Source organism: Ammospiza nelsoni, chromosome 1 (assembly GCF_027579445.1).
Source record: "Ammospiza nelsoni isolate bAmmNel1 chromosome 1, bAmmNel1.pri, whole genome shotgun sequence".
Lineage (NCBI taxonomy): Eukaryota > Metazoa > Chordata > Aves > Passeriformes > Passerellidae > Ammospiza > Ammospiza nelsoni.
In genome coordinates, this window is record NC_080633.1 from 108,926,833 (window position 1) to 109,215,190 (window position 288,358).

The 288,358-nt window shown below is 39.8% G+C and overlaps 1 protein-coding gene and 1 long non-coding RNA gene across 2 annotated transcripts; one reads left to right on the plus strand and one right to left on the minus strand.

Moving 5' to 3' along the window:
* Positions 1-36,313: 36,313 nt before the first annotated feature.
* CDH2 (cadherin 2) lies at positions 36,314-152,290 on the minus strand. Its single transcript, XM_059478353.1, has 16 exons — positions 151,824-152,290; positions 139,818-139,929; positions 74,143-74,369; positions 72,169-72,315; positions 70,929-71,084; positions 69,411-69,555; positions 68,183-68,355; positions 63,185-63,322; positions 62,638-62,823; positions 60,477-60,733; positions 58,986-59,128; positions 57,598-57,831; positions 57,045-57,278; positions 55,679-55,818; positions 44,667-44,831; positions 36,314-37,590 (listed from the first exon to the last, which is right to left on the minus strand). The coding sequence occupies exons 1-16, from the start codon at positions 151,896-151,898 to the stop codon at positions 37,384-37,386; spliced, it is 2,739 nt and encodes a 912-aa protein (XP_059334336.1). The 5' UTR covers positions 151,899-152,290; the 3' UTR covers positions 36,314-37,383.
* LOC132077527 (uncharacterized) lies at positions 83,849-87,216 on the plus strand. The gene is made up of 3 exons (XR_009419075.1): positions 83,849-83,924; positions 84,531-84,724; positions 85,253-87,216. It is a non-coding gene; the product is annotated as an uncharacterized LOC132077527 (long non-coding RNA).
* Positions 152,291-288,358: the final 136,068 nt, after the last annotated feature.

Here is a 288,358-nt window from a genome sequence, read left to right on the forward strand (position 1 = left end):
GAACTTCAAACCTTCTAAGCTATTACTATGTTTGATTCATGTTTTTGACTCTTTAAATAATCTAGGTATAGGGGTATATTTTTTAAAAAAATATTCTCTCTCGTTTTTTCACTAAGGCATACTGACAAGAGACTGTTCATTTCTTCCAAAATAGAGTATCAGACAGTGAAAGGAAGCTTTAAGTTAAGGAATTTTTTTCTTTTATGTAACATCTTTCTTGCCAGTGAAATAAACAACCAGCATGTATTTCCAGTTGGTGTTCAATTCTTCCTCATATTTCAGTCAGCTCTTGTACATTATTATATGAGTTCTGTTGTTACAGTTAAATGTATACAGATCACTGGGTGTTTGTTCCTCAATGAAGCAATTTTTTCCCCTAGGATAAATAATTGTGGGCATTTTATTTATGAAAAGCTCTCTACTCAACATGCTCATGCAGGTCCAGCAAATAATATAAGTGTGTGCTTAACCTCAGGGGTATAATTTCTGCTGCGCTCATCAGGGACAATATTTACCTGCTGAGAGCAAAGCTTGGGTCTCACTGGAGTACAGCCAGCATGCTCAGAACTTCCCAATACTGAGCTCATAGCTAATTGAAGTCACTACATTTGTTTCAGTAGGAGTTAGTCCCTGAATACCATTGGAGATCTGGTCTTAAGGGCTCTTTGGAATCCTACTGATCTCTTTTTCTCAGTTGTGTTTTACTGCAGTGTATACACATCTGCATGCTGTTCATGCTTCCAGAACTATTCTTTTAAAAGTTTTAAATTGGTTTTCTTATCATTTATGATGTCTCTGTAATTTTTTTTTCTCAAGTTTGAAAGCAAACAGGTGCCTCTGTCTAACCTTCTTTGTTCTAGTCAGTACTGGATATATTTATGCTATGTCATAAGTTATTTGCTCCTTTCTAAAGCATTCACCTTTATAATCACCATGCACACAGGAGACATCTTGCTATTCCTCTGATACTTTTTTCTTGTCCTTCTCTGGATCCATTTGCTTTGCCCTTTTTGAAGTGCTGTGCCCAGAATTGTAAGCAGTATTCAAGGTGAATGTACACTCTCAGTTTACATTATGAGACATTCTTAGTGGCATTCCTTTACTTTCCTAAGATAGACTTGGTTATTTTATTTGAATCTTGGCTTCCATCAACAGGTGGTTTTCATCAGAGAGACTATGATGAAAGCTTCTTTATATTTTTTCTGCCACGTGGAGCTCATAAGTCATCATGTAGTTCAGTATTTTGCTGTCAATTTGCTTCCATTCAAATTCCTTGACTACTAACATTTTATCTTTCTCAAGCCCTTCTCAATCCAAAGGTTCAAACATGGAGAAACACTGGCACTCATCCACACATCAGATCATGGCTGGATTCCCATTTAGTTTATCCTTCCTTCCACTGTTCCCCAGTACAGTTTAGGGCATCCTCCACATGGCCATCCAGCTAAGGTGACAGTCCCATTGAATGTATAGGTAGGAAATATCTGTTCTGTTTGCATGCTACAAATGCCTATAAATAAGCAAGAAAACAAGCAGAAGTCCTACACACAGAGATCTCCACACTCCCAGGATGCAACTTCTTATTTCAGCAGCAAGTTCCTCTACCCAGGAGTGAGGGGCTCCATTGTCCAGAGATTGGCACAGTCTGTGCTCCTAAGACAGGTCATTATTTTTTTTCCTGCAACTATGCTATTTAGCATTGTTCACAAGCTTTGCTTTGTCCTCCTTTGCTTCTTTACACAAACATTGATGAATTTGCTGCACTCTTCCAGTCAAAGGGATGGGGTTTTTTAATTTATTTTGCAGGCCAGCCCCTCCCTGGACTGAAAACAAACTGCTTACTACAGCTTATGCTTTTGACAACTTCACAATTTCTAATTAATTGTATAACCCTTCTTTCTTATCCCACAACTGCATATCTCCCTTTATGATCTCCCAAGGGAAATGGTGAGGAAATCTACAGCAGGTGGGAGAGCTCATGTGTCATCCCCTACAAATGGAGGCTGAGAGACTACTTACCCAAGCTCAGATAAGTACCCTAAAATTAGCTGGGCATTTGGTGGCAGCAGCTGTATTTTGCAATGCACTGCAAGATGCAGAAACAGATGGCATTGCAGAAAACACGGATGTTGTGTTTATTGTTGTGTTATGGGAGGCCTCTCTGCCTCCTTCCTCTAACATCTTCACAGAGCATTTGAAGGATAAAATGGGATTCCCTTCCTGCTTCCCTTTCTACTGCTTCTGTAGTCAGCTTGCCTGGAACTTCCCTCCATTCAGAGTTGGTAGTTGGTCATTCTTCCTGCTTCCCTTCTGCTTTTGACATTTTTATATTAGAGTCATCTTCTTTTGTGTCTTTTGCATGACTTTTACTTCACGTGGCAGCAATAAACATAAAAATATGATTCCTAGAGCATGTTGACATTCATCATTCATGAGGGGGGCAAGTATACATGTTAGCATTTTCTTCAAAGCCGTCAAAGGATAAATTTTAAATATTTATACCAAAGGAAGTGCATGGATGTATATTCTGCAAAAAAAAAAAAAAAAAAAAAAAAAAAAAAAAAGCAGCCAGAATACATAGAAAAAAGCTTTTTCTTTTCCTTTCTTTTTTTTTTTTTTTCCCCAGAAAAGAACCAGAAATGGGAGACCAGTATAATTTTCACAAAGTTTCCAATTACTTCTTGAAAGAATTAAAGAAATTTTTGCAGTTTAGTTGAATTTTGGGAACATTAAGTTCAAAGAGATTTCCTCAGCATGAGTTCCCTGAGCTCTGTCATGTACAGATGGCTCCAGACCTGGGATACCCACTGATTTTCTTACTGAAGCAGTAATATTACACTGCACTTCTTGGGGAACAGGAGGAAATTTTAAAAAATTGAAAAGTTGACTAATACAACTAGAAATTTCCGAGGAGGTTAAGTGAGAGTATCAGTGCGTCTCAAGGTGTAAGAGGGTCTAGTATCCACTGAGGTAAGTGTTCCATGGCCTTCAGAACAGGTTGTAACAGATTGCTGTTTCAAACACCCCAGATTAGCTGATCCATCCCTACAGGACAAGGTGGCACAACCTGCAGTGTGACCAGTGGTGTGTGGGTATTTACACCTACAACCTAACACAAACACACAATACCAGAGCTAAACCTATCACTTCCAAACAGCTGGTGGTCTTCCCTCAGCAGCACTGGGGCCATCCCTCTCCTCAAGAAGCACATCAATCCCTAAATCTTCTTCTCATGGGCCCTCTGCACCTCCACTCTGCTGCTCTGTACCTTCCCCTTCTCAGTTCTTTCACACCAGTCCTCTCCTCACCCTCCCTAAGTGTCCCTCCATGGCATAGTTTTATGAAGTCACTCTGACTTTTGATTTTGCTTTGTTGGTGCTGATACAGCTCTCACAGTCTAGAAAACATATTCTCCTTCCAAAAGAGCTTCTTCACAGCTTCTTTATTTACCCTCTTCCCTTTGAAGTCCTCCTCTCTGTGAGGGGCAGAAGTTAATTAGGTCTACCCATGAGGGACCCACCCTGGAACAGGGACACTCAGAAGACACCTGGCAGGAAAATGAGTGGTTGACAAAGGGCAGCAGAAGAGCATTACTCTTTGCTTCTCCATCTCCAGAGCTGCCCATTGCCTCACAAGGCCAGCAGAGGCTGTAAACTGATGATTTACCTATGTGTTTGTAAGGCCTCAAATTCTTTCTACTTTCAACTGTAATTTTTTAGTTTTTTCAATAAATGAAATAAAGTTTTCTCACCTGAGTCTACTGTGTCCAGATGCCCTCTAAATATATTCCTGCCCAGGGGATCTTTAGTCTACAAATGCAACTATATTTGGACAAAGAGAGGGGGTGCACTCTTATGCTCCATGACACAGCTTTCCCTAACTACTTTTACCCTATAATAGCTGCAGCTGTAAGCCCTGAGCACTTGCAGACTAGATGACAAACTTGTGTTCACATACTCCTGACAAACACAAGCCACAAAATCTGCAGGCATTCACCAGCCTGCTGAACATTGTTGTGACCTTCACTCTGACATGGGATAGAGTGGCTGGGGGCAGAAAGGAGTTGCTGATCTGTGATTGCTTTTGAGGCAGTGAATCATGGTCATGTTATCCCAGAACAACAGGATTGCCTATCTTCCAAATCACTGAAAATTTCAATTTCAGCCCATCAGTGACATTGTACGACCTGTTCTGATAAGAGCTTCTACCTATCTTCCATCAACTGAAAACAACTGAACTGCAATTTGCAGTCATCTTTACCATTTCTACAATCTTTATTTGTTAATTAAAATCTGAAAATGAGATTTACATTACATTGCAGGATCTTCAGCCTACAAGTATTGTCATGTGTGACAATGTTTGTAAACCAGTATGGCCATTAGGAACCACAGTGGTGAGACACTGGTGCCTTGTGGAAAGAAATTCTATCAGAATTTGGGGTACCAATTTATAAGTGTTTTATTTTTGTTTAATTTTGAAGAATAATCAAGGACTGTTGCTTCACAGGAGGTGTTAGGGGTGATGCTGTTTGCTTGTGTTTCAGCAGCTATAAAGTAAAAATTTACATAGTTCCCAGCTTCTGCCAGAGTACACAATGAATGGAGAAGAAATAGACTAAAATTTACAAGTATAGGCGTACCTTAAGGAATTGGATATCAAGGTATAAATGCTTTCTGTTCCTTAGGAAAAAATATTGTTGCAATCACAGGCTGCAGGAACTCACAGTTCTTCTGAAACTTAAAAGAAATCCACTTTTTGGCTATAAAATATATATTATTCATTTTGCCCAGGTTAACTTTATTTTTCTTTTAAAGGAGCCTTGACACTTTAAACTGGCATTTGTGAATGTAGTGTAAATCTTTGCAATATAACCAGGTGACAAGTTGGCTGCAGAAAATGAGAAATATGACCTGTGGAATAGCCCATTTAAACAGAAGCATGAGTTAGGATTCAGTCTATTTACAAGCACTAAATAAGTTGCTCAGGCATTTTTGCACTGCACTTCATCCCAGTGCCACAGTAGTTCTTGAGTTATATATAAATTACTTTTTTCCCCATCTCTTTCCTAATAAATTAATTTTAAAATTAGTAGTACTAAGTAAAAATTTCCCGAGGACAATCACTTAAATACAAAATTGAATTAGGTCTGGCCATGTTCTAACCCACTTTGCCTTTGCCTTTCACTTGCCTCGAAGCAAGCAAATTTTGCTAACATAAGTGCTGAATAAAAGTTTTTGAATTCACAGTGGAGACAGCGTATTTTAGGACATTCAGTGTTGTTTACACAGAAAGTGTCTGACCTTCCAAAATCCTTTCACACATCCTTAGCGCAGAGACCCGGCGATGATTCAGGAAATGTTTTGGCCACACCTTCTGATAATTGGGAGTGCAGATGCAGCCATATTACCAGAGTGGTAAATGTTCATTGCAAAGTTAATTTGGGGAATTAGCATTGGGAAAGATGAGCAGAAAAAGCAGTCAGGTTGAAAAGCCAGAGCATGTCACTGTCTCTACTGGTGATGCACTTGTGTTATTGCTTCTGTATCTCATATTACTGTTAATTAAGGCTGCAGAAAGTTGGGCTGCTCCATCACAGTGAAATACTGGAGAATCTGTCTGCCTTTTCGAACAAACTGTGGAATATAGTCAACAATTTAGTGTTTTAGAATGGGCACTGTAGATGTTTCCCAAAAGGGGCACTCTTGGTGCACCAAGAGTATAGCTAAAGGGTAGGAAAATATCATGGACTGCGATGAATTCAGTTGCAGCTCTTCCTTTGTGGTAAAAAAGCCGTATCTTTCTCACATAAAAAAAAACCACCTTTCTTTCCAACCATTATATAGATCTCTGCTACCCTGCAGAAACACCACGATGAAGTCACTAGGACATTTTTCATCGTTGGGTATGACTGGTTTTGAGTGGGGGCAACTGTGAAACAATACAAGGAAAAACCCACATTCCTTTCTTTATTTCCTAGAAACACTGACCTGAAAAAAAAATCAAGAGCTTGAAGCTAAATATTGACTGAAACTTTTTTTGAACTGTGAGCAAATGCCTTGCCTCCCAGTGTTTAATTCTTTCAACATTAAGGGCCATAGGAGTAGAAAGGTATTACCTAAGAGATACCCAGCTCTCTCATCCACTTTTATTCCTAACACAGAGCTCTGAGGCTCATGAACTTTGGCAAACATGAGAAGTCAAAAGGGTCTCTTCCTATACCAGCTGCAAAGAGGACGTAAATGAGGATGGGCAAAGGATGTCAGATATCAAATGGTAAGTGAGAGCAGTAACAGTGGGTGGGTGAAATTATCCACCCAAGCGGCTAAGACTAGAGGGATTCCCAGGGAAATACTGAACAAGCCAGGCAGAATATTTCGGTGCATATCAGCACAAGAGAAAAATGGTCTCCAGTGGAGAAAAATTGAAAATCTCAACTCACACTGTGAAGGAGAATAGGATTAACAAAATTCATTCACCTTTGAACTTACAGAGTGAATAAAATGAATGTTCCAATCAAAACATTAGAAGATTGTTGCACCCAGATGAAAACTCTGCACTTGGTCATCATGTGTTCCCAACAGCTGGCAAAAGAAGGCAAGGTATCTGATTACTTTGCAACAGCCTTTCAAATATCTTTCATACTGATGTTGGAACATCCTGCAGAAAGAATAATTTATAATGGATTTACAAATTATTTGAAAAATGGCCAGTAAGGCAGTGAGTAAGGCAGTGATAGCACAAACTAGAGCAGCTATAATCTCCATAAAGTGTGTGCAGTCACACAAGGCAAAGACAAATCTGTTCATGGCACAAGAACAAATGGAAAGGCTGACATAAGATTGCACAGTAAGCTCTGTTTAAAAGGAAATTGTGTGATAGCAGATCAAGGAAACAAATGCACACTTGTATTCAAGAAAGAGAATGAGCTTAGGCAAAAGTCCCCAACAAATCTCAGAGCTGTGAGCAGCTAACAAAATCCTCCTAGATGGCAGCTTTGAAGAAAAATAGTTTTACAGGAAAGGTACTGGGCTGAGCCTCAGGAGGTTGGTGTCCCCATTGCTATGCTGCTGCACACGTTCTCTGGGACTCTGGAGGAGAAAAAAGATTCAGCAAAGCTTTCCTTTATAGAATGGAGAGAATATTTCCCTTCCCTGACATCCTTTGCCTTATGTATTTATGAGGTATGAACATCTTTGCATTCTCTCTCAGCAAAATCTGCCAGGATTTACTGTGGAAAACAGCATTCAAGGGACCCCTTATAGAAGAAAGTGTGTACCAAGAGAACCCTTCAGAAAACCTGCAGATTCAGAAGGAGAATATGAGGCCATGAATACCACTTACATAGTGGATGTCTTTCATGAAATTGCAGGGAGGCTGAACCCACTCACTTCCTTTCATGTCAGTCTAGGTACTTTTATGCTCTACAGACTGTCAGCAGGCAAATATTGCAACCAAAATGGGGTTTCTTGAAGTCCATTGGCACACATTTAACCAAAGAGACCTTTAATGGTCGCTTTCACCTTGCTGAGAGCAGACTGAAAGACATCCCAAGGTCCATTCCGGCCCAACTAATTCAGTGACTATTGTACTATGAAATGTTCAAATTAATGACAAGATTTCTGGCATGGCACACTTAGAGTCTGATCTTATGATATGATCTGAGACAATAGTGTACCACTGTGTAAGTAGCAGGTTTAGCTTCATTCCTGAATATCTCCATCCTTCCTGCTCCTAGCCATGCTCTCCTACTGCTCACTTTGAGATGACTTTCATACTCATGTAAGTCACACAGCAAGACACAGCAGCCCAATCAGATGGCAAAAAAGGACGAGACAAAGCAGTTTCATTTGAGATTAGATGAGCCATTGTAATGATCAGGAGGGAAAGTTGATTGCTGTGGTGAGAGATGGGGAAGGGAAAAGGGGAGGGCAGAGAAAAGAGGAGTCAGAAGAAAAGTTACCACAGTTTCTCCCTTTAGTCGCTGGTGAGCTTGTGCATCAGCTTGGCCATATTGTAAAAATGTATCCTAAAAGACATAGTTAATTTAGATCTACAATTCATCTCAAAATTATCCCACTCTACCCATATCCTATCAAGATGTTGTTTTCAGTGAGTAGGGGCTTTGGAACCTCAGCAGGACTCCAGACTCAGGAATTAAGTAGTGATGACAATGACACAGGACAGAAAAAGCTGTTGCTCTTGTGTGCTGTATGATGGTACTGCAACACGGTCAAAGTAAAGTTGGGAAAATGAGAATGGTAGAAAACACCCGGTCTGGAGGACTTGATCCTTAACAACACAGACATAGTGTTATGAAGCAGGATGGAGGAGAACCACAGCTTTCCATAAAAGCAAGGACTCCACTGTGCCTCCAAGACAGAGTTGGCTCACAGTTTATCAGCAGCAGAGGCAAACTGAAATATTGGAGGAGTGCAGAACAGACAGTGAGGCTGTGTGGAACAGGCAGGTGCTGGCACAGGGAAGCGAAGGCAGTTACCTCTGCCACCTCTCCTCTGCTGCCTTCTTTCCTGCCAGGCCCAACTAGCAAAGTCAGTTTTCTTTTCATTGCCTATTCCTTCTCACCAGAGGCAGATTTATTTCCACACCCCTAGCTCAGCCAATGATCCTGCTCTCACACAACAGGACAATGATCAGCCTTTTCTGAGGGACTTGCTTTGCTGCCCATTACAGTTGTCAGCTTGATTCTTCCCCAAAGCCAGCCCTGCTACCAAATCTATTCCTAGGAAGAAGTGTAAATCTGAAAAGGAGAGTACACACCTACTCACACTACAAATTATGCTAGGTTTTCCATCATCAATGTCCTTGCCGATGATGTCGTCATTCCCCAAATATACACAGTGCTCCTAATTATACACTTTCCTCTAAGAATTATTATGAGTGGAGCAACATGATGACTTTAGTGCAGTGCTCTGTAACCTCATATTAGGATATGTCTTTCTTCACATATTTTTCTTCATATGTTTTTCTGTAAGCTGCCTGTTACAGAAAAACAACGTTGTGTGTGTATGTGTCTGATTCACAAGGCTATGCAGCAAAAAAAGCCAAACTCAAAATGCACTACAAGGGCCATAAATGGAAAACAACAAGTCTTTGATGCAGGAAAATGTATGCATTGAGGCAAAATCTCAGGATAATCTACAACTGCTCAGGTCATGATGAGTGGTACAAAAATATCAGTGATAATGGACACACAGCTTGCTAGACAGAAGAACACATGCTATGTGGCAGTGGCTTTGTGAGTAAATACCATTTAGGGACAGTCAAACTAGAGATAGAAAATACTGTAAAAAGTGACTGCACAGGAAGCAAGAAAGCATCTTTCCAGACAGAATAATTCCAGAGCTGAAAGCATGCACTTTGTATTATTAAAGAAAATTTAATCCCAAAGACTGAAAATTACTCACTCCCCAGTAATAGGGATGGATTTAGATCACCATGCTTTTTTTCTAAATTTTACTTCCCTCGCACCTTACAAGCATTTAAGGCCAGGCCTTCAAAGCAAATCTCTTCTAAAGGGTTGCTGTTACCACTATGCTAAAGTGGCAGCAGTGGCTGGCTCCTCTGTGCTCTTGAATGGAAAGAGACCTGAGTCTCCAAGAGCTGCCTAGAAATGGAGAGGACTTTCCATTCCCATCATCTGAAGGAGGCTGCATGGCTTAGGAATCTAAAGAGTAAATAATTTTTGAGGATACCTCCTGCTTATATCTGGTCACTGTGGAGTCAGTAGAGCTTAGTACCAGAAAGGACCACCTTTTAGGGCAAGGAGGGGTAGCTGACTAGGGAAAAGTGAATTCAAAACAGCCTGATTCACATTAGGAACACAGCTTGTGTGCACTGCTGACTCTGACCATGTCTGAAAATAAAATTGTCTCCATTCTGGTCGCTTTAATGTGTTGTCTACTGCCATAGTCCATTTCCATTGTTTACTGACTGTACTCAAGTTCTTCCTCTCCCTCATCTGAATATGTGGGATAACGCCTGGTAGGAGCACAAATCTTTCTTTGGTTTAGCAGAATGTATTGGTTTCTCAGCTACCACTGGCTACTTGCTTTATTTTCTCCACTGTTTTCAAATGGCACCAGTTAGTGCTAACACAGAAGAACAGCCCTGTGGAGTTAGCCCTTGCTAAGCTCCAGCAGATGAGCTGGCACCACTTTTGGCACGGGATGGCAAACTGGTGCCTTCACCTGCCTGCTCTGCCCTCCTGTTGTCCCCCCCAAAGCCTCAGAGAACATTCCTGTCCCTCAGTGGTACCCACTTCTCAGTCCCACACGTTCATCTGAACCACCAGAAAGGGAAGTTTGGAAAGATTGCTGAAGAGAACTGGCATGGCAACACATGGCCCTTTCTATTTTGGGGTGAAAGCTTCTGGTGGATGGGAGACAATAGCTGAGGCAGAAATGCCTTCTGTGGCCAAAAGGGTTTTCACACTGAATGAGTGAGCTAGACCTGTTTGAGATACAGGGACAGGGTTGCAGTTTGAGCAAGTCATTCCCTCAGAAGAGATATGCAGTTCGTTCTTGCCAAGAAAAAATACAAATGTGACTTTTCAAAGTTTTCCCCCTCCTATAAGGTCAACTCTTCTCCAAGTTCATCAAGCCCACTGCTGAATTTCTTTTCTCTGGATGAATGCCTACCCTAAATTGTTAGTGAGGTGCAATTTAAGAGGGTTGGTAATAGATTTGCCAAAGTCTTCTCTGTAGAATCGATATTAGCCTGTACTCATAATAGCATTTCAAACCATCGTGTACTGAAGCCCTGACCATATGGGCCAGGAAATGGAGATGTGATTAGCATTTCTCCTCTGTTGGCCCCCAGTATGCTACCCTGTGGCTATTACAGCCATCTATTTTGCATTTTGGCTCCCCTGTGATATCAACAATAAACAGTAAACAGTGCACTTGGTAATAACTTCTCCAAAGGAAAAAGAAAACAAAAACAAAAACAAAAAACAACTCTCAGCAAAAAAGCATAAAGTAGACACACTCTGTAGGAGTTTCCAAGATGGTTTGCAGCAGCTACCCAGGCATCAATGCCAAACAAAATTATCTGAGTGGTAGAAATAGGTCCCCAAACAGCTGCCACCGGCTGTAGCAGGCCAAGATAGAAATAATGAAAAGAAGATTTTCTTTTCCCTGAGCATTACAAGAAATGGAAGCAGAAATACATGAAGTATCTGCACCTCCTCTAAAGACTCTTTTGTTACACATAATCTTTATAGAAATTTACATATGTCACCATCTGCTGGCACCCTCCATTACTGCATCTCAATATTATGCTACTTTCCAAGAAGATGATTCATAAAATTCCAATGACTGTGTTTAGGAAAGAGTGGATTGAAGATGTCAGTGTAATGAAAATGGCCAAACTGGGGTGAAACCACCAGAGCCTGAGATTAGTTTGCAGAAGTTCAGCACTTATTTTTTCCAGAAGAACAAGAGGCTTTATAAAGCCATGCTTGAGCGTGGGAAAAGGGATTGCCATGCAGTGTAACTTGCTGCAGACTGATAGAGGGATTTGTTTGATTGCTTGTTATGGATGAGAGAAAGGAGAAGGTCTACAGGCAGCCAGGGATGAAGAAACCCTTTAATCAGTTTTCTGTCCAGTCGCTAGGACCCTTTGCCTTTCTATCCTTTCTTTTGCCTTTCCATCCTTTTTGCTTACATCTGCCTGAGTTCTCATCCAAACTCCAATCCTGCAGTCACTAATTTCAATTTTTTTTTCAACAATCATCTTTGGCTTCTTTTGAAGACTGGCTGGAATCAGCACCTTCTAACTCTTTTGGTAAATCTGCCTAGTAATGCTTTGTTTGTCCAGAGACAAAATTCTTCAAATGGATCAGTGTAATGCTTACAGGCTAACATTGTGTAATGGTGAATCCAGAGAGCTCTACAGGTTTAAGATAAAATAATCTTCCATAAATTAATCTCTGAGTGACAATATCATGTAAAAAAAGTATTAAACCTGCCACTTGGCAGATTTGTTCTCCTGCATACATGGGTTTGATATGTCCATCTATCTCAGGGCTTCTTTTCTAACAACAACAAAAAAAAGTTGTACTTTGAACTGCAGGGAAGTTCATTGCAGGGCACACAATGAGGATCAGTTGGGTAGCATTTCCTGCCAGGTAAATTTACTGAAGTCTTAACTTCATGGGGGAAATAGTGTTGGTCAAGGTGAATTTAACTTGGAGAGAAACTGGAGTATGCTTTTTTGGGGGGATAGAAAACACTTCTCAGAACAAGAGTAAAAAAAACTGTTTTTTTAACAATGAAGACCAGATACCAGAGAAGCATGGAAAAAAAAGTGAACAGAAGAATGGAAATCTCAGAGGACAAAATGTCAAAAATACACCACAATGAATGCCTGGTTTTATCATCTTTCTTATTACTCCTGAAGTTAACAATAACGTGTCTCTCAGCAATAAAAAAAAAAAAAAAAAAAAGGAGTTTGGGGATTATTTTTTGGAGAGAGTGGCTTTGATGAAATTTCCATCCTTACACTCCAGGTTTGATCTCAATTGCTAAAAACTGAAACTTCAAACCATCACTTTACTCTAATCATCCATTTAGACATTAGCCTATTAGTCTTTATCCAGGTTTCATTGTATATATTTTACATGATTTGTGTTACTTCACTTTTTTTGGTGGTTTTTTTAAATTCAGGGGACACGCTTTAAGCTTCAGATAAGATTTGAAGATAAGAGTTAAATTCTGTACCTTATTTTAAGGAACAAGTCACGTTTCAGAAACAGCTTTATCTAGAAAAGAATTTGAATTTTTTCATAGCTTATCATGTTTCTGTTTTAGTCAGGCAAAATGTCACACATTGGCATCTATAGGGGAGCTATTGTCAGTGACCTTTACACCACCTTGGAAAAGCAGTAGAAAGGGCTTTTTTTTCCCATTTGCTCAAGCAAAGAATAAAGGAAACAACTCCAAACTCTTTCATTAGCAGCTGAATCTTCACTTCTTAACAACAGTCCTTGCCCGGACTAGGTAACAAGCATTCCAGTCAAGGAAAAGAACCTAAATAAAAGAAAAAAAAATAAGAGCTGAGAAAACTCTATAGTAAAGCTGCATTGTTTGTGGTATTAAAAGATACAGGGTTTTGGAAGCTCAAATATTTTGCTTTTTCTTCATGAGTCCCTCCACACAGGGCAACATAACCGTGAGTGCTCCACTGTTCAAAATTAGGACCAGTTTGCACAGTGCTGTAGATTAAACAAGAGAAAATGTTAGGCAATTAAATGCTAATGATTCAAGCTGAGTGCTTATGTTTTGTATTACTAGCCTAATAATGTTAGCATTTAAATGGTCAGCTTTGAAGTTAACAAACAGCCCATTAAGTTGCAACCAGGGAGTTGTGGGCTCTTTGGGTGCTATTGTTTCAGTCTGGCTAGCTGCAGACTCAACAAAACAGCAGCGATGGGATTTACTTAGTGAAGACTATTTTTGCAATTGGAAGGGCTAGAAGTTGGTTTCTTTTTTTTTCTTTTAGTGAAAGCTTGTATTATTGAGAACACAGCATGTGGGAAAAGCCTAAATATACTAATTTTCTTCTGAGTGCTGGGATTTCTATTGTCCCTGCAGACCACTTAAATACAAATCAGTTGGTTCCCAAGCTCTGTGCAGTGATCATCCTGCTGCAGCCATCAAATTTCTACCAGATTGCTGACTCCAAGCTGGTGTTTCTGGATACTTGCAGGGGTTAATATAAAAATGTACTCTTGGCAGTAAAAGTTAAAGGAAGTTCAGTGATGAAAATTGCATCACATAATGAGAGATCCTCAAAGCAGCAGCTACTTAAAGGACAGAAATAAGATATAATTGTCAATGGAACAGAATATTATCCAGGATAATGGGCTCCTGCAGATGCAAGAACAGCAAGGCAAAGCCAAAGCATTTATGGAAAATAAATGGCATGGTGCAGCTCAGGTTTGTTCTTCTTCAAAGTGCACAACATTGATCCTGTGGCAATGGTCTCTTATTCCAAATCATTGATGTAGACTTAATTATTTTATGTAATAGAGGTTGATGTGGGAGTTACTTACTGTGCCTCTGTAGACCTATTGCATTAGGAGTGCCTCTGAAGAGAAAAGCACTGTGGATTTCAGTGCCTGGATTTCATCAAGTGTTTTGTTATCCCTACTGTGACTGCTATTCCCAGCACTTTCCATGTGGTGTTAACCAAGGAGAGCTAGTTTGCTGCTGTCAAAAGGAAAGTGCTGTGACAGTTTGATGTTTCCTGGTGGCAACTGTAAATATTGACATTTTAGTCAGCAACATTTGATGCAACACATTAAACGTAATGGGGCTTTTTCACTGAATTTAAAGTGAATAATTTCAGGCCCTGCTTGGTGCATTAGGAGGAACAGAACTGTTCTTAAACTGGTTTTGTTTTCTGATGTACTCAACATGATGTATAAATGCCAGAACAACCTCCTAGTAAAACTATATTACTTTTTGGTTTTTGATCTTTTGTGGCCTGCTAAAGGGCTTATTTAAAATGCTGCAAAATATGTACTGCTAGCTCTCACATCTTAATTGAAGAAATAGGTGGTCTGGATGTTTAACAGAGACTTCTGTGTGTCAGAAATATGAAATAGGGAACTAGTTCTTAGTTAGAAACATAAACCAGGTACACTTAAACAATGCATTTCAGTTATTCACTTACTATCTCCATGGTCATGATGTAATCTCTGTAATTTATCATAGGGTTTTTTTCTGAGAAATGTTAAATAGAACATAGCTATTTATTTTGGTCTACTGTTCCTTCCTGGGTTAACTGAGGGAGACTAGCCTTTAAAGGATAATTCTACATATTGCCACCCACACAGGACATGACTAGCAAAATGATGGTCATTTTAATGCTGTGTGGGCTGTGTGTAGCTGTACAAAAGATCACAGATTTGGTCCTCTGTGTTTTACGCAGAAACTGAATGCAAAATCTTAGCAAGTTGTGTAAAAAAGAAAAAAAACCACACAGACCAAAAAAAAAATCCAGAATACCATAATGATGTAGGTAAAGGGAGATCAATAGCATGATTAAAGCACTAGGATCCCACTGGGTTTTTTCCAAGCATCTACAGCTGGGATAGTGAATGCCTGATGATTTTTCAACTAGCACAATTTTTATTGGGTAGGTGATTGGGAGAGTCATGTAAAGCCTGCCTTTCCTTCTGATGTCTTTTTTTTTTTCTTTTCCTTTTCACAATGACGATAACAGCATACGGTCAGCTCTGTGACCTTGTGCAAGAACAGTCAACAAGGCACCCACCTCTGTCAAATCTTTCCAGAAGATCATAGTGGAGATTATGCCATCTGCATCTTGAATTTAAATTGCTCCTAGAGAGGCTGATGACCACTTTTTAGTGCAATCTATTTGTTTTTTGACACATATAATGTTTTTGTCTGTTTCTAACACTTGAGAATATGTGTGCATTCATTCTGAACAACTTGGCAAGCTTCTTATATTTACTTTAATTTCTCTGGCTCTGTAAATGGCCACTGTATGGAGGTCACCAGTAATGTAGATTGCTGTAGTTTTCCCATACTCTTTTTATTATGCATTGCAGTGTTGTCATTACAGCACAAGAACTCTATTGCCATTACATTGCAAAGGTTCCATATCACTAGAGCTTTATACCTCCTTGATATTTCTTGTAGGCAACTCCTCTAGGCATTAATTCTTCCTTGTCCTCACAGCAGCCAACTGACTCCAGCTCCCACCAATCCACTCTTTTATAACACTCTTCTTATTGGCTACAGGTGTAGCCTGTTAACCTCAGGCCTGCTCCTAATCTTTTGTAATTGTTCAGATGCAACTCTTTAGGGGGTAAGATTACATTCTTTACCACCTTCATTTACCCATACTGTATCCCCCTACATTGCAGCATTTTTGAATGGCAGTCTGGGGCCTGCCTCTGAGGTCCAAGGAAGGCCAATTATAAACTAGCTGTGTCTGTCTGCCTGCTAAAACCATGTGGAAGCTGGGAATTACTGCACTGGCTTCTGTAACACCTTCTCATGACCACACCATACTCTCAGGTTCTCTGTCCCAAAGATGCAAATTCTTTGTTTTGCAGCTTGATCAGGGGACTGAAAAAGCTTCTTGAGAAGCTACAGACCACCAGAGTATATCTATTTTTCTTAGCACTCTTCCCAGAGACATCATTTTCAATGCACTTCACTGCTGACACATTTATCCACTGAATGACTAGTGTAGTCTACACCTCCTCTTCTTCAAGTCCTTTCTCCCATGCCAGAATATCAGACTGTAGGATTTACACAGCTGCCAGGAGGAAGTGATAAAACAACATTCCAAAGAGCAGCTTTCAGGTGGGAAGGTATAAGCAGCCTGTGAGAGTGTGGCTGCATGGCATGCACAAGTTTCTCTTGCTAAATTTGCTGTTGAACACACTACCTACTTAATGATGATGTCATACTGTAGAGCATTTGCAATGCTTTCCAGAAAAGAGGCCTTATTTTCCTTCCTATGTCTGAAAGTCCTGCCTTGTGCAAGTCCAAGGCTTTCTCCAAGGTTAATCCTTGATTTCTGCCTTTGTGTGGTTAGGGGCTAGTTTGCTTACAATATCTGCAGGTGTTTCAGATCTCCCTATCAGCTGAAAGACTCTCTGTGCCATTATTTCTGTAGACTGCTCTTACGTGGCCACCGAGTTTGCCACTCTCCATCACAGGGGACAGAGGTCCTGATTCCTTTCTCATGGAGTTTCAGCAGTACTCATGAGAGGGTGGATCCTGCATTGCAAGGCTGAAGCCTACTGTCTTCAGGCCAAGAAAGTCAGTCCAGGATAGAGTGGTTCTGCACCAGTCCCTGCACTGTCCTCTTCAATATTCAGATCTTGAAGAATGACCAGCACTGCTTATGGTGGATACAGACACATTGCTTCCAGAACAGTTAACATTTGACACATAAATACAGCCAAACCATTCTCTATGACAACTACTGACTGTCCACTCTCAACAGCTATAGATAAAAACTATATATAGCCATCTCTTAATTTGTCTTATGCTATGGAAGGAGATACAAGACAATTCAGAACTTGCCAAAAATGTTGCCACCAAACCTCCACTAGTCACAAATTTAAAATAAAAAGGCAGCTATGAAAAGATTAATTTCTATATTTTCTGTATTACTCAAGGCAGAAAAATGATTCTAAAATTCTTTAATTCTCTAATTTAAAAATGTTTTAGAATTTAACTAATCTTAACAGAAAATTAGATGTTCTTCAGTTTTAGCTGAAACCCAAAGAGATGTCAACAAAATCCACTCATCCACAAAACAAACTTTTAAAAATTAAATTAAGTGCTTCAAATGTTGTTTTCTAGGGTAAAGTTATTTAATATCAGCCTAGCTGTATTCTCATGGAAGCAATGGAATGGTTGGCATTGCTGTCAGTGGAAATGGCTTAGTGGGTCTAACAGTTGCAGCACTGTGTATAACAGGTTAAAATGAGCTCAGAAAGCAGAAAATTGGAATTTTACATGCCACTCTCCCCCTCTGCTTCTTCAGATGACTAGCTCTGCATCACTTTCTACCTGGATGTCATTCAGTGCTTTCACTTTTTTGTCCAGGTCTCTCCTGGTTCCACCACCTTTCTTTGCTTACCTCTGCCATTAATAGAGTTGCAATATCTCCATCCTGGCTCCCAAGATGTCGTTCATTTGGAATCACCCATATTGAGTATTTAAGTTTTTAAAAAAGAAACCTCATGAACAGTTTATTTATCAGCTTAGTGAGATGGAGGTGAAATGGGAGAGGCAAGGGGCCCACGGAAAACCCAGGGCCTTTGGAATACCTGTGGTACAGATGTTAGAGGCAGCTGCAGTGGAGGAGAGCCCCCCACTGTTAAGTGTGATAGCAGAGTGGGAAACCAGCTGTGCCTGTGACATTAGAGCCCCTCTACAACTGAACAAACATATCAAAGGGCTGCATCAGATTGTGAAAAGCAGAACTACTTGAAGCAATCCACTCGGCTGCTGCCACTCTGCTTCAATTGATATGAACAAGTCTTATCTTCAAAAATATATACAGCTAAAGTGAGTATTTCTAGAATCACTTCAGATTGCATCTTGGAAAGGAAGAAAATTTTGCCTCCTCCCTGCCCCTCCTCCTCCTCTTAGGCTTCCTCCACTCTGGAAAAGTCTTATGCATGGCTAAGACATATGCTAAATGTGGGAGGAAAAAAAGGCATCTTCCAAATCTTCATGTCTTTGACAGCAAAGCAGCTGTATATATATCTCTGTTCTTTAGAAGTATGAATTAAGGCTGACGAACTACTACTCCAAAATCTCTTTCCTTTTGACAGATCATTTTTGTTTGTGGTGGCTGTGGTTGTCAGCTGCAGTTTGTCAAGCTTGGAACAGTATTTGGTATTGGAGGAAAGAACCACCTTTTTTCTTTTAAAGAGAAAATCCAGGAGGAGGATGACTGTCCATGCACAGCTGTGCATGCATTTTCAGTTTGGTTCAACTACTCTTGCAACAACTGTATTTGTTCAAGGATGGAACCCCATCTCCATCAGTCTTAACATGGAGACTCAATTGATCCAGATATAGCAGCAGTGCAAGGGGACAACACTTGCAGTATCAAAAAATTTCCTCCCACAAGGTACATTGAAAGTGATTGTACCTATACAGGGAGTGAATTCAATCGTCTATTTTCTTAATATTAAATGAATTTCTAAGAGTGCTAAAAAATATTTTGGTTTTACAAGCTGATTCTAACAAAGGAAAAAAATTCTAAATATCGGGAGCTGATTACAAAAGCTTTAGGGAGAATAAAACAAGGGACCAATAGCCACAGGAAGACAGAAAAATGCAGCAGATTTTGATAAAGAAAAAAAATGTTCCCTGAAAAGACAGCTGTATTTGAAAGTAAAGATGAAAGAAACAAGAAACAAGAAACAAAATAAAGAGAACTGACTCTAGGTTGAAGACAATTCACACATGTTGGCCAATCATATTTAATTGCTGTGTTGGTGGTCTTTATTTAAGGGTCAGACAAAATTGTACCAAAATCCTCAGGAGGATTATTAAAATGCTTATTTAAGACAGTGGGTTGCCTGTGGGAGACAGTGCTAGTTTTATTATATTTCTAACAGCGTTTAATTAGTTTATTATTGCATTTGGAATTACTTTCTTAGAGAATTTTGTCTTTTTGTACTGTTCAATACTCTCTTCCATCCATATTTTCTGCCAGACCTGCAAATTCTTGAGTTTAATATCTTAATCTTTGCATCTTATCAAAGCTCTCAGGCCTCACCAGTAAGTTCCTATGCAAACAATCAATCAAAATATTACCCTCTGCCCCATTTGTCAATGCTCATCTTCTGCCCCTGATATTGCAGCAACATGTCATGCACTCCATGCACTTCAGAACCTTGCCATTCCAAGATTGATGATGAAATCATGGCTGTTTACCTTTTGGAAAGCTTAGTTATCAAGTGCAAGGTGACAAAAATATTTATCTAAAATGGTCTTCTGACCTTCTGTTCTCACAGAAGTTGGATAACTGGAAAACTGCAGTAATACAGACAGTAGGGCTGCACAAGCAACCAAAGTCTGTGCAGCTTCTGAATGCAACCAACACAGAATGCAAAGCCCTTTTGGAGCAGAACAGCATTGTTGGATATTCTCCTTTTTCCTGTAACACACGACAATGCTTTAAGTCAGGGACACAAACTTGTGAACAGTTTCCCAGTGGCTGAGAATGCTCAGTATCTCTTTGCTAAAATACTTCATTTTCTTAATCCAGCGAAGGGAGGAGCTGAAACTTTCCAAAAGACAGTTCTGTATGTGACTGCACTGCATCCAAAAAACTTTTTTCCCTCAATCTTGCAGCTCACACATGTCCAAGACCTTTCAGCTGGACCATTTAAAGCCTCCAGATACAATTTTTAGCCTTCCAGTACCTAGAGGGGCTACAGGAGAGTTAGAGAAGGACTTCTTACATGGGCAGATAGTTGTAGGGCAAAGGATTTAAATTGAAAGAGAGTAGGTTTAGATTGCACATTTGGAAGAAATTATTTACTATGAGGTTGGTGCGACACTGGTGCAGGTTGCCCAGAGAAGTTGTAGATGCCCCATCCCTGGAACTGTTCAAAGCCAGGTTGGATGGGAGTCTGAGCAACTTGGTCTTAATGGGAAGTGTCTCTGCTAATGCAGAGAGATTAAAAACAAATGATCCTTAAGGTCCCTTCCAACTCCAGCCATTCTATGATTTTATGATTTCATGATTCCACGATTCCATGACCCTATGAATATGTCAGCATACTGGCCTGTGGAAGGCTTAGGTTGGAAACGTTGCTCTCGTTAGACTAAGCAGCTTAAAACACATTTTTGAGACTTGCGGCGAGGCGTATGAGGCCAAAGTGCGGCTAGCTGATGGGCAAAGGCCGACGCCTCAGCTGCATAGAATGGCAGCCCCCCTTGGCGTCTTGGCCTCGGGCTGGGCTGGATCGCGGACTGGACTCGCAACGCTGACGGGATGAGAGGAAGGAGTCGGACACTTGCTGGGAGTGAAGGTCGGTTTATTGATGTCCTGGGAGCACCAACCAAGGGAAGGCACCAACCAGCAAAATGCTCCCGAGGGGGCGGGAGAAGCACGGTTTTAAATATAGGGGGGTGGATAAGGGAGGGATCCATAGCAAACCAATAGCGAAGGGTACAGGGAGGAACTTAACCTAAATGACATACAGAGGAACCCAATAAATACAAAGTAAAGGAGGGGCCCCAGGACCACAGCCAACCACAACCCCCAGAGAGAGGAAGGTTCTCGAAAACTAGGAGGAGTGGGGGGTGATTGACTGGGCCCAGGGAGGAGAAAAGGTTTACTTATAAGGAGGAATGAGGGAGGAGAAATTACATAACTTAGTTGACTGACAAACCCAGGGGCAGGGGTAACCATAGCAACAAAACTGTCAGGAGGGCTATGGCGGGAAAACTGGGGAGGACAGAACCATTTTACATTGGAAAGGGGGGAACAATACATAAAATGAGGGAGCAATATAAAAAACTTAAGAACACACTACAACAAGACTAAAAAGGGATTGGCCACACAGGTCTCCTTCAGAAACTTATTTTTCTCATGTTTTGGGCAGCCTTCAGCTGTCAGCCAGCACTTGGCCCCTTCAGCCAGCTCAGTGCTGCAAGCACCAAGGGCTGGAGGACAACTACTGAGCAGCTGTCACCACTGCCCATCTGACATGATAAATACCAGAGGGAAAGAGCACTCCATGAGAAACATGAAGTTTAGTTGATGCTTTGCTAAAAATCACCCTCCTATCCCATTATGGTGTCCAATACCAGAGTATGTGCAGGATTTGAACTTGTGGGATGTAGCTTGTTGTTTCAGACAGCTCATCCTTTTCTCTTGGCAGTAAAGTTGTTGCCCTCTACAAGAAAAAGGCAGAACTATTCCTAAAAGTTGCAAAGCTAAGCTTGCCTTGAGGAAAGTCTCTGCTACCAAGGAGAAGACGACATTTTTTAGGAGTACTGGCGTGGAAAGTGAACCTTGGTTTGTGGAGAAGAAATCAGATTGAACAACAATTTATAATGGAACTACAAAGACCAAGCACCTTGATGTCCTGGAAGACTTAGATGTTTAGTTCAGGCTAGTGCATGTATTGTAAGATCTAACTGGAACTTTCAAGACAAAAATTCTCAGGATCTGAACAATCCAGTCTCCATTTTCATTACTGTGAGTTTAAGCTGAATTTTACACATGGCCTGAAATGGGAGCACAGTTGGGTCCTTGTACTGCTCACTATGATATTAATATATAAGGAGCCCAGCAACATACAAACCTACTTTAGGATTGAAATTACACTTAAAATTGTCCTTTAGGGCAAAATTGATTTTGTAATATGTGAGTTCTGTAGGGAACATTTTCCACTTTTTTTCTTTTTTACATAGAGTGTGCAAGTTGGTCTCTATCTTTCACAAAATGGTATTTGATATGAACTATTATTAGCTGAAAAAGATAATCTGTTCAGTGAAACATGCTCATTTTCTGGTCCTAAACTGTCTCTGCTCCCTAGAAGCAACAATGCCACAGTAATTGAGAACACAGGCTCTGCTAATGCTATGCTTCATGTACATATTTATCAATCTGATAATTATGCTTAAAATAAGGCAGGGAAATAAAAAAGGCTGACTGAGATAGAATTCTGATCAAATGCTAGAGGCAGACACAGTCCAGGTCTGCTAGCACAGAGTTTTACAAGAAAGCAGAAAGATAGAATGCAATTTTACATTTTATTCAGTGCTGTTTATTCAGCTCTTTTTCCCTAAGAATCATTATCAATATGAAGTTATTTATGCTTCCATTTCTGATGGAACTTGGGCTTGGTCAGCAAATCTTTTCCAGAATATAGTATTCTTTCTTTTTTTTTATTTGCTCACAGATGTTTTAGGATAAGATATTGATTATCCTGCAAATGGACAAGCAGTTTCTTTTGAACCAAAGGGTTGTTTTCCTCATTACAGTTCTAAACTACTTGCTGGTTTTTTTAACCTATTCAATCTCCTGGTTATGTTTCATCAGCTTCCCTTCAGGGTTGTTTTTTCTTGGCCTCTCCTCTCTCAAATCCTTAAAGCTGCAAAATTCCTGGGATATTTCACTATTCTATTAATGCTGCAGAGCTGAGAGAACTAAGGGATGTGTGTTTGTGTGTTTCTATCTATGTTTGAAAAAGTTAATGATGCTGTGATACTGCCACTCAGATATTATTGGTGGTATGTTTTTGTGGTGGGCTGACCTTGGCTGGCCACCAGGTGCCTACCCAGCTGCACTTTTGCTATCCCTCCTCTACACATGGGTGAGAAAATAAGACAAGTTCACGATACAGACAGGGAGATCACTCACCAGTTACAGTCAGGGGCAAAACAGATTCATCCTGGGGAAAATGAATTTAATTTATTGCCAATTAGAGTAGGATAGTGAGAAAAACAGACAAAACTAAAACACTTTCCCCCATCGCTCCTTCTTGCTAGGTTCAATTTCACTCCCTCACTCCTGACTCTTTTATTGGAGGAAGCAGGGAGGGAGGAATGGGGGATGGGGCTTGTGGTAAGTCCATAACATTTCATCTCTGCTGCTCCTTCCTCTGCTCCCTTCCCTTGCTCCATCATGGAGTCTCTCCTAGGATGTACAGATCTTCAAGAGCAGCTCCAGCCTGGGTGCTCCTTCCAGACAACATGCTCCTGGCAAGGGCTCTTTCCATTGACTGCAGATTCCTTCAAGGCATGTTCACCTGCTCCACCGTGGTCCTCCATGGGCTCCAGGAGGACAACCTGCTCCATTACATCCTTCTCCAGAGGCTGTAGGAGAACCTCTGCTCCAGCATCTGGAGCACCTCTTCCCTCTTTTTCCTCCCTCACACTGGTGTCTGCAGGGCTGGTTTTGCAAATGTTTTGCACTCTCCTTTCTCACGCAGCTGCTGCACCGTGTTTTATCACTCTCCATAAATATGTTATCACAGAGATGCCACCAGGGCTGCTGAGGGGCTCAGGTTTGAGCAGCAGCAGATCCTTTTTGGAGCCAGCTGGAAATGTCTCTGGGGAGACACACATGGGGACAACTCCTGGTTTCTTCTCAGAGAGATCACTCCTGTTACCCTCTCTGCTACCAAACTCATGCAGCATAGACCAAATGTTTTTTTATTAAGACTGCAAAAGAGTATTTGGCTTGGAATGTAGTGGTCATCAAGGACACTTTTGAAAATCTTGGAAATCTGATTTTTTTGCCACTGATATCAAAATACTGTGAGCCGAATCTTAAGAGAAAAATAGAAGGTTAAGAACAAAAGCTACTAGAAGTGGCTTGTTTCTTGTTGAACCAAGAAGGATTGTCTTGAATAGGTGATTCACAGCCCTACCAGTTTCCTAAAGATCTGTTTGTACTAGATACAGATAAATCTGGAAGTTCATGAGTTTGAAAAGCAAAGGAAACACAGGGGACAGGGATGTGAGGGCTGAAATTTCAGAAGAACCTTATATATAAAAGTAAATAGAGGCATTTTGTACATTTTTGACCTCACATGATCTGTGTGATCACAGAGTAAATCTGAGCCAGCAGTAGTTTTCTGAAGTTTCTGAGCTAGAAAATTCATTGCAAGCATTCCTTTATTTGAATTTTACAGCCAAACTTTTTTCTTTCCTAACTGCTGCAAACTTTTGTAATAGGCACCCTTATTTTTAAGTGAAAATGTGTGAATGAAAAAGAATCTTAGCACCTTCTGGCTTTGAGTGGTGAGGCAAAAATTGCTTTTGGCAGAAAAAAAAGTTTGAACTAGGGAAAGATTTAACATCCAGAGGCTGCTGTTATAATAACCCACAAGTGTTGTAACACAATATCACACACAATCTAATGCCATCATCATTCTCCTACATGGATGGTTGTGGGTGCAACATTTGCCTTGTGGTGATAAACATGAATGTCAAGGTCTGTGAAGTTACATTTGTGTAAAAACTGTGTCGTTGGAGGTTGTAATTTAGAAAAAAATATGAATGGAATTGCAATATTCTTTAAAAGTGTGTTTGAAGGAGGCTTGAGGCATAGCATCTGCTATAATCAGTGCTTCCTGAAATGACCGACTTAATGAATGAGTGACAAAAGCACACGAAAGAAAAAGCATTTTGCATCTTCTTACCTGTTCTGTAATCTAGACTAACAGTTTTCTATTGCAGTACCCTACCCCGTGCTTCTGGTCAGCGGGAATGAAGCACATCCCAACTCCCACATGGGGATAAAGCAGCTGAGCAGGGTGCAGCACGGAGGGCTGCCTCTTCTCCTGGCCAGGGCTATCTAAGGGGCAGCACCCTGCCTTGCTGTACGCCCGTCACTGTGTGCCCGGCAGCTTTACACCCCTTCCCTTCCCTTTCCTTTTCTCTGTTTACGGTGGGGCTGTAAGTGATCCCGACTATTTCACACCTCCTTTCCTTTCCTGAGGAGTGGCTGAACAGCTTCCAGGCTCTGGTGGGACCCTGTCTCCCCCTCAAGCTGACACTCATACATCAAATCCTTTGGCAGGCCACTTCACAAATACAAATGTTGGAAGAATTTGGAGAATTTGATAAGCAACAAATGTTTGGCTTGGTTAAATTTTTAAGCTAACCAAACCAAGCTGAAAGCATTCACATCTGTTTTCCTCTTGCTGTCTGAGGTACGTCCCAGGCTAAGCTGTCAGTGTAAGACAAAGACCAACCAGTGAACATAACATAGAGAGCAGTACAAATTGTTTTGATCTTTCAAGGAAGGATCTCAGATAAAGAAGAAGACAAAGCAGGTGAAAATTCTGCTTTGCCTGAGGAGTTTTGAACGTCTGGAAAACACTTTGTGTATTGGACAGCCCATGAGAGTCTGGAGGGAAAGTCAGCTAGGAAGTGGTGACTCCAAGGGTACACATCATTTTAGGGCTAGACGAGGTTACCATGTTGCTCCTTCTACATCCTGCATCACTAAAACCCCACAGTGAGAGACACCAATTGAATGATACAGATATCTGATTTCTGTAAACACAAAGCAAGTGAAATAAATAAAATTCTTAGCTAGTGTAAATAAGCTTAGCCTGAATGGCTTTAGCAGTTTTGCAAAACTGAAGCAGGAGACCGGAGAATCTTTCCCAATATACAAAATATTAAATGGCACTAATTTATTAAAATAAATTATTAAATATTAAATACATGTCAGGGTATGTGTATTATAAGACCATAATACAATAGCAGCATTCTGTTTTTTTATTTTTTTAATTCAACCTCAAAATTGATAAAGTTGATATTTTGAGGATACCAGGTTTTATTTGGTGAAAAAAAAAAAAAAACAAAAATGAGCAATTCTTGCAGTGTATGAAGCTCTATCTCAGTAATACTCCTTCCTATTTATGGCAAGTAGTCTATGTGGCAGCTCCTCAGAGCAGAACTGGAGCAGGTCTCAGGTTGGGTGACACTGACATCCTTCTCTGACAAGATGAGCCACGCAAAAGTAGTGTCATTAAAAAGAATACAGGACTTTGCCTTCCAAAAACCAGAAAAAAAAGTGCTCTACCTGGAACTTTTCTCATTTCTCTCAGAACGCCAATAAAAGCCCCCATGATTCCTCCCTGCTACCAAATTATTTTTGGCTTTTAAAACCTTACTTTTCCCTTTAGCTTCTGATGATTAACTCTCCCTGTAAACTGCTTTGTAATACTCTGCATGGAAGGCAGTATATAAAAATAAATGGCATTGAGTTTGATCCAAACCTCATTTGACTCAAAATTACGCTGAGGTTTTGGGCTGCCCTTTTTTCTACCTCCACATTTCTAAGTCTGGCTGGCAAGCCAAATTATTTCTATTTGCTATCATAAAGGCTAAATAAAAGGGCAAACAACTCAATGCTTTTTCAATAAAATTCATGTTGTTATTTCAAAATGTAGTTCTCCTTTGTCAGTCCCCACCCCCATGTACTCATTCATACACAAGGCCACTTGGGTTGCTCATGTCTTTTCATATTACAGTCTGCAGAAATAATGGAAAAAGGTTCTACCTCTTTTGGTACACCTGATTGCTGAAGAAAGAGCGAGTCTGTTGGAAAATTAGCCTTTATTTACAACACTGGCAGCAGTGAAAAGATGCAGCTTCGTGTTATTGTGCTGAGGTTATTACCTTCCTAGTAGCAAATCTCAGGACACCCAATTAAAGTTTAACTTGCAGTTTGCAACAAGCAGCCTGTAAAGTTTGCTGGAAAGGAGCTGCCATATTGTCATTCAAAGTACTTGATATTAAACAGCACAAGACAGTGACAAAACATCTAATTATCTGATTACACTGCAAGAATAGTTTCTTGCATGCACTGAATTTTGCATACCATCAACGAACACAGACTGTGTGCGTCAGTGACTCACATAAACACAACAACAAAAAAAAAAGAAAATAAGATAGGACAATGTGTCTCTGCTACTATTGTTCCTAAACTGCGAGACAGTTTTGCTAGTACATCAAATTAACAGTGGGGATTCTGGGGAAATCCAGCTCAGGAATAGAAGTTTCTTCTGTTCTGGTTTTGGCCCTGTACAAGGTGCACAGACACCAGAGACTGGACAGTCTGAGTGGCCACCAAGGTGAGAGCTGTGCACCAGCTCTTTGGCAAAGGAGGTGCTCCATGGAGTCAAGATTTTTCTAAGAGACAATGAAGTAAAAAAAATGCAGCCTTAGTCTTATTATTTCACATCTGCCTGCCCCTGCCACTGTACAGGGAGCCCTTTTGAGAATGGTTGGGGCTAATAATAATGTGGTGTGAAGGAGGGTGGGGATTAGCAGCACTTCATGAAGAAGTTCTTGAGCACTTGCTCTTACCCTGGAAAGATCTCAGAAAGAACATCCAGGATCCCTGGTGGAAACTCAGACACAGACAGTTAGAGAAAATGAATAAATTTCATTTTTATGCCTAGGTTTACCCCACAGCTGCTCATTTTTCTGAGCAATTCAACAGGTGACAAAGGAAAAGAGCATCAGCAAGGATGCTGCACTGTTTCTCATGGCCTGGTTAGTCTCACCATGGCTGGGTCACCAGCTGATTGCACAGATAACACATCTGGTACTGCATGTGCAAAGCTAAACATGGGTAATGCACTCACTTCTTTTGCTACAGTTTGGGGCAAGACAGAGGGGAGAAAAGGGTTTCTTTTTATATCTTACAAGACTAAGAAATTCAGTGGAGGCAGTTTTTTACCGTGCCACTGCTTTACTGTGAGAATCTTAACATCAGCCGTAACACAGTCCAACTTCTTCACAGTTCCAACTCTTTACACCATTAAACAGAAATCATGGCCTCTAGAGATCCCCTTTTACAGAGTGGAGAAGCAATTTAGCCTCCACAACATATCAGTCTCCTGCTTGTCCTGAAAAGGCTGTCAATTGTGCTGAATTATGTATAAAATCAATGCGAGGTGCTGTCTGCCAAAGATGGGTTGACATTAGCAATTTTAGTTTCACTGAGGGGGGTCACAAGACCCAAATCTTCAAGATCACAGAATAAGTGCTCATTCTCTCTCTACTTCTCTGGTTCTAAAATTATACCCATTTTGACTCTTTTTAGAATTAAAATAAAAGTCACAATAAGAGGCTGCTACTATGAAAAACCTCCTCAGCTGTCTGCAATGGGCAAATTTATATAGTGTTGTTGATGGGGTGCTATGGTAATCTGTGCTTTTTACCTACTTTCATTATAATCTCTGTTAAGTGCACATTCACAAACATTTTCTTTTTGTCAGAGATCCCACATTATTCAGTAAACAAGATGAATATTGTTATATTCAATTAACAAAAATTTACACTTAAGACTCACTAAGGATTTTCAAGGAGTGGAGAAAATCTCCCCTGCAATAAGAGGCATAAATATGCAGAAACAAAACATGTTCATGTGAATTGAAAGGACAATTAGCCTTGTGATGATCTTCAGAGAAGCATGGTATTTTATTTGAGACTTAATATGAATCCTATCCTTGCAAAATCACCATCACTGTGCAGGTGGCCCACAGACCTACAATAAATACATCTAGCTCATGACCCAGCATTTTACTTTATGTTTTTTCCTATTGTACTTATGAGTGGAGAAGTGTTAAAATCTAATTTCACAGCATCATCTTCTCCCTCTCCTCTAGAATGACAGCTGATCTGATATTCCTGTGGCATCTACTAAAAGTCTGAGTGCCTAGTGGTCTTTGAGATCATCAGCCAACAAAATTGCCATCAAAATTCTCTTCCAAATACTCAGATCTGAAATAGATTTCTGTAAAAGCTCATTTCAACAGGGTCACCTGTCATCACAACACAGTCCAGAGTTCAGCAAACACAGCACCTTAGTGAATACAGTGAGTTATTGCGGCGAGGGTGTATCTGGCCTGGGATGGTCAGTGTCCGGCTAGCAGTGGGCAGGCCGACACCCTGCTGCAATCCAGTGCGAGCACCCCTTGGCGTCTGAGGGCCTCGGGCTGTGCTCGCCTACGGACCGGTCTCACCGCCTAGGCAACTGTGAAAGGAGGAGCTGGACTCTCGGTGGGGTTAAATCCGGTTTAATGAAGAAGCCAAGATGACATCCAAGGAGTAACCACAGCTAAGGATCCGAAGGAAGAACCCCAGGGAGAGACCAAGAAATGGGAATGACACGAGGTTATAAAGGGGGTGGGTATGCAAAGGAGGGATTTACATTAAACCAATCATGAAGGCTGGAGGGATGAACTTAACATAATTGACATAAAGGGGAAACCAATAAATACAAAGTAAAGGAGGGGCCCCGGGACCACAGCCAACCACAACCCCCAGAGAGGAGAAGATTCTGGAAAGTCGGGAGGAGTGGGGGGTGATTGACTGGGCCCAGGGAGGAGAGAAAGTTTACAAATAAGGGAATAAAAGGGAGGAGGAATTATATAACTTAGGTGACTGACGCTAACTAAGGGCAGGGGTAACCATGGTAACATAACTGTCAGTGGGGCTATGGCGGGAAAACTGGGGAGGGCAGAACCATTTACAGGGAACAGGGGGAAACAATACATAAAATGGGGGAGTAATACAAAAAACTTAACAACACACCACAACAAGTTATTACAAAATATGAAGTCATTAAATGACATTTTTCAAAAGGAAGTCAACCGATAATTGATAACAACTTGGAATTGTTATGTCAGTCTCTATTTTCTGGAAGAAATGTATTCATGCATACATTCCTGGTGATTCAAGGTTGTTTATCTTCAAATGCTATTAAATATGGCTGCAGGAATAATACAGATGGTAAACATTTTCCTGAGCTGAATGCTTGGGGGGCATCCCCAGTGGGAGCATCTGGGTTGACTCAGGAGCTTTGGGTCTGAACCCATTTTGGGAGGGCTGTGTTCTGCCACTCTCACTTACCCTCTGTAACACACTGCTCCACAATATATGTTGACACTACTCAATTTCAAAGGAAAAACATTTTTCATGAGAACTTGACCTGATGGACTGCTATTCAGCAAAAAGGATTGCTTTCCAGCCTCTGAAGGTCAAGCCTGAAGGCTAGGGCTCAAAAGGTTTCCTTGTGGTCATCCACCCATATTAAAATCTTATTGCCATTTAAGTCTTGCCTTCAAATAGCTGAAGGGTGAGTGGGAATGACCAGAAAACAATTCATTTTGTGAATAAATGCGGAGGATTTATGAACTGTTTCCTTCACAATAAAATCTAGAGATTTCCACAAGACGTTAATGGAAAAACTCATTAGTTTCAAATTAATGGCATTCAGTCAGCATATAAAACACCAAGGCATAGCTCCTGAGCATGGGCTGGGGCTTTTTTACGTCCCAAACAGTGGTTCAGGTGTTACAGTATTTTCTTAGGTATTTAATTAGTCATACCAAGAAGGAACAATGGGAAATACCAAAGTAACTAACACTAAGTTAGAGTTTGGATTTAGACATTCTGCAGTCAGATAATTTGGTCTCTAGTCAGTATGAACTTTTGCCACGCAAAAAATGGGAAGATCAAAAAACTTGGCAATAGCCTGGAATTCTTTGTTATGAAACATGACAGCAGAGCAGGTCTTTGAAGTTGCCTCTCCCATTCCATGAAGAGTTTTTAAGGGTTGGGTTGACTATTTTTGGCCTTTTTTCTTGTTTAGTTTCATTTTGCCCAAATGAGGAGAAATCAGTTATCAAAAAGATAGGGCTCTGAATACTGCTTCCTGACTAGGTCAGGCTAAAAGACAAATTTTTGTTTATTTCTCAGTTTATCTTGAAATACCCTTACTGAGCAAACTGCTCTTTGTTAACTTCAAGTCAAAACACACCAGCAATGATTCTACATTTTAGTGTAATTCCCTCTAATCATCCTAGCACACTGCTTGTTTTTATAACTGCTTCACACAATGCCACCAGTAATGAATGTTCTAGAATCGGAACATAATTTTGATTATCTGGCCATTACTTTGGATTTATGGCGCACAGAGACAGCTGGGTTTTTATAAGCTCACTCTGCAGTACTGCAGATAACAAATGTAATGCAATAATCAAACTTCCGTAATTTGGAACCCAGAACGGGTGGGCCCATGGATCTCTCAGTCTGTATACACCCATACCATATTGTTGGGTTTTCTGGCTGTTGCTGTTTAGGTGGCCTGGAAAGGCCCAGGGATGGCCTTGGAGAGCCGACGCTTCAAAGAACGAGGAGAGACTTCTGATCTTGTCTCGGTCTCGGTGTTTATTAATTGTTTATCTAAAAGATTTTCTTTCAGCCCGACAGAGGTCTGCACAGCAAGTCAGCCATGAGCACACTGCGAGCCCCCGGGGCGGTCACTTATCTTTATACTCGAAGTTACGTATACAATATTTACTATTTCTCCCCAATACCTTCTACCCTTATTAACCGGTGCACTTTTAGTAATGACCAATCCCAAAGTGCCACCACCACCACAGAAGATGGAGGCCAAGAAGAAGAAGAAGAAGGACAGGACACGCCCCAATTCCTCCATCTTACTTCTTTAGACCCCCCTGTACCAAAATCCTAAACCCTGTGTTTTACACTTTAACTAACTTATCCCTTCACCATTCACCCAGTGGAATCCTCCCAGTCCTCATACAGGTCTCATCTCCTGTGTAGGATCAAAATCCTGCCACCAGACACTTCTGGCAACATTCCAGGATTCCCGAGCCCCCCAAGGGTGGTCTCGGCCTCTCTGCACCTCCATCCTGAGGTGCTGAGATCCCACACCATATCAACACATTTTGTCTTCAGAAGCAGGAATTAAAAATAATTTGCACAGTGCTACTATTCCTTATTCATACCCAGAGCAAAATATGTTTCTTTCAGAATCAGTATTTAGGCTCTTTGGGAGGGAGTGAACCACCTGAAGGTGATTTCATGAAATTGGATAAATGTGCACCACTATGATGTTTAAAAATGCACTAGTGCTTGGAAAAAAAGCCTCTCAAAACGAATATATTTTAAGAAATAGTAATAAATAAAATCCATTTTGAACAATGAAAAATCTAACTTTTTTCCTGGGTGCAACACAGGAAAATAGGAACTCTACAAGCATGTTCTCTATTAGGAGGGGAAAATAGCCAATTTAAAGAAGAAGAGGTTGGTCATTGTTTCTTCACAGAATATTGATTTAAGGTCTGAAAACAAGAGCAAAAGAGATTCTTACTAAAAGTGAAAGTGGGTAAGTATAAACGGAAACAAAAGTGGAAGCATTTTCTCAGCCTTGCCAAGAGAACTAAGAAAGTAGAATTTGTGCATGGAAGGCAAAAGGGTTTAAAAACTACGTATTAGATGGGAAATGCCACAAGCAACAAGAATAATAAACCATAGGTCATTGCCTTTGTTAATAAAAGACAAATGCTCTTAGGTATTTTCTGAAACATAGCTGGGGGAGAAGAATAAAGATGGAAGCAAATAGAAAATAATGACCATCTTGTTGAGGCAGTAAATGATTGTAGAGGTGGCAAGGCATGCAGGAGATGAGATGTGTGGGTGCATTCCAGGCGTCCTACATGGGCAGCTTTTTTGTGCTCAGAGAAGAGTGGCAAGAGACCGGCATAAATCTTCTGAGAGGCAAGAGTTACACACACAGGAATGCATTCTCTGCAGCCAGAGCAACAGGAGAGCAGCTCAGGGAGCACATGTCCACCACCTCACCCCGACTGATCTTTCCAAAAAGCTCTCTGGATGGGGTTGCAGGGTCATGTTGTCACCACAGGATATGTCTGTCTGCGGCAGAAATGTCAAGAGAGCACATAAATGTGAAATCTGATTATAAGTGCCTACTGTATCACTGGCAATTGCTGCATTTTCAGATGTCCTAGAAGCCCACAGAGGTTACAGGGGTAAAATACTGATCAGGACACTGAACTTTGAAAAAGAAGACAAAGCCTTCCCAGCTATTGCTGTGTGGAGAACGCACGCTCCAGCCTGCAGCAAAACAAGCAAACCAAAACAAGACTTAAGACCTTGATTCTTTGTGGCTTGTAAACTCAAGGTTACATAAAACCTGTCGTGAGTTTTGGCACTGTTCAACTACCTGGGTAAACTGAGGAGGAAAACTGGGAAAGCACAGTGCTGGAATGTAACCCAGCAGGACAGGGAGCAGCACTGACACTGAGAATTCCAGAGAAGGGACATCTCCAAGTCTCTGTTACACCCAAAAAGATGTCTGGCCAGCACAGAGGGACAGGTGGGCTGAAGTGTGTCTTGCACTGATTCATCAAAGGGTCCCTAACAAATGGGATGCTCTTTCCCTATCTGTGTGATGGAAAGCACCTTGGGTCCCTGTGGGGAACACTTGGCCTTTTTATTTTGGCCTTTCTTCCTCACTTCTATTTCCCAGCTGGGCTTTGTTGTTAAAGGGAAATATTTTCGTTATTCCTGTGACATATATTAAGTAAAGAGAAATTATCCTATGCTTTAAAGAAATTCCTAGGAAAGATCCTTGTCTAGAGAGAGACTAAACATTAAAGTTTATTTAAGCAAATGCAAAACAAATAAAAAATAAGGACACCATACAAATGTGGATCATCCCTGGCTGAAATTTGTGTATAAAATATACCACTGTGGATTAGGTATTTAAGCATTCGTCTGACTTTTCTGATTTTTATTTGACTAATAAATATTGACTAAGGTAAAAGCTGGAACTTTGTTTTTACACTCCTGAACCAGAAAGGTAAATCTGTCAAAATTATGCAACCTAGCAGAAAGGTTCCCTAGGAAGGTAGGAGTAGTTGTGTAAAGGAAGAATTGGCAGTGGCTTACATGAGACATCTCTAGTAACTACAGAAAGGTTTTAGAGACCCTTTTGGGGATTGTGTGTCCCATCAGCTGTCAGAAGATATTTCCCCTCAGGTGTTAAGGTGAATGGGACCATGGCAAAGTAGATGTTAATGTTCTGGGTAACGTTAGTCTAGTCCAAAAAAGTACTGCATACCAAGAAAGAAAATTCCCAAGGAGCAGCCTTCATGTGGCTTTTAGTCACTTTGTTACTTTAGTACCAAAGTAACCACTTCAGAGTTCAACTACCTGGAGGGAGCATGGTGAGTACATTTTAGACTGTTACGGGATGAGTATTAGCCTATCGATATTTGGCAATCCCAGAGAAAATGCAGTAGAGCAGACCCATCTGCCATAAGGCCATCGGTATCCATTTCCAGTGTTTATTTCCTGAAACCACTCTTCCCCCCCTTTATTAGCCCTGAAGCCGAGAAGGATATAGGCTATGAAAGACTATGATTGAAAGAAAATAATAAATTGCAGAAAGGCTGAAAGGTCAAACTTGCTCAAGCCTCATTTCTTGCCAGTAACTTCCCTTGGATACAGTGTCTCTAAAGCAGAGGTTATATATGCTGCTACCAAATGCTATTTACAAATTAGGCTGCCAAAATTTCCATTTTTCAAAAATATTGTAGGGCCCAACCAATGTTCAGCCACCTTCCCCTCAGTGCAGCCCTCTGATGGGCATTGAAGCAGGTATCACAGGTACAAAACCTGGCTGCACATTGCTAGAATAAAGATGAATCTGAAACTCAATGAAAGATGATCAGTTCAAACATCTTTTTTCTTCTATAAGCAGTCAAGATGCATAAAATCTCTTTGTTCTGTTCAGCAGACCTAATGCTGAACTGTCACTAGGTCTGAGAACTGTTGCTACAATTTCAAAGGAGCTGTAGAGCTGGCTGTCTGTCTGATCAAGATAAAGCTCCAAGTGCTGTGCAGAACAGCCAAGTGCTTATAAAAGATGACCTCTGTCCACTTTTAACAAAAAATTGTGCTATAGCCCAAACTGGAAATCTTTCACAGATCTCTCTCCCAGTGTGTCTTTTAACATTCAATGTCAATGAATAAAGTTCATTTAGCATTTTCAGTTTGTTGGTTCAAAGTAACAGTAATAGATTATACGCTTGAAATACATTTTTGCATAATTTTGTGTGCTAAAAGCTGTCCTCTGCTTATTTAACATGCATTGACAGTTTAAAATCTGCCCTTTATGAAAGTTGTCCTTACTTAACTATGCATGGTCAGACTTTATTTCCATGTCCTGATCTACATCCTTTGTTCTGTATATTACAAATTGAATTTGGAAATAGCTTAACAGTGCTTGTTGGTAACTTTGACACATTACTCAAAAATCAAGGCTATATTACAGCATGAAGTTATAGTTGCAAAGGCATGATATAAATAATAGCCAGGTGTGCAAAAGTTGAAATAGTATATCCCAGCCTGAGAGGATTGCTACCTTTCATCAGGAGCAAAAAAAGGAGACATTCCCCATGCAGTGTTAACGCTCCCCAAATCGGTTTTGGGATTTACATCCCAAAGTCAAATTATGTAAATTATGGTGTGTGTGCTGAGGAAGCACTGAAGTGGCACCAGTGACGAGCTTTCCTCCCAGATCAACTTGCTGCCAGAGCCTGGTTCCCCTCGCTGCCCACTGAGAGCATTTCATTTTGTTGAGGCTCACACCATTTACAACTGGGTCCTTAATGTCTGTAAATATAGGCATTAAACCTGAGCAGATTGCTCCAAGAGAACCAAGACAGAACTGTACCTACTATGCTTGCTTTGTTTGCAAGTAAATCATGGTAACAGGTCAGAAACATATTTACTAATGACAAATCTCCTCATGGGGCTTTTTGATAGACCTCCATGAATGTAAGCACCTTCATGAAGGACGTGATTTGATGTGCACTCAGGTTACCAGGGGCTTGTCTTCACTTCAGCACAAGAAAGTCCAGGAAGCAGAGGACTGCGACCATCTGCAACTTATTTATGCAACCTGCAGCACAATCACACATCCATTAAACTGTCAGTCTAGAAATGAGCCAAAAATTATGCAAGTTCTTATTTAGATAATGCACATTAAACCAAAGAGCTAGCCATCACCGGGGAACCGAAAATTGTGAATTCCCAGAAATCCCAGCATACATCACTTTGCTTTTACCTGGGAACTTAACTTCCAAATTTGTGCTGGGCTTTCTTCTACATGCAGCTTGTTTTCAGTCTGGCAGTAGGAAACGCCAAAGCAGCACACACAACTTCTCACAGAATTCAAACACATTTTGGGTACTTTTTATTTACTGCAGTCAGGGCTGCTCAGGTGGAAGAAAAAATGCCAAACCAAGCACCAGATCCAAAATTAGCATTTTATTCAGAACGTTGGGGTCAGAGGTGTATCATTCATATTCTGGTACACAATACAGAGGCAAAGCTGTTCTCAGAAGTCTCTCCAGTTTGAAAGCTCCTTCCCCCCCTCCCACCCCGAAAACATACTGTATATTTTCTCGTGCCACCAGTATCAGGCCAACTCCCCTCCCCCCCTTTTTTTGGTACAAATTATGTAAAACTTTTTTGTGCTAAGAACTTTTCTCCCTCCCCAAACCAAAAAAAAAATAATAAAAATAAAAATAAAAAAAATATTGAGTACTCTAACTACAGTTCAACAATTGAATCAATGTCACTTGTTTGCAACCTGTTTTGTAAATACTTTATCCATAAATGAAAGATATAAACATGCAAAAACCTGAATCCATAGTCCAAATAATACATACACGTGTTCTGAAGTTTCTGCACTTCTCCACAGACTATGCCAATAAAACATTATGTACACATACCATTTTTTACAGTGAAGTGGGAAAAAATACTAGAAATTAAAAAAAAACCAACAAAAACCAAAATGTGTACATGGATTAAGACCAAAATGTGTCTAACATTCTAGCATAAGAAAAAAAAATCAATTCTGCTACAAACTGGTGATATGAAAACTCCCTTTATTTGCAACCAGCTGCATAATTTTTAGAATTTTAGTGAAAAAAGTCCCCTAACATCTAAAACTAGAAGTAATGTACATTGTTCCACCTCATGGTCCTCTCTCCCAGATAATAAAATTGTTCCATGAGGATTTTTTTGTTTATTTTTAATCTCCTTATTTTAATAAAAGCAATGCGATGTAACAAAAGCATTGTGAAGTATATTGTGTTTCACCTTACTCCTCCCCACCCCAACATATTTTGTCTCTTTAATGCATCATTTCACAAATCAGTACCATTAAAGCCTTAAACATAAAACTAATTCCGATCTGAAAAAGGTACAAAAAGGCACATAAAATCCCAGTGCTTCTGTACTGTAAAATTCAAGTGTAACTGAGCTCAATATTTTTTTTCCAAACAGCATTGGATCACTGATATTCCACGGAGCCCAAATTGGTTTGCAGCCTAAGCCAAAGCCTTCAGCAAGCACTTGTGCTAGTAGACTACAAAGTTAAAGCCTAGCTTCTGTATGCTTTTGGGGAATATCAGTTGAAATGTTTGTACTTGTCCAAAACCAAAGTTCACTTTGAAGTTCAGTCATCACCTCCACCGTACATGTCAGCAAGTTTCTTGAAACGTGGGCCCCAGTCATTTAGGTAGTCATAGTCTTGCTCACCACCACTACTTGAGGAGTTAAGAGAGCTCAAGGATCCAGCAGTGGAGCCGCTTCCCTCGTAGTCAAAGACTAAGAGGGAGTCATACGGTGGGGCTGTAGGGTCATTGTCAGCTGCTTTAAGTCCCTGCAAGAAGGAGAGGGGAAAAAAAAAGATAAAGTTCTGTATCTGAGAGCGAGACAAAAGCACATCTGGTATATTTGCAGCGCAGTTATCCACAAGCACCACTTGAGAAAACAAAGTTCTTCCTCTCCTGCCATTCAGTGCAAAACAGGATTTACGTTTTTGTAACTCCTTTTAGAATGACCAGGTTTCCAGCATTGTAGCACTGGACATTTTGAATGTAGCTGCAATCACACCCCTAACAAAACCTTAAGAGAAATCATGGCACTGGGACTGAAGCTAGTAAATAAACAGTTTCAGAGATATACAGCCCACAACCTGTTCCATGGGCAATGTGTCAATGGTTAGACAGATGAGGAAGGAGAAATAAGCATGTTTGCAGAGATTCACTTCAACAGCCATCTCACATGGTCAACAGCATATCCACTGACTTTTCTGGCCCGCAGTCCATCTGCATCTGCCAAAATCCATATTTAGTTAGTCCTGTAAACTCATGTACCTTTGTAGGCTGCTGTGAGAAAAATATATGGTACGTTGTCTTAAGCCTTTTATGTTTTGCCACATCCACCCATGAAATCCACCTGCTCTCCAGAAAATACAGTGACATCAAAGCTGAATACAAGATGATGACTGTTTTTGTTTCCTCATTTCAAAGTACTGAAGTTACGAACAGTGGGCCATCAGCATTTTTACATTTTCAGTTTATGGAGCTGAATAGACAAAATTAAAAGCAGCACAAAATGAATTGGAGGAAATGCTGAGGAATTGAAGAGGAAAAGCCAGGAAAGAACCACACTTCTTCCAGAGAAAAGCCTCTACATTCTCTGTTTTGTTACATAAGTCCAAACTAAGCGCTTGTATGAGTAACTAACTTTAGAATAGGAGACAATTTCTCTGTGCTTATCTGGGGAAGATTTACAAGCTGAATATAAAAGCCTGAAGCCAAAAAGTTCTCTTATGATTTGTATTTTTTTAACCTCATAGTTTCTTCCATGGGATTAACAACACTTTTTTTCAAGATCTTCCATTTTGAATAGGATCTACTCTGGCAGCCACTGACAGGGGATAATGTATCTTCCAGAATTCCGTAAGGCTGTGCTAGGATTTTAAATTGCTCACTATTAATTTTTACCAGTGATATTTGTGCTGGTTTTACTTTTAATTTTTAATGTTTATTTATTTAAAGAATGGCATTATTATACTCATACTTATTTGAAGGAATGAGTAAGCTTCCTTCAAATTATCTAATATATTCTGGTTTTAGAAAAGTACATTTCACTCTCAAATTGTGTTCTGTCCAAATATGACAAAATGGAACCAGAAGCTGATTTTTCTTCTACAAATATGTATTATGGAATACATACATATTAAACCCATTAATTAAAGCATTTGGCATTGAAAAGGTAGAAGTGAATCCTGGCTCTTTATTACCTATTTAAATAATTCAGAATTGTGCAAAATGGACCTAAAATAATTTCAAAATCAGTGGTGGAAAAGACCAGCATATTTATCAACCCAATGACCTCCAATCAAGAACAAATTTTGGCCTTGAAATGATCATGTCACGTGGTACAACAACATCAAACAGGTTATTAATAGCCTGCATTTAAAGTGCAATTTTGAATTATGAGATAAGAATAATTGGTGATGCTTGTTATCTCTCTCTGGCATTTTCAAACCTGATGGCCATAATAAGCAAAAATGATGTGTGATTTTGAAAAGGCAACAGCAAGTGTTGGAAGACATCCCTTATCCAGCTTCCAAGGGGGAAGTTCTAAGGCTTTCTCTTATTTTCTGCAGCTGAAGCACAAAGACAACTTTACTTCTTAGGCAGTAACTGGCCTCATGGTATTCAGATCTTTCCTTAACCCTGCTTGGGGTGCCAGACACCCACGTGTTTGGAACGCAGGTGACAGGGAAGGAGAATAAATGCCAGCTGAGGGTAAGGAGTGCTGAGGTACGAATGCCAGCTATCCATGTGTGAAAGTCATTTAGAAAGTTGGTTTGGAGACAAAATGTTATTTCCCTGCAGTTCTGCCTACTAATAGGCAGCCAACCATGGGATACCAATTTATTTTAAAAAATCAGCGAACAAAACATTTTCCTACAGCACTGCAAAAATTCTGATACCTATCAGTCATCCATGACAAGGCAGAAGGCAGCCTCTTTCCATCTGTTTTTCCAAAGGGGAAGTTGTAATTTTTTTTTTCAATTTGCTGCTGCTATCATGATAGCATTTCAGAAAAGGAAACTGGTTTTGAGTTACTGACTTACAAGATAGGATCTCACTAACAAATTCACTTTCTCAAAGGTTGTGCTGGCAGTGTAATCCATTTCATTCAGAGAACGTAGCTACGGGTCATGTTTTGGAAGTATTGATTCAACTGCACAGCACAAGTTACACTGACATTTTCACCTATCTCCTGGTTTACAGCATAATGACTGAACTTAGTGTCTAACTCTTCAAATGACAAGATTTCTGCTATATTTGTGTCACAAGTTACATACTAAAATGAGAGAGAAGTACTACAATGTTTTCTCTTTCCCTCTGCTGAGCTGATTCTTTGAGCATAGCCAGTGTAATGCTGCTCTTTGCTGTTGGGTTCTACAGCATGCCAAACAGCCCTGGCAGTGCCATCAGCTTGGAAGCTCCCTTTGGTTTCAGCACTGCCACCTTTTTTCTTTTATTATGCTGTCCCTCTCAGTGGGTAGAGGTGGTATGGATACACAGCCTGCTGCATCTGCACAACCAAAAAGATGACAAATGGCAGCCAAGAGTGGCTACTACTGATTTTGTTGCCAAGGCCTTCATTGTCAGTCACTTCTGAAAAGAGGTATCAGTTTTTACCAGATCTGTTCAAGAGCCTCAGAGCAACAGAGCTGTTATAGTTACTTGGTTTACAGTTTCCTGATCTGAAAATGCAAAGTTTTCATTAGAGTGAAAAGCTCATTCAACAACAGAATTTCTGGGGCACCTGGAATCCTCAGGAGCAAGGGGAACCTGCTGGGACAGTGAATTGTCACATTTCTTTACGTGTGCCACGCCACCACTGCACAACAAGCAGTCACAGCAGAGCCACAGCAACAGAGAGGCCAGCTTGAGACCTTGGGCAGGCTCACTTATTTCCTTTTCCTCTTTTATATACATAGTAGAGCTTTCACTAGGGAGGTGATAAGGGACAGAACTGGAGAAATTACAGTGCCTTGGCTGAGGAACAACAGTAAACGTGCCTTAATGCAGGCAGGCATTCTCCATTTCACTCAAGTTAAAGGAAAGCAACCCTCTCAAATCTTGAACTAACACGGGACATTACAAAATCTAATGCTTCTATTTTCTTAATCCTACTACCTAATCAGATTCAGCAGGCTTTTGATGAGAAGGAAAGGAAGAACAGAGATCTTCAGGGAAATACAAAAAACAAATTGGTTTATATCTGGAACCATCGAGGGAGTCCATTTTGCATGGAGGTGCACTGTATCAATAACCATTTACTAAGAATGAATTGAGGGTCCTCCATGTCTCCATGGGCTGAGACCTTTAGTTTGCAATTTAAATTTAGTTTACCTCAGGCAATGCCCTCTATTGATTATAAATATATTCTTAGCCACAAATTCTCCACCACAATATAACTTTCTTGAGATTTCTAGGGACAATATAGGTGGGTCTTGAAAACAGGATTAACAAAACTACTTCAAACAGGTCTAATTTATACTGTCCTGCGAATCTTGACTATTCTAAGTGTTAATTATGCTCCACACTCTGCAGGTTAGGCTTTGAAAGGCTCAAAATGGAAAACAAAGTCTACAGAGGATTCTTAATAACACATGACTTATTTCACTGACTTGTTTGTACACTGGACTGGAAGAAAAGGAGGTTTTTCCCTTCCCCTCTTAAATTACAGATTCATCTATCCATTGAAACAGACAAAACAAGAAAGTCCCTGAGGTCATTTAGCTTATGCCTGCAAAACCTATTTTGACTATCAGACACCTCTGGAACCTTCCTGTTTTAAACAGTTCATAGCTTTGTACGTGTTATCTCAACTTTGTGTTATAAAAATGCATGACTTTTTAGTGTAATTCTAACTTGTTTTTCAACTGAGAAGTCACCAGAACACTACAAAATACTCTTACTTATGTATGTCTCATTGAGTTAAGTAGGTTTAATACCAGGAATGACAGGCAGAAAATAATATACCAGAAGAAACAGAGTACTGCTAAAAGGGAAAAAACCTAAATGACCCACTAGATTTTTTTTTTTGCTTTTTGTTTCTATGACTCTGTAAGGAAAATAAGAAGAAAACTCCCATGGCTTGCTTGGAAATGGGAGCTAAACCCTCCAGTATATGAAATCAATTTTTTGTCAACAGCTAAAGTAATTCAGAAGCTAATCTGAACAGTGTGTCTGAGGTGCTGGTGAGCATTCAACAGACTAAATTAATTTCCACATGTGGACCGGCATCCCAAAAGCCCATACTGACCCACATCTCCTAGAAGAGGGTCAAGTCCTCCAAAATATTGGACTGATCTCCGAAAGTGTTGCATCTTTTCAAGCCAAGGGCCTAATGCAGACTTTGCTACTGAAGGGCTGACAGTTCAAAAGCAGCCTCTCCCTGCTCAGCCAGGGACTGGGCTAGTTTGGTGGGTGGTTTGGGTTAGAGATGCCCAAGGGAAGAATTACGTCTAATAATATTGAAGTTGGATGCAGAGAGATATGAACTTTGCTCTTTCTTATCTTGCTATGTTGTTTCCACAGCTCAGCTTATCTTCTGTAAGAACTGCCTTAAGAAATGTCTGGTACAGGCTTTACTCAAGATATTTTTTCAATTTACCTCAAGTAAAACTGAGAGAAACTTACCAAGTTTCTTGAGTTTAATCATACCAGGACTGCAGGTGCAATTTTCTGGAGAGCCTGAAAACCTGTGCAGCCTGAAAATTTATACTCTAGACACTGATAATTTTGAAATTTAACTGTAACAATCTCCATAGGAATACTCCTATGAAAGACAGACCCATTTTCTCCCACATCCAGCAGACAATTTAGAATCACATCTGTCATGGGAAATTTTTTACAGAAAACACCAATTAAGCTGACACTATTTTAGAGAAATAAAATGCCTATTCTGCTCAGTCTTCTGGGAAAACAGAGCATAGACAATCTTTGGGTGGCTACTGTCTGCTAGAGAGAGGGTTAGATGGAATGCCCCACAGTAAAACAATTTCTGTAAAATCCTCAGGAAAAAAAACCCTTATGAAGAAGACAAGCTAAATATATAATCCTTAAAACACAGAAACTACCTCACACAGTTCCTTTCAATCAGAGCATATAATTAATTCTGAGCTAACTTGCAGACAAGAAAATTGCAGTGTTTTCTTTAACTTCATATATATTTGCACATATTTTCTTAATAAATTACATTATTTCACTGTGTATGAATAGCTGGGAGAAGCTTTCTTTTTTGGTGGATGGCAAGGGGAAGCATAAAGGGAGATACTGATATAGTACAGTAGACAGCAGGAAGAAAATGACTCCATGCTTGTCTGTAGTGCATATAAACGTATGGGGTTAAATCAAGACAGCACGTACTGTTTCTTCTGCCCCATGTGTACACACTGATGCTATCATCTTCAAGACTGATAACCTACTGAAAAATAATATTGCAAGAACAGCTTGTTAAGTCATTAAAAAGTCTTAGGAGGCTGGACAAACTCTGGCCCTGTTCTGGCCCTCCAGCAGAATCAGACCCATTCCCTGCCTCTGCTCCATAACAGAGCCTCCTGGCTGCTTTGAGAACAACAAAAAACAGGGCTCTTCACTACTGCCTGCCAGGTGGGCACTGTCTGGCCACAGCTGCGTGAGAACAGGATGAGAATTCTGATTGTTTGGAAGCACAAGAAGTTCTTGTTTGTACACTGCCTTGGCCAACAATGCGGGTCTTTTATTGTCTCGTGTCTCCACTATTTTCCAGAAGCCAATTATAACTGCAATATTTAGAAGTGTAAGGCAAGCAAAAACCAGAATCTCTTAAAATAAAATGTCTTACAAGAATATTTGTACATTTCCTGCTAGTCAACTCCCCTCTAAGTTTTTTGACAATTGTATCACCGTATACCTTAAAAGGGGCAAATTCAATTTTCTGCAGCTTTCTAACACAAAAGACTTTAGTATATTAGCATGACTTTTCTTCAAGGCAAACAAGAATAAATGCATTTGCAGAAACTGTTCTGCAATACTCTGCAATATGTGTCCAGCTCCAGCTGACAAGGAAGATATGAGAAATAATTAACTACTACAATTCAGTATAGAATAAAGTAAAAACAGAAATAAATCCTGGGTTAGCTTTTTTTTTCCCTATAACCAGAAAACACAAGAAACACATTCTATCATAAGTACCACAACACCAATGATTTAAGGCTGACGAGTGATAGAAATAATGAGGATAATTTCTTTCAGAGCTATCAGTACTCTGGTATAGTCTGAATCTCAATTACATTTATTAGATTGAAGAATCAAAGATAATGCAAAATCTTTGAAAGCTCTATGACAAGACAAGTATTAAATGCACTTACATAACATTTAATTTAGCTGCCCTGCTCACTAATCGTATTTGACGGAATTCTTTTGGTCTTATTGAAGGTACTGAATTTCCACTATTATCTGCATTCAAAGGGTAATGTATGAGGAGAATGAAAATGAACTTCTTCCATTATTAAATTACTGTGAATTAATAAATGAGTTTAGGCTACATACAATTTTGTTATTCTGTTTATTACTTGCAACCCATTGCATAATCCTGCTTGGAGATATTGTGGTTGCTGCTGATAACATACTATGAATGTAATTAATACAGATGCACAGAAGTTAATTGATATATCTTCCTTTTCTGTTTGAATGAGTTAATTAAATTTGTCTGTACTTTAGAAGACTGTATTTACTTCTGTCTAGTGAGACAATTTTAATTGTCTAAGGAAGTTTTAAAAAGTTATGTTCTAACATAACAGCTACTCATGCAGAATAGAATAAACAAAATATAAAAGCTTATCAGATCGTAGGAGGAAACCTTTCTTCGCTTCTTTACCTCATTAATGAAGTCCCCAATGTCCCCAGGATGAGGAGCAGCTGATCTGACTGGATACTGAGGTTCTGCATGGATTGGCCTTTCATCAAGACGTCTGATTCCAACAGGTTTGATGGCATCTGGTTCCAGAGTGTCAGGCTGCTGGAGCTGGCTCAAGTCATAATCCTGCAAAATATGAAACAGACACAGTACGTTAGCAGAATTTCAAACAATATCTGTCAAGGGGAAACATGAGAAGGGAAAAAAAGGAAAATGCAAAGTATCATTTCACCAGAAGTCCTGTTTTCAGGATTGTAATGCTTACTGAGGATAAGTCAATAACACTGCTATTTGCATACCAACAGGATGTTATTTGATTTATACTCCCTGAATCTCCTGGTTTGATTCTATTCCATCAGATTTGTAGAGCTTCTCATAAGTTTTCCCTTGAGAAGCAGGGATTTGAGTAGTACTATTAAGGGACTAAACACTTTAGCTAGTAATGATGATTTACAGCACAGAGCAAAGATGCCAAATCCAACTCTTATTTTTCTAAGAAAATAAATGCCATACATTCTGAGAAAAAAGCAAGCACAGTGTTCTGCAGTATTTTCTAATACCTTCAAAGAATGAATTTAAGACTCCTTGCTGATTTTATGTGGCTTCCATAATATGAAAGCCAAAGGGTGAAAAATGTCATAAGAAGTACAAAGCTCCTCAGATTTGGCCTTAATTCTAAGCACTTTCTAGAGATTACTCATGAATCTGTTCATTAAGTACTTGATGCTGCAGTTTCAAACTCTGGCAGACTGATGAAGTTAGCACAGCAGTATGAATTCCAATAAGCAGTATGTATGTATGTGAAAAATTTAATTAGATCAATGTTTATGCATTCAACATAGATATTCCTGAATTCTCTCTGCACAGTGAGATGCATTTCATCATTATCATTCTCCTCACTGTTGCCATGTCTAGAAGAAAAGTCATGTTCTCTGATGCCTTCACACAGGGCATTGGTGAGAATGCACAACAAAGAACTGGACTTCAAGGCTTAAACGAAAGCCATTCAAGAACAACCAGCAGATGGGGGCTCATGCCAACTCTGCTGTATGCCAGATACCCTGCCCCACAAATAATCCAAGCAGTTATGAACATCCTAAATAGGCTACTCTACCCATCAAAAATATCAATTTTTGAACAGTGCTGTTCTGGGAAGAATCTTATTTATAATCTCAACTTGCTGGAAGTTGTCTGCTCAGACGATTTTTCATTAGATCCGTACTGGCTCCTAAGGGAAGGAGTGCAAGCTTTTACTGCTGCTGTTATCTCACAGGATGTAGATCCTTTCTGAGACTGTGACCTCCTGTGACCCAAACCCAGACTTTTCAACAGGAGAAGAATTCTTTTTGACAGCAGTGATGGTAGTTTTTGGGGAAAACTGCAACTGATTATCAAATCCACTACACCTTCTGATTTGTTACTTGGGTTCTCAGATGACTGCACACAAATATATAGTCAAAAAAGGTGGAACAGCTCCACTGAGATCTGAGAATGCAGTTTCATATGCTTTAATTAGATTACAAGTTCCTTGGGGCAGAGCTTTAACTCCTACCCTTCGGTACTTCATGTACCAAACGGAATAATAAGTGATCTCCAAGAAGCAGTATGAATCAGAGAAAAGTAAACAGAACTTTTTATCCTTTCCCTTTTTATTACGTAAAATAAATCAAAATAGTTTAGAGACATGCTATCAGAAAATCCTATCAAACAGAGAAGAATGTACTTTTTAGAATTTATAAATATGTAACACAAGTGCTTTTCATACCCACCCAAAAGATAAAGGTGAGAAACATCAACAGGGAGAAATGAAAAATATATCTATTTTTTTTTTAATCTAAGCATTTCATTGTGGAGGAATTCAAACTGGTATGGTTAAATAACAATGTATTAAAACCAGAAGAGCATCTCTATTCATTTCAACTCTATAATTTTTTTCCTCACCCACACACATTTGTATACAATTCTTTTACTGGTTAGTGCTAATACAGAAATATAAATCAAGCTTGTCAGTCTATTATGTCCACATCTAAGGCATCCTTTTGTATGTATTTAGTAGTTTGAGACACATGCAGACTCTAATAGCTAGAAAGTCAGCAAAGATAGCCATCTGTGAGGTAGCAGCAGTGCAGAACGTGTCCTTATGTGGAATCCCACTTTGGTTTTCTTTTCTAGGGTAATTTACGACACTGTCATTTAGCCTTCTATCAGAGAAAATTTATCTTGCAGGTCTAATAGTGTCTGGATGTGAAAAGAAGATCCACTGCATATACTACCTTGGACTCTCAAACTCTCCTATCATTAAAACCAGTACTAGCTGCACACCAGTGGGGAATGGCCAGCCCATCCACCACCTCCCCAAACCCACTGAGTGCCAGGCACCACACAACCACCCCAGCTGCTTCAACATTCTGTCTAAAGTAACTCTACTCAATTATTGCAACATAAAAGATGAAAAAATGCTTTAAAATGCCAGGTCATAAGCTGTTTAGAGGTGCTGAGGTCCCATCTCTTCACTCAGTGCTGCTTTCACAGACAGGAAAGCTTTTCACACACTACCTAAAGCTCCTGAATGGACTTAAAGGTTAGCCTCAAACAGAGTTTGTTAAGATAGTTAACTGCAGAAGTGACGGCTAAATGGAAAACTGGCACATCAAAGAGAGAACAAAACATGGTGGGATAGGCTGGGACAGACAGCTTTGATCAGTATTCTGGGTCATCATTTTAACTCTTAATTTCAGGACCACAATTCTACAGTGATTTGGTTTTGCTCTAGTCTTTTCCCATACAACCTATTTATAGTTAAAATCTGCTTATGGATTATTGGCAGTTCATTGGGGAAAAAGTCTTGGCCCTCCATTGGAAATGTACTTCAGTGAAAGTTGTGAGTATCTAATTCATATGGCTGCCGATTTTTGTCAGAGTATTTATTTAGTTAGGGCTGTTTAGCCCTAACTCCAGCAATTCTAGAAAAAAATCCCTTCCTTCAGTTTGGATTTGAGTAGACTCAAACAGATGTTTCATTCAAGTTTTCCCCTTGTCAAACTTCTGGGCAAACTTAAATTTGTTGATGAAAGAGAGAATCTACTTCGTTTTTCTCAATTGTAATACTGCTAACATATGTAAGTTTGCTCCCATTTTGCATCTAGAAAAACTCAGGCCTTTGGAAACCAGAACTAGTCTGATAGTCCAAATCTACAGTCAACAGGGAAACAGAAACCTCACATTCTACAACAGGGATGTAAGTGAAGCAAGCTGAATGATTTTTTGTTTTTCTGCTTGTTTATGAAGGGATCTGTTATCACTGGAGAAACTTTGGTTGCCTTTTGAATAACTGGTGGTTAAAGAGATGACAACTTTAAAGTGCTAGAAGGACATTTTATCAGAAGTTGCATCTTGTGAAATCAATCCATCTCACTGCCCACCTCTCCCCCCAAACCCCATTAACCCTCCCTCCCCTCCAAATTGATTGCAATATTGAAATTATTAGCTCTTCACTTAGTTCTAACAAGCTTTAAGAAAAGACTTCAACCATTACTATTTCAAACCTTATATTCCTGAAACATGCAATCCCAGTGAAAAATGCTAAATGTCAAAATCAGGTAACCAAGCCCTATGAATTACCAGAAATGTATGCAGAAGGCTCTAAAACCCCTCAAAGCACTTCTTTAAGAACATCCACACAGTATGCCAAAGCACAGTTCAAGTACCTCCACTTGAACAGAAGAAACATCCAGAACAGAAGAAAAGGCCATTTTACATTCCCCAGTAACCACTGAAAGAACAGGATAATGCAGCCTTCAAAAATCTCCTCCTTAAAAAACTTCCTCTTGGGCAAGGCAGCTATTCACTGAAAAGCACCTGAGTAATAATCACTCATAGAGCAGTGACTGGTTACAGCAGGAGATGTTTTAAACATCTTTTATTTTTGTCATCCTCACTAGTTGTTCTAAATTAGAAGATTTACTTAAGTTCTTGGAAAAAACCCTAATAAAGTAAAAAATGTTTACAGTAACTGGTAACTGCCTTGTATGAATGTATCCTGGAATGTTATGATGCAGAACTGCAAACAACAGAACGAAACGACAATGAACTAAAACTATAAAATGCTATGCAGAGACAGGACGGACTTTTTTTGAGAAAGGAACACGCAGAAAATATTTTAATACATTACATCTGAATTGAGCTTTCCACTACCACAGCCTAGTGCCTGGAATGTGACTGACATTCATTAATGATTTATGACTCTGGCTTCTCTGCTGTCTCGGAGCTCTTGGTTTATTTCCTGGCTGGTCATGAGACTGTGTGTGATACACTTGTAGGGGTGACTTGGGTTTTCACCTTCTGCAGAAGGAAAGCTTTGCCTAGCCACCAACACAGGACTGGACACATGAATAATGTAATAAAACCACTATACCTGTTTCTCATTTTCAAGGGATAAACCATTTGCAAGGAAATATGGAAGTTCAGCTCTATCCCCATACAAGAAATAATCAACTTAACTGCCAAAGATCACTTTGACTTAATTTGATGGTAAGACCTGTAAGTGTCTTTCACTGAACACAATCAGCTGCAGTGGTTTAGGTGCATATAAAGCAAGAGTAGCAGAAATTTGAATTTTACCTGCCCCTTTTAGAGGATGGAGCATTAGTATAAACCCAGGTTTTTTATTTTCTGAAGAGAACAGAAGTAATAATGACTCTGAAGTACCTATGGATAAAACCTGTGTTCTGCTTTGCCTTTCTGTCCCAAAGGCAATTACTGTCTACTCCAACAGAAAAAATGAGATGGGGAAGTAAGGAAAGAAATATTTTACTCCTGCATGTTCCCACTGAAAAAAAATGAGGAAAAAAAAATGAAAACCAATCCTGCTATATATTCTACCCCCAAACCCAGCAAACATCATCCTAAAAGGCTATCAGAAATTTTCACATAAAATATTACTTGAGTTCTGCAAAATACTACAACCTCCCCTAAATCTTACATTTCCTGAAACTATGAGACTTCAAAAAAAGCAAAGATAGAGAACTGACTAGATGTAGGCTGCAGGTGGGAGGATAGTTAAAATGCCTACACCAACAGTTGCTCTTTGTCACTTGCTTTTAGATTACTTTCTGCCATACTGCTTTTCCCATTTGTTTTTATTATAGATGCATCTGGAGTACTACAAGTTAATAATTTTTAAGATAACAAAGAAGCTAGCTTATCTTTTTCATAATGAGAAAGGTGAAAGTGAAGCTCCAGCTGCAGATACAATGCAGTAACGGGCAGAGTTTCTAGATATGATAAAATAAAACAAAACAATTTTGTAATGGAATTATGAAAATACTACTTTTCACATCACGAGATAAAGATTCACCAAGGAATGACAGTAATTCCTCCACAGGAGCACTGTATGAGTCACTTATTCAAAAAAGTGAAGCTAATGTCTTAGTAAGCCAACACAATCCCTGAAATAACTACCTTTTAATTATAGTATTGTATATTCATTGGGAATATGATAGCAACCTTTATTTCATTCATTATGTTTGAAATTTCAGAACATAAAACATGTTCCATTCTTAATGCAATGCAAAATGAAGGTTAAAAACTGAGAGTAAATTATCTCATTAACACTCAGGGTGGTGAAAAAGAAAATCTAATCACATGGATATATAAAGTTCATGGAGTAGGTATGGACCATTATCATGTTTACAAAGTAAAAAGACCCAGCACAGAAAACTAATGTTATCTCAAAATGCGGGCATACAGAAAGTTATGACAATATGAAAAGGAACCCCAAAACCCAGACACAAAAATTCAGAAGGACTACCTAATTTTGCTTTTATCTATGACCCATAAATGCTGGGACACAGCTACCCTTTTATAAAAGAGCAATTTCTGTTCACAATCTAGATCCTGCACACATACAATAAACCATTCATCTTTTATTTTTAATGCGATTAACAGCGTTAAATGCTACGATTTTCTCTATGTAAATATGTAAAAAATATGACAAAAAGCAAGCTATTGATTAAGGTAAAAAAAAAACTGATGTAGGAAGGACAATGAAGACTCCTCAGCAGTAAACGACTTAGAATAATAGTAAAATCACTGCATTGAAATTCTAGTGCTGAAAAGATCTGAGGGCTAGATTATCCTACATGTTCAAAACAGCTCATCTGCAATACTTTAAAAGCATACCACCCACTTGCTCAGACAACTTGCTTCAGCAGGACTACCTGCATGAGCAAGTATTGCTAAAATTCAGAAAACATTATAGAAATCAACTCAAAGGAGAGAATCATCTTGTGCAATGAGACATATTACAATAGCAATTAGATAAAAAAAGAAGTATCACAGTTATCAGGCTAACATATGCTGCACACATCCCAGTCAAGCACCCACCACCTTGATGTAAGTCACACAAATGGCCCGAGATATGTGACAAAAATGAGTTAGTGTTGGTTATGGGTTGTGATGTGCTGTGTGTGCAAACTGCACTGCAGACACATGCTAAGTGCTCCAAAACTCAGTCAGCAGCAGGTTTGGGTTCTCTGGAACTGAGACTGGTGTTACAAGTTCAGAGCACATTATATCAGGAAAGAATATTCACCATTTGCACCTCACACCTCCCCATTTGCTGAACAACTACAAGTTACGGATCATGAGGTTCATTAATAGTCAAGAGAGGCACTCACTCCAGTTTCCTAATTTGAACTTTCTGTTTCAGAATGTAAAAAACTATACTGTCCCCCACCCGCAGGAGTTTAAGATTCAGATATAATTTTAGGAAAAACAAAACAAAATACCAGGGTTTAACAAACAAAACAAAACAACACCAAAACAAACCAACACCAAAAAAACACCCCAACCCCAACACTTTTCCCCTTCCCAAACCAGTCACATTGACTTCTGCAGAATGATGCTGACCCAAACCCTCTCATGGCCCGTCTCCTCTAAGTCAGGTAGCTCAACTGTTGAAAGTAGAAAATAGTAAACAGAATCCTAATAGGAATCCAAAGCTTTCTATCTGGAATAATTCTGCTTTTTCTAATTCCTCCCTTATCCCCAAATTCTGCTGGTACATTCATTGTTCAGAAAACCCAGACAGTTGCTGCCTGGAACAACAGGAGTGCTGTAAACATTTTGGAGCCTGCTTTTCAGCCTGTTTTTTCTAGGTGAAAAAAGTCCAAAACATTTCCAGTGTTGACAATGGTCTTTGGAGGCGAGCAGGCTGACTTCAGTTATGACCCACAGATCAAAAGCTTTTTTGGCTTACAGAATTAATAGCATTTTTCTCAGCTGCTGTGGAGATCACACAACCCTGTGTACATCATGCCAGGGTAGAAGACAACTATGAATCATTCAAGATCCTCAATTTTCTTGACAAGCATTCAGTCTGTCAGACAGAACAAAGCAGGCCAAGATGGCCTCAGATGGGATTAACAGAAGACCTTCACGAAGGACTAAACTGCTCTTTTATTACAGATTTCACTTCATAATTCCTTGGAATTGCTGGCACAGGAGGAAAAAAAAAACCAAACACACCAACAAAATAGAAGAGGAATTCCAACTTGTTTCTGGCAGTTGCTGTGACTCAGAGGAATTTGCTGGAATTTGAACTCATCTAATTTCTTACAGGAGACATCACTCTGATAGAATGTACAGAGAGTTTGAAAGGAACCTGCTGAACATCTTTTAGGATTTTCTGGGTCTGACATGACAGCTAAGAACCCCAACTTGCATAGTTTCAATACAAATAAATTAAACCTCTCAAATAAATAAGTATTTTAAGATAAAAAACCTCCAAAATTTAATTTGTTTCAGGATACAGAGAGACCTAAGTTCTATCACTTACCTTCAAGCCCTAACAGTCTCATCTTCAAATAACCTAAACATCTGGGAAATATCAGGCCACACGGGGTAAATATTCAAGCTGTCCTTCTAGAGAAGCATGTGATTTTAAAAAGTAATTTGCTGGCTATCAGTAAAAGTAACTTTACCTTTTATGAAAATGTCTGAAGCTTTTAAAATACTGTTTTCACTGAGATGCACACGAGGCTTTAAAATTCCCTTTTATTTCACCACATGAGATGCACCCTGGGCAGGATGGCTCTGTGTTTGAGTCACCTTGTTTACTGCCTTCTACTGAAGCTGCTTGTTTAATCAGTCCTCAGGATTTTAGGTATGGTGCACCATAAAAAAAAGTTAATATTGATGCAGAGCATTTTCCTGTAATTTGCTGATGACTTATGGATCCAAGATTGACACAAAGCAATTTTTCTTGATTTTAATAGAATGGTGGCAGTTTTACCCTGTGAGGCCTCATTCTGAAAATACATTTTTGATGTTAGTCCCATACTTTTTCAGAACACTCACTTTGAAACTTTAATACTTTCATTAACATTGACAAAAACACAAAGATCTTTCTAGCCAGTATCTTTTGCCCACAGTGCTACACGCAGCTTTGCTTATGCAGTATTTTGCTAAGCCATGGTTTGCAAAAATGATATTACTGCTTGCAGAGAACTTGCACTCGAAAAGCTCTGCATTCTAAGTTCTGAAATCTCACATAAATGTGTGCAAAACCAAATAAACCCCAATGAAGTATCATTCTCCCTCTTTCCTCTGGGCACAGAAGATGGAGGGGGCCAGGAGGGAAACAAGAAGAAACAAATCTAAGAATTATTACCATCTAGTCAAGCACAGGAAGAATTTAGATTTTAAAAAATGTCTGACCAAAATAAAGTAAAATAATCTCCCTGAAAAGCAAGACAGAATATATTTACATCATCCATTGTAGACAAGAAAAAAAGATGAGAAGCTTGTGCTCTCTCTTCATCCATTCTGCATAGGAACAACTTCCTAGCTTTGAAGCTATGGGAGAACCTACCCCCACTTTGCCACCAGTGGTATAAAACTGGCTACACTAGAAATGTCACAAAAGCTTGTTACACTTTGTACAAGCTGTTCTTTTCTGGACATGTATTCTACATCTGGAATGTAAAAGTGTGTTTTAGACCCCCAGAGACTGGCCTATTGTCAATGGATCAAAAAGGGGACCTGCGTACCTGAACAAAGTGGCTGCAGTGAAGATAACTAAGTGGCAGTAGTGGCTTTAAAATTCATATTTAGAAAGTAAGAAGGGGGTTTGTGACTAAAAATCATTCAATCTTTTGTAAAGCCCTTAAAATTCTCTATGTTTAGATGCTTTCTATGTCCACTGTGAGAGGAAATGGTCCTAATTTCACATTCCTTACTGTCTTCCTGCCAGTGCACCCGCTGGCAGCTCTCCTTTCTCTGCGCGCAGCACGCTCATTCGCTGCGATTACGGGCGCTTTACATCGCGCCAATCTCCGCGGCACTCACGGGATGTCTCACTCCCCCTGCCACACCACCCTGCCTGCACCTCTCACAAAGACAGCACTGCCAGCTGGAGAGGAGCACAGCACAACAAGGGCAGAGGAGAGACTTCGGAACCATTCCTGTTTTGCTCTCATTGTACACCGCTACTGTGGTTCATGTTTCTGATCTGCAGCACAATCCCACCCAAAGCTACCCTACCATCACCTATGGCTTCCCAATGCACCATACTCAGTGAACATAACTCACTTCTGTCCGGAGGGTTGTGTGGACAGTAATTAAAAATCAAAGATCCATGACAATTGCTGAACAGATCCCCCAGAGAATTCGGGATGATGGAGCTGGGAATATGTGAACTGAAAAATTACTTCTCACAGGACTGAGTTTTCCTAATTTTCTTTTAAGACTGCAACTTTTCTCTACAACAACAGATGCATGAACAGGATGCAGTTCTTGTACTGAAACTATGTACAAATATCTGGAATACATGCATAGACTCAAAGACTGTTTTCACTTTATTTAACATAAGCATTTTTCCAAAACTGCATAAACTGAAGTTTCCTTTGAAAGCTGCCTAAGAAGAACATTATGCAGAAAAGCCAGGAAGTAGGAACAGTACTTGGGGAAATGCAGGAAGCATGGAAATTACTAAGGGGAACACAAATTTCAGATAAACAAACAAATGAGCAGAAGGAAACTATAGAAGTCTGTACCAGTGAAGGGAGACACTTTTCAGATAACTCAAGTGCCAGATGACTGAGACTGGGGATGTGTGGAAGAATTGCACTTAATTTTTCAAGGCTTTTAACTGGAAAATTTCTTAGACTCTATTATATGCACTGTTCTCTTTGTAATTACTACACTCACTTCTACCATTGATAATGTGCATAAATCTGCTGTTTGTCATGTTCATAACACACTTAATAAACGTCCTCTAAAGGAAGGAAATCACACTGCTTCTAAATCCACTAACTTGGAGAGAGAGGGGGGAAAAAGACACTATTCTTAGCATATACACATCACTCCTAGCCCTCTGACATATCAGCAGTGGTTCAACCAGAGGTGACATGAGAGTAAATGCACATGGCACCTGCCTGGGAAAGCATTTGAATAAACACAGATGTGCCCTGACAGCTACTTGAAACTTAAATGCTTTCCAAGCCTGAAATCCCAGTGGTGGCAAATCTGTCAATAGCCAACATTACTATTTATCTAGAAAGGCATTCACCCACCACCAAGAAAGGGTTGTATTTGGTTTAGATGATATTAGGCACCCTGCACTCGTGTTGCTGTACAAGTTCCCAGACAGGGAGCGAGGAAAGTTTACAGACAGCAATGACAGTAAATGTTAACTTTCATTTAAATATAACAGCCTTAGCTGGAATCTGGTCAGAATGCTTTTACTGCAAGAGGACAAGATACTGCTTTTACATCTTATCCTAATGGCAAGCAATTGGTATATCTGTAATGGCAAAAAAAAGAGAAAAAGATAAAGCAATGTTTTATTTAAAGTTATTGCCTTCAGTACTTAATGTAAAAATTAGCTACCTACTAGAGTGTTTCAATGTAAACAAAACAAAGTGCAGAGAGAAGTGTAAATCTACACATAAAACCCATTAACCTTTCCTCACCTGATCTTCTTCTCCACCCCCTTCTTCATCGTATTTCAGAATGTTGTCCCTCACATCATCTTCAGGATCAATCAAGAGCTGCTTTGCCTGACGCTCTTTATCACGGCGTTTCATCCATACCACAAACATTAAAACTAAAACTGTAATGCAAAAATGGAAGAGATAAAACCACACCTTAGTTCTGAACTACAGCCATAAAAACTGTAGGAATTTAATGTGAAGATTTAAAAGAAGAAAACAAAAAAAGCAATGAAGTTGGATTTGACTGTTCTGGAGGTTTTTAAAATTAATAATTTGACAGAAGGCAGCTTAAGTAAGAGATGATTCAACTCAGACCACCATAGACAATTTGGTTTAGAAATCAATCAATCAATCACATATTCAAAGTTGTAAGGAACAAATCCATTCCACATCTGCAAAATAAACTTCCCATGAAAAGAATTAAGAAAGACTGTGCTTCATAAACCACTATATTCAGAAAGAAATCTTTCCTTCAATAAGGCTCTGTTAGTTTCATACCTAGCATTTTAAAAATTTATTCTATCAAGAAAGTAAATGCATTGCATGCTTGTGTAGAATCATGTGCTTATCCAGGCTCTTTTTTTTTTAATTACTCCTTTCCATAATTTTCTATGTTCTAGATGGGTGCATAGTGTACTATGACCAGGCTAATCTCTCCCTTGTGTTCCACCACAATAGGCAATCAGTTAACTATAATGTATAGGAGAGCTAGCTAATCTAATTATCTAATTTGCTACACTGGACAGATACTCATGATTTTTAGTCACTTCCCTTACTCACACAAAATAAAATACTAGTACAGCTTTATGCAGTATTTAAACATACACATCATTGCAACACCTGCCTTTCTCGTCAGGCCTTACACAAAGGGCTCTGATGCATTATTTTCCAACAGCAATTCCTACTTGCATTAATCTGAAGCACAGCAGTAGTAACATCAGAGCACTCCTTAAAAGCATTTTTACCTGCTATGGGTGGCACCAAATTGCAGAGTACTGGCAGCACAAGACAGATTAGAAGCCTGGGGACTAATCACATCTTCAACCTGGCCACTCAGTGATGTAACACCACAAGTGTCCATGAGTATCAATGGAAAATCTCTTTCACAAACCCAATGCAGGACTCTGAATGCCAAACAGGTGCTAGCTGTACTCTGTCCAACTCTAAATCCTGTACCATCAGGAAGTTTTCATACTTGTCCAAAACACTGAAACATGCAGAAACAATTCCTGGATCTGAGCCTTTAATAACTCCCCTTTGTCAAGGTACCTGATACTCAAATAAGTAATATTGTACTTGCAAAACAAGAATAAAGGAGTTAAAATTAAGAGAGCTATCTACTCACTGAGCAAGATGATGATACAAAGCAGAATTGCAATGATGGCACCAGTGCCCAGCCCTGCACCAACAATCCGGTCAACATCTGTGCAGTCTCCATTTAAGTCACACTGGCAAACCTTCACCTTCAGCAAGGAAGTGCTGGATGCGTGTGGATTTCCAGAATCTGTAATTACTATGGGCACGTCGTAGATGCCGGCCTCCAGGAACCGGATTCTTAAGGAGAGCTGGGCGTGATCGCCTGTGTGTGAAAATAAGGCGCTGGTTAAAAAGTAATATATTGCTCACATGGGATTAAAATAGCACTGGCAAAAATAGCTCATGTTTCAGCTCGGGGTTAACTTCTTGCTCAAACTGCTATGTGATACTCAGGGTAACAGACTTCCTGACTGCTGTGACCATCTTTTCTTTCTTAAAATTTCTTTTCCTCTGGAGAAGTTACACTAAGGTGATTTCTTGTTCATATCAACCAAACTCATGTACGTTGTGAAATAATACCACAGAGAAGGTATTTGCAGAAGTTTCTTTAAAACTATGAAGATTTCCATAATGTTAATTACCACTAATTCGAACAATGGTCCAATTCCTCTTAATACTAGCAGGTGTGTCAGGCAGCTCAAAGGCAAACGGGCCCGCATTTGGATCTATGTCAGGGTCTACAGCAGTGATGTTAATAGCATTAGGCTGCAGTGTTTCACAAGTTGTGGCTTCTTTTGGATGCACTTGCGGGGCATTATCATTGATGTCCAGCAGGTATATCTGAAGTGTGCCAGTTCCACTCATTGGGGGTATTCCTAAAAGAAAACAAAATAGCATTAAGCCTGTTTCCAGTTGTAAAGCTATTTAAACGAAGCTGTAGCAACACACTTACATGTTTACCTCAGTTTTAGGATTCTTTTACAAAACCAATTAAACACTGTCACTGGCCCTGGTAACACAATAATTCTTATGTAGTCTGCAGTCAGAAAAATGGCCCTACTCAGAAAAATTCAGCAAATAACTGCAGATCCATAGATCATGGACTCACCCACTTCACTGACCAGACAGACAGTAAATCTCCAGAGATGGTCCACATCAAAGGCTTCAAAGAAGGTGAAAAATTGGGATGGTTTGTCCTCTGGAAAAATTATTTCCTAACTTTGAAGGCTTAAGATCACTCTTTACCATAACTGTGCTATTTAAATTCTTTCTAATACTGAGTTTCATCATGCTATTTCTGGACATTCCTGCCATCCATATCGAATGTGTGATCATTTGGCACTAATTTTTTCAATACAACTAGCAATGGTTCTCATTCCACCTCCCATAATCTTCCAGTTCCATTTATGCCTTTTCTCCACAACAGAGCCGAAGTACAGAAACAGCTGATATAGCTTCCAGTTCAGAAATTTTTACCACGTCTATTTTCCAAGGCAAATAGCCCCAGTGTTTCAGTTTTCCCTTATAATGTGAGAATGTCCCTAACTGTGCCTGTCCATCTTTCTGCTATCAGCTATGAACAGTACAGCCCTCCAGCTGAAATCAAAGGACTCATTTCTGAGCAGTGTTAATTGTCATTAACAAACTGACAACAAAAAGATACTTTTCCCTCTGCACTGCTGCAGCCTGAATGTGGGAAAATACAAAGCCCCTCCAATGACACATTACCCCCCATAAAGCCCACTCATGCTGTGCATTCACTCAACCTACCACACTCCCATGCAGGGCTTTTTCAATTTGCTGTCAACTCAACTAATGTAACCAAGACAGTGTTTCTCTATAAACTCAGAGAATTATTCTTCAGCCATTTCCCAAGTAGCTGGGAAATTATACATGGTCTGATAGTAATACAGATTTCCAACGGGATGTATTCTAAGCATATCCTGTTTTCTGCCCCAGTAAAACTGAATGCCATTCAATCACAAAGATGAAAAGCTTTTTGAAAAAAATGCACAATATTGATACATACCATTATCAGAAGCAAGAAATGTTGCATTATACATATTGTTTTGCACATATATTGACTCTCTGTCCAAAACAGCTGTAGTAGTTATTTGTCCATTAACAGGGTCAATTTTCAGCCAGTTTGCAGGATCTGAAAGTTTTGAGTACCTGTGTATTTAATCATAAGTTATGTTATTTATCTACCAACATAAATGCTAGCAACAAAGACAGTATTAGTACTTTAATTTGTATTCTGAACATATTTTTGGACTTTAAAGATAGTATTTTATTTGCCATAATAAATTTCCATTTATCAAGCCCTGTCAGTAAATTTCTTGGAAATATATATTAAAACCAGTCCTGCATTTCGATACTTCAAGTGCCTGGCCCTGTAAACTATCATGTAACTGGAGGAAATCATATAATTACCATAAACTATATAACATTAATACTCAGACTCAATTAAAATACTCAGTCAGGATCCTACTTGGTTTTTCTACACCTACAGAGCTATTCATACTAATTTTCATATTGTCAGAGTGCTTGAGAACAGGAGAGAAGTAAAAATGGATAGTGTTAGTTGCACTAACTCATATTGTTCTAGCACTTCAGTATTACTTCATTTTCAGAGGCCCTGGTTTTACTGCATGTTTTTCATCTTAATTTGAAAGAGAAGTGTCTTTCAAAACCATTCTTCTATCTGATAAATCTTGTCTTTGACATTAATCAGGTGCAAGCTCTCTTAATGTTGAAGTCCTCATACTGTCATTTCTATGATGGTTATGTCCAGAAATGAGCAAAGTGTTACAAACAGCTAACCAAAAATCAAGAGAACATAAAATTGCAATCATCTTGATTTTGGAAGGAAAGATAGAACATAAGTTCTGGAGTTTCTTCTACATGAGCTAAAAAAAAAAAAAAAAAAGCTGGAACAGGTGAGTCCTGACCCATGGGGAGTCACAGCTTTAGCTTTGCAAATAACGCCCATTTCTTACACGAGGTACGCTCGTGTAGAAAAGTTTTAGGCATAAGAAAAATTATGATCAAATAATGATCATAGCTGTCCGTACAAGAATTCACAGACAGACCACACCACCACTTTGCATTACTGTAGAAAAAATGAAAAGAAAACCCTTCAGATTTTATCCACAATCCGATTTCGTTGCCATGTGAAAATTACTGGTGAATTTTAATTGCAAATGATTTTAATTCACAGAAGCATGTGCCTGCCCTGACTGAATTTGCTGGGATAGAACATATACTTTACCACAGATGCATAACTGCTTTCTATCTTGATGGCATGGGACTTAGGATGAGGAAATGACCCAGTTTACACACCTGGTCAGTTCACCTTCTCTACAGCCAAAACTCCCTTTGGAGAGAGGGATTTTTGAGCACAAAACTCACACAACATGTTGGGTAGCTGTGTGCTAGAGTACATTCAGTCATTTCACAAGTCACCTCTTTGCTCCCCACCCATTCCATACCACAGACATTGCAAAGTGCTTATAGAGACCTTAGGGAGGTTTGCTGCATGTAACGATCCGGGTCCTGAGCAGTAAAAGTTGTCAACATGCTCCCAGCCATCAGCCCTTCTTCCTGACGCACGAGCTTGGGGTTTGGAACAAAATATGGGGGCTCATTCACATCAATGACTGTAATGGACACGGTTGCTGTTGACTGAGGAGGATGCTGAATCCCCTTAGCCAAAGGCACTTGATTTTCCGCAGCTACGGTAAGTACAAACATCCTGTTGGTCTCGAAGTCAATAGGCTGGGAAGAGCAAAGAGCAGGAAGTGTTAATGTTCGCTCACAGTAGCAATGGACACACAGTAACATTTTAAATTTCAAGCACATTTTTGAAGATTACTTGTACTTTTCTGAAAAATGAGCACAGAGTCTGAAGAGAGCACAATACCATCACCTCAACACAAGCCGATGCGCTGGGGGTTTTGCTTAGCAGCATGTGGCGGTTTCAGTTCTGCACACAGCAGCAGCAGTTTTGAAGTCAGAAGAGCTAGAAACCTTTAGAAATCATTCTGGGATTTAACCTACTCTGGTACTGCCATTAGAGACAAATGAGGAAATGAGTAGTTTAATCACAAAATGATGAAGAAACTCCCAGCTTTGTGCCAGGCACTCACATGTGCCTCCTGATGATCTCTCCTGGGGACAGAAAGCTGCCTCTTTCTGTTAGAAGGAAGGATGGAAGTTTCCTTCAAACATGCTCATGACTATAGCTATTCCCATAGATCAGAGATTCTCATGTCCTCAACATCCCACTAGAAAGACTCTTGGTAATCCCAGTCAGCCTGGTTTCTGATATACCTACAGCTTCCATCTTCCCAGTAAAGATAACCTTCCGTTTGGAGAGTTCCTCACTGAGCCAGAATTCCAACTTAAGAAGAAGTAACAACAGTGTGAATCTAGAGTTCCTCTGTCATGCTGCACAGGGTTGAAGCATTCCTGGAGACAGGATTTCCCTTTGTACTATGCACTGTACTACTCACACAGATCCCAGATTGGAAGAAAACCCTGTACCTTACTGGGGCAGCTGGCATGTGACAGTATGAAGTAAGTGACAAGAGACAATCTAATCTTCATTACAGGTTGACAGATCAACTCATTGCACTGCCAATAAAAACTGTAGGCAGGTTTCCAACTCTTCCCCTGTCTGGGCACTTAAAGGAGTGCTAAAAAGCACAGACACTCACATAATTCTTCCTGGAAGACTGCAATGCAACAATTGGTACCTCTGGGGAAGAGCAGTTATAAACCAGAGACAGTTCTTAAAAAAAACCCACTGTGAATTACTATTAATGCTGCATGTATGTTGTATCTTTTTGTCACCTAAATACTGGGAGGATTAAAATCAAACAAAATGAAATTAAATAAAATGAAACAAAATGAAATCAAACAAAACAGAACAAAAAAAAAGAAAAGGAAAAGTGAATTTTTTAATTTCCAAATGGGATTACTGGCATTGCACATTTGACTTTGAAACGGATCAGCCAAAACCAGAGCAGGCCAACTCAGAGATGAGACATTTATCAGTGGGTCATGAGGAAAGGTGGCTACTGCCTGGCAGGTTTAATTATAGAATCACATTGTTATTATCACTTGAAATAAGTCATCCCTCAACACAGAGCTGTGTTGGCTAGAGAATGAAGACAGACAGGTTATTCCATAAAAGGTATTTAAATGAGGTTTTAAAAATAGCCAGTCTTTAAATGTCTCTTGTAGAAGTACCCTCCCACCTATTATTCTTTCCTCTCTGATTGTGCTTTGACTACCTGTATCTCTTCCTTAATGGAAGATCTTGACATAAAATGTGCAGACGACACGCATGACTACTAATTGAGGAGGTAGGAAGTTGTTTAGACTCGCAAAAAATACTAAGCAGACACTTTTCCACAGAGTAATTTCTAACTTTTAGCAAATAAAGATTCAAGATTTGCAATTTCTAATAACCTGGGCAGATTTTTAAAACTGAGCAGGCGGAATACTATTGATAGCATAAGCAAGGTAACATTCGAAGAGACAGACTTGATTCCAAAAGGTGAGCATCCATTTTATTCCAGATTCATGCTGGCCTCAGGAATTCACATTTCCCCCCATTTTGGTTCTCCCACCTCCTCCATCTCTGCTGAAGTCTCTGAAAGGCGGGCAGGCCTTACCTTTACGACAGTGACCAGCCCGTCGTTGCTGTTGGGGTCGGTGAGGATGGTGAAGCGGCCGGTGGGGTCCCCCCCGGTCATGCGGTACATGGCGTTCCAGGCCGGCGTGTGCGGCTGGTCCTTATCTGTCACCGTCAGGTTCGCCACGATCACATCCACCCTGTTCTCCGGCACCTCCCCGTAGAACTGCAGAAACCATGGAAACACTCCACCTCAGCTGGGGGAGCACGCATGGGCCACACCAGGCTGAACACTCATCAAAGCGGGGCAGCCCACCTCTCCTCACTGGAGCTCTGATAATTTATCTAATGAAGTTTACCTGAGGCCACCCAGAGAACCAATGGCTTGATTCCCTTGTCAGCTTTTGCCTTTTGGTCAAAAGCAGAACACAGCATGTAAGGGATATATATTCTGCACATATTTTGATTCTGCCTGCCAGTATGGTATTTAATAAGTAATAAATATTTACTGTCTGTGAATATAATGAGAGAAACAGAGAAGGGTTATAAATATGCACATCCTTCAGTAACTCCTATCCTGTACTTACAGTCATGGCAGTGAACTCTGGAGGATTGTCATTGACATCTGTCACAGCGATGACAGCAGTTGCTGTGTTTGAAAGACCATATGTTGGGTTTCCTTCCATGTCCGTAGCTTGAATTATTAATGTATATTGTTGTACTTTCTAAAACACAAAATGACAACATAAGTTTTAGACAAAACTAACATTACCATAGGACAGCAGGTGTTCCCAAAAATTGCACTCTGCTAAGCAACGGAGGCTATCACACTGTTTATTCTAGTTAGCATCACCCAAAATGACAGGAGCAAGCAAAGTTTGTGCCACAGGGATACAGCAGCAGGTTGCTTATATTGAACTACTGCTTGAAAGACCATCAAGGTTAGGACAGGCTGACTGCTTCCTACTCTAATAAATCAAACCACTTTAGACAGTTAATGCATGATCACAGGTTTAATAATGCTTTTCAAACGGCGCAAAGAGAGCCAGAGTGCATTTTATACTAAAACAGGGAAAGTCCTCAAAAGCATTTGAGAGCACTGAGCCAAGGTAGGTTTGTCGGCCAAACGGCCACAAGTGCCAAGGTTTTGTTTCAGCCAAGCCTGAGTATAAAAGTGCTGCGGCAACTTCTTGTGATCTCTATGGAAACCAAAGATGTCGAGGCCAACAGAGACGAGTAAGGGCACTGGAGAAAGGGGGAGGGAAGCACCAAACGGGCTATTTCCATAAATGTTGAACACCCTGGCTGAGTATGGCAGCCATGGGCCCCTCTCCCCCCACTGCTGCTAACGGCCCTCGAGCTGGGCACTCGCTCCCCCCTCACAGCTGGACTGGGGCCAGCAGGGTCCCTAAGCACCCAAAATGCCTGGTGGAGACCTGACCTCAGCTTGGTGAGCTGCTTAAAACAACTTAGACAAGGTTCTATTAAAAAAAAAAAAAATCATAAAGATGTTTTCTGTATAAAGTTGCTGAAAAGTTTATTAGCTTATTTTAACTCATTGCTTTCAAATATTGCGCATGCTCTTTCATTCTTCCAGCTCATCGTCCTTCCTTGCAGAGAAGTGTTACCATCCAGTTCTTCCCAAAAGAAAGGACACAAACACAAGGAGCTGCTATTACTTTGAAACAGCACTTTCACAAACGGTTTACTACCACTTTTGGCAAAATAAAAATAATTCAAAAAGAGCTTATTTTTATGGTTTTTTTCCACTTGGTACACTATTTTCTTCCACTGTCTAAAGAGTGGGGTATATGACAGATTACTTCTCATGGAAACAATTTATAGAATCATGAAACATGCTGAGTTGGAACGGACCCATCATGATCAGAGAGTGTAACTCCTGACTCTGAGCAGGACACCCCTAGAATCACACCATTTACAAACAGGAATTACAGGTATTGATACAACAAAAAAGAAAGGATAATTCCATGGGTAGTATTTAGCTTTCTTTCAAACTTTGGCCAGACAGTAAGACAGACATGAGAGGTTTAACGGTTTGCACATTTCCAAGCAGCAACAATGAGTCATGGAATAGAAAGTTTTAAAAATAAGCTCTATGGATCTTTATCTCCCACTGAAGATAACGGTTTATGCTCATGCCTTCTTTCACACAGAAACCCTTACAAGACACCCCAAATGTGAATTGCTACATATGCATCCCACAATTCCTTAAAAAAGCAAGACTAGTTAGTATTAAGTCTACAGAAGTGCAGGATACAGGTTTAATAATGCATAAATATAGATACATAGATGTATAGGAATTCTGACTTGGAAAATATACTTGCAAACTGACCTTCAATAGGCCTTAAACATCTTAAAGATTTCCTTCATGACACCAATAAGAGTAGCAGTCATGAGGGAATCAAAGAAATGTTTTTACCACTTTCATCCAAGAAAAAATCATACTTTACTTACTGTGAAGCAATAAAATCTAAAGCAGTATTGAAGCAAATCTCACTGCCATATGATTCTATGTTATTGAAACAGCAGGTGCTTCTGATTCATCTGGGTCTTAATACATTGATCCCAAGAAGCAAATTTCATTAAGGAAAACTCCATTATTATTACACAGAGACTCAGCTTCCTTACAGTAGTCTTACTTAATTCCAACAGAACCAGCGCACTAAAAACTTCCCCAGAAAGTGCCCCAAAAGACAGCAGATCAGTGTTTTTGTTTGGTTCTTTGTTTTTTTCCCCCTCTTCCCAGCACTCACATAAAGCAGATCAACTGCTGAGAGTGAAATTTCAGAAATCAACAAGCACACAACTTTGCAGGCATGGGGAAACTGGGGGAGGTGGTCTCTTTTTACTGTGGCTTGAGAAGCAGCCAGGAATGAGCCGTGGAGCATGTGTCAGCAGCCTGCACAGAGACTTAGCAGCAACACATCTAAAAGCAAACTGGCAGCTCCAAGAAAGAACGCAGACCTCATCAGTTCACATCTTTCCACTTCAACACAGGCCAAATAAAAGAGCACTTCACTGAATTAACCTCACGTGAGGCAGGAATGTCAGTGTGTAAATTTAAGTACCCTGCCTGCCTTCTTCAGCACCTCCAGCAGCAAGGCAGATGTTTTACTGCTGAAGTGAATTCCACAGCAATAATGGAAGAAATAACAGCAGCTGGATCTCATGAAACAGCATCTTTTGAGATAACAAATGAAAGATTTCTTCTGCCTTAAGCTGAGTTTCCTTACCTAAGCAAATCTCCTCCTGTGCATGTTAGCACAGATAATGCATTGTGCATGTTAATCTAAAATACCAGCAGATGAGGAATGCTATCAGAGGAACCACTTTTTTTTTTTTATGCCTACAACACTTATGCCCCCATAAAAAAAGTGTCATATTATTTAAGAATTTAAAATTCTGCCTAGCATTTTATGATTTTAATTAGAGCTTTATCAGGTGAGACAAGACTTATAGAAAAGAGTGGAAAGGCAGAAGTGGGCAGACCAGCTGGGGTACATGGACAACAAGGCACTCCCCAGCTCACTGTCAGAAGACAATTCAACTTTGGCTCTCTAGACTCCCAGTCATTTTAATTTAATTGACTTCCACAAAATGACTCAGGAAATGGAGGAAGCAAAGCTTGGGAAGGAAACCATTTTATTTCATATTAGTCTAATTTAACATTTGAATGATTTAATGTTAATCATTAATATCCAACATGTTCAAGAAATGTTTATATATACCCATCTGGGTGTCAGCAGAGTGATCCATCAGGAAAACTGATGGTGAATGACAAGGCTTTTCCAACTGTTAATGTGAGGGTCTAAGCTCCACAGGCAGCTGGTTTCTTCCGAGTTAAATCCCTCCAGTATAGCTAGTCACCAAGTGATAAAACCTCAAGAATTATCGCTATGTCCTTCTGAAAGTTCATCTGTCAAAGATGACCAGGGGATTTTAAAAACAAGGGCAAAGCTGCCCATCATTCTTTTAATTTAATAGGGCAATACTGTAAAGTTCAGGGTTTTCCTTTGCTCAAATCCCTTCCCTCCAAACCAACTTAAATAGAATGAATGTTAATAAAACCTCAAAAATTAATTGCAATATCTAACAGTCTGTTTAGCTTTTCAAATCTTCTGATTGCCCCTTTCAAACTGAAATGCATTAGAATATTAATAGCAAACACAGAACTTTAGAAAGCATTTTTATTCTCCATTTTAAATAACTACAAACAAGCAGCTAAAAGATGAACAGCAAACCCAGTACTTCAGATTTAATGAGCTAAAATGAGGTTAGTAATACAGAAGTTGAAACAAGATGTATTCAAAAGAGGTTTGTTAGGATTTTATATCTTGTTTATAAAATAATGCTTATCTCTTGTGAAGTTTTCAAGTGGTTTAAAAGCACAGTTAGTGTGACAGATTTGGACTTGGGAGGGAAATATTTTTATTCCCAACCTCACAGATGGGTGAATCAGAGCAGAGGATCTGGCACGCTCCTTCTCCAGTGGTGGGCACAGTGAAGAACTGTCTAGACAGGATGCACCTTGCTCAGCACGTAGCAGTGAATTACTGACAGATTATTTCTTTTTGCTATTATTATTATTGCACTGCTCTGCCTTAGTGTGTATCTGTTAGATGTATCTGTTTCTTAAGAGCTAACAGGCTTATCGGATAAGAGCCTTTCCATGACCCCAGAGAGCCAGGAGTAACTACATGTATGGAACAAAGAGGTCCAATTTTCATCCCTAACATAATTTTCTCTCCTCTGAGCTTTTGTACTCTGAGACTAGGAAAATAGCTGGTGTCAACAGGGTGAAAGGGAGTAAGTTAAGACAGAGGAGGGGGAGAAATGTATCACAGCATCATGAAATTGTATGGACTAGAAGAGACCTTAAAGATCATATAGTTGCAGACACCCAGCCCTGGGTAGGGACACCTCCAACTATGCCAGGTTGCTCAGAATGCCATCCAACCTGGCCTTGAACACTTCCAGAAATGGGGAATACACAACTTCTCTGGGCAACTTGTGCCTTCATCTTACCACCCTCACAGTAAAGAATTTCTTCCTTTTATCTGACCTAAATGCACCTGCTTTCAGTTTATAGTCACCTCCCCTCGTCCTATCTCTATATGCCCTTATTAAAAACCCCTCTCCAGGCTCTCCCCTAGGCCCCATTTGGGTTCTGGAAGGCAGCAATAAGGTCTCCCCAGAGCCTTCTATTCTCCAGGCTAAACAGCCCCAGCTCTCTCAGCCTATCTTCATAGAAGAGGTGCTCCAACCTCACATCCCTCCTCTGGACTTGCTCCAGGCAGGTTCACTTATTTCCTGTGCTGAGAACCCCAGATCTGGATGCAGCACTCCAGGGGGGGTCTCGGAGGAGCAGAACAGAGGAGGAGATTATTTCCCTTGACCTGCTGGCCATGCTGCTTCTGCTGCAGCCCTGGATATGACAGCCTGCAGGTGCGCACTGTCAGCTGACGTCCAGCTCCTCACTCACCCTCTCATCCACCCACCACCCTGAGCCATAATCTTTACAATATTAAGTTCAACCCAGCCCACAGGATTAAGACCTGCCTTACCTCTCTGTCAAGCCCAGCTGCAACAGTGATAATGTCACCAGTTTCGTTGTTGATTGTAAACATGTTTGGAGAGGGGCTGCTCGGGGCCTGGGACAAGATTCTGTATCTCAGCATCCCGTTCTGGGCGTTGGGATCATCAGCATCGATGGCAGTAACAGTCATCACGTAGGTCCCTAGCAGCAGGACAAATAATTGATGTTATGTAAACAGTTTACACTCAGATTATACAAGATCACTTTACAAGCAGTGGTCAAAGCACATATTTCTTTTGGTAAAATCTGCACATTCTTTCTTTACTTAAAACAAACTGGCTACAATCAAGACTCACCAACAGAGTAATTAAAATACATAAGAGGAGATAAAAATACTCTATGTTTATAAAAGACTAGATTTGCTTATAACTGAAGAAGCTACATAAACAATGAAACTCTACAGTTCTGCCACAAATAACATTTCTGTAACAAAAGAACATTTCATGTTTAGATACTTATGTTATTAATTGGGCCAAAGGAAATATACTTATTGTTCAGAATTGGTGAACATACTGATAGTGACGGAAAATCAATATAAATAATACTCTTTCAAAAGTCTTTGAGATAGATCTCAAATGCCAAGTAAACACTGCAAAGTTAGGAAACACATTTCTGGTGCTAACCTTTCATTTTGCACTTCTGACAAATTAAGGAAGTGGTTTCAGCCATAGTGCAAACTTTAGTCTGAGCTGATTAGAATTTTAATGAGATCTGAACAACACTTAGGTTTTCTCAAGAATTCAAATGACACTGATTTCAAATCCCAGTGTTTGCAAAGCCTCTGGGAATCAGAACTAGAACTGTATCTAGTGACATTCCAGAAGTCTCTTATACCCTGACCTGTCAACTAAATGAACATCAATGTCCATCATAAAAATAAATGTAAGAACTGTGATGTTATAATTAGGATTTTGAAAACCATAAACCAGAAGTCATATACTTAAAGCCTCCCCTGATTTTAGTTCATGCACATAGCAATTTTGCCTTTTGGAAATGAATCCCAGCATGCTAAAAAGTGCTTTAAAAATAGGGTGAAATAAGAAAACAGAGGATCTGAGATTTTGCTCAGCACACTAAAGACACCTTTCAAAGTATTACAAGGTCTGAAGGCACTCCCTTCATCACACCTTCAAAATGACACTGTAAACATGATACTTCAAAATAATACCTCTGCCTCCCAAAAGCCCAGATCTTACCTGGCTTTGATCCTTCAGGGACTGTCCCATTCCAAACCTGGTGTAAGAATTCAGGTCTATTGTCATTCATGTCAATGACATTAATAACAATGTCAATAGGATTTTCCACCTGGTTTCCATTTACATCCACTGCATGTGCTCTCAGCTGCAAAAGTCATTAAAAGTATTAGAATTTTCACAACATACAAGTGCAAATAGATATAATAATAGTGACAGGAAATTTCAGGCCAGACATTTTTAGCTCAGTGTATTTTCTTATCTGCCACTGCTCCCTCATATCGACCTTTTAAATTTCCAAGCTGCTAACGGAACTGATGTTCAGACTTCCAAACTGTTCTAAGTTGCAGACTTCCTTCTTTGATTTGATGAAAATTATTTTAGATCATGTAATTTTGATCACTACTAGTGCCTACTGTCATATAGAATTCTGGTTTTAATAATGGCTATTAGAAAACATTCCCTAAAAAGGTGGAGATTTAAATGTAAATCTGTGTATTTAGACCAGAGCATGGCCATTGCTAGGGAAAGGAGCAACTTCCTCCTATAGCAGTCCTGCTGATGCCCATCATGTATATACACACACACACACATGTATCTTATGGCTACAAAGCTACTAGAAAGCAGCAAGATGGCATTATTAACTCACCACTCTGGTAATGACTCATATAAATGTAAATTCCTAAGTCAGTAAATCCTGAATTGCCAATGTCAAATTCTCAGTTAAAATCTTATGGATGCTAGAGCTGTTGTATGAGAGCCTTTCACCCACACCTCCCCCCCCAGATGCTTCCTGCTGTGTCCTCTGTTTGGGAGCAGCACTCAAAGATCTCCCCAGAACACAAGGTAAGGAGTGTTTTAATCCAGAACATGCTGGAAAACTCTCTCCAGGAGCTGGGTGATTTCAGCATGGTTTCCCAAAAGCACAGGAAACTTTAGGTCACAGCCTGCTCTCCCCGTCTTCCTTGCAACTTTCCTTTTCCACTGGTACTGGAATCTGTGGTCTACTTTTTCAATTTCTTTAGAGCAAAGAATATCATTTTTATAAGCTGACAGGCCTAATTTACAATTCTATTAAAATGCTTAGATTTGGCCCTAAAATAAAAATTGGTATGTTATTCTTCCCATCCATTTCTCAAATCACAGCTGCTGCTGCAATTCTAATAGCAGTCACATCCTAATTTAAGTTGCTGAATTAAAAATAAACTTCTGGAAAGTATACAATTCAGTGGAGACTGTGATCAATGGCCTGTACTTGAAATATAAGCCACAGTACCCATATTTCCATATTTTAAAATTACTTTACCTAAATACATTTAATCACTGTTTATGTATGTTAATGTATTTAAGCTGCTTAAATATAGTAAGAGTTAGCCTTATTAAGTACAATAAATACAAATCTGCTACAAACTCCTCAAATCATATCTCATACAAAACTAAATGCTGGCTGCTCAAGTCATGTTTGAAGCAGATGTTCATCTTCAATTTGATAATCTGATTTGTGGTAAATTAAACTCTTACATGAAAAGAAGCAATCTGCTCCCGGTCTAAAGGCTTTGTGACAGACAGCTGTCCTGAGATGGGGTTGATGATGAAGATGCCTGTGGGAGGCTGGTCAGCTCCTGGGCCAGTCACGCTGTACCGCAGAGAAAGGCTTTTATCACGATCAGACCTGATCTGTGTGTCAAAAAAAGATAACGTTTACATTAGCTACAAACAAGCGCAGGATGGGACTGCTGCTGAGACAGGCAGCAGCTCTATTTATCTTCTCCTTGCTCCTTAAGATGTACTTGCAAAAATAATTATTCTGGAAATGGTACAGAGTTGGTGTAAAGTCTGAAGTTCTTAACAGCACTCTTCGTTAAAAAGAGGTCAAAGGATATTCAGAAATGTAAAATTATCCCTGTTTATCCCTCAAAATAAAAATTATTTGTGTTAAACAAAAACAAGCAAATACTTTAAGCAGAATTGTTTAGACCTTAGAGAAAACATTTAGTATCATAAAATTACACGTGAAATTCAAAGCCTGGTTTGTGTTTTCCCTTTTCTCCTACACCTTGTCAGCTCAAAGCTACAGGCTCTCTTCCATGACAAACCAGCTCTTTAGAAACTTGCCGTTTTTGCTTAAACATCGAACTTGTTTCATATTCCAAGGAAACAACTGAAGGGCAGTGCATCTTTGAGGAGCAGCTGAATCACCAGCGCACACATAAGACAGAACAGAGTGAAGCTGTGTCCTATCAACTTGGGCTAATGTTCTGCCAAGTTCCAACAAGTTGATCATGACCAGCCAGTACCGTGGTTGGAAGCCAGCCCAGAGGAGGCTGGCTCCTGCAGTGGCTCCTTGCAGTGGCCACTTCTGGGCAGCAGAATCCTGTGGAAGAGCTGCTGTCCTCATCCCATCAGATACAATATCCTTTGGTCTCCCGGTGCACTCTGCTTCCTGCTCACTCCCACACCATTTCCCAGGCAGAGAACTGCAGTGCAGGAGACTGGAAGACTCCTGAGATACCAGCAGAGATGCCCCTTAACACACTTACCACCCAAAACAAGGTCATCTTCCACCAGTAGAGATGCACAGGAACAAGTTAAACCCCAGGAAATTAGACGCATCCCAGCATGCAATGCACAGGCAGCAACAAGAAACCAACCCAAAAGACTCTGATAAATGTCTGGATGATGAACAAGACATCATTTACACAAAATCTCTTCAAGAGCTCTCTGAGGGACACTGAAACCACACTTCTATTAACTTCCTTACCCTAACTAATTCCTGAGGAAAAGGTCCTTTGGAATTTTCTGGTAGGTTGATTGGAGGAATAACCCAGTCTCTCTTCTGCCTCTTCAGAGGGCTGCTGTGCTTGTATTGTTGCCATGGAAATATGATTTCTTCAATTTTCCTTTGGTCCTTTCCCAGGTACAAGATAAAATTAAGCACATGTTAGAAGGAGAATTACTAGCAGACATTATATAGTAACTCAGGTACAATTACATAATTGACTGAAAGACTGTCCTTTCTCTGTGTTCATCAACCTGTTTTATTTGCATTCACAATGCAGTTTGAAAATAACCAATATCATTTACAATTTCACTGCCAAGCTTTAAGAACCCCTTTTCCCCCCTTATTTAACTAGGAAGAGAAAGGGAATTATAAACCATTTATAACATGGCACTACTGTGTAAACTATCTGGCACTTTCTGAGAAGTAGTTAATATTTTGCAGAATTTAATAGTATGCCTTTATGTATTTCTCATTAGCTAGAGCTTCAGTTCAGGTAATGTGCTACTGTACTCTAAATTTAGATCTGGGTGTGCTATAATGCAATTTGAGTTCCAAGAGAAGTTTAATACGTACTGGTAAGGAATGTCTCAAATATTTATGACCCTATTAAATCCCATAGAATTAATGCTGTAATTATTTTAAACCTATGTCAGCCATGATGGATGCAGTAGATGACCCACTTTACACACTGGGCATTAATCTCTGCTGGGTGTCAACATTCCCTTCCTATTCCCTTCTACATCTGCAGTCATTTCATCCTTTGGATGACAGCACACACAGCTAGCTTGCTTAAGGTTGGGAACAGGGTGACAAAAACATCTTCCAAATCTTTTAAAAGAATAACTTCATTTTAATCTAGGCAACTACATTGCAGAGTATGAACAGACACCAAATGAAGGCCAGATTCTACTCCTCTACATTCTGTTGATGGTAAGTACACTGGAATAGTGTGTGTGGAATAAACAGGGCATGCACTGGCACATCTAAGCATCTGCTCTTTTACTATGCTTCCACGAACAAAATGACAGTATTTCCATTGTTAAAATCATGCCTTAGCAAATTTAACACAATCACCAAGCAAGTAAACAAATGAGGATTACACAGCAGTGGTCTCCAGTGTGTTCTCAGGAAAAATGTATTGCATAACCACATTACCTACTTTTAACATGATGCTTAAATCTTAATTGTGTACCTATTATAGGTACGTTAATCTATGAATAAATTTTGTTCTTTATCTGTAAACTAACACTTCTCCTTCACTAAGGAGAAGGCAAGAAACAGCAGGCAACAGATAATATGACAGAAAAAGGTAAACAACCTAATATGCTTTTCTAAAGTAAATACATTGTTAATTGCACATTGCTAGGTCTGATTTTTGTTACAGTACTTGGTTTATCCTATGGCAGCTTCCAGCAGAGGGAGACTATCTTCCTTACCAAGGAGTGCTGGAATCATGAATAATTTACAGTCTCCAATTTGATTATGACGGGACAAGACAAAGCCAATATTCCCTGCCAGAAGTGCTTTCCTACTTACTGCTGTAAATCTACAGTTCCCATCTAATAAATGTGACTGATGCATTCTATCACAGATTTGTTTATTTTGTGGTTATATTTAACTGCTTGAATAAATACTATAATACTTTCAAGCAATTTAAAATAAAGAAATGGCTGTGTGAGACTTAAATTCAGGTATAAATCTCAAGCTATACAAATAAAAAGCTCAAACACAAAGAACCCTATATAGTTAAATAGGCATGCCTTTTCATGCCTTAGCAAAACTACAGAATAAAAGATGATCGAAGTTCCTTCTAAAGCTCCAGCTTTGCATGCACTAGGTGTCCATTAATAAGCTGGTTCATGGAGAGGTGCATGATGGGCAAATTTAAACCCCTATTTTGATGCCTCTTTGTGGAGATACATTTATAGAGGCTGCATTGAGCTCTTGTTTTACCTTTTCTGAAGCCCCTGTGGAGGCTGGTTCAGGGGTTAGCTTCACCCTCATTTGCCATTCTTGCTGGGTTTCCTTGTCTTGAGCGGACACGACAAACTCCGTGGGCACGGCTGAAAGCTGAAAGCTTCGCTCTGCATACACCACACCATCCTCACCTACTCTGAAATCTTCTGGCTCACTGCTACCAAAGTGTATTTTTTTGTTTCCATCACAGGTTCGAAACCTCACTGTAAAACAGACATAAAATGGCAAACAAAACAAAATTGAAAAAGTGGCCCACTTGAATTTACTGTGACATCAATGCACTAAGAACAAACTCAAAAGCAGAAATACTTGTTACTGCTATTATCACATGCAGTTACAAGGTAGAACTTGTACTTTACCAGTCAGTCCATAACAATAATATTCTTCTGTGGACTGCTAGGCTGAGATTTTAACCTCAGACAGGAACAGCCTCCTGCCTACAAATTTACCCCACCACCAGCAAGAAAACCAGTTCGTCCCATGTCCTATGGTACACTTCAGTTGGTTGCTTGTTGGGTTTGCATCTCAAGCTTCCCGAAGATCCAGTCAAGCTGGTTCATTAAAAACACTCAAAAATTTTTGTTACACTGCAACCATAACTGCAAACACAACTGTGTTTGCAGCACACTCTCTCTGCCAATGGGGGTAAGGCAGAAACCCTGAAATATGTTAAAAATATTAAATTATGTGCCCATATCAGCCTGTGATTCAGCTGTGCCATCTCAGGAAGATTTCTTATGAGCTCTGGGACTGAGTTTCCTTGTCCCTCATTGACAATATGGAGGAGTCAGTAAATGCCCCACAGAGAAAACCTAAGTTAACGACCTTGAGTTTTTCTTTTGGTTTGGGGTTTTGTGTTTGCTTGTTTGGGGTTTTGGGTTGTTTTTGGTTTTTTTTAAAGCTATGTTCTGTACCACACATGTCCCTTTATCTTCTCAGGGATTACCTATTCTTGTTTAATTCCCCCCTCCCTCCTTCCTTTTGTTGTGTCTGAAAGACACACACTGGAAGAAGAAGTCAGTAAAACCAAATGTAGAGATAATGATGTGGTGTCCACAAAACAGAACTGGTATCAAGTTACTGCTTTCTCTACCCAATTCTTTTCACCATCAGTTATCTTCTGGGTTACTGCAAATAATAGTAAGTAAAAAAATGAAAGTGTGCTTTTATAACCAATGATCACTCTTTAATGTTTCCAAAGCATTATGAAATATTTTGATTGCATGGGCAATAGAAGTGCAAAATACCATTATGAAGGTTGTGCTGAAATCCACATAGTGAAGATGAAGATGAAATGAGGCTTTATGCCTCATTTCAGTTATTGCACTTTTTATATTGAGCTAAACCATGCAAAAACTATTTAGTTTCAAAACCTAAAGGTCCCTCTCAAGAAAAATCACTACAAAATGTCATGCATCATGTGCTTTCTTCTGTAATGCACTGTTTTCAGGAAGGTACTAAGAAGAATCATACTTTTTTGTATTCAAACTTCAAGGACCAGGCTGATGTTCAGATGACAGACTAAATTTCTTTCCTTATTGCACCCTTCCAGTTATCCAGAATCCCCCATTTGCCCTCTCCTGACAGAAGAGAGTCCATTTAGAGTATTTTTAAAGAGTCCAAAAGAGTCCATCAGATAAAAAAGGAGACAAAGCACAGCACTACTCTAAATAAATGATGCAGCATCAACCTTCTTAACTGTAATCTTGCTGAACTGAGCAGGGATACTGCTCTTTCCAGAGAGATCCATGAGTTTGAAGGTCCTTTCGTGTGAAAAGACAGCCTCCCCTTGGGGAGAAGAGCATGCCATGTCCCCAAAGCACTGATTCTGAAAGAACAAATCTCCCTGGGTAAAAGGCTGAAGCCTCACCAGCAGGGTTGCTCCTGTGATCCTCCTTGGAGAGGTTGCCTCTGGTCTTCCTCATAAGCCAAGAGAGTGGTTTTCTAAAACTCTAGTAAATACTCAGCCTCTAGTGTAAGCTTTCATATATTTAAGAATTCCTATGGATCCTCAAGTCCATCTTACCTGCTTTATCAGGTACAATGACTTCCTTCCCTATAATCTACAGGCTACAGATCTGCAGAATTTGGAGATGTCAGATCCTCTGTTTTGCAGGTAACATGGGAGGAGAACACTGGCAGGACAAATTTCCAGTTCCCAGATGTTAACCATCCCATTGACCCCCTGCTTTTTCTAACATGGGCCTTGCAGCTTGAGTCAGCTCACTGCAACACGAGGTTGAAATGCTGCAGCCAAATGAGAACATGCATGACTCTAAGCCAAGAATATAAAGCTAATACTTAAAGCAACTACTCCAGTATGTAGAAATTATCACAGTCCTAATTCTGTAATTCTTGCCCAGCACACAAATAAAAAGATGTCCAAGAACAGTTTACTCCAAAGTCACTACATTTAACAATAAAAGAATTTAATGCCTAATTAATGGACTATTAAACAGTGCTATTTGTACTTGGTTACAGAGGCACACACAACTCAGACCCCAAGCATGGAGGAAGCTGGGCATCCTTAAAGTGCCACCACTGTTCCCAAACAAACCTCTCAGAAACAGTTCACATAAGTAAAAAAAAAAAACCAAACAAAAAAAACACCAGCCAGCAATATAACCCATAGCTCTGTGCCTCTGCTAACCTCTCATCTCATCTCAGCTACAACTGCTCTCAAAATCTGCTTTTCAAAAACGTGTCTTGACCAAAAGGACAAACAGTTCTAGAGCCAGCTCTATCTCTGGTTCTTCTCAGACTTACTTCTGAGAAGTACAAGAGTGGGAAAGAGAATGAAGATTAATCTAAACTTTGATCATTACTGTTTCTCAAAAAGGTGAGAGCTAAAATGAATATTAAAGCTAAAATGAGTATTTGTCATTATGGTCTGAAAGACCAAGATATCACACCAATATTTTATAAAAATATTTCCTAACTATTGCACAGTAACAGAATATATTCTTATTTTCGATATTCAAATTCGTAAAGAAGAAGATTTCTTTTCCCCCATCTCCTTACATACAGACTCCAGCAGCACAAAAATAAAACAAAAAAACCACCCTGCTAGCCACTTCATTGATATTCTTCCCCCAGGCAACTGTATTATGAAATTCAATGAAAATCCCTTCCTCTGACAGTATCCTGGTAAAAACATATAAAATTGTCAATGTGAGAATTATTCTCCCTTTGCAAGGAGCACACATTAACGAATTATAGTCAAGTATAACCATCTATAATTAAATTCCCTTGACAGAGTACAGGTTGTGCAGTAGCTACTCTCCCCCCAAACACATGGCTATCAGTCTTGTAAATTCGATTTAGATCACTTTGCTTCATTTTTCAGTGTTCAACTAGTATGAACAAAGAGTGATTTCTGACAGTAGGTTTTCAGGCAAAGACTTTTTTTTTTTTTTGCAAAAATGCTACAGGAAATATTTTTTTTGTTTTACTGTGAATAATGACTGCTTATGCAACCATGTTCTTTTCTAAAAACCACAGGAAAGGGAGGCATACTTTCCACAAGTCACTTTATGTTGACAGAACAATCACAGATTTTTTTTTTTCCACTTAAAAAAAAGATTAACTAGATATAATCTGCAGAATCTTAGTTACCTAATATGCAATAGGAAGAGTAATCAAGTATCTGATTTTACTGCTTTTTCATAACACTCTGCATAAATGATCAGATAAGAGTAACATAATCTGTAAAAATAACTCATGGATTTTTGAGATCCTGTGCATCTTCTGAAAGTATTTGCTTTTTAGAAGTATATTATTTGAAAGCCCTGGGAAGTATTCAATCAAACTCAAAGATAACTGTTTCAATTTTAGAGAACACTTTTGGTCATATAAAAGCAGCAATATGCAACATGGGAGTAAATGCACTCAGTTCTCAGGCTCAAAATAGGATTTTGCACAAGGGTTTATAAATGTAGGGTCTTTAAACAGAAGAAAAATTGTATTCAGTATTAGCTTATCACTATTATTAAATATTATACCCCAAGACAAAAGACCATTAATTTCCTAATTTGAGTCTTTTCTTGTCTTAAAAACAAGCCAAGCATATTCTATTAAGTAAAGAATAGAAGAGGACCTCAGAGACTACAACATTGTACAATGAAATTCTACAGCTCCATGATATTAAAGGAAGCTTTCAGTTTAACACTCTTGCATGGAAGTACTTACAACATGTGCATACAGGTGTAGTGTACAAAACGTTAAGAAGTAGACATGCATATTCATTGAAAGTGCACTAGAGATCCCCACCACTCCTGCTCAGGTCTAATGAGATGAATGGTTCATAGTATCTATAAAATACAGCTGCTCATGTTGGTTTACACTCTTTGCCAATGTGCTTCTGCTCTTTTTGTCCTAGGAAAATAATATCAGAATTACTTGATCCAAACAAGGGCTGAGCAAAAAAATTGCTGTTCATAATATTCACTGTAAAATATTTCATGAACATATATATTCATGTGCAACATAGAATATTAATACAGAATTTTCATTACTCGTTTTGATCATGAGACTGAGTTTGCCATCTGGATTTTCTGCACTTAGAAAATAATTCAATTCACATCCAGATAACATCCACATGCATACAAGCACATTAGTGTGTTTCCTTCTGTAAATTTGTTGGAATGCTACTCCTCTTGAATGCTCTTCTCAATGCCTAAGCAGCAACCTCAAGGCAAAGGCTCACTTAGCAGACCTCATGGAAAATTGCAACAAATGCCAAGTGCTAACAACACGTACTTCAGCAATACAGTTAAGACTGTGCATCATAAAACAGAAAACCTATAGCTATTTAATCCACTTGGGATCGTTTTTGCAACAGACAAACAGAATAAGAAAGTATCTTAGGTACAACTACCTACTAGATACCACTTTTACCTTTGACAGATGGAGAAACTATCTGGAAACATTCTGCTTGAACTGTCTAGCCATCTGCATATTTAATATCTGAACACTCTCCAAGAACACTCTGTATTAAACAAGTCTTTACTTCTCAGAGAGAGAAGCAAGAGGAAACTACAAGAGAAACCCCATATAATGCCCCCCCCAACTTTATAAATTAGTAATTTATTCATACTGGTTACTTCTGTATCTGTAAGATGATCTGTTAGTCCTACTGGCACAGTGCACATGCTCATATTTCAGTTCATGGCTTGTTGGAGTGGCATGTGTAATGCCCATGAGACATCCTTTACTATAATTATAGATGACCTTCAAAAGAACTGGGTTTTTGACATCCTGGCAAACTGTTATAATCACAAAGAACTAAAATGCATTTTAACTTGCCTTTTCCATTACCACCCTTAAATTCAGTCTGATTTTAGAACTTCCTGAAACCATCTTGAAATCTTATTAAACATTATTTAATATCTGATTTTCTGATAGATGGGTTGTCTACATCAGCCAGAAAAATGTTGTTTGCATCTGCAAACTGAGAGTATTAGCTACGGAAATTACTGAGTCAAAATAAATACGAAATATAATCAGGTTATTTCAGGCAATGGCATTTCCCTACCTGTATTGTAATTCCATTTGTCATTATATTCTTTAGAGATATTTCCATACACCAGCATTGTTTCTGAATTTCTTCTAGTCTTTTTTCCTAATCCCTTTTTCTTCTCTGCTTTTACATTTATGACCTGCAGATTATTCCATACTCCAGACCATCCAACAATCTCAAAGCACTACTCATTTTGAGCCTTGCTGGACTAACCAAGCTGTGACACTTGAAAAGAAAGCTGGCTGTCAAAAGACAGCTACTTACCAAAGCCTGCTAATTCAATAATTGCTTTTGAAGACCCGTGCCTTGCGCTGAGCCCTGTGTTCTGCCACCCCAGCCCACTTGGAGTAGAGGGCTGCTTCAGCAGGTCATGCAAGCCCAACTGGAGTTTTGCCACTTACTGAGGGCCAAATACAGCCCATTTGCTTCTAAATCCTATTTACACTTGTCTTCAACATCTCTACAGTCTGGTTCCATAGGCAAGTCTGGTTATGAGGCTCTCAAGCAGTGAACAAGTGTCAAATCAGGTGGTTTCAACTGAGGTGAAACTGAGGATGTATTCAAGCTATTTACCAACCTTAGTTGTTTCATGATCTGACTAATAGCAGCTCAACTTCCCACTTTTCCATGCTGAACTGTTTGCTAATTGTCTATTCAGTTAGGAAAACAATAATTAAAATGAAAGGTGATCTGCAGAATTAGGTTTAATTCATACTGTACACTTTTTTCATTAATTGAAAGCAGTTTGAGTGATCTGCAGCAGGCATTAGGTAAAACCTAGTACTGATATATGACTTTACTCTGGGGAAACAGGATGTTAAGTAGTCTACTGTTCAAAAACCCTAATTTTTTATAAAAGTTGTATGTTATGCTGGTAAAAGTAATTTGTACTGGTTACCCCAACTATGACTCAGTGCAATTCTCCCTCCTGCCCCAGTCCTGAGACTGCTAGTTCTGAATAGATAAATAAATATGTATGTTTCCTAAAATAACATAGCAATCTGGCAGTCTACATGACAGAAGAACACCGGACATGAATCTCCCTCTCCCTATTTCTGCAACATATTCTTTTTCATTCCTATTTGTACAATTACTGTGAAAGTTTTTCTTTAAAAGTATTTTGTTGCAAGGTACAACTGGGAAATACTAAAGCTCCTTCCTACATTCATGAAGCCTTATGAACCTTAATGCCTCCTTATGAGCCCTAATAATTCAAACATTAAGGTCTATTTTCAAACTATTTTCTTTCACAGGTAGCTATCACCAGACTGCCTAATTCTTGCATTCACAGGGAAAGACTCACACAGTTCTTTAATAAAATGCCATCGAGTTTCCAGTTCCCATAATCCTCTTTGTTTACAGAACAAAGTCGTAACAGGCATGCCAGAATGAAAATGGGGATAATGTTCTTTCTATTCGATAGAAATCCTCTGCAGCTTTTCAGTACAGGAATACCCGCCATCAGCAAAACACAGGACTGGTATCTCAAACAGAGTCCAAATTATATCTGATTCACTGACCCTTTTCAGTCTTTGCCTCTACCACTCACTGGCACAAAGATCTGTGCTTTTCACATCCCTTTTGTCTTTATTTTAGAAAAAGTAAAATGTAGAAAAAGAGAATAATCATCTTCAAGAAGGAAAGTACTTGTATTTCGACAACTGCTTTTGTTTTAAAACACAAAAAGGTTTCTTTCCATTTTCTTCCACTCTGTATTAAGGCAGTTTCACTATAGATGAGCCTATAGGCCCCTGCAGAGTTCTGCACCAGCTTTTTTCTAAATGATGCTAGCTGAAAGAAAACTCAGTAATAAATGTCATTTCTGTACTCTGGAGTATGCAATGCACCTTTAATACTTTCCCAGGCATACCATTCTACACAGTAATAAAAAGAAGGATTAAACACTAATCTCTTATACCCATAATGCATCAACTGACTACACCTGCTAAAATCCAATTTGGTAATTAAAAAATGTATCTACTGAACAGTCAAACCAGGAGACTAAAGGGAAAGTACTGTCTCTGCAGATAGCTAGCAGAAAATGGTTTCAAAATTGAGGCACTTAACACAAACCTATTTTTACCTCTATTCGTTTTTATGTGACCTTAAGCAGCGTAAGAAACAAATACCTACAATTACAGTGCAGCAATTAAAGGGCAGTTTGTGTGTTACAGTAATGACTTAAATATCTAGTAAAAAACTGGATAAGCTGCTTTTCCTTTTATTCTATCTTTAGAAAATGCCAAAAAAGTTAGCTCTTTTTTTCCCCTTTTCTCTCACTAGCAATAAGGAAAGTGAGAACAGAGAATAGATGCTTTTATATGTTCTCTATGCTAACTGTTCTTGGCCTGAAGTCCTTTTAGGCTTCAGGTTTCAGGCTTTTTTTTCCTAGCTCTCCTCTCTTTCTTCTTTATTGTTCCTTCTCCCTGCCTTTCCAGGTGTTCTGTTTTCTAGTTTAAAGAACCTTACTTTATTCCCTGATGCTCCCATTTTTCCTGACCCCTCTTTCACCTGTGCTCCTGACAGAGGTGCTGAGGCATCAGAGCGTTGCTAATTTCAGGCTGCAGCTCAGGCTTGGAGCACACCTAGGCAGAAAGATCATGGGAGGCTGTCTTTACAAAAATAAACAAATTAACTAACAAACTAAATATCCAGGCACCCACAGTTTCTGTAAAAAGCCAGAACTTGCTGAAATTTCAAATGAGTGCATACTTACAAATAAGCTGATGATCTATTTTATAAATTAAATCAGTCAGCAGCTTTAAACAGTGGCTTAAGCCCCCACACTAAAAGGGGTTTAGGAACAACAACAGAACATAGGAGTGAAGCATATATCACTTTTAGGCAATGTGTCACTTCTTACCATGAAAATACAACAAAATAAAGTTAGGGATTTTTCTCATTAAATTACAGGACTGCTCAGGCAGAAGTCAGTGTTGTACTTGAATTGCACTGCATCAAACAAAAATTCCCAGCACTGACAAAATGGCAGCACTCCTCTCAACAATCCATTAAAAAAACCAAGTCTTGAAGCAGATGTGGGAACGCTTAACATTTTGTATTCTGCTGCATACCCCAGGATACCACCTGTTTCTAGAGATCACATTTGGCAGTCCCTCCCATGTGGCTATGGATGCTTCAAGGGGAAAGGGGACAACCCTCCCTAAACCCTCCTTTCAGCTTCACAAACCAGCACACATTTGAATGCAATGACCCTCCACAAACTCCAATACAGATTTTCCTCTGCTTCCTTCCTTCCTCTGTCTGGTCTGCCCAACACTGGTGGCTTTTGTCACTCTCCCACATGTCACTCTTCTGGACATACTATGGTCTAATTTTCCAAAGCTGCAATTATTCTTTATGGCTTTAAAAGGTCCTTAGTCATACTGTAGTTACTGTGACAGCTCTGTGCACTGCTTCTCTGCTAAAAGATGAGCTGTTATCCTCTGGGGGGAACCTGGAGAACCTTCCAGCCAATGGACATGGACACAGCTGTAGCAGCATCCCCACAGCAAAGAGCTTGTCTGCATTTTGCTGTGCATGCCTGATCTCAAAGCAGAACCCCCCTGTTACGCAGGGATGCTCATTTCCTTAGCAAATGGATAATGGTGAAAAAATACCCTGCTTGAACACTGTGCTTTTGTATTAAACAAGGGGAAGAAACCTGCCAGTTGCCAAAGGGGGTGGAAGAGACAGCAGACACAGCCCAGCAGTATTTACACTGATGTGGTTAGATAGCAATAAAAACCATAAATCCCACGGATTATAGTATCACTGGATCATGTCCAGTAGGCCTCAGGCAGAAAACTAGTTGGCTTAATAGTATCTAGTCAGACCTTTTCATCATTATTATTCTTAAACAGAGATATCTGACCTTAAAATTCAGAAAAAGTTTTTGGTGACTGGTGCAGGCTAGTACAGAGTATTTCCCAGCCAGGCCACAGTAGTGATGCCCATAACAAAGCAGAGGACTCAAAAAGTTGCATGTCCAGCTGTGGAGGGATAGAATGTAAGAAAATAAAGATAGTGCAGAAGGTAATCTCACACCTGAGGAGTTGCAGCTGTACTAATCACCAAAGATTAGGCTGCCCTTAACAGGCTGCAGCTGTGTCCAATAAGGATGAGTGCTATAAAAGAGTGGGTTAGCTGAGTGAGGAGAGAGTTTTGGCCTTTTTTTTGGCTGTGCTGTGAAGAAGGAGTCAGTGCTGTGATGAGCTGGCTATGAGAAATCACCAAGAAGGTATGGAACTTTTGCAATAAGATGTCAGCATCTATCATATTATGAGGGAGTACCTGTGGGTGAAAGTAACCCCTAAATGGATATTCACTCCCTCTGTGTGCTGCTTTCAACATTTAAAATAGCTAAGGTGATATGCTAATTAACTGATTACCATTAAAGAGGGGGAAATATCAAGGGAACTATCAAGAAGATGCCTGATTTCACATATTTTAAGATTATTATTTAGGTTGTTCACAGATCTTGTTATAGCATCTCTCTGAATATGCCTCACATTCCCCCTCAATCCAATATATCTGTGCAGATGCCTTAAAAATAAATGAAGAATCACTAGTATTAGAATTAGATTCAATTAGAAATAGGAAATTACTTGACACTGCTGACTATGGAAGCTCACTTAGAACACTGCAACATCATAGGGAAATCTTAATGTTGTCATCAGCCCACAAAAGGGAGCAAAGAGTAATTAGTACATATATTATGTATTTTTTCCTCAAGAGCTAAAATAAGTCCAATAAGCAGAAAAAAAATCCAGTGCTGGAATACTTTCTAGTGACTGGCACTTGGTGAATGTTCTCAAACAATTATTAATTATTTTTATCTTCTCAGTTGACTAAACCATATTCTGAATGAGGTGAAAAGCACCCATCCTTGCAAAGTCACCAACTATCAAGAGCACCAAAGGAAAAACAAAAGAGGAGGAGAAACTTTGACTTTTTCTGTCTATGCTGCAGAGTGAAGACCTCAGACTTCAGTCTTTTTAAATTATTTTTTTATTTCATGTAAGGCCCACCTGACTGTAGGTAAGTTAGACAAACACTGGCTGCAAGCAGAAGTAGCACTGTTGCTTCATGTTTGACTGCACCATACAATGCAAACTCATTAGAATGACCAACATGAGGTTACTTGTGTATGTGTGACACAGTGTAAGTCAAAATTTATGTGATGCTACTTTCCTTCAAGATCTTTTACTGTTTTTTTAATATCTTGTCTAGGCATTACAAAATTACAAGGCTCAGATAATCCCCTCAAATTCAGACTGATAGTAATAGAATTGACAGAAATAAAAGAGGTGTTACACCAGGAAAAAAAAAATTAAAAAAACCATTTTCTTAGCAAAATGCAGACAAGCATAACAACAGCACAACATGGTACCAGGATTAATATAGGAAGGGCAAAAAGAAAATAAATCCTTGGATACAATTTGCAGGCAAATGAGAGAAATATAGACAGACTTCATTCAAGAGGGAACTTTCAGTACTGCAAAATTAAACATACTTCAGGATTCTATGCCAAAGCAATGCTGTGCAAATTTATGCAATTTATTCCAGGTGGAAAGAAAAGAGACAGACCTGGCTGAACAGACTCTTGTTTTACAATCATGATTCAGTCTAGTCACAGAAGAACAGAGAAGAAAAAGAACGGATCTTCTGATATATTTGAAGACACTCTTCCTATGATAAATGCAGGTTTTTCTTTTTTTTGTGTGTGTCTAGACTTTCCTGTGGGCCTTGTGAGCACAAAACACAAGACACTTGACATTCAAATTGTGTTAGATTGGAATAATGCCTGAAAATAGCAGGGGCTTGACTGATTGAACTAGAACTGAAAATTCTACTTTTAGCAAAGCCTAAGGATGAGAGCAGGGTATTACCTTTCTGAACCCCTTTGCTGGATTGAACAGTTACATGAGCTTTGAGACCAAAGATTACAGTTATAAATATCTCAATGAAAACCCCACATGTGATAATGGCTCCTAGAGGGAATCATTAGGATTCATTTCTGGATGTGGCAATTAACCTATTACTGTCTGAGTCAAGACTATTTTGCTGAGAAGCACTGAGCAGTTGCACTCTATGCAGTCTTAATTTTTCATTTACTAGTCACAACATTCTAAGTTTCTTAGCAAAGATTACACAGCAACATCCTCTAAATGCCCAGACTGCATCCCAAGTGTCTGGGGATTATTTCTACAGCAACTGGTATAACAGGACTGCTCCCTGTCTGGGAGTCCTGGGTACAAAGTGAAAATTGGATAATTTCTAACATTTACGTGAATCAAACATAATACAAATACCTGAACAATGCCAACACTCAGCAACTTGCAGACTCAATCCATCACAAAAATAGAACTAAATCTTCCTTTAGAAACCCAACTACTGTGTTATTCCAATAGAAGGCACTTCTTGCTTTGCTTACCAGAATACTAAATATTCATTTCCAAAAGGAATCTGAATGGAAAAGTCCCATTGTAATAAACATTTTAACATTTCAATGGCTATTTCAACTGCCATCTGTATTCTTCTCAATTTTCCTCAAATGTTTGAATTCCTCAAAAAGACACCTGTGGCATTCACTCACGAGAACAAGCATCTCTTTTCACTTCCTCTTCCCAAAAAACAATGCCAGTTTGCAAAGGGAATAAAGAAAGCCATGCTATGCTTGCTGTATACTTCAGAAAATACTATCCAGTGTGTTCTACAGTAATGACTGCTGATCCAGAGATATTTCTCCTTAGGATAAGCATTACTGTGAACATCTTGTGCAAAAATCACCGAAATGCTGTGCTTTGATGGCTAATATAAGCAGATTCATGATCTACCTGAAAGACTGTTAAAGTTACGGCAAAATTCTTTCCTTTCTTGGTGCATGAGGCACAGTTCCTCTCTAATACTGTACTCCAGATGTGTCTTTGTGGGCATGTGAATATGCTTTTGGTCCATAAACGCAATAGTGTTACCAACAGGGAGAACACAAAGTCATTCAGTGGAACAGCATACTGAGTTTCTGTTGAAACAAAACTGCAGAGCATGAAATAGCAACCTGTCATCAGATGTTGGGAGTCTGAAGTTCGTGAGCGGCAGATAAAAAACTGTTCTCTCCTCTCACCTCTGTCAGAGGGAACTGACAGTCATCTGCATGCAGGTGTGGCCAGTCTGCATCCATAGGCAAGGACTGGAGCCTCTGCAGCAATATTTAGGATCTATTTCACTAAGATCTGGGGCTGTGCTGTAGAAAGTTAAAAAAAAAAAGCAAAAAACCCCCACGAAAACAAAAACCCACCCTGAAAACCACAAACTAATCCATCACAAAAAGCTACAAAACAAACCATCCCCTTGCACATGCACACCTTGAAAATAACAAAAAATAGCCCCCAAAGCTAAATGCATTCTATTAATTTCAAGTAATTTTAGTCCAGGTATTCTGCGCTACTTTGTACTCTCTATTAAAAGGCGCACATTGTGACTGGAACATAGATCCATGTTCACATCACCCTAGCCCATTTTATCGTAAAGGTGAGGAATTCAGTTACCCTCAGGAGGAGGCTCCCAAGGAACACATCCTGAGAGCCTGCAAACACAGGCTCAGTAGTTGTCCAAAAGGCACTATCCAGAACACGTGGAACCACATTTTCAGCTTTGTCTGGACAGGCTGCTCACAGTCTTTGCACTGAAGACCTTCCTGCCTGGAGAAGTGGAGAGATTCTACATGGCTGGTGCAACACTCTGATGAGGTAATCAGACAGGTTAGCAAGCAATACAATCAATTTGATCTGCCCATCTCAGCTGAGCACTCGGAGTCCAGAACAACTCTTATTAAGTTAGGCAATGCCCGCAGTAAATGAGTGATGTGCTATTTTGATTTGCCTCTCAGGGCTCAAGATCATGGTATCTAAAGCTCACCTTCCCATGAGAAATGGATTTCTGCAAACTAAAAACAGCCTCTCCCACAGCAGGAGGAAGCAGCAAGTGAAACGGAACAGATCTGACCTTACAATAAACATCTGAGCTACATTTTAAAATACTGGCACTGAAATGTTATTACTTTGCTTTGATATGCTGCCAAGGAAAGCAAAGAGCCACTGAAAATTGAACTTCATTTTGAGGTCCAGTCCATTTTTCAATAATCCTTGTGGTACTGTGTACATAACTTAATGATGTTACAAAAAGCAACATACTATGATGTCATAAAATAATAACATTCATGTGAAGTTCTTAACAGATTCATGCTTAGTAGTGTCATAAATCAAAAAAAAATATCAAGGAACATACACATGATGCCAAAAATGAAATACATACGGTACCCTGGGTATGGAGAAAGGAATTTGGGGAAAATTAATCAGATTTTTGGCTCATAAGCACACAACATGGCTGCTGTTCCTTATTAGAAGTTAAAAATTTATAAAGTTCACTACAGTGTGGATTTTTTGTTTTATAAATGCAGAGATGTCATTTTTAATGTACATCTGTTGGCATTTTGTACATTATAGTCATAACTTACAGATTTTCAAAACAAATGGTATAACCAATCTACATGGTTTTACCTTAACTCTTTTATTGCTGGATGTCTCCAATATACAATTCAAATTTTTCTTTGAGGACCAAGGTAACAGAACCTGAGATGTGAAATTTTAGTCATTGAGCTATGATTTATCTCCGCTACTCTCAACAAGCATCCATGACAAAAATCAGTAATTGCATTCAGTTCTGTCTTCAAATCACATTCAACTGACTCATGTCTCTCTACGCTACACAACTCTGGTTTTATAGTAGTGTACCTCCAGATCCAGTAGATTTCTGCACTTTTACCAAGTATTGCAATGTCAACTTGTTTTGGCATTAATTGATATCCTTAATACAGCTTGACTCCACCATTCTTTTCTCAGCCTACCTTCTTACACACAACACAACCCAATTCTCTGCCTTCACATTTTTCAGCTACATGTCTTTGAGAGGTATTTGCCATAAACTGTGTCCATGTTTTTCAGGGCAGTACTATTGCCATGTAGGTGCTTGTTCTATCATTCTCCCAAATGGGGAAGATGGAAAGAGAACAGGAAAAATCTCTGAAGGTAGAAGACCCAATGGTCTTCCCAAAACCTTGATGCACGGTGGCAGAGCCAAGACAAACAGCAATGTCTTAAAAACATCTTCCTCACCTGAGTATTTTAGGGGACAACAACATTGGACACCACTTCTTTCCACTATTCGATCAAATGCATTCTCCCCATCAAAGCTAGAAATGCTGTTATCTAATGATGGATGAAAAGCAAACACAATTCATGCTGTGTTTACAAAAAAAATCAGAAACTATTCTTAAATTAATTCTAAAAAGCAGGCAAGATATAAATTCAGAAACCTTCCACAAAGGAATCAGAAATCACCACCAAAGTCTGTGAAGAAAAATTTGAAAGTTGTACTGAATAATTAAGAAATGCATGAGGGAACACAGCATTACTCTCAAAATACTGTCCTGAAAATCTGTCACCACTTTAACTATGTAATGAAATCTTGGTTGTTTTATTTAGAAAAAAATAAATTAATATGATCTGTGTCAATGTTTCCTCTCTTGTCAAAGAGAACAATTTTTCTTTGTAGTCTCATCAGGTCAAAAGCACAGGTGAGCTTTTGATTTTCATTTATCTGAAGGAAAAACTACATGTTTAAGATCAAAAAAGAGATCTAATTTCTTTAGATAAAAATGGACAGGGTGCATCTTTTCCTAAGAATGTCTTCTCAGTCATGTAGCACATTTTATTTTTGAAATATTTGCTAATATTTGATACTTTTCTTCACTGTGGTCATCAGCTGCAGAAGGCTGAGATTTGAGAGTTCTCTTATTAAAGTAAAAAAAGATGGCATTGTCCTTTCCTTTTTTCATCTGAGTTTGAAAAACATTTAGAAGGCCTGGTCACGAAACATATATATAACTTTGAATTACGGAACTGGCTCATCAGAACTAAACACAATTTTGATACTGCATAATGCTGTATTTTTAATTATCACTGTTTCCCAAAATTAAATTTACCAAGGTTTTAAAAGGTGCATTTAGGTTTCCTGATATAGTACTTTAATACATTTACTGGACCACATCTGCATTTCTCATGTGCTCATAAACATCATGCACATATAGTAATGGTATATAGTAAAGGACTATTTCCTTTTCTTACAATATGTAATACATTAAAATAAAAAACACCCAAACTTTTTAAGGGCTTCAAATGCAGCTACTATAAAACATGATCTAAGGTAAATAAAACCATCCAGTAAAGGAGGCAGGGAATGAGCTTATCCCTGCCCCTGTGAATGCTGCTTTGCTGGGTAACCCCAAGGAACATCACTCCCTGGCCAACAGGAGGAGTTTCCCTGCAGATGGAGGTGGAGGTAAGAGGTGAGGAGGATCCACCGCTTCTGGTGCCACATCTGAGCTGGGCTGTTTCACACGGAAAGCACCACCTGAGCCTATACACAAGCAGTTTCTGCTCCTCCTGCAATTGACAGAAACCTCTGTCTTCCCATTTAGAGAAGGCATCTCAGCCTCTGCTCGGATGAGGAATTTATGCTGTGACCCACAAACATGGAGCTCAGGAATGTGATGCCACACGCCACCCAAATGCTGTAGCCCTGAGTTCCGCAGTGACGCTGCTGCAGGCACAGCTGTGCCACGCAGGCGGGACAAGGGGTCACGCAGGGCACCAAAATATTACGGCCAGCAAATTGTTTAGTGACTACTCTGTTTGCTGTGCAAGTGGCTTTTGACTAGGAGGGGTGGCAATTCTTCCAGCTTGCCTTGGGCAGTGAAAGCTACAAAAATGTTTGCACTTGATGGGTGTCCAGGGAAATCGGCAGTCTTAGGTCTGTTTCTTTATCAAGTCCACCAAATTCTATGCTACGTGTGGCACTTTTTTTTTTTTCTCTCTTTCCTCCCTCCCCAATTATTCCACATAACACTTCTAGCAAGAGTGCTAAGCAAGCCAGTTCAAAAGCAAACAGAAAGCAGGCAAACAAATTCCTCCAAAACCACTTAGCAAGCTGTTTTTGCAAAGGTTTACAAATGGAGCAAGAATCTGCCTTTGCCTTCACAGCAAACCACAATGCCACAGAGATTCCTCACGAGAAAAATCTCTCTCAGGCTAAAGATTTTCATGGCAAGTTTAAGGAAGCAATATATGGCTGAAAAATAGTTTTACTTACAGCAAGGCAGAAGTTAAATGACAGTGCCCACTACAGGCATTACTGATGATAAAAATAGAAGCATGATCTGTGAAGTTTATTTGTGGGCCATTGTGTGGCTTATGCTGTACCATTAGTACATGTAAAATAAGAGATTATAACACAGCTGGTGACAACAGGGAATAATTTCATACTAACCTGAAATAATCAGTTATCTTCCCCCCCAAACTTTATCTAGGAAAAGGTGCATTTTTTTGTCAAAACTGAAGTCAATTGTAAATTATTACATTCATAGAAGGTGGTGACTTCAGCTAATACCGATCCATCCAGAGAAACAATCCACCTTTCAAATGAAAACATTAAACATGAAACACTAAAATGATCAAAAATTTAACAGATTATGAACTGCAATTATTAAATGCAACTTAGAACAGTAACTCAGAGGAAAGTGAGTTGATTTACAGATTATTTTGATAGCACAGTAGATTAAAACTAATTATAGTTTCAAGTTCTTCATTATTACATAACTCAATGCCCACCCACATCAGTCAATTTACTGAAAACATTAAACATGCATGAAACAAATTATTTATGGTGCAACTGAAGAACTAAAGGATGGCAGCCACATTATTACTGAACGTCAATTCAGTAAATTCAAGCAAGAACTGAAAAGCCTGAACCAACTAGCCAAAGCCTGTTAATCTAGTAAAACCAATCATACCAACCTTAAGTTCCTGCAAGTTTTTATAAAATTTAAGTCTCCACAAAAATATTTTAAAAGTCACATGTCCTCCCACCCTCTCCAATTTTTAAGTATTATTTACTCTACTGCTTAGTTAGAACTCTTAACGGTGTCTACTGGAAATGTAATTTCATGCTGTTTTGAAAAAAACCTCCAAAAACAAGAAAAACCCCCACACAAACCAAAACAACAACAACAAAAAAACCACCTTAAAGGCTGAAAGCGTTAAGCAATCTTGGTATTATTTATTCTTGCTTTGAATGAGGCAAGAAAGGAAAAATTGAACACACTGCTACAGAAAAATGCATGAATCTTCACTTGCGATTTCATATGAAAGTTGAACAAAAAATCTTCCTGAACATGCATTTCAAATTGATAATAAATAAATAAAATCTCAACAACCAAAGGCCAGCTTTTCCAGAGTAGTCACTGTACTTGCAAAGTGCTAAAGGGAAACAAGTAGATCCTAGAAAACTCTCTGTACCACACTGGTATTGATTTGGCGGCATTTGGTCTGCAGGAGAACTGCAAGACAACATCCTAGAGAAATGAAAAGTAGCTCCAAAACATTTTCTGATGTCTGGAATTTTACCGCCCAATGGAGGATTTGCTCCTGTGGCTTTTCCTAAAATTTCTGATGACTAACAGAAAAAGGGGAGGAGGAGGTTGTGTGTGCGTGGGAATCAAGGTTGCCAAGCATGAAGAGCATGCCAGTCCCCTCCTCCTTTATACCATTTCCTCTCGTCTCTCAATCTGACTGCTCTGCTGAGACCTGGCAAAAAACCCCAGGGAAATGTTTCTCCACACAGTGCTGAGGGGGACACATGACTGGTCTCACCAACTGCATGCAGGCAAGGGAGAATGCTTCTGCCAAGTTAGACACGGCCCTGGTCACAGGCACCACAGCTTGCTCTCATTCATTCTATCGCAGACTATACCTCCACCAATGCTGTCTTATTCACACAGTCCTTTCTTACTGTCTACAGGCAAGTCTTTGGTTATCCTTTTCAAGTACACCAATACAGTGCTTGCAGAAATCAATTTTATCTCTAAGATACTGGATTCAGACATACGAATAAATAATAGCCTGCAACAAACACTATTAAAGATGATGCATCCATTTAAAGATTTCCCAGTATATATACATGCTATCTATCTAGATTTTTATCTCCATATTTTTGCAATACATTATCTATATATTTTTTACAGTACATTGAGGCTGCCAAGAAAACAGAATTGCCACTACTCAGGCTGGAATTTGCTACCAGAGAATTTTATTTCTTTTTCTTTTGTCTAAGCATGTGGGTCTCAGACATTCCGGAAAGTGACAGCAGCAGTTGGTTGCTCTAAGAGTTAAGCATATGGTTAACCATGCTAACTACTTTGACAAAGCCCATGGCAGGGAAGGGGAGGTGTTCTTGACTGTGGCAGCTGTAAACCACAAATAATTGCATTATCTTTAACTACACTTCAGCTGGAAGAAACATGCCTTGGATTCTGCTTCTCCTAGACAACTGTAAGGAAACTGAACAATGGTAATTCCCAAAGCCCCTGACCTCATGGAACCGTGTTCCATTAACCAGTTTTCACTAAGCAAGTGGCAGAGAAGTACATTACACAGAAAGGGACACAGAGGCCACAGATCTGGGGCAGCTGAACACTGGGAAAGGATTGTGATGATGTTGCTCAGAGGACACATACCATGAGCAAGCACTCACCTCCTCCCCACAAGTGTGCGGGTTTGCAAATCTGCAAACTGACAAGACAACTAGACAGAAATCAGAAAACCAGGTATTTTGACTCTCTCAACTTAAATTTGAAACCAGTAATCATTCAAGGAGGCGGCACACATGGGCAACAAAAGAGCCGGCAGAACGCAAGACTCAGTACATCTCTATTCAGTGGCAGGAAGGCATCTATTATCAGATGCAGAATGGACCCGAAATGCAAAGAAAGCCAGCATTGTTGCATGCCTTACTGGGAACATCCTAGCTGCTCCTTACAACTATTCAAAGAAATATGAGCTGGGACAACCCCAAAACAGAATCTTTAAAATCAGTATCTGATAAACCAGAGCTTAATTCTAAAACCGAAACCAAAGCAAGCACATAAAGTAACTTAGGCACTACCCAGAAAACCCATGGATAAAAACTGGCTAGAGGTTGGTCCTCACAGCCGATCTCAGCAAGCTCGCTATAGAGCAGCAGTGAAAGATGCAGTCAGCCTTTTAGACATGGTTGTCTTGGAGACACCAGAACACACTGTATTGATGACAAAGGAAACAAAAAGCTGGATGCACTTTCTAAGGCTTTTAGTCTGCTCTCTTTCATGTGGAGTTTACAGAGGAGGGCCTCCCTGGGATGGGTATGCGGGGAATGCTGGCAGCAGGACCAGCTTATTGAGGTCGAAATCTGCACTTGCTTAGGAGTTTTCATGCAGCCTCAGAGTACCCTTTATCCCAGGAAACAGGAGCCTTCCACATGGAAACTCTAGCAAATGAGACTCACATTTGCTCACTTTGAAGGTTTAGCCCTGCACAAGCATCAAATCCTTCCACCTAAGGGTCTTCAAGAGAACTAAAGCAAGCAGTCTCTCCTGGCTTGTGCAAGGGCCCTGGAGCTGCTCTGGGGGCTCTCTCCAATTATTTAAGTGCTCTTCTGCTAGGCTCCTTCCAAACTTTGAAGCAGAAATCCAGCAAAGTACCTTGAGGTAACTAGGAGAGAAATGGCTAGTGACATTTAGGCTGTAACTGTGAAAACTCCAAGTCCTATCTCAGTGTAACTGAGGTAAGCATGGGAAAGAATTTTGACAGAAGTTTATTGTTTTAAAGAGACCATGAGCAGTGAATGCTTCTTATTCCAATTACCGAGTACATCTTGTAAGGCTGAAATGCAACTCCCATACTAGACTGTCAGATTCTAGCTTTTTAAGAAGATAGCACTTGGTCAGTGTATTGCACTGTAGTATGTACAGTGAATTCTGTTCATCATGTACAAGAATCTTCTTAATTTGTAATACTTTTCACTAATAATGCAATTTAGACTACATCAGAGGATGCCATGACAATAATAGTAAATACTAGCTTTAGGTAGAGAGCCACATGCATCTATCAAGCCTTGAATTAAGCTCTGTATCACTGAGGTCTAGCTGGACAGTGTGACTATTTAGCTGATAGTGCAATATTTGCTGCAAGGGGTCTGCCTCCCTCTCTCCACATCGTACCCTCCTGCAGGACAAGGATGATACCGACTTCTTACCTGCAGATAGAGTGCAGGGGCTGTAACTGTTTCTCCCAAGAAGAGATGGAAGGTCTCACCCTGCCACAGGCCACCTGCTTGCATGAAAGTTTATAAATTTCCTGATTTCATAGCCTGCTGAGTTTTATATGCCCACTTTCAAATTCTGTGAGTACACTGAAAATTGTGCATGATATATCAACATTTCGTTCTGACAGCAGGATGGGTGAAGCAGGAAAAAATTGGTAGTTTTCCACATCATAACCTCCTCTTCTTTCATGTTGCTCCTCTCTATTGTCTGCATGGAGGATTGAAGAGGAGGGAAGCAGTGAGGCTACCCAGATAGGTGATAACTCTTTGTCTTTCCAGTCTCTTCAGAAGAGCTATAAAATAGATAGGAAATAGGCACCTGACAAAGGAATATTGACATAATCAGCACCACCACCATCTTAGAGGTTCTCTCAATGTCTTTATGTAAAACTGTGTATCTGTAGTAGATAATTGCTACCCTCTCATATGTCTGACTGACAATAGCAGAAAACCTAGGTCAAATGATGCAAAAGACACTCAATCTGATGGGAGCAATTGCTGCTGGTGTATTTCCACATCAGAGGTGCCTACAAAATGAAGTAGTGCTAAAACAACCAACTCCGTTAATTCTGGCTCATTTGTTTTGTCACTAAATGCAAAACAGTGCATTGAATTAACTGAACTGCTGACAGCAGCTGTGGTTTTTTGGGACCACTGAAAATAAAACAATTTAAAAATACCACAATATGGATTTTTAAATCTCATTTCAGGCATTACATAGCTAGGGCATATCCAGACCAGGACAAACATCAAGACAAAACACCTCTCATCTGGAGAGCCTATTCCTTGGTGCAGCTACTTCATGTACCTGAAGCATCTGTGACAGTACAATTCAGTATGATTTGTGAGGGAAAATTAATTTTACTGAGTTAGTAAAATTAAAACCCTTCCTGCCACAGAGTGGTCCTCCAAAATGATACAGATGAATTTTGCACTTATGGAATCATGACTTCTGTGAAGTTTATAGGAACTAAAAAGTCAAGCTGTACTATCATCATCAGATGTTGATGCCAACAATAAAGACTAGGCTAAAAAAACACCAACCATGTGATTTTGATGATGATAAGCAAAGGAGAACACAATACACAACATCCCTTCTCCATCTACTTCTATTTTTAAAATAAGTGAAATACTGCATGAGATTAATGAACAACCATATCCATTTTGCGACGTCACACTAGAGACACATTTTAACAGGCAGGAAAAACAACCAGAAGATGAACAAAGAAGGCATTGGTGTATGCTTTTGCACCAAAATCACTTTTCAGGTTGCATGCCTATCTGCAGCCTACCTCATTCTGTATGCTGCCTGGCACTGGGGCACAAGATGTTTTTACATGATGAATCCATGGGCATTTAGTAAAACAGTTAGGCAATGACCACAATATATGTTTGTGGTAAGGAAATTTCTAGCTAGAAGAACCTTTTCCCTAGATCCTAGTCAAAAACCTCAAAACCACAAAAAAAAAATCTCCTCTTGACTCCCAGACCAAAAAAGAAATCAAAAATTACAAGTTCTAATTCTACTTTTCAGGCAAACTGTAATTAAGATCTACCATATTTATTTACAGGCAAGTGAAATTGAATAGATAATATGCTTTTACTGATAGCTGAATTGTACCACTGTGGACATGCCATACTGGATGTTTATTAAAATTATTTCACCATAACAAATCTGGGAAACAGTAAATTAGAGGTTTGTTCTTCAAAGCACATTTTTTCTGCCCCAGCTCAAAATCACTGCAGTTCAGTTTACTAGGACTTTTTTAAGGGCAGGGCTTTATGAAGTTTATCTAAAAAGACCACTGAATTTCAGAGTTATCACTGACCTGCCTATTATGTCCTGACACAACAAAACCAAAAAGCAACAAGAAGGAACACAGCTGTAAAAACCAGAACCTAGAATATTTTCTTCCTTTTTTCTGTCATAAAAGACTGTGAAACTCTGTGAACCTATTCACATTTGGACAATAAATCTCTGTATGTTTTCTGTATTTGCAATAATCAGCCAATAGATCAAGTTTTCACAAGATCAATGACCACAATAAATACTTGCAAACTAACATACTGAAACTTTTATTACTAAATAGAACAGGTTTTCTAATTTTTTCGCAGCAGAAGCTACTTTCTTCTATTACTCTGTTTTATGAGAATTCTGTTCTTTATTTAGACTCGAGCACTAAAGGCTGCATGGTTTATGGATACAATTATAACCACAAGTCTGTTTCCAATTTTCTAAAGCCAAACCTTCATTGTAACAGATAAAGTCAGAATTACAGGAACAAAGCATGATCACGGAAGAATGACATTTGTAACGTAAACACACAAAATATTATACTACACAATCAAAAAACATATTTTGCAGCCTTAGCTAATACAAAACACCATGAGGTCAGCTGTAGGACTTGCCTGACTGGAAAAAAAAGCCTGAATCACTAAAATAATTTGTATTATTACAAATACTCATATGCTTTGAACTGGACATATGTATAAATCCTTGTGGAGATGCAGTCCTGGACAGTCCATATACACATCTCAGTGTATTTTCACAGCAGCTGAAAAACTGAGGTTTTACACTCCTGCTGCTAACACCACTTTCATAGCTCTAGCTGGTATTTACATCCATGCTATTCTTATGGTGGAGACTGGCAGGATAAAAAATTTGGTAGGAGACACTTAAGAAGGTATCTATGACTGATTGTTTTATTTAGTCATCTGCTTTCAAAGGAGCAAAAATCAATTCAAACCCATCAGAGCAGGCTCTTAATACTATACTTGAACATTACTTCCTCTAGCTCATTTTCCCCTTACTTTTTAAAATCTGTGCATTATATCCCTTCCCTCTTTTCTTCAGCTAAATCCCTTCTTTATTGTGCAGATGCAGAAAGAAATGCAAAACAAGCCTGTATTCCTGCTGTGGGATTGTGTCACCAAAGCAGAGAGAAGTTCACTAGAATTACATACTGCCAGCTCTCTTCTACTCCCACTGATACTCACAGATGTCTTACTGTACAGAAAGCAACAGAGGGGCAAAGCTCCAGCATACAGCAAATATGTATGGGGGGAGAAAAACAAAATGGGAATCCTGGTGTATAATAAATATTAGGGACGCTGACTGTGTGCGTAACAGATTGCTAAGCAGAAGCAACAGGAATTCCAGTTCTATAATCAACAGTCTTCCAATTTGATTCCAAATTATAGGTGTGTATAACTCATGAAATTGGGGGTAAATCACTGCTTAAACTCAGTGATGTCAAATAAACTATACATTAACAATTAAATGTTTCTCCCTCCTGCTAAATGCAACATTCATAACACAAAGTCTGAAAAGTTCCTTTTTCAGGTGAAACCGCAACTAAATACACTTCACAGGAGAGATTTAGTTGCCTGTGAAGTTATTCAAGGACTCAGAACCACTTCAGTTCTCATAGGAAAACCATTCAAGTTTCTGATGGCTGGGAATTATTTCAACATCCAGGACTTCAAAATATATAGGTTATTGCTACACTTATTCAAAAGTGGTCACATTCCAGCCTCTGAAATTCTTAGACAGAGAGTCAAAATCAGCTAATAACACTGCATTAACAACTTTGATTTTTCAAAGACTGTATCTGTAATTGGTATTACAAGTTCAATTTCCATTTTGAGAACAGAAAAATAAGAGACAGAGAATTGACACTTTCTGTATTAACGTGCTGCATTACAAATGTTTTCTTTGGATTTTATCCAAAGACAAGGACTACATACACAAGAGAACCTCACATATATTGTAAAAGGACCATCAGCTAGTGTATTTTCGGAATTTCAGCTTACCCTTAACAAGATTGATTATTGTTAGGGGATACAGAAATATGCAGAATGTATTCAGAATGTAAACTAGCAGGTTTTCCTGTATCATAGGACATTTGTGTTGTTTATACATACACGGATGCCCTACACACACATACTATTAAATATATATGGATTCATAACAATGCCTTAGGACAATGAGTGCTATTTATCTGTGCCCTAAGCTAACTGTGAATTTAAGTCCTTGACATGGGGATGCTGCTGATGTGGTATTCATATAATGATTTGTCTTCAGGGGATCCTCAGAAGCAGACTTCCAGAAATTATCTGGCATGTTTTTACCCCATTTTCTACTCAATTTATCAAATAAATGTAAACATTTTAAAGAGAAGAACAACTAGCTGAAGATAGTGGAATTCCTTGCAACCAACTGTAGCAAATTCAAATGTGTCTCAAAATCTGGACACTTTCTGTACTCAACTGAAAGACAAATTGCTCTGCTAAAGGGTTAAGACAAACTGGGAAACCTGCCATCTAAAAATAACTCCCTCTTCACTGGAGCAGCCAGAGCCCAGACAACACAGACTAGAGGATTAACAATGAATGATAAGTTTTAGATGAAGAAGTATCTTTCATTTGGCCAACTCATGTCGTTTTTAAAAAGGACACAAGACTTGTGGCAGACAAAGCCTTTTTTGTTTTAAAATCTTTCCAATGTTATTCTCAGCTGGGCAAGTATTCTTATTTTGGAGCCAAAGAAAGGTGCACATACAAAGTCAAAAGATTTGCCCTGGGCTACGTGCAAACCACCAGCAAACAAAGATCAAATATCAAGTGGTTCTAGATGTACATTTGGAGTGGGCTCCTTTCCCAGCTTACATCACCTTCTCCTGATACTTCTGGAGACCTGGCACTGAACAAAGAGAGACTTGTGAAAATGCCTTAAATGATTTTTTTGCAGGGTATATTCAAATGATAAAAGTATTTCGGCGTCATCTACCCAGCAAACATACTCACTGCTGATGATAATGGTATCAGTTGAAGACACAAGAAAACTCCATACCTCACCAATACTGTCTATTTTTTAAAAATGTCTAATCCACCTATACAAGTATTTCCACAAAGTCAAAGAATAGCCAGCCATCTACAAAGAGGAAGAATGCTTGTTTTGGTTGCACTTGCGGTTGTTTGGGGTGTTTTTGATAAAAATTTAATATGCTATACTGAAACAGATTGTTCTAAATAAGATTAACTGGACTAAAACAAGGGCCTGTTTTTAGGCAGTGTTTCTGAAAAGGAGAGAGAGAGTGTCAGAACATATCAGAAGTGGTTTATAAATAAATATATCCAGAGGGAAAAATTACTGAAATATTTGTTTACAGTTCTGAGGCTGAGACTGCCTACAGGTAAATAGTCTAGATGAGAATTAGCATCTGAGGGTGACCAGTCTTTCAAAAGTCTCTGATCTGATATAATCCTTTCACTGAGCTATAGATAGATATTTTTGTACTTGCCCCGTGGGGACTCAGACACCAGACCTGACCTCGAATGGATACCAGCTGGCCTGGCAAAGGCTCTACCCTGGGTCTGGAACAGCCCTGATGACACAGCCAGGGTGGGTCACAATTAGCACGGCCACTTGACGAGGAGCAATCAATGCCTTCTCTAGTTTGCGTTGCAGTTGGCAGGCACAAACAAGAAGCTTCCCATAAATTGTTCAGCAGCGCCTAACAGAGCAGGAAGAATCCAGAGTGAAGCTTTAATAGGCCATTGAAGAAAACTGTGATGAGCCAAGTATGAAACAGCAATAGAAATAACAGGAGAAGACTGAAAAACAAGGGTGCAAGACCTAATATGAAAAGATGTGCCAGATGGAAGCAGACAGGAACTAACACTGGAAAGAAGAGATTACAATGCAATTCTTAGAATAATGAATCAGATAAAAAATGTAAGCTTCCTCTTGTCATTAGCCTGTGATGCATTTAGTTTCACTGCATACACAGGGATGCTGCTTTGCTATTTGACTGTGCTCCCTGTCTGGCTCTCAGCAGCTGTCAGCAAACTGTGCCACCAGCTCCTGCTGCTGTCCCAAGAAATCACCCAACAAACCCACACCCAAATTTGAAGATGCTCAAATAGACACAGACTGATGATTACTTTACCTTCTCCTCTGCTTCCCACAACTTGTGGAAGATACACCTTTCAAATACAAGTCTGAAATTTAAGGACTGGACATTGTGTCACTAAGCACTGCACACAACTCCCCAAGGAGCACTGGCTGCACTTCATGGAGGCTCTGCTTCTCTCTTGGTACAACCTCACAGTGCTGCAGTGGCAGGGAAGCTATTAAGACTAAAGCACAGTGAACAAACATCAGTTAGAAGATGGTGGGAAGTTTCTAATTCGTATGTTTACAGAAAAAAAGGGACTTGTGATTACAAAAGGAAGTCAATAGGGAAGAGATGCCAATAAGGCTGGTTGGATTTTTTTTTTCCCCACTGAAAACACACAGTTTCTCTTAAAATGTCCAAGTGGCCAAAAAAAATTCTGTGAATTTAAGCAACTGTAACAAGGCACTCCCCAATCAGGACCCATCCAGGTTTAAAATCAAAGAATTATTTAGTTTAGAACAGACCTTTAGGATCGTTGAGTTCAACCATTAACATGACACTGTCAAATGCACCACTAAACCATGTCCCTAGGTGCCACATCTACATGTCTTTTAAACACCTCCAGGGATGGTGACTCAACCACTACCCTGGGCAGCCTGTTCCAATGCTTGACAACAATTTCAGCAAAGAATCTTTTTTTAAAATCCAATCAAAACCTCCTCTGGCACCACTTGAGGCCAAAAAGTACCAGCTGCTCAGTACCAGCTAACAAAAATACATGATCTTGCACTCCAAGTCTTATAAAAGCTAGACTTAAACAAAGACATTGCTTTCTTGAGAGAATGAGGATTTATTCTCTTTAAAAATTTCTGAGATTTGAGGTAAGGTAAGCACACAGACCTAAGGGAGCAAAATTATCTGGAAGCTGAGCCCTTCAGAGAAGCTGGTGGAAGAAATCACACACACTCTAGAATAATATCTAACTGCAGAAGATCTATTGCTTGGAAGGTGGTCCATCCAAACATGTATGAGAGAAGTGTCCCTGCTATTTGTGCTTTGAGAATAGGAAAAAAGTCTTTAACATACAAGATTTCTTTATAAAGTTCATTTATTCTAAGAATGTTTTTAATTATTTGATTCAACCTCTTCGGAAGTCATTATTTTACTTACTAACAGGAAGGAGAAAAACAGGACACAGGAATACCAGGCTGGCAGAGAGAAATCTCATAACTACAGCTTTAACTAAGCTTATGCAAGACTTCAACTAAGTTTATGTATTTCACTGTATTAAAATCAGATGATGCAGAAGGTAGGACATGAAGGACATATAGGTTGTTCCAGCAAAACTACTAGTCCTCTGCTAGAGAATTTGGTTCTCTAATTATTTATATAGTTTATAAGAGTTGATTTATTAAGCATTTCACTAAATGGTCTGCATGGTAAACTGACTGAGCAGAAAGAATCAGCACGGAATTCTATCCTGCCTCATACACGAATCACATCAAAAACATCTATAAGGCTATTTTCAGCTGGCAGTATTGCAGTGAGAAAAATAAAGTGGTTCTTATCTGTAGACAGCATTCTTACAATCTGAATACATGACACATTTAACACTGGTCATGCAAAAATTGTCTAAAATAAATACCCTCTGTTCCTTCTGCATTCTGAAATGACCTTCAGTGGTAACAGCTATGCCCTTCCAGCTGCATGGGTGAACATAGTATCTTCCGTCCTGTCACTAACAGATTGTCACTCTGACAATGATTTACAGTGACCACAGTTAATGAGTAAGATTGCATAGTGAAGAACACAATGTTTCTCCCTATCAACTTGCTGAAGTAACTGAAAAGGCTAAAATGGGATTTACAAGCCAAACAGTTTTAGATAAGAACAAAACAATTCACTTTGTTCAAAGAAAACACTTTGTTTGCTTTTCTAGGACACCTCACAAGTTTAGGTTTTAGAAGTCTACAACAGCATAGCTGTAAGAGTCACTCTGAGCACTCACAGAAGCAAATACGCCTGCAGATAAGTATGGGCCTGAGGATCACACTGGCCTCTGGAACATTAATGTTTGCGAAACTGTTTGTCTTTTTTAGCTTGTTACTTCAAAAGTAGTTCAATGGTTAGAAAATGAGTACCAATTAAAAACAAACTCAAAAAGAATTACAGGGAATGGAGTGGGTCATAGTTTTTCTTTACCAACAGCCTTTACAGAAATGCAACATTTGTGTTTCCTGCATTTCAAACTGTGATATTCCAACTTGTAAACTCTTCCAATGTATTCTTTAATACACTAGGTGTCAGTTGCCCAAACTGATAAACTCTATACTATTTTCTATCCCAGAAAGGCCTGAAATTACATTTTGTTATCTACATACAAATCCATCTGAGTCGTCCTCCTGCCTGCCCCTTGCTCCTTGCTGTGTTGGCTTCTGACTGGTGCTCAGCAACCTGCTGTTTTTAGCCTTTATTAATACTTCAATGGCTTTCTGAGGAACAAAGAAAGCCTAATCATCAGGCGGCAAGACCACAAATCCCAGCTTCTCTACACATAACCAGCCTAGTTACTTACCAGCATTATTATCACAAGAACAGGAAACTGTTCTTAGAGAAACAGCGTAAAAGTTACAGGCAGATTTACTGCTCAGCTCTAAAAGGTATTCATGGAACAGTTGGACAGATAACAATGCAGGAACAAAAAATTATTCACTGTGTTAATCTTACAGCGGTGAGCCTGCCCTGTCATTAAGTCCCTACAGCTAACTTTTCCTCATTAGCTACTAACATTGAAAGAGAAATGAAATTATGCTTAAGTACTTCTATTTCTATCAGTCTGTCAAAAAGTCGGCTACTCTATTGTGGATGTTATGTTAATATGTTACTTCTGAATTTAACTCTAGAGAGGGGAACAAAACTACAACTACTGTTGAGTCAGATGCTTTTTTAATGCGACCACTGGACAAAATCATAGTGAAGAGGAAAGAATGTGGCTATCTATTGCTATCTACTATAAGGGTGGACAATAAACATTTCCATGTTAACACTATGGAAAACAATCCTTTCATCTCTGAATTTGAATCAACCAACTGCAAAATATTTTTTAGAAATCCCTTTTAATGGAATAAAGCATCTTTTAAGTAATACATTTTTCAAATGGTTCATTTTGCAAGCAATGGAATAAAACTCACCAGATCTAATTTAATAATTATTAGCTTCAAAACAAATTATTACCTCTTCTTGAACAGAGACACATGTAAATTCATTTATCTCCTTAATGCTTCTACAATTCTGCTTCAAACACAAAATTTCCGGGACAGGGTACGCTAGACAATATGTAATAGGCATTATATTTTTAGCCTGTCCATGATAAAGAGATGATAAATACTATGAGAAGTCCATGGCTATGCCCAGGACCATGAGAAGTCAGGGAATACTTTGGATGTCCCTTTGAACTTTTAAGAATTAAAGGCTAATCGCCTTTTTAAAACGGAGATTGCTTAAAGCTTTCCACAGAAGATAAAACCTTTACTAGATGAACTACATCTGTTCATCTCATCATTCAGAGTCAGCCACACCAGTCATCCTGGAATGAAACACAACAAATCTGGGAGGAGGCTAAAAAGTGATTATTCTGACTTCAGTCCTTGCACACACTGGTCAGCGTGAGCCCCTGAGCTCAATGGGAGCCTGTGCCCAACCACCCTTTCCCAGCCCAAGCCCCCATCTAATTGCAATTTCTGCATCCTCTGGTCCTGCAGAACTCCCCCTTACCTTCCCTTGTGTTAAGGCACTGAAGACAGTAATTTACGTCTAATTAACGGAACTGAGTCATAACGAGCTTCTTTTACGAGACTTGAATGTTAAATGTCCGAAATAACCAATGAAACCCTGCTTTTAGTCCCGCTCTGTGCGTTAAGTTCCTGCAGCACAAAGCTGTTATTCACGCCTTGCTTTGCATACAGTCGGAGGGTCGGGGGTTATTCACACTGACAAATTCTTAAGATGGCACACACAGAGCCACCAGCTTCAATATTTCAGCTATGCAGCCATGCTGAAACAGGCTTATCCTTAGGGACCCGCTGATTTTCCCCTCCAGCTTTGGGAGGGTATCCTTTTCTCCCTGACTGAATCTGACAGCGCCCTTTAGGAGGGATCAATTTCCACGCCACAGGGACAAAAGGCAGTGTGAAAGTCGGAAGGCAGGTGCACAAAGAGCTGCACATCTGCCCAAAGAACAGCATGATAAAGCAGTTCTGCTGCTCATCCAAGATGAACCACCAAGATGTCATGAGGTAAACCAAGGCTATCAAAGAAACCAACTATGTAGGAACAAAAGCATGCACGATAACATAAGAAAAGAAACTGAGCTGCTCACTCCATGAAAGCAGCAACTGCTGCCGATCCAGTGAATTGAACCATAATAACACAAAACCCCAAAATGTATAAAGATACCAACATTTCAAAAAGACAAGGCAACCATCAGGCAAGTTCTTCTATCATATTTTCACCATCATGTTTTACAAGTTATATAGACAGTGATGACCACGCACAGAGTATGCAAATACTGATTTGTTACTACAGCTGAAAGACAAGGAAACAACCTAGGAAGGACCAGGTAGATCAACAACCTACAGTCTTACACAACTTTGTTCCTTCAAGTCCATATGAGATACCATAACTTTGGAAGTGTGGTCAAATGGACGCTTCCACTTGCACATCCACTCAATTACAAACGGATCCTTGAAAGAAATTGTCTCTATTCTACTTCATAGTCTTGGGCCTTCCTGCTTAGTTTTACAGAAAATTACAAATACAGACTGTTTTGTGGGCTACTAGGTACAATAAAGATTGAGAATTATCTCTGTATTAAAGCAAGTCTATATGCTTGTTGTAACATGAGATTTAAAATCTCTTTTTTCCAGACTAACTTTAGGTAAGAATCTTTAATGTTCAGCTACTATACCTGATGTCAAGTGATACATAAATATTTTAAATTTACCTACACATTTTTATCTGTAGTTCACCTAAAGTGTGAAGTAGTGAAAACAAAATCTTAGACTAAAGTTACTAATATTGAAATCCAGTTTGTACGAAAACTTTCACAGATTAACTTTTGTGTCAGTATTGTCACCTTACCCAGCAACTTACATTTCCATATATACTGGTGCCACTAACTTCAAACTCAGCCTTTCTAAAAATGTCACGAACAACAGCTTAAACTGGCATGGCATTTAGTTTTCAGCTGTTCTGACTTACCTCCCCAGTCCTTCTACATCACTCTTTTTGCACAAACTTGTGCTAGTAAGACAAAATCCCAAGCTCATAGTCTTTATACTATAAAATTAATGCAATTATGATTTACTGCATAAACTTTTAGGGTTTTTTGGTTTTAAAAGATTAAATATATTAAGCAAAACCTACACAGGTCTTTTCTTCTCATGTCAGTCAAAATAACTGAGGTACATTAAGTTAATAATCTAGTTACTTGGTAAAAATATTTAATTTGCTTAAGAGAAAGAAAAGGTGATTATTTTCCAATTGGATAAAAGCACCATTTGTTAAAACTGAACATTAAGAGCACTTTTAATTTTACAGCCATGTGAAATGAAAAAACAACGTACGTTTAAAGAATCATACTTGTCAAACATTCATTTTGTTAATATTCTATTCTATTCTTCCATGTTAATGGCTTACTAAATGTACTTTTCAAAGAAATTTAACATATATAGAAAACGATTTAAGCATATCCCAGTATATTAAAACTAATCTTCATTGAATAAATACTGGTAATGAGCTAAGTTAGTAAGTACAATTGCATTCAGAAGCAATACAAGTTTCCAATCAATTAAAGATATGATTAATCAAACATGAGTATGTTAGTAAAACTACTGCAGTCTCTTTAACTACCAAAAGCAAGAGATGAAGTTTTCCTTTTCCCCACACTATTTTTCTTTATACATAAATATAGAAAAAAAGACAACATATCAAGAAACACCTATCATTAGTTTGTCAAGGATCCCATTCCTCTTTTCTCAATCATTCCAGTTCTGCTCCTTTCAAACTGAGTCAAATGGATTTGCAAAGGTTGATTATCATCAACCTTTATCATTTGCATGTAAAATGCATTTTTACTGGAAAAGTACACAGGGCAGATAAAAAGACAAGGGGGAGGGAAACTGCTAACAAAAACATACACCAAACATGAAATATTGTTTCCAGAATTGCTCTCCCCCAATATGAGCACACAGTTATAGTCCAGAAATGGAAATTTGCTGATGAGACCACTCTGCTTGCTAACAGCACAATGTTCAGGCTAAAGTGTACCATGTTTTCTCAGAAATTCCCAGTGCACTGTTGTCCGGAAGAGATATTTTTGAAATAGTATACACAGTATTTCTACAAAAAAGCACAGTGGAAGGTGCATGACAGATTGCATGATTCTATACCTGAAATAAAAAATAAGTTTGACCAACAAAGCTACACATAATTTACTACTTCAATATTTGCAAAGAACTTTAGTAATTACAAATTTAACATTTATTTCATCCACATTATTTTCTGCTCTATAATTCAATGTTTTTTATGCATTATTCATATAAGTAAACTGAATTATGAAGAAAACCCTGACAGACTGACAGCATGTCAATGGATGGCATTACTGTGCTAAACTCAGATTGTTTCAATGCCTGCTGTACTAGACCAGTGAGAATCTTACCTTTCCTTCACTATGAGAACTGAATATAAAAGCCTGCATACTCATGTAGCTAAAAGTTTAACTGTGTATAAGAAGAATCTACTCCTAAAATTTAAGAGTGGCGATGAATAAAATTTTAATGGTAGACAAACATGCCACACAGGATTCATTTCTGCAATTTAAATCTCAAGTCTCTTCATTTATGTAGCAATGTAGTCTACTATTTAACTTTGCAGAGCTTGCAAATCTGTGGAAAATTTTATTTTGAAACAGGGATAAAGATGGATAGAACACTGTTAAAAAAAATGTGTGTTTTGTTGTGTTTACAGATGTCTTCAAATGGGCAGCCCTTCTGCTGGCTCTTCCAAACACCAAGTTCTTAATTCTCAGTTACTGGTTCCACCTTGTTAGAAACTCTATTCTTACCTCAAATATAAAAACCCTTTTGTTCCTATACTTAGCAAATGACCAATAGGAACAATAACAGCAACAAAAACTCAGGCTGGAGAGAACTAGTTTTAGGCCTCATGTCTACAAAAGGGTCTTTTCAATTGCTCAGTCAGATTCCTTTCTTTTGCATTTGCGCCCCAATGCAGCTGCACCAAAGCCAAACTCACAAAATAATGGATGCAGCATTTTACAGCAGAGCAAAATGTGTGCTACCACAGCATTACATGAGGACAGGAGTTTCAATTTAAAATCAGTGTTGTTTTCCACATCCTTAAGTCACTGCTTTATAAGGCTTCTCTTTAGGAAACAAAATGAATTACAAATAGATCAAATTAAGTGTTTTACAAAGGCATCAGTGGGGCCATTTTGCCTTTTTTTTTTTTTTTTTTTTTTTTGGTGGTATTAGTTTATCTTTACATAATATGGTTTCATCAGAAAATGTGAAAATGCTCTGAAGATCAAAACTGTGGCCAATGCATTTTTCCATGTCTGAGAAAAGGGAAAGATGTATTTTTCCTGTAAAGAGCAAGAGGTGTCATGCAGGTATTTACAGTCATACTAAGTAAAGAGCCAAGATTCAACAGCTGGATACCAGATCCATCTTTTAAACATTACCTCTCCTTTCAATCATAGTTGAATTGTAATAAATTTTTTGCAAAGAAGTTTACCATCATGATAATATTAAAAGAAGAATTAAATAAATACGAACATTTTTGCCAGTATCAAACCCAAATATTGCTTTTAGGGTGCTCATCCAGGCTTTTATTAGGGAGATATTGTTGACCACTGAAACATCCCATCCTCTCTGCTTTCTAAGAGATCCCAACTTAAAATTGGAAAAAATCTGAAATGTAACACTAAGCACATTTAAAAATACATTTTTTTAACATTTTGGGACATGCTGAAACACAGGCTTTTTTGTTCCTTTGTGAGATTTCTGGATAATTATACTAACAGAGACATGCAAAACCTCTTTTCAGAAAGGGAGTGTGTTGTTGCCTCCAGAGCAGAATTCACATCACAGTACACATTTGATGAGTATAGGACTCAACTGAGTAATGTTTCCACACTACTGCAGAGCACAGTATAAATCCTGGGTCACAATTAAAGTGTCCCATAGCTCCAAAACCAGCTAAAATTCCTCATGTGACCAAGCACAGCGCCGGTATGTCCTGAAGAGACTGTGAGGGCAAGAAACATTGTGTTTATGACTGAGGCAGAGAAATATACTGCATAATACATGGCTCTCTCTGGTGCTCATTTCAGAAGCAAAAACATGCAGACAAATAAAGGCAGTATTTCATTTTGGCCAAAATTAAGCATGACTTCCACCAGCATGGGAACAAGAACAGAACACAATAAACTAAAATTAATTCTAAAAGTGCACTGCTGTTTTATAGGAAAAAAAAAAAAAGGTAGTATCCCAGGATGGTTCTTCTCTAGCTTAAGTATTATTTGATTAGGTTTTTTTTAAAGCATAACAGAGTCTTTATTACATTAGGTAAGTGACTGTCTCACTAAAAGGTGGGCCAGTTGTGTTTAATGGAATTCAGTCTTTGTAACACAGAAACTACTCCAAACTTCTGCTGAAGGTTTTTATTTTTGTAGTTCCTCAGTTCTCTCCCCTCTGTGCAGAGCTAGTGGGAAGTGCCCATGGTTTTTAAAAAATAATAAAGAAAAACTCTTGTCTTGGAAATATTGAACTTAAACTTCCAGAGAAACTATTCTCATTCACATGGTCCATACTTACCAGGGTTTCTTTTTTGCCTCATATAATATACATTACTTCTCTAAGCATTGATTCTTCCAGGTATGAAAAATTATAAAGATGCCAAGATTTATAGATGAAATAATTTTAAATCTAACCAGCTATCATTTTACTATAAGGGACTGTTCTATTCTCCAGGTGATAGTAGATACAATACGATATTAATGACTTAAAAGAGGAAATAATCATGCTGTAGAAAGCCAGAACATGGCAAATAAACTGCGCATAAAAAATTATTTCCCATGTAAAGAAAATGGGTATGCTTGCAAAAAAACCTTTGCTATTCTGAATACACTTTGTTAAACAGCATTTTTTCAGTAATAAGTAAATATCCAGCATCTAACATCCTATCAAGATGGGATGTTTCAAGCGTAGGGAAAAATGTTTTGGATAAACTGTGGTATCTGGTGATTTACATTAAAAAACTCATAGCAATAAATCTTTAAAGATGAAAAAAAAACATTTAGAATTGTACTTCCAACAGGGTTGTAAAGTATTACTTCACTCACTGAAGCTGGTAAGAGGGCAAACTACCAGTCAGTGATTATATGTTCCCATATTCTAACTGCAAGTCACAAAAAAGGAAACACAGGATTTCGAAGGGGCACTAATTCCAGAAAGGAAGCTAAAGATTCAAAAAGAATACACGTAATGATAACTTTTGCACTTGTTTTTTTCTCCTTCACAGTCCAAAAGTCAGTTTTCAGAGGAGGGAAAAAATGGGCATGAAGATATCTGAAAAGAGTCAGGGACACACAAAAACAAGCAGCTGTTGGATTTTTTGTTCCCCTTTATGAGGAGGCCTAAAACATTTTCCACTGGACATGTACCTCTCCAACAACCTTCAGTTTCCTGGTAAGACAGCTTCTTAACACATCTGCAGGAGACCTCTCAAAACATAAAAACAAGAAGGAAAAATCACAGTAATTTAATAGCTATCCTCATTGCAACTGAGATATAGAACTGATAAAAGGCATCTGGCTGTAGAGGCAAGAAGTCATGGTTGCTCAATAACTCTGCTCAACCAGAAAAAAGCCAAACCTGGGACTGTGAGATTTAACCTATCAAATAACAATTCTGAAGGGCAATAATCCTTTTATTTGCTTCAGTCTGGAAATCTGTCTTTCCTCAATGGTGCTTACAGGCACTCACAGTGGGAACAATGAAACTCAAACCACATATTTCTTAGAGGGCTGCTGTTAAATTTGGAATAGCATATATAATTTGGGGGAAAGAAGAAAAATAAATTATCCTTGCTTGCAGTGATTTCTTGCAGACATCTGCCAGATGGGACAATTCCCCGGACTGATCTGCTTTCCAATTTTGTTTTAGATACCCAGCTTTCCTAAATAATTTTAATTGTCTGACATAAAATGTCTGGCAGTAAATCACACATATTTCTTCTATAACTTGGTGTAAAAATTTTACCAGTTCTCACTGGAATAGGAGCTATTATTTACATATTTGTAAAAACTTCTTTCTTTCATTCTGTCTGTCAACTGCTCCTTGATCTTTGTTTTAAAAACACCATTCAGACATACAAAGTGACTACTGGTTACCAGGTGAAGAAAATAGAGCTATAAAAGGACTACAAATCTACCACCTCTCTGATAACTGGAATAATGGCTAAGTTGCTGTGTTTCTTTACATCAATTTCCTCTCCATCAAAAAAAAAAAAAAAAACCACAAAAAACAAACAAACAAACAAAACCTTACATTTACTGCAACCAAAGGATGCAGGCGCTACTTTTTAAGTCAATGCAATACTAAACATGACTTTCCTCTTCTAATGACATAAAACAAGAAAAACTAACATATGGCCACATCATCCAGAAAGACTGGAGGTAGAAAAATTAGTTGTTATTATTAGCCATATTTTATTATTCTCCCTAACAGTAATCCAAATCTGTTGTCTCTGTAAGTCTAAAAAAGAGAAGGATAAAGACAAACCAAAAGGAAGTTCAACAACAAACATAAGAAGCAGCCTGGCAAGAGCAACTAATATTGGATGATTAAAGAGCTGAACATAATGGATCACGTATCTCAGTGAAGCAACAACTGAGGGAGGCATGATATCCTCTGCAAAGTATTTGAAGGACACACAATGCGGAGGAGGATGAGGAATTCTGTGAGGCTGCATGACCCGTGAGGGTGCCAAGAGTGCACCAGCCTGTGAGGATAGGAACAATGGAAGCACACTATCAGCAAGAGTCTTTAATAAGAATCACTTAACATGCAGTTATGTTTGAAAGAGTAACACTTCCCCTGACTCTGGTAGCTTCCAAAACCTCGCACCACTTCCAGAAAAACAACAGCCTTTCATGTCAGAGCAGCTCTCGGCTCTTTGCAACCTACGTGACAGAAGCCAGTCTGAGGTGTTCACCTGCAGATTTGTTTTCTTCTCTGCAATCTTGGTGCTTTTCCACATGGGCTTTGATGGTAGGGCAGGAATTATAAAACATGGATTTAGAAAGCCTTATCACCAGCAGTCCAGGGGTGTTGTCAGGCGTTTACTCCTAAATTTTGTCTTGAACCAGCACATTGGCCACACAAGAGATGATTTTTTTTTTTTTTAAATAGAGTCAATAAACAGGAATAGCAACGGAAGAAATCCTTTGGAAAATCCTTCTAAAACATGAAAAAACCAAAATGCCTGAATAAAAAACACACAATAAACCCATGAAACAACAGCCAACACCCTACCTACTTCCCCAGAAGAATCTGGAGGGAATACTCTGACATTCTCTGGGGATGAACAAACATTTTACCACAGACAAATACGTGAGAGGGATAAGACTATAATCATTTTTTGTTTTTTCTAAGTGGTGAATAAGAGTTACATCATCATCTGAAAAGTATCCATAAAAACGTTTTATGAATCATTTTCCAGAGATTGCACTGAACAGGGCAGAGACAAAACAGCAAGGCTGCTGAACCTGCATATTCAGGCATGTGCCAAACAAGTGTAGGATAGAGCAATGACAGAAAGGCTTAAATCCTAGAAGTTCCTGTACTTCCATGTAGGAATTTCCTCAGATCAGCTTTCTAACTAGCATCGGTTTCAAAAATCTATCAGGGGGAAAGAAAAAGATCAGGTTTTTGGCTACGTTTCACTCATGAAAGCTCCACAGGATCAAGGATGAAGTATCTGCTAAGGTTAGCAACATCAGCACTCTGGGAGAGCAAAATTACATCTAGTCTTTGAAAGGGATTCTCAGCTTCACTAAACTAGAGAGGGAGATACAAAAATAAATCTATTAAAAATAAGAGAAGTTACCTAATCACCCAGGAAAAAATCCCAAATAAAATAACAAAATAGCCCCAAACAACAAATATACAAATGCATTGTTGGATACATACTTTGTAAAGATGAAGAAGACACCTCTGTGTATACAAAAGGGAAGGTGAAGAATGGCATTACAGCATCCTAGCTTTAAAAAACCTTTCTTGAACAAATTTTGCATTGATTGTAAACTGCAAGCCGAATGCAAGAAGCCAATACACCTGTGGGAATGCTAAGAAAAGTTATTTTTGGATGGTGATGGGATGGCTGATATAAGCACCAAGAGAAAACAGTTTCTTTTATTTATAAGTATACAGCACATCTTTTCCAGTATGGCCTCAACAGCTCCACTGGGCAAACCTGCCAGGACGAGAGCTGCAAAAATAAAGGCTTAGATGAATCCACACAACATTTACTATTGAAGATGATAAAGCAAAATGCACTTTAAACTTAGGTTCCAGACTGAAAATGCAAGACTAGCAGTTAGAGGGAACATAATTAAACTTGCACAGTAAGCATATTTGATGCACATCTCACTGCTGAACAATACATCAGGAAGCACAAAGCCATTTTTACAGACATGCTTTACAGAATACATACACACAGACATTGACTTCAGGGTGACACCAGAATGGAGCATCCTCTGTTGACTTTTTCTAATTTCTCTGTCTCAATCCCACATATACCACAGCTTTCAACTCAGTATATAGCCTCCTAACCAATAATGGCTTGTTTGAATATCCTAAAGAATGCTCTGGTAACACTGACCTTTGATGTTTGCTGCTTACAGTAATTATGTCTAGAAGGAGAAAACATCATTACTTTCTTCTAAATGTGATAGTTACCTCTTAATAGCTGTAAATAGAAATCAGGGCCCAAATAATGTCAGATTTATATGGTGATTTTTTCTCAATAAAAATAAATTATTTCTAAGGTCAATTTTATTTAAACAAGTAATTTTTGCCTGCCAGTTTTACCACAGGGTGCTGTGCAAAAGAGCTCCCCCCCCCCCACAGCCCTGCCATCAGCCTGCTCTGACCATCCCCTCTGATTTTTCCCTTAATTTAGGTACAGTTCACAGAATTTAAATTTGCTTTCTTGAAGTCTAACTTTAAATCTTTATTCAATATAGCATCCCTTGGCTCCACACACCAAATAACACATAGATTTTACCCTATTTGAGGGATGGCACTCAGTACCTTGTGATCACCCCTCAGGACAACTACTGCCCCCTTTAACAACCAAGTTCTTAAACAAAACTCACATTATTTTACTTTTCCTTCTATTAAGTAATGTTTATTTGCAGCCTCCAATACAAATGCAAAACTAGGAGAAAGACATGCACCCAGGTTATCTGATCCTCAAATCCTAGACAGGCTGTCAAGTAAGATGCTTACTTACTGTCCTTTTAGACAGTGCCAAAATTACATTTCATCCTTTACTACCCTCCCTCCTCCCATAAACATACCTCTGGCAGAGGTTGTCAACTAGAAGCATCTTAAATGGGCCATCTGCATGGAGTGAATTTCATCCACAAACCCCATTTACTGCTACTCAGTATTTGTATATTTTGTGCATGAATCTTCTACTATATAATTTATGCAGTCAGTTCAAAAGTACACAGAAGTCATTAGATGCAGCTGAACATTTAGTCTACTAAGATTTATGTTCTGGAACTCTGAGCAGCATCAGATATGAGATTATCTGATTCGCAACAGAAAAGGGAAGAAAGTGTGGAGGAAGGGTCCTCAGTCAAATAGATCCTTGCTTTCCTGCGCTAACATTATGCATTTCAAGGATGCTATTTGATTTAAAAAAAAAAAAAAAAGAAAGTTATTGCAATGCCACACAGCATGGCATCTCGGCCACCTCCTTTATGGATACTAAGGCACTGCCTTACAACAATTAACATCTCAAAATGTCATGGACACCAAGAAGTTTTAACCTATGTCCGAATAGCTGATGTGGATGAGGAAAGCATGATTTGGTGCCAAAATGACCACCATGGAATCCTAATAAAGTTTAATTAAAAAAAAAAAAAAAAATGAAAGCGAACAGCTTGTGAAAACAATGGTTTTGTAAACACAAACCATTAAAGAAATTCAACATTCTATCTTTTCTAAAGTTAATATAGCTGTGAAAAATAGTTTGTAAAAGAAACTCACCAAGAATATGTTTTTTGTCATCAATTAGAAATTAGTTTTACAAAAATTATCTTATTGTATTAGAAATTGTGCTTGTTTGTAAATTTCTAATTCTTATGCAATGAAAAACATACCACAGATAATTATATATATGATCAATGCATGTTTCCAAAACAGCATATAACCTATGTCTTTAGCCCACTTGCACAAAGGTCAGCATTTCTGTTTATAGATGTCTCATTCTGAGGCAATACTTTGGTGAAAAGGTTAAGTAAAAATTTTTCCGTGCATTTTGGCTCGTTAGCTTGCAAAGCAGAAAGAAGACCAAGACAAATTTAACAAATTCTGTAGCTATAGTGGTTTTCCTTCAGTATAATTTTTGTAGTTACTGACAAGATTTATATTGAAAGAACTTCTTGTTTAAAGAATACATATTATTCTGCTGTTAATTAAATGCAATTATCCAGATTTTTTTTTAATTGAAGCTATTTCAAAATTCTCTAGCACCGTTTCAGTCCACAAACAAAATAACAGCCCACAGCTGATGGGAAGGGGTCAGGGTGTTTGGGAATTAAAAAATATGAGAGGAGAGGGGTTTGCTAGACAATTAATTAATAAAAATAATCCTATATATGTCCAATGAGCATGACAAATGGTGAAGAGATAAACCGACTCATTTTCTAACACTTTAGTCTTGGCATTTGACCAAGAGGTCCCTTCCTGGCAAGCAGCCCTGCAAGCTACAGACACTCAAAACATCTGTAAGTATAAACTTCTTCTGGACATTTATTCATTCCTAACATATGAGCTCATGAACTTTTTTCCTAATTGCAGTCTGAGCGGATTTTTTTCCTTCTTTTTCTTTTTTTTTTTTTTTTTTTTGAAGAAAGTCAGAGGCAGAGTTTTCAGCTAAACGGGTCCAGCTGCTGCAACAGCAGCAGCCGAAATTCAACTGCTCGTGCCTGGGGCTCTGCCAGTGCCAGGGCACGCAGGTGGGCTGGTGCTCAGGCCTTCACCACACAGTCGCTCCCCAACTCTTTTATCCCATTAGGAGAGATTTCAACAGCAAATCCAAACCCAGATTTTCTAAAAAATCAGGTTTGCACTGAGCACAAAGGTGATTGGACTTTCATGCTTTGTTTGTTCTGTTAAGAATGTACAGCATTTATCTAAAACTTTTCAAAACTCGTATTATCTTGGTTATGTTGGATATCTTTGGCATATAATCAACCAGTCAAGAGTGTCCTCCCACACCATGTCACCAGCTTAAAATGTAGGCTGACTTCAGTCTACTTAGCCTTATCACTGTTGCAAAGTTAAAAGCGGGGACAGAATTTCCCTCTCTGTTTTTAAACTGATGCCATTTCTCCCCATCCTGTAATCTCACTTTAAGAATGAGCACAGCCATTTGAGCACTGCCATCTCATGGAATGGCATCCTACAAAGGAAAACCACAAACATCTAAGTCACTTGATAAATTACAGGGCTTATGAGAAAATGAGTTAACTTTGGTCTTGCACCACATCCCAAGAGAGCAGGAGAAAACTGTGGTGTAACTTCTCATTATCCCTGCAGAACCATTTGTGCCTCTCTGCTATGTAATTCCTGAACTTCTGGTCTTTCATTACACTCTAACAAATGCACATCAGGTCTTGTTAAGAATAATTTTAGTATTCAACAGAGCATTTACATATAAGTCTTGAGGAAGAACTTAAACCAATCCCTGCTCCGCTGCCTTATGAGATGACCAGTTCTCAGCACACAAAACTCACATGGGTTTGATATCCCAACTCCCAGAATTACACAGCTCACAGGGCTCAAAACATGGGAAGACTCTGCAAGAACAGAAAGGTCTATCTGCTCAGCGATCTAGTCAAAAGAAACAGCACTCAAATACATACCTTACACCTGCAATTTTTTTGGCATAAACTAGCAATGAACGGTAGCATTCAGTTTGCCACCTTCTGGATGTGTCACCACTCAAGCATATGCACGAGGTTGTCAGCTGCTGTGTGACATTGGCAACCTGCTCAAAGCTGTTTCACAAAGCTGAAGCAAAGGTGCATTTGAGGTACACGCTTGAAAGATGAGGCCTTTCTGGCTCAGCAGGTCGGGGATACCGAAGAGGACAACAGCAGGAACTGAGGCAAAAGCAATGCTGGGGTCTGCATTTAGGAAAGCAGGATGAAAACATGCAGAGGGGTAGGGCTGGGTCCTGCTTTCAGTGAGGTATGGATATAGTGGAAGTACAGGGAAGACAGATTTGAGAGCCCTTAAAGTAACTCCAGAGCCTCTTGTTGCATGAAGCAAACTTAAGTCAAAAAGGTCAATTCGACGTGCAACTACTCTGTAAGTAGTTCAAGCCTACGTGCAACCACTCTGAAAACAAATGAAGAGTGGAGCAAGATGACACAAAAGTTTGGGGCTATTTTTGTAACACTGTCATTAGTTCTTACAGAAAACAGCAGAGAATGTCTTCCAAGGTATGCCACGAAGCAAAACCATCTTTCTGAAGAAAATTCAGCTAACTAGTAAAAAGGATGGAATGAACTTTACATGGCATTTCAACAGCTTTGGCCTGTCAGAAGATTATAGACATCACAAAATATGCATACTGTGCAATGGTTAGACCACGGACAGCAAAAATGACAGCCTGCACTACCCAGGGCTTGTCATTGTCAGAGAGCTTTGCAAACAAAAAAAGCATTGCCACAAAGATCCCTCCTAACTAAATTCTGTCTGGAAAAATATGAAAGAACTTTAAATCCCTGACATGCTCCTCTCAACTTTCCTTCTTGACCACATCCCTGTTTAGACTACAGATGGCAAAGTAAGCGTGCCAACTCAAGCCTCTTTGCTCTTAAGGAGCATAAAAGTTGATAGAAGACCAACTTTGCTTTAATGCAATGGAACATTAACTGCCTCATGTATTAACTCTGTATGAGACCTCTGAACCATACTTGCCAGTGGTTCACAGGTCTAGCAATGAGAAATGGAGAGCACTGCCTTCTTTTGGGGGATGGAACATCAAAGAAGGCTCTAGAGAATTAGCACTGTTCAGCTGGTATAAGAAACAACATTCTAAGGCCATCCACCCCCACCTTCCCAGAAATATATTTGAGCAGCAACCTGGATCCACAGAAGACAAAAAACCCTCAACACCCACAAAAAATTTCTGCTGTCAAAGTTCAACCCCACTGCCAGAATTCTCACAATTTCTAGTTTTAGTACATAAAAAGTAACAACTTAAGGGTGCTGTACCCTCAGTGTAGTATTCTCCTCCCCTTAAATATTTTCTTTAGGCATATTAAAGAGCTGTGTTAATTTACTAGTCAAAGGATCATTTTACATTATTTTACAAAGATGGACAAATAGAAAACATTACACTTTTTTCTCACATTGTTATGATTTTTAATTAAGGTTTTAAAATTTCTTTTAAGAGTATTTTTTGTGTCACCTTTGCATGTTTGATTGTTCTATCTTACAGACTCTGGCAGTGGAGAAATAACTAAGTTCATCCAGCATATAACTAAGTTCATCCAGCATGGCAGGATTTGACCCCAATTCTTCGACTCTTTTAGCTGTAAAGGATGCCCACAGAAACATGCTCAGCTACTCACTGCTATTAGAAGTATTCAGCATTTAAATCTGCACTGCTTGTTTCCCTTAATGTCTTGATTTTTGCTGAAAATTTCACTTTTACATCTTCACTTAATGCATGAAGCAATAATGACTACCAACTAATTTTAGATCTAGCAGAAAGTACAGCCAGAATCCATATGATGAAAGTTTATGGAACACTATGTGCCCTGCAGATAACTTAAATCACACCCACTACAGGCTCCTGGAGGCATGCAGTTCTTTGATTTCCTATCTCTGCTTTGTGGCCAGAGACAAAGTCACTGGACCAAAATAAACCACAGACACTTTCTGCTATTACCATCCTGGGAGCTGCCTGGAGATGACCAGAGGAGCCTCCAGCATCTGACCTCCCTGCAGCTGTGGCAGGGCAGCATCTGGGAATGCAGCACACATTCTGCACGCCCAGGTCCCATCAGATCTGACACGGAGGTGAGCCAGAGATAAGGGCCATCAGCTCACTGCCACACCTCTTAACTCATTTGCCCAAAATAGCCTCGGTATCTGTGGCATTCAAAGAGACCTTTGATGCATGTGCAAGTTCTGGTCTCTCTCTGAACTCACTCATTAGATTATTTTTTTTAAAGTTGCAGAAAATAAAGACAAAAATGTAAGAACTGAATCACAGAACAGACAGTACCTGGTAGCAACAAAAATCTTCATTCTCCAAAACCTAGCACTAGATTAATAAAGGCTGAAAAAATAGAGGGGAAGAAAAGAAGAGGAAGAAGAAAGTAAAAGGTTAAACCACCATCCTCAGCTTTCCCCACTATGAAAATACTGCCAGCAAAAGATTAGCAGTTACCAAAATCTATCTTCAATGAGTATTTCAACTCCAGCCTCTGCTGAGCAGAGGAGGATTTCCCCATCTTTCTCACTTATCTTTATAAAAGACTATTTCACCCAAATATGTAAGAAAACTTTATTGTGAGAGTTCTTTACACTGTCTCTTCTGGGCGAAACAGAGAGCTGCTCTTTGAAAAGACTTATTTTTCTTTAAAGGCTGTTCTACTTCAGATGGTCTCTGGAAGCTTATCCTATGCCTAGACCCTTCTTAAATATGGAGATCATCTTTGATACTTACTTTTTATTCTTTTTTAAAACGTACTTTTAAAAAATGCATCCCAAGTCTTCCAAGACTTTGAAGATTGCTATTGTGCCTTCATTCCCACTGCAAGGGTGGAGCACAGCTCTGATCTCCTTGGACAGAGATTATCCTTGCTTGGTAGAACTGGTGGTACACTGTGCCTCAGCAAGCCCAGTGTCCTCCCTCCCCTGTGGCACAGAAATGCCACCATGCCCATGGGTGGGAAGCAAGGCCTCCCTCGTACATGTGGTTCCATTCAGGGCTGTCTGACCCCAAAGCTTTCCTTCCCACATGCACAATACACAAAAGGTTTCTAGATCAGCCCTTCAGACTCCCAGGACAGGAGCTACCTTGACCAGTGATGCAAAGCCAAGCAGTATGACAAACAGCGATGACTTACGAGATTTAAGGAGAAAATATTTCAGTAAAGGCAACCTGGTGTACTCCAACTAGCCTTACACTCACTTTAGGTAAGTAATTTTTAATCCATGTGCTACTCTTCCTCTGTATGCAATGACGACATCCTTTTAGAAGCAAAGGATCACAATGGGTGATGAAAAACTGGACTAGGTGTCAATAACTGGTATTGCTTACCAGGCTGTCAAACAGCATGAAACAAAAGACAAAGGCTGTAGAACACATTACACAGCACCAGGGAGTATTTTTGCTTGGCTGTGTTTTGTTTGGTTTTTTTTAATCAAAGGCTTTAGTAGATGGCAGAGTTATTGCATTATTGAAAAGCCCATTCCAATCTCAACATTTTTACTGGGAAGTTTTTATACTTAATTGCTCTGAACTATGAACACTGCCCTGCATTTTTTAAACCACTCGTGGCGTCCTGCTCTAAAAACATGTTCCTCCAAGGTTGTGCTTCCCGCTTAAGTCAATGTCATACTGCTTTAAAAGTGCTTCCAAATACCCAAAACTACGGCTTTAGAAATTTAGAGAGACTTTAGCATAAGGACAGATGGAGATGGAGAAAGCACTCAGTAAATTCTCCAAGGGAGCAGGGTGGCTGAGCAAAGGGACAGACTCTTTTGGACAGTGCAGTTTTCCATCCATACTCTCCTACAAGCAAGTCCTCTACCTCCAAATCACCTATAAACCTTTGGCATTTCTGGTGACACACAACAGGATGTGGGCTCTTGCTCCCTACAGCTTCAGTGACTACAAAGTGAAAGGATTCCCAAAAAAAGTGTGATGTTCCCTGTAGTTCCAGCCAGTTCCTATACTCGAATCAGCTCACAAGACGCTGTCCAGCACTGCATGGCACAATTCATCTCTGGTATTAACCACCAGTTTCTAGAAAGCAAAATTCACTTCAAGCTTTTGAACACAGCTTTTGTATTGACACTAAGTGATTAAATTTCACTGTTTTCTGCTGCTTCAATAATGTAAAGGAGAAAAAACAATTCACCTAATGAGAGCTGAGCCTATATAATTTAATTACTATTGAGGTACTGCATTTGCCATTTAAGAAAAACAGATGTCCCTTGTTTTCACATCTACTGCAGTTTGACAGAAGTACAAAAAAGTTACATAAATAACATCTATTACCAATCTTAATGGCAAGCATGCAGGAACTACAGATTTCCATGTTTTATCATGTCACGGATTTCCTAAATTTGTAACTTGGAATAAAATAAAAGCCCATAATGAAATTAATCAAATAATTTTCCATCTTCTTGTGATCTCCTCCTTCCTCACATGGAATACTTTCAGTAAAACTGATATGCACATTAACTATCACAAGCTATTTATTGATCTCTGCTTAGTATGTGCACTGCTGCAAGTGTATTAAAATTGCTTCTTTTAAAATGTAATATTCATATTTAGTACCTTGCACAGCATTTCAGAAAAGCTGAAAATTTCCAAGTTCCTAATACTCCTTAAAATTGCTCTATTTTTTCAGTATTACAGTCTACTTCTGAAGTTTTGCACCATGACAAATATTCACCCATGCAAGGCTGGCAGTCATTGAATTCAGAGAAGGAAATTGTTCTGTACTACATCTGTCTAAATACTGGAGATTTATTTTCACAATGTTCTCATAAGAGCACAAAATAGTTCAGATGTACAAAAAATAATAAAAAAGAAAAGTCTTAATTAAATTTTTGATCCCCCCTTAAAGTCTGCTTAGAAAAATTAAAATTATTGGAAAAGCCACACTGTATTGCATCGAAAAGCCCCCTCTGGCCACAGCTGTCAGTTTTTACTTTTAGAATCAGGATCTGCCCATGGGCACACAGATAGCTTGTAGCTCATAGGCTCATTGCAAGTCAAGGGCAAATAAAAAAATAATCCATGTAAACCAGTAGGAAATACTAATATAACTCTGGATGCTCAGATTATGCAACTGCAAATCAATATTCTAATTAAAAAGGTACTAACAACTAACTAACTAAACAACTTTATGGGAAAACATGTAAGTTTTAAGTAAAACTAAAAGATTCCTGACCACTGGGTCAGATTATAACAAAATCAGTATCAAAAAATCTTTATCTGAAGAAACACATTGATGCCTTCCAATACATTTTCTTCATCACACACAACAATCTCGAGATACACCTTCACGCCTATTCATCCCTGAACAGAAAGCCAGCATCCTTATCATTCCCTGTACCATTCACTTAAGATACATAAAAAAACATTGCAAATCTTTTCTAGAATGCAAGATCCATAGCAGATCTACAGAATTTCCCTTTTCCAGCTGAGATATTCCAAAATAAAAAAAAAAAACCAAAAAGCCCAAACCCCTAAATACTAGAAGCTTACGAAGTTTGTGGTTGATTTTAGACTAGCCAGATTTGCCTTGAATTTCAAGTATTCTCAGAAACTCCAGACCTAGTTTTCATTTGTCTTATACCACATACTTATGTAAATCCACTGGTTTTGATGAATTACTTTTAAGTTGACCACTAATTTAAGAGGAGAGATAGATTGTGCTATTTAAAGAACTTCACAGTAGACAGTTTACAAGGCTGCTGGGTTTGCTTTTTACCTCCCTTAATGGGAAGCTTTAGAAGTGTTGTCCAAAACAAGTCACAGCCTTCAGCTTAAAAGAAAACATTCCTGTTGTTTTCATGCCAAACTTAATCAAACTGATTATTACAAGTCATGGAGAATGTGTCTATTTTTAATCCCATGGGCCACAGTACATACACGTGGAACAAGACTTCAGCCTTAGCAGACAGCAAGCAGCAGGCAGCAAGCCTGGCTACCAGAGGAATTCACTACAGGAAGCACTGCAGACCATTTCCTGAGGACAGCTTCAAAGGTCTGTGTGACCAAGAGCCCTGGGGCTCTTTTGCCTTCCCAGCACAAAATACTTCCAACCCCAGATCTTGACTTCGCTAAGGACAGTGACGAGCAAGGCCTGACAGAAGGCCACCACGCACATCCTTGTGCTGCTCTAGTTCTGCTGCTGCTGCTGCCCTGGTGTCAGCACATCTTTATCCACGATAACGCACGGGAGGCTCCGGGAGGCAGAGCGCAGACAGGCAGCCCGCGTCACCAGCCCTGCAGCAGCATGGCAGCCTCCAGCAGAGAGCCAGCACACCTACACCAAGGCAGCAGCATCCTCTGGTACAGCAGGAGACTCCAGCAGAGATAGCCCTCAAATCTCTACACATGGAAGAGTCTGTGGAACCCAGAATGCCACTGAAGCCCCTGAAGCAGCCCTGGTGGACTGTCATGTTTTACACCACCCCAGGTGACAAAAGAGAGCTCAACAGGTATTGCATGCAAAAATGACTTACAGCTACGGTAGTCGGCTCTGTTTGCTTCATTTTGTCTTTGCAATAAGCCTGTGACTCTTCCTGTCTGAAGACACTGCCACTTACTTAGGGGTTTAATGCTGGCTTGTTAGTATGGAGGTGTGGGAAGGCAGGGAGAGAGACTGGACAGACTGAAGATTAAAATGCTGCACATCGTTCTCATATTTCATAGAAGGGCTTGAGCTAATGGTGAAAATATCCATGATTTATACATTCATTAAAAAAAAAGTAATCACAGTGAAAAGGTCATCTGATTTACATATTAGATGCTCAAATCAACCACCCTGGTTCTACAGATTTAAAAGGACAGCAAACCAGTATGGCTGGCCAGTGAGAGATGAAGATCTCAGTAAAAAATGAGCAATATTTACAAACACAGCTAGGATGCACTTCTGGCACGACAATTAAAATGATTTAGGCACAAGATCCTGCTAGAAGATGTGGTCTTGCAGCCCACGGTCCCATATCCCTCTTTTCTCAGAAGCCATTGCAGTGCAGCTGTGGGACAAGTTCATTCATCCTGCTGATCCACAGGAATATCGCTTCTCTGTCACTTCAGTGAAAGCCTGCCATGTGATCAGACCAATGCATTGATGCATACTGAGACTGCAGGACCACTCTAACAAGGACAAAACATGCACCTGGACCTCTGGGGAGGGCTAGGAAGAGATGTGGGACTGCCATGTCCCATGGTAATTTAGATCACTTTGTTCCAATACAGGATTTACACCTTATACTTGAGAAATAACATCCGCCTGAGCTCCTCTGTCACCAGGGAAGATGCGCACTGGGTGTGACTCGTATCAGGAAAGTTGTACCGTTCAGTCCCTCCTCAAAACACCTCTTTCAGCCTACCCCTCTTTGGTCCTACTACCTTGTACAGAACCAAAAACAGAGACCAATTTATAAAGCCACCTCATCCACAGCAATGCAAATGCTTCTGCATGGAATTTCCCAAGCATTTGGGTCTGGCAGAGTGAGACACTCTCCCAGAGTAAGGACTGTTACCACAGTAGGACTGTTAAGCAGGACTGTTATCAGCAAACCCTATTTTAATGTGCATCTGTTTTATGTTTGTCTCTCACTACCAAGATACACTTCTCTATTTGGGAGCTGCTGATGCTGCTCTACAATTCTTATACCCTCTAAATAAGGGGAACTGTTACTCTTGAAATGAGGGAACTTGGAGCTATCAGTCTTCCAAATTGGCCTTCTAATCTTCCCAGCCATTTTCAATATCCCCCATGACAGCACTCTTTAAGTCTTTCAATCACAGAGATTTAACTTTTTTTTAAGAGCCACGGATAGTGCCTGGAACCTGCAACATCCACCTCAGAGGGCTCTGAGCACCTGATGGTTCAAGTCACAGAACCACTAAAAATTCTGCAGCCTGCAGCAAAAAATTTTTTACAGAATAAAATATTTGCTATATTGAGGAAAATGTATTTTGAATGTTTAGTAGGAGCATCAGTTAAAAAGATGAGATATACCATGTTCATCCACATGCATTCAGAAAAGCAGCAAATAGACTGTGCATAAATTAATCCCTTAATCACATTATCAGAAGTAACTGGGCACATTCTGAAACAACCTAAAACCATCTGTCTCTCCCATATTGAGTATTACAGACCCCACTGTCTCCCTGGCATCTCCAGGTCTTTCTAAAGACTTGTCTAATATTATCATTTTGTTAATAAAACAATCACTATATATTAAAATATTTAAAAAAAAATTTTTGGGCAAAATTATCAAATTAAACATAAAGTATGTGACACAAAATGAGCAATGTTATTGACACAGTTTGCATTTGTGGCATAAAGGTGACCTTCTTCTCTCTCAGTTCATGGGATGGTACACTCAGAACTTAATTATCCTGTGCATGCAGACCTGTGCATGGCTTGCAGAATTTAAAATGTAAGACAGCAAGATTCTTACTAAAATAATAATACAGAGACTTTAGAACTCTAACACCAAATAAAAACAAAGACCTACAAACAAAAAACCTGTGTTTTGACCTGCAGTGACATTTTGACACTGCCCATTATTTGGAAAATTCTCTGCATCATAAATATACATGGCTGACAGACATTATTAAAACACTGATGTAACAGCTTACCAAACGATTTATCTATTTCTACCCCTTCTACAAAAGTGTAAATGCTTTATAAGAAGTTATTGCTACTAGAACATACATATATAGCCCTTCAGACTTTGCTCATCTACTAGGCTCACAGTCACAATTTTTAAATTGTTTGCAACAGAAGTCACACTATCATCTTTGAGCAGATAGCAAGCAGTCTTTAAAAGCAGCCATTTCCAATACCTTGTTTGGTTACCCTACAAAAACTTTAGGTACCTTTTCAAAGTTGATAGTCATTTACAGCAACAAATGTTTGGAGACAGCTTCTTCAGTTTTTTATCTATGTCCTGCATGATAGATGGGGCTTAAAAAACTAAGAATCTTTGTATACTATCGTTGGGTTTTGTGAGGAACACACAACTCGATACTGTTAGGATTCAATAACTTTTATTTTGGTTTAAATCAGCTGCAATATAAAACCTACAGACACTGAGACAGTGGCCACCTTAAGCCAGGCTTCATCAGTGCACCATAACCTGCCCAGCAGACTGGAACAGCCATGTTCTGCTGGGATGTCTCTTGCAAAATTGCTTCCTAAAGCCAGGTGCACCTGCGCTTTTGTAGGCTTTGCTTCCTTTAAACAGCAAACTCACTGACGGCTAACAAAAATCTTCCATTTTAGCCGCACTATGTTGGCTTTTTGGCATGCATCTGTAAATTAGAGACTTTGTTTCAAAAACTGGAAGGAGGAAATAACTTCCAGATCATTTGCAGCTGTAATAACTGATATAATCACTTTCTCTGAGGAAAAAAGATCCATTTTTATAAATCCTGACACATATCATTCTTAAATAATTAACTGGCACACAGGCACAACAAGAAGATTCTAATTAAATGAGACTTGGCATGGTCAGAAGTGCAGGTAGTGACACACAGGATAAGGATGAGAGGGATTTCTTTTGCTGTTAATTTGTATTTGAAGTTTCAGTGTGATACAGACTTCATTCCAGTCCTGGTAAACATACTGAATCAATTACACATAGGCAAAAACACCTGCAGTACCTAAAACACTAAATGTGCTATTTGCCCCAAGCTGTTAAAGCTACTGCCCTAACATATCACAGCTCTGCATAAACGCACTTCCAGAGGTTAAAATTCCCATCTGTTTCAGTGCTTCTCTCTTCCAGTCAGGAAAGCACTGTGATATTGACCTTCTCCAGCTACCTTCATACACATGAGCACTCCCTGCCTACATGTGCTGACCCAGTTTCCACTAATTTCAGCAGTATTTCTGCTCTTGTGTAATAAGTACCTTTTCAACAGAGACTCCTTCAGAAGAAACCACATCAACCAAAGCTCCTTTTGCATAACTTACCAAGCAGTTATAAGTCACTGGCTACTGGATGCAGATGACAGACTGATCTGAACCTGTGACCTCTGAGGGACCTACACTCCCCCATTAACCATCCCCTGAGAACCAAGTTGATCAATTTTTTATAAAAGCACATACATGCACTAAAGCACAGCAAAGCAAAAACTGGGGTTATTGGAACAGAAAAGCACATACTGAATTGGAAAGTCAAGACTTTCACTGATGTATTAGTTCTACAGTATAAAATGCATACTTAGTGCTTTACAGAAAACACTTCACACAAAGGGGGATTTTTGTTTTGGTTTTGTTTGAGTTTCTCCCCCTTGAAGAATTCAGACAATAATCAGCACTGAAAGCTAAATCTATACAAACATTAATTGGATTTAATGAATGCAGAGTGACAAGAATTTGATTTAGGGAAGTACATTCCAAAGAACTTTTAGCATAAAAGATGATGCCAAACAAACACCCTAACAGCTGATGGATGGAGTATTGGTGGTTGATAAAGCCACATACTTGACCCATGGACACAGTTCACACTTCTGTCAGTAAATAATATTCTTGCAGAGGGTAGTTAGCAAGGTATCAGTGTGTGAGGTATCAGTGAGTGAGAGATATTTTATAGACTAGAAAATACAGACATTAAAAAGACCCTGAAAACAGAATTTTAAATGTGTGATTTTTGTTTACCTTTTCCAGCAAGAATTCTTATGCACCAGTTTTTTTGTATGGCTAGGAAGAAATAATTTACTGTGAGGGCAGTGAGGCACTGGAATGGGTTGCCCAGAGAAGCTGTGGGTGTCCCATTCCTGGCAGTGTTCAAAGCCAGGTTGGATGCTGCTCTGAGCTACCCAGTCCAGTGCAAGGTGTCCCTGCCCCATGACAGGTGGATTGGGACTAGATGGTCTTCAAGCTCCTTCCAACCCAAACCATTCTATGATTCTCCTTTGTAGAAACCTACTTGTGCCAGACATTCAAGTTTAAGACCCTGTACTACATACCACTGAAAACCTTACAACATAAACACCACTAATAGTTTATGCATCCAGTTTCTGCCACAAGGATTGAAAATGAAATGGCTATACCATATAGCAATAATTTTAATAATTAACATAAATATGATCCCAAATCCAGGAAAACTCAACAGAGTGACTGCTACTGACTCAGCTATGTATCAAATCTTATGTGCACAACTAGCTGACAAGAGCCAGAAGAAATGAAGACAGGAAAAAAGCTCATACACACTTAGTATTATGTTACTAATGTTTAAGAGCCATTCACTTGTGGAAAAAAAAAAAGGAACTTATTTTTCCTCTTTCTATGTGCTTAAATTAAAAAAATTACCTACTGTAACCAGTGAGCCACCATTAATAAAAGCTCCATGCTGAAAACAACCAAGAGTTTACCCTTTACCCACAGATGATTTTGATACAGGTATGCTAAATGCAGACGTCAAAGTCTACTTACATAGATGTTTTGCTTGTATTTGATTGCCAGTTTACTTGTATTTGAATATCAATTTACAAGCTAATTAGAGAACATTGCTTAGCCCATTACAGGAAAATAGTGCTCCACCATTAACTGCAGTGCTATCTCACTAATTCCTTTAAAGACTGGCTTCAAACACCATCTTCATCTCCATTCAAAACAATTAGTGTACATTTATTTCACATTTTAAACTGCAGCGAATCAAATTTTTAAACACTTTAACAGATTGCACTGCTATTTTGATAGCTTTTATGTTATAAATTGTGCTTTTAGGGATTCTGACTTCCCTATTTAAGAGAATGTTAAACTGGAACTCACAGAGGGCCTTAAATAATTCCTTCTCTCTACAACCTGAGAGGCATATGCCATTAACTTTCAAAACCAAACAAAATCTACTTCTCAAAAGGCAGCACAGTGCACAAAAAGGAGCTGCAGGCAAGCAGACACGATCATAATATTTGCCACTGCTCACAGGTCTGCCAAAACACAGCAGACGGCAAAAAAGAAGGAAAAAAATAAATCTAAATGGGCCAGTTTCTGAGCTCTGCAGTCAGCTCAGAGGAGGAGGAGGAGGAGGAGGAGATGCACCTGAGCCGTGCTGTGCTGCTCCTCTGCCCAGAGCATCAGTGGCCACAGGCAGGCAGGACTGCAGCCAGCAGGGTGAGGGATGGCAGCCGTGGGTGGGCAGCACTGGGTGCCCTGGATCTCCGGGATTATCTGCAGCCAGGCTGGCAGGTTAATGGGATTGCTCGCTGTCATCTGCAACCCAGCTCAGAACCGAGGCACAATTCACTGCTGTGCCTGGGAAGCGCTGGGATGCACCAGCCATCAAGGGCAAGGGATGGCAGGGCACTGATCCTCAGCTGCCCAATCCTGGAATATATTAAAACAGCAGGAAGAAAGCACTGCAGAGAGAAAAGAGAGTGGAAAAAACCTACCAGAGACTCTAACAGAGCGAGTTTAATTCAGTTATGACCTCCTTTTATCTCATCACCACTGACACACCTCTTTTCTCATTAATTTATCTCCTTTTCCACAGCAGATCCCAGCAAATCAACAACTAACCTGACGCAGAAGTGAATGAGCCCACAAAAAGGAGGAACAGTTTTGTGATGCATTATCTTGCTGATCAAACTCACTCATCCCGCAGCGACATCACTGTAATGCATTTGTAACAATATGAAAGATTTACATTTTGTATATATCCTCTATAGCTTTAATTAAGGTTGGTGTTTTCATATGCACTTAAACTGCACATATATACACACAAGGTGGGAAAAAATGAAAAAAATATGGGTGGGACCAAATCACCTGTAACAAAAAGCAGCAGTGGGTTTTAATACCACTTCACAGACACTGCATGCTCAAACTCTATGTTTCCTCCGAAACACTGGACAAGTCATGATGTACAGCTGTAGGTACTCTAGCTAACCTCATGTCTTGGTTATAAGATCAGTTTATCTTCAAAAGGCTCTTCTTCCTTGTGCATGTTCTGATCTTGGCTGAATACTCAAATAATTATGGTTTTTAGCTTAAATTGCAAAAAAAAAGGAAGATGTGGGACACTGTGCTTTCATTCTTATGTAAAGAAGGCCTGGTGGTTTCTCCTAGAAAAGCTTCTCAGCATTACATGCTCACTTATTTCACACTGGTGAGCTCTACTGGGTCCTCAGCATTTCCGTAAGCATGGGTATTGGATGTCCACGGCTAGCTCAAACTGGATGCCCTGGGGAAATCTGAAAGTATTCCAAGATATTTTCCTTTTTACCTTGGGTTGCTTCTGCCTCCTCTTCCAACTAATGTGAAGCTTCTCTGCTCTTTCTAGGCCTGTGGACAACCTCTGCTTTCCCTTCCCCCTTGAACAACACCAGGGCTCATAACTCCACCCTCCATTCATTATCCTTCATCACCTGGACTCTTCTGCTTCCATCCTTTCTCCAGCCTCAGCTCCATTTGGCACTCCAGTGTTTCACTCCATTTATCCCCCAACATTATTTTCTCCACCCTCTGGAGGACACATCGACCAGTGAGGGCATATGGAAATGAGCAGAAAACCATCTGTGCTGTGTTAAATTGGAAAGATTTACAGGGTACCAAAGGCCAGTTGCTCCTTCTACAGTCTAATTAGAAGATAATAGCAAGTCCAACAAATTTCCTTTCCATCCAAAATCTGACCATGTTTTTTTGCACCTTCCTTCTGCTCCTCCTTTCTCCTGAGTTTAGCAAGGCTGGCTCTGATGCCTAGGACATGTTGTGAAAGCCTGGAAGTAAACTCTTCCAAAAGTTATTACTTCCAGAATAAAAAAATGCCCTCACATTGAATGTCCCAAGCAATAAAATCTGCCTCACTGCATTCAACCAAAATCAGAGCAGTTCAAACCGTACTTGGGATTTGCTGACTGACATCCAAGTCTTCAAGGCAGTAGTATTTGATTTAATATGGTATTTAAGTGTTTAAATACTAGAAGAGTTTATCTGTATTTAGTATGGTAATATGTTTTGCAATAAAGGATATTTCCTGCAATATCAGTTCAGTAGGATGCTCTCATAAATTTGTCTTCCGGGTTGTTAGACAAATGACAAGTCAACAGAAGATGTACCGTAGTCCTAAGTGACAATTTGAATTCCTAATTATAAATATCATTTTCTCACATTATGTATGCTAACACAGAACACTTCACCTGAGTTTCTGTTCCATATATTCCATATACTTATGCACCCCACAGAAACATTTTTTTCCATGCAGCTCTTGAATGCAACAGCAACCTTCTTCTGTAACTAAATAAATCACCCACACCCAGGGGCGCCTTTCCCTGCTGGGGAGATTTTCTGCACAGCTTTGCAGCCACCATTCCTTCCAGCCTTCCCTAGAGCACTGGTCAGCACTGAAGAATACTCTAACTACAATGATTCCAGGAAAAATAATGGCCCCCTGGGAATCAAAGCCAGATGGTGTAGCTTAAAATTGAACTAAGGCTACACTAAATGGTGTTAGAAAGACTATAATGCTAGAGCCAGCTTCAGAGGGCAGAAAGAAACATCCCCTTTGCCATCCTTCACTGAGCCATGCTCAGAGCTTACTGAGGCAGCTACCAATTCTGCCGCTGTAATTCAGATTTCTCCGCACAGAAAGAATACTACATTTGAGACCCTCGCAAGTAACCAGATGAATATAGGAAAAGGGAATAAGTACTAATTAATTCAGTGCATTCCAAGTAAATGGACTACAGGCAGAAATTACTATCTGAACTGGACTAATTAACTAAGATAGTAATTTACAGATCTCAGAACACAGGAACCATTCAAGATTTCTATAATTTCTCTGTAGGTGTACTTTTCTCTTTATCAAGATGGAGTTATAAGACTCTACATGAGAAACAGAAGCAGTGCTCCTTTTCCAGGAAATAAGAGAGAATCATGTTTCTTCTTTGGAAAAACTGGACAGAGTAGTTTATTTAAGATTTTACTATAAACTGTATTCTCAACCTGTATTTAAAATAATCCATGAAAAGTAAAAATTTTGTTGAGTACATTTTAATTAGATTTTTTTAGAATTCCTTCTTACCTAGAACTTAAGTTATATGTTCTTTGATACTGGATATACAAATTGATTCACATACTACCTACAATTCCACAAGAGCTTTACAGTCCACCAAGGGATGGGGAATTATGTTTCTAAAATGTTAGTCCTTTGCACACATTCATAACATCACTGCATTTCATTATTTATGCTATCCTCCATTTATATGTATGCAACATTCAACACACAAGCTTGAACTGAGATGATACCAACTTATGGTCAGTAGTTTAATACTGAAAAATTAAAATCAGGTATCACATATAAGTCAGACAAAAAAAGCAAAAAGGGGTCACCATTCAAATAGTGTATTACCACTGTTCAGTAAGGTGAATATATGCTATATATACTCTAAAATATAATCCATGCTTAAGTAGCTGGTAAAAGGGAATAAGGACACTACATCTCAAGAAAAGCAGTCTCTTGCTTCAGCAAAAGAAAGCTATAATTTTCAGGGTACAAGTATCTAAGAATAGATTAAGAGGTTGGTACATGAACAGACAACTGGTATCACAAAACAGGTACTGTGCTAGCGTAGCGAAAGCAAACAAAAGCAGCTCTTCCAATCCAGGACAGCAAGCTCCAAACTGACACTGGAGAATTTAGGATGCTGTGGGGTATGGAAAGAATACAAACAGGAAAACTGTTTGAGAAAAGAAGATGAAAAGGATTAAAAAGGCAAGAAACCAAGAACTGGAATGCAACTGTAACATACAATAAAACAACAAGGCACAGTATCACCAAGTAACAGCAATAGAATTTACTCTGCTTCTCAAAGAAGAGGGCAAAACTAAACCTACTAAATCTTAAGCATAACTCAGGGGGAAAAAATATCTTAACAACAGAAGCTTCTGGAAAAAAAAAAAATCACTCCCACTAGGCTTAAAAGAGCAACTAGAAGGGTATGGTAGGCTGTAGTGGCTTTTTCTTTCTTTCTTTTTTCTTTTTTTTTTTTGCAAGAGGGGGCAGGGTGAAGAGTACAGGAAAAGAATTTCAGAAAACAATACATTTGGGAAGAATTGAAACAATTTTTCCCCAGCTTGTCGGCAGCTCATAGAGAGACCCCATCTATTTGAGATTGTTTGGCTGTCTGCCTGGAAGGAACCTGTCAACTTATCTTTTTGCTTAAGGCAAGGAGACTTCAAACAAAGTGGTTACTATTTTCATTTTTTTTAATAGAAGACAAAAAAAAAAGGCCAAAATCTTTTTCCTGGGTAAAGACTAATTCCTCTCTTGGAAAATATAATTCTTCTAAGAACACTTTCCTTGGCTCTACAGTTAATCCACCTTAAAAGATGCGCTGCTGTCTTCAGTTTTAAGCATTATGACTTTTTAAAAAGGAATTTTATTCTTAGCTGATGGTAGACATCTGTACATGTAGAATAATAAAACAACACTAGCAAAAAAGCCAAGTAGCTTCACCTGGGACAGACAGAATCCATGTAACCCTCCACTCCATCATGAAGAAATGATAACACCAGGCCATGCCTGAGGGCCACACTCCCAACAACACCACGTTTCTGGGTTGGGACCAATTGGTATTTTCAATGTTAATCTACAGTATAAGTCTGTGGGAATGCAAAAACCAAGTTTTGTCACTCAGTTTGAAAGCATCAAAACAAACACTGTTTTCTAAGGATTTCATTGCTAGAAGACAAAAGGCAGCAGGGACACCATGGCTTAAGCCCACAAGGTCACGCAGAAAAAAAGTCTAAAGGAGTGGGAGTGAAATTTTACCCCAGATAAATTGGCTAACCCCGTTCACTTGATGGTTTCATGAGCACTTGGTACCAGGCTCAAAGAGGAGGGAAGGCATGAGAGTGCCTTTTTTGGCAGAGCTGATGCTTACTGTGGCTTAAATGAAACTGCAGTGCTAATCATCAATAATCACTGCTTATCTCTGTGATCAACACCAAAACACTTTTTTTTTCTTTATCATTGTGCAGCACAAAGACCTCAGAAATATTTTATAGCTACACAGCATTCGAATTACTGGTTTAGCAATGAATTTTCTTAGCAGACAACTAAAACCATGCATTTAGTAACAGGACAGACAATGTTAAAATAACATCTCTGGGAGATAAGAAACTGCTACAATAATTATCACCATAAGAATCTCTAGGAAATGATTTTGCAAACCATTCAAGTAACCTTTTGAGGTGAATGATTTTAGCTGAAAACGCTTTATTTGTATCTTAAAATTTGCAGGATATAGAACAAAGATTAGATAAACATGCTGGACATATCAAACTGCCACAAGTACTTTTCCCTAGATGAACTGAAAAATGTGATAAAACCAGTTCAAGCAAGGGCATTTAATATATTAAACAGAAGTCCCTCTTGACTTAACCTCTTCTTCTCCTAACACTACATCTTATTTATGGCTCTCCAAACAGTAATCACATTTTATTTACAGAAACCAGTCCTAAGCACTGTGCCCTCAATTTGGGTTAGGTATCTACTTCTATTAGCTGATGACTGGAGACTTATTTGCATATTACTTATTTTCTTTTTTAAATGTTGGAGGATTTAAGTCCTAAAATATTTCAAAGTATGTTACATTTTAGAAGAGCTGGGGGCTCAAGTAATTCCATGGGTTTATTACTAAGACAATTTTTAGCAATGAATGAAGTTTCTCTTAATTTTGCTTCTGAAAGTATTACTTTTTTTCTCCCTTTACAGAAATTAAGGCAGTAGTTCTGAGGTCACCTAGTTCCTCGGTAAAAACCACTGTAATTTCAATGAACCTACTGGTATCAAGTGAAACGACATGTCAAACATAGTAAGTAAATTTAATATTAGGCCTATAGGACTTATCTTAAATGTATCTAGTGACCTGAGCATATTGCGTCTTGAAGTCAGACTTGCCAGACGTTGTAGAAGACAAATTGTAAAGTATCAGCTTCCAAGAGTCTCCAAGGGTATGACCAGGGAAGTCTGTTCCAGGGGGACACAAGACCAGGGGGCACTGGTGACACTAAGCCAGAAGGAGGCAATAGGGGACAGCCTAGATGCTGCAGGTCAACTCCCACACAGCTCAGTCACAGCCTACAAAAGGAGAAGTTTCCAGCTCCTGTGACCTCTCAACTAGAATCATCTTCTCCATTTCCTCATCCTCAAACCAAGGGCAACAAGGACAGCTCTCTTTCTCTTCCCAACCACTCCCCCCCCCCCCCGAATAAATGTGGAGCATTTTTTCCCTTTTCCAATGTAAGTTTTTCTGAATATATATTGCTCCACCAATTTTTCATGTACTGGGACAACTGAACACCTGCACAAAAACTGAATGTGTAGTTGCCTCTCATGCCCCCATGCAAAAAAAGGAAAACAAAATCAGTAGATGCTGTCATAGTGTCCTAGCCATATGAATTAACAAAGCCATTATGAATTATTCTTAAATGCAATGGGAACAAGTTCAATCCTCCATCAAAACCAAGTACCATCTGAATACAGGGTGAAAAAAAAGTCTTCAAAAAACAAAGAGTACAGTGCAGTGCAAGAAAATTTTTTATAATAAGAGTTTTAAAAATCCAGATATCCTATGCTACTGTAACAAATTGAATGCAGGGACCAACAAGTCATATGATAATTCTAATTTTATTTAAGTTTTAGTTAAACAGAAGCCAAAGAGTTTAAGAGAAGCCTGTCCTCCAATGTACTAAACAAAAGCAAATAAACAAGATAGATGATAAACATGTGGAAGTTGTCAAGAAAGCATCAAGTTATGGGTCAAATTACTCCACAGATATCTGAGATGTCCACAAAGCCTCTGTGCTGGTGGTATCAATGCACAAAACCAAAGGAAATGAAAGCCTTCATCTCTAAAACTTACAGAAATTAGTATAAGTATCTACAAGGACATCGCAAGGTTATACAGGGAGAAAATTAGAAGCCCCAAAACTCAAACAGAACATAATCTGATGACAGATTACTATAAAAAGACAATTTTTAAAAGCAATCTTTCTAGGAAAAAGGAGGGCTAAGAAGAACCTCCACCTTTTATCAAATATGAGTAGAAAAATAGGGACAAAGGATGAGGAAAAGGTTGAGGTACTTGGTGCCTTCTTTGCCGTGGTCCAGTCAACAATTGTTATCTGGGTACCCCACCCCTGAGCTAGAAGACTGCAACAGGGAGCAGAGTAAAGCCCCCATAACACAAGGAGAAACTCTCAGTGACTTGCTGCATCACTTAGACACACACAAGTCTATGGAGACAGACAGGATCCACACGAAGGTACTGAAGGAACTGACAGAAATGCTCAGCAAGCCACCTTCCATCGTTTATCAGCAGTCCTGGATGACCAGGGAGGTCACAGTTGGACAGAGGTGAGTATCTGCAGAGCTACAACACTGACTTAAGGGCTGGGGAAGGACATGGAGCAGATCACCTTGAGTGCCACCATGCAGCACATACAGGACAGTCAGGAGATAAGGCCCAACCAGCCTGAGTTCATGAAAGCCAGGTGTTGCTTGACTGCCGTGATCTCCTGATATGGCAGGGTGACCCACTTAGTGGATGAGTGGAAGGCTGCAGATGTTGTCCACTGACAGTTCAGAAAAGCCTCTGACACTGATTACCACAGTATTCTCCTGGAGAAGCTGCCTGCTCAAAGCTTGGATAGGTGCAGTGCTCACTGGGTAAGAACCCAAAAATTGTCCAGACAGCCAGGCCCAGGGAATGGTGGTGAATGGAGTTACATCCAGCTGGCAGCTGGCACCAGTGGTGCTCCGCAGGGCTCACTGCTGGGGCCAGTATTGTTCAATATCTTTACTGAAGATGGGGATGAAGGGATTAAGTGCACCTCAGCTGGGCAGGAATGCTGATCTGCTGGAGGGCAGGAAGGTAATACAGAGGATCAGTGAGCCAAGGCCAGTTGTATGACCTTATTGCTCTCTACAACTACTTGAAAGCAGGTTGTAATGAGGTGGGGATTGGTCATTTCTTCCAGAAACAAGTATTAGGACAAAGGAAACTGGCATCACCATCCATAGGGAAGGTTTAGATTGGATATTAGAAAGAATTTCTTCAGCAAAAAGGTCGGCAAGCATTGGAACAGGCTGCCCAGGAAATTGTTGGAGTCACCATCTCAGGAGGTATTTAAAGGACATGCAGATGTAGTGCTTAGGGACGTGGTTTAGTGGTAAACTTGGCAGTGCTGAATTAATGGATTGGCTTTATGGTATTAGAGGTCTTTTCCAACTTAAATAATTCCATGCATTTAGATAGGCGAGGCGGCCGAGATCAGAATCAGGCACATGATTACCCCTACGAAGCAAATGTCATGAAACTGTACTTAACTTCCAGCATCATCTGAATCTAGTTTAATAACCAGAAAATAGGCTTTTGACAACAATAGTATTTCAAAATGACAGTGTAATTAAATTTAAGTCAAAGCTATGCAATGATGGACTGTATGTTTATGTGTAACCAGCAAATTATATGCTTTTAAGCATGTCAAAATTTTCAAAAGAATTAACCACTGCAGTAATTCAGTTCAGGAAACGGTAGTAGGAAAAAGACTCCCCCAGGTCATTTTTCAACCAGCTGATATGATGTGATACATACCGTTTGCCTCATACAGTGTTTCCAATTCTTACTTCCCTAAAATGTTATGCATTTTAATACCATTCAAGGACGAACCAACAGTCATGCTTCACTCACTTCTGAGAAGCAAGGGAAGGGACTGTGGGACTGGGATGAATAATGAGACAGGAAGTCAGTTTGTCATCCTATGTTACTAGTTCAGACTCAGTTAAAGCTGATCAGACATTATCATCAGGTTTGCATGAGCAACGACAACAGATAATTAGTGCCCAGTCTACTGTGGCTCCTAACTGGTGGGAAAAGGGAAAAAGTGCAGCAACAGCCTTGATTCCATAGAGAGTAAAGAGAACTTCCACAGAACAGGGCAGATCTCAAAACCTGTGTGATCTCCATTTCAAGAGGAACTGATGGTATGACAGTCAACTTGTAACAAAGATTTGGTATTTCAAGGTGGCACCTTTGCAAGGCATTTGGCTGCTGTGCTCTGCACCCCTGTTTCTGCACCCTGCCTGCGCTCATCACATACCAAGGCATTCTCATGCTGGTGTCTATTACAGGAGTATATAGGAGAGCCATCTATTAACTCCCATTTGGTGGAAAAGTGAGGAATATTCTCTTTCCTTATTCTCCTTTCTTTATTATTTTCCTTTATAATATTCCTTTCTCCAAGGAATATTCTCCTTTCTTTATTATTTTCTCAATTGGCAGAACATTTACTTCAATACATAAATTTCTAAGCCATCTTTTAATAAAAGAAAAGTCTGTGCTGGTAGAATATACTTTCCTGAAACTGAATAGAGAAAGCTTTAATAACTCAAGTTTAAATACACTAAAGCTAATCAATTCATCCTGCATTCAAGTTTCCATTATACTTCTAAGAAAGCACAGAACAGGTCTGTAAAGTATAATTAATGAGAGACTGCTACATACAAGCATGTAAAATCAAGACTACAGCTTTTACTTCATTTGTTTTGCAGATTCATAGAATTTTTTCATTTAAATCTCTTGAACTGTGTAGCCAAATTTATATGTGAAAGAAACAACAAATTAAATTAAATTAGTCCTTATTTAAGCTGTATTTGAAACTGTCTAAAATTGATGTTCTTAGTTCCACAATTTCCAAATTAGATTTAAAAAATTATGTTAGCGGTTCAGAAAACAGACAAATTAATGCAAATTTTTTAAAAACGTTGTACTTCTGGAAGCTTGTACACTGAAACTTAACTGGCTGGGAAATCTAGGAAACATTCAGAGCATCTGCCTCTTTGTCCCACTCTATCCCTGCAAAACAGAGACACAAAAAGAACAGTGAACTGAATTCCCAGCCTGGACAAACCTGGGCAGGTGTACTGACTGCAGGGCATCCCTGGCAGAGGAAAGGGCTCGTGCTCACGGAGCAGGCCATCCCCAGCCTGGGCACGGTGCCATTTGGATGCAGGTAGGTGCCAGGGTGAGAGAGCAGGGCACTGTCCCTGAGACAGCCCTGGCTCGGTCCTGCCTCTCCTGGCACGCCTGCTCACAGAGCCTGCAGCGCTGCGGCCACCGACCAGGGGCTCACAGACAACCAAGCACTCTCTCGTGCTGCTGCCCAGCCCACTGCCAGCTTCCTACTGCTGTCTCTCCTCAGACTGCCATGGAAAAGCAGTAAGGGAACTATCTCTGCACTAACATGAGCACCAGCACTGGGTGTAACTGCAGTTCTTCCACGAGAGGTAAAGCGAAAACGAAGCTTTCTTTACCTCCTCATACATACAGGGGCTGTAAGTACAGACTAACGGCATACACACTGTCAATGGTAGTAAGAAACGTCGCTGGGAATGCTGTGCCAAGAATTAGAGGATAATAATGGGAAGTATTACAACACACAGTGCTCTCAAATTACAGTCACAGGTGCATGTGCTTCCCCTAATGCCAACTGATTTTCCAAGTCTTATGATAGTGACCAAGAAATAATCACAGAGCAGCTGATGTTCTCTCCTGAAAGAGTTTAAGGATGAAAATGCTCCGGGGTGACTTATGGCTACAATTAGAAGAAACAAAAAAGTTCAAAATATGTTTTCTAACAGTACCATTGAGAAGAGGCTGTCCTCCATGTACACTCCTTGAGACTACTGCACTGTGAACATCTTCAGGAAATCCAGTCTTGCATGACAAATCTTCACAGGTTGCTTTTATTGGTGCCTGAAACACAAAACAAAATGTATGTAATACTTGCAACCCAGACTCACCAGAGAAACATTCCAGTTGGCACATACTACACTTTGCTGCTGTCTTGTACAAGCAGAATCTTTGTTTCTGAACGACTGCAATTAGGACTGTGAGGGCAAAGGGTTAATCTTTCTGATAACTGGAATGGAAGGAACAAATCCCACTTGTCTGGTAAGATCTAAATAATACACCATCTTGATTCTTCTGACAACTGAACATTTCCACTAAACCAGACACCTAGACTGAAGCGGAATCATAAAGGGAACAAAAACATTCCTTCCTCTGGAAATAAATGTTGCACAAAACACATCTCAACTTTTTCACAGCCAGATTGCTTGGAAGGGATCACTTCAACCACTGGGGTAAAATGCTTTATATAGAATATTTCTACGTGAGGCCGCACCAGAACAAGTTAACTCAGACAAAATGTTACATTTGCAATAACTTAAGAGAACTTACATTTGTGTTAGTGTTCAAACAGATACCATATAAAGCCAAATGTTTCCAGTGCAACTCCTATTTCAAAGGGACATTAAGTTAAAAGGAGAGCAGCTCATTAAATTTGCACATGGAAGAGCTGAGCCACTGAAACTGTTTGTTCTCTCACTTATTAAAAAAGTTTACCCTCAAATCACATTCTTAAAAGAGCTTCATAAATGCCTTTCCATTAAGAAATATAATACAGCATTTGGAAACTTGTTTGTACTGTAGTTCTCCATGTTCCATGGAAAATAGTTCTGGTAGCAAAGCTATTTTCCAGGAAAGCTTGTTGCCTATTTGGAAAAAAAAACAAAACCAAAACCAAACATTTTCTGTGGCAACGGATTAAGATTTCCTTTCAGTGGATTGGTTTTGTCTCGTTTTAGTACTGCACAAGAGAACTGTACATTGGCAAACCCCTTTTCACACTATACAGCAGAGAGGTCAGCTCCCACTGCAGCCTGGGCTGAGATATAGCCAAGAAATCGTGACAGCTCCCACACAACCTCCAACACCTCACATGCCAAACGAAGGCCTATCCACATGCATGCCCAGATGTGGTATATATGGCCTTGGACAGCACAAGCAACTGTGTGATTATATCATACTTAAATCTGATCAAGACTTAAATTAGATTTTCCTGTTTGCTTTCCAGATGGGCTTCCATCAAGCAGACTGACTCAAGGCCACTTAAGCATCCCTGCATCTTGCAAAGAAAGCCCTACAGGAAAAAATAAAAAAGGGAGGGAGAAAGAGAAGATTATGGTGTTCCACCCATTCACCCTACTAACCTCAGGGAAAGAGAGCATTAAAGCAGAGGTGGGACAGGAGCAACTCAAACAACAAGGGCTTCCTCAGGGAAAAGGGACTAGGTGGAAATGTAATCTCTCCACTGACAAACATGGCCAAACTCAACATGTCAAGCCCTGTTGGAACAGTTTTATCACTAATACAAGGAGGCATCTGTAACTCATTGCATTGCATTTACACCAACAGCATCCTAACTGTGCAGCTCAACACTGACATTACAAAAGCAAAAACAACTTAAAATTTACTAACTTGCAAGTTAATGCACTATCCTGGTATGCCCTCAGTAACTTGTAATTATCAAGTTTCAGATTAACTTAAACTGTTGTGATTTAAGATCTACATGGGTATCTCACCTGTGTACAATTGCTTAAGTAGTTTATTATGTTTAGATGGAGACCCTAAAGAGGAAGCAAATAAAGCAACAATTTAGCTACCATGGAACTATGTTCCCTACAAAACTGGAACCAAGATCTGTAGCTATGTGCCAACAGTCTATTTATATATTGAGTTTTTAAGATAAAAAGATGGCAAATAAAAAATAACTAAAATTTTAACCAGCCAGTTTCCTCAGCTTTAAAACTCAAATCACAGGTTTGATAAGGTTTCCATTGAATGAAAGAAAAGAGTAAGACTCATTTAAACTACTGCAGAAAAGGCAACTTCAAAGAAATGTGGTGGAAAAGGAAATAAAGTCTTCCATGGTATCTTTGAAACCAAGAGCTACTGGCTGGGCAGCTGAGGAGATAGCAGGATTTTCAGCAAGACTGCACTGATGTGTTTGGGAATCTTTCAGCCTTTCCAGTAATCTATATGTACTAAACAGCTCTTATAAACTGAAACAATGCCCACTGAAACAAAAGCTGGGGAACATGAATAGAGAGCCTTCTTTATTCTTTCATTTGCAGCCATCAATTTTATCCAGAAACAAAAGACTGTACTCTGCCCTCCAAAAACAGCCCTTTGTAAAGATTGTTTCAGAACAAAAACACAAGGGAAGGAAGAATTCGAATTTTCAGCAATTCTTAATCGCCCTGTGTTAAGCATTCTGAATTAAGTAGAAGTTGCAACTTCAGACACACTGGGTCACATTAAGTTCAGCCTGAGAGTACTGCAAGACTTAAACCATTTTAACTCTAAGAAAAGAAGGATGCCGAAATATTTTTATCCCCTTATCTGGGGCAAAAGGCGAAAGCTAGTGAAGATTATGGGACACATTATTATAATTTACAGGATTTTGTGTGATTAGTACAATTCCCAAGACACTTTCAAATTTAAAACAATATTACTTGTACATTCATCTGCAGAAGGACACTCCTTTAAAAAAACTCGATCTTTTTAAGACAGAAAGCAATTACCTTAGCTTGTACCCACATTAAAACCTGCTCAGTGGAGTCACAGAGTTTTAAACAAGCTCAGCACTTGGTAAAGTCTCCTCTCAAGCACTACCAGACTTTGTGATGGCAAAATAAAATTACTTCTAAAAAACTATTCTGCTTTCCTCATTCTTTATTACTTGTTTAGCCATTTTTAACTGCTAAATGAGTGATAAGCATTACCATCTCCAGATGCTAGAGAGATAGTCACACATGGTATCAAATCATGCATATAAACTCAGTACTGTAGATCTCAAATATAAATCAACAGGAAAACGGCAATTATGAAGCAACATGATGTAAATTAGAAGTCTTCTGTCAAAACTGTTATTCAATCAATTAAAAGAATTCACCATTTTGATATAGTTAGGCAGTTAAACCTGAAGTTTTGACATCCTGCTCCTCTGTTACTTTAGTTTCATCCCTAGATATGAAAACTGTGGTTTAATTCCAAAGCTGTATTCTAGCTAGATTAAAAAAAAGAAAAATAAAACAGCCCACCAAAAAAAAACCTGAAACCAAAAATACCATTAGCAACCTGTTTACAATTTCAAGTGTATAATTCTAAGGGATCTGCATTTACATCTTTTTCGTAATACCACCAGTAAAAGTCTTCCAACAAAACAAGCCTCAAAGTTTTGAAAAGTTTCTAACCGAAACAAGCATTGAGCCAGGCAGAATTTCTTCAGTAGTACTGACAGATCTGGACTCATAACCAATTTCCATTATTTTTAAAAAGTAGACACATTTAAAATTCCAAATATTTGGAAATATCCATTTAAAGAAACATGTACTTCAAAATGCGATCTCACCAGCTCCTCTGCATATGCCATACACCACTGCAGTTCAGTAGTAGCTATCAATCTGAAATATCGAAGTCTCTTCTACTTTGCATCTACATGTACTACTTCACAAGATTTCTTAACAACAATTTTAACAAGGCATGTTGTTTTTGGAAGACTGCTTTCTTTTATATTGTAACTTAGTCCTATAGAAAAAGAAGTCTAGGTAGTAAAATGAGAAACCAAGCAGGGTATGTATCAAAGAAAATATCATACTACACAGTATAACTGAACACAGTACAGTTACCAATTGCTAAGTCTAGCCAAATCACAGGACATTATTGTGTGAAGTTCAAAACAATGTCTGACATAATTATATGTATGATGAAGCAAGAATGGGGTATTGGAGCTCTTCCTCCTTAATAACCAACATTCATTCACAACTACCACAGTAATATTCAACTTAAGCACAGATCACAGAAACGTTTGTGACTGTTTAAAGACTGGGTGTTTCTTCATTAATTTAAAAGCCAGGATGATACCCAATACTCACTTGCAACTTAGGTTCTAGAGAACTCTAAAAACTAGAGATTGTTCTGTCCATTTTTAGTTTTGTGTATAGACATTACCTGACACAATGGGATATGCTGTACGAGGTGGTATTATTTAGTAACTACTTTCTATTTACTGTCATAAGGCAAAAGAAAGATACCCTGGATGATAGAAACATCTTTGAAAAGCTTTAGATACTAGAATTCAAAATGCTCAGCAACTCTCTCAAATCCCCAACTTTGCTGCAAACAAAGCTGCCAACAGTTTATACTCTCACAGTACTCAGTACTTCAGCAAAAGTAGTCAAGTACAATTTGTTTTCAACCATAGAGTACAACCAGAGAGAAAGAAAAGTGCCTTTCATTCAAGTTGTTCTGGAAGCCAAAAGCTCCCAAATGGGTGCCAGGCCACATCCTCCCAGAGGTCATTCAGTTACAGCAGAAAGGGCTTTCGTTACGCCATCTTCGCTTCTAATCACTGCTCTACTTTGTGAACCACAAGATTTTAGATCAGAAAATCCAATTTCTTAAACCAACACTTAGAGCTCTCAAACACCTTCCCAAATTAAGAGAATACACAATTTGAATGCTACTATCTGGCTTAAAGTAACTTGGCTTAAACCACCAAAGGGGGGTAAGTCATCTATTTCCACCCTTCCTGCCCATGGGCAGGGACACCTTCCACTAAGCCAGTGAGACTTGCTCAAAGCCCCACCCAACCTGGACTTGAACACTTCCAGGGATGGGGCATCTACAGCTTCTCTGGGCAACTGGCTCCACTGCCTTACCACCCTCCCACGGAAGAGTAACTGATCTCAGCCTACTGTTTTCAGTTTGTGCCATTCCTACTTATCCTATCTCTACATGTGCATGTAAAAAGTCTCTCTCCCTGGTCATGTCCAGCCTCTCATCCACCAGCACCACCGAGCCCTGCTCTGCATCTGTTCATCCCTCAGTTTTACAAACCATGTTCACAGCCTATCCTGTTAACCCCAAATGACAGACAATATTCATTTGCTCTACTGAAAATTAAGACAATTATTTAGTATACCCCACATAGCTCAAACCCATGATCCAAGTTTGGATTTTCCCCCTCCCTCAACTAGGAGAACATGGGAGGGGCTGCTTCTTCCAAAACACATGGTTCCTCAGGCAAGCCACGGCTCAGAGAAGGATATCTTAAACTTTCTGTATGTCTAAGTTTTAATAATTGTTTTAATAATAACTTGAAAAAGTTTTATCTGGTATTTGACCACACATTCTACTTTCTCTACAAGAAATGACATCTCTCTGATTTGGTAATACCCATTGTATTGCTCACACTGAACATTTCAGCCCATAAAACTGCTGCTATTCTATACAGGAGGATGCTGCATTTTTCTGACCTTTGGGGGAGGCCTAGAAATGCCTCTTTGGGGGGATCACAAAATTTTAACTACGTCTTCAGCTGCTGGGTGATAATTATATGCTAATTATAAGGAATGGGAGAGTCCCTAGAGGAATCTTGGTAAAAATATATTTTTTTAAATATGTCAAGGAGTGCCTCGAGGAGAGGATAAACACACTTTTTGGAAACATGGTATTTAATTAAATATACGAATAATGACTAAAACCAAATACTTTAAGTGAAATGCTGAAAAGATCTGGCAGCGAATCACCTTCCATCTTGGAAGCTGCCGATACTGTATCTGTTTTCATAAGTCATTTAAAAATAGAAAGCCTAATTTCCCTTCTTTATTCAGACAGAGCTCCCATGATCTTTCAGCAAGAAGTGCAGGATCAAATCAAATGATGAATCATGCACACTTGGATTATATACCTCTCAAGGTGAACAGCAACATGGTTCAACACCCAGGTGAAAAAGGTCCCTCTCAGCTCACTCACAAACTACAAATGCACTTGAGGAAAATACAGATCTTCCTTGAACTCATCCTGCAATAATGTTCATGTTTCTTTCCTCTCAGGATTCACCTCACTGTATGCCACTGTTGCCCAACGAGAGAGTCTCAGTCTGTGGCAGGTGAGAAGTCCTTTACCACTGCTCCTACAAAGGATGTCATGTATTCTTTTTGCCTTCATTATTCTCCATCCAAATTTTGGACAATGCTCTCAGGCACATGGTGAGACTCTTGGGGATGGTGCTGTGCACGGCCAGGAGCTGGACTCGATGATCCTTATTGGATCATCAGCTTATTCTGTAATCTGTCTCACTGAACCTTACACACAACTGGTGCTACTGGGTTAATGGAAGCACACAGGCTACTCCATAAGGCCACTATGGGTTCCCAGCTTTCATCCTGAGACCCTCTATAACAAGAATTTAAAATAAAAAAATCCAGGGAACATTAGAGATTGCACAGCCTTTGGGAATAGACTTGTGCTTTGTGTGTGTACATTGTTTGAGGTAAGTTACGCTCTCATTCTAATGGGAATGCTGCTGACTACTGAAACTATTGCAAGCTTTCTGAACTTTTTTGTTAACCTAAAAAAACACTTACAAAACCAATGAAAAACAGAGTTTAACTGGTAAATGATTTTGTTAAGCAGGAAAAGCCATTCAAAAATTCCTCTTCCTCACCACATGACAAGTCCCTTACACAATACTGTCTGTATTGAGTAAAAATAACTTTACTCACAGCTTCCTCAAGCTATTTTTAAATATAAACATGCAGTTCTGTCACAACTAAACTGTCTCATGTGTTAGTGCTCAGTTATTAAAAGAAGTAATAAAATACATTATTGATATAAAAGCATCAGTGAAACCAAGTAAGATAGAACATGACAGGGTTTGTCCAATGATGTTTCTAGGAAGTCCTTCAACTTCTAGAAACAGAAAGGAAAATAACAGGAAGTTTTTGAATTACACATTCTTGACTCAATGTAGCTCAAAAATATGATAATTTTGGTAAATATTTTAAAAGCTGGTATCAAAACTATACATTCATCTTTTCAGTACACTGAGCTGCATGCCTAGGTAGCAGTACTACCGTGGAAGAGAGAGAGCAGTAGAAGGCTGTGGTGGTTTAACATGGAACAGGTTTTCTGGGAGGTTGTTGTCAAACCAATGGGTGCTCAGATTTTAATGTTGGCACCTGGTTTGGCCACTGAGATTTGGATCCGCCTCTGAGAACACACAGGGTTAAAAGCAGGGCTCCCCCCTGGAAGGTTCTCTTTGGATTTCCAGCGGGAGAGAGTTTGATTCCTCCCCACAGCTGGGCAGGGGGAGAGGAAAGCCACAGGGCCTGGGAGAGATGGGCCTGACCCTGAGGGGCCCAAGGGTGGAAGCATGGAAGAACTACTGAGAGGTATTCCCTCCCCCCACCTTCTGGGAGACAGAGCTTGGGAGTTACCTTGAAACTCAATAAACATGTGCGGCAGCAGGGCTGAGAAGAGTCCAGCCGCTTGTGGGAGCTTTCAACCCCTTTGTGCACAATGAAAACTTTAAAGAACATTAACCCTTCCTAGAAGAGTGATGAAGGTCTGGGCAGAGAGGGAGAGATGTTGAGGGAGAATGGAGGAGTAGCATTTTTTGCTGGACTCTTTTTTTTTTTTGTATAGCCATGGACTGTTTCCTTGTGATACAGAGACTGCTTCCAGGGGGGGCAATGCCTCAGAACCAGGAGGGTTCAGTGTGGGCACCCCTCGGCCCCAGGGAGTGCAAAAAACATGGGGGGGACAGATATCCCAAAGTTGAGACTGTGCCTTTTTGGAAGGAGAGAAGGCATCCTTAACAGGAATCCTGGAAGCAGCCCTGGTCCATGCGCAGTGGTGAGAGCACTGGGCATGGAAGGAAGATGTCACCATGGCAAATGATCTCCGGGCAGTGCTACGTGTGACAAGAAGCCCATGGCACAAGAAGGACTCCTCCTCCTGGTGAACTGAGGATTGAGTATTCTAAAGGGTGGTGCTGGACCAAGAGTTGGTGATTTGGGAGATGTATTGTATTAGAAATTTGGTGGGGGGAGGAGGAAAATGTTTTTGTGAAATTTTAATTTTCCTTGTGTGTGTTTTTTTTTTCCTTTCCCTTGTAGTTTAGTAAATAAAATTTTCTTTATTCCTAAGTAAGAGCCTGCTTTGCTTATTCCTGGTCACATCTCACAGCAGACACCAGGGAGAGAGTATTTTCATGGGGGCGCTGGCATTGTGCCAGTGTCAAACTATGACAAAGGCTCTCTCGAAAACACACATTTATTAAAAATACATAGATCAACAGCATAAGAATATATGCCCTCTGGTACATAAGCAGAGTATATATTTCTGAGCTTGCTAGAATATCTGTCCAGATAATTTTGCTTATTAAAAAAATTCTGATTATCTCCTGTTCTGTCAACCAATGACTTAAATTAAAAAAACTCACTGAATTACACAACCTTATCTGTCCTATAATAGATGTAAAAAGTTTTTTAAAAAAGTATTTTAACAAAATATATTTAAATAATATATTCAGTTTAATATCTAAGGAAATTTAGCTCTGCAATTATCTGAATTTTGAGGATGTGTCAGTGTTACTGCTATCACTTAGACAAGAGAGACAAGGATTGGAGAGCTCTCTGCTGCAATACCCTGCCACATTTAACTTTTCCAATGGAATCTTTGAAGACAAAACAAAACCAGACCATGAAGATCTACACTGAAAAAGCTTGAGATACCCAACATAACTACTCTGGTCAGGGGCTTATGAATGTGTCACAAAATGCCTTCAATTCACTACAATCAGTGTACTTTGAATGGTGTTGGTGTCTGTTAATGGAGTAATTTATCAGAGACACTGTAAAACTCATGCTTATACAGATAAAAAAAAAAAAGTAAGTCTAAGAAACAGGTATATTGCGAGACACAGAAGATTTACCCCCAATAGGAGATCTTGCTTGTTTCTGCACAAAACTACATTAATATTCCTCACCCCAATTCTGCCAGAGACTACTGCTGCTGGGGGTAATTACTGCAGGGGCAGAACTAGCAAGAAATGCCATTGCTGGATTCTCAGCTGAGGCAGCTTAACAGGAGTGTCATTTAGGGTAGTAGCTTTATCACCTGGATACATTTGCTAAGGCCTGGAATAAGACCAAAATTGCCTGCAGAGGGTAATAACTTATGTCCTCTGTCATCATAATTCAAATTCAAACCAGTCACCTAAGCTCAAAAGCCTCCAAAACCTGCTTTATTGTTTACTTGCTTTTGATTTAGAAACAGACAACATCCATGTAGTGATTCAATCAGCTTATATTTAAAGAAACGTATTTCCTTTTTGAGCACTTCATTTCTAATTTGTGTTCCAGTTTATTTCTAATAGTAAACTCATACTGGCTTTCCCATTCCGTCATTGGATTGGAATTGTTGATTTAGTCAGAAAAACAAGATTCACTCCTTTCATCCTATCTTCTGTCAGAATTTTTTTCATGTAATACTTCCAGACTCATACTGATATGCTAACCAGCAAAACAGAGTGCAGTTTTCATTCCTCTCCTTCTTGTGCAGGTTACACACTGCCAAAACTCAAGCTGTATTTCCTGTACACAAACAACATCCACAGATCTGCCCTTAAAATCTGGTTCCAGTTACAATTTTTCAAGTAATTCCATAATGACAGCTTTTCTATACCACTAACAAACTGATTAATACTCTAGAAAATAAAGGTAGACAGATGCCATGTTGCAGAGAGGAAAAACTGAGTGAAAAGATTCAACATTTCAGAAGAACCTGATACAAATAACCTCCTACAAACCAAAAGTAGGAGGTGTGACAACAGGGGAAAAAGTTAGCAATGCACCTAGCTGGTGCAGGTTCTTGCAGTATGCATGATGGAAGAAGGGAGAAGGAAAAAAAGAGCTCTTAAAATGAAAGTGCGGTACAGATACAGGTCTGTAAATCTGATTTCATACTCAAGTTCCAATTTTGTTACACGCTATTAAAAATCAACCCTAACCTGATTTAATGGATACCCAAACAAGGGGGAAATTGGATTCCCCAACCATAACGTGCCAGTGACACTGAGTGATATATAAAAGCAACACGGCTAGTTCCTGTCCTTAATTCATAGCCTGTGCTTCAATTTCAAACCTGCCTTGGGTAAGGAGAAAAAAAAAAAAAAAAAAAAAAAAAAAAAAAAAGAAGATGCAATAAAAGCTTACTGCAGATTTTGTGCTTTAAAGATTTATTGAGATAGGAAGACTAAACAGAACTGAAAGCACATACAGTAAACAGCACATAAGGACTTAAAAAAAAAACCACACACGAAAAAACCAACCCAACACAACAACAGCCGGTAAGTGGCACACACAAGTTTCTGAACAGGGTGTCTGCTATCACACGCAGCCGCTCACGCTCAGCCGGACGCTCCCGTGTCGCGCCAGCCACCCGGCGCGTCCTCCTAGGGCTCAAGGGAAAATGCCCGGCTGCCGTGGAGCGGCGTTTCAGCACCTCGCTCGCCTGGCGCAAATCGTCAGCCCCTGAGAGCTCCTCAGAAACTGCGTGAAGGACTCAACTGCCCGGGGACCCCGTGAGGGGACAGGAGCGTCAGAGACAGGGAGAAGCGGAGAGGAGCCGGAGGCCGGGCGGGCTCCTCCCGCCCCGGTGCGGCGGAGGCAGCGGGGCCGCACCATGGACAGTGGCTGCGCCTGCCGCCCCCCCGGCCCTGCGCCAGCCGCTGCGGGCGCGGCGGGAGGGCGCCCTGCCCGCCCCGGCACCCCGGCCTCGCCTCAACCCGCTCCCCGGCCCGACAGAAATGCCCCAATCGTAAATACCATTAAGAGGCGATGATCTGCGCCATCTGTCCCTCGGACTTACCGCCCTCTCCACCCCCGGCGCAGCGCCGGATACGAGCTCAGCGAGCACAAAACGAACGGGGAACCCACCGGGTGCCCCGGCTCCACTGCCGCTCCGCACACTCCTCGCCGCCCGAGGGGACTCCAACCATCACCCCGCGGACACTGCCCCTGCTGCCCCAACGGGATCCATTTTTTCGTCTCCCCGTCCTCCCCACACCATCCCGGTGACTCCCATCTCGCCCCAGACCTCTACTTTCTGCACCCCCTGGAGCGCACCGCGGCTAGCGGTGCCGGCGCTGCTCCGCGACCACCTGCCCGGGACCCCGTCAGTCAGCCGCCCGGAGCGCCCGGCAAGGCCGCCGGGGGGAGGCAGCAGCAGGACTTTCATAATAATAAATTAAACACTTCGGGGCCCGAGCCCGTCCCAGTGGAAATTCCCGTTAGCGGCAGGGGGTGGGGAAGCCCAGCGCCCAGGCGGAGGCTGATTAAATTCTTCCCGGAGAAAGGATTAGCGGGCGAGAGAGCTGGGGATAGCCAAGATGCGGGGGTTGTTCTCTGCCCCGCACCTCTCTGGCTCCACAGCCAGCCCTTCATCACGCGGGACGGAGAGGGGAATGTTCGCTCCGTCCCCCACTCCGGTAGTTTGTCCCCCGCGCCCGCGGCGGGGCCGCGCTCCCGTGGTGCTGCCAGGCGCACGGGTACCAGCCAGCTCCCCCCCACGTCCCGCGGCACCTGCTCTCCCGAGAATGAGGGGAGATCAGTGCCCCCATATCACCTCCCGCGTCTCGGGACCAGTCTCTCCCTCTCAGCCGGCCCCGGGCAGGAGCTCCCCCCTCTCTCTCTCTCCCCGCGGCGCGGAGCCCGGTGGCGGGGCTGCCCCGAGCAGGTGGCTCTGCACGAGCGGCCACGAGCCACCCCGGGGCACCCTGGCAGCGGGGCCGCTTTCCCCTACACCCTCCCCGAGACCCCCACAACGAAGGGCAGCCTGCCTGCTCTACCCCCCCCCCCCCTTCTCCCCCCGGCTCTCCCGCCTTCCCCGGGCATCGCCGCCCGCGGGGGAACAAAGAGCCGCAGCCCGGCCCGCTCCCCGCCGGCGGTGCTTACCTGCTGCAGGGCCGCCAGCAGCATCAGCGCCAGCGGCGGCAGGATCCGCGGCGGCGCTCCCGCTACCCGGCACATGGAGGCGAGGAGGGGCGGCGGCAGGGCGGCCCCCAGCAGTTCCGGAGCGCGGCTGGAGCCCGCGGAGCGGGGCGAGGGGAGCGGCGGGGAGGGTCGGGCAGCGGCAGCTGCCGGGAGCTGCGGTCGGCGTCTGCCCCCGCCTGCCGAAGCCGGCTGCCGCTCTAGCTCATGGGCAGCGATGCAGCGGAGAGAGAGAGCGCGGGGGGCGGAGGATGGGTGAAACTCAGCTGTGGGTCAGCCTGCTTGTCTCTGGGCCGAGCCCCCTCCGCGGTGCAGAGGGTGGGCAGGGAAGAGGAGGAGGAGGATGGGCAAACAAAGGCTGGGAGATAAGAAAGAAGTAGTCGCTGCTGCTGCTGCGAGGCCGGTGCGGCGGCGGCTCCTTTCGGCTGGCAGCCTTCCCCACGCCTGGATTGTGCCCGCCTCGCTCCTCCCGCCGGTGCCCCCCAGCGAGCTCGGGCAGGCGGCTCCTCTCAGCGCCTCAGCCCAGGCACGCCAGCTCCGCCGCTTCGCCGGCCCCAGCCCTGCTGCATGCTCGCCCCGCACTTTCTCTCTCCCTCTTTCTTCTCCTCCCTCCACCCCTCCCCCTGCAGGCAAAGCTCTCCGCCGAAGCACAATGATAACAATACCCCAGCAGCCTCTGCCTGCCGTGCGCCTGTCTACGCGCTCGCCCGGTGCCTGCCTGCCTGTCTGCTGCTGGCAGCTCCCTCTCCGCCTCCCGTCGCTCCCTGCCGGCCGCACGGCCAATGGGAGCGGCACGGCACAGTGAGCGCCGGGGAAATTCGCCGCTGTGCCTGCGAATGGTGCTGCCCCTCCTCGGTCCCCGGAGAGCGGGCGCTGGGGGCGGCGGGGCAGGCGGCAGCACCCGATGACCCCGCAACGCCAACAGCTACAGAGCGGTGGAAAGAAATAAATTCAAACACACTTGGTGTACTGCAATGGTTTGGGGGGCGAGAACTTTCTGGGGAAGGAAAAACCCGTCCCCGCCGTGCCCGGTAGGGCACAGTCGGTGCAATGAGAAGCTGCGGGGGCGCCGCTGGTGCCCAGCCCGGGGGCCGTGGGACGGCCCTGCCCGGTGCTGGCAGCTCGGCAAGTTCCGCTCAGCTGTTACTGCTTAGCTTTCCTCTTTTTTATTCCTTTTTTTTTTTTTTGTTGTTTTTTTTTTTTTTCCTTTAGCCACCTTCCGTCCCCCTCATTCCATATTTCTTTTTCTAAACTACCTGCTGAATTTTATTAGCTAATGTTTTCCAAAGCTTGGTTGGGTCCGCAGTCCGCCGGTCCAGAAATGTCAGCGTGCGAAACGGAGCTGGGGAGTGCGGCTGAGCGAACAGTTAGAGAAGCAAGTACCAAGTGCTGGGTTATTTGCCGAGCTGGCACGGATTTTCGCTCGCCCAGTCGGCAAAGTTGTTTTGTGTCTATGCATCAGAGCTTTCATCCTGGGACATAGTAAGGGGAGGCTTCGTAGGTATTCGTATGGCCCCTAGCAGTCTCATGAAGCGTTCATTCAAAATGGTGCATTATTAATTTTAAAGCATCTTTACACCCGAACTTGCAAGAAAAACACTCTTCCCAACGCCCTCCCTCCTTTAGAAAATAACGCAAGCCGTCATGCTCAATGTTCTGAAAGGAAACAGCGGATTTGCCTTTGTGTTTTTGTCGGGGAAAGGCGGGGTAAGTACGTGCTTTTACGATGCTGATTTCATTAGCCTGGGAATTGAAAGTAGCGGTCACTGGCGAGCTGCGATGCAGCTGCGCACCCAAGGCAGGGCAGAGGCAGAGGCGCTGCAGGCCCCGGAGCCGCGGCGGGGATGCGCTGCCGCCCGCCCGTGCCCGGCAGCCGGAGCCGCGCCGCCCGCCGCCTCCGCGGGGCAGAGCCGAGCCCGGGCACCGGCCGAGCCAGACGCCACCTGCAAGGCTGAGACACCAAGCGAGACTCAGCCGAGCAGAGGCGGCCTCAGCTAGCAAAGCAGCCACCCCCCGCCGCCACCTCCTTCCCTCCCTCCCCGCGCCCTCTTTAAAGTTGTAGCCCGTGCAATTGCAGCGATCCCAAGAGTTGTGGAGAACGATGAGAGGAGGGAACTACGGCTGGTCATGAGCTTCTGGATTAAAATTTAGCCAAAGCCTGAGGGAAAGTAAGCAAGCAGGGCACCGCTGATGTTTATATCCTGTAACAAGGACGAGTTTCCCGGTTTTGCACCTGACGGAGCATGTGTTCGGTCTTTTTAGCAATTCTAAGGAGAAATGCTCGGATTTGCTTATGAAACAGTAACTTTTCCTGGGTAGCGGATTCCTGTTTGTATTTTCTGATAAGTAGGCAAAATATTAGCATTTGCTAATGGCTGTATTTGAGCATTTATTCACTTTTACAAGTGTTTTACAGAATGCACAGCACACATTATGAACTACTCCATAAACCAACTGTCCGATGAGAATAATTACCTGTCACCGAAATGAGCCTGCCCCCTCACATCCTTCAACCCATCCATCCCTAAAGGCCTGAAAAACTAAAGGCTCTGCAGCATATCTGGAAAGTTACCAGATCTGAGCTCTGGCTGATGCTTCTTATGGTTCTACTGCTGCCTTTAAATTTATTTGGCAGGATTAGTAAGACTGGCAGAAAAATTGCTCTCACCAACATCCTTTTACTGAATCTTCTAGCCTTGAACAAGTTTGAATAAAGTAGTGGGCTTCCCTCATTTACTTAAAACCCAAAGTTTCCTCTGGCTCACAGTTCCCTGCTTCTGAGTATTGTGATAAAGAGGTAAGAGAAAAGGGGTGGGTAGTACCTTTTGAGGTACAATCTCTGCACCACATCCCTTTATGGTGAGAAGCATTTGTTTGGGAGAGCAGAGCAGAGGAGAAACCTGTGCGTTGTCTCCAAACATGAATGACTCCTCAGGGAATCCTTAATCTGTGGCATAAACCCAAGAGAACACCTCTTTTCTTTCCACACAGAAATAATCTAGCATTAAGTAGACATAGCTGGAAATTCAGAGTTCATACTGCTGCTAAGATGAGATCGTCACCTTTTTTCATGTATATCATGCAAAAGCCAGCCAGCTGGCAATTTCTGGCTAAGATTCAAACAAGTGATTTAGAACTCAAAGGGTTGGTCTCCTAATTCAGCCTCAGATTGCATTTATATGTTTTAACTAGTATGAAAATAGTGGACACAAGTTAATGTTCAAGCTAGGAGATCTCAAGGGCTTCCAGAAAAACTTGTTAAAATTCCATGATTGAGTTGAAGAGAGGATTAGGGTAATTCCCATGTTAGTCATGGAGTTGAATTTCTCTTTCAACTTGTCCAAATTAATTTTCATTCCTAAGGTTCATAAAAATTCTGTAAAAAAAAAAAGAATGCTTTCAATTTGGAACCTACTAGATTGCTCATGGCCTGAAATATTTTGGAAAAGGAGACCCTTTCCCTTGTGGATCTGTTCTTATATTTAATCTGCCAGGTATTGCCACTACTACTTCTCTCCTCAATTCAAATTATGCAAATTAAGTACTTCACTGACAGTTTAAGCCCTTATCTGACATGTATGCATGTGATTTTAGTGAGTTACGCTGCACACATGCAAACTCCTGTTCCTATGTCTAAGTATTTACAAGATGGAAGTGTAAATGCATTGAGCAAAAGTACTAAGGACATGTTAGTTTTTGTCCACTTTTCTTGTATTCTTCATGGGGTATGAAGAAATACTTTTATTTGTCTGGAAAAAAACCCCCAAAATAAATCACAAAATTAATGGGTCTGAGGATGTCCAGTGCTTGTTAATGAGTTTTATCACAATGGTGGAAAGTGCAGTGAATGTTTTTTACTATGACACAAAGGCTGCATGCACCATCAGCTAATCCAGATAAATTCTCCTAACAGAAAAGAAAGAAGTACTAACAAAAATCCAAGTTTTTAAAACCGTGGTTTTAAACTTGGATTCTGTTGTCATCCTACGACTCCAGATTTATTTTGAGTAGTCTGTGACAGGCAATGGGGAAAAAGCATATTTGTATATTCTCTGTAGCAACTTCACACATGTGAAATTCCTAAGGGGAGGGAGATTTTTTTGAATAGTAAGACTGTTAGTTGTTGGCACCACATGAAAATGATTTATCGCTTTAAGAAGTAAATAATCATGTATGGCCAAGAAGAATGAAGTTTTATATAGATAGCATCAAGTGGGTAAGAAAAAATGAGTGGCACGGAAACTAAAATAGCTTAAATATTTTAAAAATTAGAATAATTTAAATGCTATTGTTAGTGCTGCTGTCTTTCTCTAACTTCAGTAAAATAAGTGTGGCCCTGAATTATTTGGTCTGAGTGTTCAGGTTTTTTAATATGCTTTTTTATGTTGATCACCTATGTGAACTAAACCCCCAAAAAGTTCTAATTGTCATTTTATTTAGGGACATACTCTCAGAAAGAAGGGGGAAAAGGTAGTCTTAGCCGTAAGTAAATAATATTTATTTGATTGTATCTTGTAATTCCTTACAGAACTTGAACAGTTTTTCCTGGTGGGCTTTTTTGGCCCTATCATTTCTTAAGATGCATAGCTCTACATATTTTTCCAGGTTTTTCTTAAATCAAGGTAATGAAAGACATGGAAAGGTGACTACAGCTGCAGCATTCATGTACTGTTATGCTCACATTTGAAAATCAGCTGGGTTAGGATAGAAAAATGTAGCATACAGCAGATCTGTTTCTGCTTTAGCAAGCCTCAGCAGCATTAATTGCTTTTTATTAAGATATACATAAGTGAGTGTGTGTGTATACACATACACATGCATATACATATATATATATATATATATATATATATATATATATATATATATATATATATATATATATATATATTATTTGTAGAAAGGGATTTTCTTTTCCCTTATCTGGTAGCTAAATTGTCACCATAGTTATACTTCTGTTAATTGCTAATGAATTTTGTAAAGGACTTCTCTACAGAGAAGAAACTGAGCATATGTAATCCAGATGTGATACAATATATTTGCATATTGTGTAATTGGCTTCATGTTTATACCCTTAGTGTGAAGGTCTGGGATCAACATATTCAAGCTGATTGCTTGTGCTTCATTCTTTCAGGATTCTCATTCAGCATCACTGCCCACTGCCTTCAAGCTGTTTGGCATGGAGAGTTTCTATTGAAAATCAAGATAGAAGCCTTTGGATCAGCATAGCATCTCTATTCAGTGGGATATCTTAAAAAAAAAAGAAAAAAATCTTTTCCAGAACAAGGCTTTAATCATATGGTGTGAGAAAGGATGATCGACCTGTAACTGATGATCGACTGAAAGGATGATGACTTCTAACAAGGGCATATGATGATTTCTAATCTCTGCAAAAGAAAGTTTTAGACTTTCACAGAGCTGCTTCGTATTGATCAGGCCAGTAGGAAGAGGTGAACTTGCTTCTTAAAAAGCTAGCTTCAGTAAATACTTTAAAAATTATTTATGATTTGAAGTATTTCCTTTTTCTTGGTTTGCTTTCCAACAATATAAAGTATTAATTTTACTGTCTTCGAATCAGAAGTCTTGACTTTTTTCTGATTTATGCAGTCTGCAGAGTCCCAGACTCCCTCTTTAGCCATAACCTTAATTCACTGGTGTGAATGAAGCTGTTGACTTCTATGAAGAGGTATGTGACACCTACAAAAACAAACAAAGAAATTTCCAAAAGATAAATCTTACTGTTCCTGACTTCTTGGTAATAAAAATTAAGAAAATGTAACCCTAGTTGTTTGTAGTAAACCAGCATAGACAGATAATAATTTAATGAAATTTTAATAATTTGCTTTAATAAAATTGTAAGAGCTGTCGTGTGGATTGTCACTTTCATTATTAAATAGAACCTATATTTAGATATGTCTAATATTTTCCACCAAACCTTATTTTCATTTACTGTATTATTTCCTTTAGTTAATAAGTTTTAATTCTCTGTTTCAAGCCAAGTGCTTTTTGAAAACTTTCAAAAAATACTTTGTCCTTTTAGAAGAATGAGATCAGGGAAACTATGTAATTTTATTTTTGTTGAAAAATTCTTGCTGCCATTTCAGGTGTTTTACTCCAGGCTCTGAAGCAGAGAGCTTAACTTCAGGAGGAGCATGATCCTTACATTGAGGTTGTGCCTTTTTCAATTGCTGTTGAAGTTGGCCAAAATCTGGCATTTTTACAGATCTGAAAATTATGTTGTTACAGTTCAGAAGACTTTCACAGCCATATCCCCTGACATACCCATCTGCATCCAATATTCCCCCAACAATTGCTGTTTTGCAAAAATTCTGAAAACAAGCCATCTTCATAGAATAAGTCATTGTCCCTTATTTTGGATATGGAAGAGATGCTCTGAAATTCCTGTTGGATTAATCCAACAATACTTCCTGTTGGATTAAGCATGGGAGAGAGAGTAGGTGCTGTCTATGTTCATGAATTTGTTGCTCCCCTTTCAGACAATGTTCTCAAAAATTGCAGAAGGATTAAGAAGTTTAGAACAGTTAGAAGGTCAGGGAATTGTGGATTCAAGCATCTGAAAAATTGGTTTTATTGACCAGTATATTAATAATAGTAGTTCTCTTATTAAGAGAATTTACAATTTGTCTGCAAAAATTCAGTCCAAGTTAAAATTAGATATGCAGTGAAGTAGCCATGGAGAAATATTTTACATACTTGCAGAAAAATCTGATGATTTTTAAAAAATTCCTCCTACTTTTTGAATCATTTTTACATTAGTAAGACTCAAAAATGGCTTTCATCTTTAAAATGAAATTTTGCAGATCTTCTATATGTATTGCAGCAATGCAAGCCTAAATCATCCCCAAATGCTGTCTGAATTTACAAGACGGAATCATTAACCTGAACTTTAGGAAGTCTCTAAAGATTTATTCATAGGGGAAAAATATTCTCCTTTGGTTATATTAAAGCCCTGGCAGCTTGGAGACTTGGGTTTTTGTCCTCAGATTGCCAGGTATATCCTGTGAAAAGTCTCATCTCTGCAGGCACAGCTGTGTCTGCGACTTCAAACAAAACAAAACCAAACCAAAAGACAAAAAAAAAGGGGCTTTTTCCTGTGGTACCGTGGCTTGCTACTGTTGACAGCTGCCCACCTTGTCTCTTCCCAAGAGGTCTCCATCCTCAGAGCTGAGGGGAACATGTTCGTGTCCCCCTCTTCACCAGTGTGTCGGTTCAGATGCTCCAACAGCGACATGAGCTGCAGAGCTGAGCGGTGCCCCCGGTAGCTGCCAGGCACTGGGTTAGAAAATGGCACGGTGACCGTGATTAGAAATGGTGACTCTGAGGCTGCAGAGTGAGAGGGTTGTTTGGATTGAGGTGTTAACAACTGTCATGGCAAGATGAGACAGGGCTCCTTTGTCAAAACCTTAAATCTGTGTTCTTCCTGCTTATAAACGCCCCTCTGCTGCTTCTCGCCTCAGGATCAGAGTGAGTTCCTGAGGGCTTGTCAACTTTGAAAGTTGGTCCAGATTTTTTTCCCAGAATCTTAAAGAAAGTATTTAGGAGTTGAAGTTAAGAACTGATTTTTTTTTTTTTTTATTAGCTGTAGCTCTAATTTATTTTTTGTGTTAAAGATCACAGTTCAGTACACGTGCAGATTCTGAAAACAACTAGCTAATAAAAAAAAATCTATGACTTTAGTTCTTTGATTTTAAAATAAAATATCTTTTTCTCTGCTTCTAATTGATAATATTCATTGTTTTTTTATATTTTCTGAAGTCAGAAAGGGCCATTTTAATAATTTATTTTGACTTCATCAAAGCACAGGCTTAAAAATATTGCCTAGTAGTTTTCCTAACAAGGACAAGAACTTGTGCAGAGCAAGGGGATGTTTTTGAGGCAGACATAGAAGCTTGATTTAGAGTGGCAAGTTTTGCTAGTTATATTTTCCTAGTGAAATGCAGTTCTTTTGTGAGAAGTCTTGCTTCACAAGTCAGGGACAGCCACTTTTTCCACCTAGGCCTTTCTTTGAACCACTGTGGAGAGGGTGCACTATGAGCTGCTGCTGCAGCCTCGTCTGCTCACAGTTCCCGAGCTGCAGGCAACAGCAGGGAGCTCAGCACGGACTAAACGCCCAAGTGTTCACTTTGATTTGCAGAAGGATTTTGCATCCAACACTGAGCTTTGTACTACTGCCGTGGTAGCTACGTTGTACCACGGCTGTTGCATAGCCAAGAATAGTTTTTGGAGAAAAAGAAATACTGAAAATGTATTTATTTTCAGCATTTGTTGTCACAGGATTTGTTGTCAGGCATTCTTTATGCATGCTAGTGATTTGCCTTAAAGTTGTTACTTTGGAAACAAAGCAGAAGTTACTGCCTAATTAGACATTTATTATTTTCTACAAAAAATTCCATTTTCATTTAAAAATTGCTGATGTTGCCAGTACTAAGTGGATGGTTACCCTTCTCTTTAAAAATGTTACAGATTAATGTCATAGAATCATAGAATGGGTTAGGTTGGGAGGGACATTAAAGATCATCTAGTTTCAACATCATTGTTGTGGTGAGGAATGCCTTTCACTAGACCAGATTGCTCAGAGCTCCATTCAGTCTGGCCTTAAGCCCTTCCAGGGAAGTAATGAGTAAGCTATGTTTATCTAACTTGTGTAATTTCTTGGCATTCACTCTTGGTACTTTTTTCAGCACTGAGAGAGTTAACTTTTTCATGTGTCTTTTCACTGTATTGGAACAGACCAGTTACCTTTGATAAGATGAAGCTTTTCCTCATTAAGCTAACTAAATCAAAGTCTTTGAGTATTTCATTAAATACATAGTTCCCAATAATTTAGTAAATGCTCCAGTTCTCCCCTGACCCTCTAATTTTTAACATGCTGCTTGAAATGCTGGTACTAGAACTGCATGCTGTATTTTACCACCAGCTGTAGTAATTTGAAAAACAGAAGTAATACATGTACCAGACTCCTACTCAGTGCTCCCATGTTAGCAGATACAGTGCTCATATTAACCCTTGCATCACACCCTTGCTTGGGTTACCAGATAACCCCCCATCAGAACCAGTTTCCCAGAATAATATCCTTTGCTGAGAAACACACCCTTCAGCATTTGCTCTTGAGCCAGGAGGAACCCTCATTTTCCTTTGCACTGAAGCTTTTGTAAATACATTCTTTGCAGTTCCACTCCTGGCAGTCTTCTACTTCCATCCCACGCTCATCACTTTATATCTCTCCGTACTCTCTCCTGACACTGATTTGGAGTCATCACCAGATTGCCTTTGCAAATAAATATCCTTGGGAAGCCAGGAGTGCTGATAAATAATGTTGAGTTTCCATATCCATTAAAGCAGCCATGTCCCTTTTGATTCTGCTTGAACATATCTTAAGCTTCTGAAGTGAAGAATGTCTAATCCCACCTGGCGATGAGTCAGTAAATTGTAAACATATACAAGGCATTCAGAACTGGTGACGGAATTCCTCCAAATATGAGTCCTTGTGTCAATGGCTAAGAAATTTCAACAAAAGAACTGAAGAATGAGAAAAACAGAAGAGGACTTATGATGATGAATGTACCACAGTTGGGAGGAGTCTGGATCTTAGTTGAGTCAAGCTAAAGAATTATGTACTGTTTAGTTATCCATCAAAACCACAATTGATATGATCCTTGGCTGTAACTTTGCATTGTATGCATAAAATTACAGGCCTTGGGTTGGTTTGGAGATTTTTTTATGCATATTACTTTGCTTTACATCTGTTCCTTCTCAGTGCTGTTACTTCCCTAGAGTCAGGGCACTGTGTAAACACCATAAACTTCAGCCTGGACTGGAGCAACATAGAACTTTTGGAAATGGTTAATTCCTTCAGTGGCTTTTTCCCACTTTCCATACACATCCATATAATGACTCAACGCCTCTGCTCACAGTACTGGCTCTTCTCGAGGAGTGCTAGGGAAACAAAACTCTGGCAATACTTTTGCTGCTGGAGACAGTATTTTAATAGAATCGTGGAATTGTTTAAGTCTGACTGAGGATTCACTCAGTCCCAATAAAGATATTAAGCAGGACTGGCCCCAACTCTGAGTCCAGCTGCCAGCTGGATGTAACTCCATTCACCACCACTCCCTGGGCCTGGCTGTCTGGACAATTCTTGGGGTTTTACCCAGTGAAAACTGCACCTGAGCAGGCAGTTTCTCCAGGAGAATATTGTGGTAATCAGTGTAAGAGGCTTTTCTAAAGTCAAGGTAGACAACATCTACAGCCTTCTACTCATCCACTAAGTGGGTCACTCTGTCATAACAGGAGATCAGGCTTTCATGAACTCAGGCTGGCTGGGCCTGATCTCCTGGTTGTCCTGTGTGTGCCGCATGGTGGCACTCAAGGTGATGTGCTCCATAACATAAACAGCCAAAATCACATTACAGAGAAAATTCAGACATGTAGGACACTGAAAATTGCTTGGCCTCATACAGCTATTGCAAAATGCTATTAATTTTACAGTGTATTTGCTAATAATTTGCAGGTATAATAAAAAAGAACTGAAAACTAAAGGCAAAGACTGCAATGAAGAAAAAATCTCCTGTGCTTGTTCAGATATTTGGCATTTACCTTTACTCTTCCTAGCATCTAGAGTGTATCTGTGGTTGAGAGTAAGGTGAGGAAAAGATCATGATAACGAGCACCCTTGTTCATCTTTCCAGTTTATCCATTGTCTGTTTTGAGTAAGATGCTTCTATCTGTCAGGAAAGTCTTATCTCTGGGTAACATCCTAAAAGTAAAACAAGATTTAAGGGTAGTAGCAACCCTCAAATTAAGGGCTGTTTTTTACGGGTTTTTTTTGCCTAGCCCCCAGTCTAACACATCCCTGGTTGAACAACCGGCTGCTGTCACAGAAGGTTTAGGAAGAAGAAAATGATTTCCAACATAGTTCAGCCTCTCAAGGGATGTCAAATGAAAGGCTAAGGTAGAAGAATAGCCGGGAATGGTCCCCAAAAACTGAGGGGAAAGTGGGAAAAGGATTGCTTTATGTTGTTGGCACTGATATTATGGAGAGGGGTCTCCAAGTTCCTGGGATGTTTCTTTCATGCTGCTGCTTCCATAAAGGGGGGGTACCTTTTCTCCATTGAGAGGTAGACATCTCCACAGGAAAAGAAAGAAGAAAAGATCTGTTTGGGAGATTATTATATTTGCTCTAAGAAAGCCATAAAGAGAAAACTGAGAAGCAAATAGATTCCTACACTAGGACCAAAGGATCAAACTGGATAAAAAGAGTCAGATAAAAATTAATGGAAAATTATCCCAATGGAATTCTTCAGCAAAGGCTGGGCAGGATGTCCCCAAGCTTTGCTGCTGTCACTAGTGGGAGAACCTTTTCAGGCATTGGCTATAGGACCTTCCCACAGCAATAATTTAATCCCCCTTTCCTTCCTTTTGAATAAAACAGTTCTTTCCACATATCCTTGGGAAAAATACAGCATTTAACCATAAGTGGGCCAAAAACATTTTCCAATTTTAAACTGAGCAAAATTAAGCCAAACTATTATTTTTTGCTGTCTGTGGAACACAGAGAAAGCACCATATGCTGGGGAACTGAAAATAAATCAGATATTCCCTAGTGAGGTGTGAATTCTCAGTGACATTAATATCTAGATTATCCAAAGAACAGATTTTCCTTTGAACACTGTTGAAGATGACCCCCAGTTCCTGGCTATGTTGATGTTTCCACATTAATTTAGGGGACCTTCCTTAATAACTGATGAGGCCCTGTGGCAACATGAAAAAATATTTTGTTTTATATATGAAGATTTTGAAAGATGAAGGCTTGAAACCTTGTTAGTCATGTACATCCCTCTACAAGTCATAATGGTATTGGGAATGCAACTATACAATGCAATTCATAGGGAGCCTGTTGCTCCTCTTCCATGAGCCAGATGACCATGACATCTGCAGGTACACAATACTGCACAGTGGTATCCATGTGCTATAAAATTCTTGTTGTGAAGACAGAGCCTATTTGTATAAATAAAATTTATATTCATAGCATTATTCAAGATTTTGTCAAGTGTCCTGAAAGCAATTCAAAAACAGAAATGGCAAAAGTAATGGGTATCTAAAAAACAAGGAGAGTGTAAGTTTGAGTCAAAGTTTGAAATTCTTGTCTTCAGGGACTATCCTGCACTGAGAACCCAAACATGTAGGATAGAGGTATGTGGTGGAACATCGTACCATTGTGCATTTCCTCAGACTACAGAGGGGCACATTTGAAAAAGCAGTTAACATTAAATAGTCTCATTACAGTGAGAGTACTCTAGGCTGGTGCCTAAAGTGACCCAGACCCACTTGGGTTGGATATTGCGAAATTGCTGTGCTGAAACTGATTTATGGTTTTTAATTGACCATGCTGTGTATGGTCAATTGCAGGTGCAGCCTCAGAAGGGTGTATGTGAAGCATTTCTTCAGATGATTTTTACCCACTATAGTTTGCTAAGATCTGTACCAGGAAGTATTGTTGTAGTACTGAGAAAGTTTATTTTATTGACTGCTGTGGCTCTCTCCTGGCTCATTCTTTTCTAAAAACTGGGCACAGCCCCATAAACCACAGAAGAACAGAATCAAGATTAAAATTGACCTCAATGCCACTTAGTGAGATCATTTAAGCAGTTGGAGTCAGTGTGGTTTTACACCAATTAAGTACTGTTACAAGGCAAAATCCCATTGACTAGAATTATGTCAGTGTTTATTGCAAAATAATGTACATTACCCTAGCTATATGAAGTCATGATGGAGTATGGTGCCAATACAGTTTAAGAACACTTTGCACAATCCTAGCAAAAAATTTAAATATTGCCAGTGTCAACTGAAGGACAGCATTCATTTTCTTGATGTCATGCTGGGCTTGAAGAAAACACCTAATGCAAAATATTGAACATGATATCAGTGAAGGAAATGAAGGATTTTGTTTGTTTCAAACCAAATGGAAATGAAATAATAATACTGTAACCATGAGGCACTCCACCCAGGTAATGATTTATCTAAATCCAAAATAAAACAAAAAGAGACCAAAACCAAACATTTCTTCCCTCCCTCCCCTCCCCAAAAAAAGAGCTCACTTAAAAAAAAAAAGAAACCAAACCCATTTACTCTCTGTTTTTGTTGGATAGAAGAATCAGAAATAGAACTCTGGCCAGCCAATACAGTCGTCTATCTACACAACCATAATAGTTTTATAGATCTCTAACCATGTAACAATCAGTTCTGTTTCTCCTTATTGGTGGAGAAGTGCATGGAAAAGAGATGAAGATATTAGTCCTTAAAGAGCAAATAAATCTTAAAATAAACTCCCAAAAAGCAAAAAAAAAAAAAAAAAAAAAAAATTATTTGTGTTATACTAAAGGCATTAAGCAATGTCTTTTTAAGTGTCTTGCCAACAGTTCAAACATGGAAATAACAAAACTACTTCTGTAATCACCATAAAAATTAATAACCATGAAGCTGGAAAGGTCTCAGGCTTGGATAAGAGGATCTGCACCTCCATTACATTGTTACCTTTATGACCAAATTTTTTCAATTGGTAATACTCTATTATAAAAGCTTTAAGTTTCCTTACGTGTTAAATCAGGCACTGTATAGAGAAAAAAAATCAGACATTTTAAATGCCCTGGAAATTAGGCACTGAGATAGCAGTTTCTTTGACTCATAGAAGAAGCCTACTCTTAGGATGAACTGACTAATAAAATCCACAGGTGACCACAAAAAAAAAAAAAAAAAAAGAAAAAGAAAAAGGAGAGGTGAATATTTTGAGCATATGCTCAAATGGTCACATTTGAACTCTGCTTCTCCTTGGTGAAGCTCAAGTAACATTTACTGCTAGGAGTGGGTCCTGGACTTTGTTAAATTTCTTTCTTAAACTGGTCGCGACCTGAGGATCTGCCATTTATTTCTCTGGCCCCAGCTGCAGGGAATGAACAGCATGCCCTCTACTGTACTGCACTTTAGTTGCCCTTTAGATGCTCCTTCACTTGCCTTAATCCTCTATGGCCAGGATTTATCCTAATTCCTTAAATTCGGCCTAATTTTCATTCAACTCCATTGAAAGTATCTCTTACATTCTGAGCAAATGGAGCACGAGGAACTCTCTCCTACATTATTAAAAAAATGCAGCCAAGGTGATTAGACTTGGACAGCTGGCTGGTGTTGAAGTTTCTGTGTTAAAGACTCCTGTAGTTATTTTTTTCTTAATCAGTCTAGAAGCGACATGTTGCTATAGGCAATCAATTTGTTTACAGCAGAAGATAAAGTCTAATATTTATTATTCAGTGATCCAGTCACTCACATGTGTGTGTATGAATTACATACTGTATTCACAAAAAAAAATTAAATTGAAAAGGCACAACATGAGGCAATTTTCATAAAAGACTAACAATGCTGACAGTAGGTGTCCTTTTAACTGAAGACTTTTTTTCTTCAGGTCTCTTCATAAAGAGGGTAAGTTCTTTAAAATAACAAAGTTAATTGTAGCTAGCACTGAAATGATAAAAAAAAAAGATTTGACTCTCTACGGGAGGCTATTATTTCAACTGATGAAAGGAGAGAGATGTCTGACAGAATAATAGGATTAATTTTTAAAACATGCTCAGCTTTGGACATTATGTCCAAAAGCAATGACATGATTACTGTTGTCTTTATAGAATGTACAAAAGTTTAATTTTAGGGAAAACACTGGAAATGCTAAGACAGTAGGCATTTGATTTGCTTTGATGACTTAATAGACAGTTTAGCTGCCTTTTAAATTGATGGCTGACAGTTGAAAAGGGTGCATTTTAAATAAGTTGTCTGGATTTCACAATCTTGGCTTCCAGGCTTTACTGGAACTCATACTGTTAATACCTTTGGTAACAAGTCTAAGTTTTCCTGAGTCAGTTATTTTGGGCAACACCAACTTTGCCTGTCAAACTACATGGGCAAGGAACCCACAGCTTTACCATAATGATCTATAAGGAAAAGTCAATTACATTTTACACATTTTTCTTGAAAGTGAAATCCTGATCACCTTGAAATTAGTTTATTTTCAGACTACTTAAAATGGTATTTTGTTCCATGAACACACAGATGTCTTAAAATAAACTTTTACATGTTCACACACTGAAGCTGGATTAAGATAATATAAGAAGCTATTTTGAATTCTCTGACCTTCACAGATTGAAGTTTCAACTTCAATCAGTGCTAACACAGTTTTTCTTCTTCCCTCCCCTTTTCACAATACAATAAAATTTTATTTGAATATTGTAGTGTGGGTTATAAAATCTCAGAGAATTGAAGTGGCAAGTCTCCAGGATCTGACTGTGCTAAGGGAAGAGATAAATTACCTTTCTTGAAGAAGAGAGTGATTGCTTTATGTTTAAAATGTTTCTGCTATTAGGAATTAAAAACAAACGCTTGGATTTTGGTCTGTGACCTCCCTACAATGTCCATGAAGGAAATCACATAAATGTCAGCTAAAGCAGGCCTTCACATAGGATGGGGTTTGAAACAATTTCCAGAGAGAGTGGGGGCTTTGCCAGCTCAAAGAATAACATTTTTGAAAGACATTTTGAAGACAGGTGTATTATTATGCATTACAGTAACTGAACTCTTCCAACTTTTGTTGTTTTAAGCAAAAGAAATACTAGGAAGATTTTAGATTAATATTAATATAACTTCTACCTCCAAAACAGAGAGCACTTTGAACATTTTAAAAGTCAATAAAGTACTCTTAGAGGAGCATTCTTGTTTTACCAAAAATACACTCTTTAAGCAAACTTATTGTTATTCTACAGGATTTGTCTGTCTTTTTCTATGTAATAACAGAGTTCTAACATTAATAAGAAGAAACCTAAGTAATATAAATACCTCTGCTTAGAACATTAGCTGCAGTACTTGTCATTGTTAAGTTTTAAATCTTCATTGCCAAATACACATGAGACAAAATAAATAATTTTGTGTAACTGTAGAAACCTTTCTCCCCCAGATTCCTTTCTTTTCCCCTCTAAGACTTTTTCATGCTATTTTATGGTAGCATAACACGTTAGCGTCTTTATGCTGCAATTTGCTGATATGAAGTTTCATTGTACATGTTAATGTAGGAATGCTACAAGAAAGTTGCTTGATCTTCTTCCAAGTTTTAAATACCAATTTTAAGCAGCAATAGTCTCATTCACTAATTGCTGTTTATTTCTTACATGCGGCTGTATTTTTTCCTTTTCTTATTTTCTCTCTCTGCCACAGCAAAGTCTTTTTAATTGCAGCACAATTTTTCATTCTGCTCAGGTCAGTTTTATTTCCCTTCATCCCCCAGCTTTAACAATATTTGCACAGAAAAATACAGAGTGCTGTGTTATTTTTGGCTTTTGATAAAAGTAGGCAATATATTCTAGCTTTGCATTAAAACCAAGGTTAAGTAGTGTTACAAGCAAGGTGTGGACCAAAACTGAACAAGCTGCTTAGCTAAAATGTTGGGTTTTTTTCAAGAGGACTTATTCACATTCAAACAATAATTTGCAGTGATGCAAATCTGCAATCTCATTCTGGGAGAAAAAAAATCAGTTTCCTCCCAGATTTTTCTCAAACTGGGACACCTTTTAATTAACAGGTTAAAAAAAAGAAACCAGGGAAAAACCTATCTCTTTTTTTGTGCATTTCCAAAGATGGTCTCTTCTTGTTGTAGATGCTGTAAACCTGAATAAGACATAATGTTCTAGCCTCCAGCCTTTCCTCCAACCTTGCCTCTTAGATTAAGAAATAGAAATGAAAACATTAATGGAGATTTTTATTTTAGTATGTAGACTTGGGTGTCTCTTCAGGCCTCCTGGAGTGTTTTTTTGAACTGCTTAATTCTTCAAGGGAAAAGTATAAAGTATAAGCTTTCTTGTACTGTTCTAGTGTTACCAAACTGAACTTTATTTAGTTTGAGCACACTTCAAGGAATGAAGCCATTGCCTCACTTTATGCTGTCTGTGTATCTATGTGTTTACAGCAAAATTAGTTCTTCAGTCTGATTCAAGTCTGAAAATTGGTCACAATTTAACAGATAAAAAAGCTCACGTTCAGTAAATATTCTGTGTTCACACTCTCTCATTTTTTTCTTCTCTGCAGTTTTTTCTCCATCTTTCTCTCTTTCCTACACTGTATATTCGTAATGCAGTGAAATCTCAAGATACTCAAATCAAAATAACTCAGCATTAGATAAAACAACAAAGAAAATTGTGGGCTGATTTCCCCTCCTCCCGCTCTTCTTTATATCCAAAAGTTATAAAAGACTATACAAAATTTCCATGGAAGGTGGAACATAAGCGCAGCTTAATAATGAACTTTCCAAAATGCCTTTTGACATGCCTTTATTACTGGCACACTTACCAGGCCCTTGCTGAGTTTAGAGCCTTTTTGTTCTGAGCACTGTGTAAACAAAGAAGAATCTTTATACTGCACAAGGGGAGTGAAGGTAGGAAGTTATTCTTCATCTTCAAAAAGGATGGTGAACAGGGACTATATTGATTCTATTTTCAAGAGTATCTCTGGCCTGATAAGATTTGACCTGTTAAGACTGATACTACAGGAGATATTATGGTTGAATAAATCTGTTTAGACAACCAAGAAAGGAGGCTCTGTAAATTGAGTAGATGATGTCCTGTGTATTCTCAAATTTCATAAATCCCAAATTTTAGAAAAGTTAGAGTAATAATAAGACTTAATACAGGCCTTTCCAGCAGTCCACCCTTACATAGTATTTGAAATAAATGTTGACTTATGTTGTTGGAGTTCTGATAAGTACTTACATTACAGTTATTTTTGGAACACTCTGATGAGGTTTAAATATAACCAGACAACTTGGAACTGCTGTAAAAAATTTTATTAAAAAAAATAACTTACATATTAATCTGTATAAAAAGCTTTTGGTGGCTAAGTGAATAAATACAGAAGAACACTCATAAAGAATCTTGAAAACCTTTGCTACAATTTTGTATTACTTTGTTGTAAAATTTATGTTAAATAGGCCACTTTAATCTCAGCTCTTTAAGTTACATGTGAGCCTGTTAGATCTTTAGTATCTCTTCCATCTTTACTCCACATACCTGCTATTTAATGTGAGTGTAAAAGATTTTAAAATTCCTGTTTCCCTTTGTTCACAGGACTGGAATAATGGACAGGTTTCCATCATAGAGGAGAAACAAATTTTATAATGACAAAACAATTAAATTGATTTTCATAATTTGACTGAAATATGTCTTCTTCTAATTGAGGAGCTAACAGTAAATACTAGCACCTTCAAAACACTGAAGTCTCCCTTTGAATCATTCTTCCCATCTCATCACCAGACTTGTCAGGGATTTTGTTGGCATGCATGCAGCAAATGTAAATGTTTGAGCTGGAGCTCTGGCGTGGAAAGCATGGTCTGAAGGAGAGAGATGTAGAGTCTAGAAACTCCTGCCATTTTGTGTTACTTTTTAAAGTTGTGAAGGTAATTCAGTCACAGGATTTGTCTTTAAAAAATGAGCTAATATTGCCTCTGTACAAGCACACAGTCTCACATCTCTTCTAGTTTTCTGCTATGCAGTACAACTTTACAAAAAATATTAGTTGTAAACAGCAAACAACTGGATCAAAAGTAGATACTCTTTCCTTCTAAACTTGAGGCAGGATGAACAGCAAAATTATTCTCCTTTCTACTTCCAGTATATTGTCACATGGTCCATAATGTGATCAGAAGTCCTCTCTCTTCAAGTTTCACAAGTCCTGTTTTTCAATGCAGAAATTAATTTCTATACAGAGCAGCAATAAGATTTCCTTTTAAAAATATGAAATCCAGACATTTTTCTTGAATTGTTGATTTTTAAATGCCTGAACTTAATGATCATTGATTCCTGGAAGATCTATTTGCTTAGACATTTTTTATCATTGGATGCTTCAGTGGCCATTTTGCTGTTCTGGCTGCTGCCAATATCTCATATCTCTGTACTGGCTGTCCAGTAACATGCTGTTCAACCATTGCCAAAACCATCTTCACATTTTTTACTAATAAAACTGCAGTACAGACAAGTTGTCATGTTCGTAATGCTACTAGTAATAATAGCCCTTTAAGTTTTAATACATTAAAAAGGCAAATAAAACAGCATCCTCAAGATGGCTGAGGCAGGGAAACTCAGCTCTAAAGACTATTTTTTCTGTACATTGCTTTTGCTTTTAGACTTTAACATCATTTCATCTTGTACTGAAAAAAACATGAATTGCTCAACAACAAAGTAAAATTTAGGAGAATTTCTAACTTCTAAAAAAGATTAAAGTACACCCAATCTCAAGAACATTTGTTGGAAAGCCAGTTTTACTCGTGTTTTTGCATCCTTCCACCCACAGAAGCAACTGTAAAAACTGAATTTTGTGTTTTTCTGGGAAAAGAAAACTGCAAAACCAAAACTGTTAGTGTTTGGAGATCAGGTAGGTGTGCATAATAATTTTTCTTTCTATCTTATTTTTCTTTCTAATGATGCATTTATAGGTTGTCATGCCCTGAAAAGTTCTAATATTACATGAAGGAAGGGGACTTGAGGAGGTAATCTGTTGTCAGTGGGAAATATAAGATGTACAATCTCTAGGGAAGGTTGCTGAGAGGATGGAAGGGCTCAATTTCTTGGATTGAACAGTCTCAGTTGTGTGTGTTAGCTAGAGAGGGGGAGCATGGTGCCTCTAGCAGCTAATCTGCTTCTATGGCCCACCCAGTGATGCTGCATAATGCATACAGCTCTGAAACAGCCCTGAGACTGCTCTCAAATCACACCGTTATCCCTCTACCAAGAAGGCTTTTGCATCTGATGTGCTTAACCTGAGTTGTTTGTATTATTCAAAACCACACTGGCAAGTAGCTCTCAGAAAGATGTTTATGAATTTCCTGCGAAATCTGGTATTTATGGACTACGTACAAACTAGATCAGGTTTCTTTTAAGTGTCTGGCACAGAAAATCCGTGTGTTGGTATGGTTGCATGACAAACTGTGCTTTAGATCCTGTTAGGATATCCATTAAGTGACAGGCTTGTTTTCCCTCACCCATCACAGAAGATGAAGCCTTGGAGTCCCATAACTGTATTCTCAACAGTGTTGGCATTATGGATCTACTTATACACAGTAAAAGCAAAATCTTTCCTGTCAAAGAGCCTATGATCAGCACACTTGGTAAAAATGACTCAACTGTAGGCATTCATTCATTCATTCATTCATTCATTCATTCATGCATTCATGCATTCATTCACAGAACACAGAAAAGCAGGAAAAAGATAAAAGGTTAGGCATATACCCACATTTCTTCTCAACTACCTCTTAGTCTTTACTTTCAGTGCTTGGTAAACCAACTTGTACCCAGTTCTGGTCTGGGAAAAATAAACTAAGTTTCTGCAATGTGCTTTATTTAGCTAGGTGTAACTGCAGTGATATAGTGACAGCCTTAGGTCAAGAGGATTAAACTGAGCAATGCTTACAGCTGCTCATCATACTGTTCCATCCAGGTAGTGGGTGTACCTTTGGCTGCCTCTTAATCTTAAAAGTAGGAGGTAGGTTAAGCATCCCAACTAGCAACAACGCAGGAGGACATCACTCCTAAAGAATGCAAGTCTGAGTTTTAAATCAGGGAAAGTGTTATTTGGAGTTCCATTGCACATAATTAGTCCTTTTCTTTTTAAACATCATGAAATCTACATGCATTATGCAAAGGAAGAAAAATAAAGGTGGTGGGGGAAGAACTGAAATCTTGCTGTACATACTTGGAAAATGACAGTATTTTTAATGAAAATAGGGTATTAGATAGTGGACTGAGTTCAGTTCTGGGTGTAAAAGCAGAAGAATGAATGTAATGCAGATTTTGAAACAACTCAAGTTCCAGGCAAGACTGCATCATGAGATATTTTCCATAAGGAAAAGAGACAGGGGAAGGACATGATTGCAAACTTCAAATATGTAAAGAGTTGCTGGTTATTCTCTATGTCCATGGAAACTAATGTAGCAGAGGAAAAGAGGATGTGCAAGGAACAGGTGAGGAATAGTGATCTGAGGGCTCACATATCTCCATGTCTCATGGTAAGGACTGGAAGAGGAGAGGAGGATGAAGCTAGAGGCCACCCAGGTAAGGTAGATGTTAGATGGGTCTCTGTGGGGTTACCTTGGAGGTTACTAAGAGCACTGGCCACTCTGAGGCTGCTGTTTGTCACCTCTGAAGTTGCGTCCCACCAATGGTCCACTTGCACGTGCAGTGACATCTTCACTATCTCACAGCTTGACAATCAAAGCTGGGCCACAGTTCTTGCTATCATTAAGTTGTCTCACAGCTAACGTTAAAACTAAGAATTTCACCACTTAAATTCCTTTAATTACTTTAAGATGACATGATGCTGTTTATGAATATTAACATGATACTACTTATGAATGATAATATGCTACTGCTTATGAATAAGTGCATTTCAGTGAGGTTTGCCATAAATTTCCTACCAGATCAGGGTTTTTTTTATTCTGGAACTTGTTTCTTGATGTCTTTTTCTTCATAGTTGAGGGTCAATTGTACCAGATATTCCTACTATTCTCTCATCTTTCTTTCTGAGTTTCCCAAATATGAGTCAGCCTGGTCTAGAGCTGTACCTGGAGCAGAAAGCTGAAAAGCAGAGTGTATTAACACTCTTCTAATTTGCCTCTCTGGCTGCCAAGCCAAAGCACATGCACAACTCCCTAGCTTGGAGTACAGCCAGGATAAATCTATGACTACACTTATCTGAGCAGATACACATTTCTACATCTAATTCCTTTTTACGAACATCATTCCAAAAACCCTTTCCTCTTTCAGGGTAGGAAGCCTCTGTCTTTATACATGTCTTAGCATCAGTATTGCTGGAGGCAGTGGGAAGCAGCAGCCATTTTGAAAGGGAATAATTCTTTTTTTCCCTAGGAAAAGGCACCTGCTTTTAATGAAAGAAAGTTTCAGCTCTGTGTTTTTATTGATATTTCAAACAATAGCAGAGGTAAGAAGCACAGAATATGGAAGAGTGGCAGTGCAGGTGTGCATTTAAATAGGGAGTGCTGAGAAGAGCTTTGAGAGAGTATTTATGGCAGAAGAGAGCAAGTATTGGGGATATGCCAAAAGGGTGCAGAGTGGTGAGGAAATCTAGCATGGACACTTCAGCCACGTGGGCTCCTGTTTCACCAGAAAGAGGAAGAAAAAGGCATTTTTATGTATTCTGGGGAGTAATTTCTTTTAATAAATATTCCACTGAAGGTGAAGAGCCAGATGAATGCATCAGTCGTGGCTTCAGGTTATTTCATGATTTCACTGGACATCATAGACCAGTAATTAGTTGATTTGGTTTCTCTGTCATCCATAGCTGATGTTTAGGTTTTAGAACTAATGTTTAGGATTTTCTATTTTTATACATGTCGAACTTCTAAGCTCCATTTTGACTATATTGTGTACGATAGTTTTGGGCAGAAAAACATAGAGGTCTTTGTTGAGCGTGATTTTCGAGCAGAACCACTTCCTGTGGAAGATTCTGTTTTGGCAAGAAATTGACAGTTTAAAAAATTGCAAAACAAAGCTCTGTCTATAAAACAATAGAATCAATAATTTCATGAGTCAATAATTTTTCAATTGAATGTTTCACTTAAACCTTTAAAATAAGTTCATTATTGAAATTTATTGCACTGTTGGATTGTTTAAATTGAGCTGCATTGTACTGGGTATTCTTGAGATCTTAATTTTTTTCTTGATTTGGTGTGGGAAGAGATTATAAAATCTTGACCTTTTTCATGATGATTAAACTATTTCCTATACCATTTTAATTTTTAACAGTATAAGAGTATGTCTTAGTATAGATTTCAGATATATGCCGTCAACGTTAACTCAATTTTATTGTAAATTTTTATAGCAATTTATTAACTGACACAAATACATTAAGACCATATTGTAAGCCAACCACTGATATAGACAAATTGAGGCTTAAATTCTATCTCAGCTCCTGTTCTCCCCTTCACCTTCCAGCACTACATTAAATGAAATGATTAACATTGATCACATGCAATTGTAGAAGAAAGTGGCAAGATTTGTAAAGGCCATTATTTCATGTGGTAGCTTAATTGATAGTCCTGCAGGCACCCCTAAAGAGTTGTGTCTCCTGCACAGACAAGCTTTACCTCTGTCATAAAACTGCCCTTGTGTCTGAAGAATAATACTACCCCCCATTAGTCATTATTTGAGAGCTTTAGGTGATTTTTTAGTTGCCTTGGCTCCACCCCAAATCTTGTCTGGAAAATAAAGACTGTAACCCAGCACAAGGAGTGAAAAATAGATTGAATGTACATATGGTAGGTTACATTATTGAGAACATGTGCTTAACATTTATTATTACTATTACTATTACAATTACTATTACTATTGCTATTACTATTTTCTTTGGATTGATAATTTCCTGGCCAGATAACTTCCTGCAATAATGTTGTGATGAGACGAGACAATGGGTGATGGTGTCATTTTCCTCTAGGTTGTGATGGAGGGATGAACCACCACCACATTTACATCATTAAATAGTATTGATAGAAAAGACATTTCACAAATGAAGTTGTGGAGAAATCTGGTACAAGCAAAGTACTCCTCCAAAACTGGGTCAGGTTGACCAGCTCACACATACTTCTGGCCAAAATGAACTTAAGCATGGCGAAGCACACTCCACAAATTGTATTCTGTTTACCTGCAGGACCTTTGCCTTGCTTTGATTCATCATTTGGCTATACTTCATTCATGAAATGAAATAATCTGATTGCCATTCTAGCCATTAATGCTGAAGACAAAGTAGAGTTAGTTTTTTTCTTGAAATACCATCTTTTACCCTGCATTTCTTGTTTTCTCCATAATCCAGGTATTTTAAATGCAGCATTCTTTATAGTAGTTTTTTTGTTTATTTTATTTTGTTTTTCAAATAATATTCCTTTGCCATGGGAAAAAATACCTGCTAACTAGCCAAATGAATTTGGTGCTATAACATCTTTTATAACATGATTATTCATATTCTATGGAGAGATAACAAGGACTAGGTAACTGTATTATCTCTTGTAAGTAGAAAAGATGCACTGTTTGACACAATTCAGCACATCAAAACAGAGTTAATGAAATATGTCAGTAAATAGGAGACATAGGAAAGGGGTAGGAAATGATACAAATAATCCTAATGCTTTTCAACACACACAAAGTAGTGCAGGGCTGCAGTCATTTGGTGCTGGTAAAGGCTGGTACTGTCCTTTTCCCAAATTTTCCTGTAGAAGGACATTTTAGGGAGGTGTCAGCACAAGTATTTTAGGGATATAGAATAGCATTGACAGCCTATGATTAGGACAATGCTTGAAAGCATATCCAAATATGTATGTGTAGAAATACACAGGTGTATATTACATGCATACATACATAACACATACCCATGTGTCTGTATATATAGAGAGAGGCATAAATGTGTAGCTTGAGTTAGGTATATATTTAGTGTGAAACAGTCTACAGTTTGTTGTTGTGAAAATGACAAGTTTGATCACTCCATGTCATCTATACATGTTTGTGGTTTACTGGTTAGAAAAAACCCCCCAGGTTTTACTTTAATCTGAAAGGTGAGTGATATATGGTTTGTTCTGATTCATTTCATATCTGTTTAAACATAATGTGTATTTTAGCTGGAGAATTTTTGTTGTGAGTGGATGGAAAATGATGTATGGGATAGAAGGAACATGGTTTCATTTTTTTTAGGCAGAAGCTGAGCAGGCAACATAGACAGCTGGATAAAAAGGAAGTTTTAAAAAGTCTCTTTTATTTTTAAACTGAGCAGATTTAATCTGGAAATCACCAAGGGAAAATAAATAGGGTACATGATAGATGTAATTTTTATAGTGTCATTTTTTTTTTGACCAGAGTTACACTTTAGCAGTTCTGCTGACATGATAGATGTTCCAGAGGAGTCTTGTGCCTCGCAGAATTTTAACTGCAAACCTTTATACTTAACACGGATCTCCTAAGGCAAAAAGACACACCACAATCAACACTAACATCATTTAAAACTGCATCAGCCAGAAACTACAGGTCTGTGTCAGTTATGATTGCTGCCCATTAATGCAATCCTTTGTTATTGTACCACCTATTATTTTACCTCTTGTCATTATATCACCCATCCCTAGGTGGTATGAATGAAGTTTGCTCTTTTTTTTTCAGTGGGAATAAAAGAAATTTTGTTGTCCTAGAAATGTTATTGTCTATACTGCATTTTTTCAAAATCATGTAACTTGAGGAATAAGTCCCATATGGGAAAAGAGAACTAGCAATAGTACCTAGAGATTAGTAGGGCATAGATTTGCTGCAGTAAGGCCACTAGAATAAGTGTAGAGCCTGAAAGATTATAATTTTATAGGAATAGCACAGCATGAGAAATGACAGTAGAAAAGTAAAAGAACTGGAAATAAATGGAGAAGAGAAAGTGCCAAGCGAATAGTGGCACTAAATCCAGCAAAGAGTAGTAAAGGAAAAAAACCCCCAGATATCCAGAGGAGTGAATAAGCCTTTAGTTATCCATAAGTGGTCCCATTACCAATTTAGAATTCATTACAAGCATTAGCATGGCAGCCATCAGCATCGTTTCTGGAACCTCCCTAAATGCTTTCTTTCATCCTTGTGAAAACCTCCAAAGCATAGCAATACAGCACACCTGGCGCAGCGCCAGCTCGCAGCTTCTCAGCTGCATGGCAAAAACAGAGTTATGCGACCAGAGGGGAAAATGGGGCCAGGCCAACGTCCTCTCCTGTCCCCAGGATGGGCAGAGAAGGGACAAAGGGTGACCACGGGGAGGGAGGCTCACTGCTGCGATGGATGAGGGGACAAGCTGTGTCCTTCACCCCTGGCCTCCCACTGGCACCCGCTCAGCAGCAGGATTGACAGCAGCGGTCAGGAAGATCTCCAGGGCTTTGGCACAGCAGAAAATCTATTGTTATCCCAAATGCATCGTGGCTGGATTCCCTCTGCTGCCAGCTGAAGAGTAAGGGAGACTGACCAAATCTCTCTTGATATTTTGGGCATCTCTGGTTTCATAATATCTGATAATGTGTGAATTGGTGTTCGCAGTGATGCTAGCTCAGAAAGCAGCAATGGAGATGAGTTGAGAATGCTTGTCAAATTTTGCTGGAAAATGCTTTTTTGATAATGGCTAAAAGAAAGTTCTGCTGAATTTGTTATTTTATTTGATGAATGTTAAAATATTTTAATATTTGGTAAATGTTTATTTTGTTTTGCCTTAAACATTTTATTTTAAAACATAAGTAAAAAATAGCAATGCAAAATGGGTTAATGAGAATGTCCAAACCAAAGTGAAACATATCCTTTTAAATCAGAAAAAATGTTTCAGTTTACAAGAAACAGCCTCTTTTTTTCTAATTTCAGCAGCAAAATTGGGAGAAATTTTTCGAAAAATAGATGGTAAAATGAGATCTATGCCTGTAGCTTCTGTGAGGACCGTTGATCTTTCTTGTGTCCTTGGAAGGTATTTCTGCAGTCCTTCAGTACTTGCAGCAATATTGTTGTGGCGTTTTGTTTTACTCAGGCAGTAGCAAACGTTGCAAATAACTGAATGTCTCTCTCTTAATCAAATATTGAATTTGCCTGGGACACTTGGAGATTCAAAAACATTTACAAAGACAGTTGTATCAATATAACATCCTTCATGGTGACCCTCAGAGTGTCTTCAGGGAAACTATACTAACAGCATAATGTTTTCTGAGAAACATATTGTTTCCCTTGTAAAAAGAAGCAGACAAGTTTGTACTTAGCTGAGGTAAGCTGTTGTTGCTCTAATGGTCTATTAGGAAGAATTTTTGAACATTATGATAGTCTCTGAGGCATTTCTGATGTAAGAACATATGGCATCTTTACACTGATATCCTTGTTATTCTCAATGAGAAAAGTGTTTTTGTCTAAATTCTGAATCTAAACTTTTTCATTTCAAGAAGTGTAGTGAAATTGTTAATGTTAGGCATTTTGCAGTGCATCACAGAAATATTGGTCTAATTTCTCTTCTAACCTCATGCTTTCACATCCCTGGGTCAAATTCCCATAGCTGGATTCCTTGATTCTGTGAACATTGAAATGTCCTGTGTCCTGATTATGTTTCCTTCTCTTTCATCTAGATCTCCAGATAAATATGAAGAAATGTTTACTGCAAATGTTTCAACTTTTATAATGTCAAGTGATATTCAAAATGCAGCTTAAAACACAGAGTTCTACCTGCTTACCCCTTCTGTATCCATTAGGCACCATTCTGTGACAGTGATGAATTGGATGAGAAATGATACAGGCTTGGTCTTCACTGGCATTTTCATTAAGACATTTTGCCTTTGAAAGTGTGGGAGAAATCAGCAGCTTATTTGGGTGAGTCTTATCTGCTGTCAGGGAGCAACTGGTGCAGGCTAAAACATTGGCCTTTTCTTTCTTTTTGCTTTTCATTTCCTCTTGTTGAAGCAGAACAACTTTTTCCATAGAACCATAGAATGGTTTGTGTTGGAACAAACCATAAAGATCACCCAGTTCCACCCTCCCTGCCCAGGCCAGGGACACTTTCCACTAGAGCAGGCTGCTCAAAGGCCCATCCAACCTGGCTTTGAACGTTTCCAGGTGTGGGACAGCCACAACTTCTCTGGACAACCAGTTCCAGTGTCTCACCAACCTCTCAGTAAAAAAATTCTTCCTACCATCTAATCTAAACCTACCTTCTTTCAGTTTGAAGCCATTCCCCCTTGTCCTATCACGACATGCCCACTGTATGATGCCACTACAGATCTCCTGCAGGTCCCCTTTAGGTGCTGGAAGGCTGCTCTGTGGTCTCCCCAGAGCCTTCCCTTCCCCAGGCTGAGCAAGCCAAGTCCATGTTTTTGCCTAAAAGAACCTCCAGCAGAACTTAAATGAAAGAAGTAGTCTCTGAGAGGGCCCTGCCTGGACCTGGTCTGTGTTTGGAGCATTACAGCAAGCGCAGTGAAAATAATGTGAGTTCTGGATTTCTAAAGCTTATATAAAGTACTCAGAGTAAATGGTGGCTAAATACTGAAGTCAGATAAAACCGTGGGAAGCAGACTTGGGAGTCCATGTAGCAAAGAAACGGGAGGCAAATGCATTCAAACAGAAATGTTTACAGCCCTGGTGTAAACACCAGTGTTTTACACCACTGGAGTAAACAAGTATGATTTAAGCAGTAACATCCTTGTAAGCAAATAGAAGTAACATGGACTTTAGTGAGATCAGAAAAGGTATGGTTACAGTAATTAATTCTTGAACTGGTAAATGTAATGATGATTATTGTTATTGCTGTGACCATTATCATTATTATTATTATTATTATTATGTTGTTGTTGTTGTTGTTGTTTTTAGTATTTGCCTGAGCAGGCAAAAGATACCAAGTACTGTGTTTGTGGGAAACAGAGCAGCAAGATCTGGATTTTACAAACAGAAGGCAAAACAAGCCAGCAAAATGTAGTGTCTAAGTACATTTTTAAATACCCTGGTAGTATTTTTCTAGGATGACATTGGTGTGTTATTGTATACCAAATGAGTCTCAGAGGTGCTACCTACTTGTGAGCTCACCATCATAGCATATTTCCAGCTTGTCCCATCAGTCCCCCATGTGTTTTATATCTGTTGTAGAAACTGAAAGCCTTATTTCAAGCCTGACCTTATTCTTCTATAGATATTAAATTGCCCCAGTTCACTGTGGAGGCTTTAGTGCTTTCATTGTTTATATGCAAAAGAGGGATTCTAGAGGGGGGAAAAAAACAACACATAAAAATTTCTCATTACTGGCTGGGAAAAGCTTATCAACCAGCATGTACAAATATCCTATGCAACAGCTCAAGTGACAGACCGTATAAGGTCTGTAAAGCATATGGAGGTATTTACCACCACCAGTCCAGGACTTTGACAGGTGTCTCCTGGGCAGAACAAGGGGCAGTGATTTTGGAGAAAATGAGAACATCTATGGTAATTGAGGACCGGGGAAGAGAGGCTCATCTGAGAAAGGGAGCACAGGGAAGAGAAATAGGAAAGTTTTCTTTGAAGGATGATTCATTAAGGTAACACACAACCTGCTAGGTCAGCAGGCCTTGCAAATGAAAGAACAGAGAGCTGAAGAGCCCCTCACTATGTCCCAGCTGCTGTTAAGGTGAAGATGTCCTGTGCCCTCAGGCAAGGATGCTGAGTCAGGGGACTGGCCAAAACCCAACAGTTTTGCTTTTTGAAGAAGTCTCAAGGTGGTTGAGATTGACATGAGATGTCAGCACACACAGGATGGAGACTTTCTGATAGTTATCACTGAGAGAATATGATTGATCCATTAGAGAGTGAAATAAGGCTTTTATAGTGGAGTGACCTGCACAACACAGTGAGGAAGTGGGTTTGACTCTGTGTAAATACATTGTGGATATGTGTGAATGTAAAGGTATTTACCAGTGTGTCTTGTCCCCTTAATGCAGCCATCAGCTCTTGGACTGGGAGTTCTTGGATGGGCAAACTGGATCCTTGCTCAGCCCTGCCTGCTTTCCAGTTAATCTCATCAGTACAGCAAACCCTGCATTGCTGCCCCATCAACATTACTGCTTGTTACTTGCTGTCATGGGGCTTGTCCAGGGAGGAATCTGTGCTGCTCACAAGTGGAGTAGAGGACAGGTAGAGCAGTACAGCATGGGAGAAGGGAAGCTGGCTGTCTTTTCCTTTTTTGCACTGCTTTTCACTCCAAATCTCTGTGGCTGAACACGGTTCCTTCCCCCCCACAGGAATCCCATTATTTCACTTTGAAAATCTGGTCAGTCTGCTCATCATTAGGTTAAATCAGGATTCCCTGTCCTATGCCTAATGTGTTATGTAGGGAATTAAGTAATGGCACTTAAAATCCCTTCTAATTTTAGTTTTAATTCTTCTCTACAATTAAATCTCACTTTCTTGGCAAAATTATTCTAGATTATTTTAAACAATTAAATTTGCTGCAGACACATGCTCCTTGATACACTGAGTTTCACCCTCCTCTCCCAATCCTGGAGTGACTTGGAGTCATGTGTACTCCCTGCCCCCTGAGAGAATATCTCAAGGACAAAAAAAGCTGTCAAGTGACAAGAACAAAGCACAAGGAAGTGCTGCTTGTCCTTGCTTTCCCGCCCAGTCCCTAATAAAAAAAACTAATAATGCCCATTTTAGGTAGCTGTTTGTACAACTCTACACTCCTTATTTCAGTGAAGCAGTGCAAGCTGCCAGCTGTATCTTTTGTACCTCCAGACACACTGTGCAGAAGAGCTCTTTGCTGCTATTTTGAATGTGAGTTTCCCCCCTCCTCCCTCCTTTCTGCATGTTGCTTCTCTAGATCCTGACTGAAAGGAAAGTAGGGAGAGCACTGCATGCACGGCTAAGGACGACAGGCAGGGCAGGGGGCGAGCAGCAGCAATCCCTTCTATTACTTGTGTCATTTTCTCACTTCCTTACTAATACCCTGATAATTAGAAGGGTTCTTATGAAGCTTATCTCAGTTCCTTGATTTAAATGCTAACTATTTGTAATATCCAGAGGTATCCTGCCGACTGCTGCTCTGAATAGGAGCATTTCTGCCTACATCCCCAAGGCTTTTCAGCTGCAGAGCCCTTTGGGCAGCCATCTCCCAGCTCCCAGTGTAGTTCTGACAGGGGATGGATTCTGGGAATGTACAGAGTGCTTCTGTAGGGCTGCAGCATGACTGCTGCATCCTATCTCCTTTAGTGCTGTCCCTACTGGCCTCAAGCCAAGTTTAGCCCTTGCTGAACACAAGAAAAGTCCAAGTGTTTTTTGGCAGAAATACAAACCACTTGGAGCACTTTGGCGTATGGATGTGAAGTGTTTTACAAGCGTCCTTAGAAGCCCAGCACAGCTCTTCGTATCATAAATTTCCGTACTGTGGACAAGCCTTGAGAAAATACCTAGGAGAGAAATGGGAGGCAACTGACAGCATAATTACTGGTTTGGGGAAAAAAGAGGCCAGAAAGGGAGGGGAGAAGAGATACTTGTTGATTGGCCAAAATTTTAATAGTGCAGTTTGACCAGGAATTGGAAATCAGAGGGGAATTGAGCGCATTTCCATTTTGAGGCTTGTTTTTCCTTAGTGATAACAAAACCTAAAAATTTGCCAAAATCAGAATTAATTTATTTTATGAAGTAAAACATTTAAATTTACTAGTACCCAAGTTTTCCCAAATTTCATTTTGGATTTAGATTTATTATGCTAACCTTATTTTACTGTTACTTCCATACCATAAAATCCTCTGATCTCCCTTTAATTTGCATGGGGACAATAAGAGTTGTCTGCAGAGATTATATTGCATTTCTGTCTGTACAAAGTCTCTGCATCATTACATTCTTCAGCATGCTAATGTTGATACTAGTATTTTCTGCATGAATTTCCACATTTTTATTCCTCAACCGATGCCTTGGATGCAACCATAATTTAATTCCATCAGAAGTGATGACAAATGTTCTTTGGTGAATCTGGAAGATGATATCAGAATACACTTTGTGTGCAGCTCTCTCATAAGTACATCAACAATCTATTTCTCTTGGCCTGATAAAAAGGAAAACTTCCTGCATTAGAAAAATATAAAAATAAAGTGGCTACACTGAGTTAAATTCTTGTCTCAGTTTCACTATTGTGAATCTGGAGAGAGAAAAATAAAGAAGTAATATGATTTTTTGTCTTGCCCATCTGTATCACTTAAAGACTCACTGGTTAAATTTTAATAGCTATGAAGCAGGACACATTTGTGAAGCCTCTTGAAGGTTAGTGGGTAGCCAAGACAATGAAGCAGTGATAGAATGACCCCAGTTAACAGGTTTTATCTTGACAAGGAACTTAGTCCCATCCGCTATAACGAGTTTAAAAGTAAAATAAAGAGAATCTGTCAAGGTCTAAGGAGATGTGGGCATCACTTTTGAGTATTAGTAGGGCAGTTTCACAGAGCTGAGGAGGCTCAGGAAAAAAGTTGGAGGTCTGTGCTTAGCTCTGGTTCCTCTGTTGCATTCAGACCACACCAAGCACTTCCCACCACTAATTGACACAAAATAGGATATCAAGCCAAACTAAGCCAAATGGTAAAGCAGCTTTATACCCACTGCTTGTCAAACAGGACAAACTCTCAAACATGGGGCAGAGAGCACACAGAGGTGTTCTGCCTCCTGTAAACCTATAGAGACTATATGTGCTCTCCCTACATGCTGCTCTTTTACCACATGGGGGTTTTGTTGTGAGTGAACCTAATGATGGTCCCTACTTATTCTTGCTTTTTCTTTCTTGAGAAGACAGAGCAGCCCCTGTGTTGAAAGCCACAGCTATTTACTGATTTTTTTATGGTTCACAAAGTAATTCTCTTTGTTTCCTATAATTAACCATGTACTTGCAGTTAGAAGAGGTATCACTGGTTTATTAGAGGAAACTGGAAGCAGAGAGAAAATCTGTGAAACTATAGGAGGGAAAAGAAACTGGTTGAAACTATGGGAGGGGGGGAAACTGAGTGAGAAACAAGTATTCAAGAAGATTGGGCATTCCATGTGTTTTTCTGGCATGGTGGCACTTTGAAGAAGGTATGGATGTTTTTTCTCTGAACAGAGGAGACAGGCCCCTTTAGTTCTGCATCTAGTTCTGCCAGTAAATCCTCAGAAAAAGAGAATAACAAACCATCGGACTTCAGAAAATTAGAACAACTTTCTAGAGGCTGGAAAGCAATGTGAATGAATGACTCCAGCATGGGGAGAAGCAGCACAGGGCAAACTGTGAAAGGGGGTGCACTGACTGAGACTTCCCTCCTCTGCTCCTCCTTCCGATGTGGCTGCTCCTGAGTTCCAAGTTTCTCTAGGGGCTGCTTCGTCACAGACCATCTGGCAGCTGCTCCTGGAAGCACTGCTTACCCTCTGCAGCCAGAAGGAGGTGGGATATCTTGCTCGTTTCACCAGGATTTACCAGCATGGCGTAGTCAGACTGCAGCTGGTTAAGGAAGACTTGCAGGAACATTTTGTCCCCTGGATCTGAAGGATTGTCAGTCTTCAAGGGGGCAGTCGGAGCCTTTGAGGAAGGAAATGGTGGCACTGCTAGTATTGGAAGATGATCATGAATAGACTTAATTAGAATGTCTGTTTAAAAGTACACTACTAGAAACTTCAGCAAGGTGCAAGAAAATTTTTAAGGCAGTAACTAAAGACAAACCTTTGGGTTGGCCCCTTCAGTTATTCCCAAATGCTGCATGTGTGGGAGGAATTATTGATACACAAACTTAGGAACACTGAGATGTGGGATATAGGCTACTGTTGATAATGAAAATAACAGTGGTATTGATTGCTTCACCTTCAACAAGTAGGACAGGGAACAATAAGGCAAATGGGGACACCCCTCTGCATGGTGAACAGCCAAATATCAAACATCAGTAAAGATTAAAAATAATTGTCATATAAGCTTAGTATTTGTGCTTTGATATAGACTGAGAAGAAGGCAATTTAATCAATTTGTTATACTCTGTGTGATATGCATGTCTCAGAAGTTTGTTGTTTTGAAGCTGGTTTTGAAAAAAAAAAAGAAAAAAGTCAAAGAGATTTCATTTACAGATAATATGCTAAAAGTCAGTATCAGAGAGGCCTAGAAAAATATATTTGTATGTAGATGGTAATAGAATTTAAAGTTATAGGACTAGAGAATAACATGGTAATGAGGCTGGCCAGACAGGTAGGCAAGATTCCTTTCAGTGTATGGCATCAACATATACCATTCCTGCCTCCTGCAAATATTGTCTATACACTCTCAATTTTTCTTGTGAGGATATCTGGACTAATATTACTTTGGGTTTTTTTATGTATCTGCAAACTTTCCTTCCTTAGTGATGCTCAATTTATTTTAATTGTGGTTTTTTTTTCTTTTTTTTTTATTTAAAGATTATTAATACATAGCACATCAAGCTTTGCATAAAATCCCTGTTAGAGCAGTATATTAGACTATGGAATCTGCCACACAAAAATAAGATAAAGACAGTAGTTTGCTATTATAAAAATGTGGCCAGCAACAATTCACAGCCCCAGCAAAGGAAAAACTGATGTTGAAAATTGGCACATTGAGACATTCTCACTGTTCAAGTCCAATTATCTCCTTGGTAACAGTTCTTTCATTCATTACATATTGTGTTGTCAGAATAAACCATGTAATAGTGCTGTATCTGGGTCTGTACTGCTCCAGCAAATATGGAATATGGAAGCCTAAGTATGCAACCTGCTAACCATTTTCTTATGCTTGCTGGAAAATTAAAATATCCATATGAATCCAAATCTGTCAGACTATATAGTACTCTTCATTTTTCATGTGTAACTTTCTTTTAAGATACAAGTCCTCAGAAGTTAATGGATTCTGAGTTACTTACTGTCTGCTGAAAGAAAAAATTCTGCCTGGCCATGATTTAAAATACCCCTCTCACCAGTAAACTGTGATTTTTGCCATGCTAATAACCCCATTCTAATGAACATGTTTTATACATTTCAAGCTTTTACAAAAATTGAGCGGACTTTACCCAAAGCCCAGGTGTAATACGCTGAGGTGATTTACACAGCACCCCAGACTCGAATTAAGTGGTTGCAGCTTTGTGTGCTGAAGGTATAACTTGATGATGTTGATTTTGTGGGATTTTTTCTCCTGATTCCAGCTTGACTGTAATTAGGATAATGGCTGCTGTGGGCTGAGAGTGGAAGAGGCCATTCATTCAATAATTATCAGGTCTAGTGTCAAGGAAACTGCTACATGTGAAAAAGAACAAGGCAGAGCTGCGCTATTATAGCCCTGTGTACACTGCTATCTGTTTTGGGCCAAGATCCAAAAGCATTTTGTGGTCTAAAACAGCATCCAGAGATTTCAGCTGGGATAGGAGCCCATTTCTCTTTGTTGCACAAGCACATAGGAAGGGATATTCTGCCACCCAAGACTTTCCAATCTTGCTACAACTACAGGCTTTAAAAGGGGATGGAAAGATGAAGGCAACTGGTGCTGGAGCACAGCTTGTATGTGACTTTGACATGACATCTCTCATGAAGTCATGGCAGCAGTGAAAGAGAATACCAGAATATTCATCTCTCAGCTGGTTCCTTCTGGACAGACAAAGAATCTAAAATACAGCTTTTGGAGCGAAGGAATTGTGTCATGTAATGCCACTACAAATAGAAACCAAGAAAGACATAATGTAAGAATGATGGGCATGGCTCCCTTGTGTAAGAGAGAGTATTACCATTTGTAGCAGGAGTTGTGTGCCTTTTAGGCTAGAGCCTGCCAGCCTGCTTATATCCTGCTTCTAAGTTATTGGTATTAACTTGGCATGTTCTGTCAGTCATTACCTTCAATGTCAATCCTAAGCTTTTCTTGTTAGTAATAAAAGTGAGAGCATTAGGACAAACAGCGCTGCTGTGTATGAAGTAAATAAGAAGTCTGCCCTCCTCTGATAAAAGCTACTCCCTGTTAAAGTTATGTTTGCTGCTTCAGCTGCTAATGGCACCCCATGCACGGGTGAGTGAGTTGAAGGGAAAAAATTAGTGTAGGCATATACTTATCATAAAGTTATCAATTTTTAGGTTAGTTAGAGAAAAAGTAAATTGAGGAATGAGTCAAAGATGTGATACTAATATTAGTATTCACATAATGCCTGAAAGACCAAGTATCTGAATGTCCCAGAGAAAGCAGTGTCTCCCAAAGTCAGATGAAGCATCAAAACCAGTGCATATGTGATTCAAAAATGCTGATGGGAATGCAATTGTACTGACACGGTTACATGTGTGTGAACCCATGAACATGTGATGATTTCCTGCATCACAGAGCTGATGCCTGCTTGAGCCATGCTGTGCATGGTGCAGCTGACCCACATCTGGGCTTACCTTGGCATGTACAGTTGTGTAGTTTTTTATCCATGAGCACTTAAAAATGTTCCTAGCCTTAAAGCTCTTCGGCTACACGTGGTATGTATATGTTGGCTGACAAATGCACACTCTGCAGTGCGTAAATGGTTACTTAGGAACAGTTACACTTTTCTTCACCAACTTCATCTGGAATGTTGACTGAACACAGACATCTTAACAATTGCAAGGACTGCCATGATTGTGGGACAACAGGTCCATGAAGAGCATGACATTATTTTTATACTGGACTCTTCAGAGGAAACTGCCACAATCAGAAATCCAGTCTTGGACTTTCTGCCATTTGGGGTATTTCTGTTTTATCATCTGACAAAAGAAAAAAATCACTCATAGCACTGCTTTTCTGCTAACCCTTTCCAAGTTTAACATCAATGAAACTTGCTGGGTTTTTTTTTTCTGTGATGGCTGAAAAGAGAAGAGTTTCTCATTCAGACATGCTGGGAAAATGTTTTAACACAGAGCAAAAAGCTGCAGCCTAAGGAACAGATCTATAAAGGTCTGGGAAAAATCTTTCACAACTACATGTTGAAGCAATTTCTCATAAAATGATAAAAAAGAAAGGGGTTGGTTTTGTAATATCTTGTTAGGTCCTGATTACTGTTTCAGTATTACACATGCTGTCACATGGAAGAGAAGCGTGACATCAGCATTTTAAAAAGTAACTTGAGTGATCATTCAAATACTCCCATGTAACTTTAAGTGTACAAAGAATGCCATTGGATGACCATACACCACCCACTGGAATCTCAGTTAGAGAGAGATAAGTTAGATAAGAAATTAGATAAGGTAGATAAAAAATTGCTGAATCCAAAAAGAACAAAGGTTTCACTTCCATAGACAGTCATAAAGTCACTGAAAATGCCAGTGTATTTCTAAGCTAGCTGCTGTCCTCTGTAACTTCAGATGTATTTTAGGATTACTAGTGTTGAATTTGTAAAGAACTTGAGGTTTAATACAAATACTAGAATCAAAAGAGAATTACAGATATGCATATTGCAGGGTGCTTTCACAAGATTCTGATACTAGAAGCTAAACAGAAATTAAAGTACTTCCAAAAGGAATTTGAATAGGGAATAGGGATTTTCCCAGCCCTGTAATAAGTTTATCAAATCTGTTTGATGTGTGTTTTTGAAGAGGACAGAGAACCCTATGTTTAAGTTTTAAAATAATTTAGAGATCCAAGTAGGGCACTATTAACCTTCCACATCGGCTTTTCTAATTGCTGTTGGATCTCAATGACTTTTAACCATGGACTAACCCTGTCTTCCATGATTAAACCATGGAAAAATTCTGATTCATAAAAATACTGCATATCCATGCTAATACTAGGGCTGTAAATTCTAGGCAGGTGGGAATTTATATCAGCTCCATAGAATTTATAGAGGTGTCTCTTTCATTGTCTCAGCTAAAAACGGATGTTTTCTGCTAAATTAAAGGCATTGAGGGAGTTGGTCCTGATGGGACTGAGGTTATACTCTGAGGCTGACAAGAATAGAGGTTTTTCCCTTTACAAGTGAAGCTTCTCCATTTCACATGGTCTTGACTTCCTAAATCAGCCTTTTTCCTGTGCAATTGCTCTGACCTTACTTTAGTTTCTCCAGCAATGGTTTAAGTCTTAGTAGCTGACAGTGTTTTAAATACAACAGTGCTTGATCAAAGTAGATCTAGATTTTCAAAACCTACCTTTATTACTTGCTCATATTTTTGCTATGCAGGTTATTCTTCCTGCTGGTATGATAGGTCCTGCTGGTGAATGATCGGACTTACCTCGATGGGGTAAAATACTCCAGGTTCTTCTTTCAAGACTTTTTCTATGTATTAAGCATGTTTCTCTGTTTATTTACTTATGGTTGTACTAAACTTATTTGATTGACCTTATTTCCAAAGTGACTGTGGCATGTATCATCCTTTTCAAGTTAGAAGTATCACAAAAGACAGAGATTTCTTGGGGGCACCTGAAATGACATGGACATGAGGGCAAAAGAAGAGACTCGTAGAAAATCTTCTTTCATAACTTCTTCCTCTTATGGGATAAAACATAACAACAACAAAAACAACAACAATAATAACAATAACAGCAACAATAATAATAATTGGTAGCAGCAGCAATAGTAGTAGTAGTAGAGGTAGTAGTCATCTCCTAAGGGCTGGAAATTCAGTGCTCTTTAAGTTACAGGAAAAATAAGTTAAAAAATAAAAAGGTGAGAGATTATAACCCCTAAGCTGGGGATATTTCTTACAGCATTTCTTCTGCCCAGCTCATTATCTGTATGTCTCATTGTCCCAGTGCTGTGTCTCCCACAGAGAGTTAAAAAGCAATAAACAAATAGATCTCAATTTAGCAGCAAATCCTTCTGGGAGGATATTGTAAAGCTGGAATTTTTCCATCTTCCAAATTTCCTGGTGATTTTGTATCTAAATGTTTTTCACATATGAAAGTCTTTTCATATCAGCTTGACAGGAAGCGTTGCACATACCACACTACTGAAAGCACCTAGAGTTTAAAATGAGAGATGAACAACCTGGCTTAGCAGGGGATGCAGTCTGAATTCCTTCAGTCATCAAGCCAAATCTCAAAATGACCCCAAACTAATTTGTGTCTGGCTGAATGTTGTCTTTGAATCTTATGTGTTCCAGGGTCTCCTGGAGAAAAAAGATAGAAGTGCATTCCCTCTTATGTAGGGAAGCCCCATAACTCATGAGATTTGAAAAGAGCATCTGGTGAAAGCCCAGTAAGGGGTTGAAAAGGATGCATAAAAGACAGAAATAGGGCCCCGGTTCCTCAGAAGCTGTTTATCCTGTCTGCTAAAATGTCTCTTTGGCTGTTTCTCTGAGGCATGCCATGATAGTAACAATGCTCTGTGCTCTTACAAGAGAGGTTGGTGAGGGAATAGAAAAAGTAAGGTAGTTCCCTTTGCTCTAAGGCACCCTCAGTGAGTAATACATATGAGTCTTCACATTCAATTCCAGCTATCTTCAATAAAGGGATTGTTTATTTGCCACAGGGTAGAAAAACAAAGGTAAACTAAAGAAGAAATAAACAAAAAATAGAAGTTAAGCAGACTGTAAGCACAATAGACCAAATTACTTCAGGGATACGTTTGACCCGGCTAAATATATTATTGCAAAAAAACCCCGTTCAAGCTGGGCATGAAAGCTGACATCTTAAAGCTTGTTTAGTGTCCAAAGTCAGGCATCTAAATCAAGAATCTAGAATGAGAGTGCTTAAAAAAAAAAAAAAAGAAAAGAAAAAAGAAAGAAAAAAGCAATCTTTCCTAAGGTGGTCACATATCTGCAGTTCTCACAAATGCGAGCAGTACCTGAGGGGAACTGTGTTTTGCACCTTTACAGTTCAAGCACTCCACTTGAAACAACCCAGCACAGAGCTGTAGTGAAACTTCAGGGCACAGTGTCACTTTAGCATCTCTCCTCCCTGCCTTCCTGCCTCTGGAGATGCAATGAAAATTCAGTAAAAGACACAAACGAGCAGTTTTGAATCTGGATTACAGCTTTGCCATAGGAAATGGGTATTTATAAGCACTTAACTGCTGTCCTCATTGTGTTTGTTCCTAATTTGCAGTATTTTTGCCTATGTTGTAGGCTCTCCACTCTCTTCTAGCTTTTGCCATGTTGCTTGTTTAAACACTCTCTCTTATCTGTGGAAGCCGGGGAATGGGCTGCTTCCAAGCAAGGATTGTGAAATATAAGCTGTCCTTTTTCCTTTCCTTTTTCCTTTCCTTTCCTTTCCTTTCCTTTCCTTTCCTTTCCTTTCCTTTCCTTTCCTTTCCTTTCCTTTCCTTTCCTTTCCTTTCCTTTCCTTTCCTTTCCTTTCCTTTCCTTTCCTTTCCTTTCCTTTCCTTTCCTTTCCTTTCCTTTCCTTTCCTTTCCTTTCCTTTCCTTTCCTTTCCTTTCCTTTCCTTTCCTCTTGTGATATACTCTTTCTTTTCATTTCTGGGAAAAAGAAAACTTCCAACTCAAGACCATTTTTAAAAGGGATTTAAGTCACATAGTTTAGATCTAAAATTGTACATTATTCATACTTTCAGTTGATTTCAGTGGGAAATGAAGGAGGTAAATAAGAGTTATAAATACTTTTGTCAACCTAGAGCCCATGTTCAGTATTGCAATACATCTCTCCCAGTCAATCAAATGGAGCTGTACCAGAAAACTCTCATTTTTACTGTAAAATTGCCTTAGCAGATATTGTGGAAGCTGCATGATCTGACCTGTGCATTTTAAGCAATATAAAGCCCATTTTTCTCTCATTATTTCACATTCAGTTTAGGTTTACTATCTTTTTGTGTTGTTTACAACATTAATGGTTTGCATTTAATCAAATAATTCCGGTCCAGTTCCATTGTATAAATTTGTTCTCCAAGTGTTCACATAAAATCCTATTAGTGTATTTTCTCTCAGCACATTTTGGGATACAATGGCCCATTACTATGAAAATGGAAATAACTGTACTCCCAGGCAGGTGAAGTGTTGCGTGGCATTACTGCTGTGCTACTAAATTTTACACTCACACTTTGTTATACAGTATAATTCATATCAGAAATGCAGGATGGTGACTTGTCACACGTGGTATGTGCTGTGGGGTGTTTTTTTTAAGTTTTAGCAAAAATCAATCTAGCTGCATGAGCTGTGAGAGCAGGAGCTCCCTCCCCCACCTCTTCCATATGTTCTGAATTAACTGCTGCATTCACATGAGCAAAACAGAGCTGGAAATAGAAACTGGAGCCCAGATCCTCCTTTGGCATAAACTGCATAAACTAGTACAGTTACACTGCAGCTAAAATGCATGAGTTGATGTAAATAAGTAAAAATATGGCCCTTAAGATTTCACTTATTTCATAGTCTTAGCCACTAAAAGAAAAGCATCTGTGCTTTGCAGACTCCAAGCCCACTGCTGTAAAAGAGGATGTCCCTCTGAAAGTGCTGCGCTCTACATCTTAAAAAGTCGTGGTAGAAAATTTAAGAAATGTTAAGTCATTAAGTTTTATGATCTTTATATGCTTTCACAATACCATTAAAATTGCTCAGACTAGAATATTAAATATAGAAAATGAGGAATCTCAGCTGTTTTTTTCAATGTGTGGTTAAGGACACCATGCTAAAGCAGCTGGGAAATCCTGAGAGAGCTCTGAAGCCAGGAAGGGTTTACTGAAAGCAATTTGTGCTTGAATAGCCTCAGTTCTTTCTGTGGTGAAGTGGCAGGCTCTATGGATAAGTGGAGAGCAGTGGATGTTTGCCTCAAATTTAGTGAACCTTTTGACATACCCTGGAAAAACATCCACATAACTTCACTGACGAGATAAGGTCTGGATGTGCAGTAGTAGTTAATGGCAGGAAATTGAATTGGCAGCAGTCTGGTGTTCCTGGGAATCTGACCTTGGTGTTGATCCTGTTCATCATCTTCATTAAGAGCCTGGGTGATGGGCTGTCATGGATGAGTCCTCTGCAAGTCATGGATGGTACAAGTCTGGGGGATGCAGCTGGTGTGCTGCAGGGCAGGGCTGGCCAGGGAGGAACCTCAACAAGCTGGATGAGTGTGTAGTAAGGAACATTGTGAGGTTCAACAAAAGCAAAGGTAAATTCCTGTGCTTGGGATGGAATAAACCCATGAATGGACACCAGCTGGAGTTTACTGGTGTACCAGCAGCTCTTCAGAAATGGACCTTGTAGTCCTGGTAGTGTTAAATGTGTCAACACTGTGTTTTTAAGGGGAAGAAAGCTAAACACATGCTGGGCTACAGTAGCAAGAATATATTCAACAGGCTAAGCAAAGTGATGTTTCCTTCTGTTCAGTACTGACAAACCACACTTGGAGTGCTGGATCCAGTTTTGGGCACCTCAAAAGAGTTGTTGACAGAATAGAAAGAGTCCAGAGGAGGCTGCTGCTAAGACATTGAGGAGATTGGAGGATGTGACATACAAGGAAAATCTACATTTTTATTTTTGTGTCTAATTTCAGTCTTTCATTACCTGAGGAAGCATTAGAGGCAGCACAGAGCCCGGTTCTTCTTCATGCACTAAAAGGGGATGAAAGATGACAGCAATGAGTTGCAGAAAGGGAAATTCTGACTAAAATATTCTCAACACGAAGTGCATTGAGACAGATTCACGTGCATGGAGGTGTATCAGCAAGGTCCATCCATAGCTGATGGTGTACAGAGTAATTTCTAGGGAAAAAGAAGAAGGTAAGAGAAGAAGAAACAGACAGACAGAAAGAAGGTGGTGGTAAACTGCTCATGGGCCAGCTGGGAAGAGAAGTGATGAGGGTCCCCAGAGGAACACCCTCCTGCCTCCTATGCAGCAGGGTTCCCTTATAGCAATTTTTCCACAGTAACTCTGTAGTTTCCTCCGGCCCTTGCTCAAACTCCTGGCTGGTGGCTCCTGCTGAGGAGCATTAGCACTGCCTGGGGAGTGCTTTGATGATTGGCAGGTGCAATGCCCTGCTTGGTAGCTGAGCTTTGTGGATGTACATTGTTGGTTCTCTAATGCAATCCAAATGCTACAGCTGGAGGGAAAAGGGGAGAAGGGGAGGAAGAAGGGGTGACTCTCACACCAGCAGAACCCACCTCCCTGCCACAACAACACTCTCACTGTTTGCAGGTGCTTGGGAGAAAGAGCATGAAGCAGCTTGTGAGCAACAAAATAAAGGCACCATGGCAGAGGCTCTGGAAAGCACTGGTGTGAAGAGGATTGAAGTTAGGCAGGGAAAATGAGAAAAGGAGATCTACATCATTGCAGGCAGAAGGCCTTTTGCAAGCCAGCAGGCCAAGGCATCTATGGCACTGTGCAGCAAGGTTTAAAGGGAGAATCCTTCACTGAGAGAGTAGTGTGGCACTGGGACAGGATCCCAGAGAGGCTGTGAAATCTCACACCCCTTGGACACCCAAAGCTTGACTGAACAAGGTCCTGAGCAACCCCACCCAAAACTAGCCTTGTTCTGAGTGTGGGTTTGGACTAGGTCATGCCCAGAGCCCTCTTCCAAATTCCCTATAATCCTCTGTAATGAGTGGTGTGTACCATATACAGTGTACATATGTTTCAATTGGTGACTAAAGGCTTAAAAATTTGTCAAAAAATTCCTGTAGGAGAAGACAGAGATCATGCTCACATTGGACATATTTTGATCTTCATAGAAAGATGATTAAAAAAAGATTACTTTAATTGACATAATTTTTATGGGGACTTAATCTTTTTTTCACTTTCTTTGGATTGAGACTTATGAAAAATGTAAAAGATGATTCAAGCATAAGTACCAAAGACACTGAAGGTTTTACAGCTATATTTGACTCAATAGAGAATTTAAAGAAAGCTATAATAATGAAGCTTTCTTAATATCATGAAATCTCCTTAATAATACTATTCATAAAAATATAAGTGTTTACTGCTTGAACTAAATGCCTCCCAAACATTAAAAAATCATCTACACATATCATTTCTATTTTCTTTCTCAAGATTTCCAATAGATATTATTGGAAATATGGTCTTTTCCTAGGTTTATGAAAAAGAACAAGATCAGGCAAGTAAATTTATGTAGAATATGCATCTTCAGGGAGTTATGGAAATGAAACCTGAAATTTTCTATTTACTATAAATCAGAGTTCAGATAAATGAGGCCCTGGAATTCAGTCAATTCGTGTTAGGTTCAAATTTAAAAACAGCTTCCAGTACAGTGACCAGACATTGTGCAACCTAGCCAGCTACATTACAAAAAAAATTCATTAGAGTTACAGGTCCTAACTAGCACTTGAAAACTGCAGGAATTATTTTTATATGCTCTAGAAGGGAAAGTGAAAGAGTTATGGAACTGGCGTCATTCCTGTACAAGTGCGTGGACTAAAAGATTTTTGTGAGCAGGAATTTGGGATGGTGTTCTAGTCTATATCAGCTGAAGGAAAAATTCCTACACAGTGCTAGATCCACTTGATGAGAAAACGAAATGCACAGTTTGCTTATTTAGTGCAATATTTCCATCCTGGCAGAATTTTAGAAAACGTGGGGATTTGATTGGGGTTTTTCCCCACTTTATCTGATTTGCTACATGAATATGACTGATGGATACAGACCACTATAAAAATGATCAGAACTGTATTTTGCAGGAGGGAATTATTCCGTCCATTTATTTATTTACATGATGCAGGGTGGCCCTAGTGGTCCCTACAAATAAACACAAGAAATCAAGAGCAAACCATGGGATATCAGGCTTATGCTTTCTCCATGTTTAAAGCTAGCCAGGGGCACAGTGTCATTTACTCTGATAGAAATCCAGCTGCATACCATTGCCTGGGAAGAAGAAGGAAGTCTCTGAAAGTGCTGTTGGATACGTGCAGACTCATACTTAGCCTATATATACAAGAGTTAATGTATCTACTTTTTCTGAGATAACTGAGAAGAATAATTTTTTCCCTTTACATTTTGGTTATACTTATTATATTTTTGAATCACTAATACTTTATGGAGAGATAAATCAGAACAGAACCCTTTGGATGTCTAATCCTAGATTTAGAGATGGGAATATAGTAGTAAGGATATCCAAGGTTGTTTTGCTTTGCCATTTTGTCTCCTGGTCTTTTGTAAATTAAATTAGTATGAATGAGACTGTTTGGCCACCACTTCCTCAGATAATGGAAGAGAAGGTTGGAGGGAATCTGAAAAGACCAGCTGGTTTTAGCCCATATCCTTGATCTGATTCTTATTCTTATATTGAATATTAGAAATCTGTCCTGACTGACCAGTTTTTATTGTCAAAACTTGGGGTGCTGTACTTACCACTGAGTGATCTCTTGCTTTCTACTCAGTCTGCTATCAACTATGCATTGCAGCATCTGCTGAAGTAAGTTTGATGGAAGAACTGAAAATGCAGGAATAACCCAACACATACAGTTATGTTTTCCTTGTTTTCTTCTTCATTGCAGAGATCAAGAGAGGACTAACTAATATATTCTATTGTTAATTTGCCTTTGTAAGATATTACTCCCTGAGCCTTGAGATAGAAGGGTATATCTGCTGCTAATCCAACCCTCTCGAGGCATTTTAGCAGCTAATCTGGTTGAATCAAATCAGTCCCGCTGCATATGATTAATTTTGGGCCAATTTAAGTTTTATTAGTCATGGGTTTCCGTCACCTACAGTTGCGTGACTATAATTGCCCTTGAGCACACAGAATTCCTTTGTAAATTTGATTTGAAAATACATTGGGGTAGCCCCTCCTCTTCTTCATCTATTTGTGCACTGGTAATCTTATCATGCCCAGATCGTGCCCTCTTAAATATAGGTTGGCAAAATAGGACCTTTACAGGCAAAATTGGTGAGTCAGTTTGCCTTCTAATTGTGGGATTTCTCAAGTGAATTTAGTGCTTTAGAATGTGGTGCCTATGGCACCCATGAAAGGATTAGTTTATGAGGGCCAGCTCTTAGAAACAGCCCAACAATAGTGCCTTATCCTCAGGATCACTTATCAGTCAATGGGAGTTTGTTCTCAGGAGGGCCAGAGCCAATGGGTAAACTCCTGTTTATGCTAGCCGAGGAACTCTGTCTTCAATGTTTGGATAAATTATCACTTTGTATCCTGTCGAGGTAGAGTAGTATGAGGAGCTTAGAGGAGTCTTCAGCTTTTGCTCAGGCAGCTTTGAGTCGCTTCACTCCTGTGCAACAGAATAAATTTATTTTCACATGGAGATATGTTGCCTCATCTTATGCTTCCCCTTTCCCACCCATAAATCCCCTCCAGTTGAACCAAGGAAGCTGGAGCTTTACCAAGAATTGCATGGGTCTTATGGGATCAGGACAACCTGGGAATTCATAACAAAGAAGGTAACAGTGCCTCTAATGAGTGCCAGAAAAAATAATGATTTTTTCTCCCATGGTAAGTGAAGAGGAAGTGACAACTCACTTAGTAACAACAGCGTTGGTTTTGAGAGCTGGTTTGGAACTAATGTTCCTGGTACCATTACACCACTTCCAGGCACCCATCTGGCTTTGTGTGGACTGGATTTCTGCATCTGACAGTGAACATTAGGTCCTAGATGTTTGTGTTTGATTGGTGTGACTTGAAAAACTGCTCCTGGTTTAACAAATATAGGGTAAGAACAAATGAAGGGAAAGCCGCACTATCTCTTCTAATAACATTCTCTCTTCACTAAAATCCCATGCAGATGTTGCAGACATCGGTGGTATTAATATTATGGGACTTAGCTGATGCTAAGAAGCATTTGGGAAAACCTTGACTGACTGGCTCAGGCAGTTGCTAATGAGGATATATCACTTACAGGGATATGGCAGAGCAAAGGGGTTTATTTCTCAGTGTGCTACTGCCCCATCTGAGAGATGAGAAAAATATTCAAGCAAATGGGAAACATGAGGAGTTGTAAACCTCTGCCCTGCCTCAGCCTTGATGATATGAAGCAGCTAAGAATGGTTTCCTCCCTACCTTATCACAGCATAAAGACACTGTGATGCTGTGAGCTGCAGGAGGGACCTTTTTGCATGGAGATCAACACCCAGGGGGAGCAGCCTGGAGAGAATACAGCCAAGAGCTGCTATCCTAGGCAGAGCCTGATGAGAAGTGGCTTGAGGCACCCAGGGGGCTTCCCTGTGCAAAATACTCCCCCCGGATGAAAGAACAGGAATGTTGCTGGTTTCAGACACACCAAAAGTTTCAGGATGTAGCTCTGCCTGCCTCTGCGGAAGCAACTCATCATCCCTGTTACCCTTGAGACTTCTGGCTGATGTATCCTTCTTCCATTAGCCACCTAATTCTCTGAGGCTTCTCTGGGAAGGAATCATTCTGCTTTTCTCAAAGAACAGGAAAAGAGATTTATTTATTTGTTTAGATGTTTTTCTGGGCTGTGCTTTTCCCTTCTGACAGTGGAGGTGGTTGGAATGTGTGAATAGAGATAATGTGGACAGATTGATCTGCACTAAATGAATCTCAAGACAGTTTCTGTGAGAAACCTATGAAATGTCTTTATTATTTTAAAAGAGAAAACTTCAGCCACAAGATTTTACCAAGGATACAGTGACTTACTGTGTTATGGACTCCAATAAACCTTGGATTCCAAAATAGATACAGTCACTATGAAATCATGTTCATGAAATCTTCAGATTTATTCCCGACCTTGGAGTGTATTTGCAAGTATACGATTCTTAATAGTATGTTTCACCTAATACAACTGAATTCTTGTGTTGTCATTGTGGGAAGTAATGTGGCATTAGGTTTAGTGCCACTGAAGCTAATGAAGTTCTCTGGGGACTACTCAACATAGCCAAAATTGTTTTAACCCTAGTGTGATGCTGAATAACAATAATTGTTCAGGATACATGCTTTTCACCATACAACTCCCTCAAATGTTTCAAAAAAACAGTGTTAAATATGGTCTTTAAGTATCTATGTTTTTCCATCCATAGGGAGAAAACCCAATAACAAAACCTCAGCTGTGAACTTCAGGGTTAAAACATTTCTGCATTTCTGCTCATGCCCTTCATGGTATCTTTCAGAAGGAGGGTAAGCATAACTGGAAACCCGTAAGCACAATTTATATGCATTTTAAATGGGCTGAGCTAACATTCAGTTTAATTGGAAAGAGTCCTGAGTGCAAAGTAAAGCCTTCCCACACTGTAGAAATCCATATGTTAAAATGCTTCTTTTTTTTTTTACAGAATTTCACAGCTCTGTAGCCAAGAGTTGCTAGAACAAAGACCCTGTGCCGTCCTGTTTTGAAAATAAACAAATTGACAAATCTGTTCTTTGTGCCACAGCCACCAGTTCCTCAGTACATTTGCAAATGCAGAAACATAAAACTGAATAATCTGCTTCTCTCAAGACTGCACATTCGGCAATTAAGGGGGTATGTTTGCAGGCAGGCACGCTGGGCATTAGGCACACAACTATTAACAATAATAAGAATTGGGCATTTAATTCCCTTCATAGGGATGAAAATGTATCTCTGGTGTTTAATGCAAGCCAGTGTAGTATTATGTGATAAACATGGATCAATAGCAAAGGATTTTTAAATTTAGAATGCTGTTCCTCTACCACAGAGTTGGCAACAGAAAGTGTTTCCCAGTAATAGAACCAGTTTACCTTTGCTGAGACAGGACCAAAGTTATCTGAGGAAGTAGCAACACTGTCATTTATTTTAATGAGGCTCCAACAAATGCTGTTTCCGCACTCTCGGGAAGGTTCCAGTAATGCTATAAAAAATGAAAAACCCTAACAAATGCTTGAGCATGTCTGTGTTTATATAACCTCAGATCATGGCGTATAACAGGGCCCTATGTTCATGCAGTAGCAGAGTTATTTAACCATGTGTGCCTGCCCTTGTTGAATATTCAGCTTTTTAGTCCAGCTGATAAACTGATTGTCACGTATCCTTAGGTGATTCATCTCTTTGTCGAGCACTAAAACCTCAGATTCAAACTTCCCCAGATGGATATTGAAAAACCTATTGCTTTTAGGACATAAGGGATTCATTATCCTCATTCCTTTCTATAGCATTTTTATACAACCTTTTGGTCTGCCAGTCCCATCCTATTCAGGTGGATGAAAAAATCCTCCAATTCAATTTTGTTGTGGGGTTTGCCAGTGTGAGAGAGGAGAAAAACATGCCAAAAGTGATGCACAGGCTCCATTTACTTTAAGTTTGTATCTCATCAGCCTAGCAAAGCCAATGGGAAACTTAATTTCTTATCATGAACATTATTGAATTACAGAAGCTGTATTTAGATCAATCTGTTCATGCCAAAATTATTAGACTTCACTTGGAAAAATTAAGTTTTTGACTAGAAATATCAGCTGACATATCAGCACTAGTGTTAAATGTAATTACTTTAATGCACTCTTACCTGATGCTGAACCACTCTTACCTGATGTTAGACCCAGTGTCTACTTCTGACATTTTAAAAACCTGAGATGTTTGTTTACAAATATTTTTTTTTATCAGGTAATCACACAGTCTGGGTTAGACAGATATTTCTGTTAGGGGAGTGCACTTGACCATTTTTTTTTCCCCTGCCTATGCCTCTCCTCTCTTCATGCTAGTGCAAGTTTTTGGTTAGGGAGAGCTTGTTCAAGAAGCCAGTCTGGGAAAATGAAGTTCTAGAAAAGGAGGAGGGATATTTAGAGAATATAAACAGAAGAAGCAGCAAAAGAAAAATTATGCAATGGTATAGAACCAGTATAAGCATGTGGTGAAAATCTAATGTTCTTTTAGCAGGCATGTGTTTTTGAACGTGCTAGTTCAGAGTTTCTTTACAGCAATGAGTTGTCATGCCTTGTCACATACAAAGCTGTGGGTTTATTATAGATTAACTTGTGACATTTTTAACTTTCCTGAAGCAATTTTTAAATGGAAGTTAGACTAAAAGCTTAGACAATGTTTGTTCCACGAAGCAGTAATTGATGAAAAAATTTTTGATGAGTAAAAGTTATGGACCTCTTGTTGGCAATTAAACCTTATTCATGGAAAAATGTCATGCTAGGAAACTGGGGTTGTCGTGCCTTATGATTCAGAAAGAGTGGGCAATGCTTCTAGCAGTGTGAAATGGAGCTTGAGCTCAGCAACAAAATAATTTCTTCTCATACACCAGCAACAACTTATTCCTGATGCCCCTAAGGAAAAACCAGCTTAAACTGGAAAAGAAAAATCAGAAAAGCACAGACTTTTTCTGCGAAGTATAGTAAATGACACTTGTTAACACTTGCATTTAAGGTAGCAGTCTGTTTACTGTAGTCCACAGAAAGGTTTATAATCTGCATGGTAGTTTTTGATACTTCTCTTTTACAAGAAACCACCAAAGATAAAGCATGATTGAAGAATTCTGTGGTAAAGATGGTTGTCAGTTGCCCTTTCACCTTGTCATTTCTCTATTGTGAGCTTCAAGAGAAGGTGATAAAATACCTTGCTGGCAAAAATGCTACATTGTGTGGGATTTTTTCACTGTTAAGCTCCATTTTATAAATAAAAGCCAAATTCCACATGTGATGAAGCCTTTTTATTCTGTTGTGGTATAGGCTTGTAAAAAGGTTAAGCTAAAGTGGTCTGATTCTATTTTCAATGTATACTCTATAGACAAAAAGCAAAAAAAGGATTTAATAACATTTTTATTAAAATCATGTCTTTGTTTGGCAATTTCAGCCTGTAAAATTGTATAAATTGGAATATCATCCAAGGTTAATCCAAGGTTATCCATGAAATAGTGGCAGGTTTATGCTGTGCTACCCTTCCCTGTGCTTCTTAGATAAACACAGTGTGTATGCAATACATGACTTTAAATATGTAGAAAAAAAATACCAATCCCTTTGAAGCCAGCAGAAGCTTTACCAGCAAAAACACCCAGGCAGTAAAGATGCTACAAGGGAAAAGCAAGACCCACTTGATTGTTTAGATGTTTATTAGTGGTCAATGGCTTAATGCAGAAACTGCTCCTATTTGCCGTAGCAGCAGAACAGAATTGTTTTCTGTCAGAGACAGTGGCACCCAGGTGAGGTGTCTGGCCAGGTGTATCGGGATACAGTGTAAAACATGGATCCATGCTTTACAAATACCCCTGTCTCACTGCTGGCCATGCATCTGCTGCTATTTCATTACTCAGAGGAATTAAGGAGCCCAGGCTGCTGTCCTGAGCAGACACTTATCTTTCACACTGAGGAACCGATTGGTGTAAGCTAGTTAATGCCTCAAAATGAAGGGAATTATCCTTCAGAAATAAAGTAGCGATCAGATTCTTCAAATGCTGTGAGTCTAAAAATGAATGACTTACCCAATCCTAGAAATAGTCCTGCCTAATTTTATAATTCCTCTAAATTAGACTAGCCACATGCTTACTGCTAAGCTCAAATCTGTCTGCAGGATCTAACATATGTTAAATCATGTGTCTGATTCCCTGCAACCTATTCTGTAACTCAAAAATGCACCAAAAAGCTGTCCTGTAATTTGCATGATCTACCAGAGACTGAAAACACATTGTGACTGTTTTGCTGAAATTTTCTTGACCAGGAACATTTCGTGATAAATGTGTTTGTGCAAAAACCCATCAAACCCAAAAAGGAGGAGAAATCTGTGTTTCCAGGGAATATTTTACTTTCCTGCAAAGAGCAAAAGTTGCAATGGAAATCACTTTTCTCACCACAGAAATACAGTCACCTCCAAATAACTATTTTTGGAAGTTTCTTGTTATAGCTATAATTGACAGACTGTGAAGAGTTACTTCTTTTGAATATGTTGAACATTAGTAATTCCTTTTCTGATTTTGTGAAAATGCAAAATTAAGTGTGATTTTCAAGTATGTACTCTATTTGGAAGGGAGGTGTTTTATAGTATATTGAAGCTAAGAAATAAAATTCAGGTCACACTCTTGAAGGACTGCCCTGATTTCTTTACAGACAACTGATTTCAGCATTTAATATTAGCATTTGGATAAGTTGCAACCTGAATTTTTACTCATGGCTCCTTGACTTAAGCAGCTTTTTTTCTCCTGGATACAGTCGCACAATGCTTGGTTTCTATACAAGTGAGTGGGGAAAGCTCTTTCACAATGCTGGTGCAAAACCCAATTGACGTTACTTGTAAACTATCTGGCTTGGGCTGGCCAACCAGTTCCTTCTTTCCTTTCCTAAGAACTAGGATTCAGTCTGCATCAGGCTGAAGTGGCTGGTAGCTCAGGAAAACCTCAGACCCTGATTGATTTCAAGGTTAGTCATCGCACAGCCCTCAGCTTGGTGAGTGTTACTTCCGACCCTGCCCTCTAATTGACCTGGACACGGGGCTTGTGGAGGGAGCACTGATAAGGGGTGAATGCCAGTTCAGCTGCATGCAAGCTCAGAGCCAGGTGACTGAGTCCCCCAGACCTTGTGTATCACCTTCTCCACATGGGTGATGCCGCAGGCTGTGGCCTTTATGCTGAGGGTGCTGAGCTGGAAGCACCAAACCTGTCCCTTTCAGTGCCTGGTTTGCTTCCAAATGTCACTGGTTTTATAAGGTAGCAGAATCACTCTTTTGACAGGTCTAGAAGGAAAAAGAGTAAAAAATAATAGCCCAAGCAAATGAACAAAAAAACCACCAAAACCCCACAAAAAAACCCCAAAACCGCAAACAAAACAAAACCAAAGCAAAATAAAAAACCTCAAACAAAAAAAAAAAACCCAAGCCTGGAAAAAAAAAGCTTCTGCTTTTTAAAACAGAGAAAAGTCCCACCTAGTGTACTCCACTGCAGAGTCACGCAGTGTCAATGCTTACCCTCCCATAATCAGTTGTTAGCTATCATCTCCCCACTTTGATACTTACCTCTCACCTTCTTAATCAAATTGTCATAAATAGGTCAGGAATTCTTGCTACTGGTTTTATTCAATAACACCTCTTTATCTCTTACTCGTCCTAAGTCCCATCCAATTTTCTCCTACTTTTCCATGTGCTCTGTTCTCATGACAATCACTTCTGTTTGATTGCTGCTACAAGGCCTTGATTGCAATTCTTCACTGATGAAAGAGTGCCGGGAACTGGGGATTAGGGTTGTATTCCAAATTCTGCCAAAAACATCCTGACTTCAGGCAGTGCATTCTGGATACATGTTTGGTTATACAGAATATTTTTTTACTCCAGAAGAAAAGAATAAACAAGAATCAGAAAAATGAATCCCAAAATTATTTTATATATTTCCCGGCAGCATTCACGGGCTATAGCTTACAATCATTTTAAATCCATTTTACCTCTGATAAGGTAGTGCTTCTCTTGTGGGAGGCTGGAGGTGTATCCCTGTTAATGATTGTGGGATTGTCCCTAACAAGCTTTCCCAGAACAGGGCTGCTGTCTGACACCAGCCCAGTAAGTGTGAATAAACCATTAACAACCTTAGTTCATTTACAATGGACCAGGTTGGTTTGGGTTCCTTATTTCACTGTGGCTTCATTTTTGCAGATTGAGTGTATTACAATAGGATCTATCTTAGTAAAAGTATTGGCTTTTAATTGTAGGATTATACTGAGTAATTCCCAGCTCCCCCATGGGAATTCAGCTGTTTTTCCCCACTGACTAAAAGGACATGAGATTTCTACTTGTTATTGCACAAGCCTGGGAACTGGCAGGTCCAGCTTTTATTCCCAGTTGTGTCTGTGATTTACTTTGGGATTTCCCAGCGCCTCAGTTTTACCCGAATAATGGCGTTACTTACCTTTTGATAGGAGTGCCAGGAAAATCCCTGGGTTGTTTGCTGCTTCACTGAACATGAAGTTGCTCTGCACTTACTGAGGGCAGATCAGTCATTCAACTAATTCAAGCAATAGCTGGAGACACTGTGATTCTACAGAAGGTTACAGCCTGTGTCTTGGTGTGTAATGTTGTGCATAAACTGAGAGTCACTGCTGTCCCAGCTCTATTGGGTGCTTTCTCCATGGTTTAAATGGGAGCATTGGAGGATGCTGAGGCAATCTGAGCAACTGAATCTTATAAGGCTCTCTGCAGCATCTGAACTTCTTTGAATCTTTCCTAATTAAATATCCAATCTGTTTAAAATATTCCCATTGTTTTTGTCTACCCCTCCACCCCACCTACACGAGCCAATATACAAACATACATTCACACACACTCTTTAGACTGTCAACTTCTCTGCCTTCTTTGTCCAGGCTGACAGAAACACACACCAAAAATACAATTGCCAAAAATCCCAACTATTGGGAAAAAAAGGGAAGATTTTAAATAGCTGTTCCTTTCACATAAATCGTTCTAAGGGATTCAAAATGAAAAGACACCTTTGTTTTTATTCAGGAGTGATATTGTGAAGCTAATTAGTTATTAATTTTTTTTTTCCAACACCCTCCTGTATATTATCATTATGCCAAGAGTAGGTGTACAATGCTTCCTCCTCTATAGTGAAATTGCTTAGTTATATAATCAGATTAAGATGACTAAGGAGAGAAGATAATATTTGGAAAATGCTTTTAGATTTCAGGAGCTTTTAGTCCCACATATATATATATATATATATATATATATATATAATATATGTATATACATGCATAATGTCCATGCATACATATATTCTCTCTCTCACACACACACATATATATATACACACACATGTATATAGCTATAGCTCCTTTGCCTCTCCACTGTGCACCAAAAAGACTTTCATCATGTCCCTTTCACAAGCTATTTTATGTCACAAAACTTTCTTCTCTCCAATTGACCAGTTTTAATTACTGTTACCTAAAAAGGTACAATAAAATAAGTATCGGAGACCAATTACTTAATCAAGCCAATAACAGGTTATACCAATACTGCTCCACTGTGTGCATTCATAGCACCAGCAGAAGCTTTTGCTGTTCCATCTTTGTTATTTTTTTTTGCTTTCTACCCTGCAGCAGAAGCAGCAGTAGCAGCAGCTCTGATTGCGACAACCAATAGATATGGTTGGCAGGATGAAATGTAAAATAACAAAACCTACAGTCTGCCTTGCTTTGTGGATAATATGCTGCAACAACCAGCCATTTCCTGCCTGTGGCTGTGTCAGCTGAGCCATCCACAGTCCATTTTTTCATTGGTATTATTTTTTTCAGTGCCTATGAAATCTGGAATGGGACACAGCATGCTTGGAATGTGGCCAGTATCCTGTTGAGTTAGTAGAATGGAAAGAAAATAAAAAGTACTCTGACCCAATTTATTTGACTAAATATACTGGGCCATAACAGCAAAAGCTAGGAATGTGTTTATTCTTTGAATCATTTTTCAGATGAAGTGGTTTAGGACAATAGGTTACAAACGGAGATGGAGATCAGGTAGTGAAACCTACTCATCAGGCTATCAAACATCTCTTGGCTTCAAACATCTCTTTATATCCCAGGTCTCAAAGATTTACAAGTAGGTTTCATTTTTCTTTTTTGTTGTTTTTCTACATAATTTAATTTACCTGAAAGTTTCTGTCCACCTTTTCTTTTTTTTCCTTTTCTTTTCTTTACCTGTTTCACATAAAGCAGTTAAGCAAAAAACAAACAAACAAAAAAAAAATCAGTCAGTGTATTTTTCCTTTCTGTGACAAGTACCAACACTTAGGATTTGTGGAGATTGTGTTCCTTACTGTCTGGTGTGAGCAGAAATGCAGCTGCATGCATCTGGAAGTGAGGAGAAACATAATAGCACAATCAGTTAGTTTTTCAAATGCAAAGTGGAGGGTGCACTTAAAACCTGATGGCAATCTAAACTGAACAGCTTGTGCCTACCTTTGGCTCCCCCACACCTGTGCCATTCATGCTGCCATCCCAGGCAACAGTGCTGTTCCAGCCAGGAGCGTGCCAAGGGGTGGCTGCTCTGTTCCATGAGCTCTGTCCCAAGAAGGACCAAGCAAACCCTGTGACCTGCTTCTCAGTTTCCTCATTCATAAAATGGGGACAAAGATCTGCCTGCATCTTTTCAGAACACCTGGGTATATCTGATTGCAAAGTGGCAGGACACAATGGGATCCAAACAGAACTGTTCTCCAATGCCATATGGCCAGACAGGTTGCCAGCATTCAGAGATAAAAAAGCCAGATTAAATTATAAAAAGGCCAAACCCAACAAAAACAACAAGAAAGCCAAAAGCCCCAAGAACAAACAGCAATTAAGGGCTTAATTTAGCAATAATAATCAAAATGGATTTCAGAAATGTGTGGCCAAATAAACATTCCCTTGCAGCACCCCACCTGCCGGTACTGGCAGAATAATAATAGTACCTGCAGTACTACTCCAGTACGTCCCCGCTTTTGTTGTCTTCTTCAGATCTACAACCTAAGGTGCCTATCTTACTGCTCTCCTGCTTTTTTTTTTAGCTTCTGCTTCCAGAGGTCCCTCCCAGAATGTTTAAAATCTCTTTAAAGAATTATGCACTAGGCATGAATGAGAGAAAAATATCACCAGCCATGTGAATTTGGATTTGACTTGGTCCTGAGCTCTTGCCTCATTCAGAGATCATTCAAGGTGAATCCTGAGTGTTTTTGGCAGCCTCTGTCCTCAGCACTGAACTTCTTTGTCATGGGACAGAGAGGCCAAGATCTGAAGAGACAGAAGGGAGGGATCAAACAGCTGAGGAGGGCAAAAAGGACATTTTGATGAAACTTGTAGATGTTTCTGTCCAGGAGAGTTTTCCTTTCCCTTATGACCACAGAGGAAGATGAGCCAAGGTGCTTTAAGGTATCCTGCTTGACTTGGCAGAGGAGTGAAGAGTGGTCTGTCCAAAGTGATGGCTTGGGAAGTTCTGAAGACAAAAGCCCAGGCTAAACCATGCACTGCTATTACTCCATACAGCCCCAAAACACAAAATCAGGAATCCCAGGGACCCAGCAATTCATGGGTTGGACTCTAGCTGTTTTTCAGGGCAAGGGCTTTCCATGCAGGAGTTTCAGAGGCAACAGCTGTTTTATAGAACATTCCTGTTAGCAGGGCTGAGTGAGCAGAGCTAGAACTGTGGTCATACAAGGTCTGGGCAACAATTTCAGGGAAACACTATTATTTGGTCCATTTTTATTTCAAACAAGAGGTTTCTTTGCATGTGAATCCCCAACCAAAGTCTATTCATTGTAAGAACTGACAGAAGCGAAACCAAGTGAAGGAAAGCAGATGGCTGAAACATGTTGAAAAGAATCAATAGCCCCAGTTCTGATGCATCGATATTTTGGTGTGGACACATTCAGAATTGATGTTTAAATGTCAGCTGGGCCCAATTTGCAGCATTTCAAAGCTGCCTTTGTGTTTTGAGTTCAGCAGGACTGAAGGTCAGAAGTTTTGCTAAGTATTTGAATCCAATGGTACATTTTACAAACATGCATTTTTATTTGAAAATATATTCTTTTATCTTGTTCCACTGGTATAGCCAAGGTGGAAGACCATAGAGCAGGCATAAGTTCAAAGCTTGGTCAAAGGATGACAGTTGCTTATGTTATCTTGATTTTAACACTACCATTATTGCTCCTGAAAAACTAGATAGCTTCAAGTCTGATTTTTTCCAGTGTAGAATTATATTGTATTAATAAGTTCCTTTCTGTCCAAATGCATAAAGATATTGTGGCAAATAAAACTCTTCACTGATTTGGTTGGTTTTGATGTGTGCATCTTTTGTAGTCGAAAGAACACTGTGTGGTTATTTAATAGGAAGTGTTGATAGTGCAGAAAAGAAGAACATAAAAGATATGTATTTCCTTTTTAATGCTATATATTTAAATTACCAGATTTTCAATTAGTGCAATGTAGCTAAGTCTCTTTAGAACTAACAGAAATGTGAATTTAAACCATCTGAAGAGTTAGTTATGAACCTTAAGATGCAATAGAAACAAGAGCTACACGAAATTATATTTAAAAACATTCAGTAGAATAGCTTGTTTTCAAAACTGATTTGAAGATGTTTTTTAGCCTTTGTCAGGGTTACAAAACAATATTTTGGACTTGGAGAAATCATAGTTCAGTTGTCCATTTCACAAATCTGAGGAAAGTCCTCCCTTCTTTAAACACAGTAGGGACTTCAGGAAGTAGTAATTGAAATTTAGGCAAAAAAGGACATTATGAACAGGATTTTGCTAAGTAAAATCAAAGGGACAGTTTTAAACCCACTCTAAGTGAAGCACATGTCACTCAGTGTGTGCCACTGTGGTGGCATTCAATATGTGCTTTGCAGGGGAGCAAAGGACTGCATGAACAAAACTAGTCTTCAGAGCTGTTAATAGGTTACAGTTCCCTTGGAATTAGTAGGACTGGAGGGTGTTCAGAGTTTTCCAATAGGGCTGCATTTATTTTCATCTCAGCTACCTTACTTTCTATGAGTGACAGATATGTGGCAAAATAGAGTACTGAAATTTTACTTTCAGTTCTGAACTGTGAGGAGAGAACAATGCTTGTCACATTTCAAAAAGGCTACAAAGGAATATCCTAAATAGTTAACAGAGACACTAGAAGGAAACAAAATAGAAGAGATTTACCAAAAAAAAAAAAAAAAAAAAAAAGAAAGAGAGAGAGAGAAATCCACCTATATTTATATCTGTAAAACAAGGAATCTTCAGAACTTTCTGAGTAACAGAGGAAAAGAATTATCTCAAAACCCCAGGCAGAAAAATGAATTTGAAACTGTTTTATTTTGAAGAAAATCTTGGATGTACTTCTGTTGAGCAGAAGATTCTGTTTGTGAGGAGGGGGCTAGGAGATGCACAAGAGGAAAACATTCCCAGCTTGCATGACGCAGTCAGGATGCATTGTCTGAAGGATCAGAATAGGTTGCAATTATGAAATCATACGGACATGAAGGTCAGCTTGTCCAAAAGTCATGTGAGCAGGATTGTGATTAGGAATCAAGAAGGCAGACAGTTAAAAAGACCACCATAACCAAACCAAAAATCAGTTTTAAATCCCCTTGTAACAGGAAAAAAAAAAAGGAAAAAAAAGATAAAGGCAGAATTTAAAAGTTAATGTAAGATTTGGTAGCTTGATATTTTAATATTACAGTAAAATATGGAGATTTGGCAAGCTCTGAATAATATCTAATTGAATCAAAGGTGCAGGAATGGAAACATACCATGATATCCTCTCTGGAAGAAAGCTGGGTCCTTCAGAGAGGTCTTTCATTGCTACTGTGAATCCTTCACTGTGGAAGATGTACTTTATTTAGGAGCCTTTAAGAGTTGAAAGAAATTACATGCCATGTTTTCCTTGTCTATCTTACAATTACTTAGAAAACACAAAGGTCTTTTTTGTCCTCATTTATTCAGTGTAAGAGGAAAGAATAATTAAGTAGAGCTCTGAAAATCCACAACAAAAGAAAACAGGATCAACTTCATTGCCATGTGCCCCATTCAGACCTTAGAGGCATGTTATGTCTTTAATATTGTGAAAGAAAACTTCATTCACAAAGACCCTTTCGACTTCCTTGGAATGACATTTTCCTTGCGGTGATTTTTAGCAGCCAGTTTGTTGGCTTGTTTGTTTGTTTTCATTAGAGGAGTCTGCTAAAGCATATTGACTTAACACAAAGTCACCTTGGTATCAGTTGCAATAGCCCCCAAAGCAGTGCTTGGATTTGCAGCCCTAACTGGAATTGTGTTCTGATGCTTTTTGAAGATTTTTGAAAGTTAAAGTTGAATCAGTCCTTAACACCACTAACCATGCACCTGCTTCTTGACCCTAACTATTTGAAACATAACATTCTCTATCATTGCTCCCCAAGTCTTAAAAAAAAAATAAAAGTCTTATTCCCTATGCTCATATTCCTGTTAGATTTTGTGATTAACAGTCCACAACCTTGAGTTTATGACTGTAGAGGTCTCCCCATAGCATGGGAGTCTCAAAAATTCCACTTACTCCATGTGTGCTCTCTGCACTGTGAGCAAAGGGGAGATTTCATCCCTCAGGGTTATCTCAGCGGTAGCTTCCACAAACACATCCCTTCTCTAAAAGAAGAAAGGATATACCTTTTCATCCAGCTTAACTTTGTCTAGACAACAAATGCAGCCAGGTTTTGTACAGCTGATTTATCTTCCCCAGCTGACTAAGCTAGAGTGAATGTGATTCACAAAGATTTTCTTTTTATCCCATGTTTGTCTTTCAAACTTCTCTGTCTGCTTATCTATGCTTGTACCTGGGAAACCTGGGAAACTCTAAGCAGCTATCCCACTCCACAGGCTGAATGTCAGTCACCTCAGCAGGGATACACTAGTGGTAAAATGAGACTTTGGAGAGTCTTATGGGTAACATGCAGTGCAGATGATGCAGATTTCTTTATATTCCATTTCAGAAGTTCTTAGTCTTTCTTCATGCAGTATAATTTTATCTGTAGCTCTCTTATACAACATAAGTGTCTTTACAGCTCAGGATAGGTGTTTTGCTGCATTCTTATTAATTTAAAGAAATAAATATCTTGATGAGAATGACCTTCATTATACTTCAGACCTGATCATTGCTCCCTGTGGGCTCCATTACCTCAGTGAAAGCCAAAGACGAAGTTCACTCAATAATTAGAGGGACTGGAGTTGCTCTGGTCTGAGAACCTGACACCCCTGCTGTGCTGAATGGCAGTCTACAGATGAGAGACTTGAGAGCTAAGAGACCAAACTAAATTAAGGCTGCCTAAGATCTGCTGTGTGCATTAACTTGCAAATAAGGTGGGGGCACAACAAAAAGTGAGTGATCCTTCTCCTAAGTAGCTTTAAATCATTCCCATTTAGGATACTCTGGAACAGGTTGATGTTAGCTTTTGTTTACGATTCAAACCTACAGCAAGATAAGATGAATGCATAATAAAAAATATTGTTGTGTGTCAACTGACAGGTCTAGTACTTATCCAACAAACTCGTTGCATCTTTCTGTGCAACCATCTGTTTAGAAAAGACATTTTACATAAGAAATTGTTATAGTATAAAATGTGTATAAATGTATATTTGCATAGACACGTGCACGCAAATACATACGTGTGCACATATCTGAACTAATCAGTGCATAGCAGAAATACTTATTACAAAGAGCAGATCTGTTCCTATTAAATTCATGGACAAAATTTTTGTGTTAAATCGCATTTCCCTTCTATGTTACCACCTACACCTGCCCTGGAGGACTATCTGGAAGTGTGACCCACAAGGCAGCCTGTCCTATAGCTGTCTTATGCATCAGGTCAGCGCCCAGGACAGCTCCTATGATACAGAGTGCACACAGGGTTTCTCAGAAAGGCTGCATCCAGATTGGATTTTTGGAAAAACCTGAAATCATATATAGGTATGACTGAGATTTGGGGGCCAACAATGAATGAAGGTGCTTCTTTGGTGGACTTTGTGCAATGTAGAACTGCTAGTGGGTTGTCTAGCTGTGATGGGGCAGTCCTTGTTCCATTTCAGGTGGGATAGAGTTCATTTTCTTCTAGGAGCTGGTACAATGCTGTGTTTTGGGTTCTGTATGAGAATAATGTGGATTACATGCTGATATTTTACTTGTGGCTAAGCAGAGCTTACTCCATGTCCTAGACTTTTTGTTTTCCCCTGTTCTGTCAGAAAGCAGGTGCACAAGAAGCTGTGAGGGAGCATGGCCAGGGCTGCTGCCCTGAACTGGCCCAAGGATATGCCACACCATGAAATCGTGAAGTGCCATGCCCAGTATATAAATTTGGGAAGTTGGCTGGAATGGACTGATCACTTTTCAGGGATGAGCTGGACATCTCTCAGCAGGTGGTGAGCAGTTGTATTGTGCATAATTTTTTGGGGAAGGTTTTGTTCCTCTCTCTCTTTTTGATAGCTATTATTATTATTAGGTTTCATATATAATAAATTTATTATTATTATTATTATTATTATTATTATTAATAATAATAATAATATTAATATTATTACTACTACTACTACTACTGCTACTGCTGCAATTTATTTTGTTTCAATTTTTAAACTGTTCCTATCACAACCCACTAAGTTAACCTTTTCTTTCCGATCCTTCTCTCCACCAGGGGATGGGGTGGGAGTGAGTGAGTGGCTGTGTGGTACTTAGTTGCCAGCTGGGGTGATAGGGGTGAACTTTGTGGATTCTGTGGTCTTTCTCGATGGGTTATTTCTCTGGAACAAGTTTGCTTGCTTTTCAGCTTTCAGCATCTGCTTTTGTAGGCATCCAGTTAAGGCATCTGGCCCACCTGCAATCCCAAAACCAGGAACAGCTACTGCATTCTATTTGAAAGTCCTCTAGATGCACACCAATCTGTATCAGCTGTAAGGGGCACTTTCCAAAATGTGAATCAAACAACCTTTTCATTTTTAATGTGTATTTTTAAGGACCCCAGTTTCCCAAAGAGTATATTAACAATCAACCCCTTGGTTAGGTGCCCCTGGGGAGGGAAGCAGGAAGGTGAGGCTGCCTTTCCTCTCTGCTTTTGAAGCTGTGTGTCTGTGTAGAGGGGAATGTCAGGCTATTCCATCGACTTTTCCAGCTTGTCCTGCTGAATCAGGTTTCTGACTGGGGGAAGCAACTAGCAGAGGTGGTCTCAGATGCCTGAGGAGCCCTGCCTGCCCTCATTTGAGGGTACAGGGGTGACTCATTTGATTATACCCTTCTCTTTCAGCTTTTCAAGGGATCAGAGCAGAGCATAGCAGTACTGGGGAAACAAATGTAACTGTGAAGGCACACAGGACAGAATGGCAAAGTTCACATTCTAATAGTGCTGTCTTGAGCAATCATCAACTCTTCATTTATTTCTTTCCACAACAGCATTTCTTTTCACTGTCATTTATGCTGGTTAAGATTTCAAGTGGGAGCAACTCCTCTATTCAGAGTTCAAGAAGCAACAGTGCCTGGAAAAGTAAGGGTGTGGTGTGGAAAAATAGCAGTAGGAAAGGAAGGTAGATGGGAATTCTCAAAATCATTTTAAACCTCACTGTTGCTGAGCAAAAAGCTATTAGCAGAGTAATATTAGCAGAGTGTGCCATTAATTGCTGACATCATGACAACAAATCTCTTCTTGATTCTCCACCTAGTTTTTTGCCGCTTTTCTTGGATGCAGCTCCTTGGCTTTTTTCCCTTCTTTGTCATTTTGCCAGACTCTTGTTTTGGATCCTCTGCTCACAGCTGTGTTTCATGGTATGGTCACCAAGGCCGTGGTATTATTCCTGCTGTTCTCTGACACCTTGGTGTGTTACACTAGCTGAAGGAGTCCTCTCCTGCATTTGTTTCTTCTTGGCAGTGATTGCCCCTCTGTTGTGGGGTCTCTGACACATTCAGTGCTGTTGGATGTGCAAGAGCCACCTGTTGGCCCTGCCTGGGGACCAAGCTGTCACCAGCCTCCACCCACTCCTGTTTGCATGGCCGTGGGTGAGGCAAGAGGAGCAGAATGTACAATGTGTTAATAAGAAATTTATACCATATTTGACAGCATTACTCTATTGATGGCTGCCAAGAATATGACTGGCATGACTTTCTTGGGTCTGTCTCTGATCTCAGATATAAATTTGATATGTGTTCAGGCAAACACATATTTCAGGAGAATTTTAAAGAAAACTTTATTCCATATATAGCTGTATTACAAGTATTTACTCTGCTGAATTGAATTTTAGCCATCTTTGCAATTTCTCTCTGTTTAAGGTGAGTAATCACCTATAACTGTGCAACTAATTTTTGGAGTCAGACATTTTAAAATTCCAACTGTGAAATTCCAAGAAATTTACTCTTGCTCTTGTTTTGTTTTTTTGTTGTTTGGTTGGTTTTTTGTTTTTGTTTTTTTGTCTTAACACGTGGCACTGAGATCCTATTGCAATGGACAATTTGAACCAACATCTGCCCAGCCCTCTTTTATAAAGCACATTGTGCCTTCTTCATGTCAAATTTTAGAAATGTTGCCTTACAGGAGTGTTACACCACCACTGCAGATATTTCCTAAATGTAGTGTGTTTTAATACTCTTGGATAGTGCTTTCACTTTTGAAAGAGGAAATTTTTGAAGGAAACAAAGGCAGCTAAGTAGGTCGACAGGAATTGCATATCTTTGTTTGCTTTTATAAATACCTTACTCTAACATATTGTGGCATCAAATGTGCACACATTCTCTATTTGCAATTTTTCATACTTGATATATGCTTTGTCTAGGAAAATTTCTATACTCCCTCTTGATGGAGGACAGAGTACTGACATAGTTTAAGTAAATGTGTGATATATTAGTGTCCATCATTGCTCTTACAACTGAAGAACAAGCAAACTGCCTCACTTCTATGTATTCTACAGGAAACATGAAAACTTAAAAAAAATTCTTAGATAGCAGAGAGTGAAAGTCACAAAGATAATAAGTTTGGATTCTAAAAAATATATATTAGAAAATTTCTTCTTTGCACAGGATGGGTGAAAATTAAAAAGAGAGAGCAAAGAAGCAGTGAAATGGAGAAGCCAAGGTGAAATGGAGTTCTGAGAACCTTTGCTAGCATGTGTCCCGGTAAAAGACTGCTTTATTTTCTGAGATGAGGTCAGCTTCATTATTCGTTTGCTCCGAGTCAGATATGGGCAGTAGAAATACTGGTGTGCCTGGCAGAAAGGAGTCAAAGGAGCACAAAGCAGCAGGGTGACAAAGTGGCCTACTGGCTCCTGGACTGAGTTAATGTCACACAGGGCTGCATGACAGTGTGTAAAAAAGGAAATGCAGGAACTGCAGGGAGCAGGGAACTCTTCAGAGGTCCAGTGCTTCTGAGCTTTCCTTAAAAAAAATGAAACAATGAAGAAAAAGGTACAGTAGCAGATAGCACTGAAAGTTGAAGGATTGCTTAACTCCAGCGGTGTATCATTAGAAAACAGATTGAGAGAAAGGAGAAACATCAAGGGCTAGAAATGGAAGGCTGAGTAAGGGGGAGAGGGAAGACAGACTATTGTGGGTGACATCTTGCAGCCTGAGAAGAAACAAAAAAATTATTGTTGCTTCCCAGTCAGTCACCAGGACAACAGCAGATTGAATTTGGAGCTGCCTGTAATCATTTATAACTACTTTGTCTCGGTTGGATTATTATGTTGCTTTTCTTACTTTTGTTGGATTCATTAGCTTGGCAGAGCTTCAACCAGAAAGGCAAGGTAAGAGAAGAAAGGGGAATTTTTTGGAAAAATTCATAATCTACAAAACTATGCTATGAAAATACTGGTGAACTCAGCACTCTTGTTGCTTTGAACACCTTTTGTGCTATGATCTGTTCCCAGGGTTAAGAGAGGTGCACACAAAGAGAAGTGACAATGAGATCCTTTCCTGCTGTACAAGGATCTTCTGCTCCCTGTGTCCACTGCCAATCTTAGGCACTCAAAAATAAAGTTCACGAATGTGCTGGGATCTGGCAGGACCCCTTGGCCCTGACAGCTCGCTGGAAGGAAAATCATGGTGTTTGCACCGCTGGAAAGCAGGGTGGCAGGCCCAGAGCCTGTGGAGGTGGGAGGTGATAATGGAGCTGAAGCATGGTCATGCAGAAGTGGTGTCTGGTATGTTTAGAAGACAGGAATGACAGGGATAACAAGGAAGCTTTAAACAACTGACTGAAAAGACCAGGTCAAAAAGTAACCTAGTAACCTAGTGGTGGCATAGAAGAGATGGGCAAGCATCAGGCAACAGGCTGTACTTAGCCATTCAGCTGTCTGGAGGATGGAGTGATGGAGGCTGGTAGTGAGGGAGGGTGCCCTTTCACAGCAGGCAAACAGCTGAGTGACAAAAATCCCATTAGTCCATTCCTGCTGTGATATCCCCACCTGTTAGGGGCAAAGTTGGTAAACTGTGCACATGGGCAAATTGCTCACCATATGGTCTAATTTCTTTTTGAACCAGCGTGTGGGGAAATGCAAAAGAAGCCATTCTACAGCATGCAAATAAAATGCAGTTCTATGGCACTGGACTTTTAGGCTTGCTTTTTCAAAAGCCAAAGGTTTTACTAGGAATTGGCTGCCCTGCAGAATTAAACTGGGACAGGTCATATTAAGGCATATCAAAACTTTCAAGCAACAGTAGTTAGATGGTGCTAATGATTGCAGGGAAAACTCTTTTACAGCTCCAAATTCTATCCTAACATCCAATTCTTGAATAACTAAAAAGGGTGGAGATCTGTCTCTTCTGCTGCACCTATAAACCTATCCAGCCTCATGACAAAATAGCCACATTCCACCCAAGTATTTAAAAAAAACCCAAACACCACTGATTCCTTCACCCACACTGCATACCCAAGTTTTATGGCTTCATTAAAGTGACAAATGTGAGGAAGAAGCATTTTGGTATGTGTCATGCTTTGCACATTGCACTGATTTTATTGCCTCTAGCATTTTAAGGTGTCAGGGTAGAAAATCCTGTCCCTATGCATACAAAGGACTTGTTCAATATGGCGGTTTCTGAACAGCTGGAATTAGGGCACATTCCACACAAATGTATTTGTGTAAATTATTCAGTATTGTAGCCTGTTTGGGTTGAAGCATCCATTTATTTGCCTGCATTTTTCTTGACTTGTAGCTTTCCTTTCCAAAGATATTGTGGCACACCTCCCTTTCCCCCTGAGCCTAGGGTCAGCTTATTGTGCTGTTTTAGGATTACAGTAAATAAAGTAACAGAAAACATAAACAAGAAACAGAAATGTCAACTCTGAGCCACACATCATTTTTCCTTTGCTTTTTCTTTCACCCTACAGCTATTACTTTAGTCCTTTATGAACCCCAAAGACTCCTTGCTCTACTGTGGCAAGCACTTTGTGAATTGTTTATTAGCTTGGAAAACTGTTTCTGTCTCTCAGGACAGGTGTCAGTAGAAGATATCTGGGACAAATACTCTGTGAAGAAAGTACCTTTTTGCCTTAGGAATCAATGAACTATTCCAAAAGATCCAGTGCCCTGAACCACGCTGAACTGAAGACCAGCAAATGTTACCTTCTATCTCTTCCAGTGACTTTAGTGCTGTCTTCATTATCATCTTCTGTTCTCCCTTGCCAATTCACTCAGCAGTTTGCCTCCTGTGCTACACACCAGCTGACAGATGTATCCTTTTCATTTCACATACTCTTAAAGCCTTGGGCACTGCTTTCTGGAGATATTTATACAGCTCTGGGACTCAGTTGCTGGAAAAGTAGTTTGTACTGAATATTTGTTACATGTTCTACAAGATCCCACACACTATTACTTTGCATAGAGTAAAACAACAACAAAAAAATGCTGATGCCTTTGCATTTATTTTGGATTAAACTTAAACAGTGAACCTCATACTGACAGTCTTTCAAAGTTAGCCTCCATAACAGCCTGAATTACATGACTAAAAATTTTCCTATATGCCACAGTGCCTTCAGAACCTACCTACCACCAAGTTTCTTCATCTCCCACAAGCAAATAGAGTAGGAGAATATCTTCCTTCTGCTCACCACAAGACATTTCTTGTGTCCTTAACTCAAACAGTGGTAGAGGAAGGACATCTGCAACAAAATGCACCACTGACTCTGTCCCCCCACACTAGTCAGGAAGAGCAATCAGTTTTGTGCTGATTCTGCTGTTGTAATTTCTTCCCCTTATTTTAGTCAACGCTGGGAAAAGTGTGGAACTGATACACGAATCAGTTGGTTTTATGCTGGAATTCTCTTTATGTGTGTTTCACTTTCAGCATACCTTATAGATATGTTAACTGTCTATTGAATAACCATTTCATGGCTCTGCCGGAGGAAGGTGTCAGAATCTGAAGGTTTTTTTGCCAAGTGTTTTACCACGGTTTTCTCATTTAGATGGTCTGCTAGAAAAAGCGATAAACACAGCATATTTGAAAAATGCCACAGCAGAACCCTTAAGGTAAACCAGCTGGCCTTTGCTTCAGTTTCTAGGGCAGCATTTTAATAAACATTAGTCATGGTGATTATGGAACATTTTTATCGAGGATACATCATTTCCAGCATTATCCCATTTTTGAGTCTATATTAGCATAATAACTTGCGTTATTAGTATAATTTGAGACATTTTAAGGACGTGGCTGGAGAATAAGAAGCTCAGTCTGGAAAGCCTCTGATTGCCAATTGCTTGTCTTGCTTGCCAGGGCCAATTAACATATTTCTTCCATTTTTGCCTTTGTTTGACTTATCAAAACACGAATGTGCAGCAGACTTTCAGAATCACTTAGGCTCCTTGTTCAGGCTTTAGAAGCACATAGCAACACGAAGCACATTCATGCAGATTAAGTGCTCTTTGGAGTATTAGAAACCACTTAATCTGTATAAATATGCTTCAGGTTGTTCAGCTTTTACAACACCTTGAGAAGGAACTGCAGTGGTTCAGAAAAGTGTGTGATGCATTATTTAAAAGAAGATATATAATCCAGAATAAGTTTATCTTCCAAGTGACTGTTGTCAGAATCATAGTTTATATTTTATATTTTGGACTTCATTGCACTGTGTTAATGCAAGTGACAAAGGGAATTTCCTATTATATACTCTATTACTTTCAAAAATCTGGTTTTATCACTGTTGATTTAGAAGATAAGCATGAGAGATGTATAAGTATGGAGCAATTTTACTTTACAAATTTGTGCAACAGGAAGAATTTACATTTTTAAACAGAAAAAGGTAAACAGATTTATTTTCTCACTGAGTTGATATGTTATTCCATGCATAAAATACCTTTTTAGCTTCCATTGACTCTAATTTTCATTTGCAGTAGAGCTGAAAAGAATGAGGTATGAGACAGGACTAAGAACATCATATTGTGATGTTAGATATTTTGCTTTTGGGGTTTACAGTGTCATTTAGTCTAATAACTCTTCACAGTACAGTTTAATTATTGCCAAAAATAGAAAGCATGGTTGCATTGTGCAGCTTTCCCAGAGGATGTCTTATGTGTCCTGAGATAAATTTAAGCTCTGTATTTTAACATATGTGCAACTGTAGCTGTGTCGCATTCTGAAATCCCTTGTTAGACAAAAGCTTGCAGCAGCCATTAATAACTGGAAAGTAACATGGACAAGACAGTGTTCATCTTAAAATACTGACTCCAAAGAAGTAAATAATACTTTTCCAGACTGGATGAAGAGCTGATTTTAATATATTGAATTCCATTGTTTTTGTGAAAATGCAGGACTTTTAGCATCAATAGATACTTATTATGGGAAAAGGCCTGCACTCTGTGGTTGATCTCAAAGGATGATTTAGTAACTGCCTCTCTTCCCTTCTTGTTCCTCTGGGGATATTTGCCCCCTGAGTTGGTGGGCAGCGTCCTTCCCAGCTGTGGCAAATAAATGCCAGCTGCTGGAGGTGACTGCCAAGTGCCCTACCCTTCACCAGAGAACTTCTTCATTTGCTGAGGAGACACCACTGCAAGCCGAGCATGCGGGTTCACCGCTCCTGGAGAGGATCCTACACGGGCCATAATATCCACAGTGGTTTCTATTCAGGTCCCAGAGGAGCACTTCCCTTGGCAACATGATCTTCACCTCACTGTGGCCGTCATAGCAGCTGCCAGGGCTGATGTTTCTGGCCCTGGAACCTGTGCGGAGATGGGGGGAGCAGGGGAATTCTTGTTTGCGTACAAAAGCAGGCTGAAGACTCCTTTGAAAGATGTTTAGTAACACAAATGGGACTTGCAAAGGGCAGAAGGACTGTTTGTGGAGACAATTGAATTTTAACCTTCCTTTTCTCCTTTTGCATAAAATAACCAAGGACATTACTTTAGCTGTGAAAGAAACTGTTGTGTGTCTGCTCTTGTCATTTCATTGTCCCTGTAATGAAGCTTTTTGTTTTACAGAAATTTGCAATTTTTTTTTTTTGTTAAGAATTTCAAATATTCTCTTTTGTAAAAATAAATCTAAAGAAATTATAAAAAAGCTTTGGAAATTCTAGTATTTTGCTGTGATATTAGCATCCAACTGCAGTAAACTACACTGAGTGAAAAAGGTTTTTCAATTTCAAAATGGATTTAAAAAATTCAATTAATTAATTAAATTCATTGGATTCAAAAAGAAGAATAGGTAATTAAGGAAAATTTCCTAATTGTAATCCAATTTAAGGTGCAGGTTGCATTTTTTATGAAGCACACAAAAATACCAAAATTCTTTCCACTGTAAGCTTGGAATTAATTCCCTGGGCTATATCCAGTGCAAACACTGAAATGTTATATGACCTCTATCGCATAGAGGTCCTTTGCCAAAAGCTCATCGCAGTAATGGGCTTTAATATTTTTTGCATTGGATTTTACTCTACTGTTGGTTTTATCATTCTCGATCTCAGCAAATGTGCTTTATTGTCTGGATCATTTAATTTTGTTAGGCAAACGTGCTTCATTTTTTAATGATAAAATGTTAGCATACTCTTCAATAATAACTATTTTTCCTTTCAGAGCTACTCATGCATAAAGTCTAATCTTTTGTAGTTGAAGGAAGATGTTCTTTAAGAACTGATTTAGGGTCTGCCTTTGTTTTACTAATTTTTAATTACATGCAGTCAGACCTGATTAATCTGAATTAGCATGCAAAGCCCCTTTTTAGAACTAAATAAAATCAGATTAACAAGTAAAGTATACATACAAGGATGTGTTCTAAGGTTGGTTAAAAGTTAAATCCTTCTTATTCTTAAACATACAGACATTTCTGTCTGAACAATTTTTGTATTCTAATTGGGTACACAGTTTTGCTGCATAACAGATCTTTAATTCCTTTTGACTTTTGAGCAAAGCATCTAGGCATCATAATAATATTATGCAAGGAAATGCCTTTACAGGGTTTTATAACTGGAACTGGACTTAACAAGATCAGTTCATCCATTGTCCTTATAAACATAAATGCATTTAAAGAGGTGGCACTATGTTGCAATTTCCGAAGTTACATTACTTTTTTAAAGAGTACCTAATGCAACCTGATATGAACTAAGGTCAGCTGCTATGAGGGTGAAGACTCTGCCTTTCCTCCAAGCTCTCTTCTGTTCTTACTCCTGGTTACCCACCTTGTACTGGCTTTGGTGATGGAGCTCAGCACAGCACCTCAACAAAATAAAATGGCAGAACACAATCTGGGAAAAATGCAATTTTTCTGTTTGTAAAGCAAACTGGAGGAATTTTCCTAGGGATCAACCAGTCATAGAATCTGATGAGATGGATGGGAGAGGGTAAATATGTAGTGAAGCAGCATGAAGGGGAATAGAAGGAAGGAAGAAAAAGAAAAGCTAAGGCAAAATCTTTCTTTCACGCATTGTGGACCATTTGTCACTTCAGTCACAGTGTGCTCTGAGGATGCCAAAGTCTTCAGCTCAGCTGTGCTTGAGCACCCTGTTTACCTCACTGGAGCAGTGTCAGTAAATTCAGCTGGATTTATGTATGTGCTTTAAGCAGAGGTGGATTTGACAATCCATTGTGGGCATCCAATTAAAATGTGGCTGTGGCTCACACACGTGCCCCTGCCTTGGTGTGAGCACACAACTCTCCTGGTCTGTTGCTAATAGGAGCAAACCTGCTCTTCTCTGGGCAGAGGCCACAGGTATGCAGAATCCTCCTTGGAGACAATTGCCTTTTTATTGATTGCAGACTATTATATTACTACTAAACAATTACTTCTGGTTGTAAGACCTGCACAGTATAGTAACTCTACATCTCATCTCTATGTTTCAAAGCCAAAGCATGGCAAATTGTGCTCAGCATTTTGATGGGGGAAAAATATTAAAAAGCTTTTCAAACATAATGGAAAATGTTACTGTAGCAGGATGTTGGTTATTTTAATTTGAAATGATAAATACGCATCTAGTAGAGGACAAAAAAGCCTTTATACTTGACTGACCCCTGCCCTATTTATACTACATTTTGCCCTGATGTATTTCCGTACTGTGTACAATAAAATACAAATTACTCAAATTCATCAAGAGGGGATTAATTGGCATATAATAGGGGATCTGGCTACTATACTGGCAAGCTGCCAAAAGGAAAGATGAGAGAAGCTTGTGGAGAAGGGGGCATAAAAATGCATGTGAGTGCAAAAAGCCAGCAACTATAGGAATAAGTTTATGTGCAAGCTAAGTCCAACTATGTGACCTGGCTTATATCAAAGAACAGTAGTGACATTATGAGATTCCCAACATGGAATTATTTCTATGAATCATTCATATATTTAATTTTATTTAGGCTGAAACTGAATTGCTTGAGCAGAGAAGTGGAGTTTTGATATGGCTGTTTGGAAGCTGTAGGAACCCAGATGAGCAGAAACCACAACCGTGCTAGCATGCTGATCACATCTTTTCAAGCTGAGAGGCCAAACACTGCAAATCCTTAGCTCTCTGATTAGACATTTTGCTTCGCTGGGGCCTAAGTCAGGAAAACTCATTACTCTTTTCTTCTTTTTTTACTTTTCTATTTTCCTTTTTCTTAAGACTAAATTCTCCATTCATTTCTTGTACTGCTGTAGATTTTCAACAATGATCACATTATTGGTCAAATCCAGACCCTCTTTCCCATCCCCCATCTGGAAAGAACAAACAGTTTCTTACAGTTTCTTAAAAATCTGCTGTTGCACTTATGAACTTTAGCTGCCAGGCACTTAGATGCAATGTTTTTCAGGAGGGAATACAAATCTGTCCATTTCAGTGCTATTCCGCTTACCCTTAATTCTCCTCCTTCATTCTGGATAAATAAAAAGATTAATTCCCACACATTCTTGAAGCTCTGCTTGACTCTAAATTAGATCAAGTTGGGAGTTTTGCTCATTACAGCTCTTCTTCCCTGCTGGCAGAGAGACTCTTGTATTTGTCACTTGTATTCTTCCTGTCCTCCAGTCCTTACAATTCGATTGTAAATCCCGCATGACCGTCATTCAGCAAAGAACAGACTGCCGGGGCTTTCAAACATGTTCCCTTCTGTAAAAAGTGTACAAATAAACACACGTTACTCCCAGACAAACCCTTGCACCGCTAATAAAGTTTTAGATGCACAGAAAATAATCCAGTTGAAAATACAATGGAGCACAAATTTTAAATGCTGCTTATCTCATTAGAATGGCATTTCGGCATTTCAGAGTGCCAGCGTGTCGCTTCTGTTCTGTGGGTTCTCCCCTTCAAGAAGAATTACTGTCTCTCTTCAGGCAGGCATATTCTGTGACAACAGTTCCCACCATGTTTTTAATGCATATGCATATATATCTCAGGCACAGATAAAGCTATACATAGGATGAATCATCTGTTTCATAAACTCAACTGTGCTGTTGTCAGAACCTATAAAAATAATGTGACAGGCAGGCCTCAGCAGAGTGTCTATCCACCAGCTATTGTGAAGACAATCAACCACCTTCAATCTTCATCATCTTGGCTGGAAACCTGCCCCTGGAAGCCTGGGGGAATACAGACATGTAGGAAGCCAAAAGTTTGACAGATCTGATTTTTCAATAACCAGGAATATATGTTTCCTAGCAGAGGGTTTTGAAAACACCTTGTCAGTCCCACCTTTCTGTTTATGCTGAAAGTGCTCCAGGCTGAGCAATTTTGTTGATTACAGCACCAGTGTGACTGGCCAATATGATACCATCTAGAAGCACCTCTGCCTTATAAACCTTGCAACCTTTTTAATAGCACGCTGAAAGTTCATGCAGACCCATGAGGTAAGGTATGTTCCTATATATGAGCACACACACAGGAGGCATCTTTCCTGCTTGTCATTCTAGATGGCCACTGAAAAGATTTTTCAATAGCTGAATATGTTTGTATTATACTCAGCAAGGTCAGGCTGAAATTGCTAATGTTTGCCTTTTTTTCACAAAGCCAAATGACAAAGTGTAGTGGCCAAAGATGGCAGTAGGTTCCGGTCTTCTTTCACCAGAAAAATAAACAGCCAACACTCTTCGATACTATTGTGCAGGATTTTTTCTCTTAGAAAGGTGCTAAAATACCAGGAGGACTGATCAACACAAAGTGGCCAAATCACAAAACAAATTGGCTTACAAAACTATTATTTCTGTGGACAAGGAGCCAAGAAAATTATCTTAGCAATTTTATCCCCTTGTAATCTCTAAGACGATTTGAGTGGCTGGTGTGGACATGGGGACTTTGATTATCACTAGATCAGTGAGACCATATTAATTTTATCATCATCCAAAACTGTAGGAAAAAATGGAAAAATAAAAAACCCCAAAACAACTTTGGAAATTCATGCAAACCCCATTTTAAAATTACAAAAAGGCCAAAATAATGTTGAGTTCAGCTATCAGAAAGTAAGACTTGTGTCTACTATCCAATTATGTGAAATTCTTTGTGATTTTGTTTGATGAGGTTTATGATTATTGTGTTTATTAAAAAATCCTTCTATATTTGCATAGTTGAGCTGAGTTCCATGGAAGAAATTTGGATTTTGAGGAAATTAGTAGGTTTTTATATTGAAAAGTACTTATGAATAAGGACAAGAAATTGTACATATCATTCTATTTTTCTTGAACTCTCATGTTCGTTTAGGGAGTTTAACAACAGTTTAATAATGCTTGATCTTGAGCCTTATTTGGGCTTGATTTTATAATATGCAATTTATCATTTGCTCTAGAGCATAAGTTGAAGCCTCTTCAGAAGAGAAGATAAATTTCTATAATGCAGATCTATCTGAAATTCAGATAAGACACAGTCAGGTGAAATGTTGCATCGTTGATGCAACATGAAAAAGCCACGTTGATATATCGTACATGGCTTTTTCTTCAAAGTTTTCACCTGCCAACCCCTACACCCTGGTTACCATATTCAGAGACATGGAAAAGTTCAGAAAGGAATTATTTTCTTTTCCTAAATTTCAGTAACCTCAATTCTGCGTAAATATGAGACACAAAGCTGTCTCAAAGAGAATGAATTTTTAATTTAAGATGTAATTGTAATAAACATTTGGCTAGTACAAAGGCATTTTTGAAAGTGAAAAATCTGTATTAAATAATAAAACTTGTAAAGGGAGAGAGCATATAAGGGGTGACTGTCTGGTGAGATGAACTCAGCCACATTTCTGTTTCCCTGGTTCACCACTGAAGTCCCCTTGCTTCTTTGAGAAACAGCTTGAACAAAACACTAATGAATATACATAGACGATGCAACAAATCCTGTGCTGGCAGAAGGACAGATTTTATGACCTAATAGGTCTTTTCTCTCTCCAAAGGCTATAATTCTCTGAAAAAGGAATCCCTTTCCACGGAAATGTGGGTATCTAATGCACAAAACAATATTATTTTACAGAGTGATGTGACTTGGTTATACTATGTGGAGATCACCTGCACCTAGAGAAAGGTAGAAAATTAAGAGATAACCAGTCTGTTAACAATAAAGGCCGCAGGAGTGTAAATGACTTCTTTTTTTAACTACTTTAAACAATTACCCATTTCTAGGCAACCCAGCCTGCTGCCTGAATAGTTTGGTGTTTTCCATAATCCCGCTAAAGTCTTACAGAGTCTTGCTGAATTTAATTTCTTCAGTTTCCTACTTGTATCCCTGTACTTTCTCAAATCAGCCATTATTCTAGTGATGTTGAATTATACAGAACCTTTTGATTATAGTGCTACAAAACACAAGGAACCTTCAATATAATTGAGGCTTCTACAGCGGTCAAACCAGCCTCATCTACTTCTTTATGCAGAATTACAGAAACCGTGTGACGTGGCACACATTCCTCACCACTTTGGCAATCCAAAACATTGTTTAAACAAGAAGGTACTCTGGCACTGCTTATAATTCCCAGAAATACAAAGAAGAAAATTTCAGAAGAGTATGACTCAACAACAGCCTTAAAAGAAAGATCTGCTTTCATTTCCTGCTGGAATCAGTAACAAATAAATTTCAGGCTCCCCCCACTTCCCCCCCACCATCCTTCTTATTTTTTGACCAGCATTAAAATCAGCTCTTTCCAATGTGGGCCAAACTCTGCTGCTGTTCATTTGGTACTGCTTTCCTTTGAGCTCTAGGCTAGACTATACAATTAATTTTTACCAAGGTCTGCTGTGTAATTTTACTGCAGATCACTAATTTTTGCAAAAGTCCTCTGGACAATTTTATTCAGGTCTGCTCAGCAGGAAGCTGCTCTGGCTTCTGCTCTGATGGTCTAGCCAAATGCTGGATGCTGCCCTCATACCTGGAACAGGAGCAGCACGCTGCAAGGGCTGCTGAAAAGGGCAGGGCATGTTACAGACACAGTGGCAGGAATGTGCCTGCAATCTGGGCGAGGTCTGCTCAAAAGTGCTTTTATTCCTAATCCATCTGGAATCTCTTGTTTGAGCTGATGCAGTGGGCATTTTATTAATCTGATGTTTTCTTATCCCATTTTGGTGTAATTCCATGACCTTTCAGAATTATTTTTATTTGTAGTATTGTTAGGAGGGAAAAAACAGATCCTTTACTCAGGAGTTTTTTCTCAAACTTAGAGCTCACTGTCTGCTGTTTGCGACAGTTTATCTGACAACCTCTTTTTAATGTGATGATTATATTATTTGTGAATGCATTTTGTCCTCCTTTTCCATAACAGGTTAAACTGTAGATATTTCAGTGCCTTGACTTAATGAGGTCTTTCCTAACCTAGTAAGCATAGCTTTCTACTTTCTCTGTATGAAATAAAAGGTGAGCAGACAAAGAGAGATTTTTTTCTTCCATTTAATGTGAATAACATTTTAATATAATTGTTGGTTAGTTGTGCATGTGTGTGGAGAATAAAGACAATGGAGTCATGTATCTAAAAGCCATTTTGAAATCCACAGGGGCTGGAAGTACTTCAGGGAGAGATCAATTCTTCCTAAAGTGTGAAAACTTCAGAAAACATTTCAATTGTCCATCTACTTCAATTATAACATTTACTTTTGCTTCAAACCATTGCTTGTTATATTGATGTGTGTATTTTCCATATGCTTTCTTGAATGAACTGAGGAATCAGATGATGAAGGCTTTGCTTCTGAAAGCACAAATTCCTTTTTGAAAACCAGGAGAAATTGTTTCAAAAACCCAACTACATTACTTAGGAGATATAACCCTAGTGCTATGGATACCAGAAATCTCAGCATGGGAAGGTTTTCCTCTTGTCCTCTTGATATTTTACAGATTCTGCAATCAATGTTGTTTTCCACCTGTAATAAGGAGTCTAGAAGAAGTAGAAACTTCTGTAATTTACGTACTAGCTGAATCCACAAAGCCATTTAAACTCTTTTACTCATTGATTTTTATTGAGCAATGGCTTTTAAATGTTTTTGTGGATCTAGCAAGTTGTATTTTCATCTCTATTGAGAAAAAGGTAATTTTATGGCCAAATTCCTTCAAAAACCAAGAATATTCATGTCACTGCAACGTATGATTTTGAAAACTTGTCACTATATTTTACTGCCATGCACAGAAACATAATTGCATATTTTATAAAGTATAACCCATATTAGCAGGCTAAGGCAGAGAACAACCTAGATATCCTATTTTTGCATGGTTTCCATATTACTACATTTTGCAATCTGTTTGGCAACATTAGCAATTAAGTACCACCATGACTTTGAATATATATATAGAAATATCCTGGGTCCGGTCTTCCAGCTCCTCTGTCCTTCTTTAGAAATATGAAGCAATCTCAAATGGTGTTTGTCTGACCTATCAGACTAGTTTTATATCTTTCTGTAGCTGGGGCAGTGCAGAACAGCCAGAGCATGCTGATGACTTTGGCTCATTAATTTTAGTGAGGCCCTGGGTCTGAAGGTTGTTTAATACTTCTGGACTGAAGCTTTCTGTGCCTCTTTGGAGGCCTGATGAATGCAGCTGGCAGTGCCATGTCTAGAGCACCAGTCTTCTGACTAACACTTCTTGGAGCCACACTGAAACACCGCGATGAATGCAGCTATCCAACAATCAAAAACTGCATCCTGTCACCCTTTTATTTCCTTGTTGCACTTTATGGCCAGCTCGTTTCCACAGAAAAAAAAGCTCCATTTTTAGGAGGCAAAAGGGAAATCAGACCCTGTGGGCAATGGTGGAGGAGCAAGTCTGGTCTGCTCTGCCAATTTGCAGTGGTCCCATGGGGCAGTTACCACCCATTTGAATCACTGAAGGAAGTTGCTCTATTTACCTCATTCTTACTGTACAAGAGCAGCGCGTGAAAGAACTTGTGTGGAAATCCTCAGCTGCTGTTACAAGGCTTTTTTAAGTATCTTGGAATGTCAAGAGTCAGTTTGGCCCTAGTATACCTTAACTTCATGCTTAAGATCAATGGGGCAACCCTGACATAAAAATGAAGAATGCATAACACTATTAATCTGAAAAGGTACTACATTTAATGACACATTACCTAAAATATATTGTCTACTGCTTTCAAAGTTAACACAAAATATAACATGCAGGTGGCTCAGTCTGTGAAATAAGGTTTATGTCTAGAGGTTGTCCTGGTTCTTAGTGGAACACCATCAAACTCTCTTCTGCCCATAAATATCAGACTTTGGAATGCTCCAGATCAGGGCCAGCTATAAAAAATGTTGTTTGCTATTAAGAAATTCTGTGCACTCTCCATAAAGGATTATGGAATACTAGGAGTTGTCCATAAATACGTGATTACACAAACTAAACAATTCTATGATTCTATGATTTCAGCATAGAATGGACATTATTCTATGCTGACACCTATTCTGTAAGGTCTAATATTAAGAAAGCAACATGGTATTAACAAACTATTAAGAAGTCATCATGGTATTTAACTAACCTCTTAACAACCTCAGAAAGAAAATCAGATTTCAAATATATTAGACTTACTTACTGAAGTTAGCTGATACCACTAATCATTAATCTGTGTTACTGAGAAACAAGCCAAACCCATATATTTGTCAGTCCAGGGAAAATCTTGAGTTACTTAAGAAAAAAACCAAAACCAAACCCAAACAAGCAAAGAAACCAAACCATTTTTTGCCAATATTGAACCATCATGAGATGCCATAGGGACTATGATCTCTGACCCTGCACCAAGCCCAGCCATCTCAAAATTGTACAAGTATATGATTACTCAAATCCTTCCTTCTGACTAAAACTCCACATTTATTTTTCAAAAATGATCTTTTGTGCTTCGTCCCCTTATCTGCTCTTACTAACTGAAAATTACTAGAGGTGCTCACCAGTTCACAGATGAGATGAGACAAAACTCTGACATTTCAAGGTTCAAATGCCTCTGAGGTAGCAGCAGCCCCCACCAGCATCCCAAAAGAGCCCATGGGAGACATCCCCACCAGTCAATAGTCACCTGTTAGCCCTCTCCTCCCAACCTCACCCCTTCCTACCTGCCAGCTAATGAGGGAGCTCATTGCAGAGAGGCAGGATTGCTATGCCCAGAGGCAGCTGCTTTGAATAATGTCCATTTAGATTGGTATTCTAGTCCTGCTTTCCCTTAAAGCTGAAAATGTAGGGGCTTAAGCAGTCAACTGTCCTTGTGCATCCTTATGAGGATGTGAAGTTGAGCCTATAGGGTTTCACTTTATGGGTGCTCTTCAAGGAGAGAAAAGGGGAAAATCGATGAGAACAGAAACTAGCATAAAATTAAATCTTGTGAAACACACAATCCTACATTTATTTATGCTCATTTAACATGTTAAATGGGCTATTAGGAGGCCATAACTTTTCCAAGTGTCTCTGCATAATCCAGGTCTTACATTGCTACATCTTTAACACTTCTAGAAGAAGTGAGACAGCAAAGAGATTTAAAGTCCATTTGTAACTGGTTTCTGTGAGTAGCAGTGCACTGGTTGCATGTTTATCAATGTGCCTTCCAGTTTTGGAAGCAGAAAAATGGGTGTTTTCCTCTTAGCACTTGCACCCTGTTAACAGAGTAGGGCACAGTTGTCAGCTCCTCTGAACTGTTTCAGCAGCTAGGGCTGAAAATTGGACAGGAGAGAAAAACACAATCCAAACAAAATTGACAGCTGTGAAGCAGCACAAATCTGTCTGTTCGCTTTGGAGACCCTGCACCTTGTTACCTTTCTGTCGTGATAGGATATGAGGAAAAATGAGGGAATGTGGAAGGACACTTAGAAATGCACAGGAAAGAGAAGTAAAGTAGCCAGCAGCAGACAAAGTGGCTTACTAAGCAGTTACGTTTTTGAGGGACTCTCCAAGGCTGCTTCACTAGGTGTTTGTACAAACTTGAATTCCCTTCCTGAGCCATAGTCCCACTTCTCTCTCTAGATGTTTGTATCTCTGTTGTCCTTATATACCCCAGCTTACCAGTTTTGTCTAGTTTTCTTACAAAAAAGTGAAATAAAACTTAAAGCAAAAGAAAGGAGAACATCTATCAGTACATAAAATGCTTCAGGCAGATTTTCATCTGGAAAAATATTAAGGAATGAAAAGGAATGTATAAGTGAGCTACTGTGAACAACAATAAAATGTAGTGATAAAAAGTACATGTAAAATAGAGCTGAGCCATCGGCAGAAAGCCCACAGGTTGCTCCTGCAGCACACATGTCCAGCCTGACATTTGAATGCCCAAAAGGTCTGTATCATTTGCTTCCTCAGTGCACTGTGAACAGTGTTCTTTAACAGTTACTCTAATAAATGGTTTGAGGGAAACACCCTCATATTTTCCATTAATATGCAAAATGTCTCCTTAGAGAAAATAAATAAACCAAGCATGAATAAATTTAGGCTGTTAGATTGTGACATTCTTTACAAGTGAAAATCTGGTCCAAGAGTCAGCTAAATGCAATAAATATATCTCCTGAAAAAAAAAAAGCAGCCCAACCAAAACCTAACAACTCTGAAAGAAAAGGTATGATACAAAAAACAGTTATAGAAATTGTTATTATTATTATTTCATTGTATAACTGGCTCCAAAAGGGACCCATCAACATCAGAGCTGAACCTTCACTGTATCAGTCTATTAGTGGCTGCTCAATCCACCTCTCCAGGTCAGTGTTGGTGATTCTGTTCCACAAATGGTGTTTGAGAAGAACATAAGATGCACAACAGAACATAAGGAGTGCCTTCTCCCTTTGTATTGCTTATCTGCATCAGCAATCCATTTAAAGTATGAGCAACAAGAGAAAAAAAGAAACAGAAAGAGAAGGTTGCTCTAAAAGCTCTAACCCCTTTCAAAGTTGAGAAACAGGTCAGGAGGCAATAGGGACCAGGGTAAAAAGGAGGTCTTGCTGTGATTACTTTCTTCATGGAGATGAAAAGGACCAATAAGGGGCACTTTTGCCTCTTCATTGCTTTGGGCAAAGAATTTGCTCAGCAGTTGTGTTAGGTTGCAGGGCTAAGCCAGGCTCAGTCCTCTTGGCCATGGCATCCTGCCTGTGGCAAAGCTGCAAGCAAGTTTGTATTTATTTGCTTTCATGTGGTTTCACTGCAAATGAAGGCTCTCTCTGTGATTGCTGATGTGGTCTTTCCCTTCCTCCTTCTGTGGCCCTTCTTTTGTGGAGGGATTTGGGCAGAGCAGCCCTCACTTGGCAGTAGTTGCTGTGGGACCCCACCCTGTGCATGGGACAGACCTTCTGCCCTAAAACAAGGGTCACATTGCAGAAGAGTAATGTGTCCCTCTGTGGGATCACCTGCAGTCTGCTGAGTCCTGGCTCTCTGGTGCTGTGGTGTTGGGAACCCTTCTGTGGGGTATGGGTGGGCTTGTGGAGTTTGGCCTCTGATTTGTCGGGGACCAAGTATCTGCTACAGGGCAGCCAGTGAGGGGCACTGGACTCACTAATGCCAATGTACTCCTTGATGCTACCCTTGAAGAAATGTGGAAAGTCATATCCTTTACATATCAATAATCAATCTTACTTATATCAAGGTTAATGGCAAATTTACAGTTTATTGAAGTGGAAACAAGATCAGGTCATGGGTTGCTAGGATTAGAGCTTGGAGCAGGAAAAGACATTGAAAGTTAAGAAGGTGGTTGTGGTTACATGGACATTTTTCCATTGTTGTGCTGACTGAAACAGCCCTGCAGTCACTTGTTCTTGCCCTATTTGTTACACTGACCCTGGAGTTTGTACATGGAGCTAAATTACTTTTCTGGGTGGAAAACAAGGAGTTTTGGTGGGCGTTAATTTGCAAATGCATGTAATCCCTTATGTTGTTCATTCTGTGCTCCCACTTATGCTGTGCAGTCACAACACCTGAGGGTGACAGGGAACAAGGACAAGTGGCCAGAGAAGTTGAGAGTTGCTTAAACTACTTTTCACACCAACTCACTTACCTTTTTCCTATTTCCATTTTCAGACATGAAATGCAAAAAGAAAATGATATTTCATCTCATCTCATCATTGCCATTGCTGCCTGTGTGCCCCTGTTGTCTTCTGTCTTTCAGAGATGGTTCTGGGTGGAAGTGCTGAGGGCAAGTCTGTGTAGATGAGGTCCAGCTTCTTATCCTAGCTGGAAGACAGAAGATTGGCCAACACCCTCACAAGACCTGGTGTTCACTGGATACTAACAGTGTGTGAGTTAACAGCCCACAGCTTATCAACTGGAGCACAATAGCTGCAAATGTGTGTGTCCTCAAGCAAAAAATAAAGTGAGTTGCCTTGCTTAAGTCTCTCTTGTAGAACCCTGAACTAAGGCAAATTGCCTCAAATTTCCTGGGGCAGACCAGTGTGATGTATGGTGACCTGCATCTGAGTCCTTAGTCCGATAGGAAGCACATGAATATTTTAAAGGACCAACTCCAAAATATTAAGGCATTAGTCTATATGTCATCAAGCAACTATAGTATGGCATTCCCTTCTGGGAAATGACACACTGTAATTTACCCTGCCTTACAGTTTATTTGCCTTCCACTTTTGCACCTTTTCCCAGGAACATTCTTGTTTCCTAATCTTCTTTTAGAAGTGCCACTAATGCCATGGGCCCGGATCCAGCTGCCGCAGCTGCTCTTGGTCCCTCCCCCAGCTCCTCTGACTCAGCATTTTGTGAAACCACACTTGGCAGGAAACACACTTTTAGAGGGACCAACTGTAATTTAGACAAAAAAGACCATTAGCTGCACTCAGCTGCAATGGCAAGGCTGCTACTTTGCTGCTGTGTTAAAGCAGACCAAGGCCAGGAAGAAATATATTATTTATGTTTACTAAGTTTTGGATAGAGATCTTTTCAAAACTTACCCTGCTTCTTTTGCACTATTTTGTTCAAATGGATGACAGGGTCTGGTGAGAGATCCTGCTCTGTGGCATAAAGTAGTTAACGTTTAACAAGGATCAACCCACAAATCCACAGATGTTTCTGTGAGTGCTTCAAAGGAATGTGGAATTTTCTAAAATAGGAAAACCATAGCATGTCGCAACCAACAACAGCATGGTCTTTGAATTTGATTTCTTCTCCCTGTAGACTGGATTCCCTCCAGAATTGCCTGTTATCCTTATTAGGACAGAATTACCATTTCTTCCATGGCCAACCAGATACGGACTCTGGATCTCCCTTTGGATGTCCAACACAGGAGAAAAGCAGAGGTAGCTTTAGGTGATCTATTTACTTCTTGTCAAGGCTAGAGGATATTTCTTTTAAAAGAGCAGAACTCTTTGCTGATACAGCCAAGGTCTCTTGGAATTGTCAAGGTAGACACTTTAAAAACCTATATGGCTTCTGACAGGAAAAGCAGAAGTTTTCTGTGGGAACAGGGCAGTCAAAAAGTCTATTCAGCCCTTACTACAGCATTAAGGACAGGTCAAGGATAATGAGCTGTGATTGTAAGAGTCATGTGTAAGAGAAAGATGGAGCAATGTGTCATTTCAATCAGGGGAGAGTGAGTGGGAAGGGTATTTGTTTTGTGCCTTCTCAGGGAGAAATCTGTTTCCTCCTGCAGCACCGTCATCGCCCCGTGGCAGTTACTGGTCTGAACTGGCAGGTTCTGCTCTTGCTTCTGGACCTCTGGAGAAGGGTGAGAGCCCACTGTAGCTTTTGATCTGTTGCAATGCCTGGCTGCAAGACAGCAGACTGGGTATTGCAATGCAGTGAAAAAAGCCGTCAGCAATTAAGCAGAATATTCATGACAGTGATTGAAGATGACTTTATTTCCTGCTGCCTTTGTTTAAAGAATGTCCTTTCCATATACTCATAATGTACATGACAAATGACTCCATAGCTGTGGGGGAAATACATAATGCTCTCTGTCTCCACTCCAAGGTTGGCCACCAAATGATTAAAGCAGTGTTGTTTAAGATTATTCCCAGCAAGGACTTCCTAACTTTGTTATTGGTGCTTATTTGGGCAATTTTACCAATGTATGTTATGTCTGCAATTGAAAAGCTTTTTAACCTCATATCTGAACTCATGTGTGTCTGCAAATGTAAACATATCTATGTATATATATATAAGTAATTTAAAATATTAATTTTATTTTAATGTCTTTCTGACAAAGAAATGACTGTGGAAACAAGCATGAGCGAAGGTAAGTGAATGAACATTTGTTTTAGCATGGAATCCATTCTATTTCATTGGAAAATTTGAACCTTTTGGCTAAATAAATTCTGAGAAAGGTTAGGGTATTTCTTTTTTATTTTTTTGCCTGGGAAGGAAGGAAGAAAGCACCAGCAGGTGTGATTTGTCAGTGCAAATGGAAAACAAATAAACCAAACAAAAACCCAACCAAAACACACCCCATTGCAACAGGTTGGAAGACATTGATCTCACTGGGAAAGAAATGCTCACTGGTTGAAACCTCTCCCAGGAATGTTTTGACATGGATTTTGCAATGGAATAATTTGAATAGAAATTTTTAAGAAATTATCTGACAATCTGAGGATTTATCTTTTTCAAGCAGCTCTCCAGGACTGCTAGCCTGTTTGAGGTATATGCTCTCTTTTGAAATAGAATTCCAGTTATTTTAAAACAGAGCAGAACTAAAAGCACTACAGACAATCAGCAGATCTGATTACAAATTTAATGGCCTGATTCACCCCTGCTCTCCTTCAATTTTGGAGCAGTGTGAATCCAGTGCTTTTTATCTTCTCACCCCAGACACAATCTGGACTAGCACAGCAAGAAACAAGTTTCTGGGAGCTTAAGCTTGTTCCGCTTTATTTGGTTTTTTTCTGGGTTTTTTTTGAGAGCAGCTGTCTTTGAGATTTGTGATCTTTTCTAAAAGCATGACCATAGTGATCATAAGGGCTTGGTGAATTTATTAACTCCACTTGACTAAATCCTCCTTTGACTCCATTTTGACAGAATTAGTTCCGGAACACAGATTTGTGTATTTGCCAGATGTAGGATGAACTTTATAAGCACTTTCATTGCTTTGGACCCAAACAAGAAATATCACAATATGTAGTGTAAGCCACTAAACTCAGAAGTTAATGATCATTAAGGTTTCTTATTCCAGGCCCTGAACTCTGGATATGGATTATCCAATGGTGCCCACCTTCCCTTTCAGTCCAGGAACGAATGTGTGACCCTGGCTTGACAGGTAAGTGGTGTTTTGAGGGATCCATAAGTGGTTATGTGCTATCCCTGAACAGTGTTTTCCTGACTAAAAGACCTTTGTTGAAGGAGGTTGTATTTTAATCATAGCATCAGGTATTTCTGAGAAGAGATGAAGCTTATTAGATCTCCACTGCCAAGACATCTAAAGGCTGAACATTTGACTCAGGAAAAAAACAACCTGAACTTCTAAGTTGTGGAAATTATATTTTCATCACATCTACTTAGCTATTAGCAATGATTTCTTTTGTTTAAATATGATGAAAACTCTCCTTTCCTTCTCTTTCCTTTTATGAGGATTTTTTTTTTACCACAGAAATCATTAAGTTAATCCTTGATAATCCAAGAGAAAAAAAAAATAGAGGCAGTAGTTCAAGCTCTTCTGTGTGTGTGCGAAATGTGATACAACTCCACCATTAAAACTCTTGGGTTACTATCCAAATTCTAATAAATACTATATGATGTATAAACTCATAAATGTTCACAGCACATGAATGGGCTGCCTCTAGAAATTACATGGCTTGAGCACAGCATGATTAGATGCAAAGGAAAGGAGAGAATTTGTTATGACATTTCAAAGCTTCTTATAGCACAGTACCCTCACCTACATTTGCCAGCGTGTTACCACAGGGCTGTGGATTGTTATTTAAAAGTCTTATAAAGGTTTTTCTTTCCTAAAAATAATGATAAAATTGAACATTGTCATTTAAAAAATCCTTTTAAAACAGGGTTCTTATCTTCTCCCATTCAGTAGCAGTGCCTGACTTAGGGAAGGGAAGAGGATGTGCATGATTAGCTAATGTCAGATGATACCCTAAATGACACTGTGTAGTGATTAATACACTTGGATTTTTCTTAACTTATATTTTAGTGCTATACAGAGGTGTTAAAATGACAGCTCTGAAGGGTGAAGTCTCCTCTTTGCTCAGCAGTGGACAGAAGACAGGATAATCCTGTCTTTGCTTCATTCAGGTTGGCTTTCCTCTGTCTTCTACAGCTGCTGTTTGTTTTCCAGTGAACCGAAGCTTGCAGTAAGGATTTCTCCGGACAATTTGAAAATTACATTAAAAGTGGAAGACCACTGGTATCTTTTTACCTAGGAATCCATTGTCTGTAGCTTTTGTTGCTTGAATTCATGGGGAAATCATCTAGAGGCAAAGATTATTTTCTAATAATCTTTGACTTTTTTACCTGCTTTCTAGCTAAAAATGTACCTTGTAACATGCAAAGTCTTGCAGACTGGTTTTGATGTGAAAGTGTATTTGAGAAGAGACTGGAAACTGTTTCCACAAGTGAAAAAGCTGATTTACACTTAAACAGAGAGTTTATTCAGAAAGGAAGTTTACCTAGGGTAAATGCTGGGTGGGAATGTTCTTTGAAAGGATGTTAATTGTACCTTGGTTCAAAGAACTCCTTGAAATTCCTGTAATGCAATTATACTAAGTTAGAGGAAGTTAAAGGATTGTGTATTGGCAAAAATGCAGTTAAAATCCCAGCTGAAGTCATGTGTCAGAAGTGCTATTGATGATAACATTGACACCTGCCTCAGATAACTTCAAAGCCTGTGCTCTCTGTATGAACCTAAGTTCACTGAGCTCAGCTAGCAAAAGGACAAACCCAGACAGAGAAACCGATCCAGACCTCCAAGAAGTGCAAATGGAGCTGTGCCACTTAACAACAGCACATCAAACCCCAGCTCAGCACCTTTTAACACAGAGGACACAATGGTGAGCTCTACCAAACGAAACCCAACATCTGTGGACCTGCAGCTGTTCATCACAGACAGAAAGGGATCTCTGTGACTATCTGCTTTCTCCATGCTGGTGGGAAAAATGAGATTGCTCTGTGTGAGTTTCTGAGGAAAGACAGAGTGCAAAAGACAAGTTCTACACAGGTTTCTGAAAGCACTGAGGTTCTAAGGTTTCTGATGTCTTCTGGGCGTGAGTTCCACCCTTGTAGGGGGCCTTCTTCAGACAGAATGGTGGCAGGCTTTTTTTCTGTCCCACAAAGTACTTAGGAAATAATGAAGTCTGAATTGATGAATGCACCCAGAACTTGACCTTTGGCAGGAAAACTCATTGCTCTATGTATGACCCAGGGTTTTGTAAACTGCTGTTTAACAAAAATGTTTGTGCATTTTGAGTCTGCCTTGATAATTTCTCTCCTTTCAAGCATAAATCCCATATTTGATTTATTGCTGCTCTGTTTGCCCAGTTCTGTGAAATGACAAGCTAGGGATGAGAAGCCCTAAGATCACTCACCCTGTTGGGATTTGGCTTCAAATAAGAGTGTCTTAGCAGAAGTCCAAGTAATGGAAATATTAGTAAATACATTATTAACATTTTTAGGTTAATAATGTCTTTTTAGAGGATTTCAGATTTTAAGGATAAGGTGGGAAAGGGCTAGATTTTTCTGCCCAAAGCAATTTTAATTATTTGGTTCAATGTCTGCCCTGTCACATAGGCTCTACCTTTGGGTTCTGGTCCTTTGATTTCCCCCTCTGCACACAAACTGAAACATTCAGTAGTTCCCACCTCAGTCACAACTATATTTTCCTTTTCTGAGGAAGTCAGGAGTGGGAAAGTTGCAGAGCGGTCTGGGTATTCCAGAACTCAGTTTGGAGTTCCCCTGCAGGTGAGGAACATAACAAGATTTAGGACTACAGAGCTCTCCCAGCTCCTTTAGCAGAGATGCATCAAGCCTTGTCCCTCAAATGCTAAGGGACCCAGGTCCTCACTCTCTAGATTCAGTCTCTTTTTGCTACCCTCCTCAGCACTGAGTTCTGTCCATAGCATAACTTAAAGAGTGAGAGCCATGGACTTCATGTGAGGAAATAATGGAGGATTTAAGAATTTAGAATTTTGCAAGGAATAATACTCCTTCTTGCTCATACTGTCTTGTGTGTGTACACATGCCAGAGGTGCTTCTGATCTGTTATTGAAATGAATTCTCAGTGAAAAATCATGTAAGTGTAGTGAAGAGGAGAAAAAACATCACAAATGCTCCTATAGTGGAACTGAAAAATATGGAATCATAGAATCCAGATGACAAAAATAGCTTAATATTTTATGTAGTGCGCTGTGGTTAATCCTTGTGCTCACAGTATATTTTATTTAGAATCACTGCAGAATTCCTCTTCGGATTTTTCTCCCTGAAATTAGACTGTAATGATATGCTTCAGACTTCACAGGAGCCTAAAGGTATTTGATTTAATTTATATCTATGAGTTTTGTTCTTTGTTCATTTATTTTAATCACTGTTGGTTTTCCCTCCCTTTGACTATCCTAGATTTTTGTTCTGATACATCATTGGTTATTCTGATCTAAACAGTTCTCTGCTGAATTCAGGCTCCCTAAAATTTCAAAGTACAGGAATCTCATTTGAGAATGAGTATCATTAAAAGGAAATGTGGGATTAAACTATCTCAGAAGCAGAATGTGCAGTTATAATGTTCCTATAATGTTTATAGTGACAAATCCAATCCCCATGCTAGCACCTGAGTTTTTAATGAGATTTTGAACTTAGTATTTTTAGATACAATTATTATTTTAAAATATGTACATATTTACAAATATTACAATGTGTTAGGATGCTGGCTTGTTTGGTTTTTTTTTGTGGTTAAGTATTCAGATACATTATTTCATAAGGTATTCAAAGTTAAGCTGAAATATTTTACTGTTGTATGAAAAAACATTTGGATACTGAATCATAAAAAATTAAAGTGATTGATGCCAATTGCAAGAAAAAATAGAATAGCATATTTCACAATTTGAAGCTGACATCCATTTGTATTTACTTACTCAGTTATCACTTTTCAGCATGCAATTACATTAATATTTTTAGATGTTGGATGGTTTGACATTTTGTTCCAACCCTAGACAGCCAACTATGCCTTCAGATGGGTCTCTGCCAGCTAAAAATACAGTCCTAGACAAGAACATACAACTTCCACATTAATATTAGTGACACTCAGAAACAGATTGCTGAGCTGAAATAATTAACTCCAAAGGATTCAGTGGCTTGTCCATTACTATGCTAGGTCCCAGCTTGAATATATGCAAGAGTAGAGAGCTGAACAGCCTGCATCTCTGAGGGGTTAATGGCTGCTTTCATTGGAGAACTGTGGTCTGGTACATCCCTGCAGCTCCCAGCAATTTAGGAGCATGGGATACAGGGGAAAAAGGAGTGTCTGGGTCATGGAAACAGATTCTCACACCATGGTGCTTTCCAAGACATTGCCATAAATCAATACCTTTATTTATTGTTTGCAACTGTCCATTTGCTTGGAGCTTACACTGTCAGAAGGCTGTTCCAGACTGTGACTTGTACAAAGTGAGAAAACTTTTCATTTAAAAATTAATTTATCATCAGTGAGCCACAGCTTTGTCTTAAACTCTGTGCTGGTGTGTCTAGCATGGCAATGCAAGTTGATTCACCTCTTCACAAAGAAACACAGTGAAGGCTTCCCTAGCAGATGGACAAAAAACTTAGTCTTGCTAGAATACAGTGAATGCAAAAACTTCTGGTCACTGCCAGATAATCTCTGTAATCCAAGTTTTGAATCTCACTCTGCATGAGATGAATCAGTTCTTTGATGACAAATAAAAGCCTTTTCTGCATTGGTGGGATTTATGATTTCCTTTTCAATAAGCAGAGGGATGTTTTATTCTTTTGCATACCAAACTCTGAACATGAGACAGTGTTCTAGATGGCTTACTGTTTGAGAGTTCAAAGACTGTAGGGGACATTGCTGCCTTGCAGAAAGGAGATTTAGAAAAAGAAAGGTTAAGATTTTAAGAATTTTTCTATCTTTTTTGCTCCTTATATTACATTTGCCAGTTCCACACACATAAGACAAGAAATTCAGGAGTATATTTTAGCCACAACAGATAGCTTGCTGTAGGTTTTTCCATCTCCCTCTGTCTGTGCTGAAGTCATTACTCCTGAGACAGGTGAACCTGTATTTGTTGTGCCAATATTGGTGAACCAGTATTGCCAATGTTTTTGTACTCTGCACACAGAGAGTAACGTCCTGTGAGCAGAAGATGCTTTTGGGAATACTTCAGCCCTGGCAGTCAAAGGTTTCACCAACATTGCTTCTCTGAGGACAGAAAATTCAACAGTAGCTGAATTGCAGAGTTCCCAGAAGACCATTTTATTCTAAATCTAGAGTGCGAGAACTTCTGCTTTTAAATCACTGTGCCATGCAGTTAGAGCAAAAGATGTCATAAAAGCAGCATTTACTTATCTGGATTCTTTGAATTTCTCTTCCACTGTTTATAATGAACTTATCTTGTGCTCAGAAAAATGTGAAAAAGCCTTTTACAGAAAGCAGTAGAAAGACATTTTATGTTCCTTTTTACTGATTACTTTTCCTTGATGCTAGGAAACAATTATTTTAAGTGGATTACTTCCAAAGAATAACTTAATTTGATAATAAAACAAATACTACTTTCCCATTTATTGATGAATCAAGCAAGGTAATTGGATTTATTACTTCTGAATCTATGAGTAATCCTGTTTCCAAATCACATATGTGTTTCCTCCTCTGCTTTTATGTTTTTCAGGAGATGACAATTATTTATTCATTCTCTTTCAGGCAGAATTTTTTTTTTTTTAAATATGGACGACAGCAGTCTTATGCACAGTTTCTGAGCTCAAAATACAGCTAATTTATACTTAACACAATATATGTCCTTGGTGGAGAAAAGTGAGCTTCAGTCATTCTGAGTAGCTAAAAAAACTAGTTAATTAAAATATATCTTCCATTAATATCTACAGTATGCACTCTAATTGGGGAATAGATATAGCATTGTTATGATGCTGTTTTGTACTATTCAATGTCAGGGCCCTGGAAGCTGAGAGGCCCTTGGGACATACATCCCAGGATGTATTACTTCTATCCAGGCTGTATGGAGGAAATGCCTTTTCTAGGCATATGCAGCTAATCTGGGGAGTGGCCATGCCGAGTGTTGTTGACATTTCTCCTTCCTCTGCTTTTCAGCTTTGTACTATGGATACAGCATGCTGAGTCTTTAGAAGATTATGGATTATTTTAGACATAATAAAATACTGGAAGATTTTTCAAGTAACTAGCAAATATATAATAAGCAAATAAATAATTAGCAAATATTCTTTTTTTTAGTTGTTAATCTGGCAGCATTTAAGCATTCCTTTCACTTGGAGATCTCACATCATTATGCAAATATTAGTAAACTTCTTAGGATCTGTACTTAAATTCTTAATTTGTTTCATAGGGATTGTTTACATCTACAATGATCTACCAGTATAGCTATACACATTGACACCAGCATGTTTCTGAAGTGGAAATGCAACTGCCATTAGTAAAACTGTTCCTCTTTCAGTAGAGAATAAAATCTGTGTTTTGAGGAACTAAGTCCATATTCTGGTTTTAAGGGTGATTTGTTTTCATACTCCTCTTCTGCTGAGTAATGCTAGCAAAACTTTTAAGAGTAGATCAAATCATGAGCTGGAAGTGCTAAAGAGGCTCATTCAAGCCCAGATTATTTTCTTCTGCAAAGGACAAATGACCCTTGTGCTCAAAATACATTACTTTATTGATGGGATTCATTGATCAGCATAGGCCTTTGGTCACTTGGTAAAGATGGAAATCTGTTACATTCCCCAGCTCCATCACCTTTTCTCTCTGCATCAGTATTGTACTCTTGCCTGATAAAGTGCTGCTTAAAAAGGGATTTCCAGAGCTGAACGAACCCATCTGTAGAGCTTGGATTGAAGAGCCAGCTTCTGTCATGTGGAACCAAAACAAAATTGCCTCTGCTGCAAAGCACACTCTTATGTTAGCTATCATGATTTCACTATGCATCTGATAATATTTAGACATTTCTCCCGGTCATGTTCTTTAATGGTGGTCAGCAAATGAAGGATAATAATTCACTTGGGAGTTTCCAGGGTTTCCAGGCTACCAAGCCCCATTGTGGTTTTCAGTTGAAACATTTCAATCCAGCTTTTTCATTTGTAGATATCATTTGAAGCCGGTGCTGCACTTTCATTTATTTTTTTTTTTCAAATGAGAACAGAATGTGGTGTTTGAACTGAAATACATTATTGGGTGGAATAGAAGAAGGGAGAAGGAAAGACTTGTTATTTTCTATGAAAAAGTTGCTATGGGCTTTGTGGTGTTGTGGCAAAGTTTGCTCCTGCTGAGTCTACTAAAAGACCCAAAGCCCTTATCCACATTTCCCTGATTCCTACCACATTTTTCTATGTGCCTCCTTCATTGAAGTGACAGAAGAAGCCAGATCTTTTGGACTAATGTAATATACTCTTTCCTCCTCATTGCTCCCAGAAAGGGAGGGACTGTTACAGACCATTTCAGGGCATCCCAGGGCTTTCTCACATCACTACCAATGCATTCCTTGCCTCCGGTCAGCCAGGAAGAACCGGCTGTGTTTGATTTCTGTCTCAGGTCACTTGTCTCACAGCTACGTGCCAGGTCAGTGCCAGTGAATTGTCCTGCATGGCAGAGCTTTGGTACACAGGCTGAGGGGTCAAGTTTCACACGCTCAAAAGGAGTTGGTGTAAAGACAAAGAGGCACAGCGTGTGTTTCAGTGCCAGTAATGAATAAACTACCACATCAACAACACAGCAGGAGCATCTTTATCCAGCTGCGTTTATAAATTATTTTCATTAATTATGGTTGTTCCTATCACTTGACACAAACAAGGACTTTTTTTTAAGTGGCTGTTTTATTAATCCATTATTCTTCTGAAGAATAATATCTGCCCTCCCCTCCCTGCCTTTAACTGGCCAGAGATACATCACTTTTGAAAATAAATCTCAAAATGCAGCCCGGCAAACTACTGCTCTTTGAATCATCCTTATGAAAGAAGATACCTTTTTCTTCTGTCCACCATGAATTAAAATAAAATTGCATATAATCTATCTTTTAAAACCCTGTGGTCAAATTTATGCCTGGCATCACAGTGCAGGAAACAGCATAATTGCACAGTGGATGAACTCAGTCTCAAGAGTTTAGTTGTGCTTTGAAAGCTTTTTGATGTATAGTTGTACTTTATTTATATTTTTATTTTTTTTATTTTGTTTTACTTTTTTAATACTAAGGCTGTTTAGGAGCTGTGTTAGTAACCTGAACTTTGTAAAACTGACTCTAACTGGAGCAGAACCCTAATAAAGCTAAAAGAATTTTTGCCTTTGTGTCAAAGATCACAATGCAAAACCAGCAAAAAATAGTTATTTTCCAGATATGCATTTTGAGAGAATGGAAATACTTTTGCATGTTTTGACTACAGAGGAGCTTTTTGAATTCAGACAAATGCATTTCACACAATTCATTTCAGGGCTGATTCATTTTATCTGTATGTCTCCTGTGCCAAGTGGAAACATTAGGCCTCTTTAAAAAATGATGGGGGATAATAAATGCTCTAGGCATTTGTTTTGCTGAAATGAAGTAATGGCAGGGAAGCATATGGTGAAATATATTTTTAATTACTTTTCAACAATGTTAAATGTTTTCTTCTTATTTTCATATTTAATGTTGTTGATCAAGCTTGCTAAATAGGCAGCTCTTATGGAACACACCACTTTGTGCAATAACACATGACTAATTTTATGGGCAGTACTGTATATCCTTGCATATCAGCACTCTATTAGCTGTAGAACTTTGTTTATGATGTTTCGTGCCATCCAAGGAAGCTGGGATTGTGAGGGGGGCTGTTTTGTTCCTGTTTCATTTTTTACCCACTAATCCCACAACTCTCAATACCTTTGTTCAGGGGTTTTGTTTTCTTATATTTTTGTTAGTGCATGCAGAGCAGGAAATATGATTCTCTTCTGTTAGACTAAACAAAAGGAAATCCACCTGAGACTGAGAGGAGACACCAGTCTCCCTTTTAACAGCTTCACTTCTAAATCACCCTTCCATCCCCTTCCTTCATGTCCCTCCCTGCAGCACAGGTTCCACACTAAAGCAAAGGGAACAAAGGACACCTGTTCCAAGCCCTACTAAAGAGAAAAGCTGCTAGTGCCTAAAGGCTAAAGCTGAGCTGAAAGTATTATGGCTACAGGTGGTGTCCATGCTGTGGATATACCTACATAAAGGAGACATGAGCCTATTGCACAATTCCAGTAAATAACAACTGAAAAGTAAGTGACACCACAGGAGGATGGCAGGGGGAAACCGAGGCACAACAGTCACTGCTTGTCTGCACATTGGGGATGTCACCTTTTTGGGATGTACACAAAGGTTCTTTCAATACAACATATAAAGATGAAGTAAGAAAACCTGGCAATTTGCTGTCACCACTTACAGCAAGCAACATTCTCCCCTCACTTGTCACAGACCTGGCACAAATTCTTTTTCTGAAGATGTCACGGTCATCACTGGTATGAGCAGAGGAATGCTTCTTGTAGCATGCCCTGGAGATCAACAGTCCCAGGCTATTTCAGACCAGTGAGTCCTTTCCAGAGATAAGAACTCCTCACAGAGACTTCTCTGTAACCACCACCTTCTTTTTCAGCTTGAGTGGCTTTTCCTCCTGCAGCCGTGGCAGTGTGGCAGAAAGAAGATGGGATGGCTCTCTCACATGTCCAGCACTTCCTGTCTCACTGCTAGTTCAGGGGATTAAAGCAGCAGGATATAAAGCAACAGATGGGGATTTCATTCATTCTCTGTGCTTTGAAAACTGACTGAGGAATACATCCATTGTTATTATTGTGCCCTTCAGTATGCTGCATGCAGATTTCAGTTTGAGGTGAGAGGGGGATATCTGTGGGTCTGAGGCATTGGCCACCACTGTGGAGAGGAACACTGTGCTGATAGCTTATCCACATTATTCAAGCAAAAACCAGCTTGTAGCAAAGGTCAGAGCACTGAATATGTAAAAGATACTCCTTTTCCTCCATGCCTTCCCCTTCTCACTGGGAACCAGGGCAGAGTAGCAGAAGCAGCCGGGGTGGGAGTAGGAGAAGTGAAGCCCGATATTTGTCTTGTGATAAGTTGCTGACAACTCAGATCTGCCCCTGGTACTGGGAGAAAAGCCAACGAGCAAACAGAAAAGAGAAGCACGAAGTTGCCTGAGGGAGGAGCAAGGCCGTGGCAGTCGCGGCCTGTCTCCCACGCTGCCTGGAGCTGCAGGGGAGGAACCAGCCAGCTCTGGGACTGCTGGTGTGACTTTTGGGACACACTTCTGTGGCAGAGGGGGAACCACAGCCTTTCAACCTCGCATCAGTGGGGCAACCTTGTGTGGGTGGTCTCCCAGAGGGAGGAGAGAATTTCCCATAGTTCTTTTTCTTCCAAGGTTGCTTGCTGGAGGGCTCCCGAGCAAACCAAGGGCTTCAGCCTCAGGATATGGAATGAAACAAACAGCTTCCAGAAATGGTCTCATTCTTGTTTTAACAGATACCAAAGGGAAAGATTAGTCCCAGGGAAGCTTTGGCTTCTGGGACTCATAACTTGGGAGTGCTGTGAAGCTTTCAGAACCCGGATGTGGGGGTCAACATAATCTTTTCCAGAGTCTTTGCTTTTAATCTCCACATGTAAAGAATTGGGTCAGTTGTGCATGGCCAGAGACAGCAGTTCCCCTTGCACTGTAGCTTGCATACTGGAGATAACACTTCCTATAAATCAAGACAGTCTGTAAAAAAATTACAAAAACTGTGAAGTTCAGCTTGCCAGGAAACTGTTATCGTGTATGTGTATTTTTTTAGGAAAAAAAATAATATCCACATCTCGTTTTGTCAATCTTTTAAAACCCCTGACAGGGATGTGAATGTTGTTCAAGAGCTATTACATGTCATGATGATAATTTGTTCCTTTTGAAGAGTGAGATGTCTAAGTCGTTTTTGATGATTACATTTCCTTGGTCTGTATTTATTCGAAAGGCACTTTTCAGACCTGAGAATTGTTTCCAAACAGTATGCATAAATGATTAGTAGTGCTTTCAGTCATGCAGTTTGATACCTTTTCCCTTTAGATGTTAGTCTAGATGTGAAGACTATGCCCTACCTGGTGAATAAAGAACAGATCTTAACCACTGCAGCAGCTGAAATATTTGGAATTACTTAATTGTAAAACCAGTCACTTCCCATAGAATCGTAAAATCATCGAATGGTTTGAGTTGGAAAGGATCTTACAGATCATCTAGTTCCAGCCTCCCTGCTATAGGCAGGGACACTTTCCACTAGACCAGGTTGCTCAGAGTTCCATCCAACCTGGCCTTGAGCCCTTCCAGGAATGGAACATTCACAATTTCTCTGTAAGGTCTCACCGTAATCTTCTCTTTTCCAGGCTGAATAGCCCCAGCACTCTCAGCCTGTTTTCACAGGAGGGGTGTTCTAGTCCTCTGATCATATTCGTGGCCCTCCTCTGGCCTTGTTCCAACAGGTCCACATCCTTCTTTTGCTGGGGACCCCAGAGCTGGACACAGTACTGCAGGTGGGTCTCACTAGCACAGGATACAAGGACAGAATTGTGTCCCTTGACCTGCTGGTCACACTGTGCACTTTCAGGTTCTTTAGATATTCTTGAGCCTGATCTTTCCCTACAGCTGAAAGTTCTTCATTCTCTCAGTCCCTGCCTTTGTCTTCTCACCCTGTGCAGTGTAGCTGGAGTTCTTGCCAGTGAAGATTGAGCAAAAAAAAAAAAAATCAGAGTACCTCATACTTCTGCATATTCCAGGTAACCAGGTCTCCCATTTCCTTCTGGAGACAAGCAGCATTTTCCCTAATCTTTCTTTTATCACTGGCATATCTGTAGAAGCTTTTATTGTTGCCCATGACATTCCTGGTCAGATTTAATTCTATCATGGCTTTAACTTTCCTAACATGATCTCTGGTAGCTCAGACAATTTCACTGTGTTCTTCTTAGTCTACTTGTTCTGACTTTCACCCTGTCTAAACTTTCTTTCTGTGTTTGAGTTTGTCCAGGAACTTCTTGTTCACCCATAGAGGCCTTCTAGATTTTGTCTGACTTCCTCTTTGTTTGGATACATAGCTCCTGAGTTTGGATGAGGATTCTGGAGTATTAACCAGCTTTCTTTCCTCCAGGGATTTATTGTATATTACCAAGAAAATCCCTGAAGAGGCCCAAGTCTGCTTTCCTGAAGTCCAGGATAGGGAGTTTTCTTTGAGCCCTCCTCATTGCTGTAAGGATCTCAAATGCCACCAATTTGTGGTCACTGCAACCAAGGCTGTCCTTGAGCTTCACCTTCCCCACCAGTCCCTCTCCTTGTTGGTGAGAGCAAGGTCCGGCACAGCACCTCTCTCCTTTGGTTCCTCTGTCACTTGGAGAAGGAAGTTACCGTCATTGTGTTCCAAGAACCTCCTGGATTTACTGACCTGCTGTATTGACCCTCCAACACAAGTTCCCCCTTAGGACCATGGTCTTTAAATGTGAGGCTGCTCTTATCTGTCTATGGAGCACCTCAGGCACTCAGTCTTCCTGGCTGGCAGCTGTAGACCATGCCCACTATAAAGTCACCTGCCCCTGCCCTCCCTTTGATCCTGACCCAAGAAATTCTCTGTTGTCTTCCCATCCATCTCAATGCAGAGGTCTCTGCACTCCAGCTGATCTCTGATGTAGAGGGTGACACTCCTTCATCATTTCCCCTGCCTGTCCTTCCCAAAGCATCCTTCCCTCCCAACACTCCAGGCACAGGAGGCATCCCACTACTTCTCTGTGATCACAGCCCTGCAGTTGTGAAGAATAAAATCAGTCAGAGCTCTGGGCTATCAAATCCTCTGAATATTTTACACAGGCTAAGGATGTGGTGTTGAGTAGCAGAATGCTGTGTAAACCACTGCTATGCAATAAATTCCAATGCTTCCAGGACAAGATTTCCTGTTTTGAGCTTCAGTCTATCTCCTACATGTGGCATAGTCCTACTTTGCAGCTACTATGCTGCAGACTCTAAATTGTCTTCTAATTTTTCAAATTCAAAAGAAACACAGTCTGTTTAGTTGTTTAATGGTTCTCTAAAGAGTCTAGGTATTTTACACTAGGCTTACCAGAATAAATGTTTATCCCAGTCATCTGCCTTTGAAAAAAAGGTTCTTCATCATACCAGTAAAGAAAATATTTTGTGAGTACTGTGATTTGTTTTTCTGCTAAGTGACAAGCAGCATTTCAGTTTGGATAGACCAGGTGTATGTATTTTTATTGTTCTCAATTGCTGTTTTGTTTTAATTCTCCATTATTAGCGTCCTTTACCAATTGACAACAACAAAGGAACAACTTTTCTTGAGTAGACCTTTAGATTCCCTTTAGCTACTTCAAACAATAATTTAACACCCAGTGAATTGCCAAAGCCAAAAAAACATTGTGTTTTAATAGAACATATATACTGCAGTCTGTATGGCTCCTATATTCTGATGAATTTTTTTTAGACTATTTGGGGAAAAAAAGTAGGAAACAGTTGCTGAGCAAATTGTGTTTCAAAAGAGATATGATTGAGTAGAGGGATGGATTTTTAAGTGTGCAACAAACATAAGATGCATGTGAAATTCATAATAAATAACTCATTTTATCTTTGTCACCACTAGAAGCAGTGCATCTGATAGCTTTTATAGTATTTGGGGTTTTTTTGACCAGAGTTTTCATCTCTGCTGATCCTGTTCCTGACTCTATTCTTTGTCCTTCCCTATCAGATTTGACACCTGTTTCCAAAAGAAATATGCCCCCTATCCTTTTGTTCTTGAGGGGCTTCTCTTTTTTACCTTTTTTTATTATTTATGTCTGCAAATTATATTTACACTCATATGGCCGGCTTCATGTAATGTGGACATACATGTTTGGGAACAAGGGCACAGAGTTTATTCACTTATTGCTGGGATACTTAGGTAATGGGCAAATGTCATTTAAGCACATGTTCTCTGAAATGCAGAAAAGTTCTTGAATGATGTCTCCTCTTCCTGTTGGTGATAATGTGTCCTGAAATTTACCTGATGCCTCAGTTCTTCTACACGTCAGCTTGTGGCTGCAAAGCTGGAAGGAGGAAGCACATCCTGCAATTTTAGCACAGAGGACAAAAGAACAAATGTCTCAAATCAGAGAGGTACTGAGAGGCCACCATTATGCATGGAGATGAGGAATGGCACAGCTGGAGTCATGCATACAGTTTCAGATGGCACTAAAGTGTTTATCTGGGGTTGGTGAGAGGGTGGAGGGAAGCACTGATGTGACATTTTTATTACTCTGGTAAATCCATTCCTAGTCCTTTAGCCTTCTCCTTCCTTTAAAGAAACTAAATATGTCCTTCAAAGGGTCCTTCAAAGGACCCTGTTCACCTATTTAAAATGAATTGTAAATCCTTTCCTGAATTTGGGCTTGCATCAGAAATGGGCTAGGAGAAGAAATTACCTGGTTCTGGAAGACAAACCAGACACAGTCTGTATAATATGTAACCCCTTAAATTAGTTTCTGTCTTCTTCTAAAAGCAGTAACAGTGTATGAGTTGTCATCTTGATGTTCTTAGACTGCCAGTTTGGCTCTAACTAAGCTACTATTTAAGGCAAATTTGCACAGGGGGTAAGAGACTTATAAAAATAATCAACTAGCTGCTTCCATCTATCCTTTTCCAGTGAATTATTTTCTATTTAATTCTTACTGATGTTTATAATAAATTTTATAATGGATAAAATTGATTGTAATTTTATATATCCACAATTTTATTGTGCATTTTTCGGTTTTTAAAAAATATTTCTTGGTTCTGTAACATTTGCTTCCTAAAGGTACTGTTTAATTTCAGGTGAGGGCTCCGAGTCATAGATGCTTTTATAATCAGCTAAAAAGGAACAAATGCACACCTCCAGAACTGCAAATTTCAATGCCTCTTCTGACAGTACATGCAAGACAGTATCATTTTTTGAAAGCATAATAGTATTTCTAAAATCAAATTAAAGATCTTACTTGCAAGATATCTTATTTTCTGTTCCAAATAATCTTCAATCCACAGTGTAACTTTGTCATCCATAAAAAAAGGGAAATTAAGAGAAACATTAGATGATCCTAGCATCTATTATGCATCTTTTTATATGTTGAAGGCTTGCTTGTTTCCAAGGAATGAAAATTGGTTATCATCCTGGATAATGAAAGAGAATGTCATCATCTCTAATTCTTAGTTTAGGATACTTACTGTACCCTTCTCTTATAAAAGCGTTGGCAGAAAAAGAGTTCAGTAAAAGAAGCAGCTCTTAAATATTTTCTTAAATAAAAGAGGGATTTGTTTGCAAGTGAGATTTATATGTCTTTGACAGCAAAATATATTGGAATAACTTTCTTAATTGACAGATTGTAACCTGAATATGAATGCTATTTACTGAATACAATTCATGAGTATTAAAGTTATTTTTTCAATGATCATAGAAATGTGCTTCTATATATGCACCTAAGTATATAATTGCACCCACCTCTCCGAGTGTGTGGGTGTATTTTATATGCGCTTATTGCTTTTTTTAACACAGAGCTTTTGCAGTACCTAGACACTTTTTCTAGTCTGCTCCTGTTTTATTTCCCTCGTTAAACTCTTGCAAGCTAATCTCTATAGCGTAAGAAGGTTTCCTTTAACACCGTCTGCCTAAATATGACAGTTCTGTAAACAGCAGCTGTATGTGGTCAGTCACGAGATCTAGAAATCAAAACTATATGGGCTGTAGTCACAGCTCATGAGACAAACACGATGTGCTGGAAATTGACTGCCAGACAGCCTGGATTTGATAAGTTGCACTAGACTGTATGTCACACTTTCTACAGCAGTAGCATTTCACACACACACGCACAAGTGTTTATACAATTAAAAAAAAAAAAAAAAAAGAAGAAAAAGAAAAAACAGAGGTAAAAAGAAAAAAGAGAAGAAATAATAAAAGAAACCTACTCCAAACTCTGTGATTAAAATTATTCAACTAGAAGGACATTCTTAGGAACAAATTTTTCAAATGTTTGTGCCTAAAGGGCTAGAACACCAGTTTAGACCTAAACCCCCGTGAACATCAGGTATTCAGAGCAGTTAGCTCTTTGCGCATTTGCAGGAGTGAGCTTTAAAGATGTGACTGCAGTCAGCCAGCAACAATTTATGCTTACATGGAAGAAAAAAGCTCAGCACTGGAACAGTGAACCCAAAGAACTATGAGATGAAGAAAATGAGAGATTTTCTAATATGGAAAATAATAGTGAAAAAGAGTATTAGTATTGGTATCAGCAATCAGTATAGGAGTTCATAAAAAAGTCTCCTCCCGGTCTCAGTCATGGATTTTTCATCTAAGCCAAGATAGCTTTCATCCATCTCACTGAAATGTCCTGCCAGGCTCAGGCTAACTCAGCCTCTGTTTTGGATATCATTGCAGGGATGTCAGACTTGAGAAAGAAGGCTTCAAAAATGTTGCAGATCATTTCCAAACACACACACGTGCAAATCCCCTGTGGTTAGCAGGTATAGCTTGTCCCTGCAAGCCCACAGGCACAGCTGGAAGCCAGCTTCTGACTCCTGTCTCTGCCTAATTAAAATTATGCTAATTCTAACAACATGATAACAACTTTGTAAAACAAAACAAGTAAATGTGTTTTCCACAAGGCTTCTTTATTCATCTATCCCTTCTCTTCACCTTCTGGCAGAAAATAATGGGAAAGGTCTGATGGACAGTAAAGTGGAACTGTCCCTGGCAATTCTTCAAACATTTTTGAAATGCTTTCTATTTGAAAAACACCCAAGCTTTTCTGGGATATTCACATCCCATTTTTTTTCCAAATTCCAGCCTAAGCAAGGTGAAAATCCCAAAACCTTCAACCACATTGGGGCTCCTGCTGTATTCTTTGCATGCAATACTGAGCTTTCAAAACCTTTTGGCCATTCTTCCCATACTTACAGAGATCCTAATTAATTGCATTTGTGGTGTGCAGGTGATGCCTGAGAGGGTAACTGGAACAGGGGCTAAACAGTGTTAAAGGTATAAAGTAGGTATTTGTTAAAAGGCCTTCAAAGGATACACCTTGGGCAGTACAAGAGCCTGGCCATGGCTCTACCCAATGTGGACCCAAGATGGACTCCTGGTCATGAGTTTTCACACTTTTCTAAGTTTTGGTCCATTTACATACTTGGGTTAATTGTCTAATTACAGCTTCAGGTCATGAAGTCCCATCCTCCGGTTTGCTCTCTTCAATTCAATGTTTGTACTTTTGGGCCTGAAGCTGCAATGGTGTCCTTGGTTCTCAAGCTGGAAAAGGATTGTTTTGTCGAACTAAACTGTGAAGAGAACTTGCTAACACTTTGTATGAAATTCAGAGTTACATGCTAAGGCAGTACAGAATTGGAAAAATATGAGAACTAAAACTTAAGGCATCACAGGAATGCTGTTGCTTTGTGAAGAGCTAGACAAAAGTTCTCCTGGTGCAGGAGTTGACAAGTACTTTTGGGTCTCCATCTAATTAGGCTGTACACTGCTAGGAAGCAGGAATCATGCTGTGCTTGCTTGTTTGCATCATGTCAGACACACTCCAGCACAGCTCAGGTATTTTGTATAATGCAGGTTTAAACCTTTTTTTTTTTTCCTGAGATGGTGATTGGTGACGGTGGGGAATGAGAGAAAAGTTTTGGTCTCATAATTCACCAGTCTTAGAGAAAAGAAGGTAGATTCATGTTTCAGCATTTAAATTGTCATAGGTTGTAAAGATTAGATACCTTTTATTTATAATGTCTCAATTGTTTTATCTGTGAATTAGACAGGACAAATCTTCTTTGTAGTGTGGCCATAGCTATGAAATTGATCTACGGGGGGAGGTAATCTTGGCAGAATTTGCAACAAGAGAATGTATATTCCCTTTTCTGAAGCAATTTGATGTTATGAAAACTGGATGCTGTACCTGTGATGATAGAAAAGTCCATAATTTCGAGTTAGTCCCAGCTCAGCCATTGTGTTTTCTAGTATTTCAGCCTGCAGTCTGTGCTTGGAACTAGAGTCCACAAATGGAAAGTAGACTGTAAAACAACTGGAATTCTGGAATAGAAACTTTAACTTCATCCTTCTCTGTATATTTGACTGTTTTGTATTTCTACCAGCTTACAGTTGCTGTTAGCACTTTTGCTGGATATCTGCATTCAACAGCACTCGTGTTATTTTTTTTTTTTTTTCACAAAATGATAACACGGTGCTGGGACTGAGGAAGGTCAAGAAATACAACCCTTTCTAGTTTGTGCACACACACATAAAATTAGCCCTCACCTACACAGACTGCAAGCACAATATGCCTTTATTGGAATCTGAATTTGAATTCTTGGATGCAAAAGCCACCTCTGTGCCATCAGCCCATGGGCTTCCTATGGTCAGTGGTTCTGGCAAGTCCCTAGTTTGGCTGAGAGCTGCAAAGCAGGTGATCCTCTGGCTTTGTTCCTCATGGGTCTGACAGTTTTACCTGCTGTCTGGATGCTGACACCTTGGAAATACCCACAGAGTTGGTCTTTAGGCCTCACAGATGTTGTGAATCTCACCTCACATCACTCCCATATCCAGGGGATTTTCACCAGGCTCCAGGAGAGATGAGGATTTATTGTGATTAGGAATGCTCTGCTACAGTTTATGCCATTTAGTTGCCTTCAACCAAGGACAGAAGGGAGGGTTATGAATCCTAATACTGTGACCTGGAGGAATTATTTCAGAAGTAGAGGGTGGAAATTTGGTTAAATTATATTTTTTAGAGTGGCAAGGAAATGATCCTAATACCATCAACTGTCCCAACCTGCTTGATCTGAGCTGTTGGGGTCCAGGTCAGTAGGTCATCTTTGACTACAAAAGAGGATAATTTCTACCTTAATGAGGCAAAGATGGCTTATTTCCGTCTAACAGATGGCGGTGGATATGAGTCATGCATCTGTCTAGGATATATTTTTCTAAACAAAGTAATTTGACCAGCAGTTTCCAGTAGCCCCATGCTCTTCCCTATGGCTCCAAAGTTTGCACGTGCTTTATAGACTCTGACCATTACTATTATATCACATTTGAGAGGAAGGAAATAAAACATAGTGCTAAAAATATCTTTATTTACATTTGGGAGCACCACATTGTTTCAAATCACAAAAGCACAAATGTGGAACCTGCTTGAAGTCCTTATATTGGTTTTTTGGTCTTCATCTTTCTTTTTCTTTTTTTTTTTTTGGCAGTACTCCAACCTGCAGTGGGAAAGGAAGCAGAGGATGCTCAAACTGTTTGTATATTTATGGAGATATTTGACTTTTAACAAGTTATTCTGAGAGTGCTGGACTTTTTGCTAATGATTTTGTATCTTCTAATCATTCAGGAGCTCTGATTGGGATCTTTGCTGCAGTGGTCCTGCAGTGGGGATTCTGGAAGTCTGATAAAGTCAGCTTTTGTGTTGGAAGTGGTCTCTCGCATCTGCCAGAGCATGCAGAGAGTTTCTCTCTGCTGCCAGTTTATGAGAAACTTGTAGAAAATTATCTTTGTGCTTTCCACCTTGCTTCACAGTTGACGTGAGCTACAGGATTCAAACGTGTACACACACATTGTACACAGTGGAACTGTTCAAGCCTTGCTTCCAGAGGGAATCAAGCTGGAATGATATAATGACTCTGGGGCTGCAAGGATTTTCACTTCTGAGATATTGCAAGCTGACAGGTTCAGAAGCAGGGTCTGTCTCCAATTTGATTTTAGAAGCTGATTCTTCTTTTGATTTTAAGAGCTGCTTTCTGAAGGAAGTAATGAAATTTTAAGTGAAAAACCAATTTGCTCAAAGTATTTTTTTAAAGTATTAAGTATTTTTTTCCTTTCAGCATCTCTGAAAATCACCAAACAGATAGTTTTCCTGAGAAGGATTAGTCTGGGATATGACACGAACTATTTCTTCCTTAAACAAGTTTGAGCAAAGATAGTGAAACACCTGGTGTTTTTTAACTTCTGCTGTAAGTGGATTGAGCTTTCCTTGAGCTTAGTAGGCTAAGTGAAATAGAAACTAGAGCGAGGAACAAAGCAGCAATCTTTACCATAAAACAGATTATTTTGATACAGGTCTAACTGAAAAAAGAATATGAGTTAGGATTCTATGTACATCCTTGAGAAGGTAATTTCAAGATACTGTATACAGATTTCTGAGGCAGTACAGGTTACATGGCTGCAATGTGTACTAGCGTGCTCTCAAACTTTCAAACCTGCTGGTAATTTCAACCAGATTTGACAGTAAAGTAAAAAATCTGAAGCAGTAATTATTCCATTTCACAAAGGTAAGTATATCCATCCTTGTGGGAAAAAAAATTTCTCCACATCCCTTTCCAGTCTTTGAATGGTGGTTGATGAGTGAGGTGCTTTTTATTAGCACCTTCCCTCCCATTTTTGGAGTGTCCCTTGCTGGAGACATTCCAAACACACCAGATGCTTTCCTGTGTAACCTCCTCCAGGTGACCCTGCCTTGGCAGGTGGTTGGACTAGATGGACTCCAGAGGTCCCTTCCAACTCCAGCTATTCTGTGATCTACTGTTGTCCCTGGAGCTGTGAGCTTTCCAGGGCCTCTTCTCACAGGCAGTTGAGTCTAAGCACCTGAATTGACAGCAGTTTCACTCTAGCTGGAATAATGCTGCAGATGTAACAAAACAAAGCAAAAAAAGTTTTTGAATTGCTTTGATTTGATGGTTCTTGCATTTAAAAGACGACCAACAGGTTTATCACCGAAAGCCAGATTACTTGAGGAGAAAATGCTGTGAAAGAAGAGAAATGGATTGTTGTCCACAGGGATTCAGCTGTTTTCTGGACAGACTTTGGTAAACTAAGAAGCATGGTTGGGGGACAGTTCTGTTACAGTGGATGCTGTACCAAGGAAATGTGCAAGCTTCGTTGTTTAAGGCATGTATTTATATAAATAGCCCCTGTGTCTTAGATCTGGCTAAGCTGCCTGGCTAGACGTTGACCAGACACTAAAATATGTGTGCCTTAAGCCTTGAAATCTGAACAAAATCTGTATAGTTTTAGGATTAACTTTAGTCCTCGAGATTTGTCCTTCAGATTACCTTTTCCCAATTTTTATCTAGCATGAACATGCTGAGCTGTAGCTCATTTCTCAGGTGCATGTGGTGCTGTAAACAAATTATCTTTATTCTCTGCTAAATAGAGCAAGAAAATCTTCAAACCTGCCTAAAATAACAACTCCTCTTTATATTCGCAGTGTGAGTTTCTTTTCATTCTGTGACAACCTAAGCTGCTTCTGCAGTTCATGTGTTAACTCCTGTTTGGCTTGTCCACAGGGATCTTCTTTCTTTATCTTTACTTCCTTCACTATCTCCCTGCTTCTTTTTTTTTTTTTCCTTTTTTTTTTTTTTTTTCTGTGCTCCATATCTTTATTTTGGCTGTGGTAACCCTCCCTGGCTCCAAACTCTCTTTCTATGGAATGGTGAGCCTCTTAGACTTCAGTTTCTTCTGCCCCAAGTGTTTTCATCTCAGCAGATAACCATTAAGATTTAATTACTAACTGCTGTCTAAGTTCTGGATAGGCTGTAATGCAGACCTTGGTCAGCAGTACATGTGCATAGGGATATCCCAAAATACACTTCACTTCTTAGTAACAGCTTCATAATATCAGCCAGAGATAATAGATTGTGCACAGACTTTCGTCTGCCTAGAATGTAAACCAGCACTTCCTTGATGCCCTACGATGCAGCTATACAAACACACTGATTTTCTTCTTCCTTTAGCTCATTTGCTCAGCACTCAAGCACCAATTTAGAATGATGGATCTGGTTTTAATCCAGATGGCTTGATGTAGTAGTTTCTCTCCTCTCACTAACTCCCTCCCTCCTCTCCTTATCCTGCAATTTCTCTGCATTTTTGGTTCTGTTTTACAATCTTTGGTAGGGCAGGTATTCTGCTTTCTCCTTTACAGTATATCTGACATTTGTGCTGTCATTGTCTGCTGAGGCTTTCAAGTCACTCCCAGAGATGTGGTCTTTAAAGGCAGCTCTGCATTAGACCTTGTCTCATGATGTGGCATCACTCCTACAGGTAGCAGGTATTTTCCTGGCAGCTTGTCTTAAGCTTAAGGTGGAATAGCATAACTGATAAGGACTAAAGATGTCTGCAATATGTTGTTAGAGCTCTGTGAAGAAACTTATGCAGCATTTGTTTGTCTCCAGCTCTGCCCAGTATTGTAATCATGATATTGGTAATCTACTGGGGACTTCTGAGAATTAAGGAAAAAAAAATGCAGTAAAACTGCTCATACTCTCAAGATGTATGTGTGAAGATAATGAATATTATTATCCTCTCTTTAAAAACTGAGAGGCTGTGCATAAATGATTTACTTAGGGCCCCAAAGGAGCCTGTGTTTGACTAGGGAGCTGAACTCTAATTGTACCTGACTTTAATCCTGTGTTCTGACTGTACCTCCCTCATTACCTACCTGTCCATTTTCATTAATGCTCGTATCCATCAGCCTCATTAATAAATATGTGAGGGTGTTTTATCATGGCTACTAAACAAGAAACTTAATCGAGACCTGGTCTGGAAATGTTTACTTGCCTCGAACACACATTGCCTAAAATTGCTGTCATTTACACTGAATGCCAGCTCTGTTATGACATTAACCATGACTCAGTTAATGTCAGCCATTAACCTCAGGTTATGGTCACAGAATCACAAGTGACTGAAGTACTGTTTTTTTAAGAGACTAGTGCCTGCAGCTGGAAATTACTGTCCCCAGAGGGGACAATCCTGTGACAATTTCAGTCAGTCTAACTCAGCGTGTCCATGGTTCTGCCTTTATTGGCAGCTCCTGAAAGATGTTTCCATTCCTTTTCTTTCACTGGCACCTGCACCTGTATGCACTTCAGGATTAAACATTCAGAGAGAAAAATCACTCTAAACATTTGGCTTTTTATTAAATTATTACTATTTTTAAAGGGCTACTTTGACTATCTTTACTGGCTTATTCTCCAGTCATTCAAGGAGCAGTGCTGGCACAGCAGAGCATACAAGGTCATTGTCTTCTCTGGTTTATGCTGTTCAGCAACCTCAGCTGAAAGTCTGGTGGTTGCCCACAAGGGCTGGGAAGTTCCCAAGTCCTTCCCATGCAAAATAAGAACAGCTAACTTGAACACCACTGAAAACTAGCTAGGAGTAGACAAATGATCAGCGCCTGTCTCACATGAAGAGCATTACCTTCTCTTAGACAGCTTACTTGATGAAGTTATCCTACCCTACCTACAGAACTTGTATTGGACTTGGGAACAGTGACTGGAAAGATTATTAACCCAGTTACGAGCTCCAGCTGAAGTTACTGCCTCAGTTCATCAAGGGATATGTTTGCTTGGAAGTTTAAAACAGGATTATGTGATAAGTTAACTTGCTTCCCTTGGTTATGAGTAGACCTGCTCTCAGGAGTAGACACACTATTTTCTCTGCTGCCCCTGTAACAATCTTTTGCAGGGGAGGCAGGGGATAGAGGCAGGGGAAATAAGTTCCTCAGCTTACCTGGGAAAGAATCAAGTACCAGAGTCCTTTCCAATAGTTTAACACAGCTGCCACCTGCAGCTACTGCTGGAGAGAAAGTCTCACTTATGGGGGGTGTATCTACAAAGGATTATTTCAGCAGCATTGAAACCTTGAAAATACAGAGGAGAAAATGAATGAATTTTTATTTGCTGCACAATATAATTTCAAATTTGACTGGAATAGTTTGTGAGTTTAGACCAAGTTTAGTTAGAGGTTTGGCAGGAAAAAAAAGGGAGAAAATAATGTTTACTTTTAATTTAAAAGACTTTGCTCTCTCTCTTCACAAGCGTTTATTAATCCAGCTGTCTTTGCTTATGTATTACTGCCCTAACTTTCTACCTAGGTGTATTACAGAGTTAGTTTATAAACTCCTGTTGCAGCTGATCTATTTTGAATAACTAATAAAATACTAATTTGAACAGAAGTACCTTAATCTTCAGTCAGTCTTCTTTCAGTTCATTTCTGTGATTAAGGACTAAACTGGGTTAGGGACTAAATAACTTTCATACCTGCATAGGAGCTTTCATTCAGCCTTAAATGATTGTTCTCACTGCAGCTAAGGGGATCTAAGAAATGACTTGCTGGCCTTAATAACTTCTTTTTATCTTGTCCCTCACACCAAAAGCAAGGTTAAACCCAACAAAACCAAGCCAAAATAAAACAAAACAAGCCAATAAAACCACTGATTTATTGGAGCTGCCTTAATGGCACCTTGGATGAGGGGCTTTATAAGAGTTAGAAAAGTACCATAGTTTGTGGGTAAAGGAGAGGACTGCACAGACAAGAGCAGGCCTTCAGCAGACATATCTTGGACCTGCTGCCTCTGTTGGAGCAGTTGGGAAGCAGGATATCAGGGAACAGCAGAGCCAGATGCACCAGCAGCAGTGGAGAGCTGTGTGTGGGGGTGACAGTGTGGCAGTGCCCTCACACACACAGGATGCAGCCGTGTGGGACCCCAGCAAGAAGAGCAGAACAGATCCAGTGACAGTACCAGGGTCAGCCGCAGTTCAGATCCCTCTGTGGGTGCATCAGGATGGGATAGATCCAGGGAAACCCTGGAAATAAATCAAGGTCGGGATCAGCAAGACACACAGGCAGTGCAGACACACAGACAAGTAGCTCAGGCAAGGACCTGAGTGTAAATGCAGCTCTGGAGCAAAAAGGGAGAGGGGGGACCAGCAGCTCATCCTGTCTAGCCCTCTCATAGTATCCTGATCCCTGGTCCCAGGGTGGCTGTGCCATGTCAGCACTGACTTTGAGGACAGGTGGGGAGTCACTGGGTGAGAGGAGCTTTCAGAGCCTGATGGCATCCTCAGGGCCAAGCACTGGCTGCCAAAAATGAGCCCATAGACTTCTCTTTTAACTACATGTTTATGTTACTCAGCTGAGCTCTCTTCTTCCCTTGACCTTTTCTGTCCTCTGCCACCTCTCTGTTCAACTTTTGCCTCAGCTGTGCTGCTGCAGGCTGGGGCGCCAGGCTCTTGAGCAGGTTCCTGAGGCCTTGCTGGTTAAAAAATACATGCCAAAACAACAGCAAAGAGTTTTCCCAAACCTTTCAAATCTCCTCGAACAAATATATCTAATTGTTGTGAGGACTGTTGGGAACATGAGGGACTTAAGTTGCCCTCACTGCCAAAGAAAACTGGATCAAGACAAAGCAGCAGTCACAAGACAGGTTCTTTGTGGATTTTAGCCTCCTAATACAGATATTCCTCTTCCTGCTATACTCACTTCATGTGTTTAATTTGAGACTATATAACCTGTTTATGTTTTTCATCAAAGTGCCTTCATCTCCTTAGGTGAAAACTACATTAAAAAACCCCCCAAACAAAACCAATAAAGTAAAGCAAAACAAAATAATAACGAAAAAAGGATAGGTGGGCATTTGCAATAGATTGCTTCCTTCCTCTCCCTCCAGTGGTGTTTTCAAGTCCATGAAATGCATTGCAGTGCTTCAGGTCATTTTGCTTAAGCCACCTTCCAAAATGTTACAGAGTAAATGCAGAAGACTAATAATAACATGGACTGATGATTTACAGAGGCAGGTACTTTAGAGGGTACATAGAAACAAAGGTGCTTTCCTAGGACTGTGCTGAGGAAAAGATTAATTTGACATATAAATCTGTTACATAACTTAAATGTGCTGCATTATCACTAACAGTAAAGACAACTTTGCTGTCTGAAGTTTTCTCTGTCACTGCACAGTAATTATCTGTCCTATCTCTAAGGTCACTATATACTGTGGTTGTATTTCTAGTTGTTTAATACTAATGTAATTATTAAATGCATTGCAGCTCCATAGACTTTTCTAGTAGGAACTCCAGAAAAAAAAACAAATCCAAATGCTTTTATGGCCTCAATATCTATAAAATTAAAAAAATACTATTTTAATCCCAAAAATCTGCCAGAGAGAAAGCCCTAGTTTTAACTATGTCTTGTGGTCCTGCAAAGTTTTCTTCTTCCTCTTATCAAGGCTGCAGAATGCACACAGCAGTAGATATGCTTGACGTTATCTGTAGGAGGATAAAAGCCCACACAGCAGCTACTCTGTGCTGGACAATTTTGAAGCTGTTGAGAACAGTTTCTGTCCTTTCAAAGTATTAACTGCATGCACATCAGGGTCTGTGGTACTGTCTGGTCTAATTTAATCACTGTAATGTGGAAGATAATCTTTCAGACTACCGCACAGCGTGGGATTTGGGTCTGGCACCCTTCAGTTCTGAACATCAGTGCTCCAAGACAGCATCCCTTACAAAAATAGAATGCAAATATAAAGAAAGAAACAGAGCTGATTATCATAAATTCAAGAACTAAAAATGAGCAGAAGAGAAACGAAGGGAAAAAAAAGAATACATGGCTCAATATTAACTTGAATGTTCAAGATTTTACCAGTGAAACCAAGAATTTTCCTTTTTTAAGGCCCTTATAACAGGGAAAGTATTGTTTAAAAGTTTCATGAGTTAGCACTAAGATATCTTATGGTCTGTCATTATTTTCTCTTCTTCCCCCAAACCCAAAAAATCTGTAGTTACAGAGAATAAGACATTCACTGAAGAAACAAGTTAAGTTTTATTAGGTAACAAGTGCTGAATAATATATGTTGAAATCCAGCATAGAAATATGTGCTGTATTTTAATGTGCATCAAGCTTTTAACTTGTGGAGTGGCATTTAAAGCCCCATATTAATAAACAAGTTTCCTGTCATGGAATGAGTATAATCATAGTCTAACATTTTTATGTAGCTCGCTTAACTGTGGCTAGCATTCAGATGCCTGTTTGATAGATGGCTTAGAAATTATGCAGATGTTTCTGTTAGGCAGTAAGATGCACTAAGGGTCTTCTAAAGTTTCTTTGTTAAAGGAAACAGGGTTTTGTCAACTCACTGCCATGGTAGTTAATTAACTGACATCCATTGAAAATGTTCAAGCTGTCAGTACAATGCTTAATTTGGATTTTAAAAACCTAAAGAAAGTTTATGCTCTTCAAAGCTTTCCTGCAATGTAAATTAATCAAATAAGGCTATGTAGCTTCTCGGTTCCTTGCCAGTTGCCCGTCACAGCTGTAGTAAAACCACCTCAGTGGATGGGGGTAGTAAACTGTATGAACTCCCCAAATCACAGCAAATTACAATCATAGAAGCATGGAATGATTGGGGTTGGAAGGGACCTTAAAGTTCCATCTAATCCCAATCCCACTGCCAGGGGCAGAGAAACTTTCCACTAGGAAGTTTCCAAATATCTGATCTAAACCTACTCCCATTTCAGTTTAAAGCTGCTTCCCCTTGTCCTGTCACTACATGCCCTTGTAAAAACTCCCTCTCCAGCTCTCTTCTAGACCCTTTAGGTATTGAAAGGTGCTCTAAGGTGTCCTCAGAGCTTTTTCTTCTCCAGGCTGAACAAGCCCAGGTCTCTCAGCCTGGAGAATGCCCTGTGCTCTGATCATCAATGATTAGGAAAAGTTCTTATTATAAACATTGGTACATAAGAGAAATTTAGCATGTGTAGATGCAAAGCAGAGAACTAGACATAGTTCAGACATTTGGAACAGAGACATCTGAATTTAATGCTAATACTTATTTATGTCGCCACTCACGTGTTTCAGGCTGGAAAACTCCCACGTGTTGCAGGAAAAGGTGACTGTGAGTTTTAAAAGCAGAGACATCCCTTCAAATTAGGAGTACTCAGGTGCATGCATTGCTGTGAACAGACTAACTTCTCTTGATGAAACATAGAGCCATTATGCATATATAGGGGGTGATATAGAATAACATTGAAGGTCAAGGCTGTGGATTACTTCACTGAAAACTACATTTTATCAAGGCATTTCAAGGGCTGAATTTGTCACAAAAAGACCACTTCTCCTCCAACATCATCTTTTCATGTACCGTTTTTTAGCAGGCTAATTCCTGATGATTTTGCCAGGAAATGCATTTTCCTTTAGGCAACCTCTCCCAGCAGTGGTCAGCACATATCATATCAGAGCTGAAAAAGCCAGACAGTTTATCATAAAATCTGAGCTGTAGTATAGTAAGCATTATGTATGTATTATACCAAAGTTGGGATTGTAACAGACTATATTAAAATATATAATTATGTTATTACTAAATCCTCATTCTAAGTAGGAAAAGGCAAGAAAAAAATAATTTCTTTTATTCTGAATATTCTGTATTTTTTCTGCTTTATAAAATATGCCCATAAAATTAATGAATATTCAACTTGCTCTTAAAATTCTCATTTTAAATTTGGAATGATATTTGCTATCACAAATTTTAAACCAAAACTTTAAGAAACTGAGGATGTCTTGATTTAAAAAAAAAACCACCCAAACAAAAAAATAACTAATCAGAGCTATCAAAGCTTAAGCAATAAAACAATAAATAGAATATTTTAAAATATTACAGAATGATACAATATTATTCTTTTTACACCTAGACATAATATTATTCCCACGGTACGCTGTACTTGTATTTCTAAATAATGTGAAACAATTAAGAAATTATATAGATTAATCTTTAAACATTTTGAAAATGTTTAAAGTCCAAAATAATGTTTCCCCAAAAGAGTTTAGATTTGCTTATTCAGCCAGTTACTCTGAGTGTTTTTTTTATCAGCATTATCTTCTTGGTGCATTTTCAATGCACTGAATACCTTACCCAGGATATAACTAGTGATGCCACACATATGCTAGGGAAAGACAGCAAAGAAATTCAATTCACCATTCATCCTGTCCCCAGAATTTCAGCTGATGATCAGAAGACCTAGCTAGCAGGCACACACTGGAGGAGATTTAACCTGTGACACCACTGCTATTTCAGACCTCAGCCTTCCCTAAAGTCGAACAAGTAAATTTATGACAATTTTACTGTCAAAAAGAAGACTTGGAATTTTTAACATATGCTAACAGGGCCATAATATTAAATATACATATAGCTATTAATAGCTGAGTTTTCAAAATAGCATGAATATCTTGAATACAGCTCATGGAATTATAGCTGGCACAATTTTTTCCCTGTGTTCCAACTGGGCTGGCTTGCTCATGTGTGGATAGTATCTATCTATCTATCTATCTATCTATCTATCTATCTATCTGTCAATCTATCTATCTATCTATCATCTGTCTCCAAATTATAGCAATGTATTTGCATTCCAGCAGTATTACTTAAACAATAAAGTATTATTCAAGGTGAAAAAAAATATCCTACAACTCATATTGGAACATATAGCTAATTTTAGGATGCATCATCCCCTCTTCATCCTTTGGAACTTCACATTTACAGTGGAACAAAAACATGCACTTGGCCATTTATGCTGTAAATCAGGACCATAACCTACCATATCTGTGGGGAAGGAACTGTTTCTAGTTTATCTTTGAATAAATGAAGGGGTCCTGGCACAACCCTGAATGCTACTTTTATATTAATAAATGACCTTTTGTTCTTGCTCTGCCTCTTGAGAGTTTTTTCAGTCAATCAAAGTTCCAAAACCAAACCCTGCCACCTCACAGTGCAGAACACTAAACAGATATTTATGGCCAAGGCAGAGTACCTATCACTGGTGTCTGGTGTGGCTGGCACACTGTTGTGATGTGTTTTTAAAGTCCCCCAGTTTTCTCCCCTATTTTCTCCCCCAGTATGCTCCCCCTCTGTTCGGTGTTAAATGGTTCCTCCCTACACAGTTTTCCTGCCACTGCAGCCCTGACAGTTAAGTTACCGTGGATACCCCTTCCCCCTCCACTGCCAATCTCTTATGTTATGTAATTTCCCCTCCCAGGCTTTACCTTATAAGTAAGTCTTCCCTCCCCCCTGGGCCCAGTCAATCACCCCCCACTCCTCCCAGACTTCTAGAAACTTCTCCTCTCTGGGGGTTGTGGTTGGCTGGTGTCCCGGGGCCCCTCTTTTGCTTTATATTTAGTGGCTATATCCTCATGTCAGTTATGTTTTGTACCTCCCTACCTATTCATGGATTGGTTTGCCGGGTTTCCCTCCCTTCTCCACCCCTTCACTTTAAAACCTTGTTGCTCCCCCTGTTCCTTGCCATTTGCTGGGGGTTCTACCATCTGTTGGTTGCCCTCTGCTGTGGGACTCTCCAATAAACCGACGTGTTTTCCCTTAGCAAGTGGTCGCCTCCTCATTCGTCCCTTGTAGCGCAAGCAGTCCGACTCCGCGATCCAGCCCAGCCCAAGGCCAAGACGCCAAGGGGGGCTGGCCTCCGATGCGTAGGGGCGTCGGCCACTCTCACCCCTTCAGCTAGCCGGACATAGGGCCGTGTACGCCCTAGCGCAGTGTGGCGCCCAACGTGGGGCCTGAAAGTGGACGCTTGGACAGTTGACCACTGACCGGACCCCACGGAGTTGGAATTACAGTTTTCCATTGGCCGCTACGCTACCTCGGGTAGTAGCAGACCCCGTTTTAGGGGTAGCGCTCCCCGGGGATTGGAGTCCCAGCCCTCAGCACCGCACGAGGAGGACTCCAGGGACGGAGACCACTACCCAGTTTTGTTTTTCGTCGCCGCCGGGTTGGTAAGTTCGGGCCCTGCCTTGGGGACTCTCCGGGCTTCCCCCCTGCCTTTTTATCTCTCCCTAGGGGTATATGCCCTGCCTTGGGGACCTACCCCCTGCCCTCTTTCCTTGAGGTACTTCCTCATCCCCACGCCTTTTTTGTTTTCTGTTCCCTGTGGGTGCCGGCTTCCCCAGACGTGGGGCCCGGACCCATCCTCTAACCTCCTTTTCTTCTCCGGCCGGCTCAGAATTTGGGGCGGTGGGGGGAGTGCAGGGGCCGGTGGCTGGCGATCCGTTGTTTTAGTTTTCGGTATTCACTGGGCGAGTGGTTGAAACACCAGAGGATTTCCCCCCTTTCTAGGGGCAGTAATTCCTGCGCTAGAAAGGTGCCATGGGTGCAGGCTTGGGGAAATCCCAAAAGGAGGCTTACTATGTTGTTAAAGGGTTGTTGCTTGGGAATGGGCAAAAGCCCCCCAAGCAGGCGTTGAAATGTTTGATTAGATGGGTCTTTTCTAAGTTCCCCGAAACCTCCCCGGAACTTGTAAAACAGCCACGATATTGGGCAGCTGTTATAGCAAAATTAGACGAGGCCATAAATTCCGGGGAGGCGAAGTTGGCCACTGTGGCTTATTGGGCGCGCAGAGTGCATGCGGCACTCCGTGCGTTAGGGGAGCTTCAGAAAAGTCCCGCTGGTTCTAGTTTATCCCCTCGTTCTCCTCGTTCTGTTGCCCTTGCCCCTCAAACCTTACCCTCATCCCGCAGGCAGGAGCCCTTGAGGGGGATCTTAAGGGCCGACCAGAGGCAGGGGGTCCATCCCGCCCCTGCTCCCCCTCGACCTACTCGGCCTCCCCCTTCGAGGAGCCCTGGCCAGGCTCCTTCTCTTTCCTCTCCCACTACCCCTGTACCCAAGTCCCCAGTTCTGAATCCCAAGGTTGTGCGGTTTGGTGAAGAATCTCAAAATGGCTCCCTCGGAGCCCAAGATGGCGGCGGCCATGCAGCCGTTCCCGCCAGGGCTCCTTCTTCCCCTCCTAACCCCTTCCTCCCTGAGGCCAACCCCTTCCTTCCCCTTGATCCAAACCCTTTTTCGGTTGTCCCTCCTTCATACCCGCCCTCAGTTCCACCCATTTCTCCACCCTCTGCTCCTCCTTCGGCTCCTCCCCCGGTTCCTCCCCCAGTCCTGCCCCTCGTTGACTCCTCCCCCGCTCCGCCCTTGTATTCTGCTCCGCCTCCGAACGCCACCAAGGAGGCGGAGACGTGCGGTGTGCCGTGCCCACTCCCTTGCCCCGCCTCACTACCAGACCCCGCCTCGACCTCCTCCAGTTCCGGTTCCCACGCTCCCCCTTCCGGTTCCCATGCTTTGTGTTCCGGGAGGGGGGGGGTGGATGACCGGAAGCCGGAGCAGGCGCCTTTATTGGAAGCCGCTCCGGTCACCTACCACCTTAGTGGGGAGGGGAGCTCTCAGGCCCACTGGGTGCCACTTGCACAGGCCCAGATCAAAGAACTGTGCAAGGCGCAGAAGGACTACTCCCGGGAGTCAGAGTACTTCCGGGGGATGCTCCGCAATGCCCTTGCACGGGGAGATCTGGTGCCTGCGGACCTGAGGGCCCTCTTCTCCAGCCTTACTAGGCCCATGGAGTTCCGGGTCTGGGTGGCAGAATGGAGGAGGGAGATCTTGGAGGCTCTCCCAACCCTTTGGAAGAGTCCTTCAACATCTCATGATGCGGATGGGCTGGTGGTTTCTCAGGAGCATCTGTTGGGCGAGGGACAATGGGCAGAGGGGGCAGTTCAAGCAAAAGCTCTGTTCCCGTCGCAGCTGGTGGAGACCGCCAGGGCAGCAGAGCGGGCTTTTTACAAGCTGCACGTGGTGACCTCCCAGTGGGAGGACGATGAGGTTCGGCAAGGGGCACAAGAGCCGTACATGGCCTTTATCGAGCGCCTCTACAGATATGTGGAGGCGCAGGCGACCGGGGACGAGGACAGGGAAAAGATGCTCCAGAGAATGGCATATAGTAACGCCAACTCGGAGTGTCGAAGGGCAATCAAAGCACTCCCTCGAAGTCCCCGGCCCACGGTAGAGGCCATGATAGAGGCCGTGGTAGGCCAGGTCGCCTTGACATCGCGACCTAAGAGGTCATCAGTGGCCTTTGTAGAATGCCCCGAGCCGGACTTCTTTGAGCTGGAAGCTGCCCCCGTTGCTGGACCCCCATCACCAGGGTCCGGCAGGAGGTCAACAGCCACCCACCCTTGCCATCTCTGCGGAAAGACCGGGCACTGGATGCCCCAGTGCCCGATGAGATTAGACTATCTCGAATACCGCAAGAAGTGAGAGAGGGAGGAGAACAAGACTCAAAAAAACTAGACCAGGAGCGCAGCCCCTCCCTGCGCTATGATAAAAGTGCGGCGGGACAAGTGACATCCAGCGGGGAGGAGGGAGATAAAGGAGAGCCGCCGTTTGCATTGCCGGACTTGTCTTACCTTTTGCCTGACGTGACATACACCTGTGGTATTCAGCCCACACCTGCTCTTAACATCATGTCCTCTGCTTCCCCTTACAGGCTGCAGCTCACTAGGGACATACATCTTCCTAATAGTGATTTACAGCTGGTGTCTGTCGACCTCCAACATCCGGGTCACTGGAGGAAATTAGGACGTTGCAGGTGGACTGTCGTCGGAGACACAAAGCACACGCCGCGAGACATTTACATCGTCCCGGGTTTGGTAACTACCGACCGGGACCGTTTCGCGGTAGGGCTGTACTGTGTCCGACCCCCGCTCTTTCTCCCCAAAGGACAAGTTATCGCCCAGGCCATTCCGGTTCCAGGGAAGGATCATTGGAAGAAGACTCCGGAGCAGACATCGCCTCCGACGGTGGCCTGGGCGCAGGTAGTGGGGAGGGAGAAGCCCCGCCTGACGTGTCAACTTTCGTTGGGCGGGGATCGGAAGATAGTGAGGGGTCTATTGGACACAGGGGCAGATGTGACGATCATTCCCTCTCGGGAGTGGCCGTCACATTGGGACTTGCAAAACGCTGCCGGCACGATTCAGGGTGTTGGAGGGCTTCAATTGGCCAAACAATCAAGGAGCGTTGTCCAAATTACGGGGCCTGACGGGCAATTGGCTTCTGTACGCCCGTTTGTTTTAGACTACACAGAGCCTCTCTGGGGGAGAGACCTTCTAGCCCAGTGGGGAGCCAAAATTGACCTTCCCAAGGCTCCCCAGGTTTTTCGGGCGGTGGCCACTGAGGAGCACCGGACCTGGAAGCTGGATTGGCTGACTGATGAACCAGTACAGGTCTTGCAGTGGCCACTTAATAAACAAAAATTGAAGGTGCTCAACGAGCTCGTTCAGGAGCAGCTACTTAAGGGCAACATTGTGGAGACAATGTCTCCCTGGAATTCTCCAGTTTTTGTGATCAAGAAGCCCAATAAAGATAAGTGGCGGCTCCTGACCGACCTTCGCCAAATTAATGATAAAATTGTAGATATGGGGTCTCTCCAGCCAGGGATGCCTTCCCCAGCAATGCTCCCCCGAAATTGGGAATTGGCAGTAATAGATATAAAGGATTGCTTCTTCCAAATTCCTCTCCACCCTGACGATGCCCCGCGTTTTGCTTTCACGGTTCCGTCCATCAACCGTGAGTCCCCAGCCAAGCGCTATCATTGGCGGGTTCTACCACAGGGCATGAAGAACAGCCCTGTGATCTGCCAGTGGTACGTCGCTTCGCTGCTGTCTCCAATACGTACAGCCCTCGGGGATGTTGTCATCATTCATCACTACATGGATGACATCCTCGTGTGTGCACCCGACCACAGTCTGCTTGCCCATGCGCTTGACCTGACAACCAATGCGTTGGTTGCTGCAGGGTTCGAGCTCCAGCAGGATAAGATTCAGCGGATGCCACCTTGGAAATACCTGGGCCTTGAGATTACCAAGCGGACCATTGTTCCGCAAAAATTGGCTATTAGGACAAAAGTCCAGACCCTAGCGGATGTTCACCAACTGTGTGGGTCTTTAAATTGGGTGAGACCCTGGCTGGGCATTTCAACCGAAGACCTAGCCCCCCTTTTCAATTTGTTGAAAGGGGGAGAGGGGCTTAGTTCCCCTAGGGCTCTCACCCCAGAGGCACGGGTAGCCTTGGAGAAAATCCAAAAGGCCATTTCGGCCAGGCAGGCCCACCGGTATCACCCGGGCCTGCCCTTTAAGTTCATAATACTGGGAAAGTTGCCACACCTCCATGGCATTATCCACCAATGGGACATCGAAGTAAGGGACCAAGGGCTGGGTGACCCCCTCTTAATAATAGAGTGGGTGTTCCTCAGTCATCATCGGTCCAAAAGAATGACAAGGCCACAAGAGTTGGTAGCCAAACTGATCCTCAAGGCAAGATCGAGGATCAGGGAGTTGGCAGGATGTGACTTTTCATGCATACATATCCCAATTAAATTGGAATCGGGCCAACTTAAATTAAGGACCTTTGAAGAACTGCTGCAAACTAATGAATACCTACAGTTTGCACTCGATAGCTACACTGGGCGCATTGCAGTAGATCGGCCGGCCCATAAATTGTTTGATTCGGAGTTTAAATTATCTCTAAGAAGGGTTCAAAGCAGGGAGCCACTAGATGCCATGACAGTTTTCACGGACGCGTCTGGAGCATCCCACAAGTCAGTAATGACTTGGAAGGATCCTCAGACTCAGCAGTGGGAGGCTGATGTTGCTATTGTGGAGGGTTCTCCACAGATTGCTGAGTTAGACGCAGTCGTCAGGGCATTTCAGAGATTCCCTGAACCTTTTAATCTGGTAACAGATTCTGCATATGTCGCAGGTGTAGTGTCTCGGGCTGAACAAGCAGTTCTTCAAGAAGTGTCCAACAAAAGACTATTTGAATTACTTAATAAGCTCGTGGAATTGGTCTCCCACCGCGAGCATCCCTTTTATGTTATGCATGTTAGGTCGCATACTGATCTGCCTGGGTTCGTAGCAGAGGGCAACCGTCGAGCCGATTCCCTGGCCGCGGCTGCCGTGACGCAGGGCCCACTCCCAGACGTGTTCGGCCAGGCTAAGATCAGCCACCAGCTCTTCCATCAGAATGCGCCTGGCCTGGTCCGGCAGTTCAATCTTACACAGGACCAGGCTAAGGCGATAGTGGCCACATGTCCCCAGTGCCAGAAAGACCAAATGCCCACTGTGACCTCAGGGGCTAACCCCCGAGGCTTGGCGAGCTGCGAGGTGTGGCAGATGGATGTAACACATGTCCCATCATTTGGTCGACTGTGTTACGTCCACGTCTCAGTGGACACTTTCTCCGGGGCTATCTATGCCTCTGCCCACACAGGAGAGAAGGCAGTGGATGTACAGAAGCATCTGCTTCAGGCATTCGCTGTCTTGGGCATCCCTAGGGCCCTAAAAACAGATAATGGCCCTGCGTATACATCCAAGGAACTGCGGAGCTTCTTGCAGCAATGGGGAATAGTGCACAAAACTGGCATCCCCTATTCCCCGACAGGCCAAGCCATGGTGGAAAGGGCCCACCAGAGCCTCAAGAAGATCCTATCCCGACAGCAATCAGCGATGAAGGTGGAGACCCCCCACGTCCGTCTGGCAAGAGCTTTATATACACTTAATTTTTTAAACTGCTCTTTTGACAGCCAGAATCCTCCGGTGGTCCGGCATTTCGGCAGTCACCAGCAGCTGCAGCCGAAGGCCAGGCCCCCGGTTCTTGTAAAAGATCCGGAGACCTGGCGGACGGAGGGCCCTTTCGACCTGGTGACCTGGGGGAGGGGATACGCTTGTGTGTCCACTCCCTCAGGCCCCAAGTGGGTACCATCTAAATGGGTCAGGCCCTTCGTCCCGAAGCAGAGGACAAAGCAGGAGGTGGTACCACAGGTCCGGCAGGCTTGTTGGCGGCGGCGAAGGAAGTCCAATAATCCTTTGTCCTTCTCTCCTGATCTCCCCCCTGTGACTGAGGAGCCCTCCCCTCCTTCCTCACCTCTACCCCTGGATTTCTTATGTTATGTTGCCTCCCATTCGCCCCCGGCTCCAGTTATTACCCCTCGCACATTCTATTTAGATTGGTTATTTGGAGAGGAACCATTTTTGTGATTTTGTGATACTTTTACTTGTCTCTTTCGTTGTAGTTACACCTCCCCAATGGCCCTGGTGTCAACATCGCTGGCTACCAACCCTTGTCTACTAATGATATTCGTGGCGACCTGCGGACTCCTGTTGTCACCTTCGGAGCCGTGGGTCATCCCCCAGCCAAAGGTCAACGTCTGGCGTGCCTTGGCCCAATCGCTAGGACAGGACAGTATATGCTTAGACACCGGCGCAGCAGAGGACCCGATGTCGTCTTGCCTTGTGGGGATCCCTTTCTCTCCAGGCGAGTTCCCTGTTACGTTCCAACACGCCTTTTCCCCAATCCTATCCCAGAGTCTCACCATTCTCCCCAATTTTGATTCATCCAATGCCTGGAGAGACGGAGTGGTCAGGCTGGATCCCGCACCCTCTGAGCCCACCGAATTACATCTCCTCGGGTCTGCCAACGCCTCCATTTGTTTTCAGTTCGATTATGGCATTACCCCAGTTGAGAAGGGTAGTGAGGTGGTCCGTCAGTCCAAAGAAGAGTATCAAGCCAAGCAGTGGTGCCGAGTCGTTCTAAAAATCCTCGGCCCCACCACTACTGGACGGACCCCTTACTCCCTTCCAAGAGGCGTGTTTCTAATTTGTGGCGACCGAGCGTGGGCAGGCATCCCCTCTGGCCTGGTCGGAGGGCCGTGTACTTTTGGCCGGCTGACGCTGTTTACTCCTAACATCACCCAAATTGTTAATTGGAAGAGAACAAACATCACAGCAGAATTGGGCAGAGCCAAAAGAGATTTGAAAGATCTCACGGAAGACTGTGATGATGAAATTACCCATTGGTCACATTCAAAATCCGTTGCCTTTACCATTCTGTTGCCTTGGGTATCGGTAGCGAAGGCTCTAGGTGAATTGGGCCGCCTAGAGTGTTGGGTAGCTAAGCAAGCGAATCTTACATCAGCCGCGCTTTACGACCTCCTCACAGACGAGGAAATAACAAGGAAGGCGACACTCCAGAATAGAGCAGCAATAGATTTTCTATTGCTGCTCCACCACCACCGTTGCGAGGAGTTTGAGGGCCTCTGCTGTCTGAACCTGTCCTCTCGGGCTGAGGACGCCAGACAGTCCATCAGAAGACTTCAAGACCTGTTGCACCAGGTTAAGCAAGAAACATCTGATTGGCTGGGGGACATTTTTAAGGGTTGGGGCCTAAGCGGGTGGGCCAGTTCTATTCTAGAATCGGTTGCTAAAGTTGTGTTGAGTTTAATTATCATTTCAGTTGTGATTGTGTTGATCCGCGGGCTGGTCCAGAAACTGGTAGCCAAGGCCATCTCGCCAGCTGTGAACCACGCCACCATTCCATCGGAAGTGCCCTTCGAGCTGGAAGACCTCACCCCAGAGGTTGAAGAGGATGCAGATGAGGAGAGGTCAACTGGGCATCCTCAAGAACACCTAGACACTGACGACCTCCAGCTCGAAGGAGGCGAGAAATAGCCGGGCCAGCCGCGGATTCCCGAACTTTGAATTTTCATGGACATTCCAGCCTCTTTTGTTTTTATTTGTTAAGAAACGGGGAGATGTTGTGATGTGTTTTTAAAGTCCCCCAGTTTTCTCCCCTATTTTCTCCCCCAGTATGCTCCCCCTCTGTTCGGTGTTAAATGGTTCCTCCCTACACAGTTTTCCTGCCACTGCAGCCCTGACAGTTAAGTTACCGTGGATACCCCTTCCCCCTCCACTGCCAATCTCTTATGTTATGTAATTTCCCCTCCCAGGCTTTACCTTATAAGTAAGTCTTCCCTCCCCCCTGGGCCCAGTCAATCACCCCCCACTCCTCCCAGACTTCTAGAAACTTCTCCTCTCTGGGGGTTGTGGTTGGCTGGTGTCCCGGGGCCCCTCTTTTGCTTTATATTTAGTGGCTATATCCTCATGTCAGTTATGTTTTGTACCTCCCTACCTATTCATGGATTGGTTTGCCGGGTTTCCCTCCCTTCTCCACCCCTTCACTTTAAAACCTTGTTGCTCCCCCTGTTCCTTGCCATTTGCTGGGGGTTCTACCATCTGTTGGTTGCCCTCTGCTGTGGGACTCTCCAATAAACCGACGTGTTTTCCCTTAGCAAGTGGTCGCCTCCTCATTCGTCCCTTGTAGCGCAAGCAGTCCGACTCCGCGATCCAGCCCAGCCCAAGGCCAAGACGCCAAGGGGGGCTGGCCTCCGATGCGTAGGGGCGTCGGCCACTCTCACCCCTTCAGCTAGCCGGACATAGGGCCGCGTACGCCCTAGCGCAGTACACAGCACTAAGTCATTTATATTGGCACTTACTACTTACCCAGAAATTTGGTTGCTGTGTGTTGATACTGAAATTCACACATTTCCTACTGTCTGCATTGTGTAAGTAGTCCTATTTTTTTTGGGTTTCCCATGGTAGATGTCCATCTCCTGCCCAGGGAACTATCTCAGCCTCTGGTAGAGAAGACATGTCAGAGGCATGGCCAGGAGAATGATAAAAGGAAGTTTTTTCTGTTGATTTCAGCTCTTTGGGTCAGTGATGGATGAAAAGGCAGCTAACACAAATTATCACAGCAGCTGAGGGAGTTGTAAATATTGTCACACAAATCCTTCTTTCATCTGCAGAGAAAGAGATGGTTTGGCTTAAAAAAGAATGAAAATAGGAGTATGCTTAAGGAATTTCAGCAAATCTCAGTTGAAGGAAAAGTGCAAAAGTAGGACAGAAAGCTGTAGTGGTATTATCAAAAAGTGATGCTGTCATGGCTGTGCACCAACTTCTTTCTGCTGAAGTGAAAAATTGCTTGATTCTTATAGAAGTAAAATATTCAAATTGTTGTATTTGTTTTAAAAACAAGTGGAAACATCCTGCTTGCAATAGAAGCAAATACAAAAGTTATGATTTATAGCTAAAGACATGGATGTTTTCATAGAGTGTATGTGCTGGCTGCTGCTAGCAGTTGTGGTGACGTACTGGGCCCCTTGGGAAGGCCATTGCATGGTTTTGTTAGAGGAGAAAACACAAGCCATATCTATGTTTGTGACTATTCCCAGCTGGCTTCCCTTCTAGTGACAGAGATAATTAGCATAAATAGATTTTTAGCTGTTTAATGCCTCTGACAGTATATTGCACTGAGAATACATTTCCAGAAAATTGTACAACTTGTTAAAACTTTTTAAATGTTTCATATGTGATTTATTACTACTTGTTATTTATTATGATTTTTTTCTATTGTGAATATATTTACACTGAAATACTCTTTAGGGAATTGTTGCCTCAAAGTGGAAAATGAAGTAACTGTGAAGTTACTGCTCCCAGTACAGAATATACCAATTATATAGTCAGAATATATCTATTGCAATTCAATGTATAGCTCTGTGATTTGGCTTACTGCCTAACTAGTTTCTAACTATGGAGTTGACGTGTTCAATGGCAGGGCTGTGTGCCAGCTGTGATGTACAATAAGGCAAAGGTCTGATCAGATTAAAAGTTTTCACCTGCAAATTTGTGTGTGCTGTGAATACATTTATCAAATCAGGCCCCCATGTGTGTGCCAAATAAATAGGAATAGTTAAATGATTGCAAACAACTGATGGAGAGATGTTCAAGCGAGTGCAAAATGACAGATTATTTCTCAGAGTGTGACTCCATATGAATAGCACATATAAGTGTGCGTGAACACCCTTTATCATAGGAAGGACATTAAGTATGGCTGAATAAACCTTCAGCTGTGTGACAGACCTGCCTTTTCATCTCCATCACAGAATGCTTTGTGATACCTTCACACAGGCACCGTTTCTAGTGCTGAAAAAGTACAGAGTGTTACTCTCTATCTGCTCTTTGACTGGTGATGATGAAAGTGTCTATTGTGCTATCTATTCTAACACACTCTTAAAGGTGAAATCATTTATATATTGGCATCATTTTCCAACCAGAAGTTCCAGACAGGTAGCTCTCAGGAAAGCAAATTCTTGCTAGAAAAAACAAGATTCTGTAGTGGAAAGGCAAAGAAAGCAGGAATTTCTTCCTTAACTGTCCTTGTCCATTACACAATCAACATTAAAGGTACAAATTTATTTATCTGAAAAATTTGACAGTTAAAAATGACAATGTTGAGGTATTTTATATACATGGGCACGTTCACTAGTGTTCTTTAGCTGCTTTCTGCTGTTCCAGTAATACAACAGAGCCATAAACCCAGCTGGATTTGCAGCTGCTTTGTTTGCTAGAGCAATGAAAAAGGGGCCAGGGTGTCCCTGTGAAAATGGCTTATATTCTGCAGCCTAGATTCTCAACAATAGGGACTTAACTCTACATTTAGGTGATTAAATAAGTGGCCTTCTTTTCTGAAGTGCTGGGCCTAGTTGTGTAGCACAGAGCCGCTAAAGAAACTTGAGTTTAATAGTTTCTGGTGTGTGAGACTCTACCTGCAGTGGCTTCTGCTGTGAAATGAAGGACTGGTTTGGAGATGGGGCTTATATAGAGTATGGAACAAGTTTTCCAAATTCCTGGATGAGGTGTAGTCCTAGAACCGTGTGGAGAAGGGATGATTAGGTGACAAACACTTGGCACTTGAGATGTAATAGTCCTGGTTCAATGCTTAGCAGCCTGAAAATCAGAATGTGCCTGTGTGAGCCAAAAAACAATTTGACAAAAGTAATTAATCCTAATAGAAAATAAACATATTGTTAACAGCAAATTGTCTCTTATTTAAAGTTGGACAAGAAAATGCAACACCATATCAACATGTCTTGGCATCTTCTGTCCATGTTTCCTAGTATGATCCTTATTGTGTTTATTTCTGTGAGGCTGGCAAGGATTTCTCTTGATTCTAGAGAAAGCATTAAAGCTGCACCTTACTTTAACCAAGAAGGAAATGGACATTACAACACCAGAGAAACAAAAAGGTAGTTTTGATTTTGTATCTCTTCCAAATCTGAAAGAAAATCCTTTGGTAGGAAATGTAGATGGGAAAAAAAAACCCCTGCAAAAATATGGCAACAGTGCTCCTTCAAAATGATTAATTATTTTTAAACCCTCAACTTTGGGCGTGCAATGCGCTGTTATTAACTTTTGGGGTCAAACTTTGATAGTTAGAAGCAGACTGGTTCTGAAACAGATTTCTTACAGCCAAATCAGAAAGACTTGTTGCAATATAAACTTCTTGAACTATTGAACTTTTCCTCCTACACATTAAAGGACCAGATTTGAAATTTGTTCAGATGAGTACAGAACAACAGACTTCAGCTCAGTGCAATTTATTTATGTCAGCTGAAGATATGATTTTCTCTGCCAATTTTTGTGGTTCCTATAAGTGAAAATGGACCCATGATCCAAGTGTTTTAGAAATTAAGCAATGAAGCCTACATAGGAAAGTTAACTTTGCAGCAAGATTTCTGCTATTAGCAGAAGACAGAGAATATTAATTTACTTTTATTTTCTATGGACTTGTGAGGCAAGGCAGAATTTTTTTTTTGCTCCCTTCAATTTAAAAATAATTTCTAGTTTTCAATATAATGGAATCATTTTTAACTGGAAAGGAAATATGACATCCTGATTTACCAAAATGCACAATAAATAAGAAGGAAACTGTAAGCACAAAACACAATAAATGTAGTTTAGATTTCAAGTGTGTCCTTTAGCTATGATTCAATAAGTCAAATGGCTATTTTTAATTTCACTTCTATAATCCAATAGACTATAACTTAAAAACTGAGTTTATCACACTAGCCTGTCACTGAAGCAAAATCTAGTATGGTCATTCTAGTTCAGGAGGTTAAGATAAGGTTGTTGAAATAAGTGCATTACAAAATGGAAATGTTTCTCCACTGAAAAATTCCCAGAGCAATTTTTATCCTTATCTGACAAACTTCAAAATGGAGTAGAACATAGTCAATCTTAAACTGAATAGAACTCAATCTTCCCCAACCTAAACCCCCACCTAAACTGGCCTCCCTACCCCAAACCAACCCTCCCACCCAGTGTCTTCTTTCTCAGCCTTGAAATGTCATGTTTATGAGCAGAGAAACCTCAGATGCTTCCCTGGTCTGGGAAGCATGGATCTAAAACATTTTGTCATCTCCAGTTAGAGCCAAGAATTCCTTTAGTACCTTTGCTTCAAAGATAAAGTGGTACACAGAGCAAGGTTCAGGGGAGGCAAACTTGCTGCTGTTCACAGGAGCTTGGTGCCCTAACAGAGCATCCTTGGGGGCATTCCTTCATACAGCTCCTAACCTTAAGCCAGCCTTTCCAAAGGCTTTCATCTGTAGCAGAGCAGGATGGGGTATCACAATATGTGTGTTTGCCCTCAGGAGGCACGGCAAAGGTTATGAGGCATTATTGACCTGCAGTGTAATAATGTCCCTCAAGACTAACCTTAAAACTTTCAGTTCTGAGTAAGTAAGACTGGCTGGATCTTTTCTATGTCTCTGGGAATATTATAGCTTTTCATAAAACTATGTATAAAGAGTACTGAAAAAGGGCAAGAGGAAATTGCTATCTTCTCTGAGACAGGCCTGCAAGGCACACACATACTTGGTTTAAACAAATCTCTCTTTGTTAAGATGGCTGGTCAGACTTGTATTGCCAACATCAGTACAATTTTGACAATGCTAGGAAGGAGCAATCTGGCTACATCATATCTTCCTCCTTTCATTTCCACAAATAGAATGAAGCTTAACATACAGCTTTACTGGATTCAGAATTGGTACACTGGCTTGCAACTTTGAATTTGATGGAACTAAAAATCTTTTACATTAGTTGAGGTTCTGGCCTCTACTTTAGATTACAGGAGCAATTTCCAGCACTGCTAAAATCTTTCTAAAAAGAAGAATGCGAATTATTTTTCAAAATTAAGCAAATATTTAATTTTCATACGGTGTAGCAGATTACAAGACCTATCTCTTTTTCTAGGAAGGTTTATTTTGGAGGCCAGACACGCCTAATAATTGGTGTAATGTCCTTCATCTCAGGTGAAAAGACAGACAAGCATGGATTTTAATTTAGAATTAGATGAGGCTTGCAGAAGAGTTTTTGAAGAACTTCTAAGTCATTTAGAATCAAATCTAATGGAAATTTTCCATTTTAATACCTGGTCTTGTGGTTTCATGTAGTGGATCAAGGTATATATCACAGAGGAGGGTTACTGGGGAGGGCAAATTTGTTCCAATACTTTTTTCTTACAATATCAGTGAAATTTATATATTTATAAAGTAGAAACTTCATGCCCCTTCATACTCATGTTTTTCAATGACTTCAACATTTATATGTGCTGGAGCTGCCTCTCACATCAGCCACCATCTGCTTTACCAGTTCGTTCACCATCTCAAAATATTGACCATTACATCAAAATCTTTTAGCTACTTTGTACCAAGAATTTTTCACAAAGTATCCTTTAGGTGTCTTTGATATAGCTGGAAATCATATAAACAGCAACTTCAAAGAGATCTGTGTAACTTTTTGATTTTCCATGTCATTTTTCATGTGGAAAAATGATCTCCAAATCCAAAATCATATAAAAACAAGAGAATGCTATTACTAAAAAGTCCAGTACTGCCTGTCAATCTCTTTTTCAAATTTGATCAGAAATACTTGACCTTGACGAGATTTTAAAGCTAACCCTAATTAACTGCAAAGAAGAGAACAACAACATTGACAACACTTGAATAGAGTTCTGTGTCATTAAAACTTCACCTTATAATTTAGCACAATTGAACTATCAAAAATACCAGGAAATAAATCTTTGCCTTAAACTATGTGATATGTGTGAAAGATCTTGCTAATTTCTACCAGGTTCCAAATAGACAAATATCACAAAACTGTTACTTGTCAGAGTCTCCAAGGAAGGAAAAATGAATGGGTGCTCAAAACTCAAAATTTTCCATCAGAAGACTGGCAATAGTGAAAATCTCCTGTAAGAATATCTGCCTTAAGACGTGGTGACGACCTGCACTCTGTGCATGCTAATGGATCAGTGGCACATGCTACTTGAAAATTATAGTTTAGAAATCTCAGTTTTACATTCAGTGATAACTTTAGCAAACTGCATTTTTTTTTCCTTTTCTATTTCTTTCTAATATTTATTAGGGTTCTTTTTTTTTTTAAGCCCAAGTATTATTTATGTAAATGGTGTAAAGGAATTTTATATGGTCATTAAACTGTTTAAATCCATATTGGTAACATAGGTCTTCTTCCACTGGTCTGATTCTATAAATTAAAATCATAGAGAACACCAATTCAGTTAAATCCCTTTCCTACTAAATTATTTAGAAGAATTGATCTCTTTGGAGGATTGGGAGGGTGAAACCCCAGCCTTTTTATCTGCAAATCTGGACTCCTAATAATCCAACTAATCTCTTTCAGACCATCACTTTCTAGGTCTGTAAATCTGGAAACATAAGAAAGGTAGAGGTGTTATAATGTGATGAGATCTGATCATAAATTGTTTTAACCTGAGATTCTCTGGCCTGGTAAGACTCAAGTTTTGGAATAAAGGATAATGAAAAAACTCAACAAACAAAATCATCACCACTAGCAAAAGCAAATAGGAAAGATATTGAAACTAATGACTGAAATAAATGTTTACATTAGAATTCAGTTACCACTGAGTATCACTAAACAGGTAATTTTCACCAGGCTAGCAGCTAGATTACCTGCTTTAGTGGACACAGGTTATAAAGCCAGAAAACATTGTTATGTCAATTTTCTTGCTGGCAATGTAATCATGTTGAATACCTTTTGCCCTAACACTGCTAAGGAGAGAGTCATTTTCTTATTACCAAAACCCAGCATCCAAGGCTAATGCTTCATTAACACTAAAAACTCTCCTTACTTTCTCTACATATTGATGTTTCTATCATTGCAAGGGGAGTGATTTTATCAGCTGAGTTAGAGATGGCCCAACATTCTATTTTGAATGAACTTTCCTATTATGGTTAGGCAAACCTCAGGTTAGTTCAGAAATCAGTCCATTAACTGAAAAGTTGTGGAAGGGAAGAACTGGCAATTGGAACTGGCAGCTGACTTTTAAGACAGAAATTGGGGAACGCTCCTGAATGTAATTGCTAAGGAAGCAGCAATCTGCAGCCTGAGTTACTTGAGAACTGTTCAGCTCAGAGCAGGACTTGTAGAGTGCTTTTTCTCGCCTTCTGGTGACAGGAAACATGACCTGGCCACTACACATGGTCACTAAAAAGATTGCAGTTAGCTTGCCATTGATGGACAAGTGTATCCTGCTCATTATTGCTGCTGCTTAGCTCTTACTTTGAGAATGAAGCTAGGCTGCCCTTCAGCTCAGCTCCCAAACCTGTACAGCGGCACTCTCCTCAAAGCTAAAAGCACGGCCTCTGCCACTGCTCTGGTTAAGAACATTGGTCAGGAGGGTGACTAATAAGGCACTCACATTGCTCTCTGTGGGTGAATAAGTTACTTCCAAGAGTTTTCCAAATCTTACGCAGCAAAATATGTTGACTTTCAGGTCCAGTGTAATCCCCAACCATTTTCGTGCGGAAACCACCTCATATCTGGTTCCATGTTTGGCTAAGGCAATTAAATAACTACTCCTTTTCATGTCATGGAGATGTCCACGTGAAAACTGTCCACATGAAAACTGACTGGCCCAAAAGGACTTCTCACATCCCACCCCACAAACCTGTGCTCAGGCAAAGTGTTAGGAGGGAAGCAATGCTCCATGACTACCCTTATGTCATGGGCAGTCCTGGCCGACAGGCATCAATATGATGAGAAAACCCCAGAATGTACACCTTTGGATTTCTATTTTAATTGTCTGATTGCTTCCCAAGGTAAGGGCATGAGCTTTTGGATCATATATCTAAGGCACTCGATTCTCTCATATTTTATAGGGAGCACAGCTCAAAGCTCGGGATTTTGGATGATACATTTGGGGACAAATTCTTTAGAACAGACATTGTTCTGCCTAACGTAGATATATCAAAGTTTTTTGGTCGATCCCATGAGGAACAAAAGTCTTAGGCATCTTTGACTTCCTTTGTCAATCAAAGTCAGTGGGAAGCACATCTAAGTCTGGAACAAATACCACTGTGGCTGTTCAGTGGTAAACCTGCATGGAGGTTTTTCTTCTACTATCACTGAAGCAAAACACACTGAACTATTTCTTAAAGACTTTTTTTAAAAAGCTCAAAAGTTGGAGGAGTGTTTTTAGCCTTTTTCTCACAGATAGTTCTGGTTCAGCATAAAATTCTTAAGTGTGATGCACACTTATGAGAGAGAAATTCTGCAAGATGACACCCTTTTTTCAGTTTACCATTATGTGAATATAAACAGCAAACACATTCCCTTTCTATAGAACACCATTTTTAGAGTCTGATTTATTGCCTGTTCCATCATATCCCTACTATGAAGAGATGAAAAAATGTGTACACTACAAAGAAGGGTGTGGTGATGTTTTTAACCTGTGATTTCCACAGATCATAGTTTCAGAAATGCTGGAGTGTTGATACATATGTGGTGTCTCCAGATAAAGCTTTTCTTTAAAGTTTGATAATACAATTTCCAAATAGTCTTTTAGTGGAAGACAGTGCTTGGATGTAATTTCACAGAAAGAATAAGGGGTCAGAGGACTTGTACTGGAGTTTGTCCCATGTCCACCCAAAGAATGTTAACCCTCTTTTTTTCTTGCTAAGATTCTCTGGGGAGTCTCTCACAAGTATGTATTGTAGATGATCTTGTCTCTACCTAGGTGAATAATAGTATATGAATTCAGTATTTTTATTACAAACGTATATATTTTTAAAAAGCACAGTACTAAGATGCATTGGTGCAAAATAGTTACTACAACAGAAACATATTTTTAATGAACCCTGAAGCCAATAAAACAGCAATTATGAATGTAATTCACTACCATAATAAAGTAATTTATTTATCATAATAAATTATCTCAGAATTAAAAAATAAAATATTACTTTAGCTACAGTCTGTCAGAAGGGCCATTCTGCTTTAAATGAGACATTAGAAAAGACAAATCAGGCAATTTTATATTAGATAATTAAAGGCCTTATGAAAACCAGACACATTTTGAAAAGAGAAAAGGAAATGTAATTCCCACAGGAGCTAAGAATCCAACTTTCTCTTCAGAAAAGTCTATAACTGAGAGAAATGTTTTGCGTTTTATTTTCTTTTCTTTTACTTGAAGAAAAAACAAGTGTAGATTTATATTCTAAGCATTAAGTTATAAAAAACCCCTCATACTGACCTCCAGAATTTTGGAAGAAAGCCCAGTGAGTAATGAGGGAGTAAGAGAATGAGAAAGGAAAAAAACTTTTTTTTTTCTTTTCTTTTTTTTTTTTTTAATGCTTACAGTGCCCTTAGGGACTTTATCTCAGTATGTTGAGTAAACAACACAATGGAATTATACAGGTAGTCTCTCCCTCACCACGTTTAAATCATGCAACAAACATTTGACTGGTGCCTTTGTACTGAAAAGTGCCCGATCACTTCAACCTTCTGGTAAAAGAGAACATGACTTAAAGGGAAGTGAGTTAGAAAATAATGCAGCAACACACAAAAATTTGGCAGCAAAATCACTGTGAGAGATTGATGCATCATCACTAATATAAGCAAGCAACCCTGAGAATTGGAAGGAGAGGATTTCAGATAGCTTGGGAATTTGGCTGCCTCTGTGGCAGATACAGTAAACAGCTTCAGAAATGATTGTGTATTTCTGCTAATCACTTAGGCCATAAGATAACAGCTAAGTTGACATTTTGTGTGCAAGAAGTGAAACTGCTTACTCTGGTTCCCTATTTTCTGTCATTTTTGCAGAACAGTGACTATCAGCAGTGCACCCTGAGTGTAATAACAGTACAGCACATTGGCAAAAAGACAACCTTGAGACTTATGTGCCCCCAAACACAAGCACTTTCTGAAATTTTCTCAAGTTTTAAAATGATAAATGTTTCTATCTTTGCACATCATCTAGTAAGAATGCAAAGAGTGCAAAAAGAAAGGAAGTTCAACTTTACTTGGGCCTTCTTTTTTTTAGAAATATGCCCAACACTTGCTCTTTAGCTTGCTTTCTTATCACACTTCAGTTCCATCACTGCTGTTTAGTGATAATTTCATGACTCGGTGTTGCAATTGGTTTTGTTATTAGAACTAATTTAAAACATTTCTCTCTCTTTATCCACAGCCATACATTTTCATTTGCACTCAGGCACTGTTGCTGAAAAAATGGTTCATGAGACCACAATGTAATTTTCATTGATGATATATCCTTGGTAAAGACAGTTCTCTTTAGGGAAGGTAGAAGTAGTGTTATAAACAAAAAACTTGAAGAACCATTTATCTTGAAGTCAGATAAAATTTGCTTTTCATCAGGGGATGTAAAAACTCACATGTAGATACACTGTTTCAGGCTTAGGCATTCAGAAAAGGGTTTCTTTCTTTCTTTCTTCCTGTGCCCCCTTCATTTAAACTTAATGGGAAATACATCAGTACTGAAATGACCTATTAATGATTTGTATGTAATATCACTCCTAGTCTGTAATGTTTTCTTCTGACACTGTGTTTTTCCTAAAGGTAGAATTAAAGTAGTGAACCTATCAAAAGCACCACTCTGCTCTAGAAGAAGAAGCAATACATTGTCTTTCCAACCTGTATTTCACATTTCTACATGCACATAATTATGTGTTTACAGTTATTACCTTTGTTAATATCCCAGGCAAGATGTGATTTTGATGGTGAAGAGAGGTGCAAATGGCCTTCAGCAAATCATCCTACTGCGGTAGATGTGGCCTTCAGCAGTTTACCTAAGTGGTGAACACCCATGGTCTTTTTGGAAGAAGCACATCTAAAACAGGAACAGGTTTGTGTAGAAATTCTGACAGTCCATCCTTTCCTCTAGTGAAATCACGGGGCATTTGCCAATGGGTGGGTGAAAGATTATCTCAAAATCTTGCTGAGTGCTTCCATCGATGATAAGGGAAGTGTCAAATCACATAAGGAGTAAATATGGAGAGTATATTTAATTCAAGCATTTTGGAAAGCAGAAAGAAAATACCTAGAGACATGAGAAATAATGTATATGGTGATAAAGGAGAGTAGAGGTGGATGTTTCCATAGGAACCAAGAGAAAAGAGATTTGTCTGTCTTCAGAATCACTTGGGGTCAGCAAGTTTCTTGGTACAATTCTTCCTTTTCCTTCTGTTCTTGAAAACTCTTTAGATACTTGGAAAAGAAAAAAGAGTTTGAAAGGTGGACAGAACTCAAGACTAGGTTAACTGCAAAGCCAGTGTTGCCTAATTTGCATTAGGTCTTCTATGGTATCAAGTATCTTTCAGTGATAATTAATGCATGTGTTTATAAGGAGTTGATGAGTGCTAATTAGGCCACACATGTCTTCTTTGGATTGTTGGGTCTGGGAAATATGGAACATAACACTTTTCTCCTTCTTCAGAATGGTGAGAAAAGCAAGTAAATCTCACCAGAAGAGTACTGGCCAGAGAAAATATTACTTTTTTCATGTCCCTAGTTGTAGTGACTAAAAGTTTTGGGATATTTTTCCTATGAGTGGATGCTCTGACACATGGTTAGGCAGAAAAATGCAATTTGTTTGTAGAACAGAACCAAAATGCTTCCAAAGCCCAGATATTCAAGGAGATATGTGAAATACCTTGTGCTGGAAACGATCTGGGGCTGACAGCTAGCAAATAGGTAGGAAGGAGCTGGTAATGCAATGCAGGGGCAATAAAAAGCAGTGTGATCTTGTGTAGTAAAGCAATGGAACAATTACTTGCACAGCAGCATTGTGGTTAAACCTCTCTGGCCAGATCACACCTGCACTATTGTTCCTCCACCTACAGAAGGGTACCAATAAATACAGAGTTGCAGTGGTTGAGAGAGTGAGTTAAAGATGAGGAACATTGAAAAGGTCCCTACTATTTTACTCAGCCCAATAGCAAATGTGGAAATAATTGAACTCATACATGACAAATATAATTATGAAGCAGGATGAGAAAAATATCTGAGCTTAACTATGGTTAAATAAATATAGGCTGCATATGAAAACAGTGTATTTATTTTCATGGTAATATTTTCCCCATGGGAATGCCAACATTTTTACAGCAAGTTTGAGGAAAACCCTGGAGAGCATATGTCAGGGAGCAATCATGAATTTGTAGTTATAAGAATGCATTTAGCATATCTTTCTCATTCTCATTAGTATTATTATTATATAAATAATATTCAATTAAATATAAGAGGTAGGGGAATTGTGAGCTGCAGGAAAGAAGAAAAGTTGTAGCTATATGCTCCTCATCAGATTCATAAATTATTGCAAGAAATAATTTATTTTTAGTCAGATGTAAAAGGAAAAATATGGAATGCAAAGCATGAGTTAAAGGTCAGTGGGAAGAAGACTTGAATTCTCAGACTTGTGCCATGAAATCATAGGAGCTTTATCAGGTGACATTGAATGGGACATCTCTTCAAGGAAATTAATTTTCCAGAAGTCTGGACTTATTTTCCCTACAACTCGAATTTCTGTAGACCCCAGAGACAAGTTTTCTGGTAATGCTGCTTTCTTAAGGCGACACATCAAAGAGAAGCTTTGCCTTGAGTTAACATTAGGAGTTAGCGAGAAGAAATACACCAGACAGCCAGACCGTCTGTTTTAGAGTCCCTTTGGACCAGTGGTGGCATGAACATATCCAGGCAGGAGCCAGCTGAGAGCCAGGGTTGGTTGGGGGAGTTTTTCACCCTTTTCACTTCTGTTTAAAACAGCAGCTGCTGGCCCTGCTAAAATGGGTCTTTAAAATTGGTTCTTGACAAACTCATGTATAGTCTCAAGGCTGTTATTCCTTCACCATCATGGAGATTATTGTTGTTCTGCAGACCATGCCTGGATCTTGAAAATGAAATACTATAGCACGTTCCAAAGTCAGTCATGTAAAAAGTCAAGAAATGAGCTAGTAAACAAAAATTCACATTATCCTGACCGGCTTTGCTAGTTCCTTTAAAAGAGAGTGATAAAGTTGTGTTTCCTGCACTGGCCCTGTAGTCCTTTCTGTAGTTTTCTATAAGCCTGTTGTGGGAGACAGAATTTAAATGTCATGGATCATTGCCAGCAGAAAAATGAAACTTCTCTTGGGTGGGAGCAGA

What these genes read in the sequence shown, in the direction of transcription:
- CDH2 (XM_059478353.1), bottom strand. Translation starts at nt 151,898, where the DNA reads ATGTGCCGGGTAGCGGGAGCGCCGCCGCGGATCCTGCCGCCGCTGGCG. An exon ending in AGGACAGCCTCTTCTCAATG is followed by an intron (nt 74,370 to 139,817) that starts GTACTGTTAGAA and finishes TCTGTTTTACAG; the next exon opens with TGAGGTTTCGAACCTGTGAT. An exon ending in CAGAGTTCACTGCCATGACT is followed by an intron (nt 62,824 to 63,184) that starts GTAAGTACAGGA and finishes TGGTTTCTGCAG; the next exon opens with TTCTACGGGGAGGTGCCGGA.